At 41.7% G+C, this 267,596-nt stretch overlaps 3 protein-coding genes across 4 annotated transcripts; 1 reads left to right on the top strand and 2 right to left on the bottom strand.

Moving 5' to 3' along the window:
* Positions 1-2,221: 2,221 nt before the first annotated feature.
* PARVA (parvin alpha) lies at positions 2,222-67,611 on the bottom strand. Of its 2 annotated transcripts, none has more exons than XM_067296141.1 (13): positions 67,391-67,611; positions 22,610-22,699; positions 22,440-22,510; positions 21,666-21,768; positions 19,275-19,415; positions 17,122-17,237; positions 11,529-11,587; positions 10,462-10,481; positions 8,887-8,948; positions 8,142-8,210; positions 6,367-6,468; positions 5,485-5,557; positions 2,222-2,415 (listed from the first exon to the last, which is right to left on the bottom strand). In XM_067296141.1, exons 1-13 carry the CDS (start codon positions 67,524-67,526, stop codon positions 2,339-2,341), a joined length of 1,119 nt encoding a protein of 372 aa, XP_067152242.1. In that variant the 5' UTR covers positions 67,527-67,611; the 3' UTR covers positions 2,222-2,338. The 2 variants fall into 2 exon arrangements, with proteins under 2 accessions (XP_067152242.1, XP_067152243.1); XM_067296142.1 differs by having other exon boundaries at positions 5,485-5,521.
* Positions 67,612-77,732: 10,121 nt separating this feature from the next.
* MICAL2 (microtubule associated monooxygenase, calponin and LIM domain containing 2) lies at positions 77,733-198,378 on the bottom strand. Its single transcript, XM_067295346.1, has 37 exons — positions 198,354-198,378; positions 196,043-196,161; positions 176,950-177,307; positions 158,354-158,561; positions 157,548-157,664; positions 156,279-156,380; positions 154,266-154,421; positions 153,232-153,332; positions 151,543-151,800; positions 150,607-150,722; positions 149,252-149,378; positions 148,955-149,045; positions 148,713-148,860; positions 146,813-147,012; positions 146,189-146,301; positions 141,930-142,001; positions 141,192-141,341; positions 139,863-139,970; positions 138,144-138,356; positions 137,817-137,918; positions 137,050-137,181; positions 132,165-132,272; positions 131,634-131,726; positions 130,066-130,252; positions 128,861-128,949; positions 128,085-128,184; positions 111,499-111,691; positions 106,906-107,060; positions 104,568-104,642; positions 100,370-100,467; positions 97,188-98,559; positions 90,584-90,675; positions 87,990-88,082; positions 86,649-86,742; positions 81,101-81,200; positions 79,185-79,258; positions 77,733-77,917 (listed from the first exon to the last, which is right to left on the bottom strand). The coding sequence occupies exons 3-37, from the start codon at positions 177,211-177,213 to the stop codon at positions 77,733-77,735; spliced, it is 5,886 nt and encodes a 1,961-aa protein (XP_067151447.1). The 5' UTR covers positions 177,214-177,307; positions 196,043-196,161; positions 198,354-198,378.
* Positions 198,379-241,076: 42,698 nt separating this feature from the next.
* Positions 241,077-267,275, top strand: DKK3 (dickkopf WNT signaling pathway inhibitor 3). The gene is made up of 7 exons (XM_067296140.1): positions 241,077-241,283; positions 243,211-243,348; positions 243,878-243,961; positions 260,385-260,477; positions 262,518-262,662; positions 264,541-264,697; positions 266,913-267,275. Exons 1-7 carry the CDS (start codon positions 241,086-241,088, stop codon positions 267,151-267,153), a joined length of 1,056 nt encoding a protein of 351 aa, XP_067152241.1. The 5' UTR covers positions 241,077-241,085; the 3' UTR covers positions 267,154-267,275.
* The last annotated feature ends 321 nt before the right edge of the window (positions 267,276-267,596 follow it).

The raw sequence follows: 267,596 nt of genomic DNA, 5'->3' as shown, positions 1-267,596 counted from the left end.
GAATAACTCTATTTAAAGAAGTGCACTCCTGAAAATGAGGACAATCAAAATATTTTGGCACTGCTGACGAGATGTGAAAAAGTATTTCAGCTGAGTATGATTTGCAGAAAAACCATCATACATTTGTTAATGAACTATTACAATTATTGCAGTCTAGGTTTGCAAGTGAACAACTTACATGCCAAACATTAAAATGATCTGATATTGCTGCTGGGATATACACAAGATGTTCTGTCTCACAATTTGGTTAAAAAATGCTTGGCAAATTCCTATTGTCTAGCTTCTCCAAAAGATCAATAATATAACAGACTAATGAAAACATATACTCATTTTCATTGAGGTCAAAATGTCCAATCATTTACCTCTGTAAAAGGCAAATAATTGTTCTTTTTTGCAACTCTAACTCTGGAAATTCAGTTAAAAAAATATGGAGGGATCCAAACATTTTAATGAAGATATTTAGAATGCGTATAACAATACAGATATTGATTTCTGGGTTCAGTGAACATCCAGGCTTATTGTCCTTTGAATTAAATATTGACCTTTCTTTTGCAAAAGCTGATATTTACTTCTCAGGAGAATAATTTCTACAGCCCCCCCCCCCCACCCCAGCAGAAGTCAATATCAACTTATTATTTAACATCAGTTAGTGTTCACCAAAGACAGAATGTGATTACTTGTCTTCACTCTACACTAATGTTGTGCTAGAAATTATGCAGTAAAAATATACAACCCCCCAAAAATACCCTGAAAATTTGAAAAATATATGAACAAGGTCAAGAGCTGACAGATTACTTTCTCTTTCATCTATAGCAGTTCAACCAAAGTTGGATGACTATTCAAAAGTCTCCTTCCTGCACTAAACGGCCCAAAGATTTCTGAACAGTCCAGTAATTTCTGCTTAAGGACTTTTTCCCTTACTGTGTAACTCAGGTACCCAGGAATCTGCGGTTGGAGGAGAGCACTTCTTTCAGAAAGGTATCTAATACTAGCATCAAGACCTCTAGCAAATGATTAACTTACTCCTCAACTTATGACAGTGTAGCTTCTGATGATTTACACTCAGGCCAGGCAGTCTCTATCAGCTTCTTTATGGAAACATGACTGGTGCTTGTTATTAGTCTGATGGAAGAATCAGTTCCCATTTCTCTTCTGTGTCTTTGTTAAAACTAAAACCAAAAAGATCACAGCTTATACTTGGTCAAGAACAGAACAAAAGTACTCCTTTTAGCTACTTAAAATGATCAAAGAAGCTTACACTTTAACAGAGTCTTTGCAGATGGGAGTAGTTTTTTTAGTAGACCTAAAAGCAGTGTTTTTGTATCTGAAATGCTACAGGAATGTTTCTGGAAAGTAAATCTTATTTTTTTGTGTTGGATATTATGCAGCAATATACATTCATCATAAAATCAACCAAAGGGACAGATTCTAAATCCCATTTAGTAATAAATCTAAACTTACAACCTGGTAATCCTGTGTTTCAACTACTAATAAGGAAAAGAGGCCACTCTTTTACTTTCTAACACTATGCCAATAATACAAACATTATAAGGAAACTGCATTATAGAGGTTTTCTTTCCTGAAATGTGTACTTCGCAGAAAAGATCTCTTCATTGAACAAAATCAAGTGAACAATCTGCAAAGTGTGCTTATGCTGAATGCTCAATAATATATATTTAAAGCAGAGCATCACATAATAGTAAGTCTGAAGGAATGAGTAGCCACTTCAGTTTGTACCCATAAAATTCAGGCCTAACAGCACTGGAAATACAAATTAATCAGGTTAAGTGCTTGAGAAAGCCCTTTCTTATTAGCTGTGATGTGAACAATAGTATTTAACTCTTTCTCCCTGTGCATATTTCTCACAAATAGAATGCAACCATCTTACCATGGATAGAAAATATCATTTTCTCCCTTTCTCCCCTCCCCAGATTAGAAAAAAAATATATGTAAAAAATATTAAAACAGATACTCAAAACAGAAACTTCCTATGATTGGCTTCAAAGCCTGATCTGAATTAAAGTTATTAAGTCTTTTTGGTTGTCTTTTTACCTACTACAGAACAGTGTGAAGACCGAGAGATTATTGAGACATGAATTCTCCCAGATGATACCCAGATAGATTCCTCTAAAGCTTTTTCTTCATAATTTAGATCAGTTTTACACAGTCTTAGTTTTAAATCTACTATGAAAATACTAGCACAAGAATAATCAATTAAAAATTCTTGAGATAAATGGTTTAGTTCCTTTTAGGATAAAGATGCACAGGAATACTGATGAAAAACATGCTAGCAATGATGCTTTCTTTGTTCTCTCCTTTGCTGTCCCAAATCAATTCTTCACTCCACATTCCTGTATTTGGTAAACAAATTGTACAGTACTCTCAGTGTAGACTTCAAGTCACAATTTACAATATCTAGAAAAAAGACAGGGAAAAACGTATTAGTAACTCCATATGCCCAATACATTTGCAGATAAAGTGTCCATTCTTCTCTCCCTTTCCTTGCTCAGATGCATATTCATAAAGATTACAATCACAAAGATAGTAAGAAGGAGGAGAAATATAAAGGACAGTTTTTAAACTGACAACTCAACCATAAGCTTTTCAACCACTTTTAGTTAAGGATACAAATGACTGTTAGTATTGAAGCAGAAATGTAACCAAGGTTTAGATGCCTACAGGAGATAAACTGTACCTAGGATTACATATATCTACAAAACTGAATCTTCAGTTGATTGTGGCTGAAAGGTAATGGTTTTGAAAAATCAGCAGGCAGCAACCAGTGAAATTATTCTCATAAGTAAGGATTGCAGGGCATGGCCCATTCTGGGCTATGACTTCCTTTTTTAGGCCTTATTTCAGCAAGATACTTAGAGGCAAGGTTAGGTTTTCTAAAGGATCTGAAGAAGTGCAAGTGCCCCGGAAGATACTTCTGAAAATGCTTTACGTTAGCTGATGTACATGGCTGAATCAGTCCTTAGACACTCAATATCTAAAGTAAAGGATTTATGTGAAACAAAAAGCTAATGAATACCTGCTGTTTCCAAGAGAAGTTGTTGAGAAAGTCAATATTATTTCACAAGAAATCTATAAAACAAACTGACATGAACTATTGCAAGAGTGTATGTTAGTGCTTCAAGGGATATTCACACCATCTCAAATAGGGGCTTTGAATTGCCATCAGAAAGGCTTCATCTCTCTCTCGGCTGTACAGGAACTTAAATCTCTTATTTTGGTCTTTGGAATTGACCACGAAGGTGTGAAGCAGATGGTGTGCAAGTACTCCTAGTATCTTTGGAGCCTGCAAGTAAACCTAGTAAACTGTACAATTACCAAATAGTTTTGCCATTATGTTTATCTACACTGATGTCTTCTCCCAGATCATGCTGGGGTTATACTTTGAAGAACCAATCTAATCAAAACTATGCATGGCATCCCAAGGTATGCAAACTGTGAAGGGCTAAAGGTATTAGTTATATGGCAAGTTGACATCCATGGGCAATGTAAGCCATTATAAAAATGTTTCATTTCCACAGGGAGAAACAATGAAACCTAGATTTTAAGAATGGGACTATGCACAGTCATGAAATGAGCAGGTGGGTTTTGTGGCTCTTGATACATCAGTTCAAAACCACTTGATGATAAAATGAAAACAAAATGCCAAAGCTACAGGAAGGGCATATTGCCCCACAACATCTTGCTATACCCTGCAATACTGTTTGTACACATCTAAGGAAGTTTCCTCTTTCTTGCCAGTAGCAAGTCACACAACTCCCTCATTTCCTAATAGATAAATTTGACAGTTTTTGCAAGGTTACCATAAGATTCCACTATGAAAACAGAATTCCACAGAAAGGGCTAAACTAAAAAGAAGCATACTCCCAAAGAAAGAAATACATGTTCAACAAACATGTATAACATTTTACTGGTTGCAATTTTGAAAAGGAGAAACTTAAGTTTGGCTTTGACGTACATGTTTCAAGAAGTCATCCAGAAAAGCTCAAACTGCAAATGAATTCATTATAGACTCAGTAGATTAATGTTCTGGCCATTTTTAAAATGAAAGGTCACAGAAAGCTTTTTAAAACCTTTTCAAATATATTGCAAATAATCCAAATAAACTGTTGACCTCATAAAAATCATCAGTTTTCATACTCAGTTATTTAACCACATTCTTTTTTGTACTAAATATGTTTTTCATATTCTGAAGCACTTTTCAGTGTTTTTTTCCTCAAGAACCCTCAGAGAAACAGCATAGGAATTTAAAGAGTATTTAGCATACGCATTTAGAGTAAGATCCTTTTCAATACTCTTTTGCTCACTGGAAATTTTAAGTATGGGCATTATGCCCAATGTAATAACACATAAAACAGATGTGTTTTTCCATTCACATTGGGCAGGAAGTTTCATATTAAGCATTTCAATAATTGCACAAGAAATGTCTTATATATGCTGAAATATCCTTATGGCTTGATTTATATTGGAAAAATTAGCTGTCCCCTAGAGCAATAAATACCTGAAAAATTAAATGCCATAAGAATTTTAAACCTCCATGGGGAGTAAGGGATCACAGATACTCTCTTTTTTACTTGGATCCCTAGATTTCACTATTTCCCCCTTCTCTCTTTGACTATTCCAAACATAAAAGTTAGTGATACAGTCACCATTGATGTAGTTAAAACAGGGTTGTGGATAAGAGCTCAAGCCATCAAAAGAAGTGAAAAAGTAGGCTGGGTAGATCCAAATTAAAGACATAGGCAGTGCAGGCTCAATCCTGAGACATGGTCACACCAGGCTTGGGTTTCTTGTTTTTGTTTTGTTTTGTTTTTAAAGTGTGTCTGCTGCTGTTATGATTTGGAGGTTGGGAGGGATGGAAAAGGAACAGAACAGCACAGAACTTGATTCAATGATGTGTGCCTGAATCTCCAGAGAGCCCTTAGGATTAGGAGTAAAACTTTGAGCATTAGCTTATGTTGATAACATATTTCTTACAAGTCCTCAGGGACTGACAATCAAGTCAATATCATGGTAGGAAAGGCCTGTGTGCACAGTAGAAGGTGAATCTGCAATAGGTCTTGAAAACTCATATATATATTAATTATTACGGCAATCAGGGGAAGCCCAGCTATTAATCCTGTTGGGAAGAGTGGAGCAGAAGTGGCAAGTCCAGTTCCTGTATGGTGAGAAGTGATAATTTCTCATGAGATGAACCACAAGAGTGCCCCATACATAACATGGTGAGTCAGGGTCCTATATTCAGTGTTTAGTCAAACAAATCCTACCCCGGCCATTCAAGACAGGAAGCCTTGCAACATTTGAAGAAGCATATCAGCCTTCTAAAACACTGAGCACTTCAAAATGTATCTTGCCTTTCTCTGTTGGATTGCCCTTTAACCTTCATTTTATTCTGCCATAACCCCATGAGATAAGATCTAGATTCACCCCAAAGTTTTAAGGAGATAGAAAAAAAAGTGGAATAGATACCTTCTGGTCTTGGCTTTGGTTTTTCCAACCCACCATCCTGCATTAGTTCAAATGCAAAGGATACATTAAGAACCTAGTAATATAATAAAGGTAGTCATTATTATCAACTATATACAATACAGTCTAAATTGTCAGAACAAGCTGTGTTTAAAGCTACAGACCCAGATACTTGGGAGGAGAAAGTAAACAGGGCTCAATATATAAATGGAAGATCTGGTCCATGGAATCTGGACAAATCATTGTGGATTGTCTTCTTTTTTGGGGGGTGGTGAAGGTGGTTTCAGAAATACAAAATAAATTGAAAAATAACACATGAATTAGTATTTCTCATAGATAAATTATTTAAAAATAAGAATAATCTGCCTCCCCCAAGTTTAAAAATTGGAACATGATCGCTCATGTGGTGCTCTTGTTTTGAACAGGCCTATTATCTGGATAGCAACAGAGGTTAGGGTAATGGTTGATCTTAAAATGATACAGAGTATGTATATGACTTCATGCTTCCAAATAACATGAAACCTTTCAAAGTCAAATTCTTGAATTTTGGGCTCAAAAAATCTTTTTTTTTCCTGTCATCAATTCATGTGTATAATTCCTTATGCACTTACCAAACAGTAAGTCTGGCTCGATGACAGCATCACACAATGGCTGCCAAAATTAGTTAATACTTTCTAGACACCCCATAATTAATATAATTTCCCCTTTATTCTGGGGAAGCATTAACACTGAGATCTTAAAAATGCTTGGAAATGATTACCAGTACAGTCCTCTTTTGATTTTAGCTATTTACACCAAACTTACACAGGAAAGTTTGTATTGTCCCTGTACTGCTGGACGTTTGTTTCTTTATTTGTTTTCAACAGAAAAATGAAATCCAATTACCTTTTGTTCAAAACTATCAGGAGTCAAGAAAAAGCTGTGCAGAGGAACAAAATAGCCTTCAAGGAGACCCATTAGCAGGACTAAGTACACACCATCTGCAAACTGTAAAAAAGACATTTCTCAGTACACTGTCTGAATGAACATCTTGTTGCTTTGCTTAATGCACAAAATATATATTGTCTAATTCAGAAAAGTCAACAAACTACCAATACAAATATTTTAAACTTCAACAAAAAGATCTCAGCTAACCCCACATACCTTTTATTTAGTTAGTACATTGTGTTGTGCCCTCATGAAAACTGACCTCACGCTAAAATACACATGAAGAACAAAGTTCCTGGAAAGACAGGTGGTCAGAGGGTTTCATCTACACCCTTGCTTTCATTTATATCCTGTTTGCTTAGTTGTGGGGAATCAGAACAGCCACCTTTCCAGCCATCAAATAGCATGCATTCCCTGAGGTGAGAAAAGCAGAATGACGGTGCAGTTTCGCAACTGCACTGAAATTCAGTATGTTGAAGGAAATAAGGGGACAAAGAACCATGTTCTCTCAAGTACTCCAAGCCTGTGTGAATCTAATTTTCAGTATATGCAATTACAAATGGAAGATAACTAATTGCTATGATGCATGCTCAGTTCAATCTAAAAAATAGCAACATCCATGGATATTTTGTAAACAGCATCTCACTCTTTTACTATGGCATCAGGTCTGCCAGTGCACTGAGAAATCCTCACAATCCAACTCTGTTTATCTATTTCTTTAGGTTATCTGAAGCAACTCATCATCCCCCTGAAGTAGTTCATTTTCTCTCTACCGATGGAAATACAATCAATCTCTCATCTTAGCGAATGCTGTTTTGGATGAATGATTAAGGGGTTTCTAGGCACATCTGAATATGTTTTTTCCAAAAGTAAACAATACAATAAGCAGGCAGAGTGAATACCTTTCTGAAAGACCCTGCACATTCCTTCCATCTAAATCTTAATTGTACCTTTGAAAAATCTCTTTATATTGGATGGATAGCTATTCAAATAAACCAAAGGTTCTTAATAATATGAATAAAGACATAAAATAAAGCCTGTCTTGAAGACACCTGGGGTTTTTTTTTTTTGATAGGGCCGATACCATCCTTCCTGTCTGATCTTGTAATTTTCTTACGATAACTGCTGCATTTGTTCACATGGGGATGTATTAATACAGCAGGGTGTAAGTTATTTCTTTTAGCTCCTTTCCAGCCAATTTAGCAACTGAGAACAAGAAAGAAGACCATATACCAAATTATTTTTGTGGTGAAATCAAGCCTGCAGCCCAGCTGTACAGCTACCTATACACTTGAGTAGCTTTAGTCTCATGAACATATCTCACTGAATAGTCATTGTAATCCCATGAGATTACTTGCTTCTGTAAAGGTAGGCAGGAAACAACTGCTCAACTTGAAGTTGGACCAAACCAAGTGCACAGAGTTCTTTCCCGACCAAAACTGGCACAAGTTCTTCTTACAGCACTTAGCAGCATAAAGAAGTAGCATCTGTTAATTATGCTAATGGAAGTACAAAACTGTTTTAGAGTAATGCAGCTGTCCTTATGATTTCTCTGCTTAATAGGTGAGGTTTTCTTCTTGTGAACTTACTCAGAATTAAAGGATTTCCAGTTGAAATAACAACTTAGAACCCAATCAGCAGTAATTCAATGAAATTTCTGGATAAAGGTGGGGGCATAGCGTGTAACACAGTGCAACTATCCCTCCCCTTTAACAAAGGCTATAAAATCCTACCTGGGTCTCCAGTTCAGTGACCTCCAAATTCAATTTATTGAGATGCTTGTTCACAAATGTGATGAGAGTCTGAAACATGAGAACAAGTTAGTCAGGGCCTACTTAGTAGGGTAGCAGTTCCATGGAGTACAAACTCCAGTCAGAAGAGAACCTGCACAAGCAAAGAGGCTGCAGTACAATTTTGAAAAACTGAAATGTGATATTAAAAAAATCAATTTTTTCAAGAATGAAGAGCAGAAATGTAATAAACATGATGCAAATAAATAAAAAACATATTGTTAAAAAATAATTCTTCAAAAAAGCTTGTAGCAGACTGTAGAGAACTAGGTAATTGGACTCCACTCAAATCTGACAGCAGCCAAAATGCTCAAGGTCAGACCCCTGGCAGTTGTAAACTGGATACCTCTTTGGAATCAGTAAACTAAATCTACCAGTTGAGTTCTATTCAGCATACATTATATGAGAACTTCTTTATGATGGAAACTTTGACAACTACATCTTGTTCTGTGTTCCAAAGTTAAGTTCATGCTGCTAAACATAGTAAAAAGTAACATTATAATCATGGATAAGGTATTTTCATTTTCAGCCTAAAGCATAATTGTATTTAACATATGCAAACCATGTCAACATATATTCTACATACACTACATATATATATACACACACGTAAATATGCACACACAAAGCATGCACATGTGCATGGACATGCACACATTACATATTTTAGAAATAAAAAGCTTCTAACCTTTTTCACAACGTTGAGCTTGTCTGGAGCATGGTCAAATAAAGTGTCAAATGCATCTCGTTCTGAAAAACATTTAGAGATGTTAATATACTGAGCAGCAGTTGTCTGACTGCATAATAAACACTTATTAAAGAGCACAATTGTTGAAGACAGAGTCAGCAAAAGGTTTCAATATACTCTTTGTATTCCAAGTACTATATATTTTGCACATTTCTCTCTTGCTATAAGCTGTTATTAACTTATTCTCTATTATTTGCAGAAAGCATCATTTTCCAGTAGGATTTGGAATACCTAATAACCCTGTTTCTCAAAAATTAACAAAGAAAAGTATCTTTATACATAAAACCTTGCACAGCCAGATACAGGGAGCTAAGAAACCAAATAATTTTCTGCAGAAGACCATGAGTTTACTTCTAGAGTCACAACATCTGGAGAGGAAATTTTTCCCTGTGGGCCACAGTATGCATGTAATGATGAGCTGACTGCATTTGTGGTTAGCTATACTGTATTATTAACCACCTCAAGCAAGCTTTTGATTTCACAACTGCAATATGATCTTTGGGTAGATGGTTTGGGGCCATTTCGATATGCACTTTAGGACATATCAGCAGGACAGCTGGTCAGGCGACCTACGGTAGGACCGCTACAGTAGTACTATGTCCATCTTCTAGAGAGGGAAAAAAAAAAAGAGCGAGCAAGCCTGAATCTTTTCTGTGCAATTTCCATTTGGACAGTCTCCTGAGTGATACAGAATGACTCCACAAAAAGCTACATTCATATTCGTCAAAAAAAAATACTAGAATAGATCCAAAGGCATCTGTAGAAGATAGACATTACACAAAGCAAGACTCTGCTCAGGGACGGCAGGGGAAAAGGTGTCATGCATGCAGTCTTTTAAATTAGCTGTAAGACAGCTATTGCAATGAAATAATTAGCAAATGCTAAATTCTTGGTGGGATTCTGCCTAAGTTCCTCAGACAAATGTTTTCTGTTGGCCAGGCATTTAGCCAGGCTCAGTACTAGCCAATAAGAAGTACTAGGCATGGGAACTTGTACTGAATTTAGATCTGCTGAATAATGATCCAAACTCAATATGGTGTAAGCAGGTAATGTATGCAAGAATGGCAACAAGTTCACCAGCTGGTTTATCATAAGATCATTTTGTATTATGTTGGGAACTTGTGACCATTAATACTATTACAGTAATGTTCTAGAGGTTAAACTACAAAGCAAGCGCCTGTAAATTAAATCGTGCTGAAAAGCACTAAAATATGTTTTAGAGATGGCAAGACTGGTTTTGATGCTTTTTCCTTTTGTTAACCACCACAAGAGTCTGCAGTGTATATATATATGTGTGTGTGTGTGTGTATTTTTATATATTTATATATACATATACATATATATAAAAAATATATAAATACACACACACACACGCACACACACTGTATTTATGTATATGCCAGGGCAAACAGAAATCATCTGCTTCCTTGCAGTTTGATCAAAGTGTCTACCTGTACCAGAACTAATGTATACTTTGGCTGCCTGAAGAAAAAGATAATAATCAAATGAACTTACCATGCCTTCCTGATAATGCCCTACAAAAAAAAAGCAAAACATAGTTATATATAATTCACTTACATACATTGTGCTGCTAAAGAAAACAGCACATGTGGCCATATCTTTGGCTTGGTGAAAACTGGACTAGATCCACGGAATTAAGAGAACGTTCATCAAGTTGCTCTAACTGAGAATCTGAATTGGTCTCGAGTCAGTCAGCATAATATCTCTTGGCTTCACTAAAGTCTCATGGTGAGATCAGATCTCAGATTTCCTACTACTGAACCAAATCAACACACCTTGCCTACGTGAAGAAGGCTTTTTCATGTTTATTTTATAACAACTTTTTTCTTTTCATTAAAGATGCAGTTACCACATCAACTGCAACACAATTCCACCCAAAACAATGCTTGGACTAGGTTCTGAAGAACTGCAGTGTTTTGCTCTGCTTGATACCTCATATAAATATTAAATCCGTAAAGATTAATAAGAAGTCAATCATCTGGACTCTCTCCATTCTATTAAAAACTAGGATATTCCACTATTGCTTTCTGTTGGCTTTGAGTAACTTTTCCTCTATAGATTGTCCAGTGAGATGGTATGTACAGGGCTTACTACTGTCACTTTACATCTCCAAAGTCCAAATGGCTAACAAAATATTAATTGTGTTATATTCCTTTCTGAAATAATCTAGTTGTTCGTTATCAAATAAATATCAACATAAAAGAATAAGACACATCTTTCTGGTTTGTTTGAAGGACTTTTGAATACAATACTGTGTTTATGTTATTTGAAATGTCGCAAAATAAATTTCTTTCCATATAGAAATTTTGTATGTCTTTACTGCCTTCTCATTTATCCCGGTCTCCTGCTTTTAGTTCCCCAGCTCTGCACTTCCCCACCCTTTTTTATTTTTAGAAGCATGTTTGCAGCTCTTGCAAAGGCTAAAATATAATAATCACTGGCTGATGCATCATCTTCCCTGGAACCCCAATACCAAAATCTAAATATCAGCAAATGGTTGAATTTCTGAGACACATCTGTGTTCAATTACTGAACTGCTGGCAAGAGTGGTGTTGACATACTCAGTGTTACCAGTTATTTCCTCTTGGATTTGTCGAGACTGGAGGATTCCTTCTCGTTTCTGGAAAAAATAAAAAGTGACATTTTTCTCAGTAAAGTTTAATGCTTTGAGTACTGTAAAATTTATTTGTGATCTACACGTCATCTGATAAGAAACTTGCAAAATAAGAACTTTTTTTTTCAAACTTACTGCAATATATTATTTCACCTTGCAAATATTTCAGAAAACTCTATTGTACAATAAGAAACTTGAAACTCCACCTGTACAAGGAAGTATTTCTTTCCATTGTTCTTAACTGACTTTTCTTTCAAAGGCCCCAATTCAGCAAGACATCTGAAACACCTAAGCACATATGTAAGTATTTTAGTAGAGGTATGTCTTGGTGAGTTGAACTAAGCCTTGTATTTCAATGAACAGCAAGGCAGATGGTGCCAAGGCTTCATCTTTGGCAAATTCTCCCTCCCCCCACCCCTAGCTATCTGTTCTTTCTGCCCTGTTCATGCACTTTCTTTTCTGCCTCAGCAATTTCCTTTTTTGACTTCTCTCCACATAAAGGGCTAAATTGGTTGTGAAGGAAAACCAAAATGGAAGATAATCCATTCACAGCCTGATCCAGACCCCAGCCATGTTGGTGGTAATATATCCACTGACACCAATGCCCTTTTGATACCAGAAGCCTCTTGTATGTGAAGGTTAGTGGCCTGTGCCTAGAAGCAGTACACAAAATAGCAGAAGCCAACTCGAATGGTCGCCATTTGAGTCAGCTGGAAAATGAAGGAGCTGAAGCATTTGACATTGCTTCCAGCGTGCTGATCACAGTCATCTGCTGGTGGTGTACCTACTGCACATATGTTTTGCCTCTGTGTGTGTTCTCTCTGTTAATTCTGCTCACTGGAATTAGTCAAATTTTGCAATACAAAGAGAATAGTCAGGCAAATGCTGACGACTGCATGTAAAGTCTAGACATTAGGCAATTATTCAAGATTCTTCACTCCTTGTCATACAAGAAAATGAGAAAAATAAATTTATGCTGGTCCTAGACTTGCCTTCTACATGGAAAAGAGAAAAAGAAAATAACCTTTTGGAAAAGTCCTTAATGCAAACAACTTTTTCTATAAAAAGGGAGGTAAGAGACCAGATGGCTCCTTCTCCAGCAATGAGGCACATGAACTGGGGCTGTTGTATTTTCCTGCCTTCGTGAAGATAACACGTCCCTCCAGCAGAGGCAGTCCTGGGTTTAGAGGTGCATGATGGGCTGACAATTTGGCCTGGCTCAATCTATTACTTCTATACTACATCAATAAAATATATGAGGATCAAACTTACTTTCTATAGGAAAGCCATATGGCACCTTTGGGTCACTCACTCCAGACTGGCACTGGAGTTATCCAAACTGTCCTTTCAGCTAAATGATAATCTGGGGGGTTTTCCCTCTACATTTGTTAAAAGCCTGTTACTAAATAACTTGCATATTGTTAAATATGCATTCAGGGAGGAGCTTTAAACACTATGAAGACAGAGTGGAATCCAGAGTTACATACTAAAAGAGGGAGTGGCTGTTTCAGCAGAGTGGCTGCTGACACCTTTTCCCTCACACACCTTTAAAGTTTAACGAAAAACTGCATCATTTAGGGCTATCTTCATCTCCACCTTCTGCAGACAACAACAAGCATTTGCTCTCAGAGTTACGATCTAGTTCATGCTAACTCAAGTTAAAATTACTTTTTTTTTCCCTTTGCTCCAGGGTGAAAGGAAACTTTTATTGACTCCTGATGATGAGTCTGATGTGCTGATGATGCACTGTGCAGAAAAAGCCCTGTCCCTCTACTTTTCTAGAGGGGATTAGCACCATAGCAGTGGCAACTGTTCTTCTCAGTGCAACAATCTGCTGATATGGGAGAAGAAAAAGGTTTCTAATACTCCGCCTTCCCTCTGCAAACAAGGAATGTGGCCTAAAACATTCTCTAGTATTGTTAAAGAGCAAACATTTTACTTCTTGATAATCCGGTATTAATATCAATGGGAATTCTGCACGTCAATCCTACTGTCATTGACAGAAAAAGACAAAACATCAAGCCCTAGTTTTATGCTTGGCATCTGATCACCACCATTAATGGAATTTCCACATTGCCCAAATAGCACATTCATCCACTGGACACTTATTTGATCAGCATGTATCAAGAGTGACTTTCCTATGCTTCTGATTTGTAACAAGAATGGTGAAAAAGTCCCAACGACAACCACCAGAGAATGGACGTCAGAAACACTAGTCTAAACACCCTTTCCGCTGCTTCCTATACATCCTTTGCGCTTTAAAAACACTGTCTCAAAACTGACCCCAACACTGATGTCACTTGTTTTAATGTCACTTGAAGCTTGTTTTAAATTAGACACAATATTCCCCCAAATCCAAAGAAATGCTACTGAGGAGTGAAAGACTGTCCAGAGATGTTCCTTAGAGATAACAAGTGGCTATAAGTGAAATAACAAATGATAAAAATAAGCACCTAGTGTCTTAAGTTCACTGAGAAATGAGGCATGAAACAACAGATTTTCTTTTAAAAAGAAAGCCTGGATACTCATTCCAGTGTCCACAGAAGACTGTATTTGGGTAGGCTCGCCACTATTCCCCCTGTAGCTGAGAGAGTCCATTAAAGGCAATGCAAGGTCTTCCTAATCACTTCTCGTTTTCATTTGGTGACTGCCCCTAGAACAAAATGATATACCTGAAAGCTGGGTAATACGTGTGGAAATGGGAAGCGCATTGGCAGTTTTCTGCAACAGGCGGCCAGCTGTTTAAGTTTCCACACAAAGTCCCACTCATAAAAAAATCCCTCCCACTGATTGAATAGGTATGTATTGTTGCGATCCATTTAGTCTGGTGAACCATGTTTTATAATTGCCCACCAAGATGAAAAGCAGAAGCATTCTGGAAGTCCAAAGAACAAATACATTTGTCACAGACTCAAAAAAAATCTCCTGGGAACCTGGAGGCAACGCTATTCAAAACTATTTCAGACCTTCCCAGAACTTCCAGAGAGACAGTGTGCCCAGTGCTCTCAGATAAAGCTTGGGAGGTATACCTTTTTTCTGCTCCCATTAATTTCCTAGCCTTCCTTTACAGTAGTTAGTGCACTTAAGAAATGCTGTTCCAGTGCTCAAAATATGCTAAAGCCATTTTGGCTGCTCTGCAAATGCACAAGAATTATTATGCGCTCTCACCCCCAGTTCTAGCACACAAGCAAATTATTATTTAAGCATTTGTGTATGGTACAAAAAATAAAAAAAAAAAAACAAGAGGCAAAATGATGGCAAGATCCAGCTCTCCATAAAAGTTCTCATTGGTTTCAGTAGAAATGATCAAATAGAGCCCAGGCTCTGTTCAAAGTTTTTTATTCTGTCAGTATAGAAGGAAAGCAAAGTAATATAACAAAATAACCACAAAAGGTCCAAGTATCACAATTTTTCCCAAATCAGCTTATAACCCAGACTTCATATGACTCTCATGGTTAACTGCTTTTGTACAAAACAGCCAAAAGAAACACAAGCTTTCATAAGAACCATGTTGGTTACCTGTTGGGCATGAAATACGTTTCAGAAATATCTTTGTTTCTGTTTCAATAAACTATATCCAGCCAACATGGCAACCCTCACATTTTATGTGTTTCTAAATCTGACAAAATTATGAAATGCATTAAGGTAGTCTTCCTGTACTTTGCTCTTTGATTTCTCTCCCTCTACTATGCACTCTATCTTTATCAAATCATATACAGGAGAATTTAAAACCAGATACCACATAGTCTATTGAACTTCCCTAGGCAAGATCTTATTTTACAGACTATATCAGGCAGGGTTTGGAACATCAGACTTGCAAGCTTAAAAAGTAAATTAGGCTTTTGGTCCTGCTGATTGTTGATTAAAACTTTCATTGAGTTCAAAGAGTACGTGATGAATAATATAGAACCAGTCCCACAGGATATGAAAGACAGATTAAAAAAAAAAACCACTCTTTAAAATAAAAATTTTCTCAGACACAATTACAATAAGAATACTGTCCCCCAACCTCAGTTAATGGGAATCAGCATAGCCTTGGAGTTCCAATGATTGGCTTTCATCAAGGATCTGGGTCTGCAGGGCGAAATCTTCTGCAACATTACTTAGATTTTATTCTGGTGCAACTGCTTTCTCTGCAATACACTGGCGCCTGAGCTACAGCTGTGTAGCTAAGAGGCAAACAGTGAGCCAGATTCTCCCACTACTTATTGTTTTTAAATTAGTTTATCTTTACTGATTTCAGTGGATTTGCTGTTGAACTACATTAGCCTATTAAACAAGAAGAGAATTATGTCCATTGATTTCAATGGGAATTTTGTCTGGACATAGGGAGAGACAGCAGAATGCAAGATGTGATTTTTTTTTTTTTTTTTTTACGTACGCATTCTTCTTTTTGTTTAGCTTCTTTTCCCAAAGATGCCCTGACTGCTGTACTCTTGACTTCTTAGGCTGATTTTGGTAGAACTTGGAGAAAAACAAGTGTGATTAATATATTTACAATATCCAAAAGAAACTGCTTGGAAATTATTTTCATCTGAAGCCTTAGACAAATTAAGTGCAGATTTGCTGGGGTTCTCTTTCGTCCTATGTGGACAAACCCACCAAGCGGAATTTGAGAGTAAATGAATTGAATATCAGGCTTCAGCAATACATCTAGGAGACAGAGATTCTCCTTCAAATTTTTCCCACAGCAAATTACCTAATTCCAAAACTTGTCTGATGCGAACGCTGGAAAGCAGTGGTTAGTTTCTGAGTTCTGTCCCACAGATTTTCAATCATGTACAACCTGAGTAATAGCTCTTAGCACCAGACACTTCAGGGCTACTTTGGTTAAAAGACAAAAGTGGACAAGAAAATAAAGAGTTGCAGTGTGAAAAATAACGGTAGAGTTAGTTACAGTGTGAAAAATGAAGGCAGAGTTAGCTGGAGAGAAAGAAAACCAAATTAAATGGGAAGAGGACAAACAAGATAAAGCAAACACAAATCCAACTGAAAGAAAAACGACAAACAGAATAACATGAAGAGTTTGAATGGATGAGACTCTAATAAGGAGACTGACTGGCAAAAAAATGTAGTTGATGCATTTTTTGCATGCTTATGAGAAAGCCAACACTGTAATCAGACTAAGTTAGCATGCATAAGGCTGAAAAAGAACATTTAGTCACCTAACATGAATCTGAATGTAATAAACAGTGACAATTCATCACTCAGGGCCAAGGATAATTTGAATCTCCACACAAGTGAGAAGACCGTCAAAAATAGAAAAAATAATAATTCTAGAGATCATACTGGCTGATAAATAAATACATTCCAACAATAACAATGCTTCATATATTTTTAATGTCAGAGTCTGGCCACTTCTCTATCAAAAAAAGATATTCTGAGCCACAGCTTAAACTAGGAAAGCACTTCTGCCTTTTTCTAGTTGAAGCATTTCAGCAGACAAGACATAAATGTGTGTTTCTTGTCAGCCAAAAAGATACACATGCATGCATGAGCAAACACAAACTCTGCCAGGAGCTGCTTAACACCTCTCTTACCTGCACAACAACCACCTGAATGGACACATGATCTGGGAGTCTGATTGGAGCTCGAAAATACTGTGATAATGCAACCAGAAGATGAAGTATTGCTACAAGGCTTTTAGCATGAACAGCTGAAACAGATGATTAAAAGCACAAGTTACAAATTGCAAAATAACTAGGGCAAATATTTTTGCTTTTCAGGATGCAGGGGGTTATAGGACTCTCATCCTCTTGCTGCCTGGAGCCAGAGGGCATTTTTAAGGCACCTCTCCTTTATGCGTCTCCTCCGGCTCAGCGGGTCATGTGGATGCAGTTCACTGAGTAGTATGTGTCAGTACCACAGTGGTAGCTTTTGCAACATGTCTGGATGCCTTAGGTTTGTGTAGAGGGAAATCTAAACCTAATCCAAAAGCCAAATTTCACGAACGGCAGCTTAAAGTGCTGTCTATGCAGTCTCCTTGCTGTTCCTTTATTCCCTTTATTTCAGTAAGGATTTATGGACTATCAGAAAGATATTTTCATATTCATAACATGCACTTATTCGTTTTTAAGTGTCACAATGTCTGCACAATGATAAACGAGCCTATTTTGGCAGAAGCCTTAAGCAATAACTTACTAAACTCAATGACTCAAACATTCCTCATGAAGTTGTTATAGTTCTTGTTATTGAAGCTTTTTCACAGCAGGTTTCATATGGGTAGTTAACACTAACACGACTTACAAGATATCAAAAGCCATTCTGTGGGAAATCTTTAATCAAGTATCAAACCACTGGCATAAAAGTGAATCTTATTTCTGATTTTTAGTACTTCCTTTCTTTTCTTCCCCCCCCTTTTTTTAAATTTTCTTTATTTATAGACCTTCCAAAAGAAGTTTTCTGAAAAAATGTTTGATAGGTACAGTATGGTTCACTTACGCTTTTTGTACACAAAGTAACCAATAACTACTACTTTACTTCACTCGTAAAGCAGCAAGATTCACTAATATAACCTTTTTCTTCATTTTCCAGTCCAAGTCTCAACTATGCAGTGGAGATTTCTCCACCTACCCATACCCATAAAATGCGGCATTGCTTGCAAATTTTGCTGGGTCAGGGATGAGGTGCTTCAGCAGAACACTACAAAGATGTCTGTCTGCCTAGCATCAGTGTGTGCTACAGCTGGCTCCAGCTGCTGCTCTTTCTTTAGCTTTAGCTAAATTTTAGCTCTCAAACACATGTAAAACATTAAACTAAAACTAGAAGTTAAATTGTCAGGCCCCTCCAAACACCCTACATCCAGCTGCACAACAGAGAATGGAAAAAAAAAATGGGGGGAGATTGGAGAGAGAAGGGGACAGAAAACTCAGTGGGACCACATGAAGGGGAAAGTCAGCCATGCCTAAAGTTCACTCTTCCTCCCTGGAGCTATTTCTCTCCCTGTCACAGATTTGTTGTGAACAGAACATCTGATACAAAACAGCCCAGGTCAAGACAGGTGGAGTAGATGGAGAATAACTGTTATATTCTGTTCAAAGTATTCACCAGTGTCAAATGATTCTGAAGCAGACTGAAGAGGCTTATTTTCTAAAAGGGTTGACAACCTACTTCCCACAACACATTTCCACTAAGATAACTCCTGCTGTGCTACTGATAGCCTTTCTATGTAGATATTGCTATGTTCATTGTTAATACAGTAAAACAGGAAGGGTGAAGTCCTGACCTTGATGAGAATTTTTTAATCAAATTAGTGGTTCAGATTTCATCCTAAACAATCAGAAATATCATTCATACGTATGCTGCACATCTTATACAAAAGAGGAGTCTCTGGACCTTTCCTTCAGCCCACCTACTACATTTATGCAACTACTTGCTCCCTTCAGCAAACCAATTAAGCAACAGAAAACTTAATCTGGTATTCACTCAGATTTAAGAACAGAAATACTGTATTTTGATAGCCCCTGAAAAGGCAGCGGTTTATTCACATTGGAGGTCGAGCAGCAGTAGAGAACGTAGACTGCATTGCATCCGTTCTCCTGTTCTTCTTACCTCCCTCTACCGTAGAGCAGTTCCTACCATAAATACCAGGTTTCAGTCTCCCCTTAGCATCAGATATTTAAGAATTCCAGGTAGTACCTATAAGCTCTTGGCTGTCAACAAATGAGAACAGCGTAGAAAACATGCGACTTACAGTCAACATTCCACCTGATGCTTCTTGGAGGGAGTTTAAGGGTTTCATTGATCTTTTCAAGAACTGTCTGTAGCTTCTGTTTCTGAGCAATTTCAGACTGAGTAACTTCAGCAACATTCAGCTTCTCACTTTCAAGTTTCTCTGTGTGATAACAGAAGAAAAAAAGCAGCCAGTTGACTCCATGAGAAACACGAATTCCATGCACCCAGACATATATTCAGGAGATATTAGACATTCTAGTTTTAAAATTATCTGGTCTCTCAGCCTTTCCTTCCAGAGTCACTTTCCCCTGCACTTCTGAACTCCTAAAGATACAGTCCACATTTTCCCTTTATTTCCCCATTGTCAGGGGAAAGGCAAAGTATTAATGAAAGCCACACTACTGGCTAATAAAGATCTATTGCAACTCCCTTTAGGGAACATCAAACTAGAAGGTAAGGCCCATTACTTCTACTACTACTGGATAAAGTGTATTCTCTATGTTAGTGGCCTGTACAGCAGACTATCAAACCTGAAAGAGACTTTAAGATTTGTTTCACCAGTTCCACTCTTACTGCTTCTCCCTCAGTCTCCAGAGATTTACAGACTTGGCCCACCTGTGATAAAAGTGAAGTGATACCACATTTATATAGGTGAAAGATGCACCCAATAAATGCAAACAAATATTTTTGGAGGTTTGAAAGCAACCAAAACCTTGGACAAATTTTTTCTATGAAACAATAGCCCTTGTCTGCACTCAAAATTTGCAATTTTATGAACTGGTTTATTAATAATGGATACAGATTGCTGGGCTTATATAAATACGGTTTAGCTTGTTTTAACCAGATTTAAGCAAAATCAGTAAAAGTCTGGTGTGAACTGTGTCTACACAGTATACTCTAATGGTTTAAACATATCAATCAAAAGGAAATGACTTTGTTAAACTACTGACAGTGTGAGCATGAACAAGGTTTCAATTAACTGAAGATAGATTAAGATGTGCAAAATGGAAATGGGTAACCCACCTGAACATGAAAAAAAGTAAAAGTGATGTTTGTCCTAACTCAAGAGTACCAGTACTCTGCTCCATGGATTTAACAGAGATGTGAGTCAAAAGACAAACAAGCTCCATGATTATTACCAAGAAAGCCAATGGTTGCTAATGTTTTTGTGTAACTGTCAGGAACCTCACAACCATTAATAGTAAGTGAAGAAAATTTAGCAATAGAGCCTCCCTGATAACAACACAAAATAAAACACTTTGTCTCCTATGAATTTACTTCTATAAAAGAATATATTATTAAGCTTTGTAAGAGTTGATCTTGTTCTCAAAGTCAACTGAATATCTTCCCAAACATAGTGAGGCTGAGTTACTAGCATATGAATGCTGCCTAAGAGGCTGCTGCCTCTGAGGGTTTCTTGTACCTGCACAGAGATCAGCCTGTGCATGGTCTCACAACAAGACAGAAGTCTTTAGTTAGCATAATTCCCTGATCCACAGGGAATTAAGGGTAAAGATTCCACTGAAATCTGTTATTACTGGATCAGTATACTCAAGAGTCAAGCTGTTATCTAATGTGCATTTTTTTCAGTTTTGTGTGAAGTCATTGGAGGTCTGCCCATGAGAATCAAATTGCTCTGTCTGGGCCATATCCATTTTATCACAATATATTCAACAGTTTAGCCGTTCATAGAGGGAAACACTCTATATAGCCTTTATTGGAAGCGCTCACATGATGTTTCAAGATTTGTTTAAGACACTGAAAAGAAATTTACTGGAAACTTTATGAGCTGTAATAACTAAGAAAGTGGCTTCCAAGCCAACAGTTAAAAATCACATGCCAGCTCTGCATTAACAGTCTCTTTTCTCTATTTGTTTCTCAGCTGAAGCTCAGTTTGCAGTCCACTGGGCATCATTACCTCAGTAATGTTAAGGGCCAGACATCAAATCAGAAAAATTCCAACTTTCCAGAGGAACTTCAAGATGTGAATAAACTAGTATGGAACCAGCACAGATTAAAAACATCCACCATTGTACTTAAAATACCCTTACTTTCAAACTTACTTTCCACTTGTAACATAGTTACGTTTGTACAGCACATATGCAGATAATAAATTTAATTGGAGTGGATACTGCTGCCAAGACAAGAACCCTCCCTCTCTAGCACCCCAGGTAGGCTTTATGCTGTTCTCATCAACTACAGAGCACCACACATTGCACTGTAGTTATAAAGACTGTGCTTCCTCTACGCTGCAGCATACAGCCTATTGCTCAAGAGTCTCATAATACAATGCTATTTTTACATCACTTAGGAGTCTTGGTATCATCTTACACTTACGCCACTAAGTAGGAACAAGTGATCCACTTACTGACAAAGTGCCCCAACAGCATGCATATATATTTTTTCTTACCAAATAATTTCTGCAATACTTGTCCATCATACAGGTCTTCAGCCAAGTCTTTCACAATAATCCTCTCTCCTACCAACACATCATTAATCCAGTCAATTAATACCTATATGGGAAACACAAGTTTGGCAGGATTATATACTGTTCATTTGCAATTTAAAACATCATTTTGTACAACGATGAAAATACTCAGCAAAAATAATATCAAAGCTGCAATGGTTCAAAACACAATCAGTCTGAAATGCCATCAGACGAAATTAGGAAGGACTTAGGTTTACAAGGAGATAAGAAATACATGCTGATTGCACTCAGACACCACTTTGACTCTTCCAAGGTAGCTGAGTGAATGTAACACAAAGTCTAGACGAATACAGCACTGAGGCAGTGCTTTCTTAAGTGAAACTTGTCCTTTTATTTCAGTAGTATATTAATATTTTATTGGGAGGCAAAATGTGCTGAGGTCATTTCTAATGAAGCTTCTTGCAAAGTCCCAAAACCAAGAATCAAAAAGAGTAAGAGGGAAATCAGTGTAAATTTAGACCGGGAACAGGATGGGACTAAAAACCAGGACTCAGTATTTTAATCCAAATCATTAGTCTCTATGTGCTTTATCTAAAGATACTGCAAAAAATGATGTGCCCATTTCACTGGGATGTATGCACCATGGGGTTTCATTTAATTAATGTCTAAGTGCTTTGAAGTGTTCAAATGAAAGAGTCAGGGACGACATTAAAAATAGTTTCACTTTCTTGAAAGTGTTTACATGCTTCTCATTACCTTCATTAGTTCTTGTAATTTTGGGTCACTTCTGGAATTTGGATCAACCATTGTTCGGACTTCATTTTCCTCTGGAAGGTTTAAAAGACAGATATTAGAAACTATTAGAGGCATAACACTTTATTTTACATCAAGCTTTTACATTAAGATGTAAAATTGTTATGAATTACCTAGCATAGTGTCCTCAGGGTCTAGTTCGAATGGAATTGGACTGAGAGGTAAGTTAATAGCATTTATTCCTTCTTCCTGTAATTCAGATACTAGGAAATAAAAAAGAGCTTGGTCAAATTTCAATTCAATTTTACTTACTATTTCACTCTTGCTAAAAATAGCATTAATTGTATTAATTTCTTTATAGGAACATGACTGTTAGATAAGCCACTGAGCATAATTACAGCAATAAAATATAGCTAACAAAAATGGGAGGCCCAGTCAAACAAATCTTTACTTGTACATGTAGCTTTTGCATGGGTAATGGTACTGAAATCAATACAATTTCCTCCAAGCTTTTTCAGGATAAGGCCCATTATTTCTCAAATTTTAAAATGCTCACTCACATTTTAATGGTCTTGACATTTAAAAACTGAATCATTTTAGCTGAAGGAAACAATTACTCCTCTCAGCTATGTCACCCAGGCTCTGAAGGTGCTTCAAGTTTGGCTACTTAAGATGACCTGGGTCTATCTGTACATCTGCATAGGAGCTGCCAGACTGACAATTTAAGATTGAAGGTGAAGCCACAGCACCCTGTGCTCCAGGATGCTGCTCCCTCCATTATTAAAATCATTGTTGGTTTTATTATCCTCTTGATTTTTTGTCAGAGACCAGTTGGAACAGACTGTGGGTTGCTTCCAGTGGGTGCCCTTGAGTTTTCCTTGGCAGAAACCATGGCAGCAGGACACAGATAATGAATCCTCAAAAGTACTGCCTCCGTGTGGAGTCCAAACACCTGCCGGGAGAGAACCTGGACATGGGAGCAGGGAAGTAATCCAAAATCCCATCGTTTGGACATGCCCACAATTGTCAGGAAATATGGCTAAGAACTCACCTGAAGTCCCCTCATGCTACAAAAAGCAACATCTTTGTGATGCATGCTCTAGGGGCAGTAGGAACAGAGAGATCCAGAGAAGAAGCATAAAATTAATCCTGCCACTGTTCTGTACTGTACAGGTTCTCTGCCTGCTACGGTTTAGAGCAACTTCATTCACGCCTCCAGGTGACCCCAATTTTAACAGGTTGCAAAGACAAAACAATGCCTGCACTGCCCAAACAGATCTCTGTAACAGAAGAGAATAAACACAAACAAGCCAATACACTAACCCTATAGTTATGGACACTACTCAGCACTGTGCAGGGCGGGTACCTGCTTCGGTGATCAGCCAGATTTGTAGCTGCTTTGTAACCAAGGAGTCAGTATAAATCTGATTTACAGAACCAGGAAAGAGGCTCACTGTCTTCTGAATGACAAACAATGTTGTTTTGACCACTCATTTTCCAGTGTACAGACTTTCAAAAGAACTGGTCATTAAAACACCTGTTATTTAAACTTAAATAACTTAATGAACTGAAATCCATGGTTTACCGGTACATGCAGATTCACCAGCTAACATTTCAGATTCACTACCTGAAACTGACCAACCTTCCTCAGTTTAATTTGAAAATGACTCAAAAAAAATTAGGTTCAGAGAAAACAAAAAAGTAGAAAGTGACAGCAGAGATCCTGTGTTTTGTTCCTAGCCCTATGACTGCCTTGTAATTTAGCTTTTAGAAAACTGTTTTATCTCTCTGTCTTAACCTCTTGTGTGCAATAAAAATAGCTCAGTTTCACATGGATGCTGTGACAATTAGTTAGTTGGTGTGGTAACAGTACTTAAAACTTTCCAGATATTTTCTATGCTTTGTGAAATGCTCTGCCAGATGAAATGCCTATGCACATTTTAAGAGTCTGTGTAGCAGTACTCATGAATCTATGCAAGATTCATAGCAATAATGGCTGTTAGAATGCTTATTGCTTTTAATAGTGCAAAAACAACTTTGAAAAGTCCACTACCTTCCATACTAACTTCACTCCATACACTCATCCTGCTTATGTATCTGTAAAATACAAATACTGAGCAGCTCTAAAGAGCAATAAAATAACGTTGACAATAATAGTTCCCTGCATTGCTGTATATCCTCTAAAACTGAAGGCTGAAAGCAATGGACCAAATTAATCCCTCATGTAACTCCATCAAGTTCTGAGGAGTTATAGCAAGCACAAATTTGGTCTAGCATGCACAATCTCAGGCACTGTTTACACTTAATGGCAATTTTTTGAACTGCTAGCACTCCCTGGAGAAAATCATTGTTGGTTTTATTATCCTCTTTGATATTTTTTTTGTTTTGGTTCAAAATTGTTATGGACATGAAAAAAATCAGCGGACAGAAAACTTCCTTGTGGAGGTCTTTCTGTTCTGAAACGTTTAGTTCATGAAGAACTTCCACACAAAAGTTCCTAGGCAAAAAACTTTTTGGCAAAAAACTGTCCCAGGAGGGAGCAGAGTAAATAAAACCTGTTCAAGCTACATGGCTCCACTGAGGTCTCCTAACCCAAAGGGCTGGATGCTCTGCTTGGACAGGACACACTGGAGGAAGCAGTCAGCTCATTTTCCTAGAGAAGGACAGTGGTGAAAAGCTTTTGGTTCCTCTCTCCAGGAGGAGACCCACTGGCAGAGCTTGCTGAGACTTCTCCAAGGAGACCGAGCGGACTTTATAAAGCTGAATGCTTTATAAGGCATTCTTTACATGGCAGTTGCCCACTGAAATCCTCCATTTTTGTCCTCTACTGTGCATGATGCATGATTACTCCACCCCACTTTTAATAACAGGACCATCACCATATTATCACAGTTTCTGGAAAAAGAGAAAACAAACAAAGAATATGTGATCAAAAAAAGAACATACATCTCCCTAATCTCTGAATTTTAATCACACGATCAAGTAAAAGATTCATATATTTTTGTGTGAAAGGGGAACATTAAATACAAATACAATCGTATTAAAATACACAAATCCAATATAACTGATCTGTTCTGGAATGCACTGTGAGTTCTGTATATACTGTATAGTATGGGCTAAGCCCTGCTTTGAGGGAGGCAAGCAGTGGTCTTGTCGCCCCTGAGCAGCCAGCCCTAACAGAATACGTTTCTCACACCTGCCCTAGCCACATGCAGAGCCTACCCAATCCACAGCCCACCTCCAGATGATCAAAGATCTCAGCTGGATCCCATTTGCCAGACAGAGAGGACAGAGATACTCCCTGCTCTCCTTCCTCAACACTGCATTCTGCAGTGCACAATACATACTCCAGGCTGATGTTAGTCCTGCCATAGACTCCTTCTGTCCTCCTGTCCCCAGCACAATGGAGAAACCCTGAGCCTGATAGCATCTTTTTCATTTCTTTCCCAATATGGAAGAGGAAAGATTTTGCCACAGATTAATAATGCTATTAAAAGCACCGGGTAAGAACATATGCATTATATCAAGCTGCATACAATGAGAAAGAAAATGTATTATGTAACACAGCCAGAGCTTTCTAAGAACTTCCATCAAAAAATTTCCATGACAAACCACTACACTTAGGTGTTTATAGAGGAACCACAAAAATGTGATTGAGGTTATGAGTTCGCATACCACAGTTTCAGCAGAGGAATCCATTTTTCAGCTGCTTTTCATTCATTTGTTTTAATTAATTTTCATGAAAATCACATAAGCAATTCTAGTATTTTAATAAAAACAAAGCACACAGGTTTTGGGAGAAGTTTTGCAGCAGCTGAAATTAAAAGAACATCATCTCATTTCTTGAAATACTTTGAAGAATGACTTACAACATCAGCAAGGCCTCTTCTCTCTGTCTTACAGTATAAAAACCCAGGAAGGGAAGAGGGGACGTGGCTACAGCAGCTAATGTATAGGAGTAAAACTTATCCCCTGAAGCCTGGGGCAGCGCACCCAGAGGAGCATGTCCCCAGGGCTGCCTGCTCCACGTCAGGGGCTCCCTGGCCACTCAGTGACCCCAGCAGCAGAGGAGAGGAGAGTGCTTTCCTCCTCTCACCTCCTCTGCTGCTGCTGCTGCTGCTGCTGCTACCAAGATGAAGCCAGTATGTGGACTACCATGGAGCTAGTTCTCCTTCCTGCTTAATCTGGCATAATTAGGGGCTTTATACTTTTGGACCTGAGAGAAAAACCCAGCCCTACAGGTTTTTATAATCACTGGGCTGAGTGGAATTGAGGGTTGAATGTACTTTTAAGGCAAGATCCTTAAAAGCAATGGAGTTGCACATAGCACAGACAAATCTCTGTGCATTGGCAATGTGGAAGTCCCAATTTTAATTCTGGCTAAGGAATGGATACTTTTCTCCCAGACTTCTGATTAATCTCCACTTGCCAAATTTGTTATGATGTAATCAAGTGCAACTCCACTGATATCAGCTGTCAACAGACTTCCTCATATCATGCCAGCACCAAATTTGACCCCAGAGCTGGGGAGTCCACAAGCCTTTATCAACAGCAACCACAGCAGCTATTTTAAGCTGGACAGAGTTCTTACCCTTTCAGATGATCTAGGATTACAAGGTCATAAACCTACACTATCAAATCCATGTGGGTGCTATGAGCCAAACTTTGCCCTTTGATGTATGCATCCAACTGCCATCAAAACTGTTGGAAGCTGAGCACATCTGAAAGGGGAGTGCTGCCCATACGGTTTAAATTGGCTTAATTCCTCTAGTACATGCAGCCTGTTGCTCCACACTGTATTTATTAGACAGTTTCATTTGGGTTTTTTACTCGTTTATTTTGTGTGCTAAAGGCTTTTTCCTGCTCTGTTTATTATTCAGTGCTTAATAACATTCTGATTTGAGTAAAAACACATCTTATAATTTAACTGAGCCCAGAAATGCCACATCACCCAATGCACTCTCTGTGGCTTAGATGTATTTTAGCATATCTGCTGCTTTTCTATATCTGTCCAAAGAATCTTAAAACAAATAGGGCAAGATGTAGTGTTAAATGGTCTCTTTCTCTGAGTACTAAGCCATGTCCTTCCACATCACTGATTCTGTACTTACAAAATTAAAATCACTCAAGTGCTACAACACTAACAGATCAATGCTGTAAATTTGTGATTATCTATAGAGTTGAATATTAATGTTGGAAGAGCACAGTGATACAATATTTTTCAAAAAAGATTTAAACACACACATATATATACACTTAAATATATACATACATGCTTTTGCATTTCTTTATATACGCCTTAAATAAAAGAACAAAAAACAAAAAAACATTTTTTTCCATTCAAGATCTTCTCCGCCATTTTGAAGGCTACAAATACTTTGTTTTCCTTTGTGGAAGCTGATAGTTGGTGACGTTCACATGACTCCAGGAATTTAAGCTTTTTATAAAAAGTCAAAAGAAAAACTACCTGTTATTGTAAACTACTACAGCAGACAGTAGCTTTATGTACAGTGTCCCTATCTTAAGCTACTTTTTCCTGGAACAAGCCCAACTTGGATAGCTAGCTGCAGACAACATATTGCCAGAGTTACACTGGATATTTGTATATACACCCACGTTCAAACATGCATGCATATGCTACATACATTTATGAAGCCAGAAATTACAGCATGTTTTGAAAAACACTGATTTCCAATAGGAAATGTCTTTGCTGCTCTTGTACAGACAGCAATATCCACTCAATTACAGCAGAGCCAAATTTAGATTAATTGGTTTTGGTTTCATATTCTCCTTACTGGGAACAAGTTTCTGATAAACGCTCATGACCTTGATGGCTTGCTTTTGTAACCACTTAGGCACAAGAATAGCTTTACACAGCTTTACTTCTTTCATTGACTCGAGAGCCTGCAATGCAGAGTGTAAATAACTGTATCTGCATAGATTTCAGCGGATTTATCCTGATTTACACCAGCTCACTGGCTCAGGATGATTCCAGTTCTCCCTCACATACTCCACTTTTATATCCTGATATCATTCCAGTGGAGTAATTCTGAATTTGTATTGGCAAATGTGAGAAGAGATCCAAATTACCTAACATGGTCAGAGAGAGAGAGAGAGAGCGCGCGCAAAAACATTTTCAAAAATTCCAAGTTTAAGCTTTCACAAAATGGTACTGTTTACTCAAGCAAACTTATGCAATTGCTTTCTGGGCCATATCCAAAATGTTATTTTCTAATGCTAATGTGTGTGCATCTTAAAAGTCCACAAAAGTAAAAGAAAATATTAATCTAAAATGGTACTGCCTAATTTTCTTGAATACATAATTCATCCAGTGTACATTCTGGCAGCTCAGCTTTAATTTTGAAACAAAAGAAATCTGCACGAAAGACAATAAATCTGCATTACACATGGTACTAAAATGATCCAATGGATTTATAGATGTTTACAAGTTTGCAGAGTGTGACACAGCGTCCACCAGAAATTCAATATTCACAGCACAAAACATCATAAACATACGTCTGCAACTACAAAAGGGCCTTTTTATGTGGGGATCATTGCTAAAATTGTCTTCAGAACATAAACCTTAAGTCATAAATGCTACTCCCCATTTATTCTCCAAGACATAACAAATGAGGAAAGAAAAGAAGAGATATGTTTGTAATTGAAAATGTTTCTCAGGAAATGATCTGTACAGGAACATCATTCTCATTCCATTAACTGCTGACTCCAAGCCAGCCATTTGTAAAAGTAAATAAATATGCAAACTGGCTGACAACAATGTGTCTCCCTTTAATGTTACTGCGTTAGTACCCAGTCTCCAAAAAAGAATCTATTTTCTTTTCTCATTTCTCCATTAAACCAAACACGGCACATACGCAAAAAGAACGACAGAAATACTGTACATGAAAAAAGAATGGGAGAAATGCTATAATTTAATTTTCATGTATGCAATACAAATTAAATGCTCATTGCCTTGAACTTTCTTGAAAGTCCAAAGCTGCTCAGAAGTACCTCAGTGCTTAGTTTGTTGTACCTAGTGCTCTCTTTCTTCTTTCCAATAAATTGGAAAAAAACCCTCCATAGATTGACAAATCCCTGGTCTGAGTAGGTGAAAAGAAACAACAAAAAAAAACAGGGGCAAAAACAATCCTTTTAAAGCGTACACATGATTTTCTTAGAGACATCATAAGTGGCCTCATTAAACCTTACATGCTTTCACATTTCATTTGGGATGAAGGCCCTTTCTCAGAATTTTCCTGTAGCTTCTAAGAGGTAACAAGTGGTGTCAAGCTAAAGTAGATGCCGGTCATTCCATTCATACCTTCAATACATTCTCTCAACACATCTTTTAAAATACATAAGCAGTATCTGCAGATGTTTTGTAAAGCCTGTCACCCTATAGAAGTACTTTAAATATCATTGAGAAAAAACAAAAAAACCCTCAAGGCTGCATTAGGAACAAAGGCAGACAGGAGTTCAAACTACTCTGATTTTCCCCCCACTGCAGAACTAACTATGCATATATGAAATGTTATGACCATTCCAGGTCCTTATCAGAACTTGCTACGGTGAGTCTGACGGCAGCTTGAAACTCCTGAAAAGGTCTCAAATGCCATAGCAGGGTCCTTGTGCAGAAGGTACCTTCAAGTTGTTAACTGGTCTGCACATGGTATCCTTACATGCGTATTATTTTATTGAGGCAAATCCTTTGACAGCTAAGAGTTCCAATTTATTGAGGTGCCACACAGCTCAGAACTACACGGGATGCTCAGAGCTATATGGAGACAGGGAGAGCATTTGTATCCTCCAAACCAAAAGCGGGAAGCCTGTATTTCTTGAGTTATAAAGAATTTACAGCTAGCAAGATGTGGAAGAGAGTCAGATAGACCAGTTGGCACAGTCCTGACCCTAACCAAGGGGAGGCAATGGTTCATCTTACATGTTCACCAGCTGGCTACAATAGTTTGTTTCCAAATACTGCAGAGTGGAGAAGCTGATTTTACAGGACCGACTTTTGCCTTGTGTTCTCTGAATCACCAACCAGCTAACAGTAGCTCTTCCAACATCAACAAGGGGTGCTCATGCAGAAAAGACAAAACCAATGATCTGTTCCAAGAAGTCTTTCCCAGCTCAACAAGTTCTAGCTTTTCCTAAGGGAAAACCCCAAAATAGTTCTTAGGAATGTAAGGGCACACTAGTAGCAAGCTGAGGATTTCCTGAATTTCTTTTTCATTTCTTCTTGTGTATATAAGCCTTGTTTTTGAAGGAGAAAAAAGTGCCAGATCCATTGCATCTCAAAAATCTAAATGACTTCTTGGAGGAGTTGGAAAAATGACTACATTCATTGGGAAGCTAACATTTCTTTTCAAAGACAGAGCATTGGTTTACATATCACATGCAGCCACAGTTTTCAAACTGCAGCTCTTAGAGCTGCTTCTCTTTTATAAAAACAACTGGCGGTCTTCAAGGAATGACTTTGTGACAAAGGTTTAAAAGCTTTGGAGTAAGTGGCCAGGTATTTTTACAACCCAGAGAGGAAAAGAGGGAGGGGAGAGGGAGGGGAGAGGGAGGGGAGAGGGAGGGGAGAGGGAGGGGAGAGGGAGGGCAGAGGGAGAGAGGGAGAGAGGGAGAAGAGGGAGAGAGGGAGAAGAGGGAGAAGAGGGAGAAGAGGGAGAAGAGGGAGAAGAGGGAGAAGAGGGGAGGGAGGGGAGGGAGGGAGGGGAGAGAGGGAGGGGAGGGAGGGAGGGGAGGGAGGGAGGGGAGGGAGGGAGGGGAGGGGAGGGAGGGGAGAGAGGGGAGGAGAAGGGAGGAGAAGGGAGGAGAAGGGAGGAGAAGGGAGGAGAAGGGAGGAGAAGGGAGGAGAAGGGAGGAGAAGGGAGGAGAAGGGAGGAGAAGGGAGGAGAAGGGAGGAGAAGGGAGGAGAAGGGAGGAGAAGGGAGGAGAAGGGAGGAGAAGGGAGGAGAAGGGAGGAGAAGGGAGGAGAAGGGAGGAGAAGGGAGGAGAAGGGAGGAGAAGGGAGGAGAAGGGAGGAGAAGGGAGGAGAAGGGAGGAGAAGGGAGGAGAAGGGAGGAGAAGGGAGGAGAAGGGAGGAGAAGGGAGGAGAAGGGAGGAGAAGGGAGGAGAAGGGAGGAGAAGGGAGGAGAAGGGAGGAGAAGGGAGGAGAAGGGAGGAGAAGGGAGGAGAAGGGAGGAGAAGGGAGGAGAAGGGAGGAGAAGGGAGGAGAAGGGAGGAGAAGGGAGGAGAAGGGAGGAGAAGGGAGGAGAAGGGAGGAGAAGGGAGGAGAAGGGAGGAGAAGGGAGGAGAAGGGAGGAGAAGGGAGGAGAAGGGAGGAGAAGGGAGGAGAAGGGAGGAGAAGGGAGGAGAAGGGAGGAGAAGGGAGGAGAAGGGAGGAGAAGGGAGGAGAAGGGAGGAGAGAAAAGAGAAAGAAAAAAACTTTAATTTCTTCTGACAACTCTTCACGCTTCAAGTTCTTTCTTTGGTATCAAAGTCAACCAAGATAAAGTCTGAGGGTGACACCAAAGCTGGACAAGTAGCAAACAGAAGATAAGAATGACCTGAAGAGATGAAAATAATAATGGCTACAAAAATGTAGATTTATGACTTATGTGCATAACTGAATGCGACCGGTGGAAACCCTCCTGCTCTTACCCAGCTGTCCAGACTGAAGGGTCACTTCAGGAACAAAGAGGAATATATTACGGCCGTGGCAATCCCCAACTTCAGGACAGTCCTTTGAGGGCTTTGGTCAGTTGGCATAAAGCACAGTGTGGTATGATCAATAATATGGCTGTGGTATCCTCCTAAAATGCATTTGCACAAAAGTGTAAGAAGATGATGCAAGACAGTGCTTTGGTAGCACAGGCTGGAAATTATGTTTGGCTTAGGAAAGCAGAGTTAGTTCTCAGTTTGCATAGCATTATCTCCATCCTACAGAGAGTAGAAAGTGATGCAATTTTAGATTAAGGGATACATTTATACGTCTTCTCTCTGGAGATACAAATTGCACTTGTAAAAGGGAAGCTAGGTACTTAAAAATACAGCCTTAATAACTTGTCTGTGATGTTACAGGAAGTCTGAAGTAGAATGGACAGTAGTATCCATACCTCTTGATTCCCAAATCCATGTCACAGCAATGAGGTCACCTTTCCTTTTGTATAATCAGCAGTAATGAATTTTATCCAGCCTTGTGCACTGTCCTTCAAGGGCACTGCCTGGTACCCTACTGTGCACTTCTGATCTTGCTCATTTCCTTATAAAATTCAAAGAGTTGCTTCAACTTCCAAATGCCCTGTCTCAGAAAAATTACCTGACTGAACTGTTCATCTGATTATGGTGTTCGGATGTTTCTTAATTAGGAAACAAATGGCAAGCACTATAAGCACCAGCACTGTAAGGCTAAACCTGCAATGCATGTGCAGTTCAGATCTGAGATCTTTCCAAGAATCACAAACAAGCAGTAAGTTCAGAGCAGCATTTGCTACCATCTGTCAAACACTGTCAGACAAGGGAAACACCTCTGCATAATGTTCCTGTTAAATGCATCCCATGGGTTCTTGTCATTACCATATTATCAATTTCAGCATCCAAAACACTGATACCAAGAGTAGCTGCGGCACAGGTTTTCCCACTTTGGAAGTGAACACACCAAAAATTGCTATTCAAGCATCCAAGCAAATAACCTTCAACAGACTTTTTCTACAGCACTAACACACATTTAGAGTTTCCCAGAAACAATCAGCAACCTGCAGTTCTTGACGGCATAACTGATTTTAATATACCTGTTAAGGAGTGTTTAATAAAATGGAAATAATGTAATACTAAACATGAATACTAAACTTGCTTACTGCATGACACACAACTGATTTGAGAATGTCTGCCTATCTAAAGCATGCTTTGGACCACAAATGACAATTTTCCCTAGGTGGAAATTCAAATGGTAAAAATCACTGTTTTCACATCAGATCTAGTATTACTTAGGGACAGAATCTGTACCAAACTCACGTTAAAAGAATCACATATTCATTTGAAATACCCCCGGGATGACACTCTTAATTAAATCTCACTGATATTGCAGAAATATTTTCATGGAATAGCATTTGTAATGAACAAACTACAGTATTATCTTCCTCTGTTATCCAGGAAAAGCAAAGTCTGAAAACAGCAAGAAGAAAATAAACTCCCGTTCTTCAAAATATTAGAAAACAAAACACACCTTTGACAAAAAAAGGGGGGCAGAAAGTAATACTCATAAGAGTATTACTCACAGAAATCAAGGAGAAAAATAATCAAATGAGAAGGGTCTAGTCTCCTACCTTTAGGGCAAAATGCTCCACAGCCCATTGTATGGTCACCAGGCCACCTTCATAGTGTATCTCGGGGAGAACGGTGGTCTTTAAGGCGTTCCAAGCCCCTTGCTCTGCAGGCCCCTTTGCTGCTGCTCTTCTCAGAAGCTGTATTAGCTTTAGAGACTGTTTTCCGACAGAATGGTCCAAGCACATCACAACTCTCAGCTCAGAGCATCGCTTCAGAACAAGTGACTGACTGCCTATATAATTTAATATGATGCCACATGAGACTCATAGACCATCTGCAAAAGAAACTAAATCTGCTTTTTGCAGCTTGGTGAGTTGCATTCTGAAAGCTGGGATGCAGTTTTGACTGTGTGCTTTTGTTATCTGTCATATAACTGAATGAGAGGCTCAAATGGCATGTGTAAAGCACATGTTTTTACCAATATCCCAGTCCATTTCTGCTGTAGATAACTTGTATTTTTTGCCCTAACAGCTGACATAAAGTTACCATTCCCTTTAAAGTACAGGGAAGGTCTGGGCACGGACATGGCAATATTGAAAGCAAAGCTTTATTTTTTTATTCTTTATTTTTTTGGAAAAACAAAGGCTGCTTGAAGACCAAAGTCAATGTGAGCCACAAAATCCTTGAAGTCTGTTGCTAGAATTGAGATGCATGTGTAATGCGATCAAATTCAGGTCCTGATCACTGTACTACTTTCTCCATAAATACTTCCCCCACTAAAACAATTAGCAAAACTCACATGGAAAAAGGATTAAACTCTAAAACAGACAAAAGCATATACAAAACTAAGAAGCAGGGGAAAGGACAGGCATGAGCAGTCAAAAGAGTAATAAACCACCGGTAAGAGATGAACTAGTCTTATGGGCTGGGGGCCCTTCCAAAGAGGGATAGTAATGAAAAGATAATCTAAAGCAGTTACTTATTCAGGATAAAAATCAAATTGCTATTAAGTCTCCTACAAACTAAAACTTTTCAAAAGCCATAAAATATTTAAGAATCTGTTTCAACTTGGAGCAGAATGAGGGAAATGACACATCCCTGGCTCACTCCTAAGTGGAGGAAAATGGTTACATTTCTTGTTTCCAGTTGAGCTTCATTTAAAATATCGGTGCCAAAAGGCAAGTATGGAGAACTGAGATGCATTTCTTGTTTAGGGTTATTCAGCTGTGCTACATGGCATTCCTCCTCCAGGTTTTGTTTCAGATGTGAACCCTTGCAAAAAAGTCACTGTGTTTTCATCACTGTCCTGAAACCACATTCTCCGCCAGCTCTGGAGTCTCTGATACACATTGGTCTGCAGTTACTGGGTCACTCCTAGAAGAAGTTTTCCCCCTGCCAAAAGTGCTATTCTATGTCGTATTTGCATGCAGTAATGGGGGTCCCCAGTCTGACTCCTGGAGTCCCATTGCTTTCTGGCACTGGGAAACTGGAATGCTGAACTGCTGAATAACAGCATTCAAGTATAGGACAAAACTGAGCTGAAAGTTCTTTACCAAGCCTTCCTTTTCTTAATTTCTGAATAGAACAGTAAGTGTCCCAGATATCTCCAAAGCAGAATTGCCCTAATGAAATAAGTACAGCTAAAGGAATACCAGTTTCCACTTGGAACGTTAAGGAGGGTGTTGAAGATGTTTGTATCTCTCCTATGAAAATTCACAATCCGAAGCCACAGCAACCTGCATCATCTATTAAATCTACTGTGTGATTCCTTTCATATCACTTTTTCACATGCACAAAACTAGCTATTCTTCAAAAATAGTGAATGAAAGTTGTCTTTTTTATGATGAATTTTTATACCTACAGTAATGCCCAAAAGATAATGTCCATGTAAACTGTTTTAATGGGTGTAGTTAGGGTACGGTAAGAGAGTTCTAAGTCAGCTAAAGCAGAGCTTCTTTCTCAAAGGGCATGACATGGCAAGAAGTTGATAGTACACAGTCTGAAGAGCATAGTTTGGGGACAGGAACACCGAGCAGATGAATTTCTAAACATACTCCGTGCAATCCATTCTCATTTCTCACAAGCATAAATTCAAGTGGGACTTAATTTCCAATTCCTGTAACCTAACAACAGCAACAACAATAAAATTGTCATTCAAAAAGCCCCAGTGCCTCCTCTTTCCCTCTGCAGAAATTACTGCAGGGAAAAACAGCACATTGGTAAGATGCTTTGGGCCTACCATTTCCCAAACTGTTCCTAAAGGTTTCAACCCCACAATTTTCAGCTTTGTAAAAACAGAAGTATAGCCAGGGAGGAGTGAAGTCTTTTTCAAGCGGTTTTGGCCATCAATACAGGAAACAATTCAAAGGCAACATGACACTGATATCTTAATTTGTGAAAATGGATAAATACCATATCTGCCACATAGCACATTAACCCATGTAACTAATAAATACAGAAATAGCACTGCAACGCTTGGTTAAAAGGTTTTGGTTCACAGAGGAGGAAATTTAATTAAAGCATGTAATGTCAATTACTGTCATTTGTAATTGTATTTTGCTTCCCTAGAAATAATACAGATGCAGGATTCTAAAGTTACCTGCATGCTTGATGCAAATGGGATAAAATTATCTAGGTTCTGAGAAAATCCAGATAGTAGAAGGAAAAAAATACATTTTTACCTAACCTCATTCATGGATCTTCTTCGAAGTGTCGATTACATGAGGACTGACATGCCTCCAATTTAAACACATAAGCCAACAACCCATATCTGGAACAAGACTTTTATGTTTAAAAAATTGTGTTAAGTCATCAGAAAGGGAGCAACAGCCTAATTCTCAGCTTCTGTAAATGGATGCAGCCTTACTGAAGCCAACAGAAAAGCACTGATTGATATCGGAAGAGAATTTGGCATATTGTTTATGCTGATTGATTTTAATAAGAAAATTACAGGCCAGGTCCTTAATACTTCTGTCTCCTTCACTCTGTTCTGTGCAAAATGGACAGAGACCTGTGGGCTATGCAGAAGACAAGTACCTTACCACCACAGCAGTAAACATTGTCAAATCTCTTCTCACTCCTTCTCCTCCTTCACCACACACAATGCACTGCAGTATTAGCATCCACTTCCGTTTTTATACATACTGCATTTCAGTGGTAAAGCTCAGTGCTGCACAGAAGCATCCTACCCATATCATATCCTATTGAAGTCAGGAAACAATACCAGAAAGGATGAATGAAACATACTGTCAGTGAAACAGAAGTCAGATTTATCTCCACCCTGCAAACTGTCCTCTGAGCAACCACTAATATTAGCAGGAGAAAATCTGTTGGAAAGACCCCCCCAAGCCATTTTCCTTTAAGTACCACCACTTCTAAATATGGCAAGCATGCTGCCTTTGAAAATCATACTTTCCTCAATAATGTAATACTACAGTAAAATGGTGATTAGAATTATAGCAAAGAGCTAACAAAAGAGAGAGGAAACCAATCAGATGCTTTCTTATTTCTCTAAGTGATACACCCAAACTGTGTCTATCAGGTTCACCCAGGCAATTTAATGAGCATGCAGTACCCAAAATGATGCAGATTCATTACAAAAAGTCTAAATCTAATCTACTCGAATTTAAAGTGTCAGGAATCACATAAATGGAAGATGAGAAGACGGAACTCATATGTTATACATAAACAGAAACGAGTCATTCAAACTGGGAGTCATATAAAATGCTAGGTTACCAAGAAATTACAGGTCAGATCTATGGCAGTGCCAAACTCCATTGCTGTATAATTGCAGTAAGGGAAAAGGTGTCTTCAAACTATCTTCCTGCCTTCCCCTGTCCTCACAAGCTTGACAGAAGTCTGACATCTTTCTGAAAATGTGGCTTCAGGGGTCTGAGTGACACTATTTTTTCACTGAAGGACTCAGAAGTCCATTACACCTTCTGAAGTCCACCTCTTGAACTCTTTGAAAAGTTCTTTGCTTTTCACAGTCCACCTACATGAAAACACATATCATTTGTAACTTTTTGCATCCTAGGTCAAGATTTCACCATGCTGAGGAAATCCTCAGCTGTTCCAACAGATCTGGTTTAAAGCCTCTTTAAGTCATTTTCACAACCAGCACAAAGGCCTACGAAGCACAGCCAGGAAGCTGCCTTAGAACAAACAGTGTGCTAGCTAGTCACAATTCACTTCAATATTTAAATGTGAAGATTTAATTGTGATTTTCAAAAGCACTTGCTTTTGGCTAAACTTTGCTTTCCTGCAAAAAATGCACTTAAATTAAATTAATTAAATTAAATTAAATTTAAAAAAATGCATTTAAAAACCATAGATTTTAATCTTTATGTTTACACCAAGGCTTATGTAAACTTACCCCGCCAACTCCCCCTCCCCTCAACATTTACCAGGAATCTTAACAAGGGCTAAACACTGGAAGTGAATCATTCCAAAACAGACTGTGTAATGCAAAAGGGGGGGGGTAAATATCAGGGTTATCATTTCAGATGTGCAAATTATCAAACTGTGTCCCTCCCAAAAAGCATAGGTGAATGTTGGCAAATGTAATTCAAAAGGGGCAATTCCAGCTAGACCTAAGTGGCAATCACAAAAAATTACCGTTGACAAAAATAAAATACAATTGACATGACACAGTTCACCTATATTATAGCTGACAAATTGCTCAAAATATGCTGACAAGATCCCTGAGGGCTTGCAGCTCCCCCAAGATGTTGTTATTATTTGTAGTGCACCTTGCAAGGTCTAGGTGTTATTAAATAGAGGCAAGCCTCTATCTTTTTTCCTAAACACGCAGGAGAAAGAGTATAACGTTGTAACTGTAAATATATGTGCTTCTTGATGCTTTATATCATAAACAAAAACTTTAATACAAACATATGCACACAAAAATTATATTACTTGGAATGCTCAATAATACAACCTCTCTCTCCTAATGAATAACTTGCATTCCCTGCCATTAAATCAGGCCATACTCAGGTCTAAAACTTTCACCCAGAACCAAACCTGTTAAATGCTGACTTGATACATGTTTAACTGAATGCGGTAATTATTCTCCTTCTCATTTTCCAAATAAGTTACAGTGGTTCTGAATCTAAACTACTGAAAATAGAGAAATGACATTAAAGTCACCAGAGTTACAGTATGCAGATCAGATCTAAATCGTAACTCTCTTGTGGCACAAAATTATTACTCAGCAGGAGTAAAGGTAGAAGAACTGGTTACTGAAGAGTTTGCTCAGTGTTATGATCTTGTTTCCCAAGTGAAAAACTACTGTGTACTGATTTACAACGAGGTCCAAAATCGGCTCAAAGTTTGTGCCAGAGTAAGGTGTGTGTTGGGGGGAACCTCTTGATTCACACACAGACCTGCACATTAACAAGTCCCTCTTTCTTGTTACTCTGTCACTGCCTTCCATTTAGTCTTCGTGTTACTTGAGTTGGATTTTCTTCAGGTTTGGGTCCGATCCACAAAACTGCATTAATATACCAGTTCCAACTTGTGCTCTCTTTTTCCAGAATATTGCCAAGCTGGCAACATGGTTCCTGAGAGGCTACTTTCTCTGACTTGCAGTAAGCTGTTTACTGACACACCACTGTTCCCATGTAGTTTTGCACCTCAGCAGTGAGCTGGACAGCAGCTCCATATGTTGGAGTTTTTACACTCTGGAAAATTGTATTACTTTGGGTAAATAAAAAGCTAACAGCAGCAGGAAAAAAAAATCATAAAAATGCAGCTGAATTTGTTTCATCCTGCCTCCATCAGCAAATTTGGTCTATGACCTCTGCAGATGAGTCATGAAAGTGCTTTAAAACTTGCACTGATTTATATTTTCAGGATAGGAAGTTCAAGGCTCACATTTCTATTCCCCAACCATACATTATTTTTCTCCATACACAATTTCTTGATAATAATCTATGAACTAAAATACATAGGCATCTTTTTTTCTGCTTTGCGGTGCATACTAACCAAAACCATTCATCTCAAAAACCAGTCTCTGTGTTCTTGGTAGATTTTAGCAGATGTGTAGGTTATTCCTGGAAGCATTACTAGGTAGATGCTCTCATCACAGTTTTAGTCATGGAAACAGGCATCTACCAAGACAGGCCTTGTTTGTGAAAAAGGAAATTCCCAGCATATCTATCAGAAACAAGAGGTGCTAAGGTACACCACTTTAAAAATAAAAATACCTAATTTTCACGTAGTGCTAGTCATTAGTAGACCTCAGCACATTCTACAATGCAACTATTGCTTGTTAGATCTTAGGGCTCTGGCCTCACTGAGAACACGCTCTCTGCACCCACAACACCTCTGCAGCAGGGCTTCACTCCTTGAGTCCTACATTTATAAGCAGATGAAAAAGAGCAACAAGTCAAAACACCACAAAGCCACCACCAAACAAAGACCTTCTCTTCCATCACATGCACACAGACTATTTCTGATTCCACTTTCAATAACCTAACTTTCAATTAGTTTTTCAGGTGAAACAGTTAATACACACACCACTGCTTTGCTGCTGTCTTTCTTAACAGAACCAGTGACTAACTCCCACTGAGGCAACTTCAAATCAAGCAGGATTATTTATGGACTTCTGCAGGCCTTTACAGAATTGCACGAAAGCTGCAGGAGGCTGGACTGCTTCTTTCCAAGAGCCTCCAGCACGTCTATTGTGTGGGCACACTGTGGAATGGAGAGAGAACAAAGTAACTCTGCAACTCACAGTGTAAACCCAGTACTTATGCTACATATTTACAATCTGAATTTTAATCCAGAAATGTTAGTGCCACCATTCAAAGCCCATGGTCCAGTCAAGGAGCAATCCGACAGCCAGTAACTGGGTGACCTAACACTCCACTGTGTGGTCTTATAAGGCTCCTACTTGAATTCACAGCCTGTTTTGAAGAAAGCTAGCTGAAGAGGCTGTTTTAGTTTTTCTAAACATTATTAGCTGGGGTCTTGGTTCTGCAAACCTGGGGTCTCTATATTCCATTTGACCTGAACTACAACACATGAAAAGAAGAGATTAAGTGGAAGGCCTCATCCCTCAGTTTTTTTGGTTTTTTGTTTTTTTTTTAACATTTACTATGGTTCAGACTCTAATGTCTAGTTTATTTAAACTGCCAAATTCTAACATAAGGCTCTCAAAGGAGTCACTGCTGACTTTAAAGAGATCATTTGTTTCCTTTGTGATGCAGGCCTATGAGAACACACTGTACAGCGATAAAGATTAAGAATTGCCACTGCAATGCTTCCACCATGTTGATTTTTACCTCTTCTTTTAGATTATTGTCTAGGGACCAAGTTAGGAATTACTATGTTGGTTAGCTGCAACTGATTAACCACTCTTTGCACTCTTCCTGTAAAACTTAATAAATAACTTTTTCAATTGATAAAGGTGTAAAAATCTACCGTAATAGCTAAATCCTGTAAGGGCTGTATGTCTTCAGCACATATATCTGATTTTGCTGTTGCAAAATATCCTACAAAGTGTCTAGCATGTGAGAATCTTAACTGTATAGGGTGGAACTGTTGTTCTTCCCATGTTCTCTCTTCAATTGGCCCTACCCAGATAATGAAAACTCTTCCTGTCTTATTTCTCTGGAAAACTAACAGTGATCAATATTTCTGCTTTATCTAATGGGCCATCTGTGGAGTCTCGTGGATCATGCGTTGGCAACTTAATCTAGATAGAAATCTGTGTTCGTCCTTGGAAAACCTTGCTTTAAACCTCTCTTCTGAAACATCCAGACTTTAATTGATCTTAATATTTATTTCCAGTCTGAATGAATTAAGATGCAGATGAGAATCCTGTGCAGAATGAATGACCAGCCCAAGCATTAAACCTGATCACTGTGCCAGATGTGGACCCAGTTTTACAACTCTGCTGCAAAATGTTACATTCATGAACTAGTTAATCCTATTTTTTTTTTCTGATTCATCTCCAGATATAAATGGGGATCTGAAAGCTCATGTTTTTCTTCAAATACGTCCATTTTCATTGATACTACAAAGCACGTCAGGCAAATTCTGTCCTTTGTTACACTTGCACAGCCCAATGGCAATTCAGTTAACGAGTCTCTTGTAGTAGCCAGGATGGTGCCCAAATTCTCTTTCCATAGCCATAGTTGTTCTGTACTGTGAACAGGAAGAAGAAAGTAAAACCTGACATTCATCACTGAGGTAAGCATCTATTGGCCCTGGGTACAAATAAAGATCCATGAATCTCTGCTGTTAAGGAGCTACAGTGGTACCTTAAGCCTCATGATACCACTTTGACGTAGATAAAGGTCATTAGCGCTGCTTTCCAGATAAGAAAACAGACAAAAAAAGAGAAATTGCCTGCAGCCTCATAACAGAGCTGATGCAAGCTCGCCACGTCCTGAACCCTCTGGCCCCAGTCCTCATTTTTGTCTCCTTTCCACTCTCCCACCCTCGTGCTGCTGCTGCTGCTGCTACTTCCTTCCCACCTGTACTTTCACGGCTTCCCCTTTCTCCACCCTACCACTGGGCCAAAGCTACTACACCCAACAGACTTGATTTCCAGATCCTGCAGAGAGCAGACCCAGAAGTTACATATCAAAAAACAGTGCTCCATGCTGCCAATTCAGTCTATCATACGAGCAACTGGAGTTTGAATGCAGGTATTAAAATGATAAAAAAGCACTTTCAGCTTTCTCTTGCCCCACTTAGTGGCACCTTACATTGACTGCTTGAACCTTCTGTTTTAGAAGCCTGTTTCCTCTTCAAAAGGAGAAAGTGTTAACTGCTGACTTTATATTAGTAACTCCCTAGATTGGGTAGTAATCTCAGCACAATCTCCAGCTTCCTGTGATTCCTGTAAGAAACAGCACTCTCTCCTGAGAATTTTTTTTTAAGTCTTTAGAAAATATTAGAGATATAATCTGTGCTTTTAGAAACCAATGCTATCAAAATTAAGTTCAAAGCACTGCATGGGCAAAAGCAAATACTTCCGGGATCAATCAAGGCTTCAATCAAGGCTCAGTGTAATAAAAGGAGGATGTTGCCATTAACAGCCACAGGGATCTACCATCTTGTTTTCAGCCACATGTTAGAGTACAAGCTAACTAATCCATTCTGATGAGCAAACAGGAGATTTTCAGTTTCTGGGCCCTCACATGGTAAACCTGTTGGTTTATAATTATGACTCTCTTTGCTTTGTCAGTGCAGGGGAAGAGGCCAGGCGACGGAGGCTGCACTCGACCACAGTAGCACCTGCATGCAAATGCAGTGATATCAGCTTAGGGGCTCTAAGGGGAACCATTTGCCATAAGTAAATGCAGTTTGACAGCAGCTCCTAATAAGAGGAAGGAAATGAGAGAAAGAAAAGAAAAGTGATAGGAAACAAAAGGACTTTATAAAACAGGGTTTTATTGCTTTCATTTGTAGCATTCTCTTTGTTCTGTTTAAGCACTGAGCCTTCCAATTCCAGATACTGCACAAAAGAGATACCTGTCTAAAAAAGTTTATTTAAATCTGGAACTGTCTCGCAAGATGCTTCACAGACTCAGCAGTCCATTATTACAAGTAACAATAGACTACCTCTAATTAATTTGGCACAGCCTTTGCTTCTGATACCAATCAAATCAATATTAATGGGGAGTTTGTGCTCTCTTGTTACAGCACAAAATGGGTACCAATCTTCTCATGAGGATTTTTGGACCATAAACTGTTTGAGGTCAGTGTAGTTGGCTTCTTCCCTCCCCTCCCCCCCCTTTTTTTTTAAACAGGATGGAAAAAATATATAATGATGTGCTATTTAGTACCTGGATAAAAATCTACATTCAGGCTGCCTACACTGAAAGACTGAAACCAGTTCAATATGAAGAAATCTCAGTTTAAGAAAATAAAGATTTTAGTAGCTCACAGCGCTCAAATTAAACACTTAAATAGGTAACACTAGATATTTCTCATGCTGCCTCACATTTCTCTATTTATTTTTATCTGCAGGATCAGGCGCGTTAGAGAGGGAGGCCTGGTAAGAATTGCCTCAGCCATCATTCTTGGTTACTTACATCTGTGGTCAATTTTCCACACTTTCTTCCATAAAAGGTAAACGAGGCACTGTACTTGCAACAGGATAATCTAAACAATATGAACAATGTTACTGTTAAAGACCATCTGGCTCATCAAGCACAGCTCCAGACTTAACTCCTTGAATAAAGTGTGGAACCCTGCAGTGTATTTTTTTTAATCCAAAATTCATTTTTAAAACGATAAAAGTAGAACTCCTGGAGGCACAAGGGATTCAGCGTGCAACAAAATTCATTTTGTGTTTTTATTCTCTTGTGTCTCACATATCTGCAATCCAGGCTAGAAATTAACATTTCCATGTCACATTTTTCTACAAAGAAGTCCTCCAAAATTTTCTGTGAGAAGCCTCTGTGTCTAGGTGGTCTGTGGGGGGTTGGTGTTTCAGTGGGTAGAGAAGAGGTTTGAGTAATTCATAATTCACTTCAACTTTATGACCTGATCCTGCCACTTCTTAAAAGGTAATAAAAGTCAAAGCAGGGTCACCAGAAATGAGAAGAAAAAAAAGGGGGGAGGGGGAATACAACCAAAGAAGGTTTTTGTTAAGCGCATGTACAATTTCTTATCTGGTACATAAATTAAGTGGCCAGTTTCCCGAGAGAAAAGATTTAAAGCAATGCAGGAACAAAATAACCTGAAAGTAGGCAAAAGCCAGGAGGGAGAAAAGAGTGATCGAGCGAGTCAAAAGGCAGTGTATTGTCTAGAGCACCAAGAACCAGCAGCCTGAAAGTCTTGGGGCTAGCTGTACTCAGCGCACCCGAAGTTGTATCACAGCTCCATGCCTTAGTTTCCCCACCTACTCAAGGGGATATGCAGCCTTCGGAGGGCACTGTCAAGACTCATTTAAATTCTGCGAAGCATTCTCAGATACTAAGCATAACATGCCCAGCGCCTCAAAACAAAACAACTCCACAGATATGTAGAGGTTAAATATTCTTATACATTTAAAAGTCTACAAACTTCAAAATGCACTGTTTTTAGGCAAACAGCTGGAACTGAATCTTGCAATCAGTCCTTGCTCAGATGTCTCTCAGTTTTAACTTTGTAATTACTGCGCATGGAGTGGGTTAAACACTGCCCTCAGTCACAGTTCTGCAGCCCCGTATTGCTGCATTGTAACATAGGGCAGGGTATTGGTTCTTAAGAGTTTTTTTCTACAAAAAAGTTTTAATGACATTATAAAAAAGACTGGTTTGTTGAAATATTTTAATGCTTTTTTATTTAATTTCTAAAAAAATATTTTTGGAAGGCAAAGGAAAGAAAAAGAACTAGTGCATAGTTGGAGTTTTTCTTGCAGGGTAAGCAACACAAAAATTAATTTTCATATTCATTGGTTCCTGCCTTTAAATTCTGTGCCACTACTTTAAACAGAAACATCACCCTATCTGGTTTCTAGGTAGAATGCACACATGACTGATCCTTCCCCTGCAGTAAGTTCTTCCAGCCACTCCCAGAAACATGTGTCCACAATCTTTTTTTAAAGTCTACTCTAATGTGGATCTAATTTTCATTGAAGTTATTATATAATAAGCCCAATGCAATATGTACCGACATACATATGCTAAATTCTTAGCTTTCAAAATCTTGTTAAGATGCAAGCAGGCGTTGTGGGGTTTTTCTGATTTTAAAGAAATCCCATTTATTATATGCTCATGACTCATGAACTAGAATGAAAAGCAGCATTACAGTAAGCAAGATAGGTCAGGCAGCTTTATGATTAATGGGGTCAAAAAGTTAGGATTCATATTTAAAACTTTGGTTGCTCACATTGAAACAATTAACTCTATCTAGTCAGTATCAATTTTACATCTCTTTATGCAGCCAAAAAATATGTAAAATTTAGGTGAGAAGCAACATCATATACAAAAATCATCATTTTGGTTCACTACAGAAAAACAAAATCTCCTATTTGTCAAAGACTTACTGGATGCAACTTTTCCAAAAACAGCCTAGCTTTGAAGTATGAGATGTGTAAAATGTGTAAATTAGATATGCCCTAATGGCTCTTTTTCTGCAAAAGCATCCTATTTTTTGTTGTACCTGCTCTAAGCCTCTCTCTTAGTACCAAACCTAATACTAGTATTTGGGAAAGGAAAACAATTCATTCTATCAACAAGGATCCTCTTGACGAAACCTCCCCTACATCAATGATAACATCAGTTACAAAAGAATTTACCAATTACGTTTTAACTCAGAGAAAAATCATTCTTGTTTTAAATTTATTTCTCTGCTAACTTGACTTAGCAGAACTCATAATAGTAAGCATCAAATATACTGTAAGCAACTACTGGATTTTAATTAAGAGCATTCCACAGGAATAGTACAAATACATGTTGAGTGATAAGTGTATATTCTTGAACACTGTTCCGTAAAGCGTTAAATTATACACTTCAGTGCTTCAGTTTTAAATCCTAGCAGACACTGGCACCAATTGTTGGGACTACAACTTTCAGTTAAGTCTAGAACTAAATCACTGGATTTCAAACCATTTCTTTAAGCCACACCTGCCCCATAAGCCATTCACCCTGTTCACACTTAATAACCCTTACCACTTCTCATCTAGAAAGCTCAAGTGGTCTTTCAAATTGAATCCTCATTACTGGCCCATTTCACATATATGGAAATTGAGCCACACAACAGTTAAATATCCAAATTTAATGCAGGGACCTGTGCCATATTCCGACCAGCAGTTTAATCTGACATAAATTGGCACTGCTTTTGAAAGGGGTAATCACACCTCTTCCCAAACTTGCTGCTCATTCTCATTCTCACAAGATCTTTGTCTCTTGTGCTAGCACAAGCATTCACATGACCTTATGGTAAACCAGATCAGGAAACAATTTCATAACCAACCAATCAACAAAAATAGGTTAGTTTTAACCTATGTCAGTACCTTGATCCCTTTCATTGCACAGCCACACAAACACTCGAGTCGGCACAAGGGAGGGGACACCACAGAAGTTAGAATCAGAGACTGAGACTCCATCTTTCAGCTAGTTTATAGGACTAACAAAACTACAGCATTAACACTGCTGTATACATGAAACAATACATTCTCAGTACCACACGATCAGGGTAGGGAACGTGCATCCAGAAAACAGTATTCCAAAAACATATCCAACATGAAGGGATGGAACTTCAGAAAACTCATCGCAAAACTGAGAAACTCCTTTTGCAGCACATTAAAAGGTGCAAAAAATTTCACATTGTCAAAGGCCAAATGGAAAATTCACCCAAGAAAACCTTTGCAGGGAGGTTTAGTAAATATAAATACAACAAGTTCCCAAGTGACAAACTGTCAGAGGCCAGTAGAGCATTCCCACACATAGTATGTACTTGCCCTGTTCTCATCCCCCTCTCCAGATGTACATCACTGGCCACTGAGTATTGAGCTATTTGGGCCTTTGGTTGCACATTTTTACATTAACTGGCAGAGATAAGAGAGACAGTCACTATTTATAAAAAATGCTTCTTCAATGAAAGATTGTTAACTACACAATATCATAATCTAACATTTCTATTCAGATGATAAACATTACAAAGGTGTCAGGCAATTATACCATTGGCGTAATTCAACTTTTCTTTCAAGACTCGGAATGGTAAGATTTCTGTGGAGCCTTTAGATTGTCTTCTCCAATGAAACCCCCAGAGGGGATACTTTCTTTTCTGGGCAGAGGGAATAGAAACTGCACCCTGATCCATACATGCCAATTAATACAGCTGATTCTGTAGCAATTATTCAGGAGTGTGCCCTAGGTGGGCACCTCTCAGGTTGGGATTTTCAGAGCCAAATAGTAGACTTGACAACAGAACTTCTAGTGAGTCAGTGCAGCAAAATTCTCTTGTTGGCTTTGAAAACCTCAGTCATAATGTTTTCATCTAAATAAAGAAAAAAGAAATAGGAAAAAAAAACTAGAAATTCTTCCCTCCTGATTCAGGACTGTTCTCTATTTGAAAGAGAGGTTAATTAACCTTTTAAATAACATTAATCTTACTCAACTTAAATCTCACCATGAAACATTTGACCAATTTTGCAAGAACTTCCTATGGTAACATACCCAAGTTTTCTTAAATTCATGCCCATACTCTTAAGCCAGAGCTTAGGAGCTGCAGGGCTACTGTGCATGGTGGAAAAGCAGAGAAGTCACAAAGGGGGAGCTTTGCACATGCACTTCAGACACACAGCGATCTTTGTAGCGCACCAAGGACACAGGCAGAGGTAATAGTGAATGGATGGAGACACATCACCTACTTCCCACCACACTTCCTGCATCACCCCAAAGTCCCAAGACTTTTGTATATGCAGGGATTCTACAACTCAAAAATGCTCAGAAGTTTTAACTATCGATACAAATTGGAGAATGGGGCTCCCACTGCAAGAGGATTGAGGTCTATCCACAAGGTCATGCACACCCTTTACCACTCTTAACATGCACAGACATCAAGTAAATAATTCACATTAAGGAAATCTAAGTCATGTGTGTATACAAGAACACCTCATTTTTTCTTAATTTCCTACAAAGAGCTAGATTCATTTAGTACCCTGGTAAAAAGTGGCGTTACACAAACATGCCCCGGGCACAGGATTTGTTACAAATCTAAACTATTAACAGTTATTTCTTTTTCTCTTTCCTCTGTTATCTGATGCTTCATATATTTCAATAATTACATCTAAATCCTTGCATATGCCAGGAAATAAATGACCTGTGTCCTTTGAGAAGAAAGTGTGAAGCTAACGTAGATTACTTATTTATTCCTCTCCTTTTCTAGAGACTGATGTCACAAAAATGGGTGGTAGGTTTCTGCAGACGAAATCCCTGAAAGCAGAAACTGCACATTCTGTCCCATACTCTGTGGTAACTGCTTTGAAGCAATAGATAAAAATGCTTGGGTTGCTTCTTCTTCTCCAAAGGTTACAGTGCTGTTAACAACCATGTATGTTAATGCTTTTAAAGCTTTGTGAACTAAAAGACAAGGAAGATTCTCCTAAACACAGACTCCTCTACAGTGCCTGGATGAGACAACCGAAGAGGAGAAAACTGCTGCAGCTAACTGTGCTGTCTCTAAGTCTTGGCATTCATTATTTAAGTTCAGTGGAAACTGTTCAGCCTTGAAGTAGACTGACTCATCCACTGTAACTTCCAATTTCCTGTAAACGATCCATTAGTTTTTGGCAAGTTTCATACTGCATAGTACATCCATCAAAAGGGCAGTTCTCAAATTCTTCTGATTTCAACAATGCATTTTGTAACAGAATTTTAACTAGAACAGAATCTGTAGATACTTATGTCCTTACAAAACTGAACGCGATCCCCACCTGAAGATGTCCAACGCACCATTATCAAGGGCTAATGAGTTATTTTGTTCCTAAATGTTCTTTTCAATTGTAATTGCTGGGTCAAATCCTACTGGGCTACACAATACTCTCCAACTGAGGTAGTGTGCATTTATCAGAGAACAGATGCTGGGTTTAGATGTGGAATGTAAGTTTTATCTGACTAGGAAATTACAAAAATATTTACACACTATCTACACTTCTCCAAAAAGTTCATTACCTATTCCTACAGTTCTTTGGGTTTAAAATGGCTGAAGTCAGTCATATGATAAGCAAATGTTACATCTATCATTTGCAGCTAGGGTTGTTTTTAAACCTACCATTCCCTGCAAATGTTTACTCACCAAGTGGTATCTGAAATATGTCAGTAACTCAAAAGGGAAAATAACTGTGGTATCTCCAGTGCCACCATTCGGTAACTGTAGATAAATGTGGTCTAGTAAATGGTGACTAGTAAAATTCTTCTTCTTCCATCCCCAGGACATAATTATTCAACGATGAGAAAAGTGAGCAAAGCATCAGTAGTTATATACATACTCAGGGAACCAAATTTTTTTTTCAAGACATCTTTCAAAGTACTTAGTAGAATACCAAATCCATATGTGCCTTAATTGTAGCTTATACAGTTTTTCCCCCTAAAATTATTTTACTGAATTCTTGCACCTTGCAGAGTGTAGGGCTGGAGTCCTGTGTTTATCCATGCTCTATGAATGGCACAGAGAACAACAGCACAGATTTCCTTACCTCAGCATATTGTGTCTCGAGCTACACAAGGGAATCGTAAGTAGGTTGCAGAGTTTTTCAGGTTCATTCATTCACGTACCCTGGTCTCCTGGGACTGTCAGCAAGTGCAGATTATTAACGGAGACTTGCAAGATACTCTAACTCTTCTTAAGAACTGAACTGACCTCGTCCAGATAATTTTACCTAATTGGTGCAGCCATCAGGTGGTAACAAATTTTTGGCCACTGTTGGAAAGTTTAGATCTGATAAATCATAGGCAAGTTACTCTAGGAGCAAAAATGTTTTATGAAATTGAAGAAAGCTCCAGAGTGTTTTGAAAGGCTTGTTTTTATGTGTTTAAAAATACACTGTGTTAGACTCCTAGGAGACTGCGGGAAACTAAGCCTATCTTCAGGCACCTAAGTCTGGTATGTATTTGGGTTTCAAAAGATACCTACCAGCTCCACAGGTAGCAGGCATCTCTGCTGGTAAAGTCCACCAGATAACTAACTCTCTACTTCCGGATGTGAACACAGCTGCACAGACCCAGACTCAAGCATAAACCTGACTCATAAAAGATGAATCACATCCTGGCCTCCTTTAATAGACATTTTCAAAAGATTTTTAAGCCCATACAAAACAAATGCAATACCTTCCCTTTATCCAATGTCCCAGTCAGTAGTGCGTTCACCAAGAGTATCAACTTCTCACATACAAATGCTTCTTCAATCTGAGGTGAAAAATCCCAGCTTCAGATGAATACTACAATCACCAGCCTATACAGTAGCTTGAAGTGGAGCTGTACTGATCCTTTCTGATGAACCTGTTTCACTTTGCATAGGATAACTCTATGGGATATTCAACAGAATAGGCATCAGAACCTACGTTTTCCTCTCCAACGACTGTCCTGAATTCCTAACTGTAGTCATCCCCCTTTCTGACCCAAAGATCCAGAATATCCATTTAAATCAACAGCATGCTTCCCACCTACTCCAAAGGATCAAGAGATTCCCAGGTTAGACTTTACACAAGTATTTCCACTGTAAACAAGATAAGCAAAGATGGCAACTGACAGATCCACTTCCGCTTCACTCTATTACATTTTCAAGTGTTAACGTAGTATGTGACTATGGTTCAATCCTTCAGCTCCGTGCACTCTGGCCTGATCCACATATGCACCTCTTTAAGCACATGAATGGTTTCTTGACTTGTCTACTTGACTTGCCTACTTGCATACTTATTGTTAGCACAGAATTAAGTGGTTTGTCAGATCAATCCCAAGTGCTTAGCATCTGAACAGCATGAATTTTTACTCAGTTGTATAGAACACTTTCTCCAAAGCTTCCTCTCTCCATCCATGCTAACTGCCTACACTCGAGCCTGCTTTCCAGATACAATAAAATTTATAGACATCCTTATCTCTTTGGGATTTATTTTTGAAACTGGAGACCAATTGTTTGATCTGTGGAATCAAATGAAGCAGAGCTGGTATACTAGTCATCTAGGGGTTAAGCTAATTTGTTAGGGCCCTTGCTGTTTCTTGCTGTCTGCCACTATGCAACCACTCTTTAAATTCTGAAAAGAACACCGACCTTTAATCTGTGGTATTAGTTCCTTTGACAAAATGGAAGATTATGTCTTTTTTCCCACAAGCCTTCATGCAAAGCTTAGCCAGCTTCCATCTGGTCTGGCTAATTAAATGCAAGTTAACATTAAGTTAAGAGCCAGCTCCAGCCCACAGACTTTCTATTCTGCAACAGCAGATTTATTAATTGGCCAAACTATCCAAGTATTTAATTCCAATTTTTGATTACTTCTATTTTCTTCACTCTCTCATGAAAACAGGGAAATGTTTTTGAAGACATATTTGCATAATTTCAGCTCAAAAATACAAAACACTAAGACATGCTAATAAGGTTGTGAACAGCCATAAAATTGTCAGTTTTCTTCTTTTGTATTTGACATGTTAATAAAGTACCATCATAACAGTGTGAAGGATCTGCCTATTATGCATGAGATCTGGAATCACTGGAGCTGTACATTTTTAAGCTGGCTGTGACCCACAATCTGGCCCTATATGTCCTAAAACTAGGGCCAGTTGTTGTATTCCTTATTCAGTCAAAACTTTCTTTGACCTTAATGGGCGTTCTGCCTGAATGAAGAACAAGGGGATTAGATGTAATATTGGAAGTTACTAATTGTATTCATGTCCACAGTTAACTTTTGATAAAATTAATTTGGAAAACTGAAAATACAGAGAATCTAGAAAGTCACATTTGTGTTTTTCACTATTCCATTTTTAATATTAGGTAGTTCTTATGCCTCATCTATTTTCTATATTTAACAACAGATGTTAGAGAGAAAAACTGTAAACTTTTTAAGGCTTCTAAAATAAATAAGGTGGCAAAGTTAGATTTAACACTTGCCATTACAGCACAAAAGATCTAAAGATAATTATTAAGTAAAAGTGCTTAAACCTCTTAAGCAAATTCTCCTCCTTTGTGATAGAGGCAAAGCACACATCAAGAACTGCTATTGCTTTAATTTCTTTATATAATATAATGCCTGCTGCAACAGTACCTAGAGTAAAAAAAAAAAAACATAATGCAAAAAACTTCTAATTCACACGAAGAAAAAAATTACACAGCAGACCAGCTGTTGTTAAAAAAAAAAAAGAACAATTCAAGATTACAGTTAAAAGTTCAGTTTCATATAAAAATCTAAACTCTATCAAGACATGCAACAGAGAATGAAAAAATATAACAAAACCTGTGAATAGCAGGACTACTTTCACTTCTTACTCTGTATAAGGTCACATGAGCAAATCAGCTCACTTCACCTTTCTCTGCCTCAGTTTCTCCGTGCAGACAGTAGGGGTACAACATTTTCCCCTTTCTATCTCCATTTGAAAGTTCTCAAATGATTTGAATTGCTCAGATGAAAATTTTATATGTAAGGACACATTATTAGCGACAATTATTAGTTTGCCATTTCTATTTCCAACACAAATCACTTTCAGGAGACTCTGAAAATAAAAATGCTGCTGTTACAGAGTTCAAGACCAGCAATAGTCACAAGGTATTTTTGCTTAAGTTTGCTCATAATATGAGATTTTCTAATCAACTCATTTTGTTCCTCCCAAACCCCTCAGTTTTTAATGATCTTCTTGAGAAAAACTTTCTCATGAACCTTTGAATCTGTGCTTTATCCTTCTGCCCAGCTCATTTCCGCTCCAAAAGTATACACATCAGCTCTGTTTTCTCTGTAGCACACCCTGGCAATGCTGTTCTTTACATGGAGTTACTACCTTTCACTCAGAACAAAAACAACTTAGCTCAGAATGTCTGACAAAATCCAGTGGGGTAAGTCCTTCAAAAATGAAATACGAGAAGCAAAACACACTCAAAATTTACTAGTCCTGCTCTAAAACTGGACACAGCCTTCCTCCGAACAGAGCCATGACGATTCAGTTCATATTCAAAATACCAGATCTGCAGCAGAGGGAAGTGCTGCGCGCCGGCCCAACACCCTTGTGGTTGATTCCTCTGAACTCCCGGCCCTCACTGCACTCTCGCCAGCTTTCCTCGTCAGCTGGAGCCACCTTGTGCCCTACGGAGCACCTGCACCCTGCTGCCCTTTCAGGAAAATGGTTATTTACAAAGCATGCTGGCATCCTGCGCATGGGACAATAACTCCTAGAATAATATTTATGCAGATTCTATATAAATTGTTTCACTTGTGAGTAACAGTTTCAAGTCAGTTAAACAACAAGAAAATAACAAAGATTTAAATCAGCTGGATGCTACTCTTTTTCAATCCATCCCATCAATGCAATGAGTTTTTAAGACAACACAAAGACACTTTAAACACTCATAGTAATAAAAAAGAACACCACCACTATTTCCCAGTTTATATCTGTTCTTATCTACACTTCAGAATTATAACAAAGCAGTGACGAGAATCTGAGACCGTGAGCCACTTGTTTTATTTTGCAGTGAGATGGTAAACTCTCATCCTTTGTGGTAATGAATTCAAGTGAACAGCATAGGGCCTTAAAATATTTACAAGGATGCAGTTCAGATTTGGCCTCTAGCCACAAAATTCAAATCCAGCTTTGAGACAGCCCCAGAGCTCAAGAGTTGAATTTTTTGTTTGGCTCATTATAAATAGGGATCACATGCATCAGATAAATCTGGACTTATTTCCAGAGGCTACTGGGGCTGGAAATATTGACTCAGGGCCAAATCTACAGTATATATGTTCTTTTATTCTATTTTTAATAGGAACAATATCAAATGTGTAGAGGATATGACAGTCCTGAGCCAATACCTATTTCCTTCCCTTCTAGAAGCAAGGATCATTTTTTCTATTCCAAGAGGGGAGGACAGATGTGATCACACCTTTTCATAAAATTGATACATATCATTTAAACACATGGGACCTGACATTTCTTCTTAAGCCTGAAAGCATAGGCCACAAAAAAACTGAACAATATAGTTGCAACAAAAACTATTCTGGCCTTTTACCATTCTTCTTCTTCATGCACTCTGACGACAAGTTAGGCATATCATCTTTTGAATCCAGTACTGCAATACATTATACTGCATTTACTCTGAGCACTCCGACATTATCATTATCTTCTTTTGTGCCCGACAGCAACTGCAGCTCCTATAATGCCATTATTGTAATTAAGAACAATCTGAACCATTGACAGCATTGCCTCGTTCACTCTAGAATCCCCTGTGCATTAGTGTTCTTCTAAACCAATATTTCACTATTAATAGTCTTCTGCTTTAGAACTGCCTAAGGTTAAAAGAAAAAAAAATTATTAGGCCTCAGCCTAACTTGATGGCCAAAGAAGAAATTTGTTAAGAAGAAAACAAATGAAAGGCTGTACACTGGCAAACTGTAATGCTTTTCTTTACACACATTGGAAATGGATTCACACCCTGCCAACCTATTCAGGCTGTTGCCCAGGTGAGGAAGCTTATTTTGGCTTGCTTCAAAAGGGCCACCTGTACAGACACAAAAGAAAACATCTCTCTCTTCTTCCACTAAGTGTACCCAAAGTACTTCTCTGTCCAAACTCTCTCTTTCATTTATCCAGCTCACAGTTGGATAAGTAGGGCACAGCAATTTAGACATTCTTGTTTGGGAAATTCTGACCTTAACACCCACACTCGCTGCACATATGTGGTCTCTAGGCTGCCTGTACTCTTGTCCATCTGTTTTCAAAGCATGACGCCTGCTTGTTTGCTGAGCCAGGGAGCTGGTCCACCATAGCCCTACAATTGCCTAACACCCAAATCGCAGACTGTAATTCTATGGACACAATCAATTGAAAGCAAAAGAAGTGCAGACACTACTGGCAGGACAGCACCAACATAATTACTTGTATCTGTTAGGAGCTAGGGCCAGAACATTCATGGCCAACCAGTGAGAAGCAACTTGCATTTTTTCTCTGGGGTAAATGAAAGGCTGGAGCATTAAGTGTTAACATAGGAGAAACCAGCAGTAATTTCCCGCACGTTGTCTGAAGAGGCCTATGTTGAAGTCTACAGAACATCACTGATACATGCAGCTCTATAAATTTTTAGTAGACATGACACACAGGAAAGCACTATATGAACATAAGCAGAAAAATACAGCTAGTTGAAAAAGCTGATCTCTCCAAAGGAAAATACAGAAAAACATGTATGAAAAAATTTGATTTCACAGCTCCCTTTCCCCATCCTGTGTTTCAAGCATAGTCAACTTCACCTGAATTAAGTGTGTGTTTGAGCACTGGTACAGTCACCAAAGTCAACAGGCCAGCTCTAATTGAAGCACTCTAAAGTTCTCTTACTGCAGAGGCAGCCAAAGGAGATTCAAGTACTACATGTTATTTCGGTACAAATAGCAGAGATGTGGTCTTAACGTGAACACATATTCCCTTAAAAAAAAAAAAAGTACTAAAGAAACATTCAAACAGTTGGGAAATGGTAATGTTTAGACTACATTTAGGATTTTGGATGCATTCAAAGCTTTTGCAGCAGCAGATTGTATTTTCATGCCTAAGGAATCTCTACTGGTCTGGAGATGAACAGCTACTCTTCGCTATTGCACTCCATTCAGTCTCCATTCATTTGTCCAGGACGGACCTTTTTGCAGTAGGGCAGGGGTCACTGACAATTCTTGTGCCCCTCTCCTACCACCCCACTTAAGTCTCTTTCTCCAAACAGAATTTCATAGGCATCACTATGAATGAAAGTTAAACCTACCCACCACTGGGTTAGTGTCACAGACCACTCTACCACCCTAAGCAAAGGGAAGAGGGCAGAATCAGCTCTACGTTAAGCAGAAATCAGAGAGGACAAAAACCCCTAACCATGGCTACAACTGCCAAGAATGACTCACAGAAATATTTCAGGTTATTTGCAAAAATAATTATCTAATAAAAATGACTAAGGTATTTGTCAACCAAGGTACATTATGTGGTGGTTATTACAAACATCAGTAAGAAGTCAAGAAGAGAAATGAAAGACTAAAAGAGAAGCAGCATCATCAGCTCATGACCAAAGTGGTTTCCTGAATTTTGTATTTAACCCACACCTACAACAAGAATACTTTACAGGAACATGTGCAATTATCTCACACAGCAACTACTATAAAACTAAAAGGAAAGCAAAACATTTCGGAGACTATAGAGCCTTGTTACTTAACCCTGAAATTCTTTAGTATTTTGAGCAAGATCATCACTTGGTTGAACAGTGGCACAGTCTAGAGCCAGGTGCAGGATTAGTGTGAACAGATGGTGGTTAATCTTCCTAATACAGCTCTGCCAATGCAACTCACTCTTGACCAGTCACATCCCTGTTATTCTTTTTTTCTGGTCCTTGGTTTTCTCTGGCCTGAGTATGGGTTGTCAATGGGTAGTTGCATGGCAGGCTAAAGATTCACTTAAGGCTGCTGATTTGAATTTGCTTTTGGTCCAAGACATCTTTTGTTTGTATTTCAGTCTGGTCACCATAAGTGAACTAACTCACTGGCTCACTCGACGCATGCACACCCAAACCCAAGAGGGATATGGATACTGAAACCAAGTAATGTTATCTATTAATAAGTATACGCACACCAAACAGAAAATGTACAACTATACACACAAAGGGCAAGGCTCTGAGTGCCCTTTCACAGAGCTGCATAGTGAAGAGCAGCAGGTTAAAAGCCTTCCACTCCCTTACACAGCTACATAAGGGCTGGCCAGAATTGTGATCCTTGTACTCAAAAGAGCACAGGAACTACTATGAGTTGGAAAAGGCGCAAGGAATACACCGAGAAAAAGCTAAGCCTCAGCCCCACCCCAGTCCTGCATGCAGAAGAGCTGCTCGCAAAATATCTCAAATTTCAGCTCATCCTCCTTCACACAAAATGGTTCCACACTGCTTCCAACACAGCACTGACTGCACCTAGTGCAATATTAAATGTCCTTTCAAGGGTCATCTCTTTCTAATTTTGGCTGCATTTCAGCTAAGAAAATAAGCCTACCATTAGTGGTGCAAGTCAAAAGCAATATGTATTTCAACAGGAACTGGTGTGAGGAGGAAAAGGAAGAGAACAGATGCAGCAGATGGGAAAGCAATAATATTTCAGGTACTCCTCAACCACGGCTTCTCTAAAGTTTCACCTTGCAAAGGACCATGCCCTTACAACTGCTGAATTCACCTTTAGCAACATCAGCACTTTGCCAAAAAAGGCTGTAAAACTCTATGGATTAAGTTAGTAAGAAACACTTGATCTCAGTTACAGTGCAGTAACAAAAGAACTGGACTGGTCTTATCCTCATCTCAGTGAGAAAGGCAGAGAGCCCAATATTAAACTATCTGGTCTGCAGGGATGACACTGTGTAATGACTGCAGAAGGCACTAAAGAAAGAAAGAAAATAGGACATAGCCCAGAGATTCTATATGAGTGAGATTCACAGAAGTTTAGACCTGCACAGTCACAAAAAGCTGTCTTTAAACTGGGGACTTTCAAGAAGACTTAAAACCCCCCGAAGTATTAATCAGTGCAAACTTTTCTCTTGGTCAGAGTCTTGGTCTCTTGGTCTTATCTTACCTTCAAGACAGATTTCTTAAATGGCAAGAGAAATGTTGCAGTTCTAAAATTACAGATCTTCTTGACAGTATGCCAACTTACTGAGAACGAAAACGAGAACTTCATATTTGCTTTCTTCTGACAGCTTCATTTGGTTATATCCATACTACCATTGAAGTCTGGATGCACGTTTTTATGAATCTGATACTATGGATATCATATTTTAAATCTGGAAATGTAAGTGAAAAATTAACATAGAAATAAAGGCATATCAGTCTGAACTGGTCTCTAGTTATTCTTTTCTTCTTTCCATAGCTCTGTCCTGTAATTTGGAAGTACTGGAGGCTAGTCACCCACTTATTTAATGTTGATTTTACTTTAGCACTTTAATCTTTTCTACTTTTCATCTAGATAATTGATATCTATCTAGCCAGCTACAGCAGAGACTGAAAAGAACTGACAAGGTATGCTGTCACCATGCCTTCACCATGCCTGGCCAGTCAGAGGCATGAGTTTGGGGGACTGGGCCAGCCTACTATCCCTCAGCTGAGACCCTGAACCTTCAGATACGTGACCCCTTAAGACCATCTCCAGAGGCCTCTTCCCACCTCAATCAGTCTGAGATCCTGTGACCCAAGCTTGTCAATCTCTACAACAGCATGGTCCAACTGGCAGCTTGCGGCCCACCACCTCTTCCCCACAGACAGGGAACAGCTGCCACAGCAGCCAGAACTGCCAACCAACCAAGCGTCCTATCCACACCTGCCCACCACAACCTAAAGAGCTCAGCAGAGACTGCTGCTTTGACCATGGCAAAGCCAGGAGTGGGGCGAGCAGCTGCTGCTGAAGAGACGGGAGGCAGAGATGGACACAGCCCGAAGGGCAGACAGCCTCCCAGCCCCTACACCTGCCTCCAGCCCTGTCTCTCCTCCCAGCCCAGCAGCACTGGCCCAGCGCTCCCACCAGAGAGCAGCTGCTTTCCACAGTCTTGCTCTGTGTCTCTGCTCCCCTCTCCCCTTCACCTTCCCAGCAGCAGCCGCTCTACTCCATGTGGCAAGGGCACGGAAATGAGAGCAGCAGCTGTTACTTCCTTTAACCTGTCCTATGCACATTTAATTTTATCCTGTATGAAACCTACAGGCTCAGAGGATTAAGAAACAGCTCAGATGGGAAACATACAGGGGAAAAAAAAGGCACATTTTCGTAGCAGCTAACTTGGCAACGTAATCTAAGGCCAATTTTGCAAACTAAATGCAAAGACAGACCTCAGAGGCTCTACGCCTGCATGCATGTTTCCAGAGAACAACAGAATTAATGGTCATATTAGGTCAGAACAGATGATCAACTAAGCGCAGGGTCCTGGCCCTCCCTCTAAGTCCTGGCCCCCGACAGTTGCCAGAAATAGATTCTTAGAGATACAAACAGAAAAAAACAAACATACAGAAATTTTTCTCTTGGTATAGCTTCCTAATATTCAGGGATTTCATGAACTGAAAGTTACATGTAGGCCACCATAGACATTTTTTCTTTTATCTAGAATCCACCCAACCCCATTTTTAGCCCTCTCCTCTCCCCCCCGCTTTTTTTTTCTTTTTTTATTTCTAGTATCCAAAGCATCCTGTAGCAGTGAGTTCCACACCTTAATTATGCATTGAGTAAGAAAAAATTCTGTGACACTTCAGTTACTTCAAAAGTATCTGGGCAGAGCTAATGGCTGGGGTGCTCTTCCAGAAGGCAGGAGAGCCAGGCTCTATATCCTCTTCCCACATATGCTTCCTGCTGCATGCCTGGGTCTTCCTGCCTCAAGCACGACAACACTGCAGCCTCCTTTGCCTACAGGTTGGTAGTGCCATGGTTTTTTGCTAATCTCAATGCAGTCAGCATGTTTTACAGTTCTATGTGATCTAACCCCTTGTCGCGAAGGAGTGATGCACTTCACTCGTAAGACAGAAGCAGCACTATGTTTATTGCAGTAAGATAGAGACTTAACAAAGTTCACTCGTAAATAAGAATGATTTAATGATTTGAAGTGCATCACTCCTTCGTGACACCCCTTCACAGACTTACACACATGCTAAGAGACATGCATAAAATAGGTGCTATATGCTCAGTTTTGCCAAGATAGTGTTACCTCAGGATACAGACTGAATAACTTTTGGCAAATTGCATCTGGAACTCCCAAATTCTTGCACATTTGCTCAGGGTTTCTGTAGATGACACAAGTGGACCAAGCCATCTACTGCATGCTCTGCTGGTGTAGTTTTTGGATTATGTCCTATGTAAATATTTGGTTAGAACAAATCACATTTTTTTTAGAATTAATATTTTGGGGATTATCTGTGACTTCTAAGATTCAGAAAGGCATTCACAGGTAATATTTTCAAATCTTTCTCTGAACCAACCACAGCCAAAGCCTATTGGGGGGGAGGGGGGGGAAGAGTCACTTGAAACCAGGAACAAAGAGAAAATACACTAGATGCAACAAAATTCACAATGAGATCACAACAATGAGTACTGGCAAAACTGAAAGGAACTGCAATGACAAACAATGTTAAAATGTGGATTATAGTAAGAAAAAAAACCAGAAAGATATATAAGAAACATGGATAAAGAACTCCCAGGTTGTAAGCTATTTGAGGACAGGGGCTCTTCCTAATGAGTGTGAATGTATATTGCCTAATGTAATAAGACCTAGTCCTCAATTTAGCCACACATAAGCATAATAATGCTTAACAGTTTCTTACAGATAACAACCAACAATGTTGAGTAGATTCTGCTTATTGCAGAGAGCAGTACTTGTGGGAAGAGGAGGCAGGAAGGCAAGACAGAGGCAGCAGACCCAAAAACTATCAGATGCAAAAGCAGTTACTCTTTCACCCACACAAACCCAATGCAGCAAGGCCTGACAGGTAACAAACACCTTCAAGCGTGTCAGAGTTGTCATTGAGGTATGCCTCAGAGATCATGCATCTAGAGGACTATTGCAACAGTTGGGTTTTCTGTCTACACTGCCAGAAGCATTTCAGAGGCAATTATCCTTCTTTCTACTGAGCAATCCTTTCAATGGTCAGAGCAGAAAGGCCTCCCCAGATACCCCTCAACAATGTGGGTTCAAAAGAGGGAAACAAAACCCCCGTGCTCTCCTCTTTAGTAGTTTCTTTTCCTTCCATACACTGTAAATGTGCTCAGAAAGGCTTGTAACAATGAAATGACAACAAACAAAGAAGGTGATTCTTCCCTCTACTATTCTTCTTTTCATTCTCCATGTTTCTTCTACCTAAAAGAAGTATTTTATCTACTTTACAGAACTTGCTCCGAGGCAATAATTATTTCAAGGGTGGTACTAATAGCTTTTGTCCAGTATCAGTTACGCAGGCAGCTATAATGCCTGTGGCAGTACACCAAGAACATGGGCATATGTAACACAGTTTACAGGGGAAAGAGTGTAAGTGCATTTCAGTTGCTACACATTAAGATTGGAGGTAAAGCACATTATGTCAGACATCAAAAACAACCATTCAGCTATTCTAAAGGCACAAGAAGGTCTAGGGTTGATGTACTGATATGCTGTAGTAAAAATGAGAATTTAAAACTACTGACGTAAGAGTGATGTTAAAGTCTACCTCAACCCATTTCTTCATAGAAAATGCTGTATGTATCTTTGAAGCACCAGTATGAAACTAGCACACGTGGGCCCATTTATTTTGTTCATACTATATGTTATTACCATCGTATTTGCTAATATCCATAGGTAAGACAGCAGTTCTTCTTTCAACTTCATTTGCATTTTAAAAACAGCATCAGGAAACAGCAGTAGTAAAAACAAACAAACAAACAAACAAAAAAACTTGCAAAACATTTAAGCTAGTCTAGAATCTCTCACATGAGAAACAGATGAGCAAAAGACAAGTCCTACTGTTACAAAAAATAGCCCTTTGTATCTATAGTGCAATACTCAAAGAGAAGTTGCAGAAACAGATCCAAAGAAAATAATTCAAGTATCTCAAAATTCAGGAGAGCACTCCTTGTATACTAAGAAATACATTTCTTTCACAGTAAAATGCATATAAGCCAGATCAAGGCATGACCTTTCTTTCAGTGAGTCTCACAACAAGGCATTTTAGTCACTGATTCCTTAAAGACAAAAATTTTCATTTAAAATACCTGAAGAGCTCTCATCATCCTATGCTTATTTTTAATTTAGAGTAGTTCTGATTTTTGAATTATTGTTAGAAATGTGCTATGGTAACAAAATAGAGATGAAGATATTGAAGGATATTATCAAGAAATAGCAAATCTACAATATTTTATGCTGTTAACATCATAACTTTCCCTCAGGCACACACAGAAATACAGACTACTGTGACCTCACATACTGAAATGAAATAAAACCAAAACATATGAAAGATAAAGAAGAAATATCATATAAGAGGAAGCTAGAAGAAAATTCATTCCTTCTCTTGCCCATCAACGCCAAATAAGCTAGGAAGAAGAGCAGTCAAATTACTGAAATTGATGTCATATCAATTGGAAAACTGACTGAGCCCATACAATGAGCAGTAATTGCTCTCTACCCAATTCATGGGTCCAGGCTGTCTGTTTTCCATCTGCTCCTAAGCAATTTAAGCAATTCTGAACTTTGCTCTCTGTTCCTGAATGTGTCACAGATTTATTAGAGTGTCAGGTTCCAATTTTTAAGATTCTCTACTAAGGTAAGCTATTATGAGGAGCGAAATTTGTATGTCTATAATTGCCATGCCAGGAAAATTCAAGGAGGACAATCACACATGACCTTAATGAACCCACCATGAAAAATTCAGAAGATAACATAATACGCACCCCCACTCCCAAAAGAGAGGTCATTCTGTTCTCTCCTTGCATGTGTATAAAGATAGGCTTAGTACACAATACGAAGTACTATGAGGAGCTTACAAAACTTTTTTTAATTTGTGGTTGGCTTTGGCTAGTAAAATTAGCTTCACTATGGTTCTTACCTCCTGACAGATAAGGACTGGAACCCTTCAAAGGCATATATGGGGTAGCTTAATCTTTGAATACTTCTCAGAAATTAAAGGGACAGAATCTTACGATAAGTTAACTTTTGCACATAACAGTTACTTCACTTGTAAACAGGTCATCAAATATTCTAGCATTATCTCAGCATTTTTGTTGGATAAAAAGCTTATTATAATAATTCTAAACATAGTTAATCAGTTGTAGTTTTTGTTTTTAATTTTTGTTCCTTTAACAGAATTTATACACTATTTAAAGTTGCAGCTGTTCATGCCCTCACAGGAAAGACTAAAGTACAATGCTTGCATCCTTGAATTACACCAATGAAGATGAGATACTGTAAATAAAATGCAGGCCACAACCCTGTGTGACAGAAGATGACCTAAGCAGCTTTGCCTTCCTCACCCCCAAATTTTATATTTCATAAATATTCTCTAATAATTAATGACAATTTATTTTGCAAATTAACATACATCCTAATGTATGACTAATCCCTGCTTACATCATGTGTGATCTATCAAGTAATGGTATCTCAAGTTATTCTCTTTGTTCTGTCCTGGTATAGATTATAATAATTACCGTATAACATATAATAGATAAATATTATACAATAGATGATCAATCTTCTCTCTGTTTTGGTAGGGTATGTATTCTCTGCTCTGCCAACAACTTGTACTGTGTATTAGAGAATTCACTTCACTTCACTTCTAGGCCACTCAATATTCTCATCTGTAACATGGGTGGAATAATCACCACTGCCAGGAACTCTGAAATTCATAAGGAAGGGCTTGCTGTATGTAAATGAAAGGTATTACCAAAAATCCGTTTTATATTCTTTTGTAAAGTATTTTCGCTACACGTAAAACTACATAGATTTTACTCTTTTTATAAATAATTTGCATGACTGTACCATTATCACTTCAGATCCTAATGGCTTTTTATTTGGTAGAGCATTCTAGCACTGGCTCTATTGTTGTGATGTACAAAAATATTGTTCTGACAATAATCAAAATGGCTGTTGATGACAAAAATACAAAACCTAATATATATATAATTATATATTGTCTACAACAGTTGTCTAGATATATAATACAAATGGTATTAAAATGTAGTTAGTATGTTCCATACAACAGATAAAACATTTTTGCATTATTAAACATTAACTTTTAGACCATATGGTAAAAGGCCGAAGAAAACCAGTAAGTTTCTGTCCTCTACATAATAGCAGAGCATATACCAACTAGAAGAAGGGAAATTTTCAGTTGCCCCTTATTTATCTTAAGAGCACAAGTTTCATTGATTTTCTTGAGCAACAGCTAATCTCTAAGACCCAGGTATGCTTCTGAGCTTTTGGTTCCAGGTATGTAACCAGAGCATGCTCTGGCTTAATGCAGGACTAAAACAGAGTGGCTGCAACAGGCCCTCTGTCGTCCCTGAAGGTATGCAGGTTGGATAAAGCCAGAGCACACACCAGCCAGGCCCATAACCCAGTTCAGGAGACCAGGATGTCAGAGGCATCTTCCACATAGTCTACATTCATCTAAAAGAGGAATATTTGTTCCACTCCCTATACATTAAAGATAATAATAAACTGGAATAAGCAGAGTTGTTGACTCATGAAGAAATACTGACATAGCTGAAATGCAGTATGCGGACTTACTCTGCTAGCATACTAAAATTACAAAGCGCAAGGCTAGGTAGATAAAAGTGAAATAAATGACCTATGCAACAAAAATGCCATTATTTCTAAAAAGTTACTAACAATTTCTAGTATTTAGGGACCTTAAATAACTAGAGATCAATATTCACATTCAAAATAAGGTAGACGTCCATAGCAGACAGACTAGATTACAGAACAGGTCCAGATGCTCTGGAAAAAAATGTGAAGAAAGAAATAAAGGTGCCATCCAAGAGTACTTCATTCTAGGTTACTGAAGTTGAAGGTCTAAATATGGCCAACAGAAAAAAAAAATTTTTTTTTCAAATCCCTATGAAAAATACTTGAATTTTTTCTAAAATATTATGTGTTAACAGTTGAATGACCATGTGCACTCCTATGACCGAGACATTTCTCTGTAGTAACCTTGCCATTAGAAAGGTCTTTTAAAGCAGGAAAATCAAAGAACAGAGGCTAGACCCACAAGCAATCTGATCTCCTATATGAAGTCTGTAGTTTGACTTCAATATGCCTGGAGTCCTACAAAATCTGACAGCACAACTTAAGACGGAAGCCATACGCATCACAGCCTGCAAGAAATAAGGCAGCTCAAGAATAGTGTGCAGACCCATATTCTTCTGTAGGAAAGAAGAGATTAGGAGAGAAGAGATTAGGAAACATGAAGAGGACAGGGTTCACAGTAAGAATTTACTGGCTTTAAAGTCATTACCATTTGAACCTGCTTAAAAAAAAAAAAAAGGAATCAATCTCACTAGTATATATGCTTCCAATGAAAAAAAGAGACAAATAAATAAAAGATACATTCTTTAAGGAACTTGAATGAATACTGGAGTCTTGCAAGATCTTTCCAAGAAGGATGCTATGGAGAAATTAATGAAATATTTCTTCTCCATCAGGAAATACTACAATACGTTCACAAATTAAAATAAAAATAAAAATAAAAAAAATCTCCAAACCACTGTTATTTTTTAATAAGCTTTAGGAAATTGGGAAACACAAAGGACAACAACATCAATGTTATTTCAAAATGTTAAAAGGGTAAATATTAATCTGATGAGATAATGAAATGGCAGGTGCAGATTTTAATCAATAAATTTAATATATACAGAATTAATGACAAAAACTATGATTTCATGGAATACATATTTTTTTAAATAAAATTACAAGATTGTGGATAAAAGTAACTGTGCTGTCTCTGACAGACTCCTGGAAATTTATGACATAACACTGTATGTCACTGATAAAAATAGCATTGTCTGATACTAATACTGGACATGCTAAATCTACAACAGATAGGCTAAGTTAAAGGTCTCAAAACATAACTACAATACAGACTCATCACAGAAAATTGTTTCTAGTCTGTTGCTGCTAATGTTCATCAATACTCTTATATAAAGAACATAAGGAAGTGGATCCCTAATAAAGTTTGCCACTATTTACTGTTTCATAAACTTCTGGGCCATCTCCAATGAACAGAAGAAGCTGAATAATGTGAGCACAATCACGCAACGTGTGTTTAATAGAAAAACAAGACATGCATCTTGGAAAGAATACATGTGATAGCTACAGTGAGGGGTGCATTCTTCAAAGTAAGGTGTTATCATCGTTGTCTATGGCATTGATGCTATTCTGAAATACTGTGCCTGGTTTCACTGTCCACATATATATCAGAAACCAGGGTTTGTTGAGTGTAACTCCCTTTTTCTTGCTTAATAATAATAAACATTACTTGAAAAATTGTTTTGAAGTTGATGCTACTCTAGCTCCACTTGCATCATATTTAAATTAACATCAGCTGCAAAAATGAAGGGTGAGTGAGGTTAAATTCCAATTCTCTGTCTCATGGGATTTTAAATAGGCAAATTCAGTAGGGGCTAGATATTAATTCACATGTACAGACAAAGAAACAGACCTTTGCACATGCTCACTATTATTCAAAGGACTACTGTAGTGAGGCAAAGGTTTTCAGCTTAGTCTAAGAATAATTGAGTTAAAATTTAAACCTTTAAAGAGTGAATATAATTAGACCGTTCTCTCAGAGCGACATGTTGAGAGCATGTTGTACACCAATATAAATCGATACACTGCAAGTCAAAAAGAATATAAGCATTTTTGGCTTCCCTTTTTTTTTTTTTTTTTCTTTTTGGCACCACAACTTAAAAAAGTAGGTAATCTCGAGCAGGCCCCGAGGCATGGAAGACGCATGGGGCGCACACGTCGACCCAGCCGGAGAGGACCTCTCCTCGCCCGGCTTCAGCGAGCCGCAGGGCACCACGGCACGCCTGGAGGGGCCCGCGCCGCTCGCACCTCCGCCGCCAACTCGCACCGGCTTTTGAGGCGCTGCCTGTCCACTGCGGCACCCCGCTTCTGTTCCCAGCACACCTCCCGGCACCCAGATCCCTGCCGGGCTCACACGCCGTCCTGGGGAGCACCCCCGAGCTCGGCGCCGCCCGCAAGGCACCGCTCAAGCCGCGCCGCGCCCGCCGCACCCCGCGGCCCGCGTCGCGGCGGTTGGCGGCGGGGCGCCACGGGGGGAGGGGCGGCGCCGGCCGGGCCCGTTCGGGCCCCGCGTTTCCCCGCCGTGAGGCGCGGGCAGGGCGAGCGGCGCCGCCGGCCGCCTCGGCCCCGCACCCAGGCGAAGCCGGGGGCAAGGCGGCGCGCTCCTCCCTCGCTGCTCGCCTGCCCACCCCACACGTCCTTCCCCAGTCAGCCCCTTCCTCCCGCTCCCCAGAACCTTTTCCTCCCCCCCAGTCTCCTCCCCCCCCCCCCATTTTAAGGTAACTCCCAGGAAACGTGCGAACCTGTAATTTTTACCTTCTTTGGCTTTTTTCCTCCTTGCCAGCGTGCCGCCAAGTTTGCCCAGGAAGGAGTCATCTTTCTTTCTGGACGGGGGCGATTTAGGGGTGGGGGATTTGGGGGAAGAGGGGGACTTCTGGGGGGAGGTTGCCATGGTGGTCCCAGCACCGCCGCCGCTCAGGGATGAAGGGAGACAGGTTTGAAGCCCAGGCGAAGCGGGAGGCTGGTCCCGGCTCTAAACGGAAGCGGAATTATTTCAGGCATTTGAGGCAGCTCCGGCTCCGCTCTCTCCCGCTCTCCCTCTCTCCTTCCCTCCCTCCTGCCCGCCCTCCCGCTCGCTCCGCGCCCGCCGGGGAGGGCCGCGCTGCCCTCGCCTCGCCCGGCCCGCGCCGTTTCGTCCAACGGCCCCCGCAGCCCGCCCGGGCCGTTTACCCCAACGGTCCCCGCTGCCCAACGGCCCCCGCAGCGCGCCCGGGCCGTTTACCCCAACGGCCCCCGCAGCGCGCCCGGGCCGTTTACCCCAACGGCCCCTGCAGTCCAACGGCCCCCGCAGCCCAACAGCTCCCCCTCCACCCCCCTCAGATCCCAACAGCCCCCTGCAGCCCAACGGCCCCCACTGCCCGCCCGGGCCGTTTACCTCAACGACTCCCACTGCCCAACGGCTCCCCCTCCGCTCCCCCAGATCCTAACAGCCCCTGCAGCCCAACGGCCCTCCCCACAGCCCAGTGCCCCCCCGCGGCCCCCCAGCAGGCGCGGGCCGGGCCCCAGAGCCTGCTCTCACCCCAGCCTGCTCCAGGCTTTCAGCCAGGGGCACGTTTTGGCTACCTAGCGGTCCGGGCTGCCTCAGGCACAGGAAGAAGGGTTTTTCTGTCAGGAGAGAGCTGCACCCTTATTATCCCCCCTCCTCCCCCACGGTTAAACATAGCCTCATTCAGGCAAAGTCGCCCCCCTGGGCTGCTCCACAAGCTCCACAGCCCAGGCGCCGGACTGGGCCAAAGAAGGGGCAGCCAAGGGAGGCTGCCTCCCCTCCCGGCTCCGCTCAGGGCAGCCGCCGGGACCCCGGGGGCAGCACGAGGGTGGCGCTGGGCCCATCTGACTCGCGCTGTGGGCAAACTCGCCCTGGACTGTCATGTACATGACCGCACACGCAAGCCTCCGGGCCCAAAAGTTAAATGCAGGTCTGCAGAGGCAGGCCCAGGGTTCAGATGACTTGAATTCATCAGTAAATACTCCTAGATGACCACTGGAAGGAGTCACATCTGCAGGCAGGTATTTCTACCCTGTATGATCAGCACTGATAGAATGGAAAGAACTAATCCATTAATAAAGTGTCACTAAGTAATTTTAAGCAGGTTTGAGTACAGGTTACCACATACCCTTCAGCCTTGAGTAAATTCTATGAAGCGGGTTGTCTCTAGGTTTCCGTTACATCTGTCATCAGAGGTGGCATCATGTTACCACTTTCTACAAAAGAAACCTACTGTTGTAGTCAGACCTTTATAAAAAGAAAAGTGAAAGAAAGGTTAGTTAGCATGATAAACTATTGCCTACACCAATCTTCTGTTGATCTGCAGATGGGTAGCTTAAGAGAAAAGTATCTTTAAAACAGATAACTTGCTGTGACTGGTAGTTGGTTCAGGAGACACCTAGGACTAGAACAGCATTAATGTCATCTGGATGTACTACTTTCACTTCCCACTTCATCACTCGATTAACAATTTAGGCAAAAAGCCACACACACTTCATGCAAATATCTGGCTATCCATTAGACATAATAAGAAAAATGAAATTACCATGAGGATATTTCTAAATCAGCTAATAACTGTTGTTTCTACAAGCCAGTAACAATGGTTATCTGATGAGGGATAGACATCAATGAGTATTTGTTGTATGCAGTTAGTATATGCCCTAGAGAATAATTTTATTCACCCGTACCACCATTATTTAAAAACAGGAATGAACCCAAGGCAGCAAGAGAATCTCATGTTTCCTTAGGTTTGCTTTCTCTTGCTTCTAGCACCGATCTGTTTGGATTTTGTCTGCAGATTCTTCACAATTTCACACGTTACTCTCTCAAGAAGTGTTATTCATGCAGTGTATGGATTAGGATATGAGCAGTTTTGAACAATTTCTTAAAAATAATGAAAGATAATTTTAAAAGAAAGCAAAATAATCATGTCAAGTCCTTTCTATATATACATGTGAATCTGCAGCATTTATAAATAGAGCAATGACACAACTTTGGACCCAAATGACTACACACAGATGTCAATATAGGATTTTGCAGGCACAGCAGAGGAGAAAGCATTTTAGCAAACACAAGACTGCTTGCTTTTGTGCTGCTAAGTCCTGTATAAAAGGCAAAAAGAACAAACCAGATATTTCACAGACAGTAATGTGCGCTGGGTTATACAGTGTGGGAAAATCAGAACTCAGCATGCATTTGCCAGATCACACACCAAATAACTTAAAAGTCCTAGTATCTTTTCTCAATTTTGTTTCATACTTTTTTTTATACTCAGCATATGTAAATTAGATATCAAATGTAATATTACTTATTTAATAGCCTCATGAGCTATGGGTAAGGGTTTAACATCACAAGGAGAAAATATATTTTAAAGGAAACTCAGTGTGCACGTAGAAATAACTTAATTTGATTTGGGAATAGGAATACTGCAGTGCCTTCAGTAGTAATGCTAAGGGGTCACTGCAACAGACAGATTTAAGTTTGCTGTGTCCTTTATGGGCTTCTTTCTGAATTTATTTGCAGTTCTCTTAGGTATAACATTACTGCAGGATTTTTCCACTTATGAAGATTCTCTTTGAGAATAGTAACAACATTCCTTTTTTTTTTGCCTCTATCTTAAATTTACAACTATGCATGCTACTTTTTTCTTTTGATCTAGGAATATATATGCACATATGACCTTAAATTAATATTGCATTCAGTACAAAAGGCCATATAGGTACACACAAGGTCTAAATTATGGTGGATGTACAAATGTTGATTTTAAATGCCTAGTTCTTATTTATATAGTATTTTAACCACAAATAAAAGCTGCGGTAGTATAAATTTGGTGGAGATTTTTGTTTGGCTAGGTTTTTGCTCTGTTTTACATTTAATAACTGAATATTTTCATGATCATGCTCTGTGATCCTATGCACCAGACACAACAGTCAGCGGGTTGCCATTCAGGCTGGCCTCACTGCATCTGGCATATGGAAATCTGGAGCAGACGATCAGAGCTCTCACCATGCTCCCTGTCAGTGCCTTGTTCCTACAGATGATCCAACCAGTAGTTCAAATTAATTGCATCCTGATCACATACATACTTTTGCCAGGCAATAAAAGAAGGCTAAATCCATATACTTCAAATGCATTCTTACTCACCTTCGTATCTGTCCATGCACGCCTGTTTTTTATTTCTTTTACTACAGAACTCAGAGTGATCATGAATAGAATATTACTTCCTGAATGAGGTGGAAGAGACAGAATACATAATATACTGGTCATGGTCTAGGCTAATAAAAATGAGCACTGCAGCAGCTGAAAGAATACCATATACTTATAATCTGAGATAGCTGACTCATGGGAGAGAGGTCAGCCCTGACGCCATATCTGGTTTTCAGAGTATTTCTTCTGTTATTACACAAGTTTAAGCCAAGCTGGTTAAGGCCATGCAATAAATTATCGATTCTTCTTGATCCGAAGTTCAACATTTTTCTCCTAGGTACATCTCTGCTCTAGCATTTTGACCCTTTGGTCATTTAAACAGTAACAGTGGAATTTTCAAAAATACTCTATTACCCTACTGCTATTGTTGTAATTGCGTACAGTAAGACTCTTCATTAACTTCAGAAAGAACAGAATTAGACCAAAGTCTACCCTCTATATTTTTCTAAATGTTTGCAATGAGCCGTCTTCTGACCTGCCAGTTCTATGTAGTTAACTGCTGAACATTCACATCCCTATCCCCTAGACTAATAGTTAACAGCACATTAAAAGAGGATACTTAGAGAAGAAGGAATTTCCTCACATGCTACTTTGTGGCTGTTTAATGTCTATTTTTTGATTGGGATTCAAAGAGAGAGGCTATGAAGATTTAGGATGCCGGTAAATAAGACTGGTACGCTTTTCCCTTTTCCATGTACCCCAGCCAGAAGTTCAGCAATAAGCAATTGAGGCAAGTACAAAGGCTTCTTCCTCTGGCTCCTCCCGAAAACTCTCTTTTACAGCACTGGCAACTCACGCTCTCCCAGTGCAGTGCCACAAGTTTTTCTCTGCTTTCTCGTGTCTGTCAGATGCAGGAGCACCAGCCCCGTCCGTCATCTAGGGAGCAGCTGTCTGTGCTTCACTGGGTGGCTGAACAATATTACCTGCTCACCTGCATCCCACTGAAAGACAACACCCCAGCATCTCTGTGATTTCTTTTCCTGAGAGCACCCAAAAATCTCTGGAGGTAACAGCTCTCACAGGACCTGGCTGCATGTATCCATGAACCAGACATGCCAAGTGCCTGTTCCCCTCTGGGGACCTAACACCTTGCAGCCTCCTCTGGTGGCACCCCCAGAAGTTGAGAGGCATGAGCTATCTTTAGGCTTGTACTTCAAAGAAAGTGTTTTTGGATTTCACCATGAAGGCCTGCTGCTCTTCACATGGCTATGCGCGGCGGCCACCTCTGTAATGCGCCGGGAGAGGCCGTGCCAGGAGCAGACCATAGCACAGCGTATTGCCTGGCTGGTGGTCTGCACAGCCACATCTCCTGTCCTATACCGACACAAGACTGGTTACATAGCCCATAGGACCTTGCTGCATATGATTTCAGCCCCTATAAGGCAGGCCCAGGGTTGACTGATCATCCCAGTGGGGGCTACATTATAACAGCAGAAAGCATTGCTATTGGGTAGCAGGGCTCCAAATTTTCATAGCCACCATCATCTAAAACTCATACTTGAGGATAAGTTTGCTTCCAGTTCACAGAGTGAGTTTAAGATTAAACATATGCTTATTCTTGAGCTTAAAATTGAGCTATGATTTCTAATTGACTTATATCTTCTTTGGGGTAAGAATCTTCTATTAAAAAAACAATAAATAGTATAATAAATAATAAATATAGTATTCATTAATATAGAGTTTCATAGAAGTATTAGAGTATCTCCAACCAGATCCTTCAAAAGTACAATATGTTTTTACATTGCACCTTAAGGCCCCCAAAAGGTTAGGCAAAGACTCAGTGAAGAAAACTGTAGGTCAAAGACAAAAGATGACATAGTGTATACACAGATCACAGAGAGAGATCAATTATTTGGAAAGTTTCAGTGGCAGGAAAGTGGTTTTGAAATTTTTCATTGAGATAAGAACATCAACTGCTTCTGGTAATAAATAATTCTACCAATCAGTTATTTATAAATACTAGGCCAGGTATACATGAATTTACATCTGGACTTGTTGAAATAGTTTTAGAAAAATCAGGATCATGATTTTTTTCTTAATAGGCTTTTGCATTTGCAAGAAATGCCCTTCTCTTGTCTGTAGCTTTGTACATCTGTACTACGTGACTATTCTAGCAAGCACCTTGCTGGCACACAGGGCCATGAAATTTCTTGCCATAGTTCATCAGAATCAGCAGAAGAAACCATGTGAGAAAAAGACAAGTTCATAAACATTAGGCAAACAGATTTAGATGAAATCCAGTGAATATATTTATCATAAGGTATTTGTCAGGTTCCAGATTCAGGAGATAACATGACTGCCATGAAGATTGCAGTGACAGTATTCACATACTAACATGGTAAGCCCACCATGCCATACTATGCAAATAACTGTATGGTCCCTCAAAAATTCAGCAGACAGCTTTAGATCTCAGCAGTAGCAAGGTCTTAAAAGATAGACAGAATCTCCAATCTGCTAAGCCACATCCTGTTACATGCTTAAGCAGGAAAAAAACTATATCTTTTTGGAAGGAAACTGCTAAACTGAAATCAAATTTAGTTGAAATCATATATGCTGCCTGCATTAGGTTTGAAAACAGTGGTTGCAGGACATAAATCTTAGTTTGTTGCCTGTGCTCAGAGAAATCTGTCCAAATACCCTTAAAATCAGTGAGGCGTTCTGTTACCTTGGGGCAAATGGATTGATCTTAAGACGTGATGGCTTACAAAATCTTTTTCCTGAACCTCTTGTCCAATTGGCTTTCTTTAGAGCCATAATCTTTTGGAAGGAGTCAGAGAGGGTGAATAATAGGGGACACTCAGTAAATTCCAATAGAGACCCATTTCTACTCATATTGCGCTGCTGGGCCAGCCAAGCACCCCAGCTGGTGACCAGCTGGCTGAGAAGTCAGCAGGACTGCAAAACTTTACACACGGACGTATTACTTCCAATAACCAGGCAGGTGGGTGACTCCTCTGCAGTCTTGAGAACTTGTGAGTAGATTATCAGCAGAATCACTAGTGTGCCTGTCCAGTAGGACAAGGACCTGAGAGTAGAAGACAAACCTCAGCTCAAATGTGATGGAAATTACCTGGACCTTAGAAGAGCAGCTGCCATCTGTCATCCGACGGGGAGGGAAGCATCGAGCAGTTCGGAATTGCTGCACAGGGGACAATGGCATGGGGGCTAATGTAAGCCCAAATCTCGCTTCTCTCTTCTCTGGCAGTACGTTGTCTTGCTCTGTGAGTCTGTCCCACTGGTAGAAAAGAACAGATTAAGAGATAGACTAATAGAAGTAAAGTTGGTGGAATGTGAAAATTAGCAGTTAATGTTTTGCTCTCCAGTTCTTGATCTGTGCGGTGGCCCTTTTCCTTCAACTCAAGGAGCTGTTAGTTTGCATGTCATGTCTAAGGAAGTTAGGTGGTGAATTCCTATGTCATAAATTAAAGGAAGCTGTTGATCTCATGGGGTTTGCATTTCCTTGTTAAAGGAAAGGAATACTGTCTAGCAGCAGAGCACCAGTATTTCCAAGATATTAAGTGCAAAATAAGACAGTGTAATTTATCTACCAGTATATGAATTAAGAAAATGGTATAATTCCTTACCTACAGCTCTTTCCTAGACACGCATTATTGCACTATAGATATTGGAGGTAGGAAATTATTACAGAAATGACTCGGGGATTTCAGAGAGTGAGATACAATTTTATTTCTTCAAATACAAAACTGCTCACATCTAGTCAGTTTAGACACGGCCAATATGTTGTAGCACATCATATTATACCCAGCGATAACAGTGCCAAGGATTTAAAAATAGTGATGAGGATTTAAAAATCAACAAATCCCTTATAAGTTATAGTGAGTCAATTTACAGAAAAGATTGAACAGCAAGAACACTCATAACCAAACATATTTGTTTAAATACACTTCTAATACAAGCCAGCCATATTAGATTGAATTGTGAACAGTGCACATAGCTTCTCTTTCTTTTTTCCTCTTCCTCTACTCTCACAATGTGCAAAGACCTACTTTAAATTACCTAGAGTTTATTCTTCTCCTAAGTCACCTGCACAGTTCATTTTTGGATCAGATCTTGTGAGTACATTAGTATCAGTCAGGGCAACGGTAGCTAGGCAGGATTTTCCACCCAAGAGTCCACAGACACACACACAAGACCTGCAATTTTGGGTGGAGCATGTGTTATTACCACATATCATACAAGAAAGTAACTTTCTAAACAGACAGCGTTCTGGGGTCCATCAAATGGTGATGGCCCTCAGTTGCTGTTGTCTTTAATACTTTCAGGAACTGAAACCTTCGGAGCTACAAGGGAAGTGTCTGTTCACACCTCTTATCCGCCTGTTTTTACAGCGGAGCAGGTACCTGCAGGAAACGGAAATCTCAGGCCAGCGTACCCTCGGTTGCGCCACGTTCCCGCACAACGCACATGGTGCGCCAGGACCCCGCGCCGCCCTGCCTCCTCCTCCTCCTCCTCCTCTTTGGAGGCCAGCAACACTAAGATGAAGGGACTTTTTTTAACTGAAAAGCTGAACTGAAAAATACATCCTTTGCTGATATAGCTGGAGGTGGCTGTGCTGAATTCTTTCCTGTGCAAAGCACTAAGAAAAAAGGTTTGCTTACAAATTTAAAAAATGACCTTGAAAGCATTATGACTCTCCATTTTCTATGGCAGAACAATAGATATTCTAGACAGTGTTATTTTACTGAATTACATGAGGCTTCTGGTACAGTGATAAAATCCAGAAAATTTCTTCACAACACTAGAAATGCCAGCAGATTTCAGAGAAAATTAAAATGTGTATCGCTGTCCTGTCTGCTCCTACTTTGTGTCAATCTTAAGTAATAGAGCTAATTTAAAAATCAGTCACTGCAATCCATCTCAATAAAAATGTAATCTAACGATCAAGTATGATCTGCATATGAATGACAGAAAAAGATGGCAGAGGGTAATTCTGGAACCCATTCAGGGATTCTGCTGTGTCTTTCCATTGTGAAAAAAGACAAATCATATTGTTAAAGCCCTACATGCTATGCCATAAGGGTATTCCTGCAGGTTTATAGTAACTGAGAATGTTGTTTAAACCTTAATTTATATTTTGCTCCCAATTACTTACTGGATTGATAAAACTATCTACTCTATGAGGCACAGCTTTACCTATACATACCTTTTAGAAATACATTTTTGTTTATCAAAATCAGAGACAACACCCAAAGTATAAAATATAACCAGACACTTATTCCCTTTAAACAGTCTAATAAATAAATATAAATACATAAATATTGCAGAACAACAGTATCTTCCTTTCACCAATAGAGGTATATTATTTATCTGTGGACAATTGTAAAATTTTGTTTTTATCTTTAAAATTATATTTTCAACTTCTTACAATACATCAGAAACTTAAGATCATTCATAAACTACTGTGACAGGATCCAGTGTGTCTGTTACGCTACAAGTAGTCACCAAGAGGTTTTAGCTTAAAGCTTTGTAAGAAGAACTCTTCTAGCTTTGGCTCTGCCGTAGGCACCTGAAGCAAATAAGCACCATTCATGAAACAGTGAGAACATCAAATCTTCTCAGTCAGAGCATGAGGTAAAATAATAGTAAAAAAGAAAGAGTCTTTCAGTCTCCCCCCCTTTTTTTTTTGTTTGAAAATGCAGTGGATCATACATTCATTTGGGATCACTACCAGTCTTAAATTACAGAATTATCTCAGATTTAAGAAAGCACTTACAATGTGCTGAATAGTAAGGAGAATTTTTGCACATCTGCTATGCCAATGGCTATAAATGCAAGTAGGAGATGCATGTAGATAGGAGATACTTCCTTTAAGTAAAAAAAAAAAAAAAAAAAAAAAAAAAGACAAAAGACATGTACATTCCTCTTGAGCAGCAATATAAATATAGTTTAAATATAACCACAACATTTTCTATCAAATGTTGGCATTACAAAATTCAACATTTTTAGCCATGCTTTTGTGGAATTGTCCAAGAGACCTCTAACTGCTACACCACTCATGGTACCCTACGATATTATTTGTGATACATTTTACCAAGCATGCTAATTATGAAGCATACCCTATAAATACTAGTCAGTTCTGGATGCTATTTTTAAAACACTGTTCAGTATATTTTACGGATGACCTTAATCTGTAACACACAATGCTTTTTTGAGCTTTTAATAATCTTTTAAGGGTAGTCACCTCTTTGATATTCCCTTATCATTTTACAAAATATAGGGATTTAATATTGCATTATCTTCTTGTCCAAAAATATACAGTGCACTAAAACTTACAAATACCTAGAAAAAATTAATTTCTGACATTGCATTTACAGTAGTTATAATGATTACTTATAATATATGTAGTTATTAGTCAAAAGATCCTTCCTCCACCAGAAATAAAAACTAACCTTATTTTTATGTGAGATGCTTGCTTTCTGACCTTTAAATAGTTCACTGTGGCTCAGCTGTGCCAAAATATTACCAAAACCACATGACAGATTCAGATAAATGGATGGAAAATAACATCATCGCAAAAATGCTAAATCATGTCATCATGTTTCTAGGGAACTCTATTCTCAGGATTAAAATAAAATTCCAAGAAAACAGAGCTCTTATTTCACTTTCACAGAACATGATGCCCATCAGACAGGTGAATTCAATCCCATTCTTTATCCTTGTGACCCTTTAAGTTGATAGTGAGGTATAGATACTTATTGCTGGAACTTCTCTGTGAGGCTAAACTCACTCCAGTGGGAGCAAAGAAACTACTTAGAAGGTTACGATAACAAAATAGCATGTTTTCCAAATAAACTGCTTTTAAATTTGAATTCTTTCATTTTCCAGAAGACTGTATCTCCATGATTATGAATATTTCTGAAAGTCCATTTATTCGCATGTGGCTGTTTAAATCCTGCTCAGCTGATAGCCCCTAGATAATATAAAGTTTTCAAAGTGCTGGTCTTCTGCTTTTTCTTTCACTCTCTGTTCCTCTAAGGTAGACACGAGTTTGTCCCGTTGTTCAACCACTTTCATCATCTCAGCAAAAATTTCATCCTCCTCATTCAGATCCATCTCATCTTTAAGGCTGTCTAAGAGATCACAAAAAAAGAGGTTAAAATACAGATCACTATGTTGTTACTCTTTGCATTTTAACTACTGGTGTACAGCTTGAACTAATATTATATTCAACAAGAAATGAAGTCAACAGCAGTTAAACATTTTTAATGATGCAGTTCAGGGATAATTTCTTCTGCATTTGGGACATTTAAGGTTGACCATTAAGGCCCCTGATGTTTACAGTAGATCATTAGCAAAACTTACACTGTGGAAGTGATAGGAAGAACACTACTTATTTATAAAAACATGTATAAAGGTAGCCTAATGATTACAGCATAATTGCAATGCTATATTGCAGATAGCAATTACTGCATTAGGATGTAAAATGTAAGGTGACAGCATTTAAGATGGATTTTAAATTTAGCCTGGAAAAGGTGACAGGCCCAACAATGAAATGTAGAACTTGTAAGAAAATGAAAGTGTTTGTCAGGAAAAGCATTGAAAACTACAGCCATTTAAAATCTGCACCCCTGGAACACGACAGGATATTTTGGTGTATTCAGTGGTATGTAACCACCCCTTCTCCCCTGCATTCCTCCTCCCACACTCTCTTTTTTTTCTTTTGTTTGGACACAGAGGTTACAAAAAAGCAGGCCTAATGTTCATTCATGATGTTTTAAACACTTGTCATTTCAGGGTATTGAACCATTTCCTATAGGATGTTCTCCGGTCAGACAAAATGCAGTAAGATGATTATTGAAGGCTGTAGTAGCCTTTACTAGGTAATTTTGACTTTATTACATTGTTCTTATTGCCTTTAGTTCTATCTTCTATCTTGTGTTTTATTTAAAGTCTTTCATAGAAGAACAAATAATGAATGAAAGAACAAGCCCAAACTGTAATCCCAAGTATCTTACTGCAATAGTTTGGGGCTGCTTTAACACTGTTGTTAACTAAAGACTTTACATGCCATAGCTACCCATCCTCACATGATAGCTGGATGTTGCTGCTTGCATAGCGCAGTCAGTGGAATTAGATGTGCAAATGCTTTTGATCTACTTCCACGTAAAATTGGGCAGGTTAGCACAGCTATTGTCACTAGAAGGCTGAACTGTGCGGTACGAAAGCAGACGGGAAGAGCTGCCACGTTGCACTGTGCCAGCTGCGCTGTGCATGCACAAGAGCACAGAAGGAATTGCCTCAGCCAGGCAGGTACTCTCAGAAACGAGCATGCCCTCTGCCCGCTGCGGTGGCCAGGGACTGCTGCGGGAGAATAACATCCTTGCCCATCTGACTTACCGTCGATGGCCATTTTCTCCCTCAGCTTCTGTTCCAGCCTGCTCTGGTGGTCCTCCAGTTCTAGTTCTTGGGCTCTGAGTACGATGAAAAGCACGTTAAAGCATAAGCTGGCATCAGGATCAAAAGGGATGTAGCTAGAACTCACAGCTCTGCCTTGCATTTCACAGCTACTGCTGCCCATGCTATTCTAATTTTAAACATACACTATAATTTATTTAAAATTGATGATGATAACATATCAGAGTTAGCCAAATTTTTCAAAAATTGATTAAAAAAAATCTAACCTGTCAGACATCCAAAGAGTTTTAGAACTGCAAGGCAGTAATCCTCTGTGATTGAAAAACTGGATCTTGGGTCTTCTGTGTTTTTTCTTTTTAAAAATGACTTGTTTTATACCTCTTTCATGGTTAGTACTGCTGCTCTATTACTATGAAGCTGTTTCTTTCTTAGCATTATCTCTGCTCTATAAAAAGAATTTTTCTCTCACAAAACTAGCATTTAAGAGTATTGTGTGGCTGTTATTAACCTAAAATAATATGGAAAATAGGTGACATAATATCCTCGCTCATTTATTACTACCATCCCCACTACTACTATTACTACTAGTTTCACTACTGTCATTTCTACTAGAGATATTTACATATACATAGTAATATTATTACAGCCAAGAGTATGTATATTTTGTATATTCAGCATTTTTTCCTCACAGTCAGTCAAGGCTAAAAGCTTTGCCTGTGCCAGCATCCCCACAGCAATACCGGAAGTACCAATACTACCTTTTGCATTATGTATCAGCTGAACCTCCCTCACACATTGCAACATTTAAGGCTTTTGTGCAGCTGAGCTTTGTTGGTTGTACCAAAAACGTGACTCTGAACAGGACTGAACACTCCCACAAATGAAGCATCCTGCTAGGCCCTCTGCACCGGAGTGACTCCTCAGGCAGTGGAACTAACACTCGTGAATACATACAGAAAACAGTATTTTTCCAAAACAGCCCTGTATTGATAAAAGCAGCCTGGTTTTGCTCTTTCGACTCTCCTTTTCAGGCAGCCTTAGCAGGCAGCATTGCTGCCCCAAAGCCCAAGGACAATCCGAGGGGAAAGGACAAATTTGTCCCCCAGTAGCATGAGCACCGGCTGGGAAAAATCAGCAGATTTCCTAGCGGTTGGCAGCTCCTCCGCATGCAGCACAGGGCAGTTCGCTGTGCAACACAGGAACGACAAATGACCACGGATGGCCTGTGCCAGGGTGAAATCCTGGACCACTGGAGCTCCCGTCGCCTTCCCACACAGCCACAGAAATGGTGCGTGTGGAGAAAACAGCTGGCAGTCACCTACACTTGTCTTTTGAGCACGTTTCCAAGGAGGTGAGGTGAGGGAGCTACAGCCAGTATTGTTCCCATCAGCTGCAAACAGTGGCATCTGAGACAGTTTTTATTTGCTTGATGTATCAATTGTATCATCTCTGTAGGGAATTCCTAGATCTTTTCTCCAATAAAAACTGAAATAAACTGTCAGGCTATTTTTCTTCCACAGAAGAAAATGCTCAACCGTTCATTAGACCACGTTAGGGAAAGGCAGAGCATCCATAAGCAATAGTGTTTCATAGTATCTTACAGGATTGAAGTAGTTGAACCACTGTGAAAGGGAAGGACAAGGAAGGGTCAACTGAAAATCCATGTTCAGAATAGTTTGTAGGTATTTTACTCCAGGACGCAGCAAGGTGAAAAGGAGAAGTGTGGGTTCTCTGTGTGGTGGTACGCTCTGCACCACAAAGTGGCAACTTCGCTCAGTGATGGGAACTACATGTATCAGGAGGAAAATCTCATCACTTTAGATCTAATGCAAGTACATTTTTCCCCTCTCCCCTCCACATCTTTACTGCTAATGCTACTACTCCTTGCCCTTACTTACATAATCAAGAGCTCAGACTCATAACGCATTAATTTATTCTTCTCCAGGACCAGCTCAAACCATTCATGCAGCATCTGAGTTTCATCCTGTGTGCCTGAATCTGAATCTGTAAAATATAAGAGGTAAGCGTGCATTATTGGGTTTCCTCCCTACGCTCTTGCTACTTTAGCTCACTTCAAATGATCTTCCTTTGTAAGGCCAGGTGAGCCGTATGTAGATTTCGTTGCTCTACGTAACTTATATCAATATTGTCCTGTATAACATTCCTGTCTACTTTGGGTTGAGTGCTGTAGTTTATTGTAGTTAAAGATGTATTAGATTTTAAGCTGGGGAAAAGAATATCCCCCCCACCACCACCACCACCTTAAAAGCACTTTTGTTTCGGAAGTTAGCAGGTCTCTTCCCCCCTCCCCCCCTTCATATAGTTCTCTAGTCTTTTTTTAAAGGGCGCTCTTACTTTCTCTTAGTTCTGCCTTTGATAACACAGTTTCTTTGTTGCTACTGGGCTCCAGCAGCTGAATTATATATATAAATGGCTATGCCATTAACACAGTCAGACTTCAAGATGTACAGGCTGGCAAGTATCAGCTTAGTCCCTTCTCCCAGTGGGCACCACACGCACAATCAAATCCCCTGCAAATTCCCATTCATTTGCCAACTGGCCTTTAAATCTGCATCTGCTTTGATTGACTGGAAAGGCTGTGGCACGGGAAGATCTATTATCATTGGGTTTTTTGTAGCACCAGGAAGCGAGGGCATCACTGTGGTAGGCGCTATACAGACACGTAACAAAAGGTGGCTGCTCTCCCAAAGAGCTCGCAGCCTGACTCCACTTTGTTGGGGAGGAGGAGAGATTCCTCTTTTCCCAGGCAAGAGCCTTCACTGCTCCTAAAATGCAGCCCATATAGAAATCTTTGGCCATTACGAACCCCTGGGTTTTTTCAAGTGACAAGTCAGAGCAGATTACAGGACTTCTGCTCTTTTGCCTTTCTCAAAGCATCACCATTTGCTTTCGTTCCCCAGTGCTCATGGAGAGCTATGGCAATAGTGATGGCACTGGAAACACACCTCCCAAAGTGTTTGCTGCACCCATCCTCAGTTTGTTGTCACAAAATAGTGATAACTTGCAGACATCTTATTCTACTCCAGTTTTATGCAAATTCTGGGGACAGTCACAGTGTCCAGCCATTCTTAATACTCTTTTCTAATAACAGAACTCCTTTAGTCCAGTTTGCTACCTGCACCCAGCAGCTGCGTGCAAGCAACGCTGCTGTGTCGCGGCAGCTCTCAGTCAGGAGACAGGAGCTTTCCTCCTGTAGTTCAGGAGAAATACACCTACAGTACCTTCAGCGGGTCGACTGCTTCACAGCCATACAGCCAGAAACAAGGTGACACACTGGCCCCTTCAGAAGCATAAAACCAACAACCATCCAGTGCTCCTACCTTGGTGAGCGGTAGTTGCCCACTGCACCCACACTGCTGCCTTGCGCGGAAAGCAGGGACAGCGGTACATGGGACAAAACCAACGAGGCGCCACTGGCAGACAAAAGCATACAGCTCTCTTCCTTGATCGTTACATCATGCTACCAGGTGACTAAACAAAAAATCTCCGTAAATGAGTTGGTCTATTTTCTCTAGTGGCTTGGATGGAAACTGGTGTGATTTCTTCTGCTTTACCAGGCCTACACCTTTATTTCAGATGACTGAGAGTTCTGAAACTGGAAGAGAGAGCCAGCAGTCCTGGACAACTCAGCCCTGCCTCAGATGCCTTTTTGTAGTCATTTTGAAATGAACTTTGTCCACGGCTCCCAGGAATTTTGCTCTTGTCTCTATGGCTTCGGCCATTCCTCGCTTTAATGTCAAAGTCAGGATTTGGACTCCACTCAGGGACAGTAGCTTATAGCCTGTCTCCTTCAGTGATCTCACCCAAGCAGTCCTTTAACACTCCTCCAAAACAGGAGGGAAATTCTGTCCGATATTTGCGATCCCCGACCCGTCTGCGTGCATTCATTAGACACTGCCAGTCGAGAAAGGCCAGGTTAGCTGGCGGCAGTGCAGGAAGGAGTGCCTGCGGACCCCGCACCGAGGAGAGGACTAGGCTGGCGCGGGGAAGCCTCTGCAACCTCCAGTCAGGGTTCAAACCCAGCCTGGCATTACTGTGAGACAAAGCACCGGGGGGGGGGGGGGAAGAGAAGAAAAAAAGTGGTCCAATTTCTGCCCAAATTCATTAAAACTTTGCAGTAATTGATGTGCTTCTATGGGATGTTCCAGTTTAGCAAACGGTGACAAAAAATTTTCCATCAGAGTGACCATCAGCAGTGCTCACTGGGACGCGGCAACGGTCACTTCTCACAGATTCAATGCAGGGATGCAGCATTAGTATTCAGAGCCTTCGGGCTTCATATGCCACCATCAGAAGTTAAAAACAAAATTTGATTTTATCTTACTGACAACAAAAACATTGCTATTGCAGGTAGGCATATGTTCTGCACATGCACAGAGGATTGCTATTCCCTGTGTTCGCTGCTTTCTTGATTAGGTGAAAATATTCCTTTTTTAACATTTCCTCTTTACACTTTGAAATCTCTCCATCTCTAATAAAAGACAGTGTATTGTCGTTTGATTGAGGTAAGCAAACAGTAACGCACTTTGCAAAAATGTCACTCATTTTAGCAAAACTCTCAGTGGAAGCTGAAATAAAAATAGCCTTTCTTTTTCTTTTTTTTTTTCTTTTTCCATACCACAGAATTCCCCCCTAGTGTCCCTAGAGGCATTTTTTAAACGATTGTTATTATTAATAATGTTAATAGTTATTTAAGTCTGATGGAGTGCTTTATGCCTTCCAAGGGCAGAACAAGGCAATGAAGTCTTTTGCATACTGTGGTAAGGCAGATCTTTTTAAAGGTTAAATGGATAACAATTCCTAAGTTTGTTTTGTGAGCCAGGTTGGCTTTTTGTTACAGCATTGCTTAAGCAAAACTTACCTTCTGTTTTATCCAAGTCTCTTTAGTTTAGATCCCATTTGAAAGTCAGCTATTCTTCTAATTATGTGCATATGTATTTCTATATACACCACTTCTGAGAGATAGCAGATTGTAAAGGAGTATTTACTGAATACCGTTCTCAAAACCTCAATCTCCCATTCTGCAGAATAATACTGCACTATCCCCACTTACAGCAGTGACACAGTAAAGGGGGATTTTTGTGAGTTTGCTCCCTTTTAGGAATGGCTAACCCTCATATTCCTCACTGATAGAAATTTTCAGCTGACCTCTTTTGATTCTATTGGAAATTCTAAACGATAAGAATCACTGAAATATGAAATCAAAAGCTAACTGCAATATGTGCAGATATTTCCTCCTCTTCCAAAACAGAGGGATTTCTTATGTTCTCTCAATACAGATTTTCTTCTTTACCATCATAATTTGTTTAGTCAACTGATCAGTTATGCTAATTTCAGTGGAAAATGTGTTTTTAAAATCTTTATTTTTGTATTTTCTTGTAAGCAGAAAATCTCTATAAGCCTCCACAAATGTCAATGGAAAACAAAACTGTGGTACATTAATGATTTATTATTTGGTATTTAGAACCAGAATAAAGGGAATAAGGGGCATGAAAAATTATTCATAGGACTGATATTATTTCTTTCTTTTTTTTTTTTTAATGCACGAATTGTTGTCACTACAATTAGAAGATCATCAAAGCCTCATTTTGCTCATCAGTCTTCATGGCAGTTGCTTCACACCCACGCATGTTCTCTTCTAATTCAGTTCAGGAGCTAATGAATAACTCCCACTAACAAAGGAGCCATTCATTCTCTGCTTACATAATTATTAGAGGAGAGTTGCGTAAATGTCACTGAAGACTAGTGTTTGCAGGTCTGCCTCTAAATTTGGTTATTCACAACCTTTGCAGCTCAATATTATTGCTGAACTGTGATCGTTTTCTAATTACCTTAATAATACCTATTAAATCACTTGAATTACATAAGCACAGACCTCCTTAAATACAACTTAACCTAATAAGCACTGGTCATTCATTAAACAATAATGGCCATTATTTTTAAAAAGGTTGAATGGAATATTAAGCTCACTGATTCCTGCATCATTACACACATGTTGTTACAAGCAACAAAGCACTCGCATTTTGATGGCTGCTTTGGGAAACTTGGGGCTTCATGCTTTCGCACCATATGTTATTGAGCCACAGTAACGTCCCACATTTCAGTGTCTGTCCTATTTGTAACTGGCCACCTACACATAAACAATCAACAGGAGAAAAAATAGTACTTTCACCTTAATGAGGGCAATTCAATTACTAAGGATGGGAAGAGAATGAGAAGCATCAATCTCTTGGCAGACAGCCTTCTTTAGGAAATGCGATTGTCAAAACAGCAAAAACAAGAGGTGGCTGTAGGCCATTTATCCTGCTACTCTGCATCTATCCCAAGAGTTAGCAGTCTCTTGACCCTCCACATTTTTGACATCTAAAAAAAACCCACATCCTTTTGCAGATCAGCAGTAACGAAAAAAAGCCAACACTCCAAATCCTCAAAGTCTCTTAAGGAGACTTTCTTAAAGATGGTAAAGTAGGTGCCATTTGATAACTTGCTATGTTTTCATTTGAGAAAAAAAATTGATGTTAGTCTTTTAAATAACATTTGAAATAAGTTAGTGCTGTTAAAAAAAGCAGTTAAAAATAAAAAAAATAGGAGAAACATACAAGTTCTTATTGTTTTTAATTTGGACAAACACTGTTGTCAAAGTGGTTAGTTCAGCATTAGAATTGTGGCAATAACTGGTCAAAAAAATATGGTATTTTAAAAAACCAGCATGTAGTGACTTTGCCAGGTTACCTAGCTAAGATAACGGTATTGGGTGCCAAAACACGTCTAGGTTTTCAGCATTGCATAACTGTCCGACATGAAAGCAGGAGGCTTTGCTGCTCTCCGGCGGGAACTCGCCCTTCGCCACCCGCCTGGCCCTGTGCGGACCCCGCGGCGGCACCAGCCGGGCCACGCTGTACTCCCGGCCCCGCGGGACACAGGCTCAGGCGAGCGGAAATCTAGCCTCCGCCTGGGGCCAGAGCGGCACCCCGGTCATCCCCTACCCCTAAGGGCGAAGCTGGGCCGGTGGCGTCCGCGTGGCTACACGCTGCTGTTGCTACAGCTTGGCCACTGGCTGCAATCACATTAATGACATTTCACACGCAGGGAGAAGTCATTAAGGACTCTGTTACTAAGCACGGGTGCCTGGCTTGCTAACTGAGTTACGGCACCTAGAAACGTCGCTGGTTCCCTGTAGAAGATGAAATTAAGCTTGGGATGGGATTTTAAAAAAACTGGGGGAAAAAGTAGATTCAGGTTCAAAACCAAGTCAAATAATTCCAAATCTGTGATAACCAACAGAAATTTATAGCATGCAGCTTAAAGGTGCTTGAGCTATAATTTTGCACTGAAACCTATTTCAATTTCGATTGCTAAAAACCCTCTGCATTTAAAAAGATTGAAACAAAAAAACAGCAACAACAAGCACTCTGCTTCATTTACCTGATTCTCCTCTTAGTTTTCTCTCCAGTTTAACACCAAAAATCTCTAGAGCTCTTTGCCTTTCCTCCAATTCTTCTAGCTGGCGCTGGATTGCCTGCAAAATTATGATGACATGAAAGCTACAGACATAGCTTAAAATTCAGAGACAAAGGATGGTCTCAGCGGTTAGAGAAACAGCTTGAACAGGTCTCTGAGGATTCATGGGATTTTCAAACTCAGTGAATGTATTAGGCGCCTAAGCAATTTAATAATTCCACTAGGTATCTATCTGTATTTTAATATAGATAAATATCTTAGGTACTAAAAGACCCTCAGTGTTTCAGAGCTTTAGTTCTCCCATTGTAGCATGGAAATGGCAATGTTTCCATACCTCCCAGGGTGAGAAAGGTAAACACACCTTACACATTCAGAGTATACCTTCTGAGATGCTATGAGGGTAAAGCTCATCTAAATACTTAAGATTTACAGCTAAAAAGCTTTGTTAGCCGTTTTGTAGTCCATGGGGCTTTTGTTGTTTATGCTTTTACATCTCACATAAGATTTTGACAAAGGAAGGAAAAGGTCTAATAGCTAAAAAGTGACAAATCAGTGGTACTTCAGAAAGGACTTTTACATACACTGACCCATTCCCTTTAAAACAGACAAAGATTTTCAGAGGTGCCTTATGGATAATGGGTATGAGACACCTTTAAAGATCGGATTGCCAAAACGTAAGCACTCAGCAGTTTTGGTTTCAGGCTACATTAGGGTGTATCAAACCAAACTCTCAGGAACAGCCTAACAAACACAAAAGTTTGAAAAGTTTGGACTTGAATATTATTTCCATAAAGCAGTAAACTCAGGGAAGGCATGTATGCATCTAATTTTAGCTTGAGATCATTTACATCTCTTAGATCAAAACTGTAACATAGCTGTTCTTACTTTGAATTAAATTAGATTATTTTTTTTCTTTCCCATGAGTTTTATTCTGTCATTGATTTAATAGAAAAGGTTAGATATTAGCATTTTAGAAAATCCACTGTGGTTTGAACACAAAATTTGTCTCCTTTCCAGTCCTACATTTTGCAAAAGGAGTTATGTCTACAAAAGCAGAGATTTCAGTTTTAAATCAGAGAAACAACTTGTTAATCTTCCTGGGACACACTTGGATTTGACATATGCAAAAGTGTGACGCCCCACCACATATGTCTGACTGTTTCCAACATTTTGGGTGGATTTCAGCACAGAAGTCAGTGCGCCCCGGTGCGGAGCAAGGGGAGGTGTTAGAGCTCCCATTCGGTACCTCCCGTCCTTGCCAGTCGCTCTCGGGAGACAAACGGGACACTGCAAACTACAGGTCACCTGTGCTTTGTGAAGCCTCTTCAGTTCCTCTTGTTTAATCAATTGCTTTGTCTCCTTCTCCAGCTTCCTTCTCCTTCGAAGACTCCTTTTTGTCTACGAGAGTAAAGAGCGAAAAGAAGGCAATCACGGCACGATTAAGCCATTATACATTTTTGTCAGCCTTTCACAGAGTCCCAGAGCAGTGGCAGGAAGGCACCTCTGCAGAGCGCCTGGGCCAACTCCTGCTCAGAGCAGGGCCGGCTGCAGCGGGTGCTGAGGGCTGCCTCCACGTAGGAATATTTTGATGTGTTTGCCTGCATTGCCTCCAAATTATTGAGAGGTCTTACCGCAAGCCTAAGCGAGCATGAACTGTCTCTCTCAATAAAAGATGACAGGCTCAGAGAGAAGACTACGCACAAGATACCCATGCATACTGCTTCTGCAGACATCACAGCAGCCAGGGAAGAAACGGACACAGGCAGCGGGAGCCACTAGTCTAAGGGAACTTGACACATTTCTGTTGCTGTTGCTGCTAAGTAGTAAAAATTCAGTTTGTAGTGAGCATAATATCCGTGATGGTTAAAATGGGTATCATACATAAAAACAGACTTTCCAAAATCAGTTGGTTCGACCCTGAGCTAATGAGCATTGGCCGCCCAAGGTGCATTTCTGGTGGGGAGCACTTGCTTGAAGGGGCTGCCGAGGGGGAGGCATGCGCTCGCTCCAGCTTGCTGCTGACCCAAGCTAGCTGCGAATGCTTCCGGGCTGTGGTTTTCCCGCTTACGAGGAGGCAGAATATATGAGAATAGTAGACGAGAAGATTAAAAACAAACAAACAAACAAGCCAGGAAGCTGTTAAAACTTTTCCCACCGAGTTTTGCCAGTGAAAGACACTGAGATCGGCAAAACAGCAGACCAGACCAGCACGAGAAGATGCCTCGGGAGGCAGCTGAAAGAAGCAGACAAACTGAGCGGCGGGCGTGCAGCAGGACAGCAGGACGAGCAATGCCGGAGCTGAGGCACCGCACACGCCATCGCAGGGCAGCTTGTCGCTGCCTCAGCCCTGGCCAGTTCTTCTGCCAGCGCCGGCTCCTTCTCGGTCCCCTGTGCCTCTCTGGCCCTGCTGCTCACCCAGCTGTTGCCAGTTGCTTCTATTCAGTTTTCTACTATCCGTATTTTAATTAATTAACCATAGTATTATTCTATTATATATTGTCTTCCCTGTAACACTTCTCCAATTAACAAAAACACTTTGAAATTTGTTTTTTTGAAACTTTTGTTTTTAAGCTTGAGAAGACCTAAATATTGATCGTTGTTTTCTCCCCGCTACCTACAAACAAACAGTATTATGAACAATATACTACTTAAAGCTTGTTATTTGCAGGGTATCACACGAAGTAGCTGAAAGCAGTAAGCGCAGGCATTTAGCACACTCCACCTGCCCCGACCTCGCTGCCCCGAGCCGCAAGCCTTGGAGGCGCGCAGCAGCCGCGTGGCAGTGCCTCCGTGCCGCTTGGCGCGAGACACGCAGGCAGGAGCAGGGGAAGGAAGTGAACTGCAAAAAACCCAGATGTGGCACTAACACTCCCTGCTCTGAAGCCCTGTTCTTCAAAACAAAAACTAAAAACCACCCAAAACACCCTACGGGCATAAAAAAATTGAATGACCATTGCTCCCACATCTCCTGGTAGATTTTCCAAAGCGCAGCATCCTCCCCAGCTCTGCCCCCAAGGGCCCTCTGCAATGACTGCCCGTCCGTCCGTCTGTCTGTCCTCGAGGCTGCGCAGCGCGCGCTCCCCGCACGGGGCGGCCAGGCGCTTCGGCTCCCCGGGCTGCACAGCCTGGTTTCTGCCCGAAGTCCCACCTCGCTTCTCACCATGCAAAGTGGCCTCCTGCTTTCATTTTTCTTTTTTCCAGAGGCCATAACCTGCAACACCAGCCTGCACTAACGATTCCACGGCTGATGTCCCCGCCACAGGGAAGAGGTAAACACGGACCCAATAAAAGCTTCGTTTCTCCAAACCAGAGATGACCACCAAGACTCAGCGGTGCCTGCAGCCCGCAGCCCCGGCTGGGCGCAGCAAGGGAGCCCGGGGCACGCGCCCTGATGCGCTGCAGCCCTTTCGGCATGCATGGCCTGGGGGCGACTCCGGGGCCCCTGCCCCGGCGCCAGTTACAATAAACACGGCGTTTTGCATGCAATCTGCCTGCAGTGCCTCTCAAATGAAGCTGTATTTCCCCAAGGGAAATCTGCATCTGTTTGGTTTAATTTTTTCAATGGTTTGCTTGTTGGGCTACATATTAAAACCACTTAAGAATGCAGTTTCAAAGTGGTTTCTGTTAAACATGTCTGTTTTTCAAATTAAGACCTTCTCTGTCAACATTGGTGTTACCTGGGGGAATTAAAGATCCTAAGAGAAAAAAGAAATTTTGATGTTCATCTGTCATAAAGAGTTTTAATGTAGTTTTCTATCCATGACAAGTAATCTCTGCCAAGAAAATGTTCTTTGCACTTTGCAAAATTGCTGTGTGTTAATTTTAGATCAAATTCATATGACGAATCTTAAATATAGTCCAGTCAAGGAAATATTTTTTTACTTCAAAGTAAAGGTTACCTTGTGTGTTAATGAAACCTTGGATTCAAATTCATCATCAGAGGAAGAAGAATACTCAGCAGCTTGTCTTCTGACAGGTAGGTGTTCAGGGCCTAAAATGCAAGAACAAAATAGTTGGTGAAGAAGAAAATATTATTCTTTAGGTTGTATAGACACTTTGCACCTGCCTTGAGCTCTAATCAGCAGCACCTAGAGCAATTTGGAAATTTGGACGATTGTGTTAATTAAATTTTTGGTCACTGTCAAGAGCTCTGCCTGTTTATATTTGATTTTTTTTAGGCACTATGTACAAATCAATTAAATCCTTAAGCTCCATGTATGCAACATGCTATTCTGAATGCATTCAACATTCATTAAAATGCATATCTGAAGTTAGCCATATTACCTAAATGATTGTATAAGGCTCACTATACAGTGTAATTGAATGCAAAAAGTCTGAGCCAGCTCTTAAACAAATTACTCTTATGTGGCTTGTAGCATCTGGCACCCATTTTTACTACATGACATCTGCTCAGTGTAAAATAGTTGGCGTCAGAATGTCTGGTCATATAAAAAAATCACAAATGTAATCAGAAGCAAATGGACTAAGAGAACAAGGTTTTATCACACAGCCTCGTGCAACATAAATATTTCATTAATTATGTCTAAACAAACGTCACTTATTTTTCTGCTTTAGCAATATTATCACATCATTGAACTGTTGATTAAAATGCCATAATAAATCAGAAAAATCCATACATCACAACAATGCACTCCATAAGGAAAACTCAAAAGCTGTCTTTGGAAGAAGCATGTTTTCAGAATTATAAATTAAATTACATTTAATTGCAGCAATTTTATCATGCCTGTTTTCCCAACATCTTGTTTCAACTGGGTGTAAATATTTGAATTTCTTCTTAATTTGTCTAATTCATAGCCTCATTCTCTTTATTTAAGAAAATAAAACTGCTCTTGGAACATCTGTCTCTACACTTCAACCTGCTACAGCGTTAATGATTAACATCTGGGCAGCATCTCAGAAACGTACATTTTTTAAAGCTATCAGTGCCACTTTTCTTAGTATCTGCTAGGTAACAGTTGGTTTTCTGTATGCAAGTTGTATGCAGATTAAAATCCCTTCCTACTGTCTCAGTGTAAATGTTTCTTCATTCTTTCAGGATCCCAATCCTGAAATAGGATTTCTGTCTCAAACCATAATTTAAAATCAGGATCCACAAAACATTCAGTGAAAGCAAATCCAAGTATTCTGATTTTTCTTATCTCTCTCTATTTTAGAAGCACCGGGTCCTTGTTCTCCCCAAAGCTGCAAGCTCAGAGGGCCCGGCAGAGCAGAAGGCTCCTGCACCTCTCCCGCGGGGCAGACCCTCAGCAGCAAAGTCAGGCCCTGCTAGCGAGGGGGGTGAGCAGCGGTGGCATTGGCAGAGGTGGTCCCAGGCACCCCAGGCCATGCCCTGGCACCGACAGGCATCCTGCCTGCCCACCCCAGCACCTGCCAGGGACTCCTCCGCTGTGTTGCGGCTGCTGGAGGTGCCGCGAGCAGCTGCCGTGGGGCCGGCAGCTGCAAGCACATGCAGGTCCCCACCAGTGCCACAGGTGGAGGAAGTCCTGGGGGGCTCACAGCCGCTTTCATTTGAGGACTGGACTCATCCACCTCGTCCCCCCTGCACACCCAAACCTGCGCAGTAGCTACGCTGCAGCCCCGCTGCCAGGGAAATCCAGGCCCCCCGTACGCGGGCAGTAAGCCTTGCGGGATGCCCCGGGAGGGCCGCAGCACAATCAATTACACGCTCCCTTTCTTCTCTCGGCCACAGGAATAAACGATTGCTTCCCCACGTCCCCCTCTTTGAGCAATATCAATAATTTAAGAAGTGTTACAAGGTCTAGAGGAAAGGCAGCCTGCTGTAGCACAGGAGCACCTGCCTCCTTCTCCGGGGCTGCGACTCAGGGGTTGTTTGCCTTTCCGCAACGGAGGGAAGGTCACTGACATCTCACGAGCATGAGGAAGTCGATGACTTTGCACGAACTGGATTCACAACATCCACAGTCCTCACGACGCCTGTCTGCTAGGGAGTGCCAGATATTTGCATCTTACTCCACTGAGAAAAGCCATTTAGATAGTTCAAAACCAGCTCAGCCACTCCTGCGGGACAGCCGCTCTCTGACTGTGACCAGCAACGTCCTTCAGAGGGTCGTCTTCACCTGCAAAGACCATGCGTGCGATGGCGCTAGCTGTGTGTACTGGCAGTTACTTAGGGTTTCTATCACACCTGCATAGAGATTTCACAGCACATACTGCTGAAATCTTTACTACTCCTTTCTGACTTTTCCACCTTACAGTAGCTACTAGCAGCCTGGGTGAGAGCCCTTCCCAGAATACCTGATTTACAGCCACCAACTCACAGGGAAGTGAGCAGTAATCCATGTTATTGAGTATCAAAGTATCACACGGTAAGTTTCTAAGTACAAAGTTGTAGGAAACATCCAATTCGTTACATTGGGACCTGGAGTCCTCATGCACATATGTCAAAAGATGCAAGATAAATGACATCTATATAATTAAAATTTCTTCCTATGGCCAGTTCCTTACACCTTGGTTATGTAAGGATGGCTCTCAAAGACACTCTGCTTTAGCCTAAGTGCACTGCCACCGCTCGCTGCCCATGGTAAAACCCTCACTGAATTCAGTGGGAACAACTGGACCAGAGTCAAGCACTTCTGAGAATCCCTCCCTTACTATAGAGGTTGAAGGTACAGTTTTTCCCTAGGAAACTTGAGGTCCTCTGAGCAAATAAGGTGGTGTCACATGAACAGATTAAAAAGGTTGTAGCACCTATTAGATGGGGGCACTACTGATTGTCCTCGAGGTGTATATGGAAAAACACTGCCGCCGTAGCACCGTAGGTGACAGTTCACCTGCGTCTCCTGGAGTAGGCTACGTCACAGCAGTGGCTACGGTCTCAATACAGAGAAACTGCTGGAACAGGAGCTAAGCACTCTAGTAGCAGTATGCTGTACTAATGCGTTGGCTTCTTCTGTAAGTGTCCAAGATTGCATATGTTTTAAGGTTGTTGAAGCTAATTATGGACACTTTAGTGTTTCACAAAAGAGAGGCGAAACTACACCTATCTCCCAGGGCACTGTTCTGCTGGTCCTGGTGTCACGAACCCGGACAGGAGTTTGCACGGGGCAGGAGATGAGAAGAAAGGGAGCAGGAAATAAGCATGGGCTTGGCTATTTGGCTTCATATTTCTGCATCTCCACAGATTTCTTATGTGGTCTTAGGTATGTAATTTTATCTTCCCGTGTCTCAGTTCCTGTTCTAAAATATAAAATCACTGGGATAACTGTGTCCTAGTGGACAAGAATATTGCAAACGCAAAGACTTTCTACAGTGCAAAGATGTAGTAATGGGAACCATGTATGAATCTAAAATGTCAGCAAGTAATCCCTTTTTTAATCTGAAACTGTGCAAAATCCAGCAAACAGGGTTCATAACATGTCTTAGTTTCTTATCAGCTGAACTGGTAGTTCTGCTTAATTAAATGAGCCATGTAAACAAAATATAGTCATAACTCCCACTTGCCTCAAAAGGCCCTGAACCTACTGCCTGACAGTTAAGAGCCTGAGAACCATTACGAGCAGTAACATCTTCTGCCATTATACAAAGAGTGGGTTTAAGTATTATAATAATTCTCATCCAATCTAAGTGACTTTTCTAAGAATGTTTTCATGCTTTTCCTGCTCTGTCAGTGAAACAAATATTTCTTCCAGTTCTTCATAACTACCAAGAAGCAAACCCTGAGTCACCAGAATCTGCCAATAAACAATTACCTTCTTGGGCAGATCTTTAGTAGGTCTGTCTGCAAGTTAAAGTAAACTAAATCCTGGATCTACATTTGCGTCTCATTAAAAACATATCCAACAACTGGTTACCACATATACACATCAGTACAAGAAAAGAAACACTCAGCTGACTGCAACTTTCTCATACAAACTTGCTTAGTTCTCTTTCCACTGTTTTTTTTTCTTGTGGTATTAATAATTTTTGGTACCTAAAAATGACCTTATGACTAACAAAACACTTTGCTTTGGTATTTTTCTTTGCTTTTTTTTTTTTTTTTTGAATTTCAAAAAAGCAAGTTGGCTTAAGATAGGGTCAGTTAGCCATCTGATTATCAGTTATACATAAATTTCTTTTTTTAACTTCAGGTTGGAACACAAGGAAAGAATCTAAGAGCAAAAGCCTTAAAGATATTTGAGCAGTAAATCAAAAAACTTGCATTGCACCTAGAAACTTAAGTGTGGCTATCTGGTGGCACATATATATTCTACAGGCAAACATATTTAAGAGATTTTTTTTTCTTTAAAACAAACAAACAAACAAACACACACACACCAAAGCCTTACTGAAATCATTGCACGAAGCCCCATTACTTCAGTGAGGATTGTCCTAGGTCCCGTGCAGGTAGTCTTGGCAGGCAGATCTCTACACAGCCCCAAATTTCCAAGTATCTCTGAGGAACAGCTCTCATAAAACAGAGCACAGTGTTAGCCAGAAATTTTTTAGACCAGGCCTGAATATAAGGACCTATGTTGATCCATACCGAAGGTGGAACTTAAACTGAAGGCTTGAGTGACGGGTGATCTGCTGTGAGTAATTAGGACCTCTGTTTCAGCACGCTGAGCTTTAGCTGGGGGCTGAACACCAGAACGTAAAAGTAGCCACGCAGGGTCAGACTGAAGGTCCCTCCAGCCTCATGTCCTGCCTCCAGCAGCAGGCGTCTAAGGGGCATTAGTCACACTGGGCCATCACACGTCATTCCTCCCTTTAATGTTCTCCCGGCCTCCAAGCATTTTCAGCTCAGGAACTTCCTAAACTGCATGTGGTTTCTAAGCATTTATCTAATCCTCAGTGGATTTCTCTTCCACGAACTTTCCCAGTCTCATCCGGATCCCACATAATCCCACGTTTATCATCCACATCATTCTTTAGCTCCACAAGCCAACTGCCCTCTGAGGGAGGAGGGAGGAATCACCTGGATAACATAAGACCAACCGTCCTCGCACAGAACAAGAGCATCTGGCCCCAAATAGGGTAGAAAAGCTCTACTGGAGCCAGGAGGAAGATGAGCACAGATTCCCATTAAATTGATTTCTGCAAGATGCTGGGAGTCTTAAAAAAAAAAAAAAAAAAAAAAAAAAAAAAAAAAAAAAAATTCCTTGCATGGCAGAGGAATGCAGCACATGATTATGTTACCCTCTTTTCCATAAATTTTTAAATGTAAATAAAGCATAGCAGTACTCAAACCTAACAGAAATGTTTTCCATTTTACTAGGAATACAACATATCATTTGTTGTAATACATTTAATTAAAAGCAAGTCGTCTTTGCTTAGTTGATGGGTAATGAATTGGTGTAGACTCAAAAAAAGTGTCCCATCTGAGTCCATACTGTGAGAAGTGTGAACACTAGCAACTCTCTTTCACTTCAGTGCAGTCCTTAACATCCTCTAAACTGATGGGGACTCCTAGTTTTCTGAGCTGTTATAAAAAGGATGCTCCAAAAGTCTGATCCAAAATTTCAGAAATGAGTGGGAGCTATTCTATTGATTTCAATGGCCTTCAGATCGAGTCTCTCATATACAGTGAGGATATTTTCTTCGCTGTATGCAGTACTTCTTAAGCAGAAAGGATACAAAGAGGAGCTGGCAGCTCAACAGAAACATCTCTGTGACTTCATATACTCTCTGCTCCTTGTACATGCATTATTTTACACAGAGATTGTTATTTTAATGCTGCAGTTTGGGTTACAATTTAATAAGGTAAGCCACAATGGGTACGCCAATAAAATTCAATAGCTTATTGAGTTAAATATCTGTGACTTTGTATAGTGGGGCGATGGAAAGATGGATTAGGTAGAAAGACAGGTGGGTGTAATTCTCATACCTCATATTTCATACCTGGAACTTTGCTGCACTTATTTCTTTCCAAGCCCATGCTCAGATTACTCAGATTGCTCTTTGCCTGACATCAATATTTCTTAGCCTTGTTTGCAATTTTAATATTAATCTTGCTTTTGCAAACAAACATGAAAATTGATGCCTTTTAATCATTGCTCAAAGTAATAAACTCACAAATAGGTCAGAGTAGGTTAATAAGGTACTTTCTCCTCTCAGAATAAAAGAACAAGGGGATATTAAAGACACCACACAGACTCTGCAAGTATGTCTGCAGTCCGATCCCTATGACAGCATACAGAGATGAAGAAACACCTGCTGAGAAAGCAGATGCACAGAGCAAAGCCTTTTGTTATTGTAGCTATATTGCTCCAGTACCTCAGCTTGCTAACTTAAAGCATAGCTAATACAGTTCACACTGCACTGAAGTTTTCAGTGCTAGTCCTTGCACTTGCCTGCTTTGCTCCTCCTTTACCAATACACTCAATGTCACAGCAGCAACCATTCCTGTTGTTAAGTCTTCCTATGTATAGGATAACTATAAATTAAACATACAATACAACAGAAATGGATTTGAATGATAACACATATGTCCTTTAAATATTAAATGCTATTACCTGAAGTAAATAATCCTACCCAGGTCCTCACCTGTGGAAGGGTAATTTAGCCTGTCTTCTGGAGAACGGTCCTTAGCAAAAGGCAGAGATGACATGAAGGAACTCCTTTCTCTTTCATTGACTTTACTTCCCAAACTTTCAAAGAACATGCCAAGACTATTCTTCTGTGCAGAATCATCCAGGGTGTCTTTGGAGGGGTTGTTCTTGGGTTCTGGGGGTGAAACAAGGAGGTACTTTTCATTACAAATAAAAAGGTCATCCATAGGAGCCCTTGGAGGAGTCTCTTTAAAAGTAAACTTTTCTAGAAGTCCTGGGACATCCTCCATCCTAGTAGTGCAAGATGATTTCTGAGGTTTACTAGCCATCATGAAAGGCATGGTATGAGGACTGTAGACTGGAAAGGTTGCCTCCTGGGTGTCATCCCTTGGAGATATCTCTTCAGAGACAACAGAAGAATGAAATGGATTTAGGCTCCCATTTCCTAAATATTCTCCTGCCTGCTCCCCTACTTTAAGCTCCTGTGACTGCATGCTATTAGCTCTATCACTGTTCGTCTGGCTTAGGGAATGGCCAAGAGTATTAGGGAAGTTGAAGAAAGCTTGTTCTGGCAAGGCTTTGGCTTTGCTGTCTGAGTTCTGCTTTAGCCCTTCTGGGGGCGAGGTCAGGGGCTCCAAAATGGACCTCCTTATGGCACTGGCAATCAGCCTCAGCGGCGATCTAGGTTGGCTGGTCACACATTCTTTGGCAGCTGCATCCGGGCTCTCCCGAGCACCTTTTGTGTCACCTGGCAAAGCCAGCAGCAGAGCACTGTTTGCAAGTAAAAGAGGCATGGGACAACTAGGTGGTTTGAACAAATCTTTTCTCCTGGCAGCATCCTTCTCCTCTGAGATCCCCATCACTCTTCTGTGTTGATACTCTGGACTGGCTGCACCTAAGTCTGCCCCATTTGAATCATGTAACGTGGGTTGCTGTTCTGTGCAAAGCGTCAGCCTCCTAGTTATCCTCCTTTTTGCCTCCTTTAATTCTTGCTCATGTTTTTCTTTTGGGTGCCTTGTATTTTTCTCATGTTTTTCTTCCAAATCTGCAGATGACAGCACTTTTGTCTTCCTATTAAAATCTTCTGGTTCAGAGGCATATTCCTGTTTTCTTTCATTCCAGCCCTGGGCTGTGTGTTTCCCAGTGTCACCATCTGTATCTTCAGGCTCAGAAAAATCAGCAGCCAGTGTCCCATTCCCAGGAGGTGTCAATGAAGAACATCTCACACTGCCCTGAAATGGACAATGAGGCACTGAGAGACTGATATCTTCAGGCATCTCTTCGGCTTTTTCTCTTCTTTGAAATACTGGGCTGTAGGGCTTGAAATGTCCTCTTGTAACTTCTGGAGGTTTCTTGTAAGAAGTCAACTGTCAAGTGTATGGAAAAGTGATGATTTTAGTGGTAGAAAATATAGTTCACTATATCTTTCATTTTATAGAATGTTTTAATCTTAATTTCAATCTTAACATAACACTGATATACACAATATTTATTTTATATATAATATGTACACACATACATAGGTAAATGATAATGCAATAAGAAGGAAAGCTTTTCTCCCTAAAGAGCTAATATTTCTGTAGGAGGGGAGATTTAATGCTACTGGAAATTCAGCAGTCTAAAAAATGTAATTCATGCTAAGAGCCTGTCATATCTTTATGAATTGCCTTTAGCATTTTCCTTGGAAAGAAACAGTTCTCTCTACAGGAAAATAAACAAAAGTAGATCTATTCTCTTCTCCTGTGTGCACTTCAGTTGCATCATGTTAGAGTTTACAGCAAGCACAAGAGGCCATAATCCATCATCTCCAATTGCTTTTATAGTATTGCCTGCCTACATAGTGCAGGTAGGAATGACTAAAGTCACCCAGAAATGGGTAAAATGCAAGGTGGTAGTTTTAAACAATCAGTTCAGTTAGCTTGGCCTTATAAGTTATTTTCTGATGAAGATTTAAATTCATTCTTCTAGCCACTGAAATCTTCAGCAAAGACAGCAACAAGGATAAATGTCCACATTATCTAGTTAGCAGACCAAAAGCCAGAGGGTTTTTTCTTTCTTAAAAGCAAGGAATTTTGTCCTCAATGCTATATAATCATGGATAGTTAGAAGATTTAATTCTTGTTGCCACTTACGTCCCAGATTCCCAAATGCACATGGGTGAAGTCATTAATCGGTCTGACTTCCCATATTCTAGATGCATAGGAAGTAGGGTAGTAACAATTACTCCTTGTTTCACAGTTGTGTTTGACGACTAAAATTAATATTGGCCAGGATCTCAGATAAGAACATGAGAAGCGCCAATACACAAACAAACAAACACTATCTTAATCCTCTCTCTTTAGACTAAGAAAAAGGCCATTAGGCGCTGCTCGCAGAGTGGAAGCTGCAACATGGAGAACAATCTTCCCTTCTGCGCAGCACGAGCATGCAGCATTGCACCGCGCTGCTCTCACGGGACCGCAGCTTCCTGGCCCCATTGTCCTGGACCGGATTTTGAACCAGTACCGTAGACATGGAAGACCTGATTTTTTATAATGCAGACCCTGAGGTCAAGCAATTTTCATCATGTTTAACCTGAGGGCGAGGACAACAGCCAAGGACCTGGGCTGGTCCCTGCTCTGCCTGGCTCTGAGTCAGAGGGACAAACCTCCCCCCGCTCAGGACTGTCAGCCACAACTCTTGCCTGCAGCGTGGCACTTACAGCAGGCCCACCCTTCCTCATATTAAAAAAAAAAAAAAAAAAAAAAAAAAAAAAAAGCAAACAACAACAACAACAACAAAAAAAACAGAAAATACAAAGGCAAACAAAAATCCTGAAGGAAGCTGAAGGTGCTCCTGATCTGTGGGAGATTTCGAGTCAAGGGCCTGCTCCAAATTATATAGGAAAATAAGTCCTCTGCCCTCTGGATGCGAGTGCTAAATATGAGACACCAACATCTATGGGCCATAATGGCCTAAAACCCCCCAGTGCCCTGTGCCCACGTTTTCTACAGCCGGTGCTGTGCAGCTCTTGACTTAACCCGGCTTGCCGAATCACTCCCCAAGGCCCATGGGAGCTGGCTACCGTGAGGAACAAAGCTACTTGAAAGAGTGGAGGATGCTCAGACGACCTGCTGAGAGCAGGCAGGTACCAATAACTGCTACATTTGTTTGGCTCTACACGGTTTTCCTTCATACCTGCATTTGGGAGTGATCCTCTCCGAGAGCACTTTGACAGCCAGCTGAGCTATCCTTTGAATGCAGCCCATTTTTCTTGCTAGACAGTAGAGGGAAATCTGCCAAAGACAGACAAATTTTACCATTGCATTCATATTATTTTTGCCTCAAGTAAAGTTTGCAGTTAACAAATGAGAGCAAAAAAAAGTCATCTGGCTACAGCTTTATCCTGAAGAGCTCAACTAAAATAATGGAGCTTATATCCTCATTCGCATGTGCGTGCACATTATACAAAATACATGTTGACATTTTCAGAGGTGAGCCTGAATTTCTTTCTTTTTTTTGGCTGAATGAAGTGAAGCAGCTTTAGAGTTTCAGGAAGCTATCTGAAAACTCAGCCCTCTTTTGATCTCTGAAAGCACCTTAAAAACAGAGGCAGTCAAAATAACAAGCTACTTTTGAAGCTTTGGTTACTTCTGAGAAATGAAGAAAAACAGACAACTCATGCAAACGTTGCCCACCAGAATGAGAAAGAAGTGAGAAATATAACTGTCTATGGGCAGTAAGGCCAGAATTAATCTTACAGCCTCCGTTATAAGCCAGGCTAATGAATAGCAGGCTGGGGGCTCTTCTACAATCAAGCAAGTTAATTAATTGCTAAAGGCCTCGAACCAAAACTAGTACAGACAAACTTAGACATGCTGCAAGAAAGAGTAGGTAGGTAACTTGCACCTGAACGGAGTCAGCAGAGCTGGCTAATATTTGCGTGCCTGTGAAACTAACAGAATAAATCATCTCTGAACAAAGCAAAAATATTCCTGAGCCAAGATATTACCATGCCAAGCTTTAATGTGGCAAGTATATTTACAGCTGAATTATTAACTCTAAAACACAATTATTAATTCTAAAACCTCAAAAGATTCACAATGCAAACTCCAGTTCTTCTATATGGAGATTAAAAGCTATGTAAGAGCAAAAGCCACACATCAGAGACAGAGCACATGAGGGTGCTGGGAACCAGGAAAATGACCTACAGTTCTTGCAGGTGGACTTCAGAAAAGAGAAGGAAAAGAGGCCAAGTTTCCTTTTACCTCAGCATTGCACTTGTTTGTTTCCAATCTCGATGAAACTTGTTATGTCAAGAACTGAGGAATGTGATGAGCTGGAATTCATCAAGAGATCTCCAGCAGGGACCAGCAAAGAGAGGTTGAACTAAGACACATCCAATTTTTGTTACCCAGGTAAGAGGGATACCACAGTTCTGATCTGCTCCTGTTCTTGCTTTCTAAATATTTTAGCATTAAATTTGCAGCAACCCCCCCCCCAAACAACAAAAAACTTCAAATAATTTCAGATATCACACTGAGAAAGTCTCATAATGGTCCTCTAAGAAAATAGGATCAAACCTGAGATGCTCCATCTTCATTTTCATGGCCTGTCTCTACCCCAATTCTCATTCCCTAACGCGAAAGCAACCCCTCACTCCAGAGCTTCCTTTCCCACTTGCGACATTTCCAAAGCGGCCTGCAGCACCGTGATCTTCCTCCCCGACACACAGAGTGCCCTGCTAACACTGGGGGGCTCTGGCACTGTACAAGTTTCTAAGGTTTACTGTAATTTAAATAATAAATAGTTTGTAATTCTTCTTTAGTTGTGATTCATCTGGGGTGTGTAACTCTGTTCCTTGCTGATAAAGATCCTCCTGCAGCTCCTGAAACTGTCCTGACCAGGGCCCTACTCTTGGCTCTGCAAGCAAGACCTCTCCTGGGCACCAATAGTGAAACCAGGGAGAGAAGCAGCATCCAGGTGAGACCTCTCTATTCCTACATGTAACAGAGGAAATTGGTTTTTTCCTCTGTGCAATTTAGATTTCCTTATAGCGAATTGAGCCACAGGAAAATAAGAGAATCCAGAATTCGAATTAAAAAAAAAATACTGTTACCTGTATAAATAAACCAGGTGGTTTTAGTCTGCTCCACTGAAGCACTTTGTTTCCTAACATGGACAAATACTATTGCTCAGCACGCTGAAGGGAAATCCAGCCACTTCAGCGGTGACAACCATAATGCTGGTAAAGGCTTAAATCCCACAGCTTGGGAGTGTATAGGAGAATTGCACACGCCAGTAGGGAAAAACTGCTTCCCACTAAAACCCTCCGGGACATGTGTTAGCTACAAAGACCAGGCCTGCGCATACAACATCAGTTAGTGTAAAGTCACAGTCTGCTGTCTTTCAGAGAGATGCACTGCTTTATTCCCATCAAGACTCTGAACCTGTATTTGCAGCTTCACACATTCAAAACATGATTTTTTTTTCTTAATTCTTTAGGGCATTATCAAAATCTTCCTGGCACAAAAGCTATTTGTGATAACCAACAATTAACAACTTAAAAGTGTAAAATTCTCTATGGCTGAGAGACAGGGGATTAAAGGTTTTGAAGAGTAATATCTTGCTCTAAATCTTGCAGCCAATACAAAAATGACACTGATTTCCTGGCTCTGTATCTAGTGCTAGTTACGAAACATATGTGTTTAGGGAAATAAGTCTGAAAAGGAGACAGATTTTTCTTCAGTGACTGATGATCATATGAATTCTTGTAATCAAATATTAAGTGGATTATATATAGAAACAAAGCCTTACAGAGTTCTTCCCAGAAAGCAAAAAATGCCTTTATCCTGCTCCCAGCATATGCTGACAGTCCTTTGCACCTCATTTTAACAGCATACTTGAGGTTCTGACAAATTCATGTAGTCTATAACTTCCCTCCCAAAGACCTTTAGCTCCCTCTGGAGATCTTGGGAGAATTTAATAAAATGAAGGGAAAAATCAATTGGCAAACATTTAACCAAGTAATAAACCTGCTGAGAACAAGCTGAAAATGAGTTGAAATTAAGAGTTACCCCCAAACCTCTCTTCTTTCTTCTGTCACAGCCTGCCTTTCTTTTCCAAACCTGGATCAATTAAGGCAAGATTATAACTTCAAGCTCTGCTGAAACCATGGCACGATGTTTAAACCCATCCTCAAATGGTCTGCAGCGCTCAGAGGCAGTCCTGAGCCTGACGCGCATGCAACAGTGACTTTTTTAAAGGCATCTCTGCCGCTGGCGCTGCGGGTGGCTCGGTGCCCGGGCAGCCCTGTGCGCCCAGCCTGCCTGCGGAGGCACCAGCAGCCATCCCAAGCGACGAGCTGGGGAAGAACAGTCTTAGTGGCCGGCGAGGCTCGCGGCTGGACCCTAAGAGGCAGAGGGCTGGGATGCAGCCCCACTGCGGGGCGTTGGGGTGTCCGCACTGCGTTTCCAAAGCGAAGCCAGCACGGACCAAGTCTGCTCAAATCAATCCATTACTGCTACAGTCCCACAGGCAGGGACCGGCCAGCCTGAATTAAGTGAAACTGTTAGAGCAGCAGAACTAGTAATACTCTTTTTCACCAGCTTGTCGCTTGGGATAGCAATTAGTATCCTTTCCCCTTTCAGTAAAAAAACAAAACAAAACAAAAAAAAACCCCACAGGTGAAAAAGAGGTGTTAGAGCACATTTAAATTGGCACCTCCAGGAAAATTTCTAACACGATGCTCAAAATCTTTTATCTATTGCTGAACCTCATCAAAAGCAATCAGTGATGAAGGAGGAAAAGAAGTTAAATGAAACCTGATGGGTTTCTGCCCATTTGACCAGGAATAAGAGAAACGCTCAGCACCCAGTGGTCCCTCCTGCAGCCTCTCCTCGCCGCCCTATGCCCTCTCTGAACTTCAAGCTGGCTTCGGGCAGGCATGTTCAAATTGCAGGGCTCACACAAAAGTGAATACAGACTTGCACCGTAATTAGTTTGTGTCTTCCCTACAGAAAAGATCTAATCATAGGGAGTTGTTCATTTGTTATAGAGTCACTGGTGGATATACTTAATGGCTTGTTCTACGGGTGTTACAGCAGCAAAAGAACAGGAACCATAGTAAATATTAAACATGGACATACGGATGACCTTATTCAGCATAACAATAGGTAATAGCCAGGGGGATAATCATGCAAGAAGGGAATTTGCTCTTTTCAGGAAAAGCAAATGAAAAAAAGAAGTATTTGTTGCATTTTAGATCTCCATTTCCTCTTCTAATGACTCAGCTATACAAGACTTGGAAAGAAAGAGAGGAAATAGGCATTTGCGAGAAAGGAAAACCGGACATGGTACAAACAGCAGATACAATTACTTCTCAGGCTCTACTCACTCGTTTGGAATTTTCTTCTCCAATTCTGATACTTGTTTAATGCAGAGGCGTGAAAACTGTTGGCTCTTTGCAGTGCTGGACAGAAACAGAAAAGAGACATTGTTAGCTAATATAGCAAAACTAATCAAGCAAATATAACAAAAGAAAAAAAAGGGGGGGGGGAATTAGCCTTTGCATAACAGTGTTTGAGGAAACGTTGGACAGCAATAGCACCACCAGGAATGTCTCCACGGCCCGCGGAGGCCCTGGCTTGTGCAGTGCTGGCCCCTGCGAACCAGACCGCCCCAGTCCGACTCTGCTTCTCATTCACCTAAAGGGTCATATACTGCCAGAGCTTCTATCACGAGATCAAAAAAACAGGATAACAAGACTTGCTCCATTAATTTATTTCCCCGTGCAAAATTTTGAATTCCCCTTTAACTGTCACTTGACACAGGTGAATTTAAAACTGTGGTTGTTTAACCACAAGATGGCAACACTCATCAACAAGTGCCAGCCCCAGAGCTCAGAAAGTACCAGAGATGAAAGCCTGAGGTCAGGGCAAGGAAAATCATCTTGTCTGATGCTCTGCTTAAAAATAACTTTTACTGAATCGCTTATGTCACAGGAACCTCTCTGGACTGCTTGCGTCATTTCTATTGCAGTCGTGTTTTCTCATACATCTGCAGCGTCATTGTTAAAAGGACAAAAGCAGAATCTAGGACAATAAATTATTTTTGGTTTTGCTCATGTGTTTTTAAAAATAGAGCAATCCTTCCCATGCTCCAGCCCCTAAAAATAAATGTTCAAGTAGGCATATTATAATAGAGATACCCAAGAAAGAGTTAATGTAATTCTTCTCACTTATCCCCCAAAGGACATTGCCTCTTGTCTCAGGTAAACCAGCAAGAGGAGAAAGGGCAGGAGACAGACGGACAGGAGAATGGACAGGCAAAGGAGAAAAGCTAGTTAGGGACGCTATTACGCCGGTGCGGGAGGATGCAGAGCTAAGAGTCCGGATGCCTGTGAAGGGATCTAGATAACCCAACCAGCAGGGTGGAGAGCAAGGTGCTGCCTTTAGCAGCTGGGGGTGGGGATAACACAAAGCTATGGAAGAAAAAGAATAAAATACTTCAGTCATTCCATGGGGTCACGTGCTGCTGGGAATGCTTTGTGGGGTTTGCTGGTGTCTTTTTTTGCACTAAACAAGGCCTCTTTATTTAAAGGCCAATTTAAACAAGTGTATGAAATCCCCTCTTTTCTGTTTGGACTAAAAATGCATATATAGATGTGGGGGCGGTAGGTGGGAAATGGGAAGAGATGAATGCTGGTGGCTTTTTATTTTCAGCAAAATTATTTTTCATGAGTTCTTCCGTCGCTAAGGCCTGGCCTGGCAGAAGGCACCTTGCATGAGGGAAGAGCAGGTCGGTTCTGTACAACAGCCCTTTCAGCAACTTCTCAGCGTTACCCAAAACTCAGACCAAGGTAGTTTGTGTGAAGACAAATCAAAGGACTTGGACATTTCACATGGGGAAAAAACAAACGAGCTGGAGCCTGGCAAAGCTCTGAAGGAGCTTTCTGACACAAAAGATTCGTCATAGCTTCAAAACATCACTATATAGTTGTAAAACATGATAGTCTTCGCTTTGCTTCCTGCAAGTGCTCTTCTTTGGCTCTGTTTGTAGCATGTCTTTCAGTGCTGACTTTCTCAAACTCCAGAAAGGAGTTTCTATCCGGAGGCAGAGTGTTCCTAAACCTCCCCACTGCCTCCCCACTAGTTATATCCTTTCCTGTGAATACGAAGATTTCCAGCCGCTATTGATCTAAATATAACTTGAACTGAGGGGAGCTCTCCAGCGCTTCCCAAAATTACTCTTGCTTAGGCAACACCGCACATATCGCACAGGCTGCCAATAACGTCCAAAAGCTTTATCAGCAGGAAAATATTCATCACACCCCTGCAAGCTAAGCCCAGGGCAGAACTGGTCCAGGTAACCTGGCGTTACCAAAACACTGCCTGTTTCGGGGTAGCTGTGCGGAGCAGATACTGGTCCGGCAGTCATGAGACCGCACGCTTCTGAGAAACAAACTGCTCAGCAAGGCCTTGAAACAAACATTTCTTCAGAGCGTTCAATACAAGCAGACCCAAATGAGCTCAGTCCTTAGGATGCAAGTGATCAGTAAAGAAGCAAGGAAGGAGCCTGTCCAGGGCGCCACAGCACCAAGAGGGCAGAAATCCCCGAGAGCGAAGGCAGCAGCGGCCGACAATGCCGGCAGCAGCCTCCGCACCAAAACCTCCCTTGGAAACGCCAACTTTGGGCTACACTGTCAGAGCACCCCAGGTCGGGATGTTGCTTACCATCAGTGACCTTGGACATTTTACGGCTTTCCTCCGCCGCGGCCGAGGTGCCGGTCAGCACGGCTCCCTTTCCCGTGGGGCTCGCAGGGACCGTGGGCCCTTCACCCACCTCCGAGCTCGACCAGTCGCCGCTGACATCGGGCTCCAGCTCAGAGCTGCAAAAGAAAAAAAAAGGGAAGGAGAGACAGATGCACAGAAAGTGTGACGCTTCAGAAAACACATGGCCTGTACGCATCCCTTCACCTCTAATACCGTGACCGGCACCAGCCCTGGCAGCGGTGGGTGTGACGTGCATAGACACTCTGCCGCCAGACCCCCGGTCCTCATTTTGGTTTTTCATTTTGTTACAGGACTGCAATTTGCTGTAGATGCTACACACCTGAGATATCTATATTCCCATGAGACTTCTGCTAACCTGATTCAGCTCCTGAAATCAAACTGTCAATATAAGAGAGACTTGGTTCGAATTACAACAGTATCCTGTCACTGCACACAAGCTCCTCTTCCTGCAGGACTATAGCAATAGGAAGAAAGGGAAATACAGGCACTTCCACAGCAGTAATCAGTCTAGAAGCAAGGCACGACAGTCAATATGCTGTACTTTTCACCTCTCTCCTGCTTACAGATTTAGAAAATAAAATTGCATGCAATAAGGAACTAGCAGAAAGACAGGCTATTGGGTGATTGATAAATGCAGTTTGATACTAAGAAAGAGTACCTTATCAGGGTGAAACACTAATGCATCCCTGGTTTTCACCTGACATTTTGCCCAGAAAATTTTAGCTTAAAAGCTGGTGTAAAACAGAAAAGCAGGGTTTCAGCACGTCTGCTTGTCCATGGAGATTCGGGAGGCCCCAGCTGTCTCTCTAGACAGCTCTTTTGAGGAGGGCTGGTCTGGGGGCACACAGCAGCGCCGGCTCGGCGCTGCCTTTCAGCGGGAGCGGGCCAGGCACGGCCGAGTGGGCCAGCCCTGATCCACCAGGGGAGCTGGCCCCCATTCCCCCGCAGGCTTCACACGAGGATTAAGTGTGGTTATTGTCGCCTCTTGCCTCATCACGCGTTTGGGAGCTGGGATTAACTCCCTCTTCGTGCAGCCAACTGCAGGCGACTGCCAAGCGCCCGGCACGCTGCTAAAGGCAGGTGAAGACACAGCCCCCTCCTGCCAGGTGCCGTCTGAGCGGCACCACAGGCAGAAAACAGAGATGAGGCAGGTAAGGAAATGCTGCAGGGATGCAAAGCTCTCACTGCATCCAGCAGTTTGGGGGAACCTAGCCCAGAAATGAGAAATTGCGCAGAATCACCCGTTTCAGAGCCTGAGATGACAGATCACCTTGTGCTTGGTGCTGAGCTGAAACCACCTATACTTATTCCAGTGATTTCTAAATTGAAAAGCCAACACTCCCGTTTTCATTCAACTCTAAGGCGCACAAAGTAATTTTGTGGCTGTGCTTGGCCCTGAGTGCCCCTCTGCTACAGCCCTGAACCCGTTTCTGGGCCCTGCAGGTCAGGAGGGACATGGGTAAGGAGAGAGCATGGAGGAGAGCCCTGAGAACGGCCAGAGGCCCAGGAAACAGCACGCAGGAAAAGAAGTTGGAAAAGATTGTAGACCTTAGTCTAGAGGCGAGAAGACTGAGGGAGGATATAGGAACAGTCTTCAAACATGCAAATGGTATCTATTATAAACAAACAAACAAACAAAAAAACCCACCCCCCCACACGCAAGCTCTTCTAACTTCAGCAAGCCATTGGAAGTCTTTTTAACAGCAAGGATAGCAAAGTACCACAACTGACCAGACACAAAATTTGGAAGCTCCTTCCTTAATTAAAAATACACTGGACAAACATATATCCGGAATGATATATATATTGTGATCTTGCCACTGGGCAGAAAAATGACCTTTTGAGGTGATTATAGTCTTTTCATCGATAATAATGGGATTTCTTTCACCTCTAAAGGCCAACTGGGGGAAGCATGTACTTTCAGGCCTTCCAATGTGACTACCTGCCCACTGTCATAAATAAATACGCCACCATTTGACTCAGCTTATTTTTAATGCATACAATAACGCTAACCTAATTCATAGATTTATTGTGGTGATTAATAGCTCTACCTTAAAAAGAGAAGCTTATGCAGTGAGTAGTCCTATTGGCGTGACAGGAGAAAGCACTTTCATGTTTAAATAATGCTGCCTTATAGAAAGTAAAGATTTATTATAACAGCCATAAGATACAACCCTATGGAGATGGGAGGAAGAAGTGCTCAAACACAGGCCTTGGCTGCAAACCACGGCCATGCAGAAGTCACTCAAATAAGATCACTCCGGTTGGCTCAGATTGGCTAAAAAGGTCCTGATGCACTACTTTTGCACCTAGGTGACGTGCTGTCTGGCTGCATTGCTGTAACCCTTGACCAGCTCAGATATGGCCTGCAGACAGTTTAAAGCCAGCACAACTGCCAGGCTTGTATCTGGCATTGTACCCTGCTTGACCCAGATCGAATTAGTGCTGCTGGGAGATCTGGTGATTAGCAAATTCCCTGTTAACGATGAGGGAAACGGAGCTTCAGATCCAGTCCCTCAGCAGAATTGATTCAGCATGGCCTTAAATTTCACCACTAACACATAGTTTGAAAGACACCGAAAAAGTATGTTGTTCAGAGTTTGGGGAAGTTTTGAAAACAACATATCTGAACTTTCCTCCCTCTCTCTCTAGGAGTGAGGAGTAACTATCCCTGGAGCTCTGGTGCTCCTTGAGATGTCAGGCCTAAAGCACAACGCTCGGCTTCAACACTCACCATTTCCAATAACCCTTCACACTAGCATGGGAAGGCTGGAGGATCAGCAGTGGCAGATCCCTTTTTCACCTGAGCACCTGGCCTGATTCTGGAGAGAGTTCGGACTCAGCAAATGAACAAAGTGCAAGAAACTATTTTCTTTTTTTTATATATATACATATATATACACACACACATATATATACCTATATATATGCGCATATATATATATATATGCCTTTGATAGTTGAGATCATTTGTGGATTGTGAGATACCACACTGAGACTGGGCAGAGGGCCACACAAAAGAAACAGAAATACCATTAATATTGATTGATCTATTTCTACTTTAAAGAACAAGATGTTTATTTCCCTTGGCTGGCAAGTACCCTAGTGCGAAGACTTGTCCTCTGATCTTGGCTTGCTAGGTGCTCATTATTCACAAGTATCTCAAGCTTCAGCTAAAAAGCTGTTTTGCCTAGTTGGGCATTTTTCCCGTCTCACCGAGCACGCCTAGTCAGACCTGGGAACGTCGTTTGTCACTTGCTATTGCACTTGCCCCCCTTTTTGGGGGTTGGCAGCTTAGCGGGGCGGCGTGCGAGGCAAGCAGCCACCGAGCCAAGGCCATAGCGGGAGGCTGACCTCAGCAGAGCTGGCACGAGTCCTCCCGATGACAGCTGCAATATCGCCCCTGCTCCGTGGCTCGCTGGAGGCAAACCAGAGACCTCTTTATGGCCCAGAGGGAAAGGAGCTGGTCCGCTAGATCAGAGAGATTCGGTGAGTCACCGGCCCGCTGGGGAGGCACCAAGAGCCCCCGGGCACCAGTGCAGGTTACAAACACACACTCTGCGGCAAGGGCCATCAAACAGGCACAAAACCTCTCACAGAGCTCTCCTTTCCCTTGCGACAGAGAAACCCCAGAAAGACTCAGCCTTTCCCTTGCAGGACATCCAGATACCTGTGACGGAGCACAGAGGTGGTTTAAAATGACTGCAGGGTACAGCAAAAGGCTCCATTTCTGAAAGCATTACTCTCAACCAGCTACATGCAACACTATGAAGAGATGTTCAAAGTACTTCAGGAATTTAAAAGAGCTTCCTCACAAATAGCTCTGTGTTTGCAACAGTTGGTTGTGTTTTTGCTTTGTTTTGGGGTTTTTGGTTTTGGGGTTTTTGGTTTTTTTAGTTCTCATTAAGGAGAACTGCTCTGTTTGGAAGATATCAATCTAACCTTTATTATAAGATGAATGAACTCCTACAGAATCCTGCCCAGAAAGCTAATATATTCTAATTTGTGCATAGAAATCAGACTTCCTTCACTAATTCTCCAAAGGTCATCAGATTTCAAATTTCTTTGGAGTGGGAAGACCACGAAATGCCCAGAGACACAACTGGGGTGTGGAGCAGTGCACCGATACCCAAGGTGGGAGGTGGCCACGGCACAGGATTCACCTTTGGCCGTAGCACACCCACTGCTCTAACCTCACTGTCTTTTATTTTATTTATTTTTTTAACAAATTGCTGAACTTGGGCTGCTCAGGGTAATATTTTTCTCTCTGACTCAGGCTGCTGTGTGGGATGTGAATGCTTGAAGATTTCCTGCAAAGTGAGTCATATGTCTGGTGGGATTTATGGCTGCAGTGAAGAATAACTGTTTTTCTGAGTTTTCTTTTTCTTTTTTTTTTTCTCCCACTTGTGAGTATATTTTGTATTATACTTTGATATATTTTTGCTTACCGTTCCAGAGAAAGCCAGGCTGATGTTGTGGGGGTTTTTTGTTTGTTTTTTGTTTTTAAAGAGACTTTTCTGTATGTGAAAGTACCTGCTCGCATCACTGGTTACCATGACTCGAATAGCGAGAAGGTTGTGCTCGGCCATCTCTTCCTCGGGGATGACCCTCACGGGGGCCCAGTTGGGGCAGGGGGCCGCGAGCCAGCCGCCCGCGCCGCGGCGCCCGGGGACATTCTTGGCCTTCTTTGGGGAGGTGGGCTCCTCCGCTGCCTGCCGGCACCAGCCTAGGAAAAGCACAAAAGCGATAATACGGTATTAAGGCGAGTCCGAGCAACGGAGGCAGTGGAAAAGACACAGCGTGCCCAGGCCCAGAGGGCACTTGGCCATCGCCAGCGATTCTGGGCACGAGGCCGCTGCAAGGCTGGGGTGGCCTGAGCTTGTGTAAGGACGCGCTCTTGGCTTTGCTTGGTGGGACGGCCACCAGGCGGGATGGCTAACGGCAGCGAAGAGCCATGTGCAAGCCGCACAAGTAACGACCCACAGTCTCTCTTCAGGCCCTTGCTGTAGCAGCACGCAGTTGCGTGAGCTCTGCGGTGAGCAGGTGAACCAAGCTTGTCTGGGTGGCTAAAACCTCAGCTTAGGTTATTTTCGCATGTTTATGCCAAAATACAAGCACTGAGCTGGGAAAAGAAGAAACAAAACAGTAGTTAAACAGCATGATCCCTGGACTTTGCACTCAGGCAGGAGGAACAACGACAGAAGCCCGAGCCCCCTAGCACGTGCCAGGTGATGCAGACGGAAACGGAGCAAGGGGATCATCTCCCCGGTTAAAACCTTAACTTTCTTACGGGCAGCCTCACCCATCCATAACCTGCCCTGCACAAGCAAATCACAAATCTACCAGCGGAGCCAGTCCCGCCACGCTCCAGCAGAATGGACAAACGCACAGGTAAACGAGTATGGCCTTGCTTGGTTCACCTCCCACCATACAGTGCTTTTGCTATATTTAACTTAACATTGCTGCTTCTCATTTATACCTGCAGAAGTGAGGAAAAAAATCAGACTTGGGACAAGTTTTCTAATCTGTTAAAACAAACTATCTATGAAACATCTCTTAAGCAAACTCCTCTTTAACTTGCAACTCCTCTGCGCACTGCAGGAATTCACTCATTCCTCCCCTTCCACCTTGCAAGAGTTTTCAGCTCAAATGTTCAGTATTTACACTGCTCTGAGGTCAAGCCCCCACCTCGGTGCGTCGCTTGGCCCCTCTGTCACCACCTCCCTCTGGTGCCACTTCTGCCAAGCTGTGCACTACGCGCCTCAAAACCAGCTGTGACGGCACAGCCATGCCGTTATTTTGCACGATTTAAGTTGCTTCCAGCCTCCCCCCGAAAAAGAAAACTGATATTCTTAGCTTGTGCACTTCCTTCAGTTATTTTTTGTGCTAAAGTCCTATCCATGTTAAGGAAAAATGCTCTACAAATACAACTCTTGTTTTGATCAGATTAAGTTCCCTTACTTGCACTCACAGACTGAATAAAATGGTTTAGCAGTGATTTTTGTAGTAGTCTTACTGACTTCCCATTTCCGAAGCAGCAAAGCATCTCACACTTAAAGGGCTGTGCTGAGCTCAGGTTTTTCATGCTCCATAAAAACAATATATTTTCATGGCTTGAAAACTCTGAGTGCTTCGTTGCTGGCAAGAGAATTTTTTAGTTCTTCTACTTCTACAGACAAGAAACCAAACAGGAAAAAGGAGAGGCTTATTGAGGAGAGGCTAAAGAACAAGATGCTCCCAGTTGAAAATACGCACTGACACCCCATCTCCCTGGGGGAGGCTCAGACTGCTGCCTGCCCACCCAGGGCAGGGCAGCCCGGCGCGGCGGCCCCAGCCGCAGGGCGGTTTTCCCCGTCCCTGGCCGCTGCAGGCGTCCCTCTCGCGGACAAGGCCCCGGGGGCGAAATCTTCATGGGAAGAAGCCCCTCGTCCCCAGAGCTGGCGCAGATCTGCTCATGCCACTGCTGCTCTCCAGATGCAAAGTAGAAGGAAGTCTGATAAGCCAGTACGATAAAATACAAGTCTTTCACAGCACAAGGTAACTTGCTCCTTAAAGGATACTGCATTTATATGAAAATCAGAGCAAACAAAAAATTGCCACGCTCTGCGTGTAAACTTTGTACCTGTGACTGCACCAAGCAAAGCCTGAGATGACGACCAGCGGCCAAGAAGAGATTTGTTACTTCAGCACCCAAAATTTGTTCAGTGAACTGCCTGTTGAATAGTCAGTTTTGCCGTTTGCTTTTACACTCCATAAGTATTTTTTCCTCTGTTCCCCATATTAATGGATTTTTCCCAAACACAGTAACAGGCAAGAGGAGAAAACACTTTTATGACTAACAGAAATGCAGCTGAAAAGCATAAAAACCCACAGAGGGGCAGACAGAATACCTAACACGATTGCCAGCACGGTTTCTGAATATGAACAGATTGAGTTGTTGCAATAGCCCTTTACACATCCAGCTTTTAAATCATCACAGACATAACAGACATAGGGCTGGGGAAGGACCTCAGGGTGCTGTCGGGGCCACACTGTGCCTGAGGCACCATCATCTTTAGAGGAAGAGTTGCATTTCTATGACTTTTCTTTTTTAAAGGTACCTTGGGCGCTCTCTCCTTTTTTTGAATCCTGCACACAGAAGTTGACTTTCTGAGGAATCTGTTAGAGAGCTGAGCGCTCTCTGAACTACATACCTTCTCATTCATAGCTATACTAATCAGGTTGGAGAACAGCATCCTACACCAGGAAGCAGAAACACTCCTTACCAATTTATTTACTCAATATTTGCACTTTGACATACGATTTGACAGGTCTCTCCTTAAGGCAGCCCTGCCACGGCTGCTGCAATCCGGCAGCACGGCGCGGAGCAGCACCCTCCACATCCACCACTGCTGCCGGCGGGGCAAAACGCAGCGCGACCGAGCGCTTCGGCCTCTCGCTGAGGAGACGCGTCAGTGCCAAGGTGTACGAAATGAGTGCAAGGAGCAGTGACAAGCTGTGGGGGCACTCATGTAAACGCTGTGAACGAAAAGCGCGGCCAGTTCAAACAAAAGCCTGGGTATTCCCCAGACATGCAGCCCTACTGTTAATTATTACCTGCACTTCCACGGCAAGGCAAACAAACCAAATCGGCTATCAGCTGGAATCTGCCTGAGCTGCCGTTAATTTTAAAAGAGTAACAAAAAAGAGGGACATGAAAGTGATCCGAAACAAAAAAGGAAAAAAAGAATTTTTTTTAATAAATAAAAATAAATAAATAAAAATATATAAATTGGAACTTCTTTAAAGCCCTGATTTTACAAAATAAAATAAGAAGGGCTGTCTGAACTAATTTCTCCTGAATCAGCCCAAACGCTGAGTACTTGCACAAAGGTGAAGCACACACGTATGCTTCTGAGCAGCTGCAAGCCTAAATAAGGAGCAGTCCTCATCCCTCTCCACCTCTCCAGCTGGGAAGTGCTTTAAGGCTCACAGCTCTCTATGTATCCTAGAGGGCCAACATCATCGTGGCATCTAGGGGCAGGCTCCCAGTGAGACACAAGCATGGCGATGCCGAGGAGCACGACGCCGACCACCCAGAAGCGTTGCTCCCGTGCAGAAACTTCGCTCCGAAACCTGGTGCCCCGATTCCCACTATAATCCATTTTGAGAGTGAAGCACCTCAGACTGGCAACTCTGGTTACCGTTACGAATTAACTCTGGTCACGCACCAGGTTAATTTGTTAATTACCATGTTACACTGGACCCCTTGGAAGGGCGGCAGAGCTCCGACATAACCCCTTGGACACCTAATCTTGTCAGTGCTTAAGTCCTTCCGTAGATCTGTACCTGGCTGTACTTACTATCGCTATCCTCACTTCTCTGCTAGAAGGCAGGAAAATGGCCTTACTGCTGTTCACCAGACGGGAAGGGGCATGTGGATGGACCAAGGCATTCGTCCGGGATGACACGGGCGGTCTGCGACATTGCAGGGACCTCGCGTCCAGCCGGCGCTCACTCCCAGGTCAGGTTTCCTCTCCAGGACAGGGAGATTTGCTACTAAAAGCTAAGGGGCTGGCTCAGAGGAATTGAGCTTTAGAAGATAAACACACACAATGCAAAAGCTAGAGAGGCATCCGGTTTCGGGAACAGAGAAGGGCACAGCCCCCAGCTTCCTGCTGATACAAACTGGTGTGGTGCCACTGACCTACACGGGGCAGCACCAGATATTATCGGGGAGAACCGAGTCTTCAGGAAACAGTCACTCAAAATAGCATTCACTTACAATCTTACTTATTTCCAACACACGCTCACTCCCCACATCCTGGTATCTTATGTTTCAGCACGCTAAAGACCTCTAGCTGCGAGCATGCACTCTCCATAGTCACAGTTTGGACTAGAGTTCTCACTAATCCTTTGCCAAAATGTTTAAATAATTTACCCGTGAGGATATGGACATGCTGAGCAGTGGGAAGGCATTAATCTTACGGTAGCAGTCAGCAAACCAAATCTGCTATGCGAGTAGCACTAAACGAACAGGCAGTACACGCCAGGAGTATCTAGCAACACGCTGCGGGCCAGTTAAAGCGAAAACGTCCTAACAATTGACTTGCCTTAGTGCATTTTCGGTGGCCGTTTCCTAAATCAGTCGATACCAATGAGCCAAGGGGCTAACACGCTAATTGCAAAATCCTCCTATGTGCCTCGATTGCGGGGGCAATCCCCTCAGCTGTACTTGGGAATGAGCAGCAGGCCTGCCGTAGCCTGCATAACCTGGTAGGTGTTTGCTTTACGGACCACATTTACACAATGGGAACTTACTGCCCAAAAACTTGGTGAACAGATTAAGAGAATTTAAGTTTTCCATTCCTTAAATTACTGTTAATCTCGCCGTTTTAGTAACTGGAAGGAACTGAACATGCCTGAAAATAGTACGCTATACCCTGATTTTGTGTGGGGGACCATTCTTTGAGAACCACATTGCCTGCCCAGCCACAGACTGGGGTGAGTTTATTCACTTCAGTACATGTCTGGAGCCCATTACGACAAAATGGAAGTTTCTTCCCACTTCAGAGAAGCTCAGGCGATTTGGGTTCAGTCCCTCAGTTATACACTTCCCTGAACAAAAGTGAACAAGTTACTTTAGTGGAATTTTCCAAAGGATCTGGACACCCAAATCTTATTAAATTCAGGAAAAGCCTAATTTTAATCCCACTATCCTATGCTGTCCATGTTCACAACAGCACTACCAACACTCCCTCCTTCCCTGCTTTCCCTGGGTGGCCAGAAGAAAGGGCCACTCGCAGCTTTAGGAAGCAGCCCATGACACTGAGTTACAACTAGAAAACACAACGCAGGGAACCAAAGTCCTCTAACAGAGAAAAGACTTCACAAAGCATTTTACAATGCAGATCAATGCTCAAAATACTGCTGTATTCACTTCAGCAGTAATAATTCTGAAATGTAAAACATTTGTGTAATAACCTCTGTGCTGAGACTGCTGATTTCAAAGGCTTTGTGTCCTGGAAGCAGCATCATTGTTCAGGCACAAGCTCGAAGATCTGTTTCTTCAACGCCAAGCGTCTCTCTTTAGTCTAAGCCTTCCTGATCAGTCCTCGACTGACTCATGTTGAGAGTAAATAACGGCTTTTTTTTTTTTTTAAGTGGAGTTTAGCTGCTTTCAGTTAATTAAACAATAGTAATATAGTCAGTGATTTAAACGGAACAATTCTGTATTCATCTGACCCTCCCACTCAAACACGACGAAAAATTTGGATAAACAACTTCTCCTTTGTCTATATCTAAAAACCACTACAGCATCATCGCACTGGGAGAGAAACAACTGTTTTCCTTACAGCCAAGGGATTTAGGAAAAATGTGCTGCCGTGGAGAAGCACTCCTGAAGCCTGATCTGCAGCGCTCATAGCCACATCAGAGCTCACCCAAGGGTCAGGGGTGCTCAGAACCCACTCCATGGGCAGCCTCGGCCAAAGGGCCCATGCAGACCCCTTGACAGATCCAAATCTCTTTCTAATAGAAAACACTTTACTCCCCATGAAGTGTTCTCGCAAGTTTTCTCTATTCAGTATTCCTCCGCCAGCTGAGCAGGCTGGAGCACGCAGGGGAGCGTATGCAGAGGAGCAGGGAAGACGACAAATTCGCCCGAGCCTGCGGGTGACGTGGCAAGGTCGCGTGCTGGACGTACGGTTTGAAGCCAGGGCCCCAGCTTTTCAGAATCCTTCAGCCTGTACTAGCAAGGGATTGCAAAGCATCTCAGCACTGTTGCTTGGCAGAAACCGGGCAGGGCTGGCACTTGGATAGTTTCTAGCTGATTATCAAACCAGAGAGATGAACTGCAGTTCATTCACTGCTCCGCAGAATAGCAGCCTCTAATGAGGAATACAACGATTTCTTTCGGAGGCCCCTGTATATACAAGCCCAGCAACTCTCCTGCAGGAGTTTTTAACCAAGCTTTCTCTTCGCTTCTCTGGAGACACCATCTCTGACTAAGCCCTGCACAAAGTACACAGACTCGAGGTAGCTTTATATTAGCAAAAAGCATGCAAATTCAACGCGGTTGTTCTGCTCAATGAAAGATTACTGCGACTATGCTTCTGTCAAGGACAGGCTTAAAAAGATTTAAAAAACTTACAGAATAATATCCAGACATACCTGAGTCATGACCTAAAAACAGTTTTTGCCTTTTTATTTTTTCTTTAACAGTATCCTTGGTGCTCTGGCTGTGCTTTATAAGGTCTAGCAAGTTGTTTGAGCCCCTGCAGCTCTCCCATGCGGGCTGGGGAGGGCAGAACGGGGCAGAGCCCCGCATACCCCGGGTGAGCACCCTGCGCAGGGCAGGGCAGCCTGCGGAAACCGCGCTAGACACCGAGACATAGCCTGCAGCCCTGAGAGCGCTGCACATCGGCCACAGGCCCAGAAACAAGGATGGAGAAATCCCTCACATGGGGGATTTGGGACTCGGAGGTCTCAAGGGCTTTTGCAAACTCCTCATCTGCACCACATCGCACCGCGAGCATGGCTGTGCCAGACCAGCTCCACTAGCTCTGCTAAAAAGCTCCAGCTTAGATTTTTGAAAGGTGAAATTTAAGAGTTGTTTACTACCCTTCCATGACTAATAAATTGCTAATCAAAGTCTAACACCAAGCAAGCTCTCCGTCCTAATGAAAACCAGATAAACGCATCATCACGTCCCTCCTCCTCATCAGATAGGTTTTGCAGACACCTCAGCCCTGTTTAACGAGGCGAAGGCGCTGAGTTACACCAGGCGTCTCACCACCACCGCACCAAGTCAGCCCCAAAGACACGCCGAAACCCAAGTAAAAGAGCGAGCTATGTCCGTTTAGGCCATGCTCATGGTGACTCATCTGTGATGGGCTCACCAGGGCTTGCACAAGCAAGACGACACAGCAAGCTCCCCCCGAGGACATGAGGCAGCGCTAGACCATTCCTCACCTTCCTCTGCCTGCTCAAGAAATTGCCTGTGCTTACGCCCAGCCCTGAACCAGGACTTTGGATTTGGTGTAGTGGCACCTCCGGCAAGTCGCTTCACCGTTCATGACTCATTTAAGCCTGCAAAACAGGAGCAGCACTCACCCAGGGCTGTCACAGCAACTCAGTCACGTTCAAGGGCTCTCAGGCCCTCGGATGAAAAGCACCACAGAAATCCTAAGGGCTGCGCAGGAGATGGGCGCCCAGGTGACTTACCTCCCTGCGTAATGGGCCCATCGCAACCAGTTACGGCTGTGCCCACGCGTGTGGGGAGCTCACCCCTGCAGCGAGGACGGGGCGGCGGAGGATGGCGCCCAGTCGGGTCACCTCAAACACCTCCCCGTCCTCCCAAACCACGGGAGCACCTCCGAGAGGCGACGTTTCTTCCCCAGCCCCGCAGCAGGTGGGAGGTGAGAGCCCCTGCGCCGGGCGAGGGAGGGCGAGGGGCTCTGCCGGCCTCGCGCAGACCTGCTGGCTATGGCAAGGACAGGAGTAAGTAACTTTAAAGCAGAGGTACTCATCGATATAGGCAGCTCCGATGGTGAAAGCAAATAGCAGTTGGCCTCAAAAACTGTTAAGAAATTCAGTCAGCAGACCACAAATAGATCTGCAGCACACCCAGCACACTTCACTGCTTCGCTGACTTTTTTATTGTACAATAAATCCCCCCCCCCCAAAAAAAAGCCCACCATTTTGAGTGTATTTATGGGTCCTGCTTACATCACACCAGTGCTTTAAGAAAGCCAGTCAGGCAGAAGGAGAAGGAGGCATCTTCATCTTCATACAAATGCTGCAGAAGCACAGCTGAAGTGAAGGAAACCGGGATGAGGCAGAGGGACGTACAGCCGCTGGGGCCCGAGACAGGACCGGAGAGCCAGGACACTTCCCGCTTGCTCAACCTTTGCTCCTGCTGCAACACACAGGTCACCAGCCCACACGGGAGCCAAAGCCCAGCTCAACCCTACCACAGCCCCCGCTGCGCCCTGAAGCCTGAGGTAGGTAAGGCTGCACGTGTGAGAAACCACCGGGGAACAATTTTTTCATCGAACATGGCCTCTAGTCAATGCAGAAAGGCAGCTACTGCAACCAAGACACAACGCCTGACATTTCACCCATCGCAGTTTTGCCTGTCTTTCTCCTCACGCTTGCTCCACACATCTACACCAGCCATTTCCACGTTACGGAGTCCAATAGACGGCAAAGAATAAAACCAGAATGTGCCCTGTTTCCGTGGGGTGGCCCATCGCTGCCTGGGGAAGGGGGCCAGAGGTCCTGCCCTGCTCCCACCCACCCACCCGCAAATGCTCTTCTGCTGCCCTTCTCCTCCCACTCTCCCGCGGGCCCACGCAGCGCACACACCGCTTCTCCAGCGGTAACACACTTCTTCAAAGCGCCCATTACCTACTTCACAAGCAGCTACTTCTGAATCCAGGCACAAAATATAACCAGGGAATTTGAAGCTGGCAAAGCAATGCAGAGCTCAAAGCACACGACTTTCGAATGCATCCAGGATGATGCACATTAACACATTAATGCAAATAAGCAAAAATTAATACAGTGATGAAGGAAAAAGCAACTCGGTGCAAAGGTATCAGATATAATGAGATTATATATTTATGGAAGATGGCTTCTCAGAGGAAAACTCTATGATAGCACATTATTTCTAAAATTTTAGAACAAATGTATATTTTATCAGAGCAATCTGTGCTAGTCTGGTATATTAATGCACAAAATAATTGCAAATTCAGAGTGCAGCTGCAATGGCTTAAGTCCCTGGAGTGATCAGCAGTTTAGTGTCTGTCAAAATAATATTTTTTTTGCACACAGACCCAAAGCAACAAAAACCTTTAAACAAAAACATGAATTAATACCAGCAGAACAAATGCTGAAACAGCAAATTCAAGAGTACTTCACTGCAGTAACATGCAAATTTCTTTGTAATTTCACATTTCAAAAGAACATATCAGAAATTCCAGCCATTTGAAACGAGTTTGGAGCCCACCACCTGATGAGATGAGATCAAAGCCCCTGTTCTTTTTATGTTAACACGGTTCATGAAGAATAGGCTTGGGGGAATATTTACATGACTAATATGTATACTTGGACCAAGCATTAATGCATAATGTCTTCTGATCTTCAACAACATGATCTTTCATACAAAAAAATCAAGTCATCTGCAAACATGTCATGCCTTTGAAAACATAAATATTAATGCAGAAATTGGGTGCATTTCAGAACTCATTGTTTTGATTGGAATGTGAGGAATGAGCAAGCCAGAAGTGAATTAAAGCCAATTAGAATAACTAATTGCCATAATGTTGTGGGAAAATGCAGACCATAGCCCTTGCTTGAGGTTGGAAAACACAGAGAATCAACTTTCAGTGGTATTTAATTGCTGTAGCAGTCTAAAAAAACAGAGGAACAGAAATTACTCTTCTTGGTAGACTTAAAAGAAAGGCTGACATTTGAATTCAAGCGATTTCAAGAAATTTTGTCTGCACTCTTTTTTCAAATCAAATATGCTTAAAAATGGCAAATTCTTTTTCATTATAAAGCATTAGCATATTACAATAAAGGAAGGTTACCTTTAAGTATTCCTGGTACGCTTGATTTTCCTTAAGAGATACCTAGGCAGGTATCTGTGTTGCAGGTAACTGTGGTGCTTTAAGAATGAAATATTAGTTTGGCTTTTCAAAAAATACAGAACCGTGCACATATTTCCAATGCGAATGGCCACAGTGGGAATGGACAAGATGGAACCACTCTGAACCAGTACAGAAAGGAGGAAAGAGAGAGCAACTCCTGGACCTACCAGATACAGCAAACAAACTCTGCTGTTCTAGATCTATAAAGGCATCTATAACATCAAGTAGGTACCCAACCTTAAAAAGCATTAGCAGCGTCAAGAGACACCAGCATCACCTGCTCCGAAGCCATGGTTTTTGGGAGGGTCCTAGCTAAGGGCCAGCCCTAGCCTGGCGCAGCAGTGTGCTTGCCTTTCAAGCAAGTGCCACCGTCCATCCTAACGATATGAAGGGATAACGCATTATCGTTTGGTGTACGTGTTTATAACAGCGTGCGGTGCCGGAGATCAGTCCTGAGGGACGCAGGACTCCTGAGTCACCTTTGTTAAATTCACAAAGAACTTAACCTACTATCCTCTTCCTCTAGCAGCATTATCAGGAACAACGCTCTTGCACTGTATCCCGTCTTGTCTACTAGCATGTCAGGGTACAGACTATTTACTGCTAGGTACCTATCCCTCTTCCGACAGGATCTGATAGCAATTTGATTTTTTGGACCTTATGCACCACCACAAGAAACCTGGACTCTAACATTAGCCCCAACTTTAAGTCATTGTGCTGATATTGTAGCAGGAATAAATGGAACAGTTTGTGAGACAGCATGAACACCTGAGCACCTCTAAACTTTAGTGCCACACAAATCACCACCTTCTGCAGACACAAAAACTTCTTCCGATGTTTTCATACCACCGTCCCTGTCTAAAATGGTCAAGTAAAGATGGTAAAAATCAGCATGCTCTGAAAACTGTAAATAGTGCAAAAGAGTAAATTTAGTTTTATCCACATGGCTTTGTTCACCGCAATTAAGGAACCACCAAGTACTGTTTTAAATGATATTTGCTGCTTCATGTTTTCATTATGCAAATCATCTCCTCCCGGGATGGTAAACTTTCTACTGTGGATGGTGGCTTTTTTGGCAGGAAGGAGGGAATAGTTCATTGAGAATAACATTTGTTGTTCTTTAGCAACTTTGTCTCTAACAATACTTCTAAAAAATTCATTTCTATCATTCAAGCAACTCTAGGGAGGCTCAGTTTGAATTAACTAAAAAGAAAAAACCCCACACAATCTTTCCATTATTTAATTGGGACTATTCTGTTGGGTTTTGTTTTTTTCTTTGAAACACAAAGGAAGATATTATAGCTTAAGAACTGCAGAGTGAGCAAAAAAAAAAAAAGGATAAAGAGGAGGAAGTATTAGGAAAGCTGTTTTGGAGAACCTGCTGTTTAAAAAGAACCACAACACCAGCTTTAAAAACAATAATGAAAATATAAAAAACCCATGACAAAGCAAAGGAAAGCAAAGTAAGTAAATAGCGACCACCGTTATCAGGTAACAAGTCAGCATTATCCATGGCGTCCAAGGATATCTGGAGCTTGCAGATAGCACTCTGGAGGCAGCAGCAATGATAAAGCTTTACCCACAGTCATCACCTGTTTTTTCTGAACACAATGTAAGACCCCAAACACATTTAACATAGCATGACTATTATGACATTTGTTAGTATGTAAAATAAAAACACAAGGAAAGGTAACAGAAGTCCAAGAGAAAAGGTCAAGTGCCACTTGTGTCTGCAATGTAAGCAACCCCCAAGCACATCAACACCAACTTATTTCTCCCAGGAAGAATAAATCCCAGCTCCCAGTCTGAAGAGGATGGGATAACTCGTGCAGTATCTAAGGGTCAAGGACCCAAAAGCCCTTTCAAAACACGCGCACATGTGACAGTACCACCACAGGGAAGCCCACTGGGCCTTTGGGTTAGCCCCAGCAAAGATACCACGACAGCATCCACCAGAAGAGGCATTTGTGAAATGAGTGTGAAGTGACTGCTATCAAGTTTCTGTCTTCAGGATGTATTTTTAAAAGGAAGAGATGAAACAAGGAGACTTATAAAGAACTACATTTATTTTTGTTTACAGCAAATACCATAAATAAAGCTAAAACAATTTTCACTGTGTGCAAAATACAGAATTTCCATGTGAAAATTTAAATACAGAGTTAACTATTGAATGAAAGTATTCAATTAAGATTATAAAGTAGGATGAAAACAGAAGCTTTAGGAGGAGAAGGACAGAATCCTCACTGGCCAGGAAGAGCTAGGAAGACTCTGCAACAGAGGGTAAAACAACACAGCAACGGAAAGTGATTTGAAATGGCAGACCTTCACGTCACAGCCTTCATCTCAAAGCATGCCGAGCTTAGTATCAAAACACCCTAGTCCTAAAATATACAGAAAGTTGTGTCCTAGCCACTTGTGTGGGAAGCAATGCTTGCTTAAAATACAGAGAGGTTCCTGTCCGTGGGCATGGCAAGGGGACTTCCAAAGCCATTTTAGCATACCCGCACAAATAAATACTATTGCTTTGGTCACACAGACATCCAGGTCAGCAAAATAACTGACTCAGGTGTGTGGAGCGGGTGGATTAGCAGCAGATGTTGGTCACCTCTTGGGAATCGCGGCTCAGACCCATTCCCAAAGGCCCTTCCCTCTGGAAGGGACACTCCGCAGGGACGGCGGCACCACGACCATTTCGACCAAACCTACTGGTATTCCCCAGTCAGACTGCACCCTGGATTCTTGTTTGGGTTCATTTCCCCTTTTAGATTGTCAGCATGTGATTACACATCACTGGAATTTATATATAAAAATACAGATAAAATAATCTCTCAAATTTTTTGTGGAGAGTATTGGCAACGTCTCATGCAGCAAGACAAAACCATTAATCGAAGTGGCAAATGGGGCCTGGTTAGAGCTGATATTAGTTAACAAAACAATTCAAACCCAAACACACTCTGGTTATATAAACTTGGAGTTTTAATATTAAGAAACTAAAAATAGCATGCACATCTATTTCTGTTAAGCCTGCCTAATGTTACTTGGGGTGGAAGACTGGTATTTGCATTGCACTGGCTACTTTTTTCAAAAGTATAGTTTTGTATTACACTTTTTCATTATGAGAGCAAGAAGCGCTCAGAAAGCCCCGCACTCCTCAAACACTGCTGGGCTCATTCAGCATTTGAGCGCAGCGGAAGTAGGTGCCCACGCCAACCAGGAGAGTCAGCTGGCTCCTGTCCTAATCTTATTTTAAATCTTTCCTTCAAAACTTTAAAGGAAATAAGGCTTTTCTGATGAGAAACAATTTACTTGCCTAACTTTCCTTAAAGGCACAAGGAAGCGCATGCATGGACACAGAAGAGAGGAAACATGTTTCTACAGAGAGGCGAGACGGCAGCTTTGCTACAACTGTAAACTTCGCACATCACAGGTTAAGCGATCATGCCAAAGTCTCATCCATTAATATACCAGACACACACAATTTGCTCCAAAAGGGTCTTAAAAACCCGCAATTAAATGCCATCAAACAACAGTGTTAGTCACAAAAACATGGAACTGGCAAGCAGAAGAATCACCTGAGAGGAGCAAGGCTTCAGCCAGTGAGCGGGCGCAGCGCCGGGATGGCGAAGCGGACTGAGCCCAACGCAGGAGGTCGGCAGAGAAGACGGCAGAAAAGAAATACAGAACTGAACTTGGTTACACAGGAAGCCATCAGAGAGGTTACTTAGGCAGAAAGAAGAATCAGCCAAAATGAAACTGCCCTTTTCATTAAATTATGAACATGGACAAATAGGTATGAATCTTACTAATAGAGCTTTAAGATAACCAGATTAAAACAAACAAACCAACCAACCCTACCAATTTGACTGATACCAGTAAACAACCTTCCAAACAAAAGCACTTGCAAAAACCCAGGGGAATATGTAATACAATTAAGATTCCTCTGGAAAATGTTTTAGTTATGCAAGCTTTTTTTCTGAATTCTGTTGTGGAAGTGGGTTTTTTTCCTTTTATATAAATCTCTATAAAGCCAATACCACCTTTAGTTTTTACTTTCTACTAGTAAGATTCATTTGCTTTAAGTTCATGGGCTAACAGATTTTCAAGTTTCTTGCTACTTCACCATTTTCTGTAAGTTTACCTTTATGCTCACTCTATTGAAAAGCAGATAATTCCTGACAGTGAACAGCAGGAGAAAATTTCAGGAAAAAATGTTCTGAAAGACTGTGCTGGTGACAAGCTGCAATCAAAACTGATGGCAAGTCAAATTTTAAAACTTTACCATTTAAATTTGATGTGTTGTAAGAGTAACATGGTAAATCACAATGCAGATTCTTTCCTTTTTGGAGTGAAACAATTACTGTCATTAGCAAATAATTAAAAAGTATACAGTGTTCTAAAGTACAGCTTTTAAAAATGCTCTAAAGAGGTACAGATACATTCCTTTGCATATATACAGATGCTTACCATGTTACTATAATGGCCCTGTCAAAATTCTAGCAAATTTTTGCTAAATACATGTTTGAGCATTAATGGCGATTTATTTCAAACAAATGCTATGTTATACCTAAACAATTTTCTTAAACCATTTGCTCAAGTTCTGTGTATATACTTAACATCTTTCCCCCCAAATATGTAAGCACTCTAAAACGTGAAAAGCTTTATCTTCACAGTTTAAAAAATGAAAGTCAAATTATCTGGAGGAAAAATCCTGTTTCTGTCATTTAGTTTAAAAAGAAAACACATTTCTTTCTAATACCTAACAAATAAGACCACTTCAAATGGTCCTTCCCCCTGTTATGTTAAAATCAAACAACTGTATGCCCTTAAGCAGCACAGTCATTTAAGATCACTGGTAGGTGATCCTCCACTTTGGTACTAACGGAATGCAACATTATTTCCTGATACTTTATGGTCTTCTGGCTAGAAATAAGTGCTACAGAAGCCTTCCATTTTAGGGTATACATATTATCATATTTATGTATTCACCTCTTTTCTGGTTAACTTCTGAATTCAAACATTTAGGTACTTGGGAGTCAGGTAGTGTGCTTACCTCACTGGCTAACTAGGCTGAGAAAGCAATCAGACTTTGAGATGTTGCTGGTGTCTCCTTGCCATTAAATAGCCCTATACCTGCCATTGACGCCTTCTGCTTAAGGTAGACCCTGATGAGAGACACCCAAAAGAAAACTACTTAACAGCTGCTCAAGATAATTCAAGTTCATCTTTCCGCCATCAGCTTTGCACACTGAAATGAATGAAAGACCCAACTAAGAAGTAATCTCCTTAGAACACGTTTGTACGTTTTTGTTATATTTATATATATATATATGTTATTTTTTTTTCAGAATTCCAAATACAGTAGGATCAGTGCCTATCCAAGGCGCACACAGCAGTGATTTCAATTAGATACGGGTGCTCCGTAACTCAATATTCATGTAATCAGCCACCTAATGAGGAAGCTTTGACTTGATGAATAAGTGATGTCTAATTACACTACCAGTTTCTTTCACTTAAAATTTCAATCAAGCCTTCACTCAGCTAAGATTTGCTCTTTAAATTTATTTCAAAACTTTATATAAATTAGTAGTACAAATTATACCCACTGTTGACAAAGGGTATTACATGTAGGAAATTTTGAGGGCATGACTAGGAGCAAAATGAATTAAGTTTGTTTTTTTTTTAAAAACATATTCATGCAAGATATAAACCTCATAACCCAGAGCAAAGATGAAAGCAAGAGAAAAAGGAATGCGCCATATTCAGGTTTCAAAACCCAGTCATTTGTTATAAATATTTCCTAAATGTCTGAAAGAACACATATTCTTTCTTGGTCTAACAAAAAAAACAAAAAAAAAAGACGGGTTTTAAAATGTAAACCCCTCAAAATGGCCTGATCACAGGCAGGACAAAAGAGAACCAAAAAGAAAAGAAAAAAAAAAAATCTATAAAACACCCTTCATCAGTCTCGAAGTTCTGGAAATGTGTCTGGACACTGCCCTTCATACACTTTAACATACAGTACATTTTATATTGAAATTTTTGATTGCATCTAGTTTATATCAAAAGGAATCCTTCGTTCTTTTAAGTTAAACAATCAATCACAAAAAGGTTAAAAAAAAAAAAAGGCTCTCAAGGAAAAAGCAAGGCTGTCAATTTTGAAAATCTGAAAGGCACAACTGAGCAAGGCACACAGAAGAATTCAAACCCTAAAGACTTTTTTCGCCCATTCAAGCACGTTTTCAAGTGATAGCTCTGCTTCCCGGTACATATGAGCAAGTACCTCTAGAAGAGCGCAGAGGAATGGCACACCGAGGCTCAAGAGTTCGTACAAATAGGTATAGTTATACGCATTGTCCCTGAAATGAAGGTTGGTAGCGTGCAGAAAACCATGCATCCAGTTAGACAGGCGTCTGGGAATGTCAAGCAGATCCCGTGTCACCCGAAGGGGCCAGCCTAGCGCCCCCCTAAAGAAGGAAGGCAGGATACCTGGGGACCTGTCCTCTGGACTGCTAGCGGTAGCTAAAGTGCTTTCTGGAGTGGTCTCTGTGGCTTTGCGGTCCTCTTTCTTCCATGCTTCTGTTGCCTCCTTACACAAAACATAAAAAAAATTGAATATACTTGGGGGAAAAAAAAAAAAACACAGAAATCGCAGTTTCTGTTACCATTTTCAAGTTATACATGACCTAACTCCAGTATTATGGTACTATTCTGTATCGATACCACTCATGTGACAGAAAGAGCATGCACTACAAAACGTTGAAATTGCTATTTGTTCTTAAATTGGACACCCAGATACTAATGAGACTATAACACTATGAATTTCTGCTGCCTAAATATTTCTGTATACACACTTCAGAGAGATGACTAAATCTTTTGTTTATTTTACTACATCACAAAAAAGAATTAAAGCAAGTTGAAGAAAAAATTAATGATGACAGCACCTAAATGACTGAGACAGGGTATGTTGGAGAACTTAGCAATCTACTTTCTGTGACAACTTCTTAAAAAAAAAAAAAATCAAGTTAATTTTCATTTCTGACTGATGTCAAGTTCCACTTTACCTTCCAGATGAAAAGTTCATTTCCGTTGAAAACCAGACTATAAGTATGTCAAATTCACAAAACCAAAAAGTTATTTTTTTTAGTATTGATTTTGCTACTTTTGGACATTGAATAGAAAACCACACACACAGAAGTATTGCACCATAACCCAGATGAAGCTTCCTCAACATTTAGTGTATTAGATATATAACCAACACATACCTTTCCCTGGACCTGTAACGTAGCTCTTCTCTTTCTGTGTTTATTACTGATTTTGCAGTGTGTAAAATGAGGTTTACAGTAAAATTTACCTGTAAGAAAAAAAGTAAATGATACAATATTTTATCTGTACTTCTAAGGACTGAAAACCTACTATTGTATCTGTAAAAGATGAAATCAATATGTTTAATGGTCAGGCAGCAAAAAGAATCGGAAACTTGTTTTGCTTTACACCCAGCCTTGCCACTGTGAGGAATAACTCACAGTCTTGAACAGATTTTTTTTTTTATTATTTTTTTACAGTGAACAGGTTTACACATTTGTTAAATGAGGTGAGACCATTTATCTACTGCAGAGGTTTGAAGTTTAATGAACAGCAGAAAAACAAGATTCTACAAATACCAAGTCAAAAACCGACTCAGGATATTAACCAGAAAAAAAAATCATTAAATAATCAGCTTAAAAAATCTTCAAAGAAGATTCTTTGGATTGCAAAAGAGCCATCTTTGGCTTTGCATCTTTGATCCTTTCATAGAAACAGATCATGTTAACAGTCCAATCTACTCAAAGCATTTGGAAATGGCAAGGGAATTCTGGAACAGTTTAATAATTTCTCTCTAAATTGGGGGGGGGGGGAAATCCCCTCCCACCCCCTACCCCCACAAAACAGGCTGTAAGTAGAATCTGGATACCATGATTGGAACCTCAATTTGTAAAGAAGACTGAAATGAATTGTACTGCTGCTTGGGAAATACTATTGCTTTCAACTCCTGAGCCATAATATCTTGAAAGAAATAACCCGTATTCCCCCTATTTGTCTAAATCTGCCACTATCCCAACTTATTCTTAAAACTGGCCATTGAAAAAAGTGACTTATAGGTGAGAGATGAGAATAATTCCGTAATGCTGACAGCTAGAGAAAATCACCTCCCCCCCACCCCCTTTGAACTGTGATCAGTCAAACCATGTTTTGGTTGCTCAACTGATTTTCCACCACTGATTCCTTCATTTAAAACTCAAGTAAGTCATAACTGGGCTCTTTTGAAAGACAAGAACTGCAAACACAAGGAATCAAAGATCGAGCAGAATCAAAGCACCCACTCAATAGCCCTGCTGACTGAACTGCTTGGCCAGGTCTTTTTCTCCGGTTCCATTAAAAGCATCTTTATTCAACATTTAAAAATATTCTTAAATAGTTCCCATATTACCTTCTTCAACATCAAAGGCATAAATTCCTAAGCGGAGTGTTGTCGAACATATTTCACACTTAAAGCACTCCCTATGAAAGAAGTGGCCTTCCGCACTCAGCCGCTCCATAACATATACCCGTTTTTTGCAGAAATAGCAAATGTCACTCCCCCCTATAGACTGAGGAAATTCTTTTCGCAGAGACCCCTGTTAAAAGATAAAAATAGAGATGCATATAAAGCCATTGCACTACACCCAGATATAAATTATTAAGCGTGCAGCTGCTTTGGCTGCTTGACAGTTTTACACAGCCCCCCTCCATGCTTCACACAATTAAGCAGCCAGCAGCTCTTCATTGCTCATTTGCTGCAATTCCATAGATTTACATAACAACTCCCAAGTCAGACATGATGAGGATTTTAAGAGGCACGTTTTCATCCAGCTTCCACCCATTAGTTACTGACACTTTGTGTTTACACAGGTACATGAGTAGCATCTGCCCAAAACGCCCATTCGTCACCCTGGACTCGGCTGCTTCAGGCACCTCCATCTAGTGGGTGCTGGCGTCCCTGTTTTTCCCGAGAGGGCAAAGGCAGATCTTGCCAGCCCCGGACAAGAGACATGCATTTGGAGCTAAGAAAACAAATACTCAAAACAGCTCAGTACTTAAGTGCTCCTGAGGAAAACCTGCTCTTGTGCTTTAAGGGCCAGGAAAGAAAAACTGACAGTGTGAGATGCTGGTGCCCGAGCCACCGCTTCCGACCAGTTGCAGATGCGCTTCCCCTCTCAGCCATGTTCCTGGTGGGACTACAGCCCAAGCAGCATTCTGGGTGGTTTTAAAAATCAGTTTCATTCCTACCATGGATATTCAGAATATTTTAAAGAATGCAGCTTTTGAAATATGATCTATATTAGCAATGCAAAATTATTTTGAATGTTCTTCTTCAGTTTGGCCTATCAACTAACATTATTTCCCATGAACCTTGCGCTCTGTAGATATCCATCCAAAAGACACAGAAAAATAAATTATAAGTGGATTAGATACTGCTGGACTTCACTTCTATTAGGGGCAGGTATGACAATGTTACTTTGCATTACTGTATTCTGCCCAGTCAGAGGTCAGTACAGATGAGCGTCCTATTGCTACTGCTGCTGCCACCCCCACCACCCTTCCTTTTCTCCCATTGCTGTCTGCATGTACATGGACGCTGCTAAACCTCAACCTCCTCTGTGCCAGGAGCAGCACACAGACCTTCAATATAGCAGCAAATGAAGGCCTTGGAACAAATTTTTAATGTTAAATATAAGTTTCAATTGTCACTGTAACACTCTTGTGCTTAAAAGTGAGAATACTAGTCCAAACCTGCCACTAGGTAATCCATTTTGCTGTGAGGGATTGTTTCGCAGAATGAATTACGTGAACATTTCCAAACGAACAATCATGCAAGTGGAAAAGCATTAAGAATACATTTAAAAAATATATGATATTAATGGAACAGGCCAGAAAGATAGTTACAGTAAAGCTGAAGCAGTAGGAGTTTAGTGCGGGCTAGTAAGCAAGCATCATCACCACAACACAGCCCCTTACTCGGCTTCCCGGTACCTGACAGCTCGGAGCAGAAGATGGAGAAGGAGAGTGGGAAATGGGGCAAGAATACGGAGCTCTGTCCAACGACCGGTTCTGAATTCAACACAGAATATTGCCAGAGTTTAAAGACAGCTTTCTTCAAAGTCAAGTGTGGTGATTCATTTGAATGTTAAAATAAAGGCATAGACATGCACTGAATAAAATTTTCTCTAGAAGCCTCTCTGATTAATAACAATCTTCTGTTACTAATTGCACCAGTAATTACATTTAATAAAAGCCTCCCGAAGTTTTAACTCACACAAACAAGTAATAAAAATATATATAAATAGAAGACATGGTGAGCAATGTTTCCAGCATATCCACACATCAGCATATTTTGACAATTTGTGCTTGATTTTTTAATAAGTGTTGGACTAAGACCTTTCATCGTGCTTAGAGAGTTCCACAATCCGGGCCTTAAGCTGGGGTGGCATTCTGGAAAACACTGCTCTTTTAAGTCAAGTTATTGTTTCTTCATGGGTTTAGCCTTACCAGTCCAAGGGGGGGAAGCTGTGGCTTGGGCCTGTGATCATTCACATACAGATTGACAAGAACTTCAGCCACAGCTCCAATTGCACGTGAAACCTTTCCTACAGTTATCTAGCCAGAAAAGGGGAGAAGATGAAGAATTGAAGCAAGAGCTTTAGTTATTTTTGAAAAAGAATTTAATGAGAAAAGGACAAAAATTATTTGAAAACATGCAAATGAATGCAAGCAGTGATAAAGACAGGCTATGAGAAAGAGCAGAGGCAAAGTCCAGCAGAGCATAAGCAAGTTCACGCGTGATCAGCATGGTCTGGCTGGTGGCCACACGAGGCGAGGCCTCCTCACTCTTGCACGCTTCTCCCTGAGGACGATGGGGAAATAGCTGTTGGGAGCAAACGCAGCTTGAACAGCAAAAGGCCTCCAGACGTGTTCGCAGAAGGTACCAAACAGCTCAGCTGGGAGTTACTGACAGCACATGAAGCGGCTTGTATGAGATCCCTAAACTGGTAACCTGCTTGCAACGACTATCAGGGTTGGACCACTGTGATAGACTAAAAAATATATATTTTTCACTGAATTTTTGAAGTTTGGTGTTATACCTCAGAAAATGGGAGGAAAAAGGCAAAATGTCACATCAACAATCCCCAAACTGTAGCGTTTCATAGCACATTCTAGGAAAATGCCCTAGAAGTCCCATAAGGACTTGTTTTGTTAATGCTCACCCAAGAGTCGCTCTTCTCCTGCCAGTGACTCACCTCAACAGTAGGGAAAACTTGAGAAACTATGCTTGTGAAAGGAACAAGCTTCCGTTATCTGCTTAATTATACCATCAGTGTTAGACTATTTCTAACTAAATTAATCAAAGAGGACTGCAAGGAGACTGCAATTCCTTGGGCTGTGGCTCCAAACTCATCTGGGACAGAGCACTGGCTATCGGCTCCAGCCTTCCTCGCAACAAAACACTCCTGGGGACTGGAAAGTGAGCAAAGGTGTGCGTCGGGGGTGTGTGTGTGCGCGTGTGTGTGCACGGCAGGGGAGATGCTGTTTTACGCACTGGGGCGGCCAGGTCGCCAGAGCATCATCATCAACACTTGCATCAACATTATCCTCAGCTCAAGCTGCAGCAGATGTAAAATGATCCATCATCTCTCAAATGATCATCAGTTGCTACAAAATAGACCCTCATTGTTTCTAATCAAGTTTGTTTGGTTTGCCCTACCAAAGTGCAGAATATGTAGCATTTGAAATGCCTGCATGCTGATTTCCACAGCAGTAGGGACACCTTTCCAGTAAATAACACGAGCTAATGCTCTGTCACTAGGAGGTACTCTAGTTCTCTGATCATTGAGAAAAGGCTGCAAAGGCTTCACAGAATCATGGTAAGATTTGCTACCCTTAACAAAATTTACTACAGTGATTTTGATTTTGTAGCCAAAATAAGATCCCACAACCTCTCTGGCAACCCAAAGGCAGCAAGAGTAACACTGGCATGGCCAGGACATGAAGCCAGCACATTTTCCTTCCAGCCTAGAGAATCCATGATCTCACATCTTACGCTCCATTAGCCCCTGACAGAGCCCAAATTTCAAGTCCCAAGCTTCCTAGTGAAATGAATTTTCCACTGCCACCACACCAATTCTTGCTAATGGAAGGGTTTTAAAATGTCAGGAGGTTACTCTGAAGAAAGGAGAAAAATATAAAGGCAATGGCATTCATGACATTTTTAACAAATTTAAGGCATTTTAGGAAATTTAAAAGTAATAATAATGCACTGTGGCTATTTTTCTCAAAAACTCTGATGTATAAAGATATTTTTGCTAATAAAAAATTCAAGTTCAGGAACTTGGGAACATGTCCAACACCTTACAGCTCCAAGGATCTTTTGAGTGTTATCCCATAATTAAGCTAGCCTTTAATATCCAGAGAGATGTAAAATATGCACGTTAAGATGACAAAGGCCTTTCAAAGGACAAATTTCTGTACTGCTTGGTTTTATTTAATTTAAGACTATTAAAATATCTTTCAATATCCGCACAACCTGTGGGGTAAAAACAGCAAAGTAAACTCATAATTGTATACTATAATGCTGTCCTAAATGGTACATTTAAATTAGAATCCAATACTGAAGTGAGATTACTTGCTCTTAAAGAAAAACTAAGTCCCCTTGTATTATTTAAGGTCACAGAAAACCAAATTCTCCTCCTAAAATTCTGCACCTGTGAATATACTGAGCAACTTTTAGGCTGCATACAGCTTATTACCCCATAAGCTCCTAAGTTCAAGAGAGTGTTGAAAGTCAGTTGAAGCAGGAAGTTTACCTTGAACTAGTCATATGCTGAAGCAATCACTTAAGCAATAGGTCTATGCTTAAAGTGCAAGTATTTGAAGCACAGGAAAAGTATCATTGAGCCTGAACTACACCTTGCAATTCATCCCTGCAATCAAGGTTGCTTGATTTCTGTTCTCCACCCATTAGAGCAATCTGTGTCAACATTAAGCAGTCAAAACAAGAAAATTGCATGCTTACACATCCTCTTAAAATATTATTAAAAGGAAATGTTCTTGTAATGAATGTGAATGCACATTCCATGTAAAAGCAAAAGGAATTTCAATTTAACCTAGCTGCCAAAAGCTTGCTGACTGCTGTCACTTCCTAATCAACAACCACCAACCCAACGACTGTTGCTACTGACCAGCAGAGTGGGCAGAAAGCAAAGGGACTTGAGGACTAATTAGATCTCGTTTTACAGAAACTGCTTAATAAGGACAGACTGAGTGACATGCAGGAGGCCTTTCTGCCAGCTCACCTGTCCTGAAACTCTTTTTCATTCGAAAGCCTACACTTACCTAGTGATATCTCCCAGAACAGAGACCACAAATACAAACTCCGAGTCCTATAAACCCATCCTTAAAATAACATGAACACAGGCAACTACCAGTAAATATTTACCACAGAGAAGTCCAAAAATACATTATTAAATTAGCATGCACAGTAGTTGAAAGTGTGCACTGTGCACCCGAGATATTAAGTTTTATTTATATAGTGCTGTACTGTTAGCCAGTGTTTTATAGAGCATGATACAATTTTAATGTTCTGAAAAGTGTGAAGTGTTAAAAAGACAAAACAAGAGGGACAACAATTGAATCATGGAAGGGCACGGACAGATTGCTTGTTATGAAATCAAGGTAGCAGATGCTCCCTGAACATTCAATATTCTTAAAGTAAAAAACAGCAGTTAAGAAATCTGCACCTTGGAAAAATTCTGCTTGAGAACTAAAAAAAGGTAATCCAAAAAGTGGTTCGTGTAATTCCAAGAGGAAGAGCACTTAAGTTTAGTTTTACCTCCCTTTGGCAATTAAAGTCAGCAGTGGTAATGACGAGACCGAACGGACCTCACCGAACACGAGGAGGACGGGAACAGAGGCTGCGCACACCCGTTAAGGCCTGACCAGGGCACCATCGAGGTAAAGCCACGGCCCTATGGATGTTGGTTCAAAGGCCGTTTTGTCCATCCCCGGGACAGGATTACCTTTACTTGCATTGCTCCCAACACGCATTGGCACAGCCAGCTCCTATGCATGTAGGTCTGTCACTGAATATATGTAGTCCTACGTATTTACCAAATGAGGTGAAACTAAATTTAATGTGCTGGTGACAGAACAAGCTTTTTTAGCCTCCATAGCGCTTCTTCACTCTGCCATTACCTCTGGAGAGAGCATTTTAAATTATAGCAAACTCAGACTGAAATCAAGTCAGCACACCACATGGAACTATGGCTGCACCATTTTAGTACAATGGCAAACTAACCAAAGGCTGTGGGTGCATTTTAAATAGAACACTGGTGATTAAAACATCCAAAAACAATCACACAGGTCAAATGTTTTCTGAGAACAAAAATGTAAAAATCCCAGTAAAATTATTGCTGCTAAAGAGTTTCCATACAATTAATAGCCTACTTCTCATGCGCTAAAGGGTAGTTCACACGGTCTTTTATTCTCTGTACAGTGTCACAATAGCTCTCCAAAGCCAGTGAGCAACAGGCCCTAATATTTTGAAAACCATTATTCAGCCTAAAACCTGACACACGCAATACCTCCCAGATCACAAAAAGCAATAGGTAAATTCAGGCGAAAACTGCAGGGGATTAGGGGATTACCACAGTGCAGCGCCTGCTGGGCTTGCCGTGCCCTTGAAGGGCTTCGCGCCTGTGTTTTCCTGGGGAACGAGAGGGGAAGGGAGACTTCCCACCGCCCCCGCCTGATCCGAGAAAGTTGCCTTTACAGCTGCAGGGCAGCTCTGTATCCACCTGCGCGGCTACTGCTGAGGCTGCGAGCCCAACTTCCAGCCAGCATCAACAACACGGGGCAGAAAAGCCTAAAAAGATCCTGATATTTTTCTTGTATTGAGTGCTTTTTTTGTTCCCTCACACAATCCTTAGATGCATCCTCTGTTTAAAATAATCATCATCATCCAGGTGCTTCCCTTCAGGCTAGGCTGATATTCCTATGAAAACAAAGACAAATACTGCCCAAGCCCAACCAACCAACGCCAAACTATCCAGCTTGCTATATAATGCTAAGAACCTCATTCTTCTAGGCCTGTCTGGGGTATTATCCAACAACAGAGCATTTAAAAGTAGCAGCAATGCAAAATTAACAGGATTTTTGCTCAGCTCCTGAAAGATATTTGCTCTGTTCTTTAGCTGTCTATTTGAATTATTTTAATGATGATTTTCCTCTTACAAACATGCAGAGAACAAAGTAAACTTTCATTCTTATGTGAAATACAGGCTATACAGCAAATCCTCTGTGTGAAGGCAGCTCCAAGCCATTTCTCAAGAAGCTTTAGCGTGAATTTGGGTTTTACAGGAACAACCCGTGAACAGAGTACCTGTGTAGAAGGAGCAGCGGGGGAAGCTGGACCGACAGACGATGGAGAAGAGGCAGCAGCTGAGCCGTGAGGAGGAGGGCAAGGGGGAGCTGGGGGCCGAGAGTGGGATAAGCCTTTAGTAGGTAGCTTATTCTGTGTAGAGCAGAAACAGAGGAGAGTTATCCAAGAGAGAAGGACATTAGCAGAGGTTAAGAGGATATTTTTACAATCATGCATGGAAAAAAAAGGTTAGGAAGATCGTGTCTGCACAATTCTGCTCTGGTCTGTATTCCTGCACAGTGAGGAGCCTGGCAAAACGTTCATGTCAAACAAAACTGTTGTGCTCGGTTCTCTCATCAAAAATATTTCCCAGGGACAGTAAGGCAAGGCAGTGCTGAGGGAAAACATAACAAAGCTCTAAACACTGAACGGTCCTTGATGGAGAGCTACTGCTCACCAATTCATTAGAAATCCTGTGAGCTACCAGCAAATATGTAAGCACAAGGCATGATTTATTCTACCCCATTTCTCTTATGCTGAACTATTCTGACTAGCTTTATGATTGTGTAATACCTCAATTCAATTATGCAATGATATTTAAAGAAAATACTACCAGTTGCACTGGAATCTGAACCACTTTTCAGATCCACCCAGGATGAAAGGAAACTTAAAAACAAAAATGCTTCCCCCTCCCCCCCCTTCAAATTCTTTTATACACACACACACACACACACACATATATATATATTCTAACTAGCATTTCTGGAGCTGCAAAACCTAATATTCACCTTTGGAAACTCCATGCATCCAAACATTGAGGCGAGATGTGCTGCCTTCTCTTTAATGTTCTTTTTATGGAATTCCCTATTTGCTATGGTCTGAGCCCTTTTCTGCAGTAAGAGCCACGAAAGGAAAAGCAAGAAAAGAAAAAGAAAGAAGGAGATTTTAGTTATGTCACATACATTGTCAGAACACAGCAAGTATGTAGAAAGACCTTTTATTGTCTTAATGTAACCTAAAATCAAGAGAGAAAAGCCAGCTTATCCAGGGAAAATATAGCATACAGATTAATAAATGCACTTAAGAGACAGGAAGTAAAAGAAATTACTTGTCACCTGTTTCATTTTTTCCTCCAGGTGCTGAAGACGCTCAAGCACTCCAGAAAGTACAAATGCAGCAGAACAGGCGGATGCGAGAGTTTCAGAGTTTTCTGAAAGACTGGGCTCGGTTTCTGCTTTTCCTACAGTCTTTGCTCTCCTGGCCATACGGTCAGAACCATCTAAAGACTGCTTGGGTTCCCTGCCCTCGCGTTCAGTCCTAGCTACCACCTGAAACTGGGAAACATGAAGTGAAAAAGCCTGCTTTCGGCACTATCCTGCAGCACATGCAGCTTTTCAGGATGCTTGTTAAAGCGTAGCACAGCCATGCACACAGTGAGAACTGAAGGGTTCTTCTGAACCTCACGGCACTCTTCGTATTACACTGCCTGCTGTGCAGCTCATGCTTGTGTCCATGCACTGAGATACGTTAGTGCTGCATAACTTCTGCAGGTCTTGACATCCTTCTACAGGTTTCTCCCAGTTTTTATGAAAAAAAAACAACCCCGCAGAATAGCATCAGTGGAAAAGAACATGACATCACCTCTCCTTCTAGGATTTTTAGCAAATTGCATTATCACAGCCTGCCTTAAACTAATGAATCAAACTGTAAAAACATCAACAGTAGTCTAACTCTGTCCTGAGTCAAGCTATAAGGTATTTCAGATCTAAAGCACTTTATGAGCAGTTTGGAATAAGGCTCTGAATTTGAATCACCATATAAAATGGCATTTGAAGTAAATGAAACAACTGGCCCAGCTCAGCTTTGTCAAATTCAGTTTTAAAAGTGACTTTCCAGTTGGTCTTTTCATAACAGTTTTCTGCTTCATTCCAATTGGCCAACTTGAATAAATTCACAAATTCCCCAAATTTCTCAAAATTAAAAATATTATGTTAATCAACATATGGTGTGCTGCTGATACTACATAATAAATACACACCTTCCCTTAAAACAGTTCACCACCAGCTTATGAATCTGTTAAAAAAAAAAAAAAAAAGCAAAAAAAAAAGCCATCTGCAGATCTCCACGTGTAATTCAGATCTCATTTTGCTGCAGACTGTTCTTAAAATGCCACTACGGAATATTCGCTTCTTTTCAAAATTAAAATGTAAAGTGAATAACAGTACTATTTGCTATGAGATTTTTTTCACTGTAATTTATCTCTTAATATTTCTAAGGTATTAGAAAATTTTGCCCTGTGTATGTGACACTGGAAATAACTTCCAGCAGAGATTCTCACCACAAATTCCACTTAAAGATATAGAAAACCTGGGCATCAATCTCAGCTTTCAATTGCTCAAGCTTTTATCTTCAGCATTTTTGCCAGTTTTCTTGGGGTTGAAACTCCCTTTGCCTTATCATTACAACAGCTCAAAATGTTGAGCACATGCATGGACACTTTTCATGTACTGCAGTGGTTTTCTTGGATGCAAAATGTAGCTATGCAACTATGTTCATACAATCTGCAATCCAGGCATGATAACACAGAAATCCAAACCCATATGTTTTTAGTGTGCTTTACATGCAGTTACTAACTCTTTCAGATGATTTTCTCATCTATTCAGAGAAGCACAAAATAACCTTCAGTGTAATTTTCACAACTCTCTGCTAATACAGCTGCTAAGTATGCAAATTACATGCAAATTTAATGTATTCTGTAGTTATGCAACAACATCGAGTCCCAAGCAGTTAGAGGAAGAGCAAGCTTGTCAGATGCAACCCTGATGAATTCCTACCTGCCTTTTCAGTTGAGGTGGAAGAAGACTTGGATCCTTAGGTTTAGCAAAGCGAGGATTAACAGGAGGGCCAGAAGAAGATAGCAGGGCTGGACTATCTACTAGCTCCTTGTAAAGCATTTTTCAAGTTACAAACAAAGACAGAGTGGGGGGAAAAGAAAAAAGAACAGGAAGACAGTAAATAGGATCCCAAGATTCTTCTCAAAAGACAGAAGCAAAAGTTGCTTACAAAGATAGGTTACTGCAGAGCTTAACAACATTTTGCAGATTTTTGATGGCTACCCACTTGATTACTCCCTTCTACCATCACAGGTGTACTTAAAATTCAGTATGCCCAGTATTATCGAAAAGACGCTATCATGAAGAGTAACACATAAGGCTTCCTCCAACAGGGCCAAGCAAACCCTTGCACAGGTGTCGCACACAGTAAGCTCAGGGCACTGACAAGCAGCTACGCAGCATGCGAACAGCAATGGTTCATGGACTGAGAAAGTCGCTTAATAACTACAAGGCCTACATTTCTTGAGGACTTAAATATGTAAATAAACAAAGAGATACAAACACAAAGAATTAAGAAAACCATCACACTGGACATAACATCAACATCTTGCGCATCCTTCCTTCAGATCTTCTAGGATGACACATCTGAACTCAGCCAAGCTCACCAAAGCATCCCACTGGTTAAATGTGATTTTGAGCTTATCATCGATACTTTGACAGCACAGGATTATTTTTAAAACACCACTAGTTGCACTAAAAGCAAACTACAAAAAAACCCTGTGAAAGTTAGGAGTGTATGCTTTGTGGCTAACTGAGCAATGGGAATGGAAGCTGGACACATCTTTCCAAAGATTATGATCCGTTCTCATGCTTTCTATATATTTTCCGCAAACAAAGATTCCACTGGTTATGTAGTGTCCTTTACTCAAGAGTATGGGGAGGCAGGGGGGTGGGGGGGGAGTACTTCTGCACTACCACAAGCAGTCAACTTAGACTTCAAAAAAAACAAAAAACAAAAAAGCAAGAATCCTATAGACAGGCTTACAAGAGTGTTCCAGAGACTACAATTCTGCTACACTTTATTAATATACAATATATAAATATGCTATATTAATATGCAATGGGCAATCTATATTCTAACTGGTCATATTCGTTCCCTAAGCACTGAGAGGAATACATTTCATTTGCATAAAGTACAAAAAAAAGAAGAAAGAAAACCTACTTCAAACATATTACATATTCATTTTTCCCCTCTGAAGTCTGCATCGTGTTTACACGGAGGGACTCCAGTTTAATTTCAAAGATGACTTACGTTCATTTATAACCTACCCGCCTCCGAAAAAGTGTATTTGGAGCATTTTCTTCAAACTTTGCCAAGAGCTGAGTTGCCATTGATTTAACTTTATTCTGGTTGACGCCTTCTCTACCATCACTCGCTTCTTTCCCAGAATTCGACCCTTGACTTGAAAAGCCTGAAGCCTGCAAGGAAACAACAGACTGTTTTCCTCACATTTATATGTGACACTGATGAAGAGAGAAAGAGAGATAATAATGTCCTTACCAGCAAAAAAGGAAAGAAAATGCAGTCTACAGTATATTAAAAAATGACACTGCTTAGCATGCAAGAATCACTAAAGATATATTTGCTTTGTTCCCAGAGCACAGTGAGAAAGGGAACGTGAATTGGTACTGGTGATAAACTGGGGAGTCACAAAATAACTCGTCAGAGAGAGGGAGCAGAAACCAAGTGGCAACACAAACCTTTTCAAAACTCTTCAGACAAAAACCTGTTTAAACAACTGAGTTGGAAAAAGCAAAAAAAAACAAAACAAAACAAAAAAAACACAATATCTCAGATGTTGTTGGGTCAGAAAGAAAAACAGTGCCATTTGGATAATAGTCTCTTCTCTACCAACTGGTTTAAGGAAATTTAGCTCTTTTTCAGCATACACCACGGTAAAAATCAGGATTTTAAGATGGCAGGCATTTTGTCCCCGCACGCACGCGAGGCTGCACCCTGGTGCTCAGCAAGGAGCCTTGGCTGTGCCGGCACCACTGGACACCCACCTCCTCGAAGGCACCGAAAAGCCCTTTCCGACGTCTTTTGTTAGTCTCATTTTCTTCTGCTTTCCCTTCAACCTGAAACGGCAAAGTCAAACAAAGCACACGGATTACTGCCGTGGTTACTGAGCGGACCCAACCAGCTCTGTCCAGATTATCAATGCTCATAACCAGGGAAATGTGGCCCGGCCACTGCTGAGTAACGCGAGCAGAAGTGCCCACGTGCCGGGGCGCTCACTACACCTGTGTGCCGCGCCGGGACCCCCCTGGAGCAGCTCTCCTGGCCCTAGGGACGGCAATCGCGTGTTTAAAAGCTGGCCTGTACCCTGAAACTGGGCACTCTTACTGGACTCCGCTGGGGGAAGAGACATGCTACAGCATGGGCTACTTCGTTTATTTTAATTTAGATTACATTGGTTTCCTGATAAATAACAAATCCAAAACACCTCACTCTTGCACTATCGCCTCCCCGGCTCATTCAGCCTAGGTTCCTGCATGCCTGCCCACAGTGGAGACGACTCTCCTGCTTCAGAGCAATCATTGGCTGCCTCAGAGGTTTGTCTCCCTTATAATGTTCATCTCCCCGACTATGGTTTTACATAGTACTTAACCAAATTCCCTGTTTTCTGCTCATGCTATGCATGTATTTAATTATTTTACTGAACTAGACATCACACAAACAATAAACAGTACCTTATGCTCAGTCTGCACAAAGTTTCAAAATAGTCAATACTTAAAAATTTGTATCATTTCTTGTTACATTCGGTCTTAAAAAGCTGGCACAATTTACAATAAATGACACATATACTATAAGAAATATGTAGTTATGACTTGGAGAGCTTTTTTGCCTGGTAAATATTATGGTAGGTTATATTTTCTCAACAATAAACTACATTCCAGTCATTTGCATTTGCTCATGCTATCACTCAGTGATTGCTCAGTCAGCATTAAAAAAAAAAAAAAAAAAAAAAGGATAAAGAAAGATCAAAGACTACAGGCTTCCTTGTTGTATGTTCACTTTTTATAATAAATCATTATGCAGTGAATGGAAGTAATCCCAAACAGCTTCTGGGCAAATACCAGCAGAATCAGATGACAATATTTTGATTGCTTTGCATGCTTTGGTACACTGCCTTTCAAGCAGAAGCCCTCAGCAATCTAGCTCTACACTACCTATAATCATCAGTCTACCAAGTAAGAAAGAACAACGTAACAGTACAATATATTCCGCACAATACTCTCTACCACATGAAAGCAGAGTTTGCCTAAGTGAATGAAGCAAACGAGATGTTGCCTTTCAAAATCCTACATAAAGGGCTTTAATTACCATATTTATAAAGAAGTGAAAAACAAAGCAATGTAATTGCCTCGCAAAACGCCAAGAAAGAGGACTGTGTCCTTTACCGTGTGAACACCTAAATGCGTTTGTTAGTCTGCAGCGCGGGAAATCTCAGTTCCTCCACAGCGCTGCTGACGCCAACAGGGAAACGGAAAACTTCCCCAGCCCGGCACCCGCCGCCAGGCAGGCATGTGGCCACGCTCACTCCGGCGCCCGCTTCCCCATCTCCCACAAGCTCTGGGCACGTACACGTCCCTCGTGCAGCCAAACACAGGAACAAACCAGGCGGCACGGAGAGCCTAGAAGTGACGCCTTTCCACTCCGGCTAGTTTTGGACAGCGCAGGAGACCTAAGCGCTCCTGCTGCCGTACCTGCATATTGCTCAACACCGCTTTCTGCCGGGGAACGAGCCATAAAACCGAGGTCACGGCCAAAGTCTAACTCAAGCAGCTGCTTTCCAACAAGCTTCATTTCCCAGCTGGTTTCAGGCAGTTACGGCCTTCGCGAGCCTCTGTCCTGAACCGAGCAGGGTGTTTAATGCTAAGCTCCCATGTCCCATCCCACGACAAGGTGCAAAGCCTCGTATACAGAAGCGATCTTGATACTCCTGCTCCTTCGATTTGGAAAACGCTGCTAACATTTCTCCTTTCTAAGGAGCCCTGCAGTGCGAAGCCAAAGGGGCCCATCAAGCAAATCACTTCACGCTTTCCTGTGGCACCAAGAAATACACACACCCCTTGCTATGGCAGAGGGGACACTGCACGTCAGACGACTGGACGACTTTGCAGCGTAGAGCTCTCCTCACTACTAAGAGTCTCTTCTGTGAGTAACTCAGGGAAAACAACAACGCTGTGGGCATAAAAAAAAGTTTTTCTTCTAAAGGAGTCACCGCAAGAAAAAGCAATGTTTATTTTGCCTACTTAGTTTCTCACTGTTTGGTTAGCTGGGAAACATGTCCCTTTGGTTTGTGTACATGTGGGTGGCAGGGAGAAGTTATTTCCTAACAAGGACATATGAGGTTACTGGGCAACTGACTCCACAGGATTTGAAAATGTGTTTATGGATGGAAAATATTCAAGACATAAGTCAGTCTATGAAAAATCTGGGCATTCTAGAGTAGTTTTTCAGGTGATCAAAAAAAACCCAAAAAACAACAACAAAAAACCCCAAACTTAGAAGATAAGATAGAAGCAAATTTAAAAATCAATATATTAAAACAGTGAAAACTGTGGTGTATACACATACTCCCATTTTTTTTATTAAGGACACTGAAGTGAAAAAGGAGTGGGAAATCTGTACTTTTGCAAGTGTTTGCATTGGCAAATACTGCATGAGGAAGCAATAAAGTAAAGTATGAAGGAGGTCTGTTTAAAAAAAAGAAGAAGAAAAAAGGACTTAAGTATTATCATGGTTGCTATATAGTTTCAGGCTAGCTCAGGAAACTCAAACGTTAATCAGTTTTGGATTAAGCTGTTTTGCAGAGAACACAGAAGTTACCAAATTAATTTTGGTGGCCAAGGACATGCTGCTGTGTAACCTGTGTTGGCTGAAGGGCAGCAGTTGGATTGGCACAAGCTCCAGAGAGACGCTGCTGACTTTGAGCCAGATTTTGCAGACACTCCCCACTTAAAATGAAGTTAAAATGAGGGTAGGATTCACTGTGAAAGCAAAGCCCCTCCTCAAGGTCTCTTTTCAGAAGAGGACCAAGTTAATGAATAGACAGAAGGTAAAATAGTTTATTACTGAATAATTTCATTAGAGTAACTGTTAAACTAAATCATAGGAAACTCTTGAAGTTATCACCCATTCAGAAATATATAGACCATACTCTTGGTGTCCTATGCCCAACAGCATTAACTCAGATCTCCCCATCTCCTCCAGGCTCTGTAGTCCTCGATGGCAACAAGGACAGGCATGGATGTGGTTTTTTGGGGGGACATGAACAGCACACGCCAACACGTTTTCATTAATAAGTGAGAGACAGAAATATATATGGGTCTGCCTGAATAAATCACCATCTCGGAGCCAGATCCAGAGCCGTGCTAGCAACTCTGCCCAGTGGCCGTCACAGCTGCAGGGTTTATACATCCATAAGGGTCTGGAGGGCTCCCCTTCAAAACTAGCTGTCAATACCCAGAGTCCTGACAGCATCCACAGACTGTCCAAATCACCACTTTAGTTAAAAAACAAACAACCCTCCAGCCCCCTCAATAATAAGCCTTCCAGAGTTCTAATAATTATTTGAAAGGATATATAATATTATGGCCACAGATTTAACTCCAGGAATATAAAACTACGCTACTACTTTTCTTAAAGACAGCAATAACCATGCTTAGAAAAATTCCTCTTTCCCACATCTTCCTGAAAATCTATAAAACACAATGTCTAGCATTGTGCAAAACCTCTTCAAAACACCTGCTGGAAAACTTCCAAAAAGCAAAGTTAAAAGAAAATACAGGTATTGGAGCCAAGCTCTAGAATGCTTCAAGTTGAAAACCACAGCTTATAAACAAACTAAATGAAACATCTGCCCTTACATTTATTTACATTAAAGAGGATTGACATGGACAATGAATACAAATACTCCCCAAGTACACCCAAATTCTCACTGGGATTAGGAATTTTTCATTTACAAATGCTTAATTGCTTCATTGGGACTATTATTAATGTTTCACTGATTAGACAGTGACAATGTTTCAGGTTTAGTATTACAAACATCATAGTGATCGTGAGTGGCTGTGTGTATTGGCTTTGTTTACTCAAACAAAGCTGGAATCTTACTTTATTTTTTAATATGCTCACAAATCTCTTTCTATGGGTCTTTTAAAATTCCAATATATAAAATACTTCCTTTTGAGCCCAAAAGTTTCTTTTTGTCTTTTAAAAAGAGAAAGTTTTATAGGGCAACCCTTCCCTTGCAACTTACCTTTGGTACTCGTTTTCTTGGCAAGGTTAAATTGATGTAATTATTGAAGATCAAGCTTGATGATTTTGCTGAACAAAGGTCATTATTTTCTCCATTTTGCTTGTCCCCAGCATCTGTTCAGAAAAGACTGCTTAGCGTATACATTCTTTTTTTTTTTTTTTTTTTTTTTTTTTTTTTTAATACTTTCTCAAAGCCAGGACTTTTCAGTCAAATACCGGTAGCAATTATATATGACAAATCTGGGCAAATAAAAATGATTTTGCACAAAGTTGGTGTGATTTTTTTTTTTTTTTTTTTAAGAAAGGAAGAGAAATGCCCAGGAATGAAGACAGAGTAGAGACCATGTCATTCTTACAGGAGAGTGACTCTGGTGACCTGATACATGAACTTGATACCAAGCAGTAGTTATCCAACTGCTCCTGTTCCCCGAAACCACCCCGGACCTGCAAAACCCTGCTCTCAAACCACGTTTCCCCCCTCTCCCTGCCGCCTTTTCTAAGTGGGAGACGACTCCTGCAGAGCAAAACGGGCACGCGAGCGTTGCCATCGGTTTGGGAGCCACCCGGGGACGGCGGCCCCGCTCCCCAGCTCCGCGGAAGCCGGAGGTGCCCGGGCTCAGCTTACCCACGGCCCTCAGCGGCGCGCCTCTGAACAGCTCATAAAACTTGGAGAGGTACATGACCATGCTGAGCTTGTCGGGCTCGGCGGCAGAGCCCACCTCCTTCCCCGTGGTGACTGGCGGGATCCCAAACTCCCGTTCGGCCACGTCGAACGCCAGCTGGTTGTTTTGGACAACGTTCTCTTCATTCAGGGAGTCGAAGTCGCTGCGGGGACAAGGCGCTGGCGTCAGTGGGGGTTTGCTCTTAAAGTCATCAGAGCCTCGAGGAGTATGTTTAGGCTAGCGCTTTAGGAAACATATGCTACACATGAGCACATGCACTATATTCTCTTTGAAGTGTTACGCACATACTTTCGGTGAGGAGCTCCTGTCTATGTCATGGCTGGATTTAGCAGCACACTAAATACGTGCGTCACACATCTGGAACCACATTATCTAATCCGTTTTCTATGGGACTTATTCTAAGACTTCACTCCCTTGAACAACTTCCAAAAGCCATGATTAAAATAAACATGTAAACAAATAACTAAGCTCCGGACAGGGCAGTTCCCTTCTCCTCATAAGGAACATGAGCTTCTGAACCCGCAAAGGATTTATTCCCCCACCACTACCACCCATTTTAGTCCCAGGCTCCGGTCAGTAGCCATTTCGATAAATCCTGAGGGCGTTTCAGAAGGGGCAGCCCAGAGGCGGTGCTGCCCACCGCCCCAGCCTACGCTCAGCCCTGCTGGCAGCGGCCCCCTGGCCCACGCGGTGGGACCAGCAAGGCTTCGACTGGCCGCGTCCTTCACCTGTCCCGTTTAATACAAAAAGACAACAGATCTGAACACAATATTAGGAAAACTGCAGGAGGTCTGTTAGCTTGGGAAAATAAATCTATCTTAACTTTCTAAAAAGAGCTGTGCTCAAGCGAAATGCTTTCCACACACAGCAGGGATTGCTTTGCTTTCTACTCGCTCTCTTCTTACGGTCACAAAACCATCCATAATTCTCATTTTTTAAAAAATGACTTGAGGCAAAAAATATCTTACTCCTTCCATGTGAGCTCTTCCTCAGGCAGTGCTGCACAAACAAGTGTCTTCGGTATCAGTCCTGTGTTTTTCCAACCTATCACACCCCGTAAAAAAGCTCAACTACTCCTTTCATTGAGCCACCACAAAGGCAGGCTGACAGCAATCCCTCCATGGCTCCTAAGCCTGGGGGTGACCAGTCCGTGCAGGACGGCAAGTGACTGCATCCACCGCAGTTTGGAGGCTCTGAGAGGGCAGAAGAATCTCTCCACCACAGATTTCATCCAACAGGCCCCACAACCCATCGGTGTAAGAGGGCATTGCACGGTCCTGCACAAGCCACGTGCAAGGCTGCCATCTCCCGTGGCACCTTCCTGGCCTCAGAGTCCGTCTACGCTACAGTTGTAGCCACAACGACAGCACAACGAGGATGGCTCATTTTAGACTCATCCGGGTATTCCTGTAACTCCCGACAGCCCCATTATGGCTGTGGTTTAAAGCAGACCCTGAAAACCTGTCTCCAGGGACACAGGAATAAAACTCATGTTCTCCAAGCACTGCAACTTTCTTTTTAAATAGCCATGTGACTCCCACCAACACAAACAGAAGTCATTAGGTTCAAAGCCTTCCTGGCTCTTTGAAAGCATATACATTACATTTTAGATGCCATGCAAGGACATCTGGAAAAAAAACAAAAACAAAACCACAACCATCCTGCCCCCCAAGCCCGGCAACAGTGTGCACTCCCTCACAAAAACAAAACCAAAGAAAACACCCCCACCCCACAATAAAAGGGGACACCGGACTATCAGCGTTGCTTTGGCTGGTCTTACGCTGTGCTTCTGCACAGAGCTGAACGCTTCCTGCACTTGCAAAGTCTGCAGCCGCCACTTACACGAGGTCAGGCCTGAAGCGATGGATGACAGCACACAACGCAAGGCCACTTTTCCAGGAGGTAGTCAGGTCTGTGACATTAACGTTGCGGTACCCTTCCGTCTGTTTCTGACACCAGGTCAAAAGCTTGTTAGGTCGAATATCTGACTCTGCAGTTATGGTAAAGAACAAACATTTCAGTTGGGTTTTGTGTGCTCAGAAGCTCCAAATATTAAGTCACACCAAATATGAGATGTCACATACCTTGTCTTGAGAGATTCACGGATCTTCTAATGGAGCTTACTCTTTCGAGAGGACATTGTTGTAACTCATTAGTAACATATAACTGTCTCACCTACAAGGAAAAGCAATTTGTACCATAATATTAAAATTAATTGCAGAAAAAAAAAAGTCTTTCTAGGTTAACTTTATCAACAGTTGTATCGAAACCAGCGAGTCTCCTGAAGATTTTGTTCATGCACTATTTCTACTTGTGGCCATGTTTCTCCTGGACAAAAAAAATGGATTGCCATTTCATAAGCAAGCCTGTTAAGTACTGACCTGGTGAGGTCGAACACAGCTTGAGTTCAAGTTTGGGTATCTCGTTCCCGGGTCAATGGTATACTGGTCAAAGTTTTTGTTAATGTTTTCAGGGGTAGTCTGGGGCAAGAGTCGATAAATGCTCTCTCTTACAGAGAAAAAAAAAAAAAAGAGGCAAAAGATACTGATTATAAAATATTGATTATATAAAGATTATTTATTTCATTTTTTGCAACTATCTGCAGCTTTATTTTGATTCTGCCAGAACAAGTATTACGCACTAAATGCATAATGCATCTGCCCCATCTCTTATCCCCACTCAGCAGGAGAAGGACGCCAGACAGAAAACGGACAACAAAGAGACAGACTTTTAGAAGTGATGCCCACATTTTCCTGAGGCAGGAAGTGAGCAAGAAGAAAAAAAGAAGGAAAAAAAAAAAAAAGAGATTACATCATGCAAAGTCATCTGGGTTTGCTTTAACCTCCACCCAAGGAGTAACTCTTTTACCACATACCAGCACTAAATCTCGTCATTCTGCAGTTCCCATAACCACGACGGCCCTTTTTATTATGCTGTTCAATTTTCCACTTGGGGCTGCGCTGCCTTTGAGTCATCCCACAAGCTCCTATCTTAAGGCTCCTCAGAGCACTGTATTTAGCAATGCTCCTACTCACATTACCACAACCGTGACTACTCCTACAGCACACTGGCCCCTAAAACGGCCCAGCCAGCCGCCACGGAGTGGGGCAGTCGCTGTCGAGCCAAAGCCAGCAGCTTCGGCCACCAGACCACTGCCACGCCAGAGCTGCTGGGGTCGTTAACAACAGGGCCGTGGTCTGATCAGAGGGACATTGCACAGAGAAGCCTATGATTCAGCATTACAGCAATTCTTCTTTGCCACACATTTATCAGTGCAAACAAGAGGGCGCCAGGGCTTGTAAGCTGAAATGCAGAGTTAAAATCACAGATATCAGCTATGAAAACAATGGTTCTTAAAATATTTGTTTGCACTTGTTTCAGCAAAAATCAGTTTTTTTTAATAAACAAACAGGTGCTGAGATGGTTGGAGGATTAGTCTTTTGATGCAAGGTATCTTTGCGTTTTTTCCTCGAGGCTCACACCTAATGCTAGTCGTTAGCGATTTAAACCCATGCTGTGCACACTGCTGGATCTCTGTATCAAAGCAAAGGTCTGCAAGTCACCGTTATTGGGAAGTTGTTCAGTAACCTACAGGGATGGCTAACTCCAATCCACCGCCGTTGCAGGGAAGTAGATTATTTCTGCTGTTGGCACTGCATCTTACACCATCTTCTACCAACAGTACAACTTCTGAAAACACTCTAAAAACGATGGGCAAAAGCCAAGCAGCACTCACCGTTCAGCAAGGATTTCTAGTGGGGGTTTTCCTTGAGCCCAGCTCCTCACCATCCACGCGGTGTCAAAAGCAGCAAGGAAGCCTCTTGCACAGCCAGTGCCCATTGGCCAGAAGGGCTGTAAGAAATATTTACATTTTAATTATTTGTTATTTCTTCAGGACTTATTACAAAAGTGATTTGCAATGTGAATTTGGAGTCGAGGGTTTCATACTTAGAAAAGTAGCCCGGAAAAAGTTAAAATACAACACTGCCAACTCTTGTAATGTTTAGACGGATTTCTCCTCCAAGTCTTAGGTAATGAAAAAAAAACCCTGTGCTTTCACTTTTTCTTTTTTTTTTCTTTTTTTTTTTTTTTAAACTTCTACATTAAAAAAAAATTTCTAGGTCTCAAAAGGTAAAGGCTGAAAAAAATTACTCAGAATACTCAGAAATTAGTCAAGTTCAAAAAAAAAGTGTGTGGGGGAGAAGTCTTTCTTCTCATCTCTTAATTTTGATTTGGACTGATCTTTTCAAACACTTCAGGGTGTCAACACGAGTAAAAAAATATATTAGCGGTAATGCACACTTTCCACAAAGAGAACATATTAAGGCAAAAAGGCTGGAGTAAAAATTTGGACCAAGTTTTTCTCTCCGACTGAAGTTAGGAGAGTTATGCCAGGCACCCAGGCTGAGGACACCCAGCTCAATTTTCAGACAGAAATACAATGTGCATAAAGCAAAACAGATTCCCAGCCAGTGACTGCCAGCCAAGCATTAGTTACTGACATGAACTATGGTATAAAAAAATAGAAGGAAAAAAAATCTATTCTAATGAAGGTGCCATTGTTTCAGGACAAGCAATAGAAGACAAAGTTTGGTTGTGGAAGGTAGATAGAATGGCTGGATTAAAAAAAAAAGAAAAAAAAGACACGTTTGGAAGATTTTCCCAGATATACCTCAAGCAAACTATCTCCAACAAGCGCCACCAGGAGCTGGTGTCTGTGCCTCTCTCTCACTAGTGCAGCGTTTTCAGATGCATACATGGAAGTAAAATCAAACATTGCTACATCTGGTTGCCCATAGTGATTAATTGCAAAATCCAAGGAAGGCAGCTGGTAATTCGTTGCAAAGTCAGCAGCTTCTCTGGCATAGGACAGCAAATTGCTCTGGTTCACGTTTTCCCCACAGAGGAGCAGCTCGGTATCAACACAGTCCTGCAAGGAGAGAAACGTGCAGGGTGAGACAGCCCTGCCACCGGATCAGAGCATGGCAAACGCATATCCCACGGCCCGAAGAACCAAGGGAGATTTGTTGTCTCCTCAGGAAAGTTGTTAACACGTAAACATAGCTTGTTGTGCCACCCCAAACCAGAACGCTCTACCTCGACATTAAACTAACAGCTTTACTTGCAACAGAAGATAACAACACCTTGGCTACATGTTATTTTCATAACTTGACTTCCCTCCCATCAAGAGATATTATCATTATCGCTGCAGCACACCCTGCTTCTGAAACCACCGGGGAGCAGAAATACGGGCACGCACTGATGACAAAACACGCTGGTCTCAGTCTGAAGATCTGACTTAGCATCTCAGCATCAAAAACACACAAACTCGGATCGCGAAAGTTTTTCTGCCGTTCTACTTTGGGCTGCTTTTTTTAGCCAGCGTGGTGAAGGACCTTTCCTTTATGGGTGACCCAACTTAAAGCCAGAGATTATTAATACGGCAGTTTCTATTTACGACTTAATCACGGATGATCGCAAGGATGATGCCATGAGAACCCAGGTGCCTTTAGCCAGATCATATTTCGCACCGAGACCCCAGCAGGTCAGGGGAACGGCACCGTGGTCAGCGAGGGTCTGCACCCGCCACCGGCCGTCGCTCCCCTGCCCGAGCTGCGTGTCGCCGGCTCTGCCCCAGGGCGCCCTTCAAGAGGGCTCGGCATCGGGGCAGTGCGCGAAGCCGAGGAGCTTTCTGACAGCTCCACAAGCACTTCCTTCAGGAAGTTGTGCTCAGCTATTTTGGCACTTTCAAGAAAAAAAATTGACCTCTTCTGGGTCTCCAGGAAGAGAAATTTAAGCAGTGCCAGAACACTTTCTAGAAACGAAAGAAAACAAAACTCACATCTTAAAGACAAAAAAGAAATGAATGTCTTTTATGGCCTCAGAAATTCCTGAGTACTTTTAAAAGTTTAGGCCATCATGTTTACGGTCTCCTTCTATCATGTTTCATTCACTTTGGAGAATTCAGAATTTTAGCCTGGGGTAGATTTTAACACTTCCTTATTTGCCTGATAAAACCAGACCTAGCTGTGCTAGGTCAACTTTTAAATAAAGGAATTTTTTATTTTGTGGTGTGATGACAACACCACACAATTCCACAGTGAGCCAAGATCCCTTTTCAGCCAGTTTTTAGAACTGGCAAGTTTAGGAAGTATCATTTTCAGTTCCCTTCAGGAACTCTGTGCTGACTGGAGGTGTTGCAGGGGAGTTAAGAGTAAGATCTAAGTGATTTGAGCCTTAATGAAGTGACCCAGTTAGTCTATAAACACCTTCTATAACATGGAACTACATTTATGCAGATGTTCACACTTATCCTGTGCCAAGCAAATAACATAAGGCTTTGCCCAGCATTTTTACCTACATTAATAATCACTCCTTTGTCCAAAAGACTCTGCTTTTTTGCTGTCATCACAAAATAATGAGTGCTATCTTTGTAGTAAACAATATTCTCCAGGTCAATTCCTGAAAAGAAGATAATACATTTGTTATGAAGTACAGAGCGTTTTCCGTATCATTTACTAACAGTATCTGATTGATCCCCACAAGTGTGTTTCCTTCTTGGGTTATATGAGATGTATTCACTTTCCCTAGATGAGATGAAGTTTGTGGACAAAATGCTGTAAGACAAAATAAAACAGGAGACTGGCCCTACGCCACAAAAGTTGCCTCTGCATAATTTAAAGTTATTTAGCATCCTACTAAGGAAGAGTCAATTAACTACAGCCCTAACAATCTTCCTAGAGGTAGAAAAGGGGAGGTAGTGCAAAAATAATTTTTTCAGGTTGATAAAGCTCTAGCATTGGGTCTAACCAGGAATTCTGGTATTGACTGTAATAAAATATCTGCTGTAAATGAAGAACAGAATTGCTTGTACTGACAGTGGATGGAACTATTCTGAAACCCCTTTTCATACAGATTTAATTCACAGTTTATATTTTAATATCTATGGCAAATTCCTGTCCATTTCTTTTCAGTTTATCAGACCCACACACCAAAAAGCAAGAATAAGCTCCTCCCAGAAGGACAAAGCCTTTTTTGTATGGTTTAAGCCATCCAATATGTGAACAGATACAAGCAAAACAAACCACGTCATAAGGGAAATCTCCGGGCACTGCAAATGTCCTTCTAAAGTTGTTGGATATATCAGGCATTTTTAAATTTGAGAAATATTTAAACATTAAAACAAGCTATGATGTGGCAATGTCCAGTCTAAAAAACCTTCCCCTGTACCACACACATCTCCCTCTGAAAGATTCTGAAATCAGCAGCATTTTATCACTTGTTTTCTTTAATACAATTTATTTAAGTTGAGGTTAATAGGAATGGGAGGGTGGCCTGGCAGATAAAGATTTGGTCTCCTTGATTTGGTCAGGGAAAGAGCGAAGATCCACCTACCTGTTTCCTCTTTTAGGTCCTGGAAGAACTTCTGATTGAAGATGAAAGCAACACCACTGATTTCTTCCACCTTAGCTTCTGCAGTTGTATTTCTGTTTATAAAATTGGCAGTGATAGCTATAGCCAGCTTTCCACGAAACTCTTTCCTTCTAAAACCTGGTAAGCAAAGAAAAGAAAGAATTAAAAACACGGGAAGCTTTTCGCGCCCAGCTCTGAGGAAGAGTCTGCTCAAGACAACGCAGTCTCTTTCCCAAGCCCAGTTCTGCCCCTCACTAGCACACGATCGCAGATTCCTTCTTTCCTCCACAACTCCCCCGAATGCGGAGAGGCCTTGTGTTCTCGCTCCCAGCTGCAAAGTGGAGCTGTACTGTACTCAAGATAAAGTCTCACTTAAAAAAGTATAGCTGGAGGGGAGCTACCTGAACATGAGAAGAAGTTAAGGGCAAATGATGACTGAAGGAAAAAGATGGGAAATAGTGCAGATGAAATCTAATGGAGGCACACATTTTTAACACACTACTTAGCAAAGAGGGGATTTTTGTACATGGGTGATAAAAGGTTTCTGAAAAAACACACAAGAGATCAACAGTCAAAAGCAGCGGAGAAAAATCTGAAAAATAAAAACTTATACAACAGTGCTAGGTGCACACACTACCAACTAATGATGTTTTTCAAAGACTTTGAGGCTCTGAAAAATGTTCTGCAGGTTAACTGTTGTACTTTCAATGTGAGATCGGCACAGGTCAGCATGCTAAATTCCTTGCTCTCTCACACCATCCTAGCTTCCTTCCCCCCCCCCCCCCCCAAAACAGAATGCTAAACCACAGTCTAGCGATCACACTTTTAAACTCTTCCTGTCTCTGTACTCCCCTTATACTTAAGTAAAAGGTGAAGACAGAGGGTTGTCTTAGAGCATTTTTAACCAACTGCAGATGACTTTTCAGAGAATACATGGATTTTTAAGAAATCAATCAGCTATGAATTTTTCTCTCTGTTTCTTGAAACATTCTAGCTAGTGAGGCAAGTTTCAGCCTCATTATTTCATTGGGATAAATTGAACATGAAGATACCAGCTTCTGTATGTAAACTGTCCTCAGTCCACCAAATGCTCCCTTAGACCCTGGTATTACAATAACCATCTCAATAGAGCCTGCAGCCAAGATACAAGTATTTTGTTTTAATTGACGCCTGGCTACTTCAGTAGCCTGACAATAGCAAGGAGCATTTTCTAACGAGAGCATTATAAGGAATTAATACCAAGTATATTGTGTTCGGCAGACAGAATAATAAGCAGACACAAACAATGAAGCTAATAAAAAGGGAAACGGGGTATTTAGTGAACTGAAAATAACATGGATATAAATAAAGCTACAAGGGGAATAGATAATTAAGTACACATAATTAAGTGGTAGGTTTGTTCCTGCGACACGGGAGTGGCTTAGGCAGCACCGTGCTCACCAAGAGGCTCGGGCCGCCAGACTACTCCGCAACAGCTCCCGTCGACGAAGCAGGATTTTTTCCCTTACTATCTTTTGGCACTGTTACTAAAGTGACTGCTTCTGAAATTAATCACCATCATCCAAGAGCGATACCTCTGATGCCTTCATTAAGTACCTGGCAGTCACCTTTTGGTCATTAGTTCAGACATATACAGCTCAAACCTGTGGCGCAGCAGCAAAGAACAGGCAGTTCCTGACATGTCTCTTGCTGGCCCCCTTTGAGTTAAATCCTTGTGTTATTACTTAACCTTGAAGCAAGCCTAACAGCACCATGACGCATTTTGGAGGCAGTGTAGATAGATACAGTGCTGAGAATCAGTAATGACATTAAGTGTCTTTATTTTGAGCTACAACTTAACAACAGAAGTAGAAGACATCACATAAAAAATAGTTTCCACAAAGACTTCTGTGGAGTGAAAGGTAGCCTTTTGCTTTTTTTGTTCTCCTCTGGCTTTCAGGCCTTCCAAAATGCCCTGCAGACCATTATTAAGGCTAAAAGTACACATTCACCTACCTTCTAGGGTGTTCCTGCGACCATCTGCACCAATAATAACATCGAACTCAAACTCTGACAGAGGGTGATCCACTGGGAGAAATTCAGCCCTCCAACCTATTTCTAAAAACACAAAGGATAGTAGTCATTTATTCCGCAGGAATACAATGCAGTAGTGCAGTCAGACTTTGAAGAAATGGCATTAGTGTAAACGGTCAATTTTTCATTCAAACTGAGCTGAATTCTGCCTCAGATTGACAGAGGTAAATTCTGCTGGACTCAAAGCTACACGCAGACTGCATTAGCAAGGCGTTAAGCTTATAAGCTGACAACAAAAAAGGGAAGCCTTCCTTTGGATCACCTACTGCACTACATTTCCTCCAAGACCCATATCACAAGAATATACTTAAGCACTTCATTCTTATGGAAATAGCCCCAGAATGACCTTAACAGGAAAGTGCATGTGTTTACAACAAGGAAAGGCTGGGTTTTATAAGAGGAAAAATAGCATTCCATTGTCAATACTTTTAAAGTCCGTCTTCTAAATAAAAAGAAGGGTACCCATAAGGCTAATTTTAGTTTTTGCGTTAACACAAAATGGATAATCTGAAAGTGTTTGTATTGCCCATATTCATAAACTATATTTTTGCTTTAACTACTTATGACAATATACTTATTCTACTGTTACTACATGAACACTTAACAAGAAATAACATACTATTTTAGTTAAAGTAAAAATTCAAAATATTATATTATTCTATTACTATTATTCCCCAAATACTAATCCTGAAAAAATAAAAATGAAATCTTTATCTATTTTATACAAGAATCTTGCATAAGATGGCTGGTAAGACTCCATATGCCAGTGGGAGTTTTATCAAGTAGAAAAGCAAAATGAGGCACAGAACACTTAAAATCTATCCTCAATATTTATATTATCAACAAAAAATTGTTTTTGCAAGAAGATACCAAGAAGCCACACCAGACTCCCTACAAAGCCTCAAACACATGCCAAAAGGCATAACGCAAAACCTCTACCTCTCAGGCCAGGGTGATTTTTTTAAAGTATTATCGGCACACTGTCACAGTGATACTTATGGCACCTATGATGTAGCAAACTTTGCTTAGTAAGGCCCAAAGGCTCCCAATTTTTTAAACATAATTCAACTGCTTTGACTGATTTCATATAAGGCCTGATATAAAAAGAAGTTACTGTGTACAGAGAGGCATTTAAGACAGATTTATTTTTGTTGTTTCTTAAGCTCTTTTTCATGTTATGACAAACAGTACTTTGGTTTTCTTGATCTTCAGGAGGTTCCACAACTTTCACAAATTCTACATTCACATGGATTTCAACTCCTAGCATTAGTGCAACTTTGAAGAGGATAAGTTGAAGCTGTCGAATACCTGTGGATAATAATAACAAACAAACAAAGACATATTTAATACATAAGCAAGCACAGCTGTTACCAACCAATACCCATTGTTAAAAAAAACAGGTAGTGTTATTATTTCCTACAGTGCAATGAATGAAAATGTAGCAACCAACACAGGATGCTGTTCTCTTTTGTCTCATTTTCCTTTTGCTGCACATAATCTCACAGGTGATAAAACTTATTCCAGTGATTTTCTTAGAATACTTTTTTGAAGCTTTCCTTTTTAAATGATATTTAAACAATTAGCATGCCCAACATGTTGGCCATTTTAGGATAGAAAATTCTTCTAAGTTTATGAAAATTATTTCCTTGAATACTACCACACTTTTGCATATTTTCCCATTAGATTAAAGGGCTGCATCTACCTTTAATGTGCTAGAATGAATACAAAGATTCTTCATAAAGTTGCAATGAAAACCTATTTTTTAACAAGTCCAGATCAACAAAAAAGCTAAAAAAGTGAGTTCCTAAACACCGCTTGCTGCTCTGTAAGATTGTGTCATTTGCCCAATTGCTATTTTGCTTAAATGAGGGAGACCACTTTTTTTTGTATTTTGAGCAAGGCAAATGAACTTTCTGCCAAGTCAAGGAAGTCTCCATTAATCTTCTGACCTCTCTGCTCCTCTTGACCGAGCAGTGCCCATACCCCCACATACTTACTGATGTGATCAATAGATCCCGCACAAAATTTCCCATAAAACTTCTTTGCTCCCAGTCCCCGGAGGTCGTGGATTGTAAAGGGCCAGAGATGCAACACGTTGTTTCGTGAGAAGGTATCCCGCTTCTCCACCACCACGACTTTGGCTCCCAGCAGGGCAAGCTCTATGGCAGTCCGCAAACCACATGGGCCACCGCCAATAATTAAACACTATCAGAGAAAAAAGAGATTTTTGTATAGAGTTTGGAATTGATTTCCACATCATTTCCAACTTATTCTATCAGTATGACTTGATATGCTGCTGGACTTATGCTACTGAGAGTATATTCAGGTAAACTATTACAAAACAATAAATGTTTAAATTTTGTTTGCTGCATGGTGTTCAGTCATTTTAAAACAGAGGATAACCTATGTTTCATGCAGACATAAAAGTATCTGCTAAAAAGATGCAACAGGAAAAACAGCAAAAAGCCAAACACTTTTTTAATATCTTTACCTGGTTGTTTCCAATTCACTTACATTTTGCTTTTCAAAATTGCTTGCAATAAATAGGGTTACAACACACCTAACAGGGAGGGAAAAGGAAATAAGTGATCTTGGTGCAGGCTTTGTTTTGTTTTTTTTTTTATAAGAGGAAATTGGTGCACATTTGCTAGACTTGTTAGACAAATCTGCGATAAGCTATTACTCTTATATTAGTAGTTATTCTCTCCTTCAACTTGGGGCATATCCTGAATATAACAGCCTAGTTCATCGACTGGTATAAAGCTGTAAGTTTTCACAGGCTAAAAAGCAAAGGATTGCCAGAAAACAAACAAAATAATAAAAAAACAAACCCAAACATATCTAATGTTTACATTTTCCTGACTGATAAGCAGAACCCAATTAGAAATGCTTCTTACAGCTCAGCTGCCCACCCTCCACCCCAGACACGCTCCTCTGCTCCTCTCGCATGTAGCCAGACAGTGATTGCAGCTTCAAAGCAAGCACCGACTGCAACTAAGGCTCGCGGCATGCAAGCCTGGCTCCCATTACATTTCTCTTTTGTAAAGTATGGTCATTGATTTATTTTGGTTTGTTCATTTATTTTCAACTTTAACATCTTAAGAAAAAATTATCTGGCACTGACTTCTGTCCAAGCCAATCATAAAAGTGTAAATTGTTCAAATAAAGCAGTGAAATTTTCACTGAAGGAAAAGTTCCTGTGAGGTGCTGCTGCTTTAAGTGTTTTGTTGTCTAAAGATATTAAATAATTTAAAGCTAGTTTGTCACTTTAGCCATGTCCTTAGCTTTCTTCCTCCTAAAAGGACATATTCAGAATTTCAGAAGAACGCTCCTCACTGCATGCTAAATATTAGGAAAACACCAGCAGATGTACTTATATACAGGAAGAAAACAGAGCGCAGATGTTGTCCTGACTGAGGAGCAGGATTATTGGCGGGGCCTGGGTCAGCTCTTTTCTGCACATACTTGTTACGATTAACATGGGAACTCCGCGTTCGGACAAGTAAGGGGCTGCCTTCACAGCTACACAGTTTTCCAGTAATGTTTAGCAAGTGGTTGGAAACGTTTTACAAATAAAGGCCATACATGGCTTGATAAGGGTGGGGTTTTTTTTTTTTTTTGGCTAACAAACTATTATATATAAATAAATGCAACATTTAAAAAAAAAGCAGTCTTTTGAGATTTAGTCATAGGGGATCTTGCCAAGTAATAAAACCCACACAGAAAACATTGTTAGTTCCTCCTGGTGCTCTGCAACACAGTACGTTAAAATTTTAAGGAGGATTCAGCCCTCTCCCCCCTCCTATCACCATTGACAAAATACCTTCCCAATTGCCTAGAGACACAGTGAAAAAATGGCTGTATATTTGCTATCATCCATGGTTACCTTCCATAAACATATTTATCTATGTTTGGGAACCATTTGTTCTTTGATTTATTAAAGACACTTCCCACTGATGTAGAGCTTACTCTTGGCATGTCGTCATCCTTTTTGAAACTTCTGGGGTCAAAACTGGCACAAAACCATTGCACAAGTAATTCCGACTGTGTTTAGCTTCCTACCTTTATTAAGTAAGGCAGGAGACAGCAGCCCCGTCCTCTGCCCTCCCTCCCTCCCAGCTCTCCCCCTGCAAACAAGGTTATAATACAGAGAAACCGTCTCACTGGCATTCTAGAAAGAGCCTTCAGTAACTTTACATTTCACCTCCTGCTACCCCAGGCTTTTGGCTCCCCCGGGGCTGCATTTGCAATTAATTTCTTGCAGTTTAACCCAGAGCAGCCTACAGCATGTCGGCGGACACCGCACAAGCAAGTCTGGAAGCATCGGTCCCCCAAGGCTAGCAAACAGCCCTGGGCAAATCCCAGCGGCTCCTGACATCCCCGTCGCCATTCGCAGCTCAGCTGCTGCAGCGGTGCCAAGTCTTTCCCTAAAGAGGTAAAGGATAGCTTGACTTTGCAGAGCGCCCTCCACAAGTTAATCACAGTCACAGCAGCTGAATCGGGCCGATGAGGAGCTTTTGCACCTTCCCCGTCTCAGGGGGGTCGAAGGGAGGAAGCCGCACGCAGGCGGCAGGCGCCTGGTCCAAGAACAAGGGCACGGCCAGACTTTGCGACCTGCCTGAAGAAACACCATGATGGCACCGGGTGTTACATACAGTGTTTTGCTGCTGCGAGCGCGCCGTGCTAGGGCAAGGTGACAACACAGGCAGAAGGCCTTTTCCTCGGTAAAAACTTCACAGTAGAAAGGTCTGAGCTTCCGCCCGCAAGCGGGCGCAAATTCCTCGGGCCAAGGGAGACGCCTCGCTACATTCAATAAGCTGCCCCAGAACAGGGCTGCCATTAGAACAAGGCAGGAGCAAACAGCAGCATAGCGAGAGCGAGGAGGGATGAAACATGGTTATCCAGTTGCGTAGCAGATTAACACACACGATTTAAAAATGCCTAGTTTGCTCCTTTATCCATTATAAAAATAATTTATCCTTTGCACATAGCTTGTGCTTTTCATCCAAAGATCTCATCAATGCTAAAAATACTGAACAACTGTGCTCCAGAAGATGACACGCACACACTGGGGCACCGACCCCAAGCTCCCCGTCCCCAGCCCAACCCTCACCGCAGCCTCACGCTGCCGCCCTGAGCTCCCCAGCCAAGGGGGAAGAGCCGGGCGCTGCGGGCGTCCCCAGGCGCCGGCACCGACTCCGACCCCAAGGACTCGCCTTCGCTCCGAAACGCTTCACCACCTCGTCGGCAGCAGGAGCCAGACTCCCTACACCTTCCTGTCAGGACTATCCTGAATAGGAACGACGCTAATTACTAATACCACAAACGCGACAAGGACAATTTTACACTTACATTATCAATTATTATGTAAATGAACATGCTGGTTTGATTTAAACTTTTACCAGAGCATTTCTAGAATACCAGTTACAAAAATGGCACTGAACAGATCTAATGCAGATTTACAGGCCAACAGTAGCGGCCCAGCAACAAACTTTGGACTTTTTCAATTTAAAATTATAAGTTCCAGCTAAACCACATAAATGTTTATTTTTCAAAACAGAACACTAACAGTAAGCACATGCATATTTTATAAATCTTGACTAGTTAAGCTGCTGAGTAAATACTGTTTCTATAGTCCTGTTACACAGTACCGTATTTTTCTCTAAAGTGTAATATCTGTTTCTGTATAAATCTTGTTATATACCATAAACAGTCACACTCTGTTCATTGCATTATTATCTTTAAACTGAAATAGAGTGGTAATTTCATGGAATTTTTTTTCCCCCCAGCTGTAATTAAAACATATCAGGAAGTTTCACATATAATATAAACACACTGAGTATTTGGTAAGTCTCATTAGTTTGATGAGACTCCAAAGGAGGCCAACCCGGCCACGAGAGACGCTGCTTTCTCCCTCTGAGTACGTTTCAGAAAGGCAGTATCTCGAACACCTCCAGGGCCCGTTTCTTCACCGTACAGCCCCACGCTGTGCTGAGCTAAATGACGGTACCAGCCGCTCTCCAAAAGCGGGAGGATTTCTGTGCCTGCCACAGGTTTCCATACAGCCTCCCGCCTGGACGACGCGGGAGGGATGCGGGAGGGGAGGGAAGGGCGAGAGGAGGGATGCGGCGGGGGCCCGGCGCCGCTGACAGGGCAGGGGCACTCGTCGCTCTGCAGCCCCCCGGTGACGTTTGCCACCCGTGACAGCAGGCGCCCGCATCCCATCCTGGGAAAGCCACACGCCGCACGCATTTGCGAAGCACCTTCGTCAGCGTTCGCCCAGCAGAGAGCGAGCTTCAAAAACCAACCGAGTTTTTGAGAGGGGAGAGAGCGAGCACGAGTGTTAGCGCTAAGTTTAAAAAAAAAAAAAACAACACACCAGAATGACCTATGCAGTCACAAAAATCTCACTCATTTAATAAACTAAATGGCAGAATCTACTGATTTACCTTGAAAAACATAGTGCTGTGGTGAGGGGGGACTCAACCAAACCGCACCTCTCTGCACAGTTAAGACCATACAAAACCTGTTGTAGCTCAATGTATGACATTATTGCTGTCGGACTTGAAATCCCTCGCTCTTCTCTTGCCCGAGGTGCCAATCACTAAGTGAATCCTGGAAAATAAAACAATGTTCAATTATGAACATTTGCCCCCCAAAAACATTCTGGAGATGAAGATGAAAGTTAGTCACTCCAGAAGCTCAAGATTTTCTCATTTCCGGCTTTCAGTTGTTTTGGAGGTGAAAAGAGGAGATTAACCTTAGACTTTGGCACAAGAGCAGCCGGACGGACACAGAGACCTTCCACTCCCCGAGGACACTCCAGCCAGAGGCACCATGTCTGCGCTGCAGTGGAAACGCATACACATACTAGCTAAAACTGTCCACTGAAGCTGTTCAACTTCTTTTACCTTACATGCAACACGTACCCAAACCATCGCTTGGCGATCAAAGCCTACAGAAATGGGTTTTGCCACTGGCAACGGGTGCAAAGGAGCGTTCCCAGCCTGCCCGCGCAGCCCAGGCCGCTCACAACGGGCTCCGCCGACACCGCAGCGGCCCCAGGACCAGGCTGCACTGCCCTTCCACAGCAAAGCCACCTCCTCCGTTTGCCCAGGGCTCAGGTACCCTCCTTTACGCAAATGCAGGATGGAGGATTTGGGGCTTGCCATGGCCATGGCAGAGGCCACCAAGTGCAACACCAAAGGCGACAGACACCCACCAAGGATTAATGTGACTAGCTTCACAGGATTATGTCCTCCATGGATCTGGGCAAGCGCTTATTCGTGACAGAGCTACATGTGATGTAATGCGAGATAGCCATGAAATGTGATGAAACAACACATTTTGTGGAACAGCAGTGGCTGTTTCCCTGGAAAGGCTCCAAAGAGAAACAGCTGCATAAGCATCCAAAGCAGACAGCTCACAGAAGCTGCTTTCCACTTCATCCCCTTCACTAGCAAGGAAAATGCTTCTGGCAGAAACAGGGCTGCTCAGTAGGACATTCATGACTTACCGACTTATGGCTTATCTGACATTTGTTATCTCAGATTTTATTGCAGAGATTCATTGACAGTCACTGGTTACAAAAGTGCAGTCAAACGTACCCTGAATCCACTGATAGCCACTACAGCTTTTAATGCTTAAAACATTACAGTCCAAGTGACTTAAAAACAAAATCCTATATGCCACTTCTGACAATGTTAATATCAAGAGATAAAGCTTTATTTAAAAAAAAAAAAAGCTAAGCTCAGATAGGCATGATGTGTTTCATCACTCTAAAACTCAAGTCCAGTCTTGCCGTCGCCCTGGTACCTTGCTGCCTCTCTAGACGAGGACCGCCACACGAGGCGCGTGTGATTTCCCCTGCGACAAAGCAGCTCGGCAGCTGGCACCAGCTGCGGCGGCGGCGTCTCTACAAGCTGGCTCCGGCACCGGCCCCGTCAGGGTCCCGCTCGCGCCCCGCTCCCTCCACTGCAGCCGCCCTGCGCCGCAGGGACGGAGGCGCGCGGCGTCCGCAGCACAACTTGCTGAGCATCGCCGTACCGACACAGCCGGTTTGGACAAAAGGCAACAGAGCGTGACCCTGTCAAAAAGGGGTAATAACTGCAGATAAATACGACAGAGATTTGGAAGGTGTCCACTGGACTAAATATATATACACACACACATATAAATATATATGTATACACATAAATATACAGAGACATACATACATATATATACATACACAGACACACACACACACACACACATATAAACAGGATAGTGATTCTTAGCTTTTAGAAACAGGCCAGATATTAAAACATATCCCCCACATTTCTGAGATTTACAAATCTATACTATAGGCAAACACAAATATAAGAAAAATCATTTTTCCATCAAAGGAAGCTGAAAAAAAAATGTATAAGGAGCTAATTCACTTGATCCTACAAAAAATAAGTAAACTTTAAAAACATATTTCCTCTATTATACTATGCTTTATGAACTTGTAACATTAGCAAGGTTAAAAGTGTTTCATTTGACGAAAATAATATTCAATTAAATGTATTTTAATGAAAGACTAATTCTCCACAGGGTTATGGGGACACTTTATTTAAAAGCACTACCGTTCCAAAAGCTACTTAACATCACCTTAACAGATGATTAAGACTGGCCAGATCTCGCTGACTGGAGATGTTTGGAAACGCGGCGGCCACACCAGCGTCGCGGTTTGGGAAGGCCGGGCGCAGAGGGAGGCGGCGAGGCTCGCGCACCTCCCGCTGCCACCAGCCTCAGCACCAAAGCGGCTGCCCGGCACGCGCAGCGCCGCGCCACCGGCCCGCTTCTGCTTGCTGCGGCCACCGCAGCCACAGCCCGCAGCCTGCCGCAGCTGCAACTCCATCACCTCGCGCCCAAAGCGGCCGCACCGGTACCGGGCGAAAATGGGAACGTTCCTGTTTTTCTTCTTAAAAGACCGCAGCGGGGCTCGGGGCTCCCAAACCTCGGCTCCAGCCGCCCCCGCGGCTGCGCCTGCAGCTGCTGCGCTCGTGGCTGGACGCGGCGCGGGACCCCGGGACCGCAGGAACTGTCTGCACCAGCTTCCTTCTTCTCTTGGACAAAGTGCCAGAAGCGCAACATTAGTACATCTATTGCATTCATTTGGCTCTTCACGGGGCTTTTTCCTTCTGCGCAGAAAATAACCACTTGCCTTCCTGGAGGAATTCAGGCACATTTGTCCATCCAGCCCATCTGTCTCTCACATATAATTACTAATATCAGATTTGTGCAGAAACACCCTTCTCACACTTTGAAATGAATGCAATGGTCATGAAAGACATCTAAAATTATAGTCTGCTATGCAACACCCCCCCCGTACACATTCAGTTTGCTAGAAGTTAAGTTTCTTCATTAATGCACCAAAACTGTCAAAACTTTATTATTTGGAGCTTTTGGGAAGAGCCCTCTTAGGAGGCCTTGGTCATACTGAAATATGCCGACTTAATCTCAGAGCTTTTATAACAACTGGCAAAAATAAACAACAGAAATGGCAGACATGATACAGAAAAGTATCCCTGGAAACTTTCAGTTCCTCTTCACCACACCCAAAATGCTCTGAAGGAAACCTGCACAACATCAGTCAAGTGTTTTAATCCAAACTTCTCCTCAAATAAGCATCTAGAAGGAAACTCTCTGCCATACTTTGGAATTAAAAGCACACATTTATTGTTTCCTTACCTGTCTTTCACTGTAAAAAGAATGGGGGGGCGGGGGGGGAAGAGGTGGTTCTCCCTTTTTGGGGGGGGGGGGAGGGGGGCTAGCTGCTTAAACAATCAAAATGAAAACAAGATAAGCCCTGCAGAAAATATGTAACCTGACTATCCTTCACATGAATATGGTTCACAAAGTTTAAGTACCTTGCCATCTTTCACAGATTCAAGCCGTAACACAAGAGCGTGCTTTAATGCTATCCTTTAGAGGTTAGCAAAAAAAGCCCAAGAGCAATTACTCCAGAAGGGGAGAACCGGAGAGCGGTGAGGAGGCAACGCTCACCCCTCAGCCCGGCAGCGGCGAGCCGAGAGGAAAGTCTCGGCGCTTGCCGAGGACAGCGGCGCGGCTGCGAGGGCAGAGGAGGAACCACTGTGCTGTGCGCCGCGTCGGGGTCCCAACGAACCGCACCGGCCCGCCCGCCGAGGACTCGTCTGCGGGCCCCGAGGAAGGGATTTCTCAATCTTCGTGGCATCCAAAGCATGCAGACAAGTTGGACACCTACCATGGCTTCGCTGCAGGCAGAAGCTGACAGCATGCTTTAAAAAAATAGTACTGTTGTTACTGCCTGGCCTGTCTACGGGGAAGAAATATTATACTGAAACTAAAATTTGTAACTAAACAACAACAACTGCAAAAATTCATAAATCAGCTAAGCTTCAGCTTAGAAACTGGCTTTTTAAAGTAAGCTTTGAGTGAAGTTATTTTGACATCATTTCACAGAATATTTTAAAATATACTTTAAAACACATTTTTGTATTAGGCAAACTTTAACCAACAGCCAATTCAGACTTGATTTTTGGAAGCCAGTACTGGGTAAATGAGCTCATACAGAACTAGCCATCACATCTGAATCAGAATCCTTTCTTCTTTTTTTTTAAAAAAAGGCCCGAGTCATCTAATCCCATCATTTCTAACCTTCCTAAGCAGAATGACTATACAGTAGTATACGGCAAATATAGTTGGGCCCAAAATCTACTTGCTCATCAATACCAATCACTTGCGCATATTAGTTACTATTTATAGCCAATGATTCTCTTTCTTGCATTTTAATTTATATATTGAAAATACTCCAAATTGACTGACCAACATCACTTAGGGCTGTTGAATCCTACAGCGTCAACAAGCAAGATGAATTAGAAGAGTTTGAATAACCAGACTTAGACAAGGCGTCCTTACTGTGGCAATTTTGGGGGAGGTTTCTGATAGCAGGGGAAGTTAACAGCGCTCTTAGACCGACCCGACAAAGCAGCCTGGAGGCAGCACATCACACTACGAAAAGCAGATTTCAGAGCCTCTAGGTCTTATTGCTAAAACCTTTTTGGCTTAAAACAGAGAAGATACGTAACTGTCCTTATCACTGAAAGGAAGAGTTTTGAAAAACAAACAGATGCAAAAAAATGTAGGAAGCTGCCTGCTTTGAAGAGGGGGGGGAGCTGCAGAGCCTGGAGGACGCAGCGCTCGGCAGCCAAAGGGCATGGCGAGGGCCAAGAGCGACTGACAGAGCAGGAAGGAAACGAACACAGAGAGGGGCCGGCAGCGCGGGGGGCGGCAGTGGGCGCAGAGCCGGGGCAGGCACACGGACCTGGCGCCCACCCCGGCACACCGCTCCGGCAACGCCGGGATTTCCTGCCTCTCTGAAAACAAACCACCAAAAAAAAAGTCAGGGAAATGCCCTCCACCGGGCACCTGCCGATCCGCATAACTTGTTATTAGTTAAGTGGGCGTGAGGCGCCGGGCAGGAAGCGCGCTGCCACCCCCCGCAATGTTTTCTGATCCCAGCTGCGATTCACCCCAGGGCGTTCGTTTTATCTGCACTGCACTAATCCGGCAGCGATGACGGAGAGCGCAGGCAGCAAGGGTAGCGGGCACCAGTCACAAAACACGAGTATCTGCTGTTGCACAGGTCCTCTCGCTGCTCTGGACTCGCTCTAGTTTACCTGCACCTTGCCTACAAGGTGGGCTCCAATCCGGACAACGCGCTTCAGCTGGGGTTTCGCCTGCACTGACTACCCACCCCGGTGCCTGAGGCCCAGCAAGTCCAGAAAACCACTAGAAAATGATGAGCCTGTCTAGAGGGGGAATGAAGCATCAACTTTCATTCTCTCTTTAGGCAGGTCATCATTTTCTAGTAGTTTTTATAAGTTTTATCGTTTTGATCTCAGACCTTTTCCTCAACTCTCCATAATCTTTTTAAATTCTAATCCAACCCTTCAAAGCAACTACAGTCCGCTCCAGTTTTGTTGCACCTGTACCCCCCTCAATCCAGCACCCCAATTTTTAGTAAGTATCAAGCAGTACTGGCCTACAACAGCCATCACCAAAACCCCACGTCGCATGTTCCTCCGGTCTGGCAGCAAGCTCTTGCTAGCCCCACTGGAGGTGAGCGCGGTTCCCTAGCTCGCTATGCCGACACCCCTCCCTAATTTAATCCAGACCTTATTTCCCAAATTTGCTCATTAAAGCAAGGGCTCTATGAGAGTCAAGTCGGAAATGCAACTTCTGCTCCCCTCCGAAGCACTCGGTCAACTTCTCCGAGCAGGAGGAAGCAGTACCTGGTCGTAGGGCTCACAGGCAGGCCCAGACGCCGCCACCACCACCCACTTCATGCCTCCCGCCTCACCTCCCAGGCGCCTAACGCAACAGGCCCATAGCTCATGCGTGGCTCTAATTTAAAATTTCTGTGGATGTGAAGTACTGCTCCTCTGGTAGCTGAAACAATTCAGTGCTTGTCCTTCCCTCTGCCATCGCCCGGACCCATCCGGGCGCCCGACAGGCTCTCACGGCTCAGGAAGATTCAGAGCGAAACGCAGACACCTGCCAAGGAACAGCGCTAAGTTGTGCAGGTTTTCTTAAGCACAGAAATACGTGGAGGGTGCTCCAAGGTTTGTCCTGAAATACAGCTTAAACCCACCCAAGCACTCCAGGCACCAGCCAAAGGTTAAAGGAATTAGAAAACTGTAATGATGTCAGGTCACGACATAAATTCTGATTATTTGTTAATAAACACTTTGCAACAGATAGATGGGTTTAAAGGCAAGTATCCTAGAGAGCTGAAGGGGCAAGCACAGGTTAGGTTATTTTGGCCAGAAATATTACGTAAAGGCAGACCTGTAGGAATTTCTGAAATTTTCTCCATAGCTGATACACAAAATAATGCCTTTAAGCACTGTAGCAGAGAAAGTAAGGCATAATTAACCCAATTTCAAAGACATTAAAGGGGAATATGTACATTTTGTCTTGATCACAGATCCCAGTTAGTAAACTTTTGTTCTCATTGTAAGGCTTTTAGAGGGAAAACACAAACAGAAATTCTGTTGTCTGCTTAAGACAATCAGCTTCTACGGAAATATTTTCTACGTGCATTTCTTATACAGCACCTCTTAAAACTGGGGCATTTTATATTCCATCAAAAGTATATCAAAATAAGAGTTATCTGCACAGACGAGAGTCTTCTCTGACAAAAATGCCTATTTCCCAAAACAGAAAATAATGCGGAATAAGATGGTGAGCAGGAAGAAGGACGAAGACAACGCCATTCCCCAGCGAGGCGTGGGAGCCTCGGAAAGGACCTGCGCTGCGAGAGGCAGGAAACCGCCCCGTTGTCTGAAATCTGGCCGCCGGCAGCCACACGTTTCATCGCTTCATGGTAGCCAAAGTCAGGCACTTCCTCGCTTATCGGCAGACAAGCGCGACCGGAGCAAAGCTGGAAGCGTCGCCAACAGCAAGCCGGCGAGGACGGGATTGGCGCGGCGGGGCGAGCGCCGCAGGGGCTGCGCGGGGCTTGGCCCCGCAGCCTTCACCCCCTCACATCCAAAGCACTGAGAAGTGCTAGTTAAGGCAGCCGGCCCTAGCGTAACCTTTGGTTTCCCTCCAATTTAATTAAGCCACCCGCGGTGGCGATATCAGCGTTTTGCGTGAAAGCGGCTGGGTGTCACTCCCTCCCCCCCCCCCCCAGTGGGAATCCTCACAAAAATATCTAGGAAAGCAGGTCAGGGCGGGACAGTTCCCTTCTGCCACGACTTGCAAAGCCATTAAGCGAGGGACATGCAGAAACAGCGCAGCTCTGCCAAAGTACAGATGTAAAGCTACTGTTATCTTGCAAGCCAAAATCTTGAAATTCCCAAATGCCTGAAAAAGGCTTATTTAGGCTGTCTGATTATGTTATTTTGGCTGGGGTTCATTGCTTCTCCTGACTGATAAAGCTGAAAAATCGTGTGTTTGTGGAAATGTCTGCAGGATAATAAAAATAAAGTGATTTCATTACCAGATCGCGTGCCAAGCATTTGCCGTTGCTGACGTAATTTGGCCCAATCTGACAGTTTAAAACACCACTCAGAGAGTCAAATACTTTGTCTCATTTTCAAAGAGCCCTGTCTGCTGCGTGTCCTGTCATCACCCCGATCTGTCCTCCACCCTCCTCTAAAAATCCTGGAGAAAGAAACCAATCTGTATCCAATGCTCAGCTGCTGTTTCACTGCAGGTTTTTAGGCCATTTTCTGCTTTTCCCCCTCTCACCTGAAGTAAATTTTCCTCACAATTCAAAGTCATTAGTCCCATACCGTCTACTAATTTTAAATAACTCTGTAGAAGTTATTAAAAACTTTAAAACTAAATTTACAATGTAGATCCAATGCAATTGCCCTGCTCTAAAAGAGAAAAGCAAAGAAATGTAGATAATGAAGTAAATAGCTTCTCTTTCAAGTATACCACACACACCTAGGTGCCACTTTGCAGTCAGTAGAGTATGTGGCATTTAATAGCCCCAACTGCTCGATAGTGTCTGGATTCTTCAGTCTAAGCACTAACAGCTTATAACCTGGCAAAAAACTTAATAAAACAAAATAACTACTTTGAAAAAAGGCACCTTGATGCCTTTTTGTGATAAATCAGAACCTTTCATTCACCAAACTTCCTACAAATGTGGTACTCAACTTCTAGTCTCAAGTTTTGTGACCTTCAGATTAATGCAAACCATAGATTATATTTCTGCCTGATCATGAACTAAGCTGTTAACTGCAATACTCCAGACACAGCTAGTATTAAAAAAAACAGTTAAAAAAAAATTTTTTTAGAAAAAACTACCTGCACCCTCTAAGCCAATAGTGGATTTCCCCAAATTGCAGAGGATTTTTTTGTTTTTTAAGTGTTCCACGTGAAACATGCAAAACAGTACCTGAAAGCCCGCTATTTCCATATGCCATATATTGCATAGCAAGCTTAAAGAATTGGAATTAACAAAAACTTGCACAAAAACAGAACGAAGGAGGAGATGCCGGATACACAGGGGTGATTTATCAACACGCACTCACGTGAGGTGTGACTCACATCCGGGACACTGGCGAGCTGTTCTCATCTCACCCCGCCGCACTAAGAGAGTTGGCAATGCTATTTAATCCGTTCAAGATAAGCTTGGTGTGTTCATTATAAAGCCTGATTATCAGGTCTGAAAATCTCATTTCAAAAACTGCTTTGAAGAGACCACCACGGCCAGCAAAAGGCATGCACCACCTGCATGTTAGCTCTTCATAGCGTATTCCCAATTTTCCTTATAACAGGAATGGCTTTGAGTTGGAGCACACTTGGCACTCCCTTTTTTACATCTTACAGCTCAGTTATTCCCCTCCAAAACCATTTGTCGCGAGGGACACAGTCAGCCACGAAGCCCGAGCACGTGAGCTCCCTGGGTTTTGTAGCAAGCAGCACAGCACGGGAGCAGCCTGGCGGGAAATCCACGTCCCCACCGAGGGAGCAGCAAACACCAGCGCTCTGGGAGGAAATTCAGCCACGGCACCAGCAGGTCGACACACGCTGCCGGCTTTGCTTAACTGCGAGACAAGCATTTGCTGAGCACTTCAGAGGAGGGAGGAGAGAGGGGAGAGGACGATGCCGGGAAGCCAACGCGCCCCGCTGCCCGTGAGGGCCAAGCCGCGGGTCGGGTGTTTGCAAACCCGCGGCCGGGGGGAAGGCAACCTCCGCCTGGGAGCGGGGGGCGGACCAGCGCCCCGGGGGCCCCTCTCCTCCTCGCCCTCCGCGGGAGCGAGGCCTCGCCAACCCCAGCGCGCTCCTCGACCGGACGGGGTTTGGCTGACAAAGCCCGCCCCGTTTCATCGTTAGGGAGCACATCGGGGTGGTCAGCACGCGCAGCCGGCGACCCGCGCCGCCACCGCGCCACCAGCCTCCCTCCCGGTCTCGGGCACAAGGCCCCTCCGCCTCCTGCTCGACCATCCCCTGTCAGCAGCAGCCTCCTGAGCCCCCAGGGCGACGCCAGCCTCGAAAACGTGGTCATAAATCGTTATTTGAGTCATTCTCTTGCAGTAAGTTTCCCAACAGGAATTTTGGAGGAGGGAGGGCGGCCAGGAATCAAATCTGTTACAAGACAAGCTTGGAAAGACCAGGTCCAGGACTGAGGAAAACCACAGGGCCAACAGGGACTGACTCCTGTTTTCCAGGAATCTATACAATATATACATATATTTGTGTGTGTGTATATAATAAAATACTCACATATATATGCATGTATACACACACCAGTCACAATTTCTCATCTGAGCTCTGTTTACCTGCTCTGTGCTGACACCGCCCAGGCCCAGGCAGGCCTCCAAGCCAGCAGCTCAAACCGAGGGGTCCCTGCGCCCAAGGCCAGTGCCCAACACGGGGCTACGTCAGGCGACGCTCAGAGCCCCAGAGGCGTGCGCAGCAATTTGCCACCGCCCCCGCTCAGGCGGATTGAAAACACGGGCAACACAGTCATCAGAAACGGGGTACATCCAGAGAGAAAAGCTAGAGCCTGCCGAGGCAGCTAATCATTACACCACTGAGACTAATAATTACGCATTAGCACCTTAAACAACTTTCCTTAGTTCTCCTCGAGCGGCGGCACGTGTTTTGGAAATAAAACGGCATTCACATGTGAACACAAAAGAAACATGTGCACGCCTCAGCCCCGTGAGAACCAACCCTCCCTGCAGGGCGGTGCTCTCCTGCGGCCATCTCCGCTCTCGCCAAGCACGGACCTGCAGTCGCCGGAGCGCTGAGCTTCGGGCCGCGGCCGCAGCCAGGCGCTGCCCCCGACGCAGGCGCACGCGCACCTCGCCTGCACGCGCACGCACCTATCTGCATCGCTTGCACAGGTAAACGGCCCGTAAATCAAGTGCCGGAAGTAACCTGAAGAGCCTACTCTCTACGGGGACGTTCAAAACAGGTGTTCAGCGAACACTCGCGTATGTCTTTAAAAGGCTATTGAATACGCTCTGCAACGAGCTGGATGAATTCTTCTTTATTACCGTACTCTGATGTTTTGTGTGTTCAAAAATTCAGAGAAACATTCAAACTGCTCCTGCATTTAACAGACGTCAAATCTTTAATCCTCCCTGACTGCCCAGCTATCTTTCATTTTATGAACAAATAAATGATGATTACAGATTCTGAGCACATTTCTCTCTCATCTTCATCTTTTACTAGTCAGTTCTGAGTAACTTTGCCAGGAGAGTAAATTTGTGCTCTTTCCAGAGATATTTGCAAAAAGCACAAAACGACTTCTACAGTTTTGGCTACTTTAAAATAGACTTCTGTTTTTCTGTAATACAGGTGAATTGAGCAAATAATAGCTCCAGAAATAGCAACTTACAATAGTACTCATGCTAATTTTACAAGGCTGTGACAGAAGGAAGGATGTATTTGATACAGATTTAACATACAGATGGACTCGTCCAGTTTCAACCAAACTGTTCTGCCCCAGATTTTGTGCATGTCTTTCTGCAGAGCTTTATTTTTATTTTGGTTTCTCCTATAAAAAAAATTAAGGGGAAACAATGTCCATTTACTCAGTAAGGAAACTCGGCAGCAGCAGGTTTGAACTTCTTAAAAACTGTTGAAGTGTTTTTATTCATCCAGCTTAAAATCTTATCATTGCAGAAGTTTTAAAAGCTCTATTTGGCAATACTCTTCAAGAGCAGCAAAGACCCAGGATTATTGTTACTTAGTTGGAGTGGAACGTTCTGTATGTATAAAACTTCCGCCTATACTATTGCTCTAATGAGAGCAACTTAAGTGTGGCTGAAGAGTTTATAAGTACAAAAATCAACAAGCACAGCATTCAGCTCTTAAATCCTGTGAGAAAAATGAGCAGCTATTGGGTGAGGCAACAGATTCTGGGTTTGTGAAAAAAGACCAAGAGTAGTTTAGATCCTGACTGCATTTTCTCTCTTGCAAAGATTGGGGAAGGCTGCAAGGAGCCAGACAAATTGCAAAGCGGCATCTGGAAAGACCTGCGAGTGCCGAATCTGTCACAGTGCTCACGGCCACAACCTCAGGTGAAGCCTTGAGTCTTTTTCTTCCCCTGCTTCAAGCGATGCCTATGAGCAACCTCAGCTGTTTACAGCACTGCAGTCGCAAGAAGCCCTTTATCTCATTCCGTGAGCCTGCCGTAACAACTCGGGTTTTTACTCCGGCTGACTGCCTTCCAGCCATCCTTCTCCTTCAGGGGAAGCTCTGGGGCACAGCCCACCCGGGCAGCTCCACGGCAGCCAGCGGCAGGCTCCGCTGCCCACGTGCCCACACCACTATCAAAAACAGCAGCTTGCCTGAGGGGCAGGAAGTGAAGAATCCCACAAATATCAAAGCGCCGACCACACCGAAGTGTAACGGTGCTGCGCGTATCGCAGCCCAGTGGCTCTGCGCTGGCCTTTTGGGGGGCTACTAGCGTTTCTGGAAACCCCTTATCCGCGAGTTGGGCTGCCAGGGCGCACCGCGGCAGCGACCGGGAGCCCGCCGTCTCCTCCCGACATGCCTCCTCTCGCCCACGCGGCACCGACGGGCCCTCGCAGCGCACGGCGGTTCATCGCGAGCAATGCCTGCCGGATACCCTCGCAGCGCCCGCAGACCACCCTACCGCGCACGTTTGCAGCAGCCTGCAGATTCATGCTTCTCTCCTGAAATCAATGATGACACAGTGAAGCGCAGGCCCAGCTTCATAACAAACACCTGCAAGTACTTCATGGGATATCTATACACACACTGTCCACATATAGATATTCTACACTCATTTGCAGTTTGATCATATGTGCAGCACAGATATGTCCATTAATATCTGCAAATATTTACACCCTGCCACTAAAAATAAATCTTTACCCTTGAAGAGCAGAAATACCACCCTTCTAACACCGCAGGGGGTGTTGATTAGCCTCTTGCTCTGCAACCTTGTAAAACTTTGCACAGGCTGCACTTTATGCACCCACTAATTTCTATGAGTCTTCTCACCCTATATAAAAATTAATCACTTTGAAATGTGACACTACACAAAGCAAGGGCCTATTTCTGCAAAGTCCTTAAGCAGAGAGCAGGGCTTCATTTTTATATCTCGCACGTGGTCTTAAAATTGCTTCATTGTGTTGCAAATACTTCCTCAAGCTAACAGCGGAAATTTGGACCTGGGGCTGCATGCAGGGGGAATAATGTGGAATATCTCTCATGATTTATTAACACTTTCTCATTACTTCACTTTCTGATCTGTTTTCACCACAAAGATGGTCCATGACATATATTTGAGAGCCTTTTCAAAAGAACAAAAGGGAGGGAGGAAGCCCAGGTCAAAAGGAAGTGATGGGAGAAAGGGATGGAAAAAGCAAACAGAGAAAGAAGCGGGAGGCAACCAGGAAATGTTTATTACATCAGAAAAGTTAATAATAATAATAATTAGGAGCTTATAAACAAAACAAAACCCCAGACACACTGTATGTGCGGAAGGTAATATGGTATCCTTTCCCCTGAAGCTTTTCAGAAGTCTCAACTCAACGATGAAAATGAGAAGAAAAAGACTTTCAACACAGCCCTTCTGCTGAGTCCATAAAATAACACTTTAATGATAGTTTTAATTAAAAAGTCCTCCATGGTTTGATGTCTAAGTACTCCATGGGGTGCCCTTCCTCTCTGTCCTACTTCCATACATTCAACCAGCTTCTTAAAACTGGATCTTCTTGGGGCAACTTTTAGCTGTAATTTGGCTGCAGATAAGTGAGCTGCTCTGAGTAAAAGCCATTAAAAACTATCAATCACAGAACAGATGGAACAAGTAGTGGAAGTACTTTGTACAGTTTTAACAACAAGATTATACCAACGCTCAGTGGCTCTCCCTATCAAAACACAGTATTGCATGTTCTGCTAAGGAGAACGGCGGTTCCTGTCGCATGCACAGCCAAGCAGGCCACCTCCTACAATAGCAACCACACAGCAATTACAGAAGCTGTGCTTGTGAAAAAGCAATTATAGGAAAGTATTTAAATCCTTAAATAGCAAAGGAATTTCTTCTGCCGTTGTTTAGCAACTAGAGCCAATGCTAAGTGACAAAGACAGATGTCCAGGTCTCCAAACAGCACTTCCTAGAGAGCAGTTTAGCAACTGTTGCTGAAACACATTTGGCCACCCCTGCTCTCGGACAGCGCACCAAGCAGCAAACAAAGCGACCTGCTGAATATGGCATAACTTGTGCTCCACAAAATTCTGTTTAATAAAGCAAATAGTTCTTGGGAGCCTCGAAAGAATGAATTTACATCTGATGTCTAAAAAGGCATAGCAAATTCTTTTTGCCATTATTGAAGCATTTTGTAAAGCAGAATGATTGATTTTGGTACCTCTATTTGCTCTGTTTTCACAAAACTTGCAGGAACAAAAGTATCTGAAAATCTGTCAAAATGGGTTGATATCAGACACAGTTTCAAAAAGAATATTAAGGGGAGACTTACATGAATGGACAAGTTGCGTGCGATAGTAGAAACCTTGCTTCTGCAGAAAAACAAGTTTAAAAGGTTCTAAACTATCAAATCCAAAACTGGACTTTTCCACTTACCTTAGTGTTCATACAAGATTTTCCGCGTTTATACTCTTTGTGACTTGCTCTTTTATCAAGCTTGTTCCACAAAGCTTTGGCCTTCCACGTGGTCACCCTTGACTTCAGTTTGGTGTAGAAGTTTCTATTGTCCAAAGGGTCTAATTCAAGTTGGCGAGTGAGAATATTAAAGGCCTGAATGGTACCTTTGCATGTTGAAGCTTGTACAAAGTTTTCAAATATCTGGCCAGCTTGACTATATTTTTCATCATCGTTTTCCCCCATGTTCTGAGAGAAGTGTGTAAGAAGGATTAAGCTGGAGCTCTTGTGCTGGAGTACAGGCGACCAACACTACCAAGCACTTCCAAGCATGTTACTCCTAGAAAAGACAAATACAGGTCACATTAAAGCAGGTTCTGCCTAATGAAATTAAAGCCACTAACTGCACATACAGCCAATATGAACATGAAAACACAGCATATGGCCGAACAACGAGGTGCAAGATAAAGTTAGCAATGACATTCAAAACGCATGCATTTAAAAAACAATATAACATACCTGCATTGCCTTAACATGCACTTCACAAAGGCTGCTTTGAAAACCCTACACACTGAAGTCTACTGCTTCAAGAACCACCAGTTTCCCCCAGAACCTGAGGATTTCCTTAACTTTTGTTCAGTGACAGCCACTAGGTAATAGATTTAAGACAAAACAAATAGTCAGATACTTTTCCTAACCAGAATTTAAGTCACAGCAAGTACATCTCCAGTAATGCTTTGGTCTTAAGGATCCTTAGAAACAGGCAGCCAAAAGTCAAGACTATTCTAGGGAATTTCTCCTGTTACACAAGCTAGGAGCAGGGTTTAGCCAAAGCAATTTAGAATTGGCCCAAGCAGTCAGGCCTCTTGCCATGAGCAAATGCAGAAAACAGGATAAGCAGGAACATTATCACAAGCTACTCCAGAACCGAAGTAACAGAAAACAAGTAACCAGAGAGAGCTCCCCCTTTTTTAACTCTCTTGCCAAAAGGAAAAAGGGTTAGGTGTTCTGGTGCATGGAAAGGAATTTTATCTCCACATGTTAAATGCTAAAGTTATGTGTTTGGAGTCTTACCTTGTTGTGCACTACAGACATAAGATAGCGACGTTCGGCCCACTAAGTCCCACTGTCTTTTCCTAGTAATATGATCACTGTTAAATTGTGTCTGATATTCCAGATAAATACCCTTACGTTCTGTAAGAGCAAAGCTATTCTAAATTAACATCAGTTTGCAAGAACTGAAATAGTTTCTTTGGGGCACTCCCTTATCCTGCTTTACCCTTGTTCTCTAACGGGGAGTGTCTCAAAGAGTCAGCCAAGGTCCAAAGAAAATATCCAAGTGGCTTTTGCATTTTTCAAGCGAATTATTACAGGTTACGTAGAAACTTGCCCTCAGAAGAGGGTCTATCTGGACTCAAGTCCAGAGATTTAAGTCATATATTCTTCTTCTCGCTATTAAAGAATTAGCTACCAGTCCAAGCAATCAAGAACTAAATCAATGCTTGCTTAACCTCCCACATAATTAGTTATTTTACTTGGAACGTCATCTGTTGGCTGATAGTTTTAGAATAAATTGTTAGAAGGGCCTTTGAAGTTATGCTTTTTAATTTAACGCTGTTCACAAACTATTCATTCTCTTCTTGCATTTCCTTCAAAGAAGAGAAAACATAACCAGTATATTTAAGTAAAGAAGAGACCTACCATGTCTATCTCACAATCCTCTAATACAGAAAAATATTATGCAACATATTAAAAAAGATCCCAAGGGGAGAAATAACGAAGCATTTGGAACAGTCGCATTCCCTGGCTATGCTCAAAATAAATAACCTTTGTGCACATCATCATTCTGTTGTTGGTTTGTGGGTAAAATAAATTGGCAACACTCAAGAGTCTGTACATTTTCTTAGACCAAATGTCATGATTAAATACTTTGTGCCAAGAATAAGTCAGGAAATTTTTGTTTTCCCCTCTGAATTCTTCATTTATAGTATGCTCCGTGCCCTTTTCTGAAGGGCTTCGTGAAGTAAAAGTACAAACATGTTGTATGCCCTGACTTACCAAAGGTCTGATTTTTCAAGAAACCGAGCGCCCTGAGCGCCCCCTGACACAACAGGCGTTGCCGATGCCCAGCCCCTCTCCAGCTTGAAGTCCTCGAGGAGGACGAGCCGACCCCCCGACACCGGTGAGGTGGCACGGGAGCGCAGCCACCCCGGCTGCCCCCCGAGCATCGCAAAACACAGCGCTTCCCGGCTATTTTGGGGTTGGCCTGAAATCGGCCGAGGGATTCAGTAGGTCCTGGGGGAGCGGGAAAGGGAGGGGATGGCCAAGCAGACAGACTGCTTGCGATCCATCTGAAATATATGTCTGGATTTAAGATTTACACACAAGTTGTAGTTTAAGAGGAAGGCAACTAAAGATAGCAACAGCACCGTGTAAGACACTGCAACATGGCTTGAACAGTGTGACCTATAGGCACACCGGGATTTGAGGCCAATTAAAAATAAAAAATAAAAAAAAATACACACTTACTTTGTCATATGACTTCAATACCTGCCTAAGAGTGGTTTTTTTTTTTTTTTTTTTTTTTTTTTTTAAACAGAACAGCCAAAGCATTTTTCTTTTGCCTCAAACTAATGCTGACTAGCTTCTTGTTGAGTGAGGAAGTGTCAGTGAAATATTCCACTTTGGACACTGCAGCTAAGCGAACAGCAGTGAGATTAGATTTTCTTCTTCACTGTTGCCTCATATCACTATTACCTCACCACTACAAAAGATTTTGAATGACCTAATAGCTATAAAACAATACTCTCCACTGTTTTCATTAGCTGACCACAAGATTATCATGTTCATATAACACAAATATCTCTAAAAGTCAACTCTGGCATAACTGATAATAGAGTCTGATCACAAGCCCCTACATTTAATTTATTTTCTGTGCACAGAGAGGAGATATTTTTATAGCCTCAACAGTTTCCATGCAGCAAAGATGGGAGGAAGAGAAGAGCTGAGAGAGCAGAGCCATATCTGAACCTCCCAAGGAGGGGAAAAACAGTGTGTGTCAGGCTGGTAATCGTGAGGAGAAAGGAGAAACGATGGTCTGCATAAACCATGCCTAGAGTACTACCATTTAACCATTTCCTACTGTCATTAAATAGATCGCTCTGGGGATGAAATACGGATCTGAAAGCCTCACCGCAGTAAGTACTGGTGCTGACCCTGGGATCTGTGCTCGTCAAAGTGACTAGCGAACTTCCTCTGGAAACAATTCAAAAATATAATGAAGTCGATCTGAAAGTTTACTTAAGTGCTGTGGCCCAATAACAAATTTGGGCCACAGAAGACAAGACGACTCGAGAGCTGGAAGCAGTATGGACAAAGAGGTCTTTTAAGTGAGAGCTGAAGCACTCATGCATTTTGGCAGCCGTGGATGAGATGAGCAGCTAGCAGGAAACCACCGCTTCACATCCCATCTTTTGCGTGCACCAAGCGCACAGGAGCAGGTGACTTTCCCTTCGACGCCTCGGGCGTTAAGGAAAACTCCAGAGTACTCCTGGGCAACGCACACCAGGAGGCTGCCTTTGGATAATTCCTCCTGCCATAACAACTTATCCCAACCTCTTTTCCGTCCCTAACCAGGGGACAACTGCAACGTCAGATGAAGGAAAGACTGAGAAGTGTTGTTCGTCTATGGTGGCTACCTAAGAAGAAAGCAAAGAACATAGCACAGCTTAAAGACAGGCAGGGGAGAAAGGAAGAGGAGAAAGCAGAAATTAAAATAATAGTGCATGCGCAGATGTCTATATATGAAAGTATTTCCTTCAGTGAAAAACTCTTTTACTAAAGGCATTTTTGAGAATAGCAAACAAAATTCTTCTACTAACAACTGCTAGTTAATGATGCACCAAGCTGGTTCACTTCTGCTAGCATGAAGCCCTTTAGCATGATATAGCAAGTGATAAAGTTGAAATATAGGCATCACTAAACAAAAATGACTAACTTTTGACAACAGAAGCATGTCAAGTGCTTGTTGACAGTGTTTCAGAGTAGCATGCTCAAAAGTTAAAAACAACTTCTTTTGGTTTAGTTTTCCCATTGGGGAGAAAAAACTATTAATTTCAATTCAAACTCACAGCACTTTTAAGTCCCTCCTTAGTCCCTTAGTGCTCTGTTTCTAATATTTGAGAACATGATCCTCAAGGAGATTGGAAAAGAATTAAATTCCTCGCATTTCAACACCAGTAATCCTGATGCCATTTTCAGTAAAGCCCTAGTTCTGCCATGTTTACTGAGAGTAAATTCTTTTATTATGACTTTAGTCAGGCAAGCAGGATACAATACATTTATTGTTTGCTTAAGGTTAAGAACAACAGAAACAAAAGAATGGATTCTGCAGCATCTGTAGTGATCATTTACTTTGGACTTCCCTCATCACTAAAAACTACAGTATTTCTGCTGTCTCTTCCCTGTCAGATGTCTAAAAGCTCAATACCAATGCAAGTGAAACTGGCTGCATTACAGGACTTTCTAGGCTTTTCAACTTCGTTTCTACTCACATCAGGCACTTTGTTTTCATGTTGACCATTTTAAATATAAATATTTCTATCCGGAGAAAACATAGCTTTTTGGTGGTTTGTTTTCTTTGCCTGTTTTCCTAGAACTGACATAATAGGAAAAAAAAAAATAATGAGATTCTGGTAACAACTAGAGCTCTCCCTTGCTTTGCTTATAAAACTAGCTCAAACACAAAAGTAGATCTGCTTAAAATGCTTGTTTTCTATTGGTGAGAAACAGAAAATGCATTTCTTAAGATGCACAGTCCTGAGAGAAACATCAATGAACAAAAATTGCTTCTGAACAAAGCCTCACAAACAGTCTCCTTATAAGCAGCCAGATGAGTTTTATGTATTTTTATAGAAAGCTGACTGCCACAGAACTCCTGCAAAATAGCTTCTGAGGCCAAGCATGGAATTCAAAACAGCTCCTACCGAGACACTCGCTGCCTCCGAACTTGCAAGGTTACCGTACACGCTGCTATCAGCTTGCTTTGCCAAAGTTATATGAAACATTGCAAACATACGCCTCCCAACAAGTGCTGCTGTGCTCATTTAACCTGCTACATCTGGAACCGTCCCGTAACGCAGTGCAGCTGGAAGGACGCTAACGCCTTCCAGCGAGGATGCGGGTACCTTCACAGGGCGCATGAAATAAAGTTATCCATCCGCAGGAATGTACCCACAACGCAGACTAAGCCGCGTTCCACGTGTTGCGCCATCAAGGACGACACGTGGACGCGGGGCTGCGCGGCGCCGCTCCTGCCGCCCGCCCGGGCGCCGCCGCAGCCCTCCCCGGCCCCGCGACACCCCCGGGCTCACTCTGCGACGCACAAGCATTTCAAACGAACGGTGAACTACCGCTTTCCATGCATCCGTACGCCGTATATACTACAACTACTGCTGTACTGCTGAGGAGCAAGTTCTGAACTATAGAAAACAAAAAAAATTTTTTTTTTTTAAATAACTACATCATACTACTTATACCACTTGGAATTGCAATATTAAGTCTAATGGTTTTGAGGAAAAAAAAAAATTCTCTAGCCCAGTTGTTAGGTGTCGGCGCAATAAAAATACTCACCTCTGATGATGTATTAGTTTTATACATAGATTCTCACATAAATATAGGCAAGTGCTGTTACTACCTTTGTTCTCTGTTTTTACTTAATGTTTTACTCAAAATACATGGCAAAACCACACACAGTGAGTTTTCACTACTTTTAAAAAAGATTTAAAATAGCCAATATACTAAAATGAAGCTAAATGCCACTCAGCACATTTTACAATCAATTCTCTTTTCCTGGTATAAATTATGGTTTCATGGTAAACATCTGCAAAACATCCAAGTTCTTTCCTTCAACATCTATTTTTAAAAAATTCCTTTTAATTAGAAAGGAGACGTTGGGAACCACAGTTTAGGCGCCTAAGAACTCAACACACAGGGACAGACCACCTGAGCGTTATTTCAGGCATGCTGCCCGCGTACAAATACTAAGATCCGAACCGAACAGTAAGGTCTAAGTTTGAAGAAGGTCGGTGTCCTCGAGGGGCGAGGAGGCGGGTTTTGCTGCGAGCCGCTCCGCCGGCCACGCGCCCCTCGGCGGGTAGCAGGCGGGACAAGGGCTGGGGCCTCTCTTGGGGCAGCTCCAGAGGAGCCGCTCGATTTCCTGCGTTCAGGCTGCGGGCGTTAAGCCTGGGGCGCGTCTGTCTACTTAGTTTCTTTGCCCCAAAATTATGCTTTCCAAAACCAAGCTCGTAAGTAGGAAGGACAGACAATAGTTCATAAAGCAAAAACACCTACCAGGGCAGACCATTTTTTCCAGGAGCTGTTCATGGATTCAGGCATCAGGCAGTAAATCTTAGTGCTTAGTATCGGTTCTCTTTTCTTTTTACCAACTGCGATATACCCTCTCATTTCCATGCATGCAAGCCTTCCCTGTGAGGCACAGCGAGGACTCAGAGGCTTAAGAATCACAGACAACATAATTAACTTTAAGATGAATATAGTTTTCACAGAATTTAGAATTTAATTGACCAAATTAATGAACTGCTGGGAGCCACACCCTGCTTCATGAGTTTTCTAGGTAGTCAATTAAATGCAAAAAAAGTATGCAGCTTCAGAAAAGAAAAGTCTGCAGTGAGGGTATTTAAAAATTAGTTTTTCTAACAGAGGTGCTAAAAGCTCTATAATAAAGTCCTAAATTTTCATATAGTCTACATCTTCAAAAATAACTTTAGATGATTAAGCCACATTCATTAAGGGTTAATGTCATGCATAAATAGCATATTAAAACCTGACTCTTGTTTAGACTAGTTACGAGAAAGAACATTTTTCAGTTCTGCTCTAGAAGAACTGAAACACAATATAAACAACAGTAGAAAGTTTATGCTGGTGTTCTGGGTTGGGACTACGACAGCAAAGGGAAAAAGGAAAAAACGGAAGGAATTTAACATCGGCCAGCAAGTAAGTGTACCTCTTAAGAAAAGGCGCCTGTTATTCAAGTTAAATGATGTTATGAAAATACTGTCAGTGAAAAGGATTAAATGGACAAACTTCAAGCTCTGTGAAAATCCTGCCCACCTTTGCCTGTGATGACACTTACAATTTCCAGCTCACAGAGCAAAATAGTTACGATATAAGGAATAGCAGGGGGGGTGGTTTGTTTTGCCAGCAGCACCAGATTTCCCACTTTCAGCAGGATGTCACGACAAGGGGCAGGCGACGCCAGAGCGCCGCACGTAGCGGCGGCGCCCCTCCAGCAGGGCTCTCCTTGCACGCGGGGGGACGCGGGGACGGAGGGGAACACGCTGCGGAGGAAGAGCGCACGCACAAGGCGGGAATACGCAGACCGGGTTAGTCGGCGACCGCGGAAATGCCGCTTTGTTAGTCCCCCTTCGAGCACCAGGGCAACCCAAAAGGACGGGCAGCGGGACGGGCTGGGCACTTACCGGGGGCGAAAACCCGGGGCTGGTGGGGCCGGAGGGTGCCCTGGGAGGAGAGCCGCCACCGGCAGCGAGACATGCCCCAGGGCGGCAGCGGGAGCCGCCAGGAGCCCCGACAACCAGGGGCACCCACACGAGACTTCTTCCCGCAGGGTAGTATTTGAGAAAGGAAATTAATGTTCGCTTTTTTTTTTTTTTTTTTTTTTTTTTTTAAACAAAAAAGCAAAGCGATGGCTGCGCCGAAGCCAATTGCCCTGTATACATCTTGGAGGGGAAAAAGGAACCGCGCTGACATTAGTTTTCACAGGATATACGCCAAAACCTCTAATAAGTATGTAAAGATTGTATTTTCAAGCGTGGATGCCCGGTTATACGGCCTCTCTGCAGGCCGTGTCCCTCCCGCCAGCGGGGCTGTGCCAATTGCCCCGGAGGTGGCCAGGCCCCACGCTCTCCCGGCCAGGGCAGAGCAGTCGCCAGGGCTGCCCCGAGCACCTGCACATCCAACCTCCGCACCGGTAACCAGCATTCACCCACTGAAAACAGACTATACTGCACTGCCAGTTATCAAAGAAAGAAAGTGTTATGAGAGCTATTTTCATACATATATACACGCATGCTTTTAGAAATTAATCGTTATATTCAATTGTTATATATATTTTTTAAACACAAGCTAGCACTCAATTAGTATTTCCTATGGCTAGTCACAATATTAATGTTATCAGTCACTCTAAAATCCATAGGAAGCACAAATAAGTTAAAGAAAGAAAATGAAAACAAAACAAGAACAAAAAAAAAAAAAAAAGGAGCTTTGAGTTGCTAACAACAGGTTCTTGGGTTAAACTACTGTCAATTCACCAAACACCAGCCGCTGAATGACACTGGAAAATCGTGAAGAAGCACCCAGGAAATGTCCGCCAGAGGGTGGTGGAAAACCAGAAGACTGAAGTTAAAACACCAAACTCTGTGCTAGGAAACATTTATGTGCAAAAACAGAATAAAAGGTAATGAGTTTGCTTTATAGCTGTTTTTGTCTTTTTGCCCTTGTAAGCTGGACCCATAGTTACCCAAAGAGATTAGAAAAGACATCACTTCTGAAAGCAGAAGCAGTATTTTTGGAAGAAAATGTGCAGGATGACTTCTACCCTCTTTCAGCCTTGCCTTCCCAAAGGCTAAAGAAAAACAAAGTACAAACAAAAAACCCAAACAAAGATTCCAATAGAGTTACAAAAACATCATCCATTTCTGCTGCAGAAAAATCCTCTCAGCAGACAAAGAATTTATCTCAAAAGATTATTTGGGGAAAATTCATCAGAAAAAAATTTAACAGTGGGAATAAAACATTAGGAAGCAGCCCCTTCAAACAAACCTCTGGAAGCAGACTAGAATTAAGCAATAACAGAAAAGACGGCAATCCGGTGTCATTGTTTTCACAAAGCGAGCGAGGATCTGGTCAGATAGAATTACATTATGATTCATCGTCTCAAGCATAGAAAAGTATACTAAGAAGTGTGTAAACCGAAAAAGCGCTTAGTAATAGTAATTGTTCATCACACACATAGTGAAGCCTGGTTCCAAAAGACTAAGGTTTATATCCACCACCTCTGTACTGTCAACAATATTGAAGCTCAAAAGAGGCGGATGCATCTTCTTACGTTAAAGCCTCTATGCAACATCGGCCACTTGCTTCCAGTCACCTAACAAATGCATTAAGCTGTGCTTACATACATAAAAGATGTTATCAGACTCTTTGTTAGTCATTCCTTCATCTGGAAAATTTATTTTTCCACTTACCTGTACTTCACTGCATGCAAGTAGGTATGCATGCTAGGAATGCACGTATTCCTAAAGCTAATTCTCAAAAGATATTTTTCTCACTGTCATTCAGTGCCAACATTTGCTTTACCGTATAAAAGACCCCAAATTTTTGAACGGAAGAATGCAACCTGCAGGAGGCTTTGGCCAATGTCAACACACATATCTGAAAGTCAAGATTAACAGTGGTTTCAAGAGTTGAGCATGGGTAAGTGCAAAATCATAACAAGTATGTTAGACATCCAAAATTCAGAAAGTTTTAAGATAAATGTTTCATTCCCATGTATTAATGGCCATTAAAATCATTTCATTCCCATGTATTAACACAAAGTTACATGTAAAGGCTACAGTTGTCTGGGATCCTGAAATGATGAATGCAACAATTATTCATTGCTTCTTTGAGCATAATGCTTGTAGCTCCAGAGCAGATTAAAGACATTAGATTTCTCCCCCTTCCTACAGCTACCCAGAGACAGAGCTAAGGCTGCTGGGGCGCCCTGACTCTCAGCAAAGTCGAAATTTTCAGAGAGAGGGGATTAACTGGTTCTAGATTTGCGGAGCGCCTGGTACGGCAAGGTCCTGATTAGGGCCAGCTTTGTTGGAGAAAACAACATTTTAAAAAGGAAAGAGATTTATGAAAACAACTTGGGTCAATGCATTTTTGCTTTAACACAGCCCAGACGCTGCCAGCCCGCCAGATACCCGACGGCTGGTGCAGGAGCTGAGTCCCGGAGCTCCCAGCCCCCCGAAGCCGCCCTGAGGGGGGTCTGAGCCCACGGAGCTGCCACCCCCACTCCAGGGCCCCGCGGAATCAGCCCGGCAGCCGGGAGCCCTCGCAGCCTGACACGTACCAAGTGCTGCATTCGTGTTTCCAAAAAGGGGAACTGGGGAGTGGGAACAGCCACAGGTTTTTCAAATATTGGGAATGGGAAATTCTGGAAGTTTTTATCCAACTTCTCATCAGAAGAAAACCTAAATTCCTTTTGCCAAAATGCACTTGCATAAAACAAGCCAACTGAAGACATTAAGACGTACTTCATTACTACAGTTCCTTCACATACAGCTCAAACAATTCTAATACCCCCTACATCTTGTACAGACCAAGAAGAAGAAACCAAGAACTGACTGAGAAAAGAAAAATGGGGGAAAAAAAGATGGAGATAAGCATTTTTTTGGATGTAACCTATTCATAAAGGAAACACTGTGAAAGTTTTTCATTTTACAAATATGATTTTTAACAAGAAGTTGTTTAACCACTGAGCCAGAGACCTTGCATGAGCTTGCACTACTCTCTGGTTTTACAGCAGCATGGATTTCTGCCTCTCCTGAGGGCAGATAAGCAGCACTGCTTGTATTTCACTGAAATGTGCAACCAGGTCTCTATCTGCATGCAAGTTACCAAGCTTTAGTTATGCAGGAAAAAAGGGCTAGCTAACGCCTTAACAGGGCGCATTACTCTTGTGATTAAATACTAACGCAGCCGGTGCCCAAGAGCTAAACGCGCAGGGGGCAGAGGTTTTGTTGCACCGTCTTTCCAAGGTGGGACATCCTTGGGGCTCACTGCAGGGGGTTCTGGGTGTTCATAAATCCACGAAAACAGCACAAAACTAGCCTTCACATGTGTCACAGACTGTGCCGCGGCCTCCCCCCGCAACGCAACGATGGACGGCGGGGCTGAAAGACCCCCACGCAGCACCACTCACTCCTCTGCTACAAAGAAAACCCAAGTTGGCAGAAACAACCCTACTGGAAGCGTTTAAAGAAGATCATTCACTACCTTTTGGCCTTGTAAAGCTTGGGGGTGGGGGGAAAAAGAGCTTCAGACCTACTCTTGGACACTTCTTTCTACTCTTTCCAGCTAGGACTTAGGGCTTTTTTTTAAGATACATGAAACGTTTTTTTTCAAACACTGTTTGCACTGCTACTCGGATTACCAAAGAGAATGAACAAGTGATAAACAGCATAAAGCAAAGAAAGCAATGATACCTCCTGAAGCAAAAAGCTAAACTATGATGCATGTAAATCACAGTACTTCCCCTTTTGATTCCAAACTGAAGTTAAAAACAGGTTCTTCAGCACATACTGCACCCACAGGCATGTGGCCACCGCTCACCTTCAGGAGCTGGGCAGTTATCGAGCAGAAGAGGAGGCATACGCTGCACGTATCCACTTGGAGCCGGTGTGTCGTCTGCCCAAAACTATTCACTTGATATGGGCTCATCCCACCCAAAAAAAGTGAGTCTCAACATACAAATTAAACCTCAAATGAAATACTTCAGAGAGGAGGAAGCAGGGAACACATTTATATCAGCTCTGAAAGCAAAATATTCACACAGTGATGCTCCCTTTTGCATGCAAGTCACACTACAGCCAAATTCTGCTTAAAGAAAACTCTCGAACCAACAGCCCAAGGAAACAGAAATAAAATTTGAAAAGTGCTGCAGAATAAAGAAAGTGCGTGTACCAGTTGAGAGATTTCCACAATGCATTTCTAAATCATAAATCCTTAAGAAATGGAGCTAGGAAGTGCCCGCACACAAAACCACACGCGTGCACATCCCAGGACACGGCACAGCAACTGGGCTTACAGGTGCATCTCCCAGGGCTCCCGCTGCCGGGAATTTGGGATCTTTGAGGAAACTCGTCTGCAGCATTTCATATGACAGCACGTCTCCGCTGCACGACCCGAAGGCCTCCCCGCCCCGGCACGCCGAGCCGAGGCTCCTGCACCTCTGCCCGTCACCTGCTGCCGGACGCGGCCAGCGAGCGCCCCTGGGGAAGCAGCCCAACGAAACAGCCCCCTGCATCCCCCGCGCATACTGCCTTTAAAAAAGGGGGAGAGCCCAGCCATCGCACAGATGGCTAATGATTGGCCCCAGGAACCTTACAGGCACAGACACTTAGCGTGCTAAGAGGTGTAACAAACCCGACATGCTTACATCTCCCTAACCAGAAAACCCAGATTGTTAGTAACGAGTACGAACACAACTAACACACAAACTTCCAAACCGATTTCACTATGTTCTTGCTTAAATCCTGTTTTTCTCTGGTCCCTACAAGTGCCTGCCAGTGTGTCTTACGGCACAAAGCTGAGAATGTCGCTGCTGGAATTTTAAATTTTAAGCAAAAGTGACAGGAATATAATCCAGAATATAGGCTTAGAGGAGAGGAAAAGCAGGGAAGGAAAAGGTAAAGGCAGAACCCTGAATGAGCAACTTAATGTGATTTGGCCCAAGTCTCACAGCCACTTAGTCACTTGCTTGCAGAAATCCACCACAGTTATGAAATTATAAGCAATACTGGCCAGCAACGCCAGGTCAAAATATCTCGAGTGAAATCTTAAACATGCTATACAAGCAAAAAGTCCAGCTGTTTCCACCTCTCCTTAGCCTAGGCAAGGTTATCATTACACTGTGCCACTGCTGTAAAACAAACCCAGTCATCTAAAATTGCAGCACGGGGAAGATGGCTCTGCCTCCGCCGGGGTGTGCCAAGCGAAACTCGCCACGGTGCCGCGCAGCGCAGCGCCGCGCCTGACCCAGCACGCCCTCCGCTGCGGCGCTGCTCAGCCACCACGCGGCAAATAAACGCCTTTTCTTCCGGCCCCCCAGCTCCTACGGGTAAGAGGGGCACCTGCAAGTATGGGAAGAGCTGGCACACTGCAAATGAAGTCCAGAAAGCATTAACAGGGGAAAAAGTCACAAAATGTGAAACAAGCATTTGCACTGGACAATGACTGTGAATGTTCTATTTAAAGTAAAAATGTATCAGGGCAGGAACAGTGGAAATCAGGATCCTATCTGAAAAATAAAAAGGTGACTGCAAATATACGCGACAGGAATTATTCATGTGAATATAACCCTGCAAAACTATTAAATATTTAATACAAATGTTGTCTTTTTTGCTTAATTCTAATGAACAGGGCAAGAAAGTTTAATATTTCTGTTGTCAATATCAGTCTCTAATGACCAGGCCCAGAACCATCAATTAGTTTTCATTTTAAATTCCCTAAACCTGGTGGAGACCAGAAAAGCTCTCTCCCTTGGAGATCTTCCTCCAAGAAAACAGAAGAATCATTAAAATCAAAATGGAATCATCATGCACAGAAAGAAAACATCATTTGGCTTAACCACTTCCTCCAAAATTAGAAAAAAAAAGAAGTTAATTTCAGCCCTACTTCTGGCATAATATCATAACAAAGTATTAGACAATGGGCCAAACCCATGTGGCAAGAAAGAAATTTGGATTGAAAACATGAGCTGCTTCTTAGTATGACAAGAGGTGTAATTTTCTCATTAGAGAAACAGAGTCATTAAAAATAAATGCAACTAAGACTTCCACGAACTCTTCGGAGGCGGTGATCATAACCTGACAAAGTCCCTTGGTATCTAGAAAGCAAGTCAGATAAAGCAACAAAGAAAGTTCACTTGCCTTCTGCTTTGCAAAAGCACCACTAGTTCTTTCTCACACACACTGTCAATAAGCTTTGCATGGGCGTCAGTGTATTGGCTACAGGGCAGCTGATCAGGCAGACAGAGAAGGAAGGATTTACAATTCTTCGCTTGTCTGTATGCTACTTCAGGAGAGCCGCAGAAAGATTTGAATAGTAGTAGCTCGCAGGCTCTCTGAGTACTAAATTACTCAAGTGAAAAATCTGTGATACATTGCACCAATATTTACTTCTAAATGCAAACTTGGATGCAAATACAGGCCTGCTTCACATTATATGCCATTCCTTTATTTACCTTGGAAAACAGCGAACTAAAAGCGACACTTAAATACACAGCTGTTTTCCAGAAGCAGATATTTGTAGTTATATCAGTCTGAGCTTTCAAAGGAGCCCAAATCACTTCAGGAAAGATGTATCCTATTAAGTTCTATGCCAGTTATGGCCTTTTGAATGTTTTACTTGTCAAAAAAAAAAAAGACACAAAATCTCACCTCAAAGGGCAAGAGTTTCATATTGACATTGCTTTGTAGAACTACCTGCTTTATTTGACCATCTGAAGGGTGTATATAAATGCTCCTTTAGAAAAAGCTGAGTCAAAAAACTATCAAGCACAGTGTCAAGTCATTTGTGTATTTTTTGAAGGTCAGGTTGTACCTTGGACCTACCTTTGTAAGAGGATAGTGTTGTGAACAACGTATTAGTGTTGCACCTTGCCCTTAAATAGCTGTATAATTCCTTTTGTTCTGTATTAATGCTTGATAAATGCACTGTAAGTGGGAGACAAATATTCCGACTCCATAACTCAGCTCGAAGAGGCTTCTACAAGCACATTACTAATAGCATCAGTCCACTCATTAAGTTAAATAGTAGCTAAAGAAGCGGCTATTCACACATTCAGTGGCATGTATTTAAATACATACATAAAGAAGGCCTTAAGATGTTACCAAGCTTCTGCATTTATCATGAAAAAAACATCAGAAATATTGCTAGAGCCCTTTAAATGGATCTATTCAGGAAGAAAACATGACTCCTTTCTTGGTTTAAAAAAAAAAAAAAAAAACGGAGAGAAAGAAAATAACCCTGCTCTTAGCATTTTTGCAGGAACAAGTTAAGATAAAGAACTCGTGGCTCCCCCTTTCCCACTTAAATCCAGAGAGGAAACCCCCCCGCTGTGGGGTTTCACCCCAGAGGGGAAGGGACGACTGCTATGTCTGCGGTGAACGGCAAAGGATGCTGCCCTGCCCCAGGTCAGCATCCCGCCGCGCCACCCAGGGGAAGCGGTGCTCCCCGAGGGATAAAGAGCCTCCTGCCCATGGCTACTCCATAGTTATCTTGACAATTGAGATTTTTTTTTTTTTCTTTTAAATCAATGTGCACAAAGCTGGTTGCCCTGGTGCACATTAACATATTTTCCTGTCCACTTATCAAAGCATCAGAGTTACAAATAAGATGTGCCTGACCCGTAGTGTTGGTTGTGCAGCCCTGCAGCACATCCCGTGCTGTATTACCTTACTCATTACCCCTCCGCTGCAGTTTCAGCTCAAACACCTGCTCCCAAATAGATACCAGGTACCCCGGACAAGAGACAGCGCCTCATGAAATATTTGGCACGTTGTCTCAAATTACCTTTGACATGCACGGTTATTTATACTTCGTGGCACACTGCATGCCGCTGTGACAAGATAGCATCACATAATACTGTATGTCAGGAATGCAGGCAACAGATTTAAACCAATCCTCACTTCAAGACACTTTTACTAGGAAGCAGGTCACAAACTGGGTAATATCCGTTTTATGCACTGAGAAATGTGTGTTGTTCATTTCCAGGAAATAAAAGCAACCACCCTTAATCCTTCTCCCCCTCACACACACAACCCATCAGAACAATAGAAAGAGGGTTTCTTTTGTCGTAACAGGTTTACTATTGGGACATATTTAGTTCAGCACGCAAAGCTCATTCTTTTTAATGCATTTGCTAGAATACCTTCTAATGTTGACTCAGTACCGAGGCACTGTTTCAAAGGGCAATTACAGCAAGAAGTATTTGGTTACATCCACTCAATTCAGCTTCGAATTATGCACCGATAGTTCATATTTATGGAGCTCGTTTCCAAGCCCCAAACTCATGCACATTTCTGATGTTCATTCAGCCACACTGATGCTCTGAACACAAATACTGTAGGAAGAAGCGTCAGCTGTTACTAAGACACGGAAGACACCCATGTTCTGCATTCTCCTTATGAAGAAAAACTCTGAAATCTGAAAGATGGCTCCAGATGTCAATATCCTGCTGTCCCTACAGCTGTGCCATAACCTGCACAAACTCTCAATTTTCTGAACTGACAAAAAAAATAAAATGCAGGTGACAATCATGGGAATTCTTAGCACTCAGTGAAAGGGGGAAACCAAATATTGAGTAGAAAGATAGCAGTTTGGATCTGAAAGAGAACTCATTCATATAAATTATCCAAACCCGAGCATCACGTTTCATTAGCCATTCCTTCGGGGCAATTAGGATGGAAATTAGGCCTGGAGAAGGAAGATCTCGCACTCAGAAAGCTGCCTCCTTAACAAGGCAAGGAGAGACACATGAAGATGCTGTTCAAGCCTGGGAAATATCTCTCAGTGGGAGGAAAAGCAACGGAGATTCAAGAGACCCACTGTGCCAGACCCTCTGCCAGGGTGAAGCAAGGAGGACAAGAGGACAAAAATAAAAATCACCTTGACTATGCACTTAATACCATGAAGTCAAGCCCCAGTACTCGCTGCAACACAAGCCCCGAGTCTTCTCCTAGTGCATTCAAATTGCTACTTAAACATTATTCCCCAGCTCAGCACAAGGTGACACAGCATAAAGAAAATCCATAATAAACAGCCTGATAAAAAGCACATACAAGATATGATCCTGTGCAAAAGGAAGCTGCTGTGATGAGTAAGAGGAAACCAAAAACCACCCACTATCTTGTAGAATAAAGTTCACTAAGGGTGGTGTTTAACCAAAGAGGGTTTTTTTCAGCTGGAAAGAGTGTCAGCAGAAACACTGTGTTGCATTATGAATTTCTCCCTTGCTTTTAGCAACTGTCTTCGTTTCTCTAAATTCATCTGTGTTGCCCTGTGTGCGCAGGTTTGAAGGCCAAGGCTATCGCACATCCTGAACACCACTAACAGATGGGTCTTACCTCAGCCCATAACAAGGATTACAGTTATCGCGATACACCCTCATCCAATTACATGCAAATAAGAATGCCACTATCTGACAAACCCAAGTCTTCCCAAAGAGGAGGGGGAAAAAGCATATTCTGCTTTTGCTTCACCTCCTCTCTGCTGTTTTCTGCAAGGGTTGATATTTTTTATGCTGGACTCCCTGGTATTTTACTCACACATGACAGACTAGGAGCAAATATCTTGGAAGATTTAAAAGCCTTCCAACTGGCTATTCAGGTAAGAAAGCACCAACAAAATATGTTATGTAAAATAAAAACCATTTTGAGGCACTCAGCCTTAAAAATAACACCGTATAAAAGAAATCTTAACATTTTTCTGTTGCAAATTTTATAGATGTTTGAATTGCCATAAAACAATTTAAAGTTGATTACAAAAATCCCCACATATTCCCAACAAAAGTTTATCATGGCACTGGAAATTCTGTTTTGCCGCTTGGATATAGCGGTCACACACAAGGATAAATTGAAATACCCTCTTGTGCATTACTACAGTCCACACAGGCGATAATCTGCAAGCTTAAAAAGTCTGACAAGGGTTTATCATGGACTAATGGATGCAAAGAAATTGCTTTTTAAGAAGCCAAAACTCCGTAACTACTCATTTACAGTGCTGAGCACAGTCATTTTAAAATCCGAATTGGTAATATCCACTTGGCTGAATGTAGCATGTAGAGAAACTGTTGGCGTCATTTGTCTAGATCAATACAGATGAGATGATGGTGATAAAAAATAAATAAATAAATAAATCTAATCCACATATTCACAACACACAATTGAATAAGCCATCTGCCTGAAGGAGCCAGGTCCCAAATATGTAGCATTTTGAGACCAATTAACAAAATGCAGCAAAGTGTACAGTAACAGAGAGGACAGCTAATCTCTGAACTGTTGTTTTGTCTTCAGAAATATTTTCTGCTCACAAGGTCTTATCATCATGGCTTAAGGAGGAAAAAAAGCAAGAAGAAATGAACTCACGTTCAGATTTTCTGCTACTTACATCAGTGTTACTGGGACACAGAAATAAAAACAAGCAGAACTTGAACTAACAGTAGTTTTAAGTGTCTGTTTTAATTAGTGCTGTGGTAGTATCTACCTGTCCTGACAAGGAATCAGGCTTTTCTCCCCTCCGCGTTGGGTGCTGCTCACAAAAATTTGGAGGAAAACAAAACCAAAAAACCCCCTCACTGAATGGAAGTCTGGCACAGGAAAAGGGCTAGATAGCAGCTCACATTTAAGCACAAGACAATTTTTTTTTCCTTTCATGGAACTAAGGCAGACTCTAAACATGACTAAAGATCAGTTTGGGGATGTTTTCACTTGCTTGTAAATGCAACTATGTGTAGATGAAAGAGTTATAGTCTTAGTCATCTTCTCCATGTCAAAAATAAACCGAGCAATTTCCAGAATGTGTCATAATACAATATTAACTATGTATCTGCATAGTCACTGAATCAGTGGACACTTAATATCCTTAATATAGAATATCTGTATTTGCTGGAACCAGTGCCACGTAGGATGCTGGAATACCCCGAACTGCTAACACCACTTTTGAAGGACTCTGTGTGCAGCAGAAATGCCTCCAAATGTGGTCCCAAAGATAAGCAAACCAGAGTCCCTCCCTCCCTCCCTCCCCCATGCCCCTGGGAGGCAGCGCCTCGTCCACCAGGACACAGGACTTGGCCGTGATGCCAGGGGAGCCGAGCCGAGCTTGGGAGCTCCTGAGGAAGGTTAGACGTTACCAAGGACTCACAACAAACGCTGCAGCCACGTGGGAGATTCCCAGTGGGAAATACACAGCATTTGAAAGTTTTCCCTTGAGTTTTCAAGATGCTAATTATAAAATACCAGAGCAGTGAGGCAGCTGGAGCAGATACAAGGTACGCGCTGGAAGAGGTGGGAGGCTTGAAGCATGCTCACAGCGAAACAGGATAGCAAGCACCTCTCCTGCTTTAGGGTCTCTTAAAGAGCATTTCCATCCCAAAAATGAGCTCTCTCTCATCTCTGCAAGGAATGGGACACGGACACTGCCCAAGAAAATGCTACTTCAGAACATCTTAGAAGAACAAAAAACGTTTATCTTTTCAGATAATACTTACTTCTAGATCCTAGACACAACTCAGGCAAATCTGAGCTCCTCACAAACCGCAGCGCAACCACCGCTCCAACGCTGGGCATGTCAGACTGCCCTGTGCTCCCAGGGCAACACCGAGAACCACTAAGAACAAAAAAAAGAAATTTGGAGTTTTAAACAGAGATGATTTCTCATTTCTATACTTCTGCACTTTACATACTACATTACACTTCCATGACTTGCTAAGCATTCACCCATTTTTATAGATGGGACAGGCCAAAGCCAAGTGGCTGCAGGGCAAGAGGAATTCAAATGCCGCATCCTTCTGGTTTTCCATCTGGGCTTCATGTCTCTACCCCACATTGTAAACTGCATCTCCAATATCTTTTTCTAGCACTATGGAGAGAACAGGGTTAACCAATGTCAAGCAGCATTTTAAAGCTTTTGTTCCTCAGGTATTAACTTCACAGGTCTTTCTAACATAGGAGATGGCATATGTTTTCCAACAACAAGCCTGAAAAGCAGAGCTGAATAAAATGCAAGAATCACAAGCACAGGTATCTAGCTAGTCAGTCCAGTCATAAAACATGTCTTGCAGCATGGAGACAGCCAAGCTGTAGGAAAAAAGACTGAGAATTTCTAAACCCAAGTTAAAAAATGAAAAGTGACCACTATGCCTGTGCTGTAACTAGGTGTACCTACTCACAGCAGCTGACTTACGGCATATTAATCTCTTTACTTTGGGAGCATGTTGCTCGTGACCCCATAACCCCAGCTCTGTGCCACTACAACTTCTGTTATCTGCCTGAAAGGCAGAGGGGGCAGGGAGCCGTGATAAGGCGAGGTGGGGCTGGATTCAAAGTCAGGGGAGCAAAGTGCCCAATTAGTGCTTTAGCTAGTGAATAAAATGGTTACAAAGGTAAAGGCAGCACTTGTATTTTAAAAGCAACCTGTATGTTTAAGCAGAGAATTGTAAAATTCTTCTATGTTTTTCCCATTTATAAAGAAGTGAAACATGACATAAATCGAGATCAAATGCAAGATTCGGTCTGAGTAAGACTAGAACGTGTTGAGTGCTCAGTGATTCAGTGCAATTTCAATTCCTAAAACATTTACTGTCTTCATTATACACAGGGGAAAAAAAAGTGTACAATGTTGCTAAAGTTAGGAGCAAAAGCTTGCTGATGCTTCAGGACAGTGTTTTACAAGCAAATTCTCCGTACGACTCGTCCTATGGAAAGGATAAAAATCAGTGTATTTAGAGAAATACCCAGATACTTCGAACTAACTACAGGTGAACATGTACTTGTTTAGAGTACTTGCGTAAATGATAACATACGTGATTTCCAGTTTGTTTTTTGGCTAATCTGTTTTTCCACCCAGGTAGTATTTTTAGCAGAATGGCGAAATGAGGGAAGTGAGGTGCCCTCTTTTCTCCCTGACCAAGGCACTTGGCGAGCATCAATTAGATGTTAATATTCCTGGGAGGCAAGCGTGACAAGTTTTATTACACCATTTTAAAGATTAGGAAACCGAGTCATGGGGAGATTAAGAACTTCCTCAAAACCAAGAGCGAGGTGAGCGGCGGTGCCCGAAAGGCCGCGGGTGTCCCAGGGCCCTGCCCAGCAGCACGGGACCGAACGCGCCGCCTCACTGCGAGATTTGGAGCCTCTCCGGCAAAAATAAATAAATAAGTAAATAAATAAATAAAGATCCAGACGCGAATATTAAGTTTCCTGGCCATGCCAGTGCGCCTCGATTTTGACCTGCGGGGACCATCTTTAGATGCAAGAAATCAATTTGGTCGTCCTGCCCAGATCGCGTCTTGGCTGAAAGCACCAGCGCGGTTGCCAATTGTAAACTGTTTAAAAAAAAAAAAAAAAAAAAAAAAAAAAAAAAAAAACTCGACGGGGACCTCCAGATCGTTTCAGACACGCTCATCAGGCAACTGAAAACTTTCCGATAGCGGTTCGAGCCCAGAGCCCGGGGGCAAGCAAGCCTGCGCGCACCGCACCGCACCGCACCGCACCGCACCGCACCGCCCGGCGCCCAACGCCCGGCGCCCAGCGCCCGACCCCGCGCCGCCGCCGCCGCCGCCGAGCCCGCGCGCAGAGCGGCACCAGCGCAGGAGCCGCTGCCCGGCGCGGGCTGCGCGGGGGCGGACGGCCTCGGGCCGCTCAGCGCCGCCTGCGCGCCCCGACTCGCAGCGGCCCCGGCGGCGCGGCGCGCTCAAACCCACCGGTTATTTGCTCCCCCCAGCGGAGCCCGCGGCCCCGCCGCACCTGCTCCGCGCCCGCGGCCGCACCTGCCCGCCCGGCCCCGCGGCGCGCACTCACCGCTGGCGGCGGCGGCGCCGCTCCGCCTGCTGCCCCCCCCCCCGCCCCGCTCCCGCTCCCGCGCCCGCGCCGCTGCGCCCGGCTCCGCGCGGCGCTCCGAGCGCCCTCAGCGCCGCGCGGGCGGGGCGGGGGCGGGGCCTGCCCCGGAGGCGGGGCCTGCCGCCACGCCCCCGCGTGGCGCCCGCGGGCGGGCGGGTCCGCGCGTTTCCCCCTCGCAAAGATGTTTTTCCACGCAACTCTCCCTCTCAAAGGCGAGTTTTTTTCCCCACACGCGTCTCCCCATCAAAAAACTATTTTCTCCACAAATTTCTACCTTGCAAAAATGAGTTTTTCCACATCTCCCCATCAAAAAACTAGTTTTTCCACACATCTCCCTATCAAAAATACAGTTTTTCCACAAATTTCTGCCTCACAAAGATGAGGTAGAAATTTTTTTCCACACGTTCTTTCCTCTCAAAAAATGAGTTTTTTCCACACGTTTCTCCCTGTTAAAGACAAGTTTTTCCACACATCTCCCTCTCAAAAACGAGTTTTTACCACGACTCTCCCTCTTAAAGATGACTTTTTCCACAACTTTCTACCTCACAAAAATGAGTTTTTCCATGCATTTTTTCCTCTCAAAAAATGAGTTTTGCTATCCCTGAGTTTTGCCACAAATTTGTACCTCACAAAGACAAGCTTTTCCACACACTTTCCTCTCAAAAATGAGTTTTTTCCACGCATTTCTCCCCATCAATGACAAGTTTTTCCACACACTTTCCTCTCAAAAATGATTTTTTCCACGTGTTTCTCCCCGTCAAAGACGAGATTTTTCCACACAACTCTTCCTCCCAAAAAGGAGTTTTTTTCCACACAACTCTTCCTCCCCCCCAAAAAAAGGTTTTTTCCACGCATTCCTCCCTCTCAAAAAGGAGTTTTTCCACACATTTCCTCTCAAAGATGATTTTTTGCATGCATTCCTCCCTCTCAAAGACGAGATTTTCCCACACAACTCTCCCTCTCAAAAAGGAGTTTTTTTCCACACAACTCTGCCTCTCAATGACTTTTTTCGGCCTCCCCCCCCCCAACTTTTCCCCCTCAGAACCGAGTTTCCCCCCTTTCCTTCCCCTGCAGCACGCGCTTCCCCACGCACCTGCGCCTCTTTGGGGGAGCATGGGCGCCCCCGCAGCCCCCGCAGCCCCCGCACGGGGAGCCGCCCGGCCCCGGCCCCGGCCCCGGCCCCTCGCGGAGGTGCCGCGGCGCAAGCGGTGGGCGTGTTGTCGCGTCTGGCGGGGCGTGAAACAGGGAGCTAAAACATGGGGGTTTTTCTTCGTTTAGGCTCTGTACTTGAGCAAGTTTAAAGGCTGTCATATATGTAGCAGATTTAAGAAGAAGATTAGGTCAGCAAGTAAACGGAAAACTACTGGAAAGAAAGTTCAAGGTACGTAACTAACAGCACTTATGTTACACTGGCTTGACGTTTAACAGTTACCGCATCTTGCTGTGAAAGTGAGGTTTTATGAAAAAAGAAAAAAAAACAGAATTCACTTGGTCTGCTGCAGCAGAGAGGTAACATGCTTTGCAAGCAAAACATGCATCTCCTGACCTAAAGGTTTGATAAAAAGCTTGGCAGGCCACGCTGCTCTTGCTGTTCCTTTTAGCTAACCTAAAACATTTGTGGATATTTTCACACATGCCATGCAGACACCATACCTTAAGTGACCTTGAAGAAGGCGGTGGCTGAGCGCAGGAGGGGGACACTGGTCTCCCATGACAGGAGCTACCTGACCTTTTTCACACTTGCCTGCTCTGAGCCAAATTTAAAGTTGCTGTGGATAACATGAAGAGAAAACAAGTGTGAATGTGGCCTTATTTATCCATGCACAGCTGAGGGTAACACAATCTGCAATAAGCCACACATTTAAACAGCTCCCTGAAGTAATTTGTTGACTTCAAGGTGAGCATTTTGTTGTAGGAAATACCTCTCATTTGGGTTGAAATTTATCTTTGAGCTTCTTGTGTCTTGCTTGACTGAACCAAAATTTTACTCAATCATTAACTTCTGAATTGCAATGTGTTTATCTGCTTATTTAACTCTGGGAGATTATATGTACTTATTCCTCAAAGCAATAAAAACTAGAATGTAAAAATAATGGTGCATGCCATTTTCCTGTTACCTGAAAGTTTATCTGCATTAGCAGCCTTGAGGAAGACATGAACAAGCAACAAGAAAACTCTCTTGGCAGACTTCCGGCAAAAGTAATCTGTAGTGAGCAAAGGGGTATATGTGTGTGTGAAAGGAATAATAGCAATACAATTTGAGCAAAGTCTTCCTAGTTTCAGTCTAGCACTGAGAGCTACGCGAAAGTAAGATTTCTCCCCAGAAAATACAAAGTCCAAAATAATTTAACATCTCCTGGGAAATATTCAGTAACTTCCTTCTTCAGGAAAGATGTTCCTTCTTTGTAAGGAAAGGTGCTTGCACTGGCCCCTCATGCATCTGTACACCTTTACCAGCTGCCCTCCTCCCTCCACTCCCCTCTGAACAAATTGGTAAGTCCCTAAAAAGATAACCCTCTCTTGGCAACTCCTTCCAACATGCTTTTGCACTCTCTTCAGGAAAAAAAGAGGAAGAAGAAAAAAAAGACATGTCAGGAGTTGCATGAAGGCCAGCAGGGACCTTGCTATTCTAGCAACTGAGATTAGTGTTTATTGATTGCCCTTAAATATTTGAACTTTGGAAATAGCCAGAAGAGGAACACATAGGTCATACTTACTGATCTTAACTGCTATCATAACCATTTTTAAAATTACACTTCATTAGATGTTACTTAACCAGAATGAAGAAATTCCCTGTTCACGGTCACACCTACCTCTCTCCAAAGGGAAGTACAGCTTCGATGCAGTCCAGTCACGTTGAGCGAAGAGGAACTCTCTTTAACGAGGATTAATTTAAAGCACACAAACGAAGAAGCGCAGATTTGTCACCCCGCCTCGCACGGACCCGCTGGCCGCCCCGGCCCCCCTGCCCCACACACAGCATGGGCCGCAGAGCCCAAACGGGGAGTGGGGACATCCCCAGGGCCGCGGGCCTCCCCCTCCAGCAGCACCGAGTTCCCAACCCAGTATTTTTAACAGTGCAGCTGCTTTGTGCATTTTTTTGTTCTCCCCCTCTGCAAGGATAGGAAAGAGGAGTAAGAATAGCCCTTGTGAAAAACAATCCAGCCTTATCACCCAGGGTGAAGCCGTGCCGGCCAGCCCTGCCTTAGGATGTTCATCCCCTCACTGAGCCTGATTATATTAAGTGCTCCCTTTCCTGACATGTGCAAGCATATCTATTCAAATTCTTGCAAAGGTAATGGTATTTACATATCCAACACAATAAAAGCCTTTCTTGTGGTATTTAAACAACCTATCTGATCTTTTCTGATTAACTGTAGATTTCTTCAAAGTTAACCGAACTTTCATATACAAAAAAGGTGGCCTGGTTGTTTTTGTCCCAGCCTGGGTCCCAGGGGACCGTGCTGAATTCCCTCCACCGCTCACCCCCTGTATGACTTTGAGCAAGCTGTTTATACCCCATGTGCATCAGTTTCTGGCCTATAGGGAAGGCAATAAGACTTCCTTACCTCACGGGGGCTTACAAAGATAATGCACTAAAACCCCAGTCCTCAATTATGTCACAGTAAAGGCCACATTGGTAGCACAGATATTTTCCTGCTCTTAGTTTGTAATCACATTTGTCTTCGGGGGAAATTGGTAGTTAAATACAAGTTTTCATATTCTCTCCCTTCAGTAATCCTTTTTTCTAATGGACATATAAGCCAGTAGAGTGGTTCTTTTAAAGGATTTTGCTTTATCGATTGAGGAAAAGAAAATAGATCTAAGGAGGGGAAGCTGATTTCTCTATGTGGGAGCATATAACTCTCCAGGAGCCTGGAATAGCTGGATTTTCTTACCACATGTGCAGGAAATAGCCCTTCCTACCCTATCCTGAATGTAACAGATAATACCCTTAACATATGATAGAATTACTCTATTGTGAGACACCTTCTAAGCAACATTCTTATTCAAGTTTCTAAACACATTAACACATTTATACATGTTTATTGAGTTTGAAACATTTGGTTCACTGGTAAATAATGAATATTTAAGCCATTCCACAGGATCTTGTTTCTTAATTAAAAAAGCAGACCAAAAAACCCAACAAAGCACACCTGGCTAACTTTCCAGCCCGCTTCCCACAGGTGGCTGCAAGCTCACCCCAGGGTACACCTGGCTGGTAACACATCTCCAGGCTGGTAACGCTAGCTCTTCCTTCTTCAGCCCAAATGTATTTTTCTGTTGTTTAGGTTTGGGGGGTTAGTCTTTTATTCTTCCTCATATGGTGAATATTTTCTCTGATATTTTGTTAAAAAATGGATAGAACTTGACTGATACAGGCTACAAGCACAAATCTAGGAAACTTCACTCTTTGGATCATATTTCTTTGCCTGTTAAATCTCCCTGAAGCTAAAATGGATTTTACTGATGTGAAATTTCTAATAATACACCAAATCCAAGCACAGGAGGATCCCATGCTCCCAGATTGAACCAATTCATTTTCCAAGACACTTTGATAACCGCAGTCTCATCCAGAGAGTGCCTGTCCAGCCAGCACAGCCTCTTCAAAATCTTCAGTTCCTGAATCCCAAACTTCCTCGTTGAAGGCAGAAGAAACGTGCCTAGCACCCTCTAAGATAATGCTCATTTTAGCGAGGCACAGGATTATCATCCTGCATCCATTCCCAGAACAGAGTTGCATCTCTCGGTGTCATTTCTCTCGCATTTAAGCTCTATATAAGGGGTAATGGCAGTTTTTGTTGATGCTGTAATTTCAAATCAGGGAAACATTTCTTCTTTAAGTTCTGAAAAGCAACAACAAGAACCTTAAGATGTTTGAAACTTCTCTTGAGGCATATATCATTTTCTAAAGGTGTATTTGAATATAGAGAAGATTTGACAGATAATCAAATAAGATGGACATTATGGAAGGTAGAAAAATCATTATTATAAAGAGTTGCATTTTCTTTTCCCTTTTTCTGTCCTTGTTGACATCAGTCTTTTATTCAGTTCTTCAAAGATCTAGTCCTGTAAAGGGGTTTATTTGGATATGTTCCCTAAGAAACATGATAATTATTACATTAAAAGTCTTCATTTTATTAACTCTGAATCATCAGTGCCCTTAGGGCTTTGTTCCACAGATATTTCATATTTTCATTTCTGACATTTGGGTTTGCGTTAAGTACACTAATACAGTTTTGATTCTGCCTTGCCTTGCAGAAATCACTACTCAGAAATATATGTGACAGAATACTAAAGGCGTAGGCCTACTTCTACTCCTGTTGAAATAAACAGCAACGTCCCACTGACTTCAGAGGGAGACGGATCAGTTAATTAGATGTTGTTCCGCATGGGTTCCAGTAAGCTTTGGGTCAGGCCTCATTTTCCTAGGCCGTCCCTGCAGCTGCGCCGCTGGGGATCGCGCTGACAAATGACTGTCTGTTCAGCTAACCCGCCAAGCTCCGCAAAGCTGGTAAGATTTCCTTCCTGTACGGCTGCGCTAACACCTTCCCCAAAAACATGCTCTCGCTTCGGTCATACTTGATTTCAGATTAAGACTTTGCAGAGCAAAATGACACGTGTCAACTAGAGTCATAAAGAAATTTAAGTCAACACACTACCTTTCGAGGCAGGTGATAGCAGACGGTGTGCGGCTGGTGAACAGACCCTGCTCCGGAGGGTGCTAAGGCATCGGCACAGCCTGCTAACGCTCAGCTCGGCTGCGCAAAGGACGTCACTGCCGAGCAGCCGGCAACGTGGCTTCAGATTATATCAGCTGAAAAATGTACCCGTCTGTGACAGAAACTTGGGGGAAATTTTGAAAACAAACAGAAAACCACACAGCGACTCTTGTGTATTTGGCTCACACGCACCTGAAAATGGTTCCTAGCGTGACCGTCAGTGAATACGGGAAATCTTCTATACACACATGCTAAATGCACGTTAGCCGTTCTGCACCTGTTGCCAGAAAACACCTGAGACTATTTCTTGTCTGTGGGAAACCTTCTGTCAGAGACAAAGATCACTTTCCAGATGCTTTGATATTGGCATATTAAATCTTAGCGGAGCCCTTATTTAATTGAATACGTTATTTGTGTTTTGCGGGTGTAACTGAGGAAAGTTTTCCCCAAGTGTTGTTAATGCTAGCAGGAAGAACGACGGTTTGAACCAGTGAAGAGCATCGTGATAAACCCCCGAGATCAGAGATGGTCTCCAGTGATATTTTAGGGAAGTTACTATTTCTCAGAGAACTGAGCGCTCAGACATACTTGCCTGCCTCTAGGATGAAACCACAACACTTCCAATTGCCAGTTTCACAGACAAATTCTCATTCTTCATTTCTGAGTTAAACACTTTAGTCTGTGCTGCTGCAACTTGTTTCTTTAATGGATATGAGTCCAGATGCATGAGCATACCAGTGCTAGAAGTTTAATGGTAAATCTCTTTTCTCTCTAATTCTCAGGGAAGGAGGTACTTTCTTTGGCAATTCCAGGGTTTACTTTGGGAGTTTCTGGTGACTGAACATTTGCTGTATTGCTTTGTACTGTACTAGAAAAGAGATGACCTTGCTTTCCATGCATAGGAGTGGCCAGTAAGCAGGTCTACTCATTTTTTAAATTTATATCTAATACAAACTTTTCTGACTTGCTCTAGGAAGATAATAGAAAACAGTCAGCAACTCTTGGGTATCAGTTCTATCTGTTGTACGTTATTGTCTGTCCTGACAGCATAAACCCCCCTTAAAAAAAAAAAAAAAAAAAGTTGCTAAGGAGCAAAGAGTTATTCCACTTTAATGCCATTTACAATCAGCATTTATCTATAAACATGAAATTTAGCCACGAGGCACTTGAAGACTATCACACTGCGACCAAAAAGCAAACTCATGGTTTGGCAAATTAGCAGAAGCAATGTGGATTTTACTGCCGTGTCATAACTAGGGCTCTGGCCAGTGCATAATTGTGACTTGTTAAGTTTCTTTCCATTTTCTGGATCCTGTAGGAAATGTCAGGTAGTATCACTGTCATTTAGCTCGTATTTACTCTTTCCTCAAAATAACGTTGACATGGATTTCCAAAGGATGCTGCCAACAGGAGTGGAATTACTAAGGACCTATCAGTTCCACAGAAATTGTGCATCTTATGGTTATGTATAGTTCAGCAAGAAAAGTATTGATGCATATAAAAATTTGGTTTACCTGCAGGTTTGCATTTCAATATGATTGATATGTCACAAATATTTACATATGTAAACTTTGTTCAAAAATATCCAGTTGTTATGACCTGAGAGCTAAGTGGTTATGCTCAATAAAATATATATATATTTTTTTTATTTTACACTGTTGTTTACTATTATGCATATTGGTACACAAGTAAGCTTCATCCAGCCTCCTACCTTTCACTGGAGTCATCCTATGCTCATTTAAACCAAGAACCAACCTTTCTTCTGACCTCACTCAACCGCACAGGACGAAAGGAAGAAAGGAGGAAAGGAGACCAAACTTTTGTTTTAACCCAGTTGAAAGGAAGGATTCTTCAGTCCTCACTGGAGGCCAGAGCATGTTGCAGCAACACAACTGCTGCAGCAGAGATTCGTGGCATTGATAAGATACCCATGGTGCAGACACAAAAAAAGATTTTTTCCTAAACCCTGTTGTTACATAGTTGTGAGTTTTGTGTCTTTAATCACTACCTAAACCTTAGGAAAATTATCCTCAAAAGACTGGACTTCTCTTGTTTCTGGGTAAAACTGCAGCTCAGGAACATATGCTTGAGAGTTTAATTGCTTTTTAACTGCTCACTGCAACTTAGGTTTTTCTATTCCGCATCCAGCCACAGCAGCACTGACGATTCCTCTTTCTTATCTGATCGCAGGCAAAAAGCAACTTATTCCTGTTTCCACCCTTTCATCCCTGGTTTCTCAAATGGGGCCTGAAGACATTTACCTCTTCAACCTCATGTGATAATTAGGCTGCTCAAGCTTAGTCAAATTCTCCTTTCCCAGTTAAAACTGGCCCCCTTCCAGCATTGCCAGCTTTCCATAAACCCATGGCAAGGACCGTGGAGGTGCGCAATGCCCTGGCATCGCCATGCCGAAACGCCGCAACCGCGCGGTTCCTGCCTCCCGAACTGCCCCCAGCTCCCACGGGAACACTGAGGCTCCTCAGACTGGCTCCCCTGCGCCCTTGCATTTTTCTCAGCTCCTGTGATCAAACTGGACCCCGGCACAAAAAACATTGTTCTTGACAACCTGTAAAATATATATATATATATATATATTTTTTTTTTTTTTATGAACTCCATAATTTAGTATTTGAACAGGTCATGTTAGTAACTTTAAACAAACAAGTGCAGCTCAAGGAGAGACCTTTCCAGAGCTGTGCTGTCTGCCAGCAGCTTCCAGTCTCAGTGCCAGCATGAAAAAAATGGCATCCTTTAATTAAGAAGAAAAAAAAAAAGTCCTGTGCATCTGCAAATTTGTCAACAGGTCAGCTGGCATCTTTCCATCCTTCCTGCCCGTGCCTACCCGGAGCCTGAAATATCCGATTGCAGCTGGGAAGGAGGAGCGCAAAAGCCACTTTGAACTCCTGGGAATGGTAACGGCAGCACTTGGGGGAGAAAACGAAGCCGGCACAAGTGCATTTTCATAGCAGCTGAAATGGAGACATTTAACAACTGCCACATTCCCAGAGGAAATCCCACTGAGCAGAAACTCACTGCATGAGCTGGCTGTGCCGTTGCTCCCTACAGTTCACCGGATTGGCGTTTCTTTCAAATGCCCTTCATCGGTTATTTAAAATTCATGTATGAGGTTGACCTGTGAAACTCAGCACTACTGAAGTGTCTTCCTTTGCTGCTCCACCTTCCAGATGCGAAAGCATTTCTTTCTGCGTGCAAAGTGCTTCTTTCAGCTATTTTGCATCTTTGCAGTTTCCAAATGAGCAGCAATTACACTGCTCTCCAAGATATGCATCTGGCATCACCCATTCATCAACATGTTGTTTAACAGTGTCTAAGCTAAAGACTAAAAGGCGCTTTCCTCCTTCATAAGAAAAAAAAATCATTCTGAAATAACTTCCCAGGGTTCAAATGTTTTCTCTGTTTACACTGGTGATATACTTCCTGGTGATCTAGAGATCAGTGTCTGGCCTTTCACTTTCACCCACACAGCCAAATATTTGTCAGCAGACAATAAACAAAACTTTAGATATACACGGATAATTCATATTAAACCTCAATAAAATGCAGCTGCTACCTAACAGGCTGTTTTGGAGAACTGTTTACTGTCAAACCTCACAGAAGAAAATTCTTATTCAAAAAAAAGCTTTAGATTTCAAATTAACTTCTGTGTTTAATTAATTGAATTAAACAAGTGGTTTCCTTCATGAGCCCTGCCACTGCTCTTATCTTTTACTCCAGACAGTGATAGAACTGGAATTTTTTTTTAGTGTACAGTAGTAGGACTGTCAGCCAACACGTACATTTCACAATGCACTCATGGAGAGAAAGCTTGTATGTACTTTATTATTTCACAGTGTGCCCAGATTTTGGAAACTTGCCCACTCTTGCCTTCGGCTTTGCTTAAAACATTAGGCTACAAAGCATCAATAAGCATCTTAAACTAAACTAATGTCTGCATTTCATTATTTATAAATGTGTAGGCTCTCGCTGGGAGGCAAGGGAATCCGTAATATTGCTGCCATTTGCTGGTGTTTTTATTTACCTTCTCTATTTTTTAGTGAGGTCTTTCCTAGAGCATTTTTCCCTCCCGGTTTTAGCACAGGCTGCAGTGGGTGCTGTATGTAGCAGCGTTTTCACCCTGGCTGCCCGGGGAAGGTCAGCCGAGAGCAGGGGCTGGAGCCTCTCCCGGAGCCGGCTCTATCCTAGCCCCAGCACTTCTCTGCACACAAATATGCAAAGTTTAATGAAGTCAGTGGGAAGACTCCCGCTGGCTTTGGTTAGCTTTGGATCCGGCTGTAAATTAGGAAAGTTTGATTTTCATTCCATTACTGGTCCGCAATATTTTTTTTCCTGTGTTGACGACATAGCTCCTCTTTAAACAATGACAGAACTGCTCTTTTCTGTCAAATCGGTTTGTCAGTAAGCTGCACCATATGATGGCCAGGGAAGGATTTTAAGATTGGTATTAACTCAAAAGGGGAAGAAAAAAAAATGCCCTTTCCGGTTTTGTGGACAAAGTCATTGACTTGAAGGGAATTGTGTATTATCCGGTTATGCTTTGGATTCAGCATTGTGTTAAAATACTGTTCTGAAACAGAGGATTAGCTGTTGTCCTGCCTTTACAGAAGAGCAAAGTGAAGACAAGTTACAGTCCTGGAAAAGCTAGGGAAGCAATGGAGAAAGTTGTCTACAGCCACTCGTTAATGTAACACTGGCAGAAGCAGCGTTAAGTCAGGAATTCCTCGCCTCTGTTTCCCTGCTCCTTGCTCCCTCTGCATGCATGGCATCGGACGTACAGATACCGTACCACAGGAGCAAGCACACAGGTAGAGCACAGTAAATCAGGATCTCATCCTGATTAGCAGGGCAAAGTTTAAAGAAATGTATTCCTGGAATCCAAAATATAAGCCTTGAAAGCAAGAGGGCAGCTATCAAGGCAGTTTGATTTTGAAGTTTAATGGTGATTATAGTCCTGCACATTCATCTGAGTAAGTTAAATACGTAAAGAAAAAGGATTGAGCAATTAAACTAATATGCTCTTTAGTTTTTAAAGCAGAAATCCATTTTTCCACTAAAAAATACTGACCCTGTACAACAGGCACCATCTACGTAGCCACGTATGAATAGAATTTGCTTTCTGAGTAATGATTTTCTGAGAACATTTTCTACTTATAAACTGCCTTAAGCCTTTTGCAATATGTTTCCTGTTCAGACATCCCACTTAATCACCAGAAAATGACTCAGCCAATCAGTCCAGGCACTTCCCGGCCTCCTTGCAAGCAGAGGGTTCAAAATGAGTGAGAAAGTTACAAACGTTCAAAACTTCGAGGACCAATGTTTAAGCTGATTCTTTTTCATACATCAGGATTACGTTAGAAGTTGTTCACCTGGTCACTGGTGACCCACTTCGGCCCTTGCTCAGCCAGAATAGGAGACCAGTTCTTAGACAGCTTTACTATCTTTGTTCATTCATTCATTGTGAAATGCTTTCCATTGCCATAACTGCAGTTCCACAGTATTATGTTTCAAAAGCAAATAAACAGGCTTATGACAGAGATTTGTAACCTGGATAACCCTCTTGCTGCTCCTCCTTGGGTTTGGGGTGGGCACTGTTATGAAGAAAGGCTTGATCTTTTCTAGCTTGCATAAGAAACTGCCTGGAAACACAATCAAAGACAGGACTGGATAGCACTGTCGTTCTTGACTTTCTTTTCTTCCTAATGCACTGCAAATTTGGCAACTCCTGAATATCAGCGATATCTTGTAGTATTTTCTATGCACACAAAATAAATAGTTTAAATATCCATCCATGAATGTCATCCAGCATATTAATCTGCTGAAAAAATAAGAGGTGGGACTGGAATACAATGCACAAGCAATCTTAGTTCTCTTATCGAGAGCATTATCTACAAATAATAATAAAAAAAGTGTTATCTACAATTAAGGAGAGAGTTTCTGTCTAAAACTTCTCTGCATCCGCTACTGTCTGCATGATTCATTATGGAAACAATCACAGAATTTATTCCATGCTCCACAGCAGAAGAGCAGTAGAAGTATTTTCTTTTTGTCCAGTTGTAGAAGAACTATATTTCTACCATTTTCTACCACTGAGCTCAAAGCCTTAGTCCCACCTGCGTGTGTGGTCTAACCTGTGTGCACTAACAGAGTGACAAAATATTCCTGTCCCTTTGGAATCTGCTCAGGGACACAATCTGCAAATAAATCTCAAATCTGTAACACTTTCCCTAGAGAAAAAAAATAGTATTTTGCATTACACAGGACAGCTTTTCATTTTGAAGACTCCCAGTACATTAGCCTATTTTGCAGCTGGGGATGATGAGGCTCGAGAAAGTAGCTTGTTCACAGTCGCAGTGCAAGGCAAGGGCCAGCCCGGGAATGTAAGGAAGAGCTTTTAACACCCAGTTCCAGCTTCACCCTCATATTCCGTCCACCAGCCACCTGCCTGCATTATTTTCCAGTGCAGACAGAGAGAAAGAAGCTATGGAGATTTTGCCCTAGTAACATCATATATTTTAAAATCTATCTTTTAGATAACATCTTCTTTTCTGGTACTGTTTCAGGTACTTCCCAAATCTGAAGCAGGATGGAATAATCATTCATATTTTATGAGATCATGGTCCATTAAGCAGAAGAATACTCACAATCCATAGCAACAAAATTATCCTCATTTGATATTTACCTCTTTTTCCCTGACAGAATATCCAGACTCTCTCTAATCCCAGTGGTTTCTTTCAAGCAGATTTTTAAAGCAAGTAGGAATGGACAGAAGAACACTTTAAACATCTGTATACAGTGGAGGGCCTTTGAATTTAAACCTATAACTCAAGAGATATTGCCTGGAAGAATTTAAAATCTTACCCAAAGAATATGCCATTTATGGGTATATGCATAGCACAGTGCACAGCACAGCAGAACATGCCCCCTGCTTGATTCCAGGCCAAAAGTGGTCAGAAAAATCAGAGCGCCAAATGGCCCGGCGGGTGGCGTCGCTCTGATAAACGGCTGAGGCCACATTCCAGCGCTATCGCCGCTGGCCTTTCATCTGCTCACGCAGCCAGCAGCACAGTGAGAAGCGGCTGGAGAACATGCAAGGAAAGCTATCGTAGAAATTTCTGGGGGAAAAGTTAAAAAAAAAATCAAAAAATCAAAAAAATAATCAAAATACTGGCATGTTTTCAGCCACAAATGTAGCTTCAAAGGTGTTAATATCTGTTTCTACTCTGAATTTTGTTCCAAGTGTCCACCCTTCTACGTCACTGCAGGCTGCATGTGGGTTCAGCATGGAAAATTAATAGAAGAATGAACTAGCGCTTACAAAGGCTTTGTACATCTCGGTATCCGTGTGGTGCCATGATTCCTCCTGTCTCTGGATGGCATTTCTGGTTCCACATTTCTCTGCCCCAGGTATCAAGCGGTATTATGGCAATAACAAAGCTATCTGTCAGCACCACAAAAATTAGATATACTTTGCTAAGCCTTTGCTGTTAATCAGGAAAAAAAATTAAGGACACAGGGCAGATTCTTAGGTGCAACATGCCTCCTTCATCTCTCTTTTTTGTGAGCTAAGGTTCTTTTGGCTGGTCCTGTACCGATCAAAGTAGCCTGACATCTCTTGCAAAACAAGAATCCTTACAGCTGTACAGTATGCATGTGTTTACTGGGGGAGGGAAAGACAGGTCTGCAGTGCCATTACAAGCTCCCTTCCTGACCCAGGGAAAGTACATGTGACCCCTGTCCTATAGCTACAAGAAGCTTTGATTTAAAATGTTGTTTTAAAATAGATTTGGACAACTGCCTAGGTCCAAATGCCTGGGGCTTTGCTCTGCAACAGAAGGGAAGAGAAAAAAAAAAGCAGCACAGAAAGAAAAAAAAAAAGAAAGGAAATTGGATTAAGAAGAAAACTCTCCAGCTGAACACAGGTGAAATAATTAAACTGAGACCTTGGCAAACTCCATCGCCTTTCAGGTTATTAGGAAATAAGGATTTGAAAATATATGCAAGTCAGCCAAAGTATAATTAAACAGTTTAACAATGCACCTTTCATTGAACAAAAACGTACTATGCAATAGTAGCCATTAGACTAGAAAGGATGAATTGAGATGTATACAGCACAGCTGATTTACTCGGGAGAGAGAGAGGAGCCTTCCCAAAGCAGCAAGCCAGATTAAAGCTCCTTCCCTAACTCACCCCCTGGAAAAGCTTCGGTCCCCCAAGAGGGGACTCGGTCCTCCAACCTGAAGAGACACAGCGTTAGCACATTTCTGCGCGTAGACTAACACCCAGCGAGCTTGTGACTGCAGTGGTGCAGGATCAGATCTGCCTCTGGGGAGAGGAGCAGAGTTTCCCATGGGAGACGGTGGCCACATGCTGCGACGCTCCCTTGGGAAGCGCTCCAGTACAGCAGGAGGGCGCTTACCATGAGGACACGTGTGAAATAGGATAAGTAGTCTGTAAACGCAGTTACGCGATTTGCTGTAGCTTTCTGTGTCTCTATAAATCGAAAGAGTTAAACATGGGAGTGAGAAGAGAGTTGGAGGAGCTTAGGGTACAACCCAGCAGCCACGTGGAGCCGAAGCGGTGGTCACCGTGACCAAACCAGGGAAGTTTGTGCCGTTACGTCCAGCCAGCTGGGCGCTGCTGCCCCCGCCGCAGAGACACCTCATCCAGCAGTAATGCCACTGCGGTGCAGAGTAAACCAATTAGCTTACGTCATGCCTTTTTTTAAGGAAATAAAAAAAAGCCCAGAAATTGCACATTAAGCCACTCAGGAAGCATTGCTTCATTTTAAAATCATTCACTGCTTCTGCTGGTCCTGATAAACTTCTGCATGAGTTGTTGTACGTGTGCGTGGAAGTAGGAAATACCAGAGGAATGGAGCCAGGTCTTCTACTGTTTTGACACATGTTGAATATACCCTTGATAGCAGATGTTACTAATAATCAGTAGGAAATTAGGATTCAAAAGATAGATACATAGATTAAGGCCTGCAGGAACTTTATCATCATGTAACTTGACTTTATCTGACATATACCTAAATCTCGCCCATTATTTTCAAATGTGTACTTTCTTGTTGCATTGCAGTATGTTTTAGAAATAATTCAGTCTTTTTTTTCAAAAGCCTCAAATATTAGAGCAGCATCTGCATACAAAAGAAGATTGTACCGAGAATTAACTTCCCTCGAATAAACAACCTGCTGCAGATTATTTGTGGTTTGAAGGTATCTCGCTTCCAATTCCAAATCTTGAATGTTGCTTGCTTGATTACAGAGATGACAGTGACCTTTCCTGTGTACATACTTGAAGGCTGCGATAAATGCTAACTCTTGGATGAAACAAACAGGTTAACTTTTGTTAGCCTCCTCTCCATAAGCACCAATCACCTGAATTCAAACTCACATTGTTCAAGCGACGATGCCTCATCAAGTGATTCAGGTCAGATTTTGTAAGTGATTTGGAGGCATCAGCATTTCACCATGTCAACTCCAATTAAAACAAGGAATTTCACCAGAACAAGAACAAATCCCTGTGGATAACTTAGAAATAATTCAAGCTAACTAATTATTTTTTATAACCACTCTTTCAGCCTGTCATTGAACTACTTATTTAACATTTTGTTTCTCTAAATCAGAATGTCAAGTGTCCTTAGCATGATTGACTCATATTAGATCAACACAAGTATGTTTATTAGCCACACTCACAAATATACATGTCCATTGTCAAGCTGTATTACCCATAAAGTTATGTCAACTGGTATTAATTATGTCACTATCAGTTATTTGTTTTCCTGTTGCAATCCACCTCAGCCTTTGTCTGATTTTGCCTCTAGCAGTCTCAGGGCAACTACTCTACATATTACTCTTCATGATTCATACCTTTTCCCTGTTTAAATATTGGTACATTACCTATTTTTAGTCCATGGCATCCTACGAGCTGGGAGAAATCAATGCTACCGGGTAAAAAGTCTTTAACCATCCCAGCTCTAGTCTTTGAACTACTGGGATACAATCAAAGTTATAAACACATCTTTGTGTGTATAACAAAAGTAGGAATTAAAAAACAAGAGGGAGACAAGCCACCACACAATGCAATAATAGAACAATGCGACTTGGCTGTTTAGCAAGATGATGTTCTGCTGCCAACACATTGACTCCAGCAACACCTTTTAATGGCAGCACCTGGTCAGAAGGCTCGGCAGGAACCACAGAAATCCAGTCTGCAGTAAAGGTGTGGGCAAGTATCAAAACATCTAGGGTGGTGACAGGATCGAAGTCTCGTGCTCTTCCACAAATGGTAAAAAGAAAATGTTCAAATGCCTGAAATACTGTTCTCAAATGAGAAGATTCAAAAATAACACACACATTCTGAATCTGAAAGGATACAGTAGCTGAAAAGTAATTCCATATAAAGAAAAAATAAAATCAGTAACTTCAGTATGTGGTTATATTTAGAAGGCCTTAGTGCCAACTTTTTTTTTCCCCATAATGAGTTGTAGCCAGCCCTCATCTTTCTAAAGATAAATAGTATCAAACAGGCAGCTTCTTGGTCATGAGAAACAAGCCCAAAGACAGCTAAGACCTAGCAGAAAATGACAGTGAAAGGCTGCATTGCATCATACACAGTAGCCATGCAATTGCAAGGGAGCAAAACACGATATGGTGGATTTCCGTAGCAGAGGTAGATCGAAGTAAATAAATTACCATTTCATTCATAGAGTTATCATGTCCTTGACTCTTGGATAGTCAGTCCAGGTTTATACTGTGCCTAAGCCCATTGACCCTAAAACAAACAAGTGTGACCTTAAAATAATCAAATTCAGAACATAAAGCATGACAAATAACGTGTTTGACTTGGAAAAGTCACAGCAATATTTTGTCTTTTATGAAAAATTTAAGTCTCGCAGTAACTTGCAGCTCCTGTTCTGAAAGTTTCTTCTGTGTTAAGCATGTTCTTGTCCTGTTGATAATCGGTTTCTACACTTTCTCCATACAGAGGGATTTGTCCGAGTGGACTGGAAGTCATTACAATTATTCATATGAGAGAAGCCTGTTCATTTGGGTAAGCATTTTTTTCTTGTCCCAGACGTTGCTGACCAATATGCTAGAGGGGGTAATGCATATGGAACTAGATTTAGCTTGTTGAGAAAGCCTTTCACAAAAACATTTTTATTTAGAACAACTGTGATTGCACATATAACATGACAGAAATTTTCCCTTTAAGCAGCAACAGTAAGACCTGTGTCAGCTGGTCTGCTGGAGAGACAAAATTTAAACCAAGAAGCATCAGGTATGTAACATACATAAAAACCACTGATAACTCGGTATTTATTAGGGCTTTTGGCTCTACAGCTTCATTTGAAAGGAAGAAAGGTGCTCATGGTAAAAGCAGATCTACTGAGTTTTAATCCCAGTTCCTCACTGGGTATACTTGCTTCTTCTCTCGTCTGCAAGAGGATGCAAAAGTATTTAGAAATGTTTCTTCTAAGCAAGGAACGCCTTACTCATGTGATTACTGGGTTAAGAAGTACAGATTAATGATTGTAAAGTGCTTTGAAATCCTGAGATGAAAGGTATTGTGTAATGATGATGATATTATGCTGTTTAATATCAATTTGTCATGATGATGTCAGATAATGAGAGAGGAAATAGTCTTAAGTTAGACACTCAGTTCTGGCAAGGGAACCTGTATTTTGGCTGCAACAAATTTTCCATGTGGCCTAACTACTTCACAGGCCCTCAGCTTCTTCACCACAAAATGAAAAAAAGACAAGACTTTTTTTTTTTTTTTGGCACTGGCAAAAAGCAAAACTAATGAGTGTTTGTGGTAGATGCAAAGCTCCCTGGATGGAATAGCCATACAACATGGCAACAAGATTATCCTCATATGAAGCAAGCTGCAGTCCTGGGAAAAACTGCAAACCACATGGGGGAAAAAAGAAATACCTCCACTGTGTACCTGAAGACTCCCAGACTACCCTGTTGCCCACTTTAACTGGGCCGCCAGCTTTGCTGCTCCATTAGCAGGTTTCTCACACCCAGAAAAGGAATTGCCACAAATACGATTTTACCCCTAGTCTCCAATCGCCTGGATCACGTTCCAGCAATAGCTCATGGTCACGAAGGGAAGCCTCCCCCCTTGCAGGTCATCCCAGACCTCCTGCCAGCTGGTGAAGGAGAAGGCACCAGGCCTCTCCCCGCATGGTTTCCGCCGCCCTGCTCGCCACCTGCGAAACGGGGGGAAGTGAGCATTTCCGGACGGGGAGGCAGAGCAGCAGACAAGAGCTACAGACGAAAGGGGAAGGGAGAAGACCGGGGAACGTTTCTGTACCACCACTGAGAAAAGGGTTGCAACATTTCCCCCTTCGTTTTTTGACAAAAGCCTGGTACCTACGAGCTTCTGCAGCACTTCAAAGCGTAATGGTAGCTGGGAGACGGCTTGACCTCGCAGCGAGCCCCGGGCATGGCCCCGGCAGACACTGCTAGAAGTGCTGCGTTTCTCCGCGACATAGCCTCACACATTATATAAGTAAATATATCGCCGTGTGTATAGCCACACAGAGGAAATATTTACACTGCTAAGCATTTGGATTATGAACGCATAAATAAGAGGAAGGCTACTGGAGCCACTGTAAACCGCCAGAGTTACTCTGGTATAAGTGCAGCGAGTGACACGACTGCACCCCATGCTCTGGGGGACACCGAGCCGCACTTTCGGGAAAGCCCTGCCTTCGGTAAGCACCAGCAGCGTCTCAGTCCCTTTAGCCCGGCTCTGATATGCTGATCACCACCATCTAGGGCAAGCCTCAGAAGCTGCTGGATCAGGCTCTAATACTCCTTCAGGTCATAATCCTGCAAAGATTTAACATTTAGAGATAACTTTATCATGTGAGCAGTTAACCGGGATGCTGGAGGATCAGGGTCACAACCGGAGCATTCAGCAAATCCCCCCTCTTGTGTATCTGTCAGGGACGCAGCAGAAACAAGAACAAAGCGAGAGCAGCCTCTGATACAACCTTGTCCTGAGGAACATGAAGCACTGGAAGACTTGCACCTCAGCTTAAATTCACCCACACTATTCAGCCCTGTCAACTTTAAAGGGTTTTAATCAGCATGCAAAGCTAAGTGCATCCAGCTTGCTTTGGACACAAACATCCTGCCCTCTGCCACAACCTGCTACCTAGTTTTCTGTTTTTCCTCCTCTATTTCCAAACTGCTGTTTTATAGCTTTGTCCACCAAACCATCAGGCAAAGGACACTGTCCTACATACTTTTTCTCTGCTCTTCCTGCTTTTCAATCCCCCCTGGACACTCCAGAGCGCAAATGCTGCAAGACCTCTCTTGTAACAACAGCTGAGGAGAGGACAGAAACAAGAGACCCAAAGAAGAGATACTACTCTTTAATTTAAAGGCTAAGCAATGAGCATTTATAGCCTTCAGCTGAGCCACATTACCCTGCCCTTGCCACCTCCAAAATTTTGGCTGTGGATGTGGCCTTTTGCACTCTGTGCAAAGTGCTGGCAGTTTAATTTGAGGAAAAACAGTTCAAATACTGAATAACACAAGTACTACATGTATAAAAGAACAATCCCTTGCATATGTTAGCAAGAATCTAATTTGATGCGGAATCTGTGCTTTATTTATAAAATAAATTGATTTTTTTCTATAAGCCACATGTAGGAATACCTTCTCTACTAATAGAAATACTTGGCACGAATGCTTCCTTAGAAGTTATTGTTTCCTGTTATCCTTTATGGTTCATTTCTAACAGTTTCATGATGGGTCAGTTCTCTTTTATAGGCTGCAGTGATATGATGCCTGTAAAACTGAGGTTTTGAAATGCAAACTGTTCTACAACAGCTTGTCCCTGCTGTCAGGGAATAGCCTCCACAGCAAATTCACAGCTGAAAATGTCATCTGAACTTGTCTATTGATTTCGCTCCTGACAAACAAGTAAAATTCCCCCTATCATTACAGGATGTCTGCTTCAAAATTGAAGGTTTTGAACAAACCTTCACTGGAAAGTCATTTTAAGTATTAATATGGCATTAATAGCATTAATCTTTAGGTCTTGAAAAGCTACAGAATTCAGAAATACAGTAGCAGTGCCTAAATGAGGAAAATAAGTCATAATATAATAATAGACATCTCATTTTTAAATTCTTTTTTACATTTAGCATGTTGGTCCAGTTGTTCAAGGTCACGTATGCGCTTAAATGCTTGCAGAATCAAGGCTTCAAATTCTCCTTTTCCAATATTTTAAGCAAGTTTCTTTGATTTGGTTTAGATAAAAAATCAAGGTTCTAATTATTTAAATTTCTTCCTATACTATGTGACTGAAGAGTCAAAAGAGATGATACTATTATTTAGTATGGAAAATACAGTGTTAGATTAGGACAGGAAACCTGAATGCTAATATATTAGTTTAAAATAAGAGTGACATGGTACAGAAAGGTTGTTACTTCCAAGCTAGACAAGAGTCTGGTAAGGAAAAAAAAACAACCAAAAAAAGTTGAAAGTTTTTTTATTACAGTTTTATATGTAGTAACAAATTTTATCTTAGAATTTTTTTATAAATGCTATTTTTTCAAACACAATGTTTGTTGCAGGCATTTCCTGGAGCTAAAGACTGTACCCCTTAGGTAAGCTCAGATATCCCTGGTGTAGAAAAGCTCATAACCAGGAGATCATTTGACCAGCCCGTAAAAATAGATTTTGTTTTAACAGTCATTGGCTAAATTATTAGTTGCGTCTGTGGATGTTTTGAAAACTCGCATGTGTCCAAGCTGTCAGTCAGTGGGTGTGACTAAATACTCATAAAATTCCTAATCCAGAACTGTCCAGTTAATCCAGAAAGCCTGTCATGTTGCTTTTCTGCTAATAACCAGCAAACAACCACGTATGAAATATCACCAAACCCAAGCATGCTAAAATCATGGCTCAGGCCCCTAATCAGAATTTTTTTTCACAATAAATCTGCTTTTAATTTGCTTTTTACCTTCTGAACTTTTCACATGCAACTGAATAGGTTGAGTGTTTTTCTGCAACCACAAGAGCTCAATATGTAAGCTATTTTCATATTTATTTTAAAGAAAAGACAAATTTATCATGTAATCATGTGAATCCCGAAGCTGGAGCTTGAAGACAAACACCAGAAATCGTGACACTCGCGATGCCGTACAATCTGGCGATGAGGCACGTGGAAGAACGAAGAGATCCACGGCAGTGAAAGTTTGTGTGTCTACACCGCCAGAGCTGCTGCTTCGGTTTCGTCGCGGCGCATCCAGCAGCCGCCGCGCCGGCAGGCGTTCAGGTAAGGCAGCGGAGCCCGTGCACCAGGGCCGCCGCGCTGCCCAGCCGCCACCGCAAACCCGGCCGTGCAGGCGGCCGGCTGGGGCGGCTCCGCGGCGGCACCCTCCAAGCGGGGCGAAACCGCCCAAAACAGCCGCGCCTGCGGCCCTGTCGTGAGAAGCAGGCTCTCCGGAGCGGACGGTGCCGGCCAGCGAGGAGCCTGGCCGGGAGAAGCAGCGCCGGCTGACGCGGCCGGGAGCCGGGGGAAAGCCAGCGCCTCGGGTTAGTGCTGCCTTTCCCCTGCCTTAACCTTCAGAATCAAATATCCAAAGGAATGAAAACAAACCGTGGCGGCACTCATTAGTGCACACATTTTCTGTGCTCACCAGCACATTTTGTAGGTCACTGTCAGGCCAGTGAAACATAACACAGCGTTCCCTTCCCATTCCCCCCCCCCCTTTTACATTTGAAAACAGGTATCTTCTTCCAAGCTAAATACTTCTAAGTACTGAATTTCACAGAAAAGAAGGTCACAAGCTGACTCATCAGCAGCCATCATAAACGTGTTAAAGATCCTGCACAGACGTCAGACCAAATAAGTTACGTGGATGCCAGGTACAGAGCTAGTCGCCGCCCGAGGGAACAGGTGTATGTGTTCTTAAGGCTTGCTGTGATTTATGAAGCAGCAAGCGTATCACTCCCGGGCAAAATGTCCTGGGCCTGATCCTCCACTGCCCATCATCTGTATGCATCTACATACATGTGTACGCCCTGTGCAGAGCGAGCTTTCAGGTAACTCAGAGGAGGGGGATATGGCCCTTGGTGCGAGGCAGAAGCGCCCGTCAGCCAGCGGTTAGACGAAGACCCACCGTGTTCGCTGAAAGAGAGGAGGGCAGCTGTTAAGAAGAGGCTGTCTAAGAAACAACCATAGAGATGCCTTTATCCAAACAATTTATATCCCAAACATTTAAAAGCTAGAAAAAGTGTCCTTTGCAGTTACTATTTGGCACCACCAGCTGGATGCTCTGAGAAACTAATATTTAGATTTTTACTGCTTAAAACAGGAAATACCAGCAAGTGATCTTGTGGTTCATGGTCCTGTACGTTCTTCTCTTGCTGATAAAGTGCCAGCTGCAAACACCTGGTGACCCAGGCGCAAGAGGATGACCCTGCTGAGTTTTATTTGTTGTGTTGAGCAGCAGTCAAGAGAAATCTTGGAAATACTGAAGGGTGCCCATCTGCGCGCTGTGTGCCCCAGTGGGATGCCGTGCCAGCTCTGTGCTAATAGTATATACCAGGGTCCCAGGCGGACGGGGTCCCCCCGGCGCAGCTGAGACCGACGGCCTCCCCCAGGCGGGTGCGAGAGGCCCCGCTCTTGCCTGCCCCAGCCTTGCCCACGGCGCCCTGGCCAGGGCAAGGGCAAGCTTGCCCTTAGCGATAAGTACTTGGCACATACCACACCGCAGCTGCGGTGCTTGGCGGGGGCTCGATAGGAGCGAAACGCATCGTTCGCCTGGCGCTAGGGACGCCTCGCTCTGCCCCAAAGACGCAGCAGCTGTGGGGCAAGCACGGGAGGGAAGGGCGAGGAAGCGCCCTGCGCTGCGGCGCCCGGGCCCCGCAGGTCCGCGGCCGGGGCTGGCGATGGAAAAGGCTGGGGCAGGCTGAGTCAGCCTGAGCAAGCAATGATTAACTCCGGGTCTCTTGGCTTTTGGCGTTCAGACCGCATAAAATCGTGGGGTTACTCAGCGCATGGTGCCAGTCCCTTCACAACAGGCACCATGGACAAGATGGGTCGCGCTGGCAGAGCAAAAAGCAAAGGTCGAAAGGGAGCGAGAGGTGTTCACAACAGCTTCTGCTTCAGTGGAAACATTGCTGCACCTACACACAAATAAACTATAGACTTTGGCACAAGAGGGGCCCAGGACTGGAGCAGCAGGAATGTTGCAGGTCAAGATTAATGTGCATTGGCAGAGCTACATGGAGAAACAGGCATGGCACCTGTCTCCACCATGCCTGTCTTGAGCTCGTGACGCTAATCTCCTGGTTTCATAACCACTGCCTTCAAACCTGTTTCAAAACAACACCTTGTAAATCATCGTGTAAAATGTTTTGAGGGGATCTTTGCTAAGAAGAAACAGCATGCATACATGTGACAAGCCAGAAGCAGCAAGCAATACATGTCTATAAATGTCTTCAGACAGACAGGATCTTATCTATTCCTAGGGATGTGTGTGTGTGTGTGTGTGTGTATAAAATATGTATGTTCCATAGGTGTTGATAATAGGATAAGCATTAAAATGAGTGACCAGGGAGAAGAGGGTGTTTCACAATCCCGGTCAGCTGTGGTGCTGCGCGGTTCCTCTCTGAAACCCTTCTCACCCTATAGTTAAAACCCCAGCATGTGCTGCAGCCTGGATTTAAGATAATTCAATTTTGTTCATGCAGAAATTCCCAGCCATGGTGGGAAGCTGGAGAATCTGAGCCTGACTTGCAAATATCAACAATAGGCATCTGCTTATTTAGATGCCATCATATTATTCAGCCATCCTTAAATAACTGTTACACACTAATCCTTTCTGAGAAAGAGAAGTAAAAAGAAAGGCATTAATTGGGTAACCATTACATGAATACTGTACTTTCTTTAGGACTAAATGTACTGCTATGCTGTATTCCTTCCCAAAATATTCCTCACTAAACCCTGTTTAGTGTCAGAAGTCCTACTAATTTCAGGTGGTCTAGGAACAAAGCTTTCTTTTTCATCAGCTAAGAACAATTCCCTCAAAAAGACAGGAGAGAGAGTAGATACATGATTTTTTACTGTCTCAAGTCAGGATAATACTGTATGTTCACATTGGCCTTGTATGTTTTGTCTTGAAGAAGATAATGAATATTTTACAAATATTTCGCCTTTCAAATCCCATTGAACTCCTTTCCTTTATGTAAAATAAAGCCTGAGATAAGCAGGAACTTTAACTATGAGAGGGCATGTCAAGTCTGAAAGCTTCTCAGTTCTCTTTTAAAACTCATTCAGAAAATCCACAGGCAAACCATCAGAGGTATTTTAGCTTGTTTAGGCATACTGGATCCAGTACGCACTTTAGTGAGAAAAGCAAAACAGTCTGTCATTGAAAGACCATGTTAAATATCATATGTATTTTTATAACACCTCTTGAAAGACCACATTAAATACTGTATGCATTTTTATAACACCACTGTAAAATCTGAAATAATTTTACAGATCATAGAAGGTTTCTACTTTTGTTGTTTTCTTTCACAAAAACGAGCAAATGTGCAACTGCCCTGAAACCAGAGTGGCAGGCAGTGTCCTGGCAGCAGAGGAGCGTCCACAGCCTGGGGACACCCACTAGATGGGGATATTTCCATAGGACGCTCTGGGCTGCCGCTGGCCTCCCTGGCAGGGACCATATTTGTCCAGTGCCACACACCTGTGCCAGCACCGGCTCATATCCCCATTTCAGATTCAGGTTTTGGATAGGAAACTTGTTATAAATATTAACTCAGAGTAGCAACATGCTGTTTGTGTCAGCTGGGGAGTTTTTCCCTTTGAAAGAGCAATGAATCCAACTCATTTTTTAAGTTAGGATCAATAGGTGCACGTGTGCCTTTGTATGTGCACACACGCATACATACCTGCATGCACAGATGTGTTTCAGAGCCTAAATGCAGCACAGATCCTGCTGCTTCTTAGCTGGAGTAAAGTGCTCCAACAGCCTTTAACAGTTCGGCACTTCTTAAATATGCAAGGCTTCAGGCACAGACTAGTTTTTCAAAAGTCCTTAAGCATTTGGTATCAATTTAGCTCATTCAGATTTTTTTAAAGAATATTTAAAGTTTGTCTGGAAATCAGACACTTTGATTTCTTATGTGTATGTGCTTATGTGTATGGGGGGTGTAAAAGAGGGGTGAGGGGCATCTAGGGTATTAAACAGTCACCAGTTGCAGTGAAAAAACATCAGAGTACGTTAATGCTGTTTTCTTTTTGAATATCCACTGAGCAGTTTCTCAGGACTCCTTAATACAGGCTACAGAGATCAACTAACCTTGGTGATTAATCTCAAGAAGCATGGCTTTTCCTATCTGGTACTCTTAGTTCTTCGAAGAGCAGCACTTTTCCCCAGTTTAAAACGTCCATGGCTTACTTTCTGCTGTGTGTGTTCAGCCAGGACTGATCTGACTATGTGTAGGATCCTCTTCTGCAGCCCAGTCCTTTTTCCAGTGTGTATGAATTTGGTCAGTACTGCCTATGCAACAGGGTCCGCAAGGAATAGGGAGTTACAGAAATGCTGAGCTTTATGAGGCTCTATTTTATGTACAGGTTTTAACTTCAGAACTGCAAATTTCTCTTGTTTCTGCCCTAGTGATTTGTTGCACAGGTTTGGGGAGCTTGGGAATCTGCTAGACCCACTCACCTTCTGTTTGCAAGAACACCACATAGTATTCCTTTTTGGTTAAAGAAAACAAAGAGGATTTTGAAAGCTCTCTGAGTTCTTTAATGAGTGTTTCAGCTCTCCATCTCTCCATCTCTCATCTCTCCATCTCCTCCATCTCTCAGCCTCCCCGTGTCCCTAGTGTGTCATGCCCAAAATAACTAGAGACCTAGTGGTTTGGTATTTAGTGCAACCACGGACAGTTAAATGGTCTTTGTGAGAGCCTTGGGGAAGGCAGGTCCCACGTGAGCTCCTGGGACCCCAGGACACGATGGAACATACCGCGGCACTGACTCACTGTATAGACCTTATCGCCTTTAACTGTTTATTCTGTCCTGCACACAAGCTGGACGAGAGCACAGGAACCCACGCTTCACTATCAGCAGCACCACGCTGCTCTTTCGTTTGTGTCACCCCTTTCCATTGCACAGATAACTGGGGATTTTTGCTAGCTGCGTGTAGCTCTTGGCTGGCATTTGAGAAATAACTCGGCTGGTGCCTGGGAAAACTATGTGGGGATGGTCCACCAGAACAGGTTAACTCCTTGGTCTCTGCTATATTTCTTTGACACAGCTAGCTTTCCTTTAATATTAGGCTCTACTAATTCAAATTGTCTGAAGTGCTTTCCTTTTTCCCTATCCCTGTTTGTTTATTCCGAAGTGTTTCAAATGGCAAATTAGAGGTGTGCATTAAGCTTGAGTGTCTAACATACAGAAAAAACAACTTAGGGCCCCATCCCAATTACTTAAGTACACTATGAGTAAAAACTTGCAAGAAAGCTGGCAATTTATCCCCAGTTTATAGTTTTCCTGAAATAAACTACCACTTCATAGTCCATGCAAGTGTAATTCCAGAGAGCTTTCCATCTTCAGAGATACAGCCCAGTGGAAATGCCAGAAAGAGTTGTCCAAGCAAAGCTCTTTAATCAATTAAATCAAGTTTTTATTATAGGGCGAGATGGGTGCTCTTTGTAAAATCATGTTTTCAGATAAGTGTTTGCCCAGTCTCTTTGTTTGTAAGTAAATAGATACTTTTTTTAATGATAAGGCCCCATTAACTTAAGAGAAGACAAGGGGGGCTCCAGCTCCAGGTGTCCCAGGAGTTTGCAGGGCAGCGTGCGGTGGCACTTGCAGTTCGGCAGAGGTTACTCAATCCCTTAGATTCAAACCCAATTCTGTTTTCCAGCCCTAGATCTGAAATGAGAGCAATGCACGGGCAGTTGAGAATCTAGTCTAAACCAGCATATGAAATTATACACAGACAACTGTAAAGACAGCAATTCCTAATGACTTTTTTTTTAAGTCTTGATGTCATTTGCAACAAAATATTAGTCGCTGGAAAGTGCTTTTCTCTTACAGCTTTGCTGTGTTTCATGCTGCAAGTATGACCCTTTTTTATCTTTTATAAAAACAGTAGCAGTATTATGGTTCATGTTGTTCAACAGCAATTCTCATTTTCACAGTTCCTTATCACACAAACACATCTTTATGCTTCCACCTTTTTTCCACTGGCAGGGGGGAGAAATTATTTTAATCAAATGAGTGCAGAGCCTGCAGGAAAGCTCTGTTTTGACTGTCATTTAAAAGCCAGCCCACCAGCTGAGTAACCCCGGAGATACCAACCACATCAGCTCACTCAGACCCTGCGCTAACCCAGGCGCAGGGCCAGGAATGAGCCCCATGTGCTGAACTGGTCTGTCCTCAGCCCAGGCCTTCCAGCCACCCCTTCTCTAACCCTCCCTCAATTTTGTATACAACTATCCGTGCCAACCCAAGCCCTGAAAGGGAATCAGAAAAGAAACAAGAGAGGCTGTAACTGAAGCCAACACCAAGGGTTCGCATGTTTCTTACCTTTCACTTCACCTTTAGAGTATCCCAGACTGAGAACTGGACTCCATGCTCGTGAAAATCAGTTAGTGGAGCAGTATAGGTGTGCTGTGCTGGTGCTTCTAGTTTAATGGCATGCTTTTTCTTTCCAGGAACAGGCTGAAAATGGAGCAGCCAAGGGGAATAAAGGAGGGCTCGTTCAACACAAACATGTACAGGAATGACAGACCAGTCGGCAGAAACATCTCTACGCAGGAGCTGGCAAAACGGTACAGCATCATAATTGCTAAAAAAATTGAGAATTAATTAAATAACATAGCAGCAAAAGTAGATAACTTATGGTGCAACCCTGTTCCTTCAAAGGCTGACGCAGGGGTGTGTGCATGCGTGCAGATGTATGTAACTGCGCCGTAAACACAGGGCTTTGGCAGGTTGGTGCTCATACGGATGGTGTGTGTTACACTGGTGTATACATCAGCTTTTTCAGAAGCAAAAGTGAGCCAATAACTTTGCACTCCCGAACATGGTCTCTCTCTTCCCCTGATGAGGTGACTGAGGGTATCACGAGTGACCTTGGCCATGAGTTAAGGGGAGCTGACTTCCAGTCAGGCGCCACTCACTCGTGCCAGCTCTGTTGTGAAGAAAACGCATCTTGAAAAGTCATAGGAAAACCTGTGCTCTGCCTACCATCTAACTTTTAAAAAGTAAGTTAAAACCTTGAGATAGCTGGCTTATGAACCAGTCTTGTGCTCTAAACCATGGCAATACTGGAGCCTTCTGGGAAACAAGACAGAAGAGGTGTCTGCTCCTTGGCACATCCATGGTTTAAGAGCATCGGTCAGGGTGATAGGCGAGGTTTTCTCTTCCCAGCTCCGCAGGAAGGCCTGCAGCATGCAGGAGGGAGCGCTGGTAACTGTGCAAAGCTCTGCCAGGTTGCAAGGCAGGAAGCGCCCCATCCCTTGACAGCCTGATTAAAACTCTCAATAACACTTAACACTTTCGTTATTTATAGTCTTGTGCTTCACCTGCTTGCCCAGTGCATAAAACCTCCAACTCTCTCCCAACAAAGCTTTTTATTTACTATTAAAAACCGCTGAAAATACAGTGTCCTTTTTTTTCCCAGAAAATAAACAGAGATTTATCAGTTGTTACCCTGTTTTACTACTAGAATGTTTTTTGGAATACTTAAGAATATATCAGTCTTTAATATGCCCTGGAATACCTAAGTAAGTAGTACCCTGACAGTTTTAAATCACATATATATCATAAAAGGGATGAGGAATACAGCATGCTCAGAAATTGGGTTTTGCTCTTGCAGAACTTGGCAGCTCAGTAACACTGTGAAAATCTTTGTCTGGCTGAGACCTGGGAGCAGATAAAAAAGGATGCAGTCTTGTGAAAGGCAGAAGCTGAAGTACAAAGCCTTTATTCCTGCTAAGTAACGATGTAATCTTCCAGTCAGCTCCAGGTCACGGGGCTGTCAACCTTAGGCTGTGGGTCCAGAAAACAAGGGACAACTTAGCTCACAAATCACAAGTCAGTTGCCTTAACATATGTAAGAGTAAGATATAAAAATTACTGTCATTACCAGAGCAAGGTTCTTTGCATGCTCATTGGACCCTTTCTTCTGATAGGGAGAAAACTGAAACTACTTCCTGGTGCCTCTACTTTATTGAACTCTTGGCACATGCACACACACAGGTAGATGGATGCATTCCTTCACCCAGGGAATTACACTTCTATAGTCCTGCTTTTCATTTGCAAAGTTCCTCATTGTCCAGCAGTCCTTACAAGGCAGAAAGAAAGGTATGCAAGAATTTTAAAACAATTACATATGTTCTTTGCTTTTCACTCAAAAGCAGAAACAGGTTAAATTATTAGTAAGCATAGCAGACAGCATACTAAGATCAACTGAAAAATATAGCATACAAATTGATCAGTCAAAAAAATTACAGTTAAATACCTTGAAATACACAAGGAATTTGGAGGGGAATGTAAATCTTTTCCATTATGAAAAAATCTGAGAACTGAAGAGAATGACAGTACCTAAAGAAAATAGAAATAGGACTACATTTGGTTAAAATAAATATGATCAAAACTGAAATATAGCAGGAAAGTATGACTTCAAAGTCCAATCTCAGACCCCTGGACTTATGCAGGAGAACTATCCCACAAGTGCTTCCAGTCTGAAATGCACAATTAGATGGAGAGAGATGAACTGGCGTTCGCTCCCTGCTCACTAACACAAGGTGTCCTGAACCCCCTGCTCTATTCCCAAAGTGTCACCCGAGGGTCCCTGCTGTCCCTGCCCGGCCACTGTGGTGCAGTCATAAGTCTTTAGCAGGCTGGGAGCAGGAAAGAGGGAAACGGCAAGCTGAGTTTTAGGATAGTCTGAAACAGAGGGCCAGCTCTGGACCTCGTCTCTGGAAGGCACGCTGGCCAGTGTCAGCAGAGACCCTCACCGGGGCAGCAGCAACGGGATGCCAAGGGAAGAAAAGCAGAGACTTGCACAGGGGTGGTGGGGTGGGCAGCACGCAGGTAGCTCTGAAGGAAGAGGGTGGTCGTGATGGCCGTGGCACTGGTCTGTCCCTCACCGACCTGGCTCCCAGGTGCTCAGTGGTCTGTCCAGCCTCTGGCACATTGCACGGCATTGCCCTCACAAGGCTTCCAACAGCCCTGTCCGTGCAAGGGTTGGTTCCTCACGCCAAAGTAGGGCACCTGGATCGAAGATCCTCAGCAATCGACAATCTCCATAAGGGGCAAGGCTATAACCTGTACCCTATTCGCAGAAAGACACTCGAAGGTGCTGAAACAAAAATGCTGCTCTTGGAAGACTAACAGACTTCCAAAAACCAGAGAAGGCACATTATTCAGAAATCAGAGGGCTTCATAGGTGAAAGAAGTTATCTGAGGCACTGACCAGTGAATGATTCACTCACCCTGGGCAAACCTGCAGCGTAGACAAGACCTTGGTTGCACCATCTCTGCGTAGTCGTCTCACACCTGCTCAGTCCCCATTAGCTCTTCACATTAGATCAGGATCTAGAGAGTTGACACGGCTTGTTTCGCTGCAGGCTGACAACCATATTGATTCACCAGTTTATTTCAAAATATGACTGGTAGTTGTAGGTCTGTGTTTGAATCAATCACTGATTGCCTGGCTCTGCTAGGCACATCTTTAATGCTCCTTTCGGTCCCTGGAGTTCTGTCTTTGGTACTTTGCCCAAATGCAGCAATCTGGTCATTTCCTTTGTCCATTCATTTATTTTGAGCTAATTGCAGGCATTTCTTCCTCTTTTGCATAGGACCATACTAAAATGGCCATCATTAAAACTTTTCAGAAGTTCTTGATGAATTTTATTTGAAAACACTATATTGTCTCTTTTCAACAATTGCTCTTTCCACAGTTCATTTTTTTAATTCTGGTTGTCCCCTATGGCTAAGGAATATGTTGCTTTTCTGTGGGCATCATGACCTTATTGTTTTTTGTTTGTTTCAAGATTAGTCACATCATCACTCTTTGTTTCTGCTAGTCGTTCTGAGAGCCTGTTTCTAAATCATAAATTTGGTGCTACTGTGTAAACTTCCTCCAACTATTCTTCCTTTTCTCACCTTTGCACAGAATAAGATCAGCAACAAGAACTGTATTCCAGGCTTGCAGCTCAGTGGCAAGTCATATTTTTGTAGTTTTCAAACTTCGTGCAGAAACTAGAGACTTGTCAATAATGTTTTCTAACAGTCTGTGATCTTTTTCAACTGTTGCTGAGCAGCCACGCATCTGCTGATAGCATTTGTGGCACCTGGCAACAATGGCAAGTCATCGCTCCTCCATTCGTGCTGCACTGGCGTCAGCGCTCAGGCGCTCCTTCCGGCCGCCGAGTTGCACCATCTGCTGTTTGTAAAGCATCTCCTTCTAGTGTTTTCTGTCGTTTCTGATGATCAGCTTTAGCAGTGTTTTAAGGACGATGACAACCTTCATGTTCTGGGAGGTCTTGCCCAGATTGCTTTCTTGGTACTACTTACTGTTTATTTTCACAGCTCTCATAGCAGTGCAGCAATTTTTTTCCATATGTCACCCTTCTAGCACATTTCCGCTCTTCTTTGGGCAGTTGGTGATGTAATGTCAGTATCGCCCAGATTCTATTTTGTACAGAACTGATGGCTCCTGTTCCTAAGGCGTGACTGTTTGCTTTTCACAACGCAGAAGCACTCTGGCCCACTCACATTTACGTGCTTGAAAATAACTTGCAACATAAAGTATTTGCTGCAGTTTTGATAGTTTGCTCATTGCCTCTGCTCCTAATTCTAATAATTCTTAAGTAATGTAGGAATTACTCCTTGAAAAGTAGAATTATCCTTCGTACTGAAGTTACAAAGAGCTACTGGATTTTTTTAAATCAATAGAGATGATACTTATAAAAACCTTCCCGTGTAAATGACCCCATCTCAATTTTGTTATATTAGTAGATCTATGTTTTTATTATACAAACAATGAAAATTTATTTTCACAACCTGCCAGAAATATCATGGTCCATTACTTTAGATTTTAAAACACTCTGAATTTAAAGGAAAACTGTTTTAAAATATTTTTGTGTGTATAATAATTTTTTATTAAAACTAATTAATCATCATACTCCCAACAGATTGCAGGTGACATGAATTTACAGGGTGATATACAGTGATACTTTTTAAATCATATTCCATATGGTTTGTCAACTTTGACCTTCAATAGGAATTCAAGCGTCTTGCCAGAAGGATGGTGGAAAAAAGGGCTAGAAAATAGCAGCTGAATACACATTCAACACAGCATGCTGTTTTGAGTTCTTTCATCTTATCTTGGAGGGTGCATCTCAGAATATTTATGAGACTGTTGCCAGCTCTTGCAATTTGTTGTTGTTATTGTTGTTGTTGTTGCAAGGGGGTTGGAGCCAGCGATGCTAGAGCTTGCAGCCCTCTCCCAAATGTCGCTTTTTAGTGGAAGCTCACTCTGATGCTTCCCAGCAGCTGGGATGCTGCAGGGGGAGGCAGATCTCCCCTCCGGAGCAGCAGGAAGGGCAGCTGGGCTCCAATCCTCTGCCTCTCCCGACTCCTGGTGGCCTGTGAGGGGGCCCCCGGTGCCCACTGCCCTCTCCTTTCCCTGTGCCCTCATGTGAAGGTGGGTTACAGGTGAGCATTTTTCATCAGAAAAGGACAATTGCATGAGAAACAGTGAACTGCTTTCCACAGAGCCAGGCCCTGTTTTCTTGGGTGAAGGTGACAAGGTGGCCCCTTCCCTCAATGCCTCAGCTCCAACGGCCACCTCGCAAAGCAGGTGGCATGGGGAAATAGTATGATAAAATAAAAAAATATACCCTAGAAAAGCTGGATCGTGTCATAATGATTCACAGACTCAAATAAGGGAAGATGGAGGGACCATCTGCTTTTTTCTTAATGAGATACATTTTGTTATTCTGAATAATTTGATGTCTTTTTCTTGTGTACATTAAGAAGGACCATATGCAAGTTAAAATATCAGTGTATTAGTGACTTTATACTTGCACTAGCCATTTGGAAGGGACAGTCGGCTGAGAAAACTGGATAGTCATAGTTTGAGCAAATAGATTAGAGCATCTTTAATTTATGAATTTAAAAGCCAGATCTTTCCAAATTCATATGTTTTTGTAGCCTCAGGGAAGTACCCAGCTGTGAATGGCCAACTTGTATTGTGGGATTTCTGTTTTCTTCTCTTATTTATTACACAAACCTATTCACCATAACAACCACTAAAAATGTGTGGCACATAGCAGTAAAAAAAAAGGCAATATGCATCCTTGAAGGAATACTAATTCAAGCACACTTTAGTCTCACAGTGAAAAAATGGATAAAAGCCCATAATTCAAAATACTAGAACTGTTTTTCTCTCACATGGGTATAAATCATAAGAAATCTGCTAAAAGCTGTGAAAGGAAGGTACGATGCCCAATTTTAGCTTGAATTCTGTTGTGTCTCTTGCAAAGTAAATAATTGTATAATGCTCTGTGATGTTGGATACATAGGCACAGTGGAAATGCTTTCATGAGATATCTTTACAAAGGAAAATGGAAAACCAGAATGTAGAAATGACTCAATTTCTTTTAAGGTTTTATCAGATTGTTTTCTTTTTTTTTTTTGATTTTGAAATGGCACTAGACTAAGTTTTAAGTACCTACTAAACTTCAGAAGAATGAATTAATAAGGATGCTCACTTACAATGTGCTATTTAGAGACATTGGAAAATCTGGTAGAGAAAAACTGTATACAATACAGAAGAGAAATTACTTTGTTAGGACTTAATCAGTCATACCTTATGTTTTGGATGATGCTGTAATATACAGTTTTATGTCTTTCCTGACTTCATAAATGTTTAAGATATGGAGCTAAATTACCATCCAGTGTAACACTGACATAGTTTCACTAAATCTACAAGAAGGAAGGTTTGATCTCTTCTAAGATTACGGAAATTCTTGGACCACCAGCTAGCGAGTCATCTATGAAATCACTGCTGCCAAGTAGCTGAACTCAATGCGTATTTTATCATTGCTTCCTTGCCAGTCATTTTGAGAAGAGCATGAGGAATAAATGGTTGTGTGACCCTTGGAGGATTTCTTGAATGCCTAGAATCTGCAGCTGATCTAAATGGATGGTTGATACATGATCTATAATGTTTTCCTAATACGTCTATTATCTTTGCGATTTTTGGTAGCAGCAAGGGCAATTAATAATATAAAAGAGGAGAAAGGCCTGGCCAATATATGACACATATTCTTGGCCAAGGGATGAAAAAAATTTTACTCTCATACAGAACCAAAGCTCTATTATGTATTAGCTTCCCTATGTTTGATTAAAAAAGAAGCAAGCAAACCACATTTTTATTCAAATTAAATGTATCTATTTGTTTATTACATGTATGTTTGTCACTGTGCACTTGGTTCTTTCTTCTCTGAAGTTCTTCTTTCTATTTTCATTCCCCTTTAAGCTCGCTTCTCTTCCCCCAGCCATTCGCATTCCTGAATTAGCATTTTTATTTCCCTGCTTTAAGCTTCACTGTTTTGTCCATGTGACTGTCTCTTTCATACAGTCACTCCCAAGTGGTTTTTCTCTGCACCTCTTCTGACTGCTTCTCTCTTCCCAGTCTTCTCAGGAACCCCTCCAAAACATCCCTACTACTCAAAGGGTTACCTTCCAAAGTCTCCTTCTGCAAGTCCCTATTTACCTTACTTCAGCCCATTTTGTCTCTTTTTATATTCAGTTTCTTCCGTTCCAGGCACCTTCTTCATGAGTTACTGTTGGCACAATTTCACAGCTCTTTGCCCATTTCTTGATTCTCTTGCTCCCACTCTCATACATACATGATGCATTTGCCTGTAGTACAGTTTCAAGGAGGAGAATAGGGGAATTGAAGCTAGCAAGATCAGATCTGTACCATTACTTAGGCAATACCTACCTTTATGTTACATAGTGTTGAGGCTAACAGGACTGATCACCAAGTAATGCCATGGAATAGTCAACAAAACCTGGTTCTAGGATGTCTTTTCTCTACACATACCATCACATCTAGGCAAAAAAGGACATGCTCATCTTAGCTTCAGTATTAAAACCTTTACCGAGTCAGTACCTGTCAAGGGACCATTGAGGGGAAAAAGCTGGGCCATCAAATTGTTCTCATTAGCTTTGCTTACTTTCTTAGATGCAGCTAACTCAAGATTTCATAGTGTGGGTAGCTGCATGAGAAAAGAAAAAAAGTACAAATACAGACCGAGGAAAACAATTTTCCTGGCTTCTGAGCCACATGCCAAAACTCTTCATGCAGCAGCAAGGTACCAACCCTGGAGAGCCAAGAGAAGGGAAGACAGAGGCAATAATTTCCCAGGTGCTTCTGCAGGAGAGGACTGAGCTAGAAACCTGTCAGAAATCTCAGGAGACCAAGAATGTCAGCTCAGCAGCTCAGTGAGGCACTAGAGGTACTAGAGGCACCCAGCAGCCTCTGGCTCGTGAGAACACCCCAGCGTGGGTGGAAGTGCCATTTGAATTACATGCAAATTGCATGCGGGACAAACACTACAGAAAGCTCCAAAGCAGTGTTTTGGCCAATCAGCTTGAGAATTTCTATTTTAAGGAAAAATGCACTGCTTGTGAGAGACCATGAAAAGACTGATATTTTCTAGCCTTTAAAAAGGTACATCTGGGGCATTTAGAGTGAAGGTTCCCTCCACTACCCAGCCAATAGGACTCAATGCTGGCCTGGAAGGGTTCCCCTGTTAATGAGAGAATGGCTTAATCTTCAGTGGTTACCAGCCTCCTTGCTTTTTGGAACTGTGACCAAAGCTGTCAACTATCCATCCACTAGAAACTGAGCGGAGACACTGATTCATTTCACATGAATCACTAAAAACTTTCAGTCATTACTTATCAATCTGAAATATACTGTAAAAATGATCAGGAGCTGGAGACTGTATTTCACTCCTGCTTATCTTAATCACCAAGTCTTAACAACTGAAATGCTGTGATAGTACTCATGAGACTGTTTGCAGCTATGGACTACCAATTGACATTTCCCCTCCCTGTCCTGCCCCAACACCGCACATGCACACTGCTGTAACAAGAATTTACACTAGGTTTTCTTTCATCAGTCAACATTTGCACATCCTAAATGACTGGAATAATTTGGCATGCAAAAGTTTTAAGGTGCAATTTGATTGTAAGAGAGCATGTGGATGATATATTTAAGCAGTGATGAATAACATAGATTGCTATCTATTGCCATGGGTTTATGCATTACAAATAGAAATAAATACTGTCTTACAACTTGCAGAACCTCATTGCCACAAGCCACTATTTTTAAATGGAGCCAGTGGCTTTGAGTGGCATTTAAATCGTCACGGAGTATGTGCTTGAATTCAGCAGTTTGCCTACACACACAATTTGCACTTGTTGTTCAAAACTTTTCTATATTGGAAACATCATATGTGCAGAAAAGACCTCTTACCAGGCTTTGCAGTTTGAGTAACTCAAATCAAATTCAACATGCTATATTTGTGTGGTCTGGAAAGCAGATACAGTTTAGAGGTTTCATCTGGTTTCTTGTTGTCACGGCTCTAATAGCATCTGGTAGGTGACTCACTACTCCATCCGTTCTGGTCATGACTAGCTGAGTGGATACAGGGCACACTATAAAGATAGACATTATTGCTTAGTCAGGTCTTTACTGTTTGAAACTCGGGGTACCTCAAAAGGAAAATACAGTCCACAGAGCAATAAAAATGAGATCAAAGCATGTGCATATTTCAAATGCATAGCTGCTATCTCGCTAAGTAGCGTGCCATCGGAACCAAAAAATGTTTGTATTCTGCATAATTCTATTTTTCTGAGCAAATTACAGCTGCCGCAGGATGACTGTGTCTGAAAAGACTGATGAGGATTTACTGTGTGCTGATAGGTCAATATTTCACAAGTCATTGGCATATCATAATCTAACTTTCAGCAAAGACTATGATCATCCTTGAAGAGGCTAACATGAAATAGTGGGGCTCCACTCTAAATTCTGCAGGTGTGAAGATAAAACTAACACAAGTCCCTTTCTTCTTTAACAAAATAAAATTAAGCAAACCATAAATGTCTCTTTCAATCTATTAAATTCATGGACACCCCCTCCCCCCCTCCAGGTGTTCTCCTACATCTGAAAGTTACTCTGGTTCTGGCAAGGTGTGAAGTTAGGGACAGTAACTGTTCATAAGCAACTCTATGTGTGCTACTCTAGCATTTTTTTTAAACAAGGTCTTAGTACTTTGTGATTTAATTGATTTTCAAAGCAAATTCAATTAAGGTGGAACAAAGCTTTACAGTTGTTCCAGAAGAGTATTGGATTATGGAGTTTTTCAGAAATAGTTATTCCAGGAAAACTTCTGAATTACTCTGTTGATATGCCTCTCATTGCAGTTAGGTTTCTCCCAAACATATGTTATAATTTCAGTGTTCTTAACTCCTATTTACTTCAGTGGGATCTGAGAAACCTATGGTCATTAAACAATTCTGCTCTAATAGCTTTGAAATCATAATTCTTTCCTCAATCTTTCCTAAAACTCCTAAATCTCAGACTAAGCTTGAAAGTTTGATATACATTAATGTATAAAAATGGTCAGAAAGTTAAACACTGAGCTGACACAGCAAAATAACTCTGTGGTTTTCTACACTTACAGTTATTCCGTCCTGACATTCATAAGTTTCCATACTGGAAAACTTCATGTGAGTGGAAAAGATTTTTTACAACAACTCAGAGCTTTGTAAGTCCAAGCAATCTGATAAAACATATGACAAGCAAAAAGAGTAGGTATTAAATACTGCTATCACATCTCTAGCTGTCTGGATGTTCTCTCTGCCATGGAAACGCTTAATTAGTACTGTAGTAAAAAAGCAGTCAGTTTTGCATGGAAATTAAACTTACTGCTGATATGCTAAGTAATATTTTTCAAGATCGTAGTATGAATATATACATTTACTTTAGGCCATAAGTACTCAGTTTGTCACTTGTTATTCCACATTGTTGGTTAGCTGTATTGTGTCTGATTTGCACTTGGCTGCTGTCACCTCAGCTTCAAAAGGGGGGACCTGTTTGGCAGGGCTCGCTCTCCCGCAGGATGCCAACTGCAATCCTCCCATGACCAGCCCTTATTGAGCTGGCCAGCTCTCCTGTGAGCCTCCCAGCGAAATCAGTGTGGGCCAAAAGCCACAGATGGGTATTGTGGCGTGAGCACCCTGCGTACCTCGTGGGTAAAGGGAAGCAGCAGTAGGGAGGGTGACAGTGACCTCCTGCGGGCGCTGTCCCTTTGATCTGGAGCGTGATGGGGGGCAGCCCAGCTGCCGGGTGACCTGTCTCAGCGGTATCGGCCACAGCAGCCCTCCTGGCCTGATGCCAGCCACATGGCACAGCCTCCACAGGGGAAATGCATGTGAACTGCCAGGACACGTATGGCTGAAGATGGTAGGAACCGCAAGGCTGAAGATGGTAGAAACTGCAAATTGTGCCGATGTTTGTAATTACCTCTCTTCACTCTGCTCTCCCTCTCTCATCCTCTCGCTTCTCCTTCAGCAGGGAATTTAGGCTTTCAGTTTCTGGGATTTTTGCCTGCTGGCGATAGATTTTGTCTTTATTGTATTGTTGCTTGATGTTGTTTATGCTCCTGTACTTCAGAAGGCTGCCTTTTCTTTTCATATTACAGCTTGCAGAATAGCTAGACATCTTGCTATTCTTTTTTTCTGCCACTAATTAATTGATTGATTGATCACAGTACCAGAATTGTTGGAAAGAGAAAAGAAGTCTAATAATATAATTAAATGGCAAACGAACAAGCAAAATAACTGATGTCCAAAACACAGAAAGCAGAATATAATGTACTGCCTTTGAATGAGTAAACAATGCGTGGGGAAAAAACAAATCAAACATGCACAACTTTCTACCCCACTGCTGTCAGGTACATGCTCTTTTGTCTCAAAACTCATTCAACCAGAAAATGGTTTCTGTTCTCCAGAATCAGTGATGCAGATGATGTCTGCCTTTGGTAAGAGTGCATTCACCATGACAGGGGACTATTTTTGACTCAAATCTACCTTCAGGATCTTGTATCGAGGCCAACCTAAATATTGCAAATTCTTTTATCTGGTATATGTTGTTCCTAACTATGCTCCCAGGTAGAATTCTCCCAGTTCATTAAATCTTTCCTTGTTCTCAAACCTACAAGAATCCCAGCAACAGTTAGATTGTTGCTGGCTTTCATTTTCTGCATGTGCTTTTCCATTCCTCTGTATCCATCTGACTCTTGTCTTAAGCTGAAAACTTACCAGGAAGAACAGCCCTTTCTCCTATGTTCTGAACAAGAGGGTAGTCCTGTTTCATTTAGTATTGTATGTGTTCAGGAGGAGATTTGTTTTAGTTGTGTTAGTTACTTTGTCCTACAAAGATAACAGCTCTTTGGGCTTCACCTTAACTATGAAGAGGGGCCACAGTCCAAAGCGCATTCCCTACCATGTTTTAAGTAACATGATTTTAAACAACACTTTGCACCAGTCTGGCATAAGAACATACTATTCATAGGTAATCCTCTTTGTCCTCAGAAGCATGCTTTCAAACAGAAGCAATATTTCCAGTTCAGGCACAGCTTTCTTCCTGTTTTAAAAATGCACTGGAGATATCCTTTAGATGGTTACAGGTTTCCTAAATACAGATGAATTTTTATCTTTTCTGATTTTTTGTTGTTGTCATTGTTACTTTAATTATGCAAGAGGAAAATGGTGGAAAGAGGTGATCAATACTACAAGTTCCTTACGACCCTCAGCAATTCTGTTTAAAGACTGAGCATAAGTCCCACTGAAATTCTTGGGAATATTCCCACTAACCTGGGTTGGAGAGAACCTAGGTGTAACATTTTCAGAAGTTTAAGTAATTAATGTGTGTAAGACTTACACTTTACTAGGTTTTATCTCAGTATAATTTTACAAGTGTAGCTATTTTCAGTACTGTTGTACACATATAACTGTAAAGGTATAATTTTCTACATGGTCAATCAAATTCTGATAAAAGAAAAGTAAACTCGGAAAGCTGCATCCTTTAATTATGTCATAATTGTAAATCATAAAAGTACTCAGATATCAGAATAAGAGTAGAGACTTGGAGGGTTACAGTAATGCAACCATATCAGATTAAATGTGTAACTCAAAAGAGTTTTCCGTGTAGACAGATCCCTTTGTTTAGGCACTCAGAACTGAGCCAATAAGGAGATAAAGATTAATCATTACAACACCTAAGTTTTAGGCATGCTACCATCTATGGTAATTTTTCACCCCAACAACCCTATACCCAACAGAGCGAGTAGTACTGAGAGGAAAAGCACCTAGCTCTAAACGCAGGGAGGAGCGTGATCATGTCAGGAATCACATCCAGCTGCTAGGATAGCACCATGGCCTAATATATATTTACCTGCCTTCCAGTAAGGCTAATGAGCACACCGTGCGGTCACAGTGAAGTAAACCTGGGTCACATCCAGCCAGGTTGGCGTGTGAGCAAGGCACATCACCGCCCATCATGCTGCCCGTGGCTGTCCCTGCAGATGCACTGTTAGGGGTGCAGTGGGTGGCAGCAGCTCTGGGCTGAGGTGAAAAACTAAGTGGGTGCTCCAGGGTGCTGCGGTTTGAGCGTAGATGTCACTTGGCAGACCTGGCTATAATCATACGGAGTCTAAAGGCTTGTGCACACAAGTAAACCAAGGTGACCATGTAAGAGCAGAAGAGCTACTCCACATCAGCTTCAGGTGCAGATCTGTCATTCTGTGCTGTAAGTGCACCCTCACAGCTTAATCCTGGCCAAAGAAAGCTCACTCCTTCATGAGCTGGGAAAACTGAGTTCAAATTCATGAAAACAGGCCAGGTAACAGTGGATGCATTTTAAGCTTATTCCACAATACTTTCCTGTATTAAAAGGTGAATGCGGTCTTCATTCACTACTGGCCCCAACCACTGGTCCCCCAAGCAACTACTGAATAAAGCATACACTGCAGCATCTTGTTAATTGGTCAAACCATGCATGACATTATATCCTGTAATATATCCTGTTGATCTCAGGTTTATTTAAACCACTGTCATCAAGGCAACATGGGAGGGTCTTGGCTGCAAGCCAGGGCCTGGCACCATGGCCCTCATCACACTGAAGAAGAAGATGACTTTAGCTCTTTAGACCCACATCCTCTAAAGTATTTAGACAATTAACCTGTGTTTAGATTATTCTGAAAAATTGGTTTGAGGCCCAGATTTATAAAGATATTCAAGTATCCGGTTTCTATTTCATTTCCTCAGGAGTTAGATGACTAAATTCCTTTGTGAAAAGACCTTGGGTCATTTTAAAATGTTTTCAGTGTGTCTGATTTGAAGTTCTAGCCAAGATCCTTAATTATGAGTCTTAAATTTTATATACATCCCCTGAAAAGGAGCATTCTCACTCTCCCTGCCTCTTTTCCTAAGTTCTTCAACCACACAAACATGAACAGATCTTATATATGTTTACTTCCTCCATTATCAATTGATAATAGGCAAGCAACAATAATCCAGCAACAAAAAATATTTAATATCTCCCCACAAAACATGGTTATGCCTCAAAGCTAAAAAAATTAAAATTCTAAATATCACTGATGTGATTTGAATTATCCTCTTGTCATCTGTACATTGTCAATGGCAACATTATTAAGCTGATCTGAGACACTGAATGAACCAGGAATCTGAATGAACCATAAAGTTAGAGGTAGAAAAGAGCAGTAAGTTGTCTAAACACTTGTCTTCCACTGCAGGATTGTTTCATATGCTCTGTTTCCTGGACTGTGAGGGAACACAGCTAAACTATTAATTCATTCCAGACAATTCTCAACACTCTTTACTAGTTGCATTGTGTAGTCCAAGAAGTTTATATACAAAAATCAAACAATTGTACTAATAAACTAAGATTTATGGTGTGTCCAAAATGAAAACTTCTGTGGCACCAAAGAGAAGTATGAGGTGCTGCAGCTGGGAGACTGATGGAAGGGTTTCTTTCTGGGGACACGGGACCTTCCCATCCCCACCAGCCTCTCCTGCATGTCCACGAACGTTCACAACTGACTGAAGCTGCCTTAGGCTGCCAATAACCTTGGAATTTATATTGGTGGTTATTGTAATAATTCACTTACAGGAAATATTTAGGACTTAAATATTTTTGGCAGATATATTTTACTCACTATACTCTACTATTTTACTCACCCAGGCTCCAGAATAAAATGAAACTTATGAGCCAGCTTTCTCTTGGCACACCAGGAACAGCCAGCCTGCCCGTGAAAGCTGGGCGCTGCAGCACAAAGAGGAGAAGTAATGTGGAGATTGGGGAAGATGCTCACAGTAAGAGTACATAATGATGATATGGCCTGAAATTTTTGAGAAAAAATGTTTGAAAGGAAGCAAGCAGGGGCTGGGGGCAGGGAGCGGGGTGCTGGCCAGCCAGATGCAGGAGATGTTGCCTCTCAGAGATCCAGCTGATCCTCAGAGCTGAAAAGATATATAAAAAGACACACAATGGAGATGCGAGGCAGCTCCCACCATCCTCTTCGCGTAAAACGCCAACGGGAGGAAGGTCTCGCGGGCTGAGCGGTTCCTCTCCCTTGGCATCTCCCCCTTCCCCGGTGAGGGGTCTGCCCGCAGGCCCGCGCCCTCCCTGCCCTCCCCCTCCTCGCGGGGCCGGGCCGGGCTGCGGGCGGCCGCCCCCGTCCCGTCCCGTCCCCGCCCCGCGCCGCGCCGCGCCGCCAGCCCGCGCCGGCGAGGGGCAGCGGCGAGAGCGGCTCCGCGGTCGCGCAGCGGCGCCAGCGGGATGCGGCGGGGAGCGGGAGCGGCGGGGGGGCCGCGGCGGCGGCTGCTGCTGGCGGCGGCGGTGCTGGGGGCCCTGTGGTGCGGCGCGGCGGCGGGCGGCGGGGGCCGGCGGCGGGCGGCCAGCCTGGGCGAGATGCTGCGGGAGGTGGAGGCGCTCATGGAGGACACGCAGCACAAGCTGCGCAACGCGGTGCAGGAGGTGAGGGGGCGCCGGGCCGGGCCGCCGCGGGCTGGGGCTGAGGCTGGGGCTGGGGCTCCCCCGCCGCCACCGCCGCGGCGCCGCACCTGCGGGCGGGCAGCGCCGCGCTAACGGCTGCCGCGCGGCCGTTAAACCGCCACGTCCTGTCGGCGCCCGCGAGGACGGCGGCAGGCTGCCGGGGGGACCCTGCCCGGGAGTGCGGACGGGCTTGGGTGCCGGGCGGCGAGCCCCGCACGGAGCCAGCGCCGCCGGCTGCCGCGCCGGTGCGCCCTTCCCTGCTCCTGGCGCCGCGTTTGTCGCCTTCAGGCTTTTCTCTGCCCTCCTTCGCGGCTCCTCCACGCAGCCTCGCCTCGTGTCGGCTGCTGTGTTGCGGCGGGCTCCTGCGCCAGCCTCCCCTGCGTTGGCGATGTGTGCGTTGTGGCGCGGGAGGCGCGCTGGAAGCAGGCCCGCCTGTGCGGGCGAGTAGCGAGGGATTTTGGACTAAGGAAAAAAAGTATGTGGCCAGGGGAGGACCGAGGAGTTACTTTAATATCCCTGTACAGTTAGGAACTAAGACACAAGAGATTAGCCCAAAAAAGGATTTAAAGAGTTAAGGCAATCCTGAAAATACACGTAGAGAAGCAGCTTACTTTTGATATAATTCATTATCTCGATCTCAAATTACTTACCCAAAATCACACAGGACCTATTTCAAAGCCAGGAGGAGCTAAATCTAGGTCCTGAGCCATTATCTCATATCTCAGTCAAAAGGCCTTACTCCCTGATACCTTTTATTTATGGGCTTTTTTTCCTCCTTGTTAAAAATCTTCCTTTTAATTCTGTCTATCTGTCTGTCTCGGGGGGGGGGGAGGGAGGGAGGGAGAAACATTTTACTGGCAATCCACTAGGGAAACAAAGCTTTGTCTATTTTAATTAGATTGTTTCTAAACTTTTTTTGTCATCTGGACGATTAGTCTATTCTACCTCTGTCCTCCATTTCATTTAGACTGTAAACACATTGAGGCAAACTGTATCTTTTTAAGTATGCTTTACAATGCCAAAAAATATGCTCAGTCATAAATAAGGTTGTAGTTAAAATTTCTGTCGATTTTACTGTTCCTATAGTCGACGTTTATTCTGGATTGAGGACTGGTCTGTATACAGCACAAAATGGGGAATGTTTGAGCTGCATGATAGCAGATTAATGCTTTATACTTAAAAAGGTTTGCAGCTGTCATTTAAAACAAGCAGACACACCAAAAGAAAGAGATTTTGTCCTAGGAAAAATTCTGTTGTTCAGCCTGGCTGAACTTGTGGCCTCCTAGCTCTGTTACAGAGATTGCAAATAACAAAAGTGACAAAACTTACTCAGAGTTCGTACTGTTTACGGGACTCATACCCTTTTGTTGTGCTTACTCTGTTTTCTAATTCAGAGAGCACCCTCATGACCTCTGCGTTGAGTCTTCACCTGGCCTGCGGAGACAATGGGAAATGAGACAGAGAATCGCACTGTGCGTGTCTGTGCCCTGATCTAACAGGACCCCTTCTGTTAACCAAGGGGCTCTGGCTGCGGCTCTTTGTCCTGCCGTCGGATGGGAAAGCCTGTCCTAAGCGTTTGGTGTTTTTCTGGGAAAGAGAAAGCTGGGCTCTTGACTGATGCAGATGCCTGTGTAGATACCAAATAGTCACTAGTCTCAGCATACTTTTTCCTTGTTACCTAAACAGTCCAGAGCTCAAGGGTTTAGCTCTTCAGCGTTTCTCTAGTCCATTAAAAGCTGCCGTGGTCACTCTCTGAAATGGCTGAGTAAGTGTTCCCATACAGTGGGGATCTATACTAATAACATCATGTAATTAAACAGGGTATTACTAAGGGCAGGATGAGAAGTGTTACTTGTTCTGTTTTGTCTAATCATTGCTGATTTTCAGTTGGTTTATTTAAATTTGCCAGATGGAAGCTGAAGAGGAAGGGGCAAAAAAACTGTCAGAAGTAAACTTTGAAAACTTACCTCCCACCTACCATAACGAGTCCAACACAGAAACCAGAATTGGTAATAAGACTGTTCAGACTCACCAAGAAATTGATAAGGTATGAGAAACCGTACACAGAAAGCTGCTGGTTCTTACACAACCTTTTCTTCAAAAGTAAAAACAATTCTGCATGTTTTGGGGAAGAGAACTAGAATCTGAGTGTTAACTTCCTTTGATGATGATTACTTTGGGGTTTGGTTGTGTCTGATTTGCTTGCCTGGTCACTGTGTAGGGGCATATATAGTAAAAGGTTAATGTGAAATAAATTATTTTGTTTAACGGCTGCCAATAATGTGTGCTTTGAAAAGAAATGCTAAAAATGGAGCATGGGTATGGCAATTATATAGACCATAAAAGAATGATCATTTCCTGCTCATTTAGCTTCATTACAGTGACATATTAAATAGATGAGGAGGTAGCCTTGTCACTCCTCCCTCCACCCCCCCCCATGGTTTTATCTGAGTGCCAAAAAAATTGGGGGAGTGACAAAAGGGGGAAAGTTAGTTTTGAAGAATGTAAGACTGAGAGTAACAAAGGACTAATATGGTTTCACAGTTTGATTTATTGTTCCTCTTTTGCCACATCAGGTTACAGATAACAAAACTGGATCAACAATTTATTCTGAGACGGTTATTACATCTATAAAAGATGGGGAAAACAAAAGAAATCATGTAAGTGAACATGTATTTCCTTTTGAAAATTAAACAAATACTTGGGGTTCATCATTCAGAAGAAAGTGGTATAGTTAATAGATTGGCTTACTCAAATTTCTGAGTATTTTACAGCACAAAACCATTAGGTGCAAGCAGTCAGGTTTTTTCAGTTTAACTCAGCAATATTATATTATGAATTGGAAGGAGAGTTTCAATGTTGTGGTTAGTCAGGGGGCTTCTTCCTATTGTTGAATTTGTCTGTCAAATGTAAATATTGTACTCAAACGGCAAAGGCAGTTACGCAGCTCTTTCCAGTGAGTGCTAATAAACCCTTCATATAACACTGCTTCCTAGATGTTCTGTCTGCGCTTTTGGGTTTTATAGAAAAAATGCTTTACAGAATTTTAACACTGGGAAATAAACCCCAAATTGTCTATGATGGGTAGGCAGTGGAACAATATATGGCACTATTTGCTTTTCAGCCTAGCCTAGTGATGGAGAATTGTTTGTGAAATGTCATTTTGGGGAGGGGAAGAAGGGAGAGAAATAAATTCCCGTCACCTCTGGAAACATGGTTGTTTGAACATTTAAAAAAATTAGGGATATTATTTGCCTGAGTTTTGCAAAAACAGATGCATTTGCTACATTTCACTATTTGTCAATAGTCTCATTAGAAATTCCCATCTTAAATGCAGGCTTTAGGGCCTTTGTCAGCAAGACAAGAAGTGATGAACTGGATGCATCAAATGGCTCCACATTTTTGTATCAGCGTAATATCATTATCCACAGGACTCATGAGAAAATGAATTTACATGTAAAGAAAAATCTGTATTTTTGATGGTAGAGATGTTTTGCTATGTAAGGAACCACAATGAAAGGCAGAGGGCAGTGAGAAATACTACTACAGGCAGCAGTAAAATCACATGCATATTCTTCTGATCTTATGAGCATTTAAATGAGCACTTAAGCTTATACATTTGGTCTGAAGGTTTTAACTGGCACATGCTGGTAGTAACTAGAAAATCAGCTTCTGCCTGGTGGCTTTTTAATATTCCATAATTTTTGCTATCATTTTTGTTATCATCCTCTGACTAAATTTTCCTTCTTCCAGTTCCTATTTTAATACTGCTATTAAAGTTGAAAATGACAAGTGGCAACAATGAAGTTGCTTGTGTATCCTATACTTGGATTTTTTTGTTATTGGCAAAAGTGGTAATGAGATGATGTGGTAAGTCAAGGTACAAAATAAATTGCAACTATTCTAAGCTACAGATTGGTTTTCTAAACAAACTGTTATATTTAACATATTCCAAGATACTTTTTGATAATGAAATATGTGTAATGAAGGCAATTCAAGTGTTTTTTTTTTTTTAAGCAAATATGATCATCATCTTCAAAAATGGTGTACAAAGAGAAGCTAACCTTTCAGTCTTCCTTAGCAGTGGGACACAACACTCTGGTGTTGTTTCACAATGTATTTTGTTTGCTTGTCATAAGCATCTATCCATTCATCACAGCTGTAAAAATATTTTTAAGTTAGCTTTCCTCCAAGGATCATACAGAGATTCTTAAAAGCTTCATAGATAAAGTAAGTGGCATTATCTACATTTTCCTTATGGGAAAGTTGCCTCACTTACCAAACCAGTGCTACATCCAGACCCAACATCATGATTAGTCTTCCAACTAAAGAGTTTGAGAGCTGAATACAAACTTTTGTCAAATTTCATGGTAGCAGCCCTTATTCCATTATGAAGTAAGTGTAAACAGAACTGACGATCAAGTTAACTACAAATCATTTAAACACTGGGGGGCTTTGTTCATCAACATCCTTACTGCAGCTTCTGATGAAACAAAACCACATTTGTTAACTTCTATTCCCCTCTCCCACTTATTTTGAACTTTCAACTTGCCAAGGGTACAGACACCTTATTTAGAGGTTGCCAAGTTAGAGGAAAAGGTAAATGAAAAAAACAAACAACAGCCGTGCTTGGTTGTTATTTAAGGAAAGAAGGCAAACATGCATATATTAGTTCGACTGAGAGATGCCTAGCAGAAGGAAGTCTAAAAATACTTGAAAATTGTAAATATTAAGGAGGAATATGAATTACTTAGGTTACTACAAAGGCAAAGAACTATTCTAGGAGTAATGACATGAGACTGAGAGTTGGAAAATGGGGTTAGAGCAGGAAAAACATCCTGCCAAGGAGAGATCTGTCAAGTGGAAGGAAGATTTTGTCCAAGTTAAAAGGACCTATTGCTTAGATCTGTAAATGTAAGACAAAAATACTGGGAAAATGAGTTGCAGAAAAATTTGCAGTGGCCCCTTAGTTCATTTTTGTATACATAATTTTCACATCTGAATTGTTGTGACATTGTGGGATGTTGCAGTTGCTTTCCAGGCAGCAGGTTTCCCCAGGATGTTGGATCCTGGAAGAGTTGTTCTGCTTTTTTGCTGCTTATTTTACATGGTAGCAACAAAGCAATGTGTGTTTAGCTTTTGTATTCTCCAGGCATCTGCAAATGGAAACCTTCTGAAATCTATTCAGAGATTACCACTGTGGACCTCTAAATGCAACTAGTATATGCCATTCTGTAATACGCATTTGTAATACTTATCAGTGATTTATCCTGCTGCTCGGTGTTGTATAACACAACAAGCAGTTTATAATTGTAGCTGTAAGTATTGACAGTCATTTGAAAAGGGCAGATACTGACATTTTCTAATAAAGTTCTTTGATGGAGAAGTTGGTAGTAGAGGCCATAGGGAGCCAGTCATTGGGAACAGGACCTCTGTTTTGACACTAGTCAGGTAGCCTTCAGATTGGTGCTCTCTTTACAACAGCACTTCTGTTTATATTTTCACTCTGCAAAATATAGGAAATAGATGTGTGGTACCACATAAACTCTAGTTTTGTGCTTGCTGGGAAGCTTTGACTGCTGCAAGCCAAACCTGTTTTGTAGGTTCATTTTACAGGTTCAGTTTATAGACTTGGTTTATAAAAGTTAAGGATTCTCACAGCTCCTGCTCTTTAGGTACTCTTACTACAATTAAGTGGTAAATATGAGAATTCATCAAACAGCTTAGCAAACCACCTACTCTGAAATGAGAACTCTGTATAATTTATTACGGCAGTAATTAGTAATAACTGCAACTCCACAACAAATATATGTATATACAGCATGCACATGTACACACACTGCATATACGCTGTTACAGAAATATTAGGGATAATCTTCCCACGTACTTTCCTCTCTCAGACAGTGTTTCTTTTTGGCTTTGTGTCACACAAGTATTCACTTTAGACTGTGCTTGTAGTTACTAAGTGATTTGGTTGATAGTATTGTGCTGGCCAGAAGACTATCAGTGTTCCAAGTCTCCAGAAGAGGGACTGGGCTGCTTGCCATTTCTGGCACTGAAATCCAGTTCTTGAGAGGTGCTACATTATTTGGAGGTGCCATTTACATTCCCAGACTAACATTCCCTTTCTCGGATGTCAGTGAGGATTGACAGTCACCAACATAGTTGTCGGGCTTAGATCCAACAGTTTTGCATCGCTAAAGAGGCCAAATACAGGCTGGTCATGCAGGTTTTTATATCCATGAAGGGTTTTAAACCCACTTGCACCTGGGCTTAGAGCCCAAATGTTTTTGTAACTTACTTCTCTTGGGAACATTGGTTAGTATGCAAGTTAGAAGAGTTATTAAAGTAGCAAACTCAAGTGTAGAACACAAAGTAACAACATTCTTTAGTAACATATGAAGATCAAAATGTTGCCCTTTTTTTGGCTAATCTTATTTCAATTGTGATATATTAGCCTAACCAGTGAAAAGCAAGCATGAAAAATAAAAATTAAAAGAAAAGGAAGCAAAACTGGTACTGCTAAGATTTGCTGCATAAAGATTAGCTGAATTTCTCACTTGCATTCAGAATAATATTTTATATAAACTACCTGTTCTAATTCAAGGCCACTGTACCTAAGGATTTCTTTTTTCTGTGTTCATTTGGTAAATAAAAATAGCAATCGTTTCTTTTTAGCAAGTATATATATATTTTTTTACATCAAACTTTCATAGAAATATACCTGATTGCTCTCAATTCACTTCCTTAAAATAGGTTTTTAAAGATGCTGATTCTAGGGATGATGTACCAGGGAGCTGGAAGAGTATCATGCATTATTCATTTGGCTTTGGCACAGTTACTGCAAAAAATATTCCTTTCTTTTGCCTGTCTTTATTTGTTGATTTTTTTTCAGAGCACAACTGTGCCTTGTCATTAGTTAAAAAGTACAGGTCAGTGTTTCTTTGTGGGAGAGTTAGGAGAGGTGCCTCTAGTGCAATTCTGTGCAAGGTGCTTACTCTTTCTCTGCACGGGGTACAGTGTCTGTATGCACACATATATTTGGTACCTGCCTTCTTCAGATGCAGCAACTAGCTAGTAAGTATTTTTGAACAGTCTCAGGTCCTTAGGAAATAAGCCCTATGATACCAGGGCTTTATTTCTGTGGCTAGAGGGTGCTGGCTGGATCCCTGCAGCTCTGGTCAGGAAGGACTCCTTTACCATTGTGAAACCTCTTTTATATGAAGCAAGATGACTTGACAGGTTCTGGAAGTGACTGTCTGGTGGTTTTCTTAAGTAATTATGGGCTTGACCTTGATGTGCTTATTGAAGAAATTTGCCTAGAGAATAAAAGCTCCAATAATTTTAAAGATTTATCCATACAGATAAAATAGTATCCTCATTATAATGGCCTATTTAAAGCCTCTTTCAGCCTGTAAGTAAAAGATTTACCTTTACTTCAATAGTAAAATAGTAAACAGAAATAAAAAATAGTAAATATTACTCTCTGGGGTCCTATTTCCCCCACAAGCTTGCAAGGCAAGATTTTCTACAGAAAAATCTCCTTTAAATTGCTAAGCTGTAGCACTTCATAACCAAGCATCCAGTTCTCTGGGGATATCCAGAACTGATAAAATAATTGCTGGATTCCCTTTTGAGCAACTTCTGTATGATTTCCCTAAGTGTGTTCACAGCCACATTCTGGAGTTGCAATCGCAGAGATTCATGCTGCTCCAAGGAGAGGGTTCCTACCAATACTGAAGAGAAAATAAGCTTTGAAAATTGAGACGCAAGCATTAGTGGAAGGGAAATTGCAATTTGTCCATCAGCAGCACTGCAGGAGAGTAGTCAATGGCAGAAGTTAGAACATGCAATACCTTGGTGTTGCCTTCTGCTCCCTGTTAATGTCTCAGGGAAGACACTTGTTTTGGTCATTCCAGTCTAACATTTGAGTCCATTTTTTTTGTTTCATTTTTCACAGAATTTCTAGACCCTGGTGACTTGTAGTCAAAAACCTTAAACTATCAGTAGAGACACTAAGTACATTCTTGGCTTTAAATCCTGGTCCCTCTCTAGCCAAATATCCTGTAAGAGTTAAATTTGGTGGTTTTTCTGTTCTTAATCACTTAATTAATTTGCACTTTTAGATTGCTTTTCAGTTAACTGTCCAACCTACACTGTTGACATCACTTGTCACATGCATCATCTCTTGTCTAGTACACTCCTCCCTTTAGGGTGTTTTTAATGTAGGGGTAGAGAAAGGCACACAATTTATTTTACTTCTTAACTAATGATTTGAGAGAGAATTAACAAATCTGAATCAACTCTCATTCTTTTTCATGTTCACATACTAAACACAGTAGCTTGAATAGATCATTACAATGATAGTGTAGACTGAAGTTTTCTGCAAAATGCATGAATAGCTTACAGCAGCAGTCATTTTAAAAGGTGAGCCGTAGTTCCATCAGCCTTTTGTAAGGAGAATATCTACATGCTATTGTATTGTCTTCCTTCACGTTCCATTGGTATGTTTTAAGTAGTTCTTCTCAAGTGCTTGCAAATCATAAGTTATATTAAAAAAAAATTTTTTAAAAAAAGCCTCTTGTAGGCTAGATTCCCTTCTAGTCCCAATCTGCCTAAATTCCTGCAGCAAGACTACTATGTCTTTTCTTATCTTACCCTACATGAAAAACTATTGCTTTTCACTAGCAGATCTACCCTCTATTTCTTTCAGTCTCTTTTATAACCTCTCCAAAGCAATGTGTGTAAATTTGTTAACCTGTTGAATGCTAGCAATCTGCTCATAGCCCACAGTTACTCCACTGGAAAAGACATGAAGTAGTCATGCAAAGTGAAGCTAGCAGTTGGGGTTTTTGAGCCCACTTAGTGAAAGTGTTCTGATAGTGATCCTGAGAGGCCTGGAGAGGGATACCAGTGTCCTGTTTCGAAATGAGCAAATGCATCCCCTAGCTTGTGTTGGAGAGCCAGGGCTCTTCAGCCAAGCAGGGTTCAGACATTCTGAACGTTTTGCTGAAGATGTTTGGTTTTGGTTTTGTTTTTTTTTTCAGTGCCAGTCTTGGCAATGTAGAGTGTGAAGCTTAGGGGAAGGTGGAAAAGAAGACAAGTAGCTCGTGTTTGTTACAATAGAAACACAATCGAAAATGATAGAGAGAAGGGTGAAAAGGGAGAGAGGACATAGCCGAAGATGAAAAAATTGTGCCAGTGGTCTATTGGTCTTACTTGTCTCTGCTTCTGGAATACTTTTAGGGTATGTATTGTGTTTGTATAGTGAGACGTATACCCTTCCTATATGGAAGGTGTGATGGAGTGTACACATATCCCTGAGTGTTCAGATCTAACTCCACAGGTATGAAGTGCTTCTTAGTGATGCAGAAGCTATTAAGAGGTTTAATTTAGCTCACTGATGATAGGATGGTCTTAATGCAAATAACAGTGTATATCTCTAAGACCAAAATATTATTGGTCATCTGATGTTCACTGGACTGCAGCTAGAAAAACCTGAATGTTAGCCTCAGTGAATGGAAAGACCTGTCAGCAGGAGTTTGCAAAACATGAGTGTTGCCTCTGATCCTGCATGAAGAAACTTCTCCAAAGAAGAACGATGGGAAAGCTATGTAATCGCCAGCAGAGATGTACGTCATAGGGCTCTGTCCACACCTTTATTTTCTGACCTTAGTGCATTCTGAGTTGGCTTGTCTCCTCAGAGAGAACAATGCCTAGAAAGCTATGGATCCACATGGAGAACCGGGAAGTGTGTACAAATATATGATGCTTTTGTAATACTATAGTGCTGCAATAGCCATGATGTGGAGAAAAGTGAGACCACAGTTTCCATGGACTCAAATATCATGCTTGGTGATCTTGAACAAGCAAGCAGGTATAAACAGCTGCTAGACCTTATCAGAGTGAAGAGAAGCAAGGTGCCTTTTGCTGATAGATGGGACAAACCAGGCAGGTGTTTTGGCTGAAAATAAACAACCAAAGGTCAGAGAACACAGCTCATTATCACGTTTCTTGTCTTAAATAGTGGCTCAAATTTACAGGAAAAGAACTGATGCAACAGAAACCAGGATACTCTTAACAGTATCAAATCCTGCTCTCATTTATATCAGTGAGAGTCTGAAGTAATTCAGATAACTTTAGTGAATTAACTTTGCTAGTAAAGAAAAAAAATAAAAAAGAGCAACTAGGATTTCCTTCATATTTTCCTATTGTTCTAGTTCAGTGCAAGGTTTCTCCTGTCAAATTAGGCAAACAAAACTCCTTAGTATTAATTAATATTCTGAAAGCAATGTTCCTTATTAGTAATTCAGGTCTATGCCTGTGTTTGGAGTTGTTTTAAAATTTGCCAGATCCTCGTATGGTGTATTTCTAATCCAGTTAAGCTCCAAACAAAAAGAATATTTTTATGCAAAATCATATTAGCTGAAGAACTGCCTCTCCATTTTTATCTGAACTGTTATTCTTTGAGTGGCTAAATATTGAAGGGAGAAAGATTTTCTTGGAATAAATATATCCTCACCAAAAATAAGCTATTACTGTAACACAGTCACAGTGCCTAGAATTAGTTCAGTTCTCAGGGTGATTGTGTTAGTACAAGCAGAACAAGAAATCAGGTTTATCCCTAAAAGACTGCAAGACAGACTTTCTCTCGGAGAGAGTAAGTGCGCATCCATTGTTCATTAGTGTCCAACTGAAAGCCTGAAATGTCAAAATCCTCCAGTGATGGAGATGATATATTTCAATGCTTTTCTACCCTCACTAGAAAGGCTCTGCTGCTGCAATTTAAATGTATTCTTGTCCCATTTACATCTAGGAAAAGAAAATAGTCCTTTTCCTCTACAATAGCAGCGGTCTCCCTCATAGTCATCTCTGCTTTAGGCACAATCTGTTGTGGATGAATTCTTACCCGTCTTTGGTATTTCTGTTCTAGTATTATTATCTTTGGCAGACACCTTAAATACAGTAAGTAAGGCCGTGGAAACTGTAAGCTACCGAAAATGTGAATCACATAAGAATAAAATGCATAAGACTCAGGGTTTGAAAGAAATTCTGAATAAATTCTGAACTGGGGGCAGGTTGTCATCTTACTGTCTGTGTTACTCTTAATTTAATGATTAAGATTAGCAGGGAGCTAATAAATATAGAAATCCTGTTTTATACTGTTTTTCCTCTCTCACAGATGTTTCACATCCTTGCTCTGTATGGCTACTCTAGATTGTTTTGTTTTTGTAAAACTTCAAAATTTACATAGTTTGGTAGTGAATCATGGAAACCTTGTAGCAACTTCCAATTGTAGAGAGGAGATGTCTGCATTAAAATTCAGCCTCTGGGCACACCATTTTATGAGAGCTATATCTTTATATGATTACTGACTGCTTGGAAATAGTGGCACTTTAGAGCTCAGTAGCACAGGTTTACAGTGTTTCCATAACTGTTACTGTTTTTCAAGTTACTTGGAATAAAAACTGCAGTCTTTTAGATCACAAGGTTTTAGACACATCTTCTGGATATTAAATGTCAAAGAATTGCTGTTCTCCAGTTAATAGGTCCATAGGAAGGATACATTTTTCTATTAGGACAATTTTTTGCAAAATCATTAGGGAAACTTTCTTCATAAACATGAATTGTATTTTATCCTCATTTGATAATCACATACCATGTGAAAGAGGTTCTCTTAACATGGAGCAATTAGACACTGAGTAAATGGCTATTGCTCTTGGGTCTCAAATACTCTGATTTCAGAACATTCCTTTCTGTATATGATTATAGATATACAAGAGCTTGGAGTTTTTGTGTAATAAAAAAAGGACTGAGTCCATAGCATGGATAGCATGGCATCAAGTTTCACGAAGGCTTAAGGGAAGATTCCCTTGCCTGAATTCCTACCATCCTACTCTGCCTATGGTAGACATTGGCTTGACAAACAGAAGGAAAGAACAGAAATTTTCATGCTAAAACTTGTCCTGCCTGCTCTAGGGCAGATGCATGGGACAAGAAGAGACCTTTGCTATGGCAGACAGCCACTGCAATGTGTAGCTGTATATGTATGTGTATATGTATATGTATATCCTATGGCCCACTGCAGATTAGGTAGGATTTTGTTCCCTTTACTTACACCAAAAAGCTGTTCCAGACTTCACTCCTTTCTTAGTTGGATACCTTTTAGTTTCCAGACTAAGTTAATTCACTGCCAGGTTATAACTTATATATATTTTCTTTTTTTGTCTACCAAAATTGAACAGTTCTCCTAGTGTGCTTCCTCTGATACAATTGCAAAATAGACTAAAATAAGTATTTTGTACTGTGTTCCTGATGGTCCATCTCTACCAATGCACTGCTCAGGAGCATTCACTGAGACCGTAGTCTTGCCAGGGTCAGATTATTACAGTGCTTACTGAGAAAAAGAGGGAGGGTGGGGAAAAAAAGTCAAGTGAATGCTTTTGCAGAAGGACCTGCTCTGTAATTATTACAGGACATACAGAGGTTTGGAGGGTAGATGAACAGAATGTGATCTGATAGAGCATCCAGGCATTAATGTCATTAGTATCCCAACTGAGACATTTGTCAGGAATCTCATATTTTTTGCTTTTGTGTGTGTCCTCTTTTTTCCATGAAGTCTCAGTTCCTTGAAGCTGTGGATAATGTGAGATTTTATTTATATCTTTTTTAACCAGGAACACTAACTGCCTGGGAGCCTGGTCAGTGACAGGATCACTGTATTTGTGGTGAGAATAAGCAGAGAGTAGAGAAGGGGATCCTTACACTAGCTTTAGTGACAAAGCCAGTTTATCGGGTGACTGCAAGCTGCCCAATTGATTCCCTAAGCATTTCTATAGCATATTAGGGCTCCTGTAACTGTGCTGCTTTTGGTACCTAAAGCCAAGCTCAAATAGCAATGGGATGTGACTAACACCATAGTTTTGAACTCACATGTACAATCTTTTTAGTGTCCTTTTTTTTAACAGTAGTCCTTATTTTTATGAGTGGTATTTACTTGGCAGGACAGCAGTAAGAGGTTTGCTTTGCTGGAAAGGATTACAGAGGTTTTGAACTATTTCAAGGCAATTTAATTCATATCTTATTAAGGATGAATGCATTATGATGTGCCCTGTCTAGACAACTAAGAGATTAGGAACCAGAATACTATTGCAATTCAAACTGTAAGGCAGTATTCCAGTCTATGTAATTCTGTCATTTTTCTAATACATGTAGCATATAAAACATTTTTATGCTTTTTTCCTTACTACTCAGCAGCGTTTACCATCTGCAGTAGTAACAGAAATGTTTTTAAGGCCAGTCCTATGTGAAGTGTCTTGTAGCAATTAAAAACCAGAAGGGGATATGTAAACAAAGAAGTATACATTAACCCTTACAAGTGCTAATTGCTAAGAAATGCCAGTTTCAGTGTGAACAAGTGATTTTGCAAGAGCAGTTCAGCTATGGCTGAAATTATCATCTTCTCCCAGATATGCTCTGGTGAGTCCTGGAACTGGCTGGGAAGGATCCATAGCTACCATTTATGGAGGTTAACATTGAGTTTTACTTGGTTCACAAATCTTGGAAGAGGAAATTTCTTTGTATTAGGAGTTTTTAAGAAACCTCTGAAGATTTTTTTTGTTTAGAGAAGCTTTTGAAGCATAGTTGTCCCAGCAGACTGCAAGAGGTTTCCCCAGATTGTTACTAAAAATTGTTTTCTAATTGTTGCACCAGCTGCCTTTTTAGCATAGTTTCATACTTTGTGTATTTCCTGGCAAATTTCTGAACCTGTCTGAATTCAGTGCACTTTGCCTCTATACTTTACAGCTTGTGAATGTGAAATCATAGAGGGTTAGAAATGAACACTTCAGAACAACCGGACCGTCACTTTGACACAATGCACTGTTTTGGCTTACAGGCATTGCCAAGACAAAAAACATGCCTGCCTCTCCTTTGGTTGTTAGATGGTTTCAAAAGGTTTGTAGTCACAAACTGCAACAGGATCAGAATAAGCATGCAAACTAAGCCATTTAGTTTCCATAGGGAAGGAAAAAGTGGTTCTTTCATTTGAATCCCACTTGCTTTTCTCATGGATTCAGTGTCAGTGCAATCAGTGACCTTGGCAGACAGCTGCTACTGAGTTTCTTCACTACAGCTGCACCTTACCCACAGGAGTGTTTTGTGTTCTGTGCACTTTCCCCTTCCATGTTCAGTGTTTAGGTTTGATAAATGTGTTAATCACCACTGAAAAAAATGTATATGAAGTCACCAGCAGCCCTTTCCTCTCTGCTTTCTTGGATTCTAAGCTAAAGTGTGAGGAGCCAAGAAGGCAAGGGAAACTCATGCCAGACAGGCATTTGCCTGTCCCAGACAAATATTTGCTGAAGATATGAGTAGTGAAGAGAAAGTTTTGTTTAAAATTATCTTTGAAGAAAGAGTTTTTGAGTATGTGGGATGGAGGGTGTGTGGGAAGCAGGGAATAGACTAACAAAACTTCACTTTTTTATTTAAAATTGGTTGCATTTTGAAGGTCAGACTATCAGAATAGACTTGAGCATATTTTCTAGTCTACTCTGAGGATATTAAAAAAATAGAGTTGATTAGGAATTCAGGGAAAAAAGAGCAAAGCAAAACGAGCATAACTTCAGTACATAATATATCATCAGCAAAGGAGCATGTTAAAAACATTACCATAGTGAGGTATAAAAACTATTTGAACACTGCAAATGAAAGTGGGTTTCTGTAAGAAAGTAGATTAACTCTGGCTTTGTAGTTCTGCTTTTGTAGCTTCTCCCTCTTTAAACTTACTATGTTACATGGGTAGAGGATAATACGGTCCACATCACAGTTGGCTACCCTCCACCATTCAAGTACAATCTGCCAAAAGAGCCCAGAGTGCTTTCAAGGTCAAAGGAATGTCAGTGGGTGAAGTGTAAAGACTGTCTTATCACATTGGAAGAAAACTGTTTTAATTCTGTGCTTTTCTGCATAATGTAAACATTCAACTGGAAGGAATGTGCTCTTGTCAAAACCTGTTACACCAGTTCTGACTTGTTCACTCCCACGCCATTGCCCGCTTGGGCATCTACGTTGTTTTTCTGGTAGTTGTGTCAGTACCATACTTCACTATCACCACAGTTAGTAACTTTTTAAAATCCCAAACGTGGAAGCTAACCGTTTCTTAAGAAAGCAAATGATACCTTGGCATAATATGCCAAAGACAAGAAAATCTAAGTTTCTTTCAGCCGCAGTTCAGTTTTAAGAGCCTAACTCAAAGCCTAACTCAAAGCATAGGGAACCTTTTCCACAAATTTCAGTTGTCTTTTGTTTTGTTTTGTTTTTTCCTGTGGGCTTTGGAACAGATCCCAGCCCCCAAATTGCTTTCAGGTGTTGCAGGATATTCACTGCAGGGTACAATATTATAATTAAGAGTCCAAAGGATGCTAAGTTTATACTTACAGGTACATAGCATGCGCTGCTCCTTCCTGACTGCTGCTGTTTACAGGTCCTACTATACCCATAGGCAATCCTGCTTTCACTCTGCATCCTTCTTTAGCAGCTCTCAATCAGCATATTTCCTTGCTGCTACATTAAATTAACTGGTGTAACATCTTAATGGATTTCAGAGAGATGCACAGCATTGGAAGTGTAGCTGATTCTGTGCTGCATGCCAGAAGCCAGTGCCCCTTCTCTGCAGTGTACACATTGGTGCATCTACAAAGACAAAAATATTCTGAAAAATAAGTCAGTTTGCAGAATTCCAGAAAGAATTTTTTTTTTGATTCCATTGCAGCTGACGAAGATACTTAGTTTTGCTGCTTGTTTGGCAGCTGTTCTGTCTCAAGGTCTTTGTGAAGCAATAGTGCAATTAAGAAAAAAAAAGGCCACACATATTCATGTGTAAGCGTTGCTGGGTTCTGCACTGACACTTGGATTATAATACTTGAGTGAAGGAGGCTGGTTTGGAGGGTAGCACCAGATTTTACAGATTTAAGAGAGTATATGAAAATAGTCTTTTTCCTTGTCCGGAAAGAAAACTATGAAGGAATTCTTTCCCCAACTGAAAAACCTCATAAAGCTGGGGATCCAAACTGCTGGGACGTAATTCAGTAAAAGGATAAAAAAAGGGGGGTTGGCAGGGGAATCATTAGTGCAAGAAAAAGCAGTGGCTGGAGAACTGCAACTTTGATGTTAGGTTGTTTTAGAGCTAGAGAGAGTTATTCCATGAGCTTAAAAACAATTATGGCAAGATTCCTCCTCTGTAGAGAGCAACAATTGGAAAAACTGACTGCATGAAACCTGGCTGTTTGCCTGAAAGCGTATGGAATAGGAATGAAACAGTATAGTTTATTTTGAATATGGCATGGCGCAGACAGAGGGATTCATGAAAGAAGCTGACAGAGTTAACTGCTGACTGGGAACCACAAAACCTCAAACATACTACATAACATTTTGATTTCTACCCAGCTGATTATGTAGCAACACAAACTTAAAAGTAAACAAGCAAAACACACATTATTACTGTGCTAGAAAAACGAAGCTGCAAATGCATTATGGTAATTTATAGGAGCCTGGATTCAGTGATACTGATCTCTTAAAACAGCTGAAATGACTGCTTCTTAATTATAAACATACCTGGGGTGTAACTTCACTGACTTAAAAAGGAACCAGGCCACAGATTGTGCTTGCCTTCTGTTCTATACTCTGGGTAATCAAAGTGTTTGTTTGAAAAACATCTCAAATGGCCAGAATGGGTAACTTAAAGCATTGCTTTTCATGCAGAGCAGCCTTGTTTGATACAGTGCAAGTGGCTTTTATAAACTTGAATATGAAGAAGATGTGAAGACAGTATAGCAGTTTCACAGTGTAGTCATTTCCTCTTTCAAGTGATTATGGGTGAGCTTCACTTAAACTTCTTACTGAGCTAACTGCATTATTTATTCACAATTTACATTTCAGCCCAGCTGATCATGTAGAAACACAAAACCCAATTGGAGTGGGGTGGAAGAAGTCAGTGGGCTGGGGGGAAATCACCTAAGGAAGTAGAAATACAAAATTAAAAGCTGAATAGAAACTTTAAATAAAGGTTGCACAGCTGAGAGTTGATCTGCTCCAGAAAGCAAGATTAATATCTACCAAGGAGTAGTCAAGTAGTTTCTTCAGAGAATTCTGGAATTATTGTGTAACTCCTTTTTTTTGATACTGGCAAATAACAAAGATATAGTATCAACCTTATGATGATAGAAAACAAAATGCAGTACAAGTGACTCATGCAGGAACTGTGCTGTAATTTATTCTTCTATTGGCTAGATTGTTTCCAGCCTGGAGAAAATACATTTCAGAGAACAGGTGTAATCACTTAATTTTGAAGAAGTAACCATTAAATGGGAACAGAAAGCAGTTTCCCTGTGAACCAGACATTCCAGGGATGCACAGGAATATATACTTACTCTCTGTATTAGGGATTCTTCCTCACTGCCATACCTAAACAGCCTGCAGAGCTGTTTTGTTCTTTAATTATGTATTTAAAAAAAAAAAAAAACCACGGGGAAGAATTTGACCAGTTTGTACTTTCACCCTGTGCGGCACAGGTGGAAAGCAAGCCTTCTCTGCCACAGTACTTGTGGGATTTCTGGGTGGAGAAACTTCAGTTTGAGTCTCTGGTTCAGATAGGAACTTGGGTGTCCCTCTCAGCTCAAGCGCATGAACGCTTTTGTTAAGGCCATGAAACGCTTCCAGGCTTGCAAAGCCAACCATGTTGCCTAGGTACCTTGCTAGTCTGAGGCCTGCTGGAGTGGCTTAGCTGGTAGCAAAGGTTGGTGTACTGTGCGTTAGGGAACTGAGGTTGTTTTTTTTTTTAATTTATTTATTTCCCCTGTGATGTATATGGCTCTTAAATACTTGCTAATCCTAAATTAGTGTTCAAATCTATCTACTAAATAGTCATGTGCAGTAAGTAATCTCTGGGGAAAAATACTGAGTTTGTTACATGCATTTTGAAAACATATGAAATGCAAATTACATTTTTGGACTGGCTAAAACTTAGCAAAGGTGAGCTTGCTCCGTTGACAGCAGGGAGATATCAGAGGAATGGCATCAGCTGAGAATCTGCTCCTGCATATTTTGCAATATTCAGGTGAAATTGAAATGAGGATTTGAAATTTATGTGTGTGGGTATTTAGACACTTGCAGCTGTGAGCTTGCAGGTGATGAGCCATGGTAATAGTTATATCACAGGCATGCTAATAACCAAGAAAAGGAAATTAAGTGGTGTAATGACATGTATTGCTTTCCAAAAGTACAGGCTGTAACGTAGTGCTGCTGTTACCATAATGTTCCAGAAATGCTTAATTTTGCCAGTCCTGTGGAAGCATTGCATTTTGAGCATGGAAGCTGTTGCTGACAGAAGTGCATACACACTGCAAAGATGCTTAAGTTTGTCTTAGAAGAATTTGTCTGCCTCTTGCAAAGGAGGCCGGAGGAAAAGTTAAAAGGAAACAGATTTCTCCCTTCAGCTTGTCCTTACTTGCTTATGGAGGCTAGCTGTGCTGCTGAGTTTGAGGTCAGCACTGATGTTGCTGGGGAAGAGGAGGGACAAAAGTATAAAGCTACCTGGCCTGGAATCAAGCAAGCTGTTGCAGATGATCTCCCACAGAGCATGAAGATACTCCTCCTGGCTGCTGCAGCATAGCCTCTTCCCTTCAGTCTTGCCTGCCTTCTAGAAAATAGCCAGCAGGTAACGAATCACAACTGAACTCTAATACAAGTGGAATAGACTTAATGCAAATTTCTTCAGTTTTCTTTGCTCAAAAGAGCAAAACAAGGAGTGAATTAATTTTCTTGAGGTTGCTGGTATTAATAATTCTACAAGAAGCTAAGCCACCTAACACTTTGAGGGCAACAACTGTTAAGTGTGCCAGGAAAACAGTGTTGTTTTATTACAGAACTGTTGTCATATGGAAAAACCCAAGGAAAGCTTTTTTTGTGTTGATTCCCAAATAAGAAATATAATCAATTTCCTTTCTTAAGACCTTCTGGCATTTCAAGGAGAGGTATGGATTTCTGTCACATCATGGCAAATCACACTTTTATCCTTTTCTTTAGGAGTGTATCATTGACGAAGACTGTGAAACAGGGAAATACTGCCAGTTCTCCAGCTTTGAGTACAAGTGTCAGCTCTGTAAAACCCAGCATACAGTAAGTCCTGAATGATATGTGATGTTATGTGGTTTTTAGAAACTCACTACATATATTATTGTTGCTGATGTCAGCAAAACAAATTGTTACATATACAGATGCACAGCTTTCCCTGTGAGGCTAAAAAATGGATGTTTTTTTTCCTTTTTTTTCCTCTGCCTATTAACACAACTAAGTTACAAAGTTTTTGTTCTTGTACACTTTAAAAACCTGCCCTCTGCTCCATCTGACTCTTTCTTGACTTCAGTTAGGTAGGGTAAGGACAACATAAACTAAGGTATTGTAGGTTGCCATAGGGATGGGAAAAGAGCAAGTATCATCCCAGTTCTTAAGACTCAGCTGACAGTTGGCCACTTCCAGCTGTTGATTCCCAGAGAGGAGAGTTACAGCAGTCTGCAGTCTTCCTTGCATTGACCACTTGTACAATGCTGTAGTTCAGTTCTTACTGTACGGATCTTATAGGGATCATTTACATTATTTGAATCCAGGAACTTCAGGAAGTTGTGAATCTCTGTCCTTTGAGCTAAAAGATAGATGTTGTTGGTAGTAGCTAGAGCTAGATTAGCTACTGGAGGTGACAGCTGCCTGAGAAGTTCAGACTTTTTTTGTGGGGAGAATCCAGTTTAAGTTCAGTCTTTTAAAAAAAGCCTTTTATCTAAACGTCCCTTTTCATTTATCATGGTGATGGGCTGTGGTGAAACAAATTCATTGCTCCAAGCATTTGCAGACTATTAAATCCAGAAGCAAGCCAGCCTTGCTGTAAAGTCAGGTAATCAACAGGATTATTATAATCTAAAAGCAACAGGCTGTTCCTGCAATGATTTAAAAACTTAATTTGGTAACTTCAGGGAGCTTTAATGACTTTGGTGGATTGAATGCTTGCTTAACACAAGTCCTGCAGAATTTCAGTTCAAGCATCATTAAGAAAGCTTATTCTTTGTTTTAGAAGATGTTAAATTGATAATTTTTTACATTAATATGGAGTAATTAAAAAACAAGATTAGGATGTTGTTGAAACCTACCCCCCCCCCCAAACCCCACTTTTCTACGCAGTCCTCAGTAGAACATTAGTAGTATAAATAAGGTAAAAATTGTGTCCTAGCTCCACTCCTGTTGCAAAGTGAGCTCAGACTGAAGGTGGCTAATCCATTCTCTTAGAATCTCCACAATAGTGCAAACAAACAAACAAAAAAACCCTCTTTATAATTAATGGGTCTTAATAGTGCTAGTATAATCCTGCTTCCTTCCACATGTAAGCACACCCCATGTGATACACCGGAAAAGAAATCCTGCTAATGTTGTATGGCTGCCCAGACAGGGCTTTACGCAGACTAAAAAAAAACTGTTAAAGTGCTCACCTACTAGGAATCTTTAAGATATTCATCAAACTACCTACAAAAACAAAACAAAACAAAACAGAATGACACACTGCTTTCATTGGGTTGATCCGTTAGGTTTGTGTAGTTGAAACATTGGGACAATTGTTATCAAAGCTATCTAGAGATTTGCATTTCTCCTTTTCAAAGACACTTGACTGCAGCTGAGGTATGGTTCGTATTACAAATAAAAACAGGATTTTGGTAAGATTGAATTTTGCTCTTTGAAAGCAACCCTTCTGAACAAACTATAAATTACTGTGTTTAACAGTGGAAGAAGTAACATTTTGTACTTTTTTTTTTTTTCTTTGAAAGCAAAAGGCTGTCCTGAAGTGCACATTATACTGTAGGATGTCTGGCTACCGGTCACTTTTCATGTAAATGCTAAAAAAGGTTTGGGGCTTGTAAGACTGAAAGTATAATATACATTAAGTGGTGCCAGAACTCTGCCTTTGAGGTCCTTGTCTAGCAAACAGTTCTAGGAGTGTTTGAAATTGAGAACATAAGCAAGTCTCTTTAAATAGTAGAAATATTACATATGTATGTTCAAAACACATATGCAGTTGTCCTCAGGACCAGGGTCTAATTCTGTGCTTAGCTGCCTGTTGATACATGCAGTTAGTGTTAGAGTGACAGTTTCGTCATGTGCTTTTCCATTTGTAAGCATTGCTCACGGGATGTCGAATGCTGCGGGGACCAGCTTTGTGTTTGGGGTGAGTGCAGGAAAGCTGCTTCAAAAGGAGAGAACGGCACCATTTGTGAGAACCAACATGACTGCAACCCTGGAATGTGCTGTGCTTTTCAGAAAGGTACTCAGGTTTTTGTTTTTTATTCTATTTATTTGTTTTATAATACAGGAGTGTTCATATTTAGCTCTTTTGCTCAGGTGAAGTGGTTAAATCTGTATGGAATCACTGGGTCATTCTCCCTTGCCCTGTGGAGTGCTCTACATTAACTTCTTTATAAAAGAGTTAGTAGAATTAGTGGAAAGCACTCCAACAGGAGCATACAGGGGTGAAAGAAAAGCCTACTGCACCTAAACAATGAGAACTGTATAAGAAATATAAAAATTTAATGTTTGTAAAGAGTATCAGTCATTTAAAAGCTGCAGAGATCTGTGTCAAACTTTCACTCAACATAGCAAAAATAAAGGCATGAAAAGTGGCTGACAGAAATTGATTTGAGCTTGTTGAAAGTGACTTTTCCCTCACGTCAGCGGGTCGGCCATCAGAATCAGACTGTAGATAAGTTTCATACGCTGAGTTTTATATGAGCTGTCTGTGGCACCACAGTGTACAATACTGACTGCATACACAGAATACACACTGGAATGATATTTGAGATTATGTTGCCAGTCCACACAGGAATGTGAAACTTGATTTACAGAAGGAAGGAGAGGAGGAGGAGAAGATAGAAGGCCTGAAACTAGTCCTAAATCCTACCTGGTCAACCCCCACTCCTCCCAGCTTCTTCACTGTTTTCCACTCACTAGTTTCTCACTGCTTCTATCATAACTCTCCTCATTTTTGTAGTGACAGGATACAGTTCTGATTATCTTTCTGTCCAGGGAAATATTTTGCTGTATTGTTCTTCCCAGGTTCTTTTTAGTGAGCAAGAGGTTACCTCTTACTTTCACTGACAGTTGGGCTGTCTGTCCTGCCTTCTCTCACTGGTGGATCAGGCTACTAGGGCATTTCAGGAGAATCAAGGCAAAAGCTCATTTCAAGCATCATCTAAATGCAAGTGGGTCTGCTTTTTTCCTCGTTGACTTGGAATATTACATAGCAGACTTTCCCTGTTAAGAAAAGTTTCATTTCAGTAAGATTTGGTTAGATCAATTTTGGTTTATTTTCATCAGGCTTTCCTCCTAAAGCATTTACAGATTTTGCTGAGCTTTATCAGAGAATTCTTTGTAATCTCTAACCCTGAAAAAGCAGTTTTCCTAAGTGTTCACACTGCCACGTCGGTAACGCGTAGCCATTGCTGTTAGTAGTGTTAGGCGAGGGAATACTGCTTCTATAGCCCTGACTTCCATGGGATTTGAACAAGCAGCATCTTAATGCTGATTATTTCCACTGCATAAAACCTTCACACTAGTTTGAGTACAAGATAGAGCTTGGCCTGAAAACAAACAAATTTAGAATAAACTTTTAATTGAGGAGGAAAGAATACAATAGATAAAAATATTGATTAAAATTGGTGAAACACTGTCATTAAAACTTAAGGGAGCTGCTGATTAAAGGCAATGGATTTCATTCTCTACAGTTGTCTGCTTTAGCAGTGCTTTATGGTCTTCAGAGTAGGTGCAAGTGCAGTCTAGGCCTAACCTCAAGGCCTTTCTCCATGACTGGAGCATTGCAAAAGGTTGCACTAATATAGGGTAAGACTGCATTTGTATGTGTATTTTGTATATAGAAAACCATGGAGTATCCACTGCTTAAGATATGATCTGTTTTGGAATTAGAAACTGCTGATTCACATACATGTATATTTTTACACAAGCCTGTTGTATGCAACCTTGATTCTGAACTCTTGAGAACTGAACTCTTAAAAAAACTCTCAAAAAGAGATTAAGTAAGTCTGTCTTCGCCTGTCTTGTATATAGAACTGAAGTTTTGAATTAGGTCATCTCCGTTTAGCACTCAGTTAATGAATTCTCCTAAACTTAACTTAACTTTGGCATGCAGAACTACTGTTTCCTGTGTGCACTCCATTACCTGAAGAAGGTGAACCCTGCCATGATCCTTCCAACAGACTTCTCAACCTGATCACCTGGGAACTGGAACCTGATGGAGTACTTGAACGATGTCCATGTGCAAGTGGCTTGATCTGCCAACCTCAGAGGTAAGGATCCTCACTATAAAGTGTTTTGACTGATTTTCAAAGTCACTGATGAGAAAAGATCTCAGACTTACTGTGTTGTCCTAAACAGATGTGCCTGAGCTTAGCAACAGCTTATTCCTGGTGTAAATGCAGTTTGTGTGTCAGGCTGGTATTGCTTTTTAATCAAACGAGTAATAGCAGCTGTTTAGAAATTACATTTTGATTTCATTCTCCGCATACAGCCCTTGTCCAGCATTTTTCTCTGTTAGATCAGGTTTTGCTTGATAACTGTTCCTTTCATACTTACATATCAAAAATATTTTATTACATGAGGTAGGTATGTACATGCATGCTCTTGTACTGATGATTTACAGAAGGTAATTTCTATCACAAGGAAAAAGGCAGATGTCTTTTTGCTTGCTTTTCCCTTCAGTTTTGGAATGATCTGAGAAGCCAGTTTCCCTACAGCTGACTTAAGATCTGCTGTCCAGATATGAGACACTTCATACTGTGCAGACTTCTTCAGTATCATTATGACTTTCATGGAGAGTGAAGTACACTGACTCCATATTTTCTGCCAGAAACTAGAACTTTAAACATATACCTTTTCCACTGTTCTTTAAAAGGACAGTTATTTACATTATCAACATTTTCATTGGAAGAAAGCAAGATCATTTCAGTTTTGCACTAAAAGCATTTTAGGAAAACCTGTATCTCATCTGTGAAACAATAAGCTTTCTTCTTCAAGTTTCTTGGTACATTACAACTTTCATTCTAATAGCTTTTAACAAAATAGCATAGCTATATTTCTTATATACTGTGATAGAAATGTAGATTAATTTCTCTCTTCTTCCCTGCCCAACGCTGTTTTTACATTTTTTTTAAACACATGAAAAGCAATGAAATAGCATTTTGTTTCATAAATTTGAACTGAGGAAGCAAGCAAAACTGATCCCATCCTTTCAGCACTGGAATTTCAGTTAATGTGCAAGTACTGTCAGCCTCAGCCAAGATATACCAGCAGTATGTCATATGTAGTGAGAAGGAAAACATTTCAGATTAAAACATAAAAGACAAAAATATATTAGGAGGGGGACTATAGCTTAGCCATCCAGCTATAGCTACAAGAATTATCTACCTGTCTAGGATTATTACAAGTACAGTAATACTGTGCATACTCTGCCTGCCAATGACTCACATGGACAGCAGGCTAAAGCTGCTTTTGTGAAATTACATGGTGAATCTGAACCTTTGCTATTAAAAGAAACAAAACCCCCCATCTCTGCTCGAAGTGACCCTTGGCTGAATGTGTGCCTACTGCCTGCTAGTGCCTGAGGAACACATGGAAACTATCATCAGACCTTTCCATTATATCCTAAAGAATATAGTCAGCTCAAAAAATGAAGGTCTAGAAGCAAAATATATGAGAATAAAAATATACATGAAACAACCTTTAAAAACATTGTTAGTTCATTTTCCCCTGTTTTTCAGTGAAAGAAACTGCAGCTTTAAGCAGCAGTTAGTTGAGGCAAGCCTGGCCCAAGCAGTAGTCCGTTTGTATGCCATAACAGGGACTTGTAGTCCTGTACAGCCCCTTGCAATGCCAAGGGACACTGGATGCACAACCTGAATAATCAAGTCCTATTCCCCTGTCTCCTGTCAATAGGCATAAATTTTTCTTGGTCCATTTTAAAGTTCCTATATCAAATGTGGGATGTTTGCAGGCAACTGGACCCACTTTTCAAAGCAAGTATAAAAAACAGCAGCAAATACAGCTATTGGGCCGTCCCATTTAGAAGCAAATTTATAGTGTTCACAGTTTGCCAAATTTTAGTTTGATGACAAACAACATGGACTTTTTTCTGCATTCCTCTGAAGCTAAAGTATTTTGTTTCTTAACTTGGTATTATGCCATTAACAGAAAGGAGCAGTCACCATGATTGCTTGTGGCAGGAGTCAGATTGTGCTGAAGCCCACTGCCATCTTGTGTCCCAGTACTGAATGTGTTTTGCTGTTAGGAACCTGGTACTAGCTCTGCATGTGAAAATCTCATCTTCAACTCGCCAACTGTCAAGCATGTAAGAGTCAGATGATTATCAAGTCAGCTATGTAGATCTGACAGTTTTATATATCTAACATGCTTTCATGTGGGGAGGAAATCAAGATTTTTATTAAGGAACAGGCAAAAGAACATAAAAAGATGCATTATATGACTATGCCTTTCTTTTCCCAACAGCCACAGCATGATGTCTGTGTGTGAACTGTCCTCCAGTGAAACCAGAAATAATGAAAAAGAAGATCCCTTAATCATGGATGAGATGCCATTTCTCAGTTTGATACCCAGAGATATTCTTTCTGATTATGAAGAAAGCAGTGTCATTCAGGAAGTGCGTAAAGAATTAGAAAGTCTGGAGGACCAAACAGGTTTGAAAGAGCCTGACTCAGGTCATGATCTGTTTTTGGGAGATGAAATTTAAAGTCTGAACACCAGACAGTTTATTCACAGTTATTTCTAGGAATTTTTGTCTAGCATCTTGCTTATATAAACCCTAAACATGTACTGCTGGATAGAAGTGCAATAAACAAGGTTTTCAATGAGCATCCTTTCCTGTGCACCAAAGCTGCATGTTCAACTATTGTTGATTTCATTCTATCAATCCTTGAACCAAACCTCTGGTTAAAGACAAATGAGAAATATCAGTGTTTCCTTCGGATTGGTACTTTCCCCTTTTATGTTAGAACTAAACTTATCAGTGCTTGTACTTAACTTATTAGTGACCCTAGAAGTTTTGAGTATTTTCTGTACATATTTTTAGAATGGCTTATTTTTCTAGAGTAAGAACCATCTGCTTGCTTTGGACTGTTTTTGGCCATTGATCTTGAGCTATGTTTTTGAAAATATAATCAGTGAAGCTGCAAT

This window comes from Apteryx mantelli, chromosome 4, assembly GCF_036417845.1.
Source record: "Apteryx mantelli isolate bAptMan1 chromosome 4, bAptMan1.hap1, whole genome shotgun sequence".
Taxonomy (NCBI): Eukaryota; Metazoa; Chordata; class Aves; order Apterygiformes; family Apterygidae; genus Apteryx; species Apteryx mantelli.
Note: the sequence above shows the minus strand (reverse complement) of the source record. Positions and strands in the feature narration are given on the sequence as shown.

Coding starts and splice junctions, on each gene's coding strand:
- DKK3 (XM_067296140.1), top strand. CDS start 241,086: ATGCGGCGGGGAGCGGGAGCGGCGGGGGGGCCGCGGCGGCGGCTGCTG. Junction 241,284..243,210: donor TGCGCAACGCGGTGCAGGAG/GTGAGGGGGCGC, acceptor TAAATTTGCCAG/ATGGAAGCTGAAGAGGAAGG. Junction 243,349..243,877: donor CTCACCAAGAAATTGATAAG/GTATGAGAAACC, acceptor TTGCCACATCAG/GTTACAGATAACAAAACTGG.
- PARVA (XM_067296141.1), bottom strand. CDS start 67,526: ATGGCAACCTCCCCCCAGAAGTCCCCCTCTTCCCCCAAATCCCCCACC. Junction 22,700..67,390: donor GAGGAAAAAAGCCAAAGAAG/GTAAAAATTACA, acceptor TTTATTTCCTAG/TATCTGAATTACAGGAAGAA. Junction 6,469..8,141: donor TCACTGAACTGGAGACCCAG/GTAGGATTTTAT, acceptor TCTTTTTTACAG/TTTGCAGATGGTGTGTACTT.
- MICAL2 (XM_067295346.1), bottom strand. CDS start 177,213: ATGGGGGAAAACGATGATGAAAAATATAGTCAAGCTGGCCAGATATTT. Junction 158,562..176,949: donor AATCTTGTATGAACACTAAG/GTAAGTGGAAAA, acceptor TTTCTCTGATAG/TGTTTAATTATTGGCGGTGG. Junction 81,201..86,648: donor AAAACTAAGAGGAGAATCAG/GTAAATGAAGCA, acceptor TTACAGATTCAG/ATTCAGGCACACAGGATGAA.